This window comes from Loxodonta africana, chromosome 3 (genome assembly GCF_030014295.1).
Source record: "Loxodonta africana isolate mLoxAfr1 chromosome 3, mLoxAfr1.hap2, whole genome shotgun sequence".
In the NCBI taxonomy this organism is placed as follows: Eukaryota; Metazoa; Chordata; class Mammalia; order Proboscidea; family Elephantidae; genus Loxodonta; species Loxodonta africana.
The window spans coordinates 80054664-80343021 of record NC_087344.1 but is presented as its reverse complement, the minus strand read 5'-3'; the positions used below and the strand labels follow the sequence as shown (position 1 = coordinate 80343021).

The 288358-nt window shown below is 43.5% G+C and overlaps 7 protein-coding genes across 10 annotated transcripts; 2 read left to right on the top strand and 5 right to left on the bottom strand.

Annotated features, from left to right (window-relative positions):
* Positions 1–12934: 12934 nt before the first annotated feature.
* Positions 12935–30194, bottom strand: MPL (MPL proto-oncogene, thrombopoietin receptor). Its single transcript, XM_064281830.1, has 12 exons — positions 27153–30194; positions 26870–27002; positions 26381–26559; positions 25505–25803; positions 24926–25088; positions 24543–24669; positions 19574–19755; positions 19271–19413; positions 16390–16549; positions 16079–16175; positions 14142–14229; positions 12935–13943 (listed from the first exon to the last, which is right to left on the bottom strand). The coding sequence occupies exons 1-12, from the start codon at positions 27229–27231 to the stop codon at positions 13689–13691; spliced, it is 1905 nt and encodes a 634-aa protein (XP_064137900.1). The 5' UTR covers positions 27232–30194; the 3' UTR covers positions 12935–13688.
* Positions 30195–42643: 12449 nt separating this feature from the next.
* On the bottom strand, positions 42644–64430 carry TIE1 (tyrosine kinase with immunoglobulin like and EGF like domains 1). The gene is made up of 23 exons (XM_003415345.4): positions 64163–64430; positions 59172–59489; positions 58980–59090; positions 56895–57050; positions 56610–56741; positions 56285–56425; positions 55920–56048; positions 54924–55069; positions 54535–54679; positions 52195–52353; positions 51854–51991; positions 51359–51655; positions 50563–50853; positions 50002–50192; positions 47335–47545; positions 47056–47166; positions 46649–46839; positions 45627–45740; positions 45440–45510; positions 44241–44281; positions 44060–44156; positions 43836–43935; positions 42644–42810 (listed from the first exon to the last, which is right to left on the bottom strand). Exons 1-23 carry the CDS (start codon positions 64218–64220, stop codon positions 42739–42741), a joined length of 3420 nt encoding a protein of 1139 aa, XP_003415393.1. The 5' UTR covers positions 64221–64430; the 3' UTR covers positions 42644–42738.
* A 28113-nt stretch (positions 64431–92543) lies between these two features.
* C3H1orf210 (chromosome 3 C1orf210 homolog) lies at positions 92544–103310 on the top strand. 2 transcript variants are annotated; one of them, XM_064281828.1, is made up of 4 exons: positions 92544–92690; positions 101274–101369; positions 102188–102305; positions 102428–103310. In XM_064281828.1, the coding sequence occupies exons 3-4, from the start codon at positions 102287–102289 to the stop codon at positions 102721–102723; spliced, it is 315 nt and encodes a 104-aa protein (XP_064137898.1). In that variant the 5' UTR covers positions 92544–92690; positions 101274–101369; positions 102188–102286; the 3' UTR covers positions 102724–103310. The 2 variants fall into 2 exon arrangements, with proteins under 2 accessions (XP_064137898.1, XP_064137899.1); XM_064281829.1 differs by lacking the exon at positions 101274–101369.
* Positions 103311–119855: 16545 nt separating this feature from the next.
* Positions 119856–125061, bottom strand: TMEM125 (transmembrane protein 125). Of its 3 annotated transcripts, XM_064281826.1 has the most exons (5): positions 124002–125061; positions 123775–123882; positions 123017–123218; positions 121992–122136; positions 119856–121771 (listed from the first exon to the last, which is right to left on the bottom strand). In XM_064281826.1, exon 5 carries the CDS (start codon positions 121624–121626, stop codon positions 120967–120969), a length of 660 nt encoding a protein of 219 aa, XP_064137896.1. In that variant the 5' UTR covers positions 121627–121771; positions 121992–122136; positions 123017–123218; positions 123775–123882; positions 124002–125061; the 3' UTR covers positions 119856–120966. The 3 variants fall into 3 exon arrangements, with proteins under 3 accessions (XP_064137896.1, XP_023410097.1, XP_064137897.1); XM_023554329.2 differs by having other exon boundaries at positions 123775–125061; XM_064281827.1 differs by having other exon boundaries at positions 123017–123160; positions 123775–125061.
* Positions 125062–133099: 8038 nt separating this feature from the next.
* On the bottom strand, positions 133100–248344 carry CFAP57 (cilia and flagella associated protein 57). Its single transcript, XM_023554611.2, is given in 23 exon segments — positions 133100–133528; positions 139096–139228; positions 156337–156480; positions 156557–156691; positions 159025–159178; positions 159715–159789; positions 165107–165273; positions 167904–168062; positions 169161–169334; positions 173110–173300; positions 174515–174608; positions 175723–175878; positions 180291–180452; positions 184098–184271; positions 185757–185969; positions 203280–203393; positions 204672–204837; positions 205655–205794; positions 227646–227798; positions 235422–235629; positions 237554–237840; positions 240346–240662; positions 248149–248344. Coding segments are annotated over 23 exon segments (3888 nt in total). The 5' UTR covers positions 248306–248344; the 3' UTR covers positions 133100–133313.
* Positions 248345–248666: 322 nt separating this feature from the next.
* EBNA1BP2 (EBNA1 binding protein 2) lies at positions 248667–257942 on the top strand. Its single transcript, XM_010595281.3, has 9 exons — positions 248667–248923; positions 249008–249091; positions 249334–249503; positions 249927–250050; positions 251367–251456; positions 254051–254126; positions 254326–254419; positions 256372–256534; positions 256687–257942. Exons 1-9 carry the CDS (start codon positions 248855–248857, stop codon positions 256735–256737), a joined length of 921 nt encoding a protein of 306 aa, XP_010593583.1. The 5' UTR covers positions 248667–248854; the 3' UTR covers positions 256738–257942.
* A 9781-nt stretch (positions 257943–267723) lies between these two features.
* CFAP144 (cilia and flagella associated protein 144) lies at positions 267724–281398 on the bottom strand. The gene is made up of 4 exons (XM_003415343.3): positions 281266–281398; positions 279263–279322; positions 276930–277033; positions 267724–268022 (listed from the first exon to the last, which is right to left on the bottom strand). Exons 1-4 carry the CDS (start codon positions 281396–281398, stop codon positions 267912–267914), a joined length of 408 nt encoding a protein of 135 aa, XP_003415391.1. The 3' UTR covers positions 267724–267911.
* Positions 281399–288358: the final 6960 nt, after the last annotated feature.

The window sequence follows — 288358 nt, the reverse complement described above, 5'->3', positions numbered from 1 at the left end:
CCAGCAATTGAGGTGCCTCTGTTTTCCAAAAGAGCCAGGTAGTATGTGCAAATAAGTTGTGAGTTTACCTGGCAACTGACCTCAGGAAGGGAGGGAGGCATGATGTAATCAATCATGCATATTCATCAATTCCATCGATTATGACTATGCATTGAAGTCCCAATCATCCATATGCATTGTTATCAGAGGTCCTGAACAAGGAAGCAGTTGGGCTTCCTGGATTGGGGGAATATCCATGCGTGGGAGAGAGTGGTACATCCCTGGGGACAATGGAAGTCTTGTACCTGGACCTCTCCCAGACCTTGCCTGATGTGTCTCTTCCTTTGTATCCTTTCTGCTTATAATAAACATGTCTCTTTATTTGTATCCTTTCTGGTTGTAATAAATGGGTAACTGTAAGTACAGGTAGTCTCTGTGAATTTTGAGAGACATTCTAGAGAATTAACAAACCCACGAGAGGCAATGAGACTTAGACTTAGCTCAGGGTGTCTAAATCGGAGGGGGGCTGCATAGGCAGTATAGTAAGAGCAGAGTTCTAATTTGTGAAGACCCAGCTGTGGGTAGCTGAGTGACAGAGACAGGCTGCAAAGGCAGTTGATTTGTGAAGACTCAGCTCTGGGTGGCTGGATGACAAAGGAAGGCTGCATAGGCAGTCAATGGTGAAGGACAGAGTCCTTCTAACTCGTGTGTCTTGTCCTGGCTCAGGGTGGCCAGGGATAAGTTGACTGGCTCCAAGTGGCCAGGAAAGAGGAAATGCCATGTGGGTGGCTGGTGATGTGGAATGGAGGCAGTGGGGAAGTAAAGTCTGGATCCATTTCTAGGTGGGAACTGGATTCATACTAACCCTTATCATGCAGTTAGCAGTAAAGATGGAATTAGCCCACTTTGCCCCTTGCTTAGTAACGCAGGTTCTTAGCCTAAACTTAATATTTTTATTATCTTTGACTTAGAAATATTCGTGTTCTCTATTTCCAATTACCTTGGAAAACAAGGAGTTGAATATTCTGGGATTGAAGTGAGGAGTCCCTGAAACCCAGAAAACATAGAAAAGGCTGGTTAGGGCCTTATATATTATGCTAAGGAGTTTCGACTTTATCTGCCAAAGTTGAGGAACCAGTGAGGATTTCTGGGTAGAGAAGGGGAAAACAAAATATATCTGAGTGCTGGACACAGTCAGCAATTTGCAACTTCTAGACTAAGGGTAACTGTAGAGAAAAAGGATAGATAAGGGTAAGTAAAGGGTACAACCCCAGGGAATGTGTACATTTAAAGATAAAGAGAATGACAGAAGTCAATGGAGATTTTACTGACAAAAACTTTGTGGTGAGAAGAATTCTAATATGATGCAAAGTGGTCAAGTAGAATGATGACAGAAAAGGTCAGATTTGACCTTTAGCAAGCAAATCATCGGTGACCTTGGAGAGAGCAGGATCAGGAGAGTGGATACTCAGATTCCATTTGGAAGGGTTGCAGGAAGGGTGGGGGGGGGTAATGTGGAGGCAGCAAGCTCAGGCTACCAGTGTGAGAATTTGGAAGTGAAAAAGGAAACATGGGATCTTAAAAGAACAATTTCTTTTATAAGGATTAGCACAAAGCTGGGTCCTATGACGAGGAGGTTAACCCATAAAGATGTCCTAAATGTCCAACTTTTCCAAACTTCTGTACCACTCCATGGTCTCTAATATCAACTACTTCCTCTCCCCTCAGTACTCTCTCTCCTGTCTTTGGGTTCGGTAATTGTTAATCCTCTATAACATCTTACAGAACTCATGAACTGTACTTACAGTTAAGTGGTTTATAAGGAAGTAACAGGGTACACTTTAGGATCAGGATCAACTTGGAAGTAAAAAGAATAACAACTCAGGACAAAGTTCCTTGATCAGGATAGCTTCTTCTGGCTCTCTGCTGCTGGGCCCTGCTGGGACATTCTTGGGCAAGTGTTACACCTCTTAGTTCTGTGGGTCAGCACCATCTCACGCTGGTCTCCTAATTCCTGCTATGTCTTACCACCATCTCTCGTTGTCTTCCTTGTTACAGCTCCTGTCTCTATCTGTCTGTTTCCCTGTGATTCCCTTTAAGCCAAGCAGGATGGCAAAACTGACCAATCCCCTCATTAGGGTTTCATATACCTTATTTGCATGGTCCCACCCCCACGAGGGTGCCATGCACCTTATTTACGTTATTAGTAAGCTATTCAATCCCCTTGGAGGGCTACAAGTCCCACCAGTCATTTGGTGGAAATTACAAAACCATGATAAGAAAGGCCATATAAAAGCTATCCATTGCACCACATCTACCTGTGATGTAACTTCTTTTTAAATGCAACTATAATTTAGCGATTGAAAGCAAAAATGGCATATGCCATTTTAGCAGAATCACATGAACTGGATTATAAAATTTTTAGTGGATATGGGGGTACTATTTTCTACAAAAAGAATATTACAAGTATTCTACAATAAAGAAAATGAGTCAGTGAACTTAATTGTTTCAACAATCAATGTAAAATTCTGTTGATCTCCCACAACGAAAAATTGACTTTCACCAATTTTGCTTTAAATGGCTCACACTTCAATTTTGATGCTTGTTTCATAATAAATGACATAATTATAAATAAATGAAAAGATGTCATAAAAGAAAATATAATGATCAGAAAACAAATATTACAATAAATTACTATATTTTATTTTTAGATAGATTTTTCATCTCTAACTTGTTATAATTAAAAACATTTATTTCTATTCTTTGTTCTTACAAATTCAATGACTTCATCATGATTAAGCTGCCAAACTATCTACTTCAATACATAATAAGGATAATGAATTGAGTCTTTCTTGAATCATTGTTGTTTGCTGAGGGTTTTTGAGTCTCTTTAGGAATAAAAATCCGTGTTCTGTTGTTTAGTTGGTTATCACTAAAGTTAGGAATATGTGTAAAGCCATTTCAACACTGGGAAATATGTATTGTATTTTATCTTCTATTATGGAATCATATGTGATTAAACCATCCAAAACCTGTTGCCATCGAGTTGACTCCAAGTCACAGCGAACCTATAGGACAGAGTAGAACTGCCTCATAAGGCTTCCAAGAAGCAGTTGGTAGATTCAAACTGCTAACCTTTTGATTAGCAGCCAAGCTGTTTAACCATTGCACCACCATGGCTCCAATATATATGCCTACATGAGTAAAGTTTGTTTTTCCTGAATCTGTAAACTTAATGTTCATGTAAGTATGAAATTTTCACACTTCTCCTTAAAAAGGTTTGTATTTAAGTTATCAGGATAAGCCAATATTAATTTCTTGGATGCCTTCATGCATTCTGCATTAGGTATATCCACATTATGTAAGAGGGAAAATCTACTTGAAAGAACTTCATACACTTTGGCCTTCTTTTCATGCAAGATTCAAGTATGTCAATGATGGTATAGTATGTGGTTACACAAAATTGATCTCTGGCACTCAATTTTTCTGGAGCACTTCCATCATTTGCTTGTTTCTTTCTAATGCCTCTGCGATAGTGAACTGCTTGATAATCAGTATTTGGCAGTATTTGTTTTGTTGTGTTTTCAAAACCCTCTTAAATTATTTAAATACCCTGTTAGTGACTCATAGAGATCTATGCATGTCTTTAAATATACTTCTGAATCTTGGAGAGCTTGACTTGTCCAATGAAAATGTTGCAATATATTATTCCACATAACCAACATAAATATTCTAGTGTTTGCATTTTTCTGGCAATGTTTTCAGCTTCTCTTTTGGTATCTCCTTTTTGTGTCTGGTCTTCAGCAATATTTTCTAAGGCATCTAGAATCTGAATGTACAATTCCAGGATTGCACTCATTGCTACAGCATGTGCTTCCCATTTTAGTACTCGATTATTGCCTAAATACGTTTCAAGAACTGCCCGTTGGTTAGTAGAGGCAGCAAAAAATGTGTAGAGTAACTGAACAGAAGGAAAAAAAATCAACTGCTTCTGGACAACAATCTACTTTGCTAAATCCTACAAGATTAAGTGAATGCACAGCACATGGTATGAAAATGGCATATTTAGTACATTCTAAAATTTTCTGTTGCATTCCTTTATAACACCCTGACCTATTGGCAGCATTGTCATAGGACTGGCCTCTGCACTCAGAAAAATCAGTTTTGCAAATTCAACATAAATAGTGAAATACTTGATTTGCAATTGCTTCACTGGTATGACTTTTTAAGCTATTAAATGTGATAAATCACCCAACAGGTTTTCTGACTGTTGGAGATACGTATCTTAAAAAAATACTTGGCTGATCTCTATGAGAAAGATCAGGGGTGGAATCTACAGACAAACTGAAATGCTGAGCTATACTTGTTGTTCATTGTTGTTAGGTACCATTGAGTCAGTTCTGACTTATAGTGACCTATTATAACAGAATGAAACACTGCCGGTCCTGCGCCATGCTCACAATCATGGTTATGCTTGAGCCAATTGTTGCAGCCACAGTGTCAGTTCATCTCGTTGAGGGACTTCCTTTTATAAGCTATAGTTATTTCACTGAAAATAGCTGATTGAATGTTATCGCTTACTAAGTTTATTAATTCTTCACACGTTGTTTTATACATATACGATGGGTTGCTCTTTTCTGTGTTACTATATTTTGAGATGTGATCTGCTAAATATGGATCAAACTGAGCAACAAGTTCAAGTAGACCCCCAAAACTTCCATTTTGTGGGGACCTAAACACTTCATTTCTTCCTCAAAAAGATAGTCCACATTCAGTGATAGTTATAATGACAGCAACAATGCTTTCCGAAACGGCTTTCTAATACTAATGTTCTTGATTAATTTGTGTTTCCATGTCTTCAGTTTAAATATGATAACATACAAAATCTGTGAATTAAACTGTTTTCATGTTTATCAGCAATATTAGAGTTGCACCAATTGCTAAATCCATCTGTAGCAAACAGAGAATTAAATGATTAAGGACTGAATAGTCTGCAATAAAACAATATACAAAGCCAACTGAGGAAGAATATAGTAGCCACTCCTTATAATTTTTACCATTGGCTTTGCAGCCTAGAAATATATTCTGGCTACGGAACCTTTTTTGTTTACCATCCAGAAATTTTTGACATGAATGTACATGTGGTCCACCATGTTGGTGACAATCACTTGGCTCTCTTTCAATCCAACAATTTACATCATTAAAAAATAAATTATTCCACAAAGCAGGATCTGTGTTTCTGTTATTTATGGGGTCTGCAGATGCAACAATTTCAGATTCTAAAATAGTTTCATTTTCTAAAACATCATTTTTTTTTTACTACTGCAAGAAATGGATGCAGAATTTGGCACAAATTCTGTTAGATTCATATGCTATTAGTACCCATTAAACTCTAGTGTTCAATGGAAGAAGTCTCTTCTGACTCATTACATTTTAAAAAGGGAGTTAATTTTGGAATTGTCTTTAGGGATTCACAAATTCTTTTCTTTTTATCTTCTGTGAGTTTTTGTTTTTGTGCTCTACTTAGTTGTTTCTCTTTCATTTTACCTGGATATACAATTATGTCATTTTAAAAATTTGGTTCTACTCTAGCAAACAAACCTGAAAAATTGAAAATAAATGAAATTTATAAAATAAAATTTACATTCAAATTTGGACATTCACACAAAAATTTGGTAAAGCTAGAATGCTCGAAACAGGGAAACAGAGATGTCATTATGTAAAAGATGACAACATTAAAACAAAAAAGGGAGACTAAGAAATGTAGTCATAGACCTTTCATATGGAGAGGAAGACAAGGCAATATTAAGAAATAAAAGATTGGTTTCAACTTAGAAAAATAGGGGTAGATATTAAGGTAACCACAAGGGAAACTAACAATCCTACACATCAAAATTAAAAAAACAAGAAAAACATAAAGACGCATTAAATAAAAAACAACAACAACAAAAACAGGAATATAAAGAAAAACGACTCAGCACAGAAAACTAAGTAGAACAAAGAAACTGTCAACAACACACAAAAAAAGATATCAAAATCACAGAAATAAACTCATACCTATCCATAATTACGCTGAATGTAAATGGACTAAATGCACCAATAAAGAGACAGAGAGTGGCAGAATGGATAAAAAACCACTATCTGTCTATATGCTGCCTATAAGAAACACACCTTAGACTTGAAGACACAAACTAAAATTCAAAGGATGGAAGAAAATATATCAAACAAACAACAATCAGAAAAGAGCAGGAGTGGCAATATTAATTTCTGACAAAATAGACGTTAAAGTAAAATCCACCACAAAGGATAAGGAAGGACGCTATATAATGATAAAAGGGTCAATATACCAGGAGGACATAACCATAATAAATATTTATGAACCCAATGACAGGGCTCCAGAATACATAAAACAAATTCTAACAACATTGAAAAGAGAGACAGACAGCCCCACAAAAATAGTAGGAGACTTGTCAACACACCACTTTTGGTGAAGGACAGAAAATCTAGAAAGAAGCTCAATAAAGACATGGAAGATCTAAATGCCACAATCAACCAACCTGACCTCATAGACATATACAGAACACTCCACCCAACAGAAGCCAAGTATACTTTCCTTTTCAATGCACATGGTACATTCTCCAGAATAGACCACATATTAGGCCATAAAGCAAGCCTTAACAGAATCCAAAACATCGAAATATTACAAAGGATCTTTTCTGACCATAAAGCCATAAAAGTAGAAATCAATAACAGAAAAAGCAAGGGAAAAAAACGTAAAGAAACAGAATGACATCTTCTTAAAAACTACTGGGTTATAGAAGAAATTAAGGATGGAATAAAGAAATTCATAGAATCAAATGAGAATGAAAACATATCCAACTGAACCTTTGGGACACAGCAAAAGCAGTGCTCAGAGGTCAATTTATAGCAATAAATTCACACATCCAAAAAGAAGAGAGAGCCAAAATCAAAGAATTATTCCTACAACTCGAACAAATAGAAAGAGAACAGCAAAAGAAGCCCTTGGGCACCAGAAGAAAGGAAATAATAAAAATTAGAGCAGAATTAAATGAAATAGAAAAACAATAGAAAGAGTTAACAAGACCAAAAGCTGGCTCTTTGAAAAGATCAATAAAATGCATAAACCACTGACCAAACTGAAAAAGAAAAACAGAAGAGGAAGCAAATAACCCAAATAAGAAATGAGATGGGTGATATCACAACAGACCCAACTGATATTAAAAGAGGCACAACAGAATACAATGAAAAACTGTACTCTTAACACATTTGAAAACCTAGAGGAAATGGACAAATTCCTAGAAACACACTACCTACGTAAACTAACACAAACAGAGGTAGAACAACTAAATAAACCCATAACAAAAGAAGAGATTGAAAAGGCAATTAAAAAAACTCCCAACAATAAAAAGCCCTGGCCCTGACAGTTTCACTGGAGTATTCTACCGAACTTTCAGGGAAGAGTTAACACCACTACTACTAATGGTATTTCAGAGCGTAGAATAGGATGGAATACTCTCAAACTCATTCTATGAAGCCTGAGAACAAAACCAGGTAAAGACACCACAAATAGAAAATTACAGACCAATATCCCTCATGAATTTAGACACAAAAATACTCAACAAAATTCTAGCCAATAGAATTCAACAACATATCAAAAAAATAATTCACTATGACCAAGTAGGATTCTACCAGGTATGCAGGAATGGTTCAACAACAGAAACACAATCAATGTAATCCACCACATAAATAAAAGACAAGAATCACATGGTCTTATCAATTGATTCAGAAAAGGCATTTGACAAAGTCAAACACCCATTCATGATAATAAAAACTCTCAGCAAAATAGTAATAGAAGGGAAATTCCTCAACATAATAAAGGGCATTTATACAAAGCCAACAGCCAACATCATCCTCAATGGAGAGAGTCTGAAAGCATTCCCCTTGAGAACAGGAACGAGACAAGGATGCCCTTTATCACCATTCTTATTCAACAACCTGCTGGAGGTCCTAGCCAAAGTAATTAGCCTAGAAAAAGAAATAAAGGGCATCCAAATTGGTAAGGCAGAAGTAAAAGTATCTCTGTTTGTAGATGATGTGATCTTTTACACAGAAAACCCTAAAGAATCCATTGCCGGAACTAATAGAAGAGTTCAGCAAGGTATCAGGATACAAGATAAGCATATGAAAATCGCTTTGGATTCCTCTATACAAACAAAGAGAATGTCAAAAAGGGAAATCGCTAAATCAATATCATTTACAACAGCTCCCAAGGAGACAAAATACGTGGGAATAAATCTAACCAGGGATGTAAAAGACCTATACAAAGAAAACTACAAGACACTACTGCAAGAAATCAAAAGAGACCTACATAAGTAGAAAAACATACCTTGCTCATGGATAGGAAGACTCAACATTGTGAAAATGTCTATTCTACCCAAAGTGGACTATAGATACAATGCAATCCCGATCCAAATTCTGATGGCATTTTTTAATGAGATGGAGAAACAAATCACCAACTTCATACAGAAAGGGAAGAGGCCCCCGATAAGTAAAGCATTACTGAAAAAGAAGAACAAAGTGAGAGGCCTCACACTACCTAATTTTAGAACCTATTATACCACCACAGTAGTCAAAACAGCCTGGTACTGGTACAACAACAGATACATAGACCAATGGAACAGAATTGAGAATCCAGACATAAATTCATCCACCAATGAGCAGCTGATATTTGACAAAGGGCCAAAGTCCATTAAATGGGGAGAAAGACAGTCTCTTTAAGAAATGATGCAGGCATAACTGGATATCCATCTGCAAAAAAATGAAACAAGACCCATACCTCACACCATGCACAAAAAGTAACTGAAAATGGATTAAAGACCTAAATATAAAATCTAGAATGATGAAGATAATGGCAGAAAAAATAGGGACAATGCTAGCAGCCCTAATACATGGCATGAGCAGTATACAAAACACTACTAACAATGCAAAAACACAAAAAAAGAAACTAGATAACTGGGAGCTCCTAAAAATCAAACACTTATGCTCATCCAAAGACTTCACCAACAGAGTAAAAAGACAACCTACAGACTGGGAAAGAATTTTTGGCTATGACAAATCTGATCAGCGTCTAATCTCTAAAATTGACAAGATACTGCAAAAACTCAACAACAAAAAGACAAATAACCCAATTAAAAAATGGTCAAAGGATATGAACAGACACTTCACCAAAGAAGACCAACATATACATGAGGAAATGTCATGATCATTAGCCTTTAGAGAAATGCAAATCAGAACTACAACGAGACAGGATCTCACTCCAGTAAGGCTGGCATTAATCCAAAAAACACAAAATAATAAATGTTGGAGAGGTTGTGGAGAGACTAGAACACTTAAACACTACTGGTGGGAATGTAAAATGGTACAACCACTTTGGAAGCTGATTTGGCGCTTTCCTAAAAAGGTAGAAATAGAAGTACCATACCATCCAGCAATTCCATTCCTTGGAACATATCCTACAGAAATAAGAGCCCTACGTGGATAGATATATGCATACCCATGTTCACTGCAGCACTATTTACAACAGCAAAAAGATGGAAACAACCAAGGTGCCCATCAACAGATGAATGGATAAACAAATTATGGTATATTCACACAAAGGAATACTACGCAACGATAAAGAACAATGGTGAATCCTCGAAACATCTCATAACATGGAGGAATCTGGAAGGCATTATGCTGAGTGAAATTAGTCAGTCGCAAAAGGACAAATATTGTATGAAACCACAATTATAAGAACTCAAGAAAAGGTTTAAACACAGAAGAAAACATTCTTTGATGGTTACGAGGGTGTGGAGGGAGGAAGAAGGGTATTCACTAATTAAAAAGACAAGAATTATTTTAGTGGAAGGGGAGGACAACACACAATACAGGGGAAGTCAGCACAACTGGACTAATTCAAAAGCTAAGAAGTTTCCTGAATACAACCAAACACTCTGAGGGACAGAGTAGCAGGGGCAGGGGTCTGGTGACCGTGGTTTCAGGGACAGCTATGTCAACTGGCATAACAAAGTATGTTAAGAAAATGTTCTGCATCCCACTTTGGTGAGAGTCATCTGGGGTCTTAAAAGCTAGCAAGGGGCCATTTAAGACGCATCAGTTGGTCTCAGCCCACCTGGAGCAAAGGAGAATGAACACCAAAGACACGAGGAAAATATGAGCCCAGGAGAAAGAAAGAGCCACAAAAACCAGAGACTCTATCAGCCTGAGACCAGAAGAACTAGATGGTGCCTGGTTATCACCAATTACTGCGCTGACAGGGAACACAACAAAGAATCCCTTATTGGAGCAGGAGAAAAGTGAGGTGCAGACCTCAAATTCTCATAAAAACACCAGACTTAATGGCCTGACTGAGACCGGAGGAACCCAGAGGTAATGGCCCCTGGACTCTCTGTTAGCCCAAAACTAAAACCATTCCTGAAGCCAACTCTTCAAATAAAGATTAGACTAGACAATAAGACATAAAATGTTACTGGTGAGGAATGTACTTCTTAACACAAGTAGACACATGACACTACGTGGGCAGCTCTTGTTTGGAGGGGAGATGAGAAGGCAGAAGGGGACAGGAACTGCTTGAATGGACATGTGAAATACAGGGTGGAGAGAAGTGTGATGTTACATTGTAGGGACAGGAACTAGGGTCTTGTAACAATATGTGTATAAGTTTTTGTATGAGAAACTGACTTGAATTGTAAACTTTCACTTAAAGCACAATAAAAAAAATTGATTTGGAACATGTAATTTTGTTCTTCTGAGACAGTCAAAAGAAATAGTATTTATATGGCAGCTGGAAATAATTTCATTTGTCTTATGAGGCTTGTTGATGGGCCCTTGGCAGATCTCCACAAGTGTTTTTCATCTTGAAATAATATTTAAAAACTTGTACACTCACTTTCCATCCTTTGATGCTGTATCATCACAGTTCAGTGGACTATTGCTGATAATTGACGGGTGCGAGAGCAATCGAAGAGAGCATGATACAAATATAAGGGTATGCTCAATCTGAAGACACCTTTTAGTTCACTTTACACAGGATCAGATGTGTCATGAGTCACGGGATTATAGTGCTGCTGGTGTGTTCTTATGTGGTTGACCTAAATGTGAAGTTATACCCAATCAGTCCGAAATGAAAAGGAAAATATGATTGTTACTGTATACAAAATTTATAAAATCATATCAATTTCATTTAGTACTCTGCCAGTTCCCTTCCACTGCAGGGCTCACCTTTCCTTTTGTCCTGTCTGCTTGGCAACTATGGGTGTTTGCTTTGGACAAGTGGTGCCCCTGCTTTGTTGATGCCGTAAGCATGTGCTTACCTTGCTTTTTAGCTAATCTGTCCCTGCATCTGCCCTTCGAGGCTGACCCCTATGGCCTGCATCAATGAATTCTCATGGTCTCTGGCTTCTGTTTGGGTCCTACCAGTGGGAGGAGATCAGAGGGTGGGAGAAGAGTGAGTTCGAGGTATTTATTTCCCTGGCTTTCTCCTCACTAGGTCGCCAGAGGGTGACTGCTTCCTTCTACCTAAGGCCACAGCTCCTGCTAGGCAGACCTCTCTTATAGCTGCTGTCTCCAGAATCTGGTTACCACTTCCTCCTCTTGCCCCTTCATGTCTAGGGGTGGTACCAGCTCCTTGCTGTTGTTAGCCCTGGGGTACTGGACTGTTCCCTGATAGTTTTCCTAAATCTTTTAAATATAACCTTTATTAAACTCTCCTTAAATTACCCAGTTTGAGTGAGCCATCTATTTCTGCCAAGACTCTGTTTGACTGATACAGTATGTTTGAAGCCAGCAAAAAACAAAACAAACAAAAAAACAAAACAAGCAAAGATTTATTTGAGAATCTGAATGAGAGGAATCCATTACCAGAATGGCCTAAGCACATTTGCTGATGCATATGAAAGGATTAGAGAGGATGAGAGAAGTTGGCATGGGGTTATGGTGGCATGGTCCAGAAATATTTCAGTCATTTAGGGATATTTAGTAAACGGCTACTACCATGTGCCAAGTACTTCTCTAGGTGCTTGGGGAAAAAGACAAATCATGGCCCTTGTCCTCAAGGAGCTTATAATCTAGTAGCAGGAGAAAGATGTAAACAATCAGTTGCATAAAGTATGTAGGTACTGTAGTAGAAGTCTGGGCTGGAGATAAGAACATTGGAATGGTCAGCATATATTAAGGGCCTGGGAATAGATGGGATTGGAGAATGTGTTAGAATAGAATCTTGAGGGACTACAATAATTAAAGAGTGGGAAAAGATGCCAGGATAAGAGATTAGGAAGGAAAAATTACAACAGTAGTTTAGATATTGTTATGGATTGAATTTTGGCCCCCTAAAATAGTGTTATAAATCCAAACCTATGCCCATGGTTATGATCCCATTTTGGAACGGGCTGTTTTTGTTATGTAATGAGACAGAATTAGCGTAGGGTGTATTTTGAGTCAATCTCTTTTGAGATATAAAAGAGATTGAACAAGCAAGCTAAGAAGCAGAGATGGGGTAAGATAGATGCCAAGACACACAGAGATCTCCAAGGATCCAGGAAGCAAAATGGCAAGGACTTTCTTCCAGAGATGACAGAAACAGAAAGCCTTCCCCTAGAGCTGGCACTCTGAATTCGGACTTCCAGTCTCCTAAACTGTGAGAGAATAAATGTTTGTTAGAGCCATTCACTTGCAGTACTTCTGTTACAGCAGCACTAGATAACAAAGACAAAAAAAAAAAACATTGCCGCGGAGTCGATTCCAACTTATAGCAACCCTATAGGACAGAGTAGAACTGCCCCATAGAGTTTCCAAGGAGCACCTGGTGGATCCGAACTGCTGACATTTTGCTTAGCAGCTGTAGCTCTTAACCACTACACCACCAGTTTCCGTGACAGATACATTAAGCATTATAGGTCCTAGGCACTGTATTAAGTGCTTTATCTAGATCATTTCATTTAACCTTTATCACTACTGTAGAAAAAGTACTGTTATTATTCCTTTTTTAAAGATGAGAAAATTCAGGCTCAAAGACATTAAGATATTTGCCCACCTTCACACAGCTAGCAAGTGGGAAAGGTAGGAATTAAATCCAGCTCTGACTCCAGAGCTTATCCTTCTAACCACTAGTACACTGAGAGAGGCAGGAGGGGAGCCTGGAGAGCCAGTGTTACGGAAGCCAAGGTAGGAGAGAATTTAAAGGAGAAATGAATAGTCAACTATGGCAAATGACACAGAGATCAAGTAAACTGAGGATTAACAAGATCCTATTGGATCTTGAAATTAGGCGTGAGGTGAAACTACCTCAGCAGTTTCATTAGCAAAGTGGTGGTAGGGGAACTAATTGAAGTGGTCTGAAGAGTAAGTGGGAAGAAGCTCCTTCTTTTCAAGGAGTTTGGCATTAAAAAATGGCGAAAGGAGGTAACAGTTAGAAGAGCTTAGTTAAATGAACTTTGCTTGCAGAGAGAGGGTTCTGGATTTATGTCAGCAGCAGTGCAGTATGATCAGTGTTATGAAGCACAACTATGAGTGTAGATAGAGAGGGATGGAGGTCAGGTCTGAGATGTTTGTGTTTAGGGATGGAGTGGGGAGGTTCACAGAGGGGACTGGAGGGTTTGGGTCTTTCCAGAGTACTGGGGGTGAGGCTACCCTCAGGGCTGCTGCCAACAGCTTAGTGGTAAGTAGGAATGGTTGGCAATGTGGGTAGTACAGCAAGACCCCGATTCAGCCATGGCTGGGGACACAGAAAGGGGAGTGATCCCCAGACAAGAAGGCTGCAGCCCTCGGTAGTCCATCTGGGCCTGGGAGGAACACAGGGGCAAGGGAGTCCTCTCCAAAGACTTAGGTAGAATTTCAAGGAGGCTGGGTTCCACTTCTTCATAGGCATCTGAGACTTCGGCCTTGGGCTGGGAGAGATGGGAGGAAAGGGGTCTGTATTAGAGTGGGTCCTATGGGAGAGGGGGCTGGATTGTGGATTGTATAGGAAGGAGGGTTTGGTTAGGGAAAGGTCCTGGGGATGGTACCTAGTGGGCACGGGTCCTGGAACAGCTGTCACGGGGGCAAGGCAGGGCTGATGATAGGGGTGGGAAGGAGAGTGCACTCACTGGACTCAGGACTGCAGTCTCCCTAAGGTACTGGCCTAGGACCCGGTGCAGGTCTGGAAGTGAGGGCCACAGGGCATGCCTCAGGCTCCTTGGGGAGAAGGAAGAGAGGACTGAGTCATGGGAGTGAGTTGGGAGGGATGAGGAGGGCACTGAGGAGGTGGAGGCAGTTAAGTAGGCAGGTAAGGCTTAGAGAGGTAAAAGCACAATCAAGGCACTAAAATAAAGAAGCACTAGGTGAAAAGAAAACCCCTGGTGGGGAACGGGAGACAGTGCAGCGGAGAGTCATAAAAGGGTGGTGTGGGGCTTCTTCAAACATTCTTGCTTCAGGGCTTTCGTACTTTGTTCCCTCACCTGACAGGGAGGCCTTCCCTGATTACTCTGTCTAAAATGGTACCACTTCCCTTTCCCATAACTATCTCTTTGCCCTGGTTTATTTTTCTTTATAGCAGTTGACTTATTGTATGTTTATTGTTACATACATTTCTCCCTACTAGAACTTAAGCTCCACAGGGCAAAGATTTGTTCATTGCTGCATTTATAGGGTGTAGAACAGTGTCTAGCCCATAATAGGTGCTCACGCAACAAGTAGGATGAATGAATCAAGGGAACCAGTGGGACTTGTTATTAAATTACTGGGGAGGGTGGTCTATCTGGGAAGAGCATGGGTTAAGGTGTATTGGGGGAACTTCCAATTCTTTAGTTTCATATTCCTACACGAAGGGACTTTAGGTGAACTTTTCAGGCCTCTTTTGTGACCTTACTTATATCTTTCCAGGGTTAGGAGGAGAGGCTTATCTGATTGGTTAACTAAGGAGAAGGACCTCCCCCTCTCATCTTCTCCTCCCATTTTTTTTTTTTTTGTTGTTGTTAGATCTACAATTGAAGGACTGAGGTGGGACAGATCTATCCTTCATTTTTATAACCTCCAGCGACATTTCTCCTCAGCCTTTGTCTTCCCACGTAAAAGAGTCATTCAGTAATAACATTTACTTAAAGGTCTGTTTTTTGGCAGGCCTTTAGCATGATGCTAAATACTTAAAAATGATCAAATAAGATATAACAAGGAAGACTTAAAGAAATAAGTAAAGGAAAATGCTACTGGTACTATGGTAGAAGTCTGTATTGAGGCCACAAGGAGAGTGTTCAATGTGGAGGGTCAGGAAAGGTTTAAGAGTTGGTGAAGAGTTATTTAAAATGAATAGGTATTAGGTATCCAGGGAGGGTGTTCCAGGCAGAGGGGATATTATGTGCAAAGACCCTGAGAAGTAAAACCATCTTACTTGTGGAGGAAATCAATAGTTTGGCAAGGCTGATGCACAGGGTGGGAGGGAGTGGAGATGCTGGCAGGGGCCAGATTTTGCAAAACCTTGTCATTTTAAAGAGTCTGGACAATGCCCTGGATAGCTGTTCAAGGGATTTAAGCAGGGGAGTGATAGGTTCATGTGTACATTAAAAAAAAAAAAAAATTGTTCCAGTGGCTATGTGAGGCTGGATTGGAGGCAGAAGAGGATTGAGGCAGTATGCTAAACTGGAAAGCTTTTGTTTCTTGAGTCAGGTGAGAAATGAAGAGGATCTGAGCTAAGGCAGTGTCTATAGGGCTTGAGAAAGGGGGCCACTGTTTGAGCAAGGTTTAGAAGTGGGATGACCAGACCTGATGGCTAATTGGCTGAGGGGGGAAGGAGGTGCCTTCGTGTTCAGGACAAAGGGTGGACAGTGACCCTGTTACTGAGATGAGGAGCCAGAAGTGCCGTTTGAGGTATTCAGTACAGTGGGCATGTAAGGAGCCAGTGTGACATGCAGGAAGTGGCTGAAGCCATAGGTGTGCGCGTGCGGTTATCCTGGGAGAAAGTGTCACAGACTGATCCTGACATACTTGTTTAAAGGTCGCCGGCCCTGTGTGAACCATGGCCCCATCTCCCGCCTGGTCCGGGCGGTACCTGTAGTGGGCAGGAAACTGCCACCTCAGCAGGAGCAGGCTTAGGAGGGCGCTGAGGCCCAGCACCAGGAGCAGAGCGGTCACCATGGAGATCCAGGCTGTAGGGCAAAAACGGTCAGACCTTGGCTGACCCTGGCCTGAGCCCCACCCCTAGGCCCGTCACACCCTGCCCCAGCCCCGCCCCTCGTCGCCCTTGGGCACCGCGGACGTCAACTCAACCGCAGACAGGTCCGGTCAGAGCCCCGCCCCTCGCTGCGGCGAGGGAGCCCCTCCACTCGCGCAGCCGCAGACCGGCTCGCCGGCCGCCCTCACCCGTCTCGGAGGCAGTCTCCACCCTCACAGGGTCGGACCAGGCGCTCCAGGGCCCTTGGTAGGTGGGGCCGTTGAGCCTGGCGCGCAGCTGTAACCGGTAGCGAGATCGCGGGCGTAGCTCCAAGGTTTCTCCCTGGGCCCCGAGGGGCGTTTCCAGTACCTGTGCAGAGGAGAAGCGCGCTGAGTGCTCAGATGGCCGGTGGGTGGGCGTGGGGGCCATCTGATTGAACGAAATCCTTCCCCTTTTGAATTCCCCCGGTATTAGGGATCCCTACAAAGAAAAGTTAAGGATTTCGTTTTACTTGGATCCACAGTCAACGCCCACGGAAGCAGCAGTCAAGAAATCAAAAGACGCATTGCATTGGGCAGATCTGCAAAAGACCTCTTTACAGTGTTGAAAAGCAGAGATGTCACCTAGAGGACTAAGGTGTGCCTGACCCAAGCCATGGTATTCTCAGTCCCGCATATGCATGGGAAAGCTGGAAAATGAATAAGGAAGACTGAAGAAGAATTGATGCCTTTGAATTATGGTGTTGGTGAAGTATACTGAATATACCATGGACTGCCAGAGGAATGAACAAGTCTGTCTTGGAAGAAATACAGCCAGAATGCTCCTTAAAAGCAAGGATGAGGAGACTTCGCTTCACATACTTTGAACATGTCATCAGAGGGACCAGTCCGTGGAGAAGGACATCATGCTTGGTAAAGTAGAGGGCTAGTGAAAAAAAGGAAGACCCTCGATGAGATGGATTGACACCGGTGGTTGCAACCATGAGCTCAAACATAGCAACGTTTGGGAGGATGGTGCAGGACCGGGCAATGTTTTGTTCTGTTGTACATAGGGTTGCTGTGAGTAGAATCGACTCGACGGCACCAAACAACACAAAGAGCCTCACTGACGGAAAACGTGCATCCAGCAGAAACGGGGCCTTTGCCCTTCCCGAAGGACTCCCAACCTGAGAGAAACACGCCTAGCCTGACAAACACCCCAGGATACACACCCTAACAAGCAGACCTTATTTTCACAGACAACTACTTATCCTGGCACACATTCATGTAGTACACCCATGACAGAAATCCTGGTACAGGTACGCTCTGACAGAAAGTCACAGAGGTCCTGGCAGAGATACTCTCACCAGAATTTCAGGTTCTCAGAGCCATGTAGACCATGCTGCTAATAATTCTCATTCAGCAGAGAATGCTAGAAATGTGCTAGGTGCTGGCAGCGCGAAGACACATTCCAAGCAGAGGGAGCAAGGCTTGATTTATTAACTTAATCATTTAGCGAACATGAACGGCATATAGTATGCCAAACATTGGAGTAGGCACTGGGAAAAAAGATAAACATGGTCTTTCATGTGTCTAATGAGGGAGACAGCCAACCAAGTAAATAACTGAAACAATTAATTAGTGATATAATAATAATGTTATTAGCAAGGCACCATGGGAGCACAAAGAAGAGAGCATTTAATTTTGCTTGAATTGCTTGATTGGGGGTTACAGTGAGTAGTTCAGTGTGGTAAGAGCATAGAATGGGCAGGCCAGATGGTGAATGATGAGGCTAAAGCAGTGGTAGTAGGGATTTGAGGACTGTTAGTACAATAAACTCAACTTATGTGTTGGTAATTAGAGGAAAGGATAAAGAAAAGGGAAGAAGAGTCAAGGATAATTCCAGACTTGGGTAACTTGGTAAGTGGTCATACCATTGTCAGTGACAGGGAACAGAGAAGTAAGTTTGGGGAAGAAATGGTGTATAGTTCTATTTATATAAAGTTTAACTATAGTTAAAACTAATCGATGATAACAGATGTCAGACTTTGGGGAGTGATGACAGTTGGGGACATGAGGGAGTCTCTGAGGTGCTGGAAATCTATATCTTGATCTGCATAGTGGTTACATGGATGTATACCCATACACAAATTAATCAGCTGTGCATTTATGTATATCTCAATAAAAATAAGTTTTTGGGGGAAGGCGAGTTCAGTTTTGGATACACTGAACCTGAGATGCTTAGGGGACTTTTAGGTAGAGCTGTCTGATAAGAAGTTGGAGATATATATGTGGCAAATGAGAATAGAGGTAGAGAAATATTTAACTAGTTTGTGTTCAGCACCTTCTGTATGTCAGCCAGTATGCTAGCAATTTATATATTTAATTTTCAGGAAACCCTGGGGGCATAGTGGTTAAGTGCTATGGCTGCTAACCAAAGGGTAGGCAGTTTGAATCTACCACGCGCTCCTTGGAAACTCTATGGGGCAGTTCTACTCTGTCCTATAGGGTCGCTATGAGTCGGAATCAACTCGACGGCACTGGGTTTGGTTTTTTTTGGTTTTATAATTCTGTAAAGTAGGTAGCTTTATGCTCATTTCACAGTGAGGGAACTGAGACTTTAAACGTTTAGGTAATTTGCCAGTAGTATGTAAGTTACTTTCCCTAAGGGGATTGGAATGGTAAATTTAAGATCATTCATGTGTAGTCATTAAAACCAAGGAAGCTGAAGCATTCACCTAGGGAGAACATGTTTATTTATCTAGAGGATAAAAGAGCCCAGGATGGAACTCTAGGAAGCATAACATATTAAAGAAGGGTGGGAAAGGAGGATCTAAGAAATGAGAACGAGAAAAGCAGCCAAAGAGGCAGGAAGAGAATCAGGAGAGACTCTGGCAAAGGGAAAGGGCAAAGAGAAGAAAAACATTAATTGGGAGTAGCCAGCAGTGTCAGATGCCAAAGAGAGAGCAAAGTTATCAGTTGAATCAGATAAATGTAGATATACAAGCCTAGACATAGATACATAGGCAGCTTCACTCCTGATAAGAGACCTGGTGAAACTCAGGAATACTCTGTGTAGTAAGGCCTGTGGGCATTTGACCCTTGACCATACCTTCCAGTCCTGATGGCTTTCTCCAGTATATCGGAGTTGATAGCAGGTCTCTTGGGCTGCCCAGGATGAAGGGTGCTGCCATTCCAATTCCAGATGCCCACTGGAAACCTCCCTCCAGTGCAAGTTTGGGGTGGGGATGAGCACTACAGGGACATCAGCAGGGACTGGCTTAAGCCCTTCTGTGCATGAGGCATCATGCCACCAGGGCCATGGGCCAGAAGTGTCAGAGTTGGGAATCCTGGGCATGGGGGCAATTTGGTGGGGGTGAGAACTATGTGAGAGGATTGGAAAGAAAATTCTTACCAGCCTGGTGGATCCAGAAAGGGGAGCCCAGATAGCTGTGAACAGCACCCTGGGCTGTAGTCACCTCCACAAGGATGTGAATAACACTGCCATTTTGTGACTTGAAGTGGCAGCGGGAGAACTGGGGAGGCTGCAATCCTGGATTTGTTTTCTCCTCTTCACACTTTTCCCAGGTGGGGTACCTAAGAACGATTCCCACAGAGTCATTGAATCAGGCATGTCCCAGAGCTAATCCTGATAATCCCCTATCCCACAGGTGCTATGGCCTTCATAGATTATAATCCAACTCATCCTTTGAATTAATGGGAATCAGCCCCATGAATTGGATGATGGGAAGTCTTTCCCTCTGTCTCCATTTCATACTGTTTTGTTTCTGAAGTCTGCTTTGGTGTCCAGCCTCTTCCGCTTGAGGAAAGAGCAAGCATGATACGTGAAAATAGCATGGGCTACAGAGTTCAGATCTTGGCTCATTGGTGTATATAACTCTGGGCAAATTACTTAATTTATCTCTGCCCCAGTTTCCTTGTTTGTAAAATGGGTTAATAATACCTACCTCACGGGACTGTTTCAAGGATTAAAAATCCTTCATCTTTTGGGCAAAATTATCCGTATGGTTTTAATTTGTTCTCACACAGTAGCCCTCTCACTCACTCCTGTATGCTATTTCTCTATCAGATTGTTGTGATTTCTCCTAACTAGCTTTTTTGCTTCCGTTTTTGCCACTCCCTTCAATCTGCCCTCTGCACTGCTACCAGAATTTGCTTCCAAATGTGTTGATCTGATAATGTCCAGAGTATATCATGAATCTGTCCATTTCTTTTAATGAAACCACCATTATCTCTTGCCTGGATTAAGGCAAATTCCTAAGAGTATAAATTGTTTGTACTCTTACTTCTTTATAATTTTTCTGAGAAACGTAACTTTTAAAAATGTAAAATCATATGCCACTCTTCTGCTTAAAATCCTCTGATGGCTAAAATTCCATCCCAGTTAGAATAAAAATCCAAATTCCTTTCCAAAGCCTATAAACCAAAAACCAAATCTGTTGCCCTTGAGTCAATTCTGACTCATAGCGACCCTATAGGACCAAGTAGAACTGCCGCCTAGGGTTTCCCAGGAGCAGCTGATGGGTTGGAACTACTGACCTAATGGCTAGCAGATGAACGCTTAAGCGCTGCGCCACCAAGGCTCCCTCCCAAAGCCTGTAGGGCTCTATAATATTTGGCTTCTCCTTCCCTTGCCATTCTCATCTACAATTCTCATGCCAGGTCAACACCCTTCATCCACATGGGCCTTCTTTCTGTGCCACAAATATGCAAAATGCACTTTGTCTTTGCTTTGGACTGCTCTGATCCTAGATCTTCATGTGTTGGTTCTTTCTTGCCATTTAGGTGTCAGCTCACTGTCCTGTCCCTGGTGAGGCTTTCCTGACAACTCAGTCTAAATCAGCTCCCCCCACCCACTAGGAGCCCTGGTGGTGCAGTGGTTAAGCACTTGGTTGCTAACTGAAAGGACATTGGTTCAAACTCATCAGCTGCTCTGTGGGAGAAAGATGTGGTAATCTGCTTTTGTAAGATTATAGCCTTGGGAACCCTATTGGGCAGTTCTACTTTGCTCTAAAGGGTTGTTATGAGTTGGAATGGACTCGACAGCAATGAGTTTTTTGGGTTTGGTCACCCTTCCACTAGTCTTTATCATATAATGTCATTCCTTTGTTTCTTTTTTCTCTCCCCCACCCCCACTAAAAGTTAAACCCAACAGTGCTGGGATCTTTTCTGTTTTATTTGTCAGTCTAGCCCCAGTGGCACAGAGTAACCCTCAATACTTGTTAATTCAATATATGAATCCTGACTCTGTCCTAATTATAGTCCCTAAGTGGTTCCTCATCACTAAAATTATTTATCACTTCATGTATTTATGTGTTTACCCATTTATCTGATCAATAATTGCTACTATGTGCCAGGCACTGTACTAGGCCCTACAAGCATATTGAAGAGTAATCTTCAAGGAGCTCTCACTTTGGTGGGAAAGATAGAAAAAGATGATGACATTCTACTGTGATGTGTACAGGCTGGTTTGGGAGCATCAAGGAGGAGTATCTAACTCAGATCAAGGGGGTCAGGGCATGCTTCCTGGACAAGGCAGTGCCTAGACTGAGTCTTGGGTTAGCAATAGGATAGGTGGAAGGGACAAACAGGCATTCCAGGCACATGATTGTGCACAGATAAGAGAGAATGGTGCTTTGGGGACAGTCTAAGTGGTGGGGAATAGTGGCTAATGATAAATGTAAGACTACTGACTCTTTCAGGGATGCCTGTGGCCTTTCCAAGGAGCCTGAAGTTAATTTTGCAGTAATTATGGATACATTTAAGGATTTTAAGTAGGGAAGTGTCATAATTCACTTTGGACTTTAGGAAGATCACTCTAGTTGCAGTTTATAGAAAGGATTTGTGAGGGGAAACTACACACAGAGAAAGCCATTAGGACACTATTGTGGTTTTCCATGTGTAAAGTGATGAGGTCTGAAAATAAGGTGGTGGCAACGGGAATAGAAGGAAATGGATGGATTCATAAGATATTGAAGTGGTAGGAAATGACAAGACTGTTTCAGACTGGACCTGGAGGGTTTAAGAATGGGAGAAGTTCAGGGTGATTTCCATGTTTCACGCCTGGAAAATGGAGTTGATGGTAGGGTGGAGGAGAGTAAGAGGAGGGGCAGGTTTTGGTAGGGGAAAGGATGACTTCAGTTTTGCCACATTTTATTTATTCATGGCATCTCTATGCTCTGGAAATCTATGCAGTTATTAAAAAGAATGAATTACATCTTTTTGTAATGATCTTCAAACATTTTAAAGTAAAAACGTATGTTAACAAACCCATACATATAACATGATTCAATTTATGTTAAAATAAATATTGTATATGCTGTTGTTAGGTACTGTTGAATCGATTTAGACTCACAGTGACCCCACGTAACAGAGTAGAACTGTCCCATAGAGTTTTCTTGGCTATAATCTTTACAGAAGCAGATTGCCACGTCTTTCTCCTTGGAGCCACTGGATGAGTTCAAACCTTCGACCTTTCGGTTTATACCCAAGCGCTTAACTGTTGCGCCATAAGGGCTCCTTAAATATTGTGTATAAAAAACAAAACCAAACCCGCTACCGTTGAGTCGATTCTGACTCATAGCAACCCTATAGGATAGAGTAGAACTGCCCCATAGGGTTTCCAAGGGGTGGCTGTTGGATTCAAATTGCTGACCTTTGGGCTAGCAGCTGAACGCTTAACCACTATGCCATCAGGACTCCAGGGCTCCAATAAAAAAAAAAAAAACATATATAAACACATAGAAAAAATAGAAGGACATGAAAACTGTTAATAGTGTTCGTTTCATTATTTGTTAATTCAACAATTTTTTACTGGGCACCTGCTGTGTTCCAGGCACTGTGGTAAGTAGGAATACATTGATGAATAAAAATAGACACTGACTTTGCCCTAATGAAGGAGCCCTGGTGGCTTGGTGGTTAAGTGCTCGGCTGCTAACCAAAAGGTCAGCAGTTAGAACTCACCAGCTGTTCCACAGGAGAAAGAAGTGGCAGTCTGCTTCCGTAAAGATTATAGCCTTGGAAACCCTATGGGGAAGCTCTGCTCTGCCATATAAGGCCACTATGAGTTGGAATCAACTCGATGGAAATGGGTTTGGTTTTTTATGGGGGGGAAGGCCTTAGTGGATCAGATAGTCAGATGAGCCTTTCTCAACCAGAGTTCTGAGACAGAATTTTATTGTCAATCAAATAATCACATAAAGTAAATGTAAAATTGTAACTATAATAAGTACTTAACAAAGAAGAGAGGTACATGGTACAATAAGAATGTTTAATAGTGCAATTTGACCTAATGGGGGTCCCTGAGAAAGTGATACTTGAGCTGAGATCTGAAGGATGAGTAGAAGTTGATGACCTCAAACTTGCCACTGGGCAGGATGAGCTATGTTCAGGGAGAGAAGAGAGAATAGGACCCAGAGACATGGTTCCCAGAGACTCCATATCCAGCCCAGTCCTCCCTAGGGCTGGGTAAATAGCACATGCGAAGACCGGAGGCAGGAAGGAATATGGTAGTAATGAGGGCACCAAAGAAGGCTATGGCTGGAGCATAAAGAGTAAAGCACAGCACACTATAAGGTTAAGCTGAAGACATAAGTAGGAGCTGAGTCTTTCAGGATTTTTTCTTTATCCTAAGATCAAAGGAAAGCTACTGAAGTTTTTTAAGCAGGGGGTATTATGTTCATTTTTACAATTTTAAAAGATCACTCCAGCTCCTACGTGGAGAGGAGAATGGTTTAGAGGATTCAGGATTTAAAGAGTCTTTACAGTAATCCAAATGAGAGATGACAGTGGCTTAAACTATGGTGATATCAGCGAGGGAGAAAAATTGACAGGTTCTAGAGCTATTTAATAGTTAAAATCAATAGGACTTGGTATGGATTGGATATGGAGAAGGTGAAGGATCAATGAGGTGTTTGATGGAAATTCTTGAAGATCAAGCTAAGTTTTGATTGGATTTGATAGATAATAGGAAGTTGCAGTATATATTTGAGTAGGAAAGACCATGCAAAATTAGAGTTTTACAAAATCATGCTAAGCTTGAGTTTAATAAAGATCACTCTATCAGCAGCATTGGCACAAGTTGGAGTTGAATGAGACTGTAGGCTGTTGCAATGATCCAGGTGACATAATTAAGGCTGAACTAAACCAAGGCATTCCTGGGGGGAATGGAGAAAGCTTGAGACGATAAAATACCTATTGGAGGATGAGAGCATAGATAGACCACAGAGGCTGATGGTTTGGGGACAGAGGACCAAAGTCATTTGGTTTGGGGTAAAGAGAACCAAGAACAATCTCTTCTTTCTTTCTGCAAGACTGTGACTGTCTCCCATGACATCAGGTTCAATCAGCAGCTCAACTCTCACCTGTTGCTGGGGCAGCATCGAGCCCTGCTGTGGTAGAAGAAGCCTTGGGAGTTAGCATAGTCCTGATGCTGCCACTGACAAGTAACATTCTTCAGGTCCAATGTGAAGCATCGGAGTCCAATTTCCACTGAGATTAAAGAAGAAAGTCCCATCAGGGAACATATGCCCCTCCTCTATAGAGTATCCAGATAATTTTTCCACCTATAACCTGGAACATTCGGTCCTATTCTCTCTTCTCTCCCTGAACATAGCTCATCCTGCCCAGTGGCAAGTTTGAGGTCATCAGGAAGGACCATGGTTCCCAGAGACTCCGTATCCAGCCCAGTCCTCCCTAGAGGTCTTTTATATCTCCTTCCCATCTCCCCATTCCTTTGTTGACTCACCTGCATCCTTGGGCAGGTCTACCGTCACAGGAAAGGACCAGGAACCCCAAGAGCCTTGGAGGGAGACACCATCAGGCTGGCTGCGCAGTTGGAGCCAGTATGAGTTGCCAGGCTGGAGCCCTGAGATGAGGCAGCTTCCATCCATCATTGTCATAGATGGAGCCTTGGGAAGAGAATCCCAGCCTCAGAACCTGGGCCTGTCTCTCAGTCAAGACAGCCTTCATCTCTTATGTCTGAAGCCCACAGCATCCCTGTGGAGAGAATCTCAGCTCCTCACTAGATCGGTATGCACATAGACTGGGGGCTAGGTTAGTGGATTTGGGGTGTAAAATGCCTGGCATCCAGGGCATTTTAGGGAAGTTTCCATTAATTTGAAGGCTTGACGGCCCTCATGTTTGTTCAGTGTGAATGGCCCAATGTGGGAGACCCCTAAATAAGGCTAGCTCCTGAAGGCTAATCAGAACCTGTACTAATTCCCCAAGAGCCAACCCAGCCTGGAATGCCCAAAGTATAGCCTTTCTTTCCTGGGCAAAATTGGGGGCAGAGGATAGGAGATGGAGCAGAAGAAGCCTAGGATACTTCTCTAGTTGCGGAGGTCTGCTCTGATCCATCCTGTTGGGGCATTGTGGGCCAGGCACATGGAGGCTGTTCCAGAGCTGATGCTGGGTTTGGTCTCCGCAGAGCTGGGCAACAGGTTTCTGTGGAGAGCAGCTGCATGACTGTGGGACCAGTGAAGTTCCTGGGATCCTTGGGGCCATAGCGGAGCTCATGTCTCAGGAAATCATTGATTTCAGGAGCTGGGGCCTCCCAGCTGATCTGAAGTTCCCCTGGCTGGCTCCCGCCCATGGCCTTGATGATACTGGGGGGAGCTGGCCGGCCTGAGGGCAAGACAGGACACGTCAGGACTCTCTAAGCTCTACACTCTGATTCAGCCTGTGGACTTGGAGCGCATGCTGGAGGCTGGATTGGGGACAGCCTGTGGGTTCAAAAACATCACAGGTCATAACTTTCCTGGAGGTTGGGGCAGAGAGCCTCCTTATGTTGTTCTTCTTTCCACATGAGAACAGTGACCTCATTGCAGCATAATGGTTTGTTGGACTTTGTGCTCTTTGAGAGCAGGGATTTCTTTTCATCTCTGTATCCTTGGCACCTAGCAAAGTACCTGGCACATAGTAGGTATTCTATACCTGTTGACTGGGTGAGTGAATGAATATATTAATGAGGGGAGGACCTGGGGTGTATCTGGTGCAAAATGATTCGTGGGATAAGTCTAGCTCTCGATGCCAAAGCAGGGAGGGATGGTAGGCGGTCTTGAGGTTCCTCTGGGGATCTGGTAATGGGGGGCACCCATGTTGTCCTTAAAGAGCATAGGCCAGTCAGATTCTAGGAGCTGGACATGGGGGGAGAGGAGGGAGGAAGGCAGCAAGTAGAGAGACCAGGATGACAGGCCCTTACCCACATTATCCACATAGAGCACCCGCTTGGTCAGATTCTGGTTCAGGAACACATTCTTCACCCAGAGGTGCAGCGGGAAAAAGAGGCGTATATCATCCTGGACTGGAAACTGGCACACGTACCGGGTTCCAAAGGGGGACACACTCTGAGAACTCAGGGGACAGGCTCGGGGCTTCTCCCTGTTGGCATAGGAGAAGTCCTACCTACACAGCCATCATGCTCAGCCCTAAGGACCCAGTTCTGGACTCATGTCCAACTTCTGTCTCAACTACTGACATTTTTCTTCTCAGTGCCTGGGATAGGTGTTGTTAGGGGTTATGTAGGAGTTTGAGCTGGGGTCCACACACAACCAAAGCACATCTGTTCATAAAGTGGCTACCTAGGGCATGTACTTGATAGGGCCACAGAGATGGAGGATACTGGAGTGGGACTCAGCTGAAGTGAGTACAGGGACAGATATATGGAGAATGGGGCATGCCCAGTACATACCCTGGGTAGGCATACAGCAGCTGGTATGTCCCACTGGGTGCTGCCTCTTCCTCATCCCAGAAGCAGGTGAGGTCCTCAAATGTTTGGGAGAAACAGTTCAGGAGCTCTTTGTCCGAGGCCAGCAAAGCAACATCTGGGGAACAGCTGGTGAGTTGGGCTCTAGATCCTCCCAGGCATACTCATGATCAGGAGTAGGGGACCAGTGGGAGTCTCCTACTCTGCATCCCCTCCCAGAGATCCCTCTTCCTGGGCATAGGTGATCTCCACCCTCCACACAGCTCACCTTGACTGGTGACTTGGGCCAGGTTTTGGGGGGCCAGGAGGAGGCAGGAGGTGACCATGAAGAGGGCCCAGGAGGGCATCTTCTCCGGCACAGTGTGCCTGCCTTAGCCCATCCTCCCCTCAGGAAGCCGGGCCCCAATCCCCTCCCGGGCCAGCCCCTCAGGTTCCTGTCAGATACAGCCCCACGTCCTGTCCCTGTCCCTGCCCCTGCCCCTGTGGGGCCCATCCAGACCACACTGGGGCCAGGGGACAGGGGAGGGGGAGTGAGCAGGAGGGTAGGAAGAATTTGCAAGGGAGGACATGGACCTTTTGGTGGGAGGGAGATGGAGGTTACATTTTTGACCATGCATCAAAAGGAAGAGAATAAGCCTCTATGCGTGTCTACATTAACTATAGTCAAAAAACAAACAAACCTGTTGCCGTCGAGTCAATTCCGATTCATAGTGACCCTGTAACTACAGTAGAAGGGTATAATATCAACAAGCATAGCAATATTTACTGAGCACTTAATTTGCTGCCTGTGTTAATTACTTTATATCTATTGACTCAGCTAATCCTCACGGAAGTCTTATTACTCCCATTATAGAGATGAGGAAAGGAGGTGCAGAGAAGTTAAAAGATTTGTCCAAGATCACATACTTACTAAAAGGTGAGGTATAGGAGGTCAAACTTCAGGACTCAAGGGTTTAACAACTATGCTATGCTGCTGGAAGATGTAATTTGCCAAGAAATGACTGTCTGCCTCACAACCACGGCAAAATGATAGGCATTTCCACTTTAATAAGTTCTGTGACTTTGTGCATAAGTAAACACGTTCTCCCTGGAGTTGGATATGCCCCCTCCATTGTGGGTGGCCTTCACAGCTGCCTCTAGTGCCTCACTACTCAAAGTGTGGTCCACAGACCAGAAGTAACAGAATTATCTGGGAGCTTGTTAGAAATGCAGAACCTTAGGCCCCGCCCCAGACCTACTAAATCAGAATCTGCATTTTAGCAAAATCCCTAGGTGATTCAAATGCATATTAAAATTTGAGAAGCCCTGGTCTTCAGTGGTTTTATCTTATTTGCTCAGAACCAAGGAAAGGTTGGTCTAAGCTCTCCAGCTTGTGCTCATCTTCACATTAGCAACAGAATAGTGGGTATGATCTCTGAACCCCCACTTTCCGTAACTGTGGGTGGCTATTTATGCCACCTCTCCGTAGTTTTGATTCTTGGAGGGGGTGCAGAGCCATATTAACCCCCACATTTATTCTCTCAGTCCTCAGCTGGGAATCTCATTGCTGGCTCTGCATTTTAGCTGTCCTCAATACCACCTCTCTCTTCCTTCTGAATTAATTTTACTAAGAGAGAACGAGAAAAAGATTTTTTTCTTTTTTGGTGGGGGGATATAGATGGAAATCCTTGAGTCCTACTGTGAAGTCTTCATTTCACTGGTGCCATTTTTCTGCAAGAAGTCTCTGAGCCAGGAGCTGTCTAGCTCACAGGTTACCAGGACCAGCTTCCTCTGCCCAACGGTAGTGCCTTTAACCCTCCCTCCATTCACCTTCCCTCCATCAAGGACCATCCGACCTTCTTTCAGATCAAGTGAGAGGGGAAAAGCAACTTTAATATTCATGCATTCTCATGACTTTGGGTGCTATGTATATGCTGATGACTTCAAAATTAGTATCTCCAGCTGTGACTTCTCCCCTGGCCCCCAGATGTAGATAGCTGTCTCAGGCTGGGTTGTCTAGAGGAGCAAAACCAGTGAAGCATATGTATATAAATATAGAGAGAGAGAGACATTTATTTCAAGGAAGGGGCTCATACAGTTATGGAGGCTGGCAAGTCCCAGATCTGTGGGTCAGGTGTCAGGCTGGAGGAAGCTTCTCCTGACTCATGTGGTTGCAGGAGCTGACGAACCCAAAATTGGCAGGTCAGGTGGTAGGCTGCTGGCTCACATGGTTGCTGGAGCTGGCAAATCCCCAAATCTGCAAGTCAGGCAGCAGGCTGCTGGCTCATGTCCCAAGAACCAGAGGTCAGATGATGCTGAGTCAGGTGCAGGATCAAGAGAGTGAGAGCTTTGGCATAACATTCATATATATTGGATACAGGCCACACCCCCAAGGAAAATCCCCTTAACATCAGATCACAAAGTGAAGGATAATTACATAATACTGAGAATCATGACCTAGCCAAGTGGACATATAACATTAACCATCACAATAGCCAACTGCCTACTGAGGGTCTCCACTTGCAAGTCTAATGGGCATTTTATACTTAAGATGGCCAGAATAAAACTCTGGATTTTAGTCCCCCCAAACCCGTTTTTTCTCTAGTCTTGTCTACCTCTGTAAGTGGAACCACCATCTACTCAGTTGATCAAACCAAAACCTCAAAACTCCTTGTTTCCTCTCTCTTACCCTACCTTCAATTCATTAGCAAAGTCCTATCAGATTTTCTTAAAAAAATGTACGCTGGATCTGAACACTTTTTACCACCTCCACTGCCACCATCCTAGTCCAAGTTTTGGATACTGCAATGAGCTTCTTAACTGGTGTCCCTGTCTCTACTCTTACTCCTTTTTGTCCATCCTCCACACAATACAGTGATATTTTAAAAATACAAATCAGATTTTTTTTCACTCCCCTGCTTAAAACCCTCCAAAGGTTTCCATTGCACTTAGAATAAAAGCCAAATGCCTCCTAACAGCATGCAAGGTGGTGCCTGATGTAGTATCTGCCTACTTCAATCTTATCTCCTACCACTTTCTTCTTCACTCTCAACTAGCCACAAAATATTCGTGTCTCTCATCTCAATCCTTGTCTTACCCACCCTTTTTGCAGCGTTTGGCATTCTTCTCCTTCCTCGAGTTCTACCACATAAAATTCCACTGGTTTCCCTGTTGTTAGGTGCAATCGAGTCCATTTTGACTCATAGTGACTGTCTTAGTTATCCAGTGCTGCTATAACAGAAATACCACAAATGGGTGGCTTCAACAAACAGAAGTTTATTCTCCCAGAGTCTAGTAGTCCAGAAGTCTGAATTCATGGCGTCAGTTCCAGGAGAAGCCTTTCTCTGTCCGTCGGTTCTGGACGAAGGTCCTTGTCATCAGCCTTCCCTTGGTCTAGGAGCTTCTTAGCCCAGGGACCCCAGGTCCAAAGGATACATGCTCCTGCCTCTTCTTGCTTGGTGATAATGACAGCCCCCCGTATCTCTGCTTGCTTCTTTCTTTTTTATCTTGAAAGAGATTGGCTCAAGACACAACCTAATCTTGTAGATTGTGTCCTGCCTCATTAACATGTATGTCTCTAATCCTGCCTTATTAACATCATAGAGGTAGGATTTACAACACATGGGAAAATCACATTAGATGACAAAATGGTGGACCAGCACACAATACTGGGAATCATGGCCTAGCCAAGTTGACACACATTTTTTGAGGACACTATTCAATCCAATCCACAACAGTGACCCTATGTGACAGAGTAGAACTATCCCATAGGGTTTTCTAGGCTGTAATATTGATGGGAGCAGATCAATAGGCCTTCCTCCCTCAGAGCTGCTGGGTGGGTTAGAACAGCCAACCTTTTGGTTTGCAGCTCAGCTCTTAACTGTTGCACCACGAGGGCTCCTTGGTTTCCTCCTACCTCTTAGAATATTCCCTCTCGGTTGCCTTCTGTGGTTCCTTTTTAAGTGTTGCTACTCCCTAAGTGTCCCTAGGTGTAGAGGATCAGTGAAAAAGAGGAAGATTCCCTGCAAGATGGATCGACACAGTGGCTGCAACAATGGGCTCAAGCATAGCAAGGATTGTGAGGGTGGCACAGGACTGGGTAGTGTTTCATTCTGCTGTACATAGGGTCGCTATGAGTTGGAACCAACTTGATGGCACCTAACAACAACAACAGGTATCTTTGCTTAGCCCTTTATAATGCCTGAGAAATCTCATGGCTTTAATTTCTCTATATGCCAATAACTTCCCAGATCTGACTACTCTCTTGAACTCCAAACCCTCAGTTACTTATTGGACATCTCTGTAGTTCCACATTGTTGTTGCGTGCCATCGAGGCGATTCTGACTCATAGCGACCCTACAGGACAGAGTAGAACTGCTCCATAGGGTTTCCTAGGCTGTAATCCTTATGGGAGCAGATCACCAAGTCCTGCAGAGCAGCTGGTGGGTTTGAACCAAAGACCTTCTGGGTAGCAGCCAAGTGCTTAACCATAATGCCACCAGGGCTCCTTGTTGTTCCATAGGCATTTCCAACTCACCAAATCCCAGGTAGAACTATCACTAACTCCCATATCCCCCTCCCTTTTTTTTCATTCTGCTGTAAGTGAAAGTTTACAATTCAAGTCAGTTTCTCATACAAAAACTTACACACATTGTTATGCGACTTTAGCTGCTCTCCCCACAATGTGACAGCCCACTCCTTCTCTCCACCCTGTATTTCCTGTGTCCATTCAACCAGCTCCTGTCTCCCTCTGCCTTCTCATCTCACCTCCAGACAGGAGCTGCCCACATAGTCTCATGTGTCTACTTGAGCTAAGAAGTACACTCCTCAGCAGTATCATGTTATGTCTCATAGTCCAGTCTAATCTTTGTCTGAAGAGTTGGCTTTGGGAATGGTTTTAGTTTTGGGCTGGCAGAGTGTCCAAGGGCCATGACCTCTGGGGTTCCTCCAGCCTCAGTCAGACCATTAAGTCTGGTGTTTTTACTAGAATTTGAGTTCTGCACCCCACTTTTCTCCTGCTCCATCAGGGATTCTCTGTTGTGTTCCATGTCAGGGCAGTCATTGGTGGTAGCCAGGTACCATCTAGTTCTTCTGGTCTCAGGCTGATGGAGTCTCTGGCTTATGTGGCTCTTTCTTTCTCTCAGGTTCATATTTTCCTCATGTCTTTGGTTCTTCATTTTCCTTTGCTCCAGGTGGGTTGAGACCAATTGATGCATCTTAGATGGCCCCTAATTAATTAATCTAATCTTAGATGGCCATTAATCTAATTAGTGAATACCCATCTCCCTCCTCCCCGACCCTTGTAACTATCAAAGAATGTTTTCTTCTATGTTTAAACCTTTTCTTGAGTTCTTATAATAGTGGTCTCCTACAATATTTGTCCTTTTTTGTTTTTATTGTCCTTTAAGTGAAAGTTTACAAATCAAGTCAGTCTCTCATACAAAAACTTATACACACCTTGCTATGTACTCTTAGCGGCTCTCCCTGTAATGAGACAGCACACTCCTCCTCTCCACCCTGTATTCCCTGCGCCTATTCATCCAGCTCCTGTCCCCCTCTGCCTTCTCATCTCGCCTCCAGGCAGGAGTTGCCACCATAGTTCGTGTGTCTACTTGTGCCAAGAAGCTCACTCCTCACCTACAATATTTGTCCTTTTGCAACTTATTTCACTCAGTTTAATGCCTTCCAGAATCATCCATGTTATGAGATGTTTCATGGATTCACTGTTGTTCTTTATCATTGCATAGTATTCCATTTTGAGACTATGCCATAATTTGTTTATCCATTCATCCGTTGATGGGGGCCTTGGTTGTTTCCATCTTTTTGCTATTGTAAACAGTGCTGCAATGAACATAGGTATGCATATATCTATTCACGTGTGGGCTCTTATTTCTCTAGGATATATTCCAAGGAATGGGATTGCTGGATTGTATGGTACTTCTATTTTTAGCTTTCTAAGGAAGTGCCAAATCCATTTCCAAAGTGGCTGTACCATTTTACATTCCCACCAGCGGTGTATAAGTGTTCCAGTCTCTCCACAACCTCTCCAATATTTATTATTTTGTGTTTTTTGGATTAATGACAGCATTGTTGGGGTCAGATGGTATCTCATAGTAGTTTTGATTTTCATTTCTCTGATGGCTAATGATCCTGAGCGTTTCCTCATGTATCTGTTAGCAGCCTGAATGTCTTCATTGGTGAAGTGCCTGTTCATATCCTTTGCCCATTTTTTAATTGGGCTATTTGTCTGTTTCTTGTTAGGTTTTACAGTATCTTGTAGATTTTAGAGATTAGATGCTGATCAGGTCTGTAGTAGCCAAACATTTTTCCCCAGTATGTAGGTTGTCTTTTTACTCTTTGGTGAAGTCTTTGGATGAGCACGGATGTTTGATTTTTAGAAGCTCCCAGTTATCTAGTTTCTCATCTTGTGTTTGTGCATTGTTAGTAATGTTTTGTATACTGTTTATGCCATGTATTAGGGCCCCTAGCGTTGTCTCTATTTTTTCTTCCATGATCTTTATTGTTTCAGATTTTATATTTAGGCCTTTGATCCATTTTGAGTTAGTTATTGTGCATGGTATGAGGTATGGGTCTCGTCTCATTTTTTTGCAGAATGGATATTCAGTTATGCCAGCACCATTTGTTAAAAAGACTGTCTTTTCCCTATTTAATGGACTTTGGCCCTTTGTCAAATATGAGCTGCTCATAGGTGGGTGAATTTATGTCTGGATTCTCAATTCTGTTCCATTGGTCTATGTGTCTGTTGTTGTAACAGTACCAGAATGTTTTGAATACTGTGGTGGTATAATAGCTTCTAAAATCAGGTGCAGTGAGGTCTCCCACTTTGTTCTTCTTTTTCAGTAATGCTTTACTTATCTGGGACCTCTTCCCTTTCCATATGAAGTTGGTGATTTGTTTCTCCATCTCATTAAAAAATGCCATCGGAGTTTGGATCGGGGTTGCATTGTATCTATTGTATCTACTCTATTGGGTAGAGTAGACATTTTATAATGTTGACTCTTCCTATCCATGAGCAAGGTATGTTTTTCCACTTACGTAAGTCTCTTTTGGATACTTGCAGTAGTGTCTTATAGTTTTCTTTGTATAGGTCTTTTATGTCTCTCTTTAGATTTATTCCTAAGTATTTTGTCTTCTTGGGCTGTATTGTAAATGGTATTGATTTGGTGATTTCTTCTTCGATGTTCTCTTTGCTGGTTTAGAGGAATCCAACTGATTTTTGTATATTTATCTCATAACCTGATACTTCACTGAAACCTTCTATTAGTTCTAGTAGTTTTCTGTGTGTCAGATCATATCATCTGCAAATAGGGGTACTTTTACTTCTTCCTTACCAATCTGGATGCTCTTTATTTCTTTTTCTAGCCTAATTGCTCTGGCTAGGACCTCCAGCACAATGTTGAACAAAAGTGGCGTAATAAAGGGCACCCTTGTCTGGTTCCCATTCTCAAGGGGAATGCTTTCAGACTGTCTCCATTTAGGATGATGTTGGCTGTTGGCTTTGTATAAATGCCCTTTATTATGTTGATGAATTTCCTATCTATTCCTATTTTGCTGAGAGTTTTTTTTATCATGAATTGTCAAATGCCTTTTCTGCATCAATTGATAAGATCATATGGTTATTGTCTTTTGTTTTATTTATATGATGGATTACATTGATTGGTTTTCTAATGTTAAACCATCCCTGCATACCTGATACAAATCCCACTTGGTCATGGTGAATTATTTTTTTGCTATGTTGTTGAATTCTATTGGCTAGAATTTTGTTGAGAATTTTTTGTGTCTAAGTTCATGAGGGATGTTGGTCTGTAATTTTCTTTTTTTTGTGGTGTCTTTACCTGGTTTTGGTATCAGAGTTATGCTGGCTTCATAGAATGAGTTTGGGAGTGTTCCATCCTTTTCTGTGCTCTGAAATACCTTTAAGTAGTAGTGGTGTTAACTCTCCTCTGAAAGTTTGGTGGAATTCTCCAGTGAAGCCGTCCGGGCCAGGGCTTTTTTTTGTTGGGAGCTTTTAAATTACCTTTTCAATTCCTTCTTTTGTTATAGGTTTATTTATTTGTTCTACCTCTGTTTGTGTTAGTTTAGGTAGGTAGTGTGTTTCTAGAAATTTGTCCATTTCCTGAAGGTTTTCAAATTTGTTAGAGTATAATTTTTCATAGTATTCTGTTATGATTCCTTTAATTGCAGTTGGGTCTGTTGTGATATCACCCATCTCATTTCTTATTCAGGTTATTTGCTTCCTCTTCTGTTTTTCTTTTGTCAGTTTGGCCAGTGGTTTATTGATTTTATTGATCTTTTCAGAGAACCAGCTTTTGGTCTTGTTAACTCTTTCAATTGTTTTTCTGTTCTCTATTTCATTTAATTCTGCTTTAATTTTTATTATTTGGTTTCTTGTAGTGCCCAAGTACTTCTTTTGCTATTTTCTTTCTATTTGTTCAAGTTGCCATATGCCCATTTGACCTTCCTTTCCTTTGTTCTGCATTTCACCGTAGGCTACCTGGATATCTAAGCCTGAAACCTGAGAGTTAATCTTCATTTTTCCTCCAGACCTGCATCCATGTCTTTACCAAGTCCTGTGACTTCTATAGGGAGACAGTGTAACAGTGGTTATGAGTGCAGAAACCACATGGGCTTGTCTCTGATTGTCAGAGTTGAGATGGAGGCTCTCTGCTGCTGTGTGGGAGGGATTCTGCTTCCTGTCCTTATCAGTTTTCCATTTTTCTCCATTTCCACACAGTTGAAAAGGGTACCTTCCTCAATTCTTTACTTCTTTGGAAAACCAGGCAGGAACTGGGACAGATCTGGGGGAAATGGTACTACTTAGTTAAGTCCCTGCCTACTTTGGCCAAAGAATTCTGAAGGTTCTTTAAGGTCCAGCCCAGCTAAGGAGGCCTAGGCTTTCCTGTTGGGATGGATATAAGGCCCAAACCCTGGCTTGTGTTTGTTCTCTGTGCAGCCATTGCTCATAGAGCTCAAGGACTTGCTGGTTGAGGATTGGCTTAGGCAGTGATGTGCTGTTAAACTGTCTCTCTGGAGGGGAGGGGGAGAGCCTTGTTTTGTAACATTTTCTCCTTTCTGTGGTATAAATACTCCACATGGCCAATCTCAAGCTACCTACATGATGTCACTGAACACTGAGTTGGAAAGAAATGTGCAGAATCGGTTCTTGAGAGTGGGTGCTCTTGCCCTTTATCTTCTCATCTCTCCAGATTTACCATCACCTGCCATGTTGAGCCAGTTAGGCAAATAGCTCTAGGCACTAGCGTATTGTAGCTCCCCATCTCTTTCTTTCCCAACATTGCCTAACTTCTTGTCAAAATGACTCTATGGCCCCAAAACGCTGGGCCCCAGATACACTGTTAACCCAGAACTGAAATGATTCCCAAAGCCCACTCTTCAGACAAAGATTAGACAGGACTACAAAACAAAAATAATACACCTGAGGAGTGTGCTTCTTAGTTCAATCAGATATATGAGACCAAATACGTGGCTCCTGTCCAAAAGCAGGATGAAAAGGCAAAAAGGGATGGGAACTGGTCCATAGGACACAGGGAACATAGGGTGGAAGGGGGGAGTGTGCTGTCACATTGTGGGGATTGCAACTAATGTCATAAAACAATATGTGTATAAACTTTTGAAGGAGAAATTAACTTGTATTGTAAACTTTCACTTAAATCACAATAAAAAAAAGTAGCTATAAAATTTTCAATTAAAAAAAAGTTCCAAAAAAAATGACTCCATGGCGCCTCTAGCTATGTTTTAGAGCACCATATTCTTCCCACACCTTTGTCAGTATTGTTTTAGTCTGATGGTTGACAAGTGTTATCTTCTTTTTAAATATAGATATACAATTTATGTTATTTTTGTTGTTGTTGTTGAGAATATACATAGCCGAACATACACGGACTCAACAATTTCTACATGTACAATTCAGTGACATTGGTTACATTGTTCAAGTTGTGCAGCCATTCTCACCCTCCCATTCCAAGTTGTTCCTCCCCCATTAACATAAACTCACTACCCCCTAAGTTTACTATCTAATCTTTTGAGTTGCTGTTGTCCATTTGATCCCATATAGACAGAGCTTAAAAGAGTACAGTGCTCAAGGCAGACACTCTTTACTAGTTAAGCTGAACTATTGTTTGGTTTTAAGAAGACTTCAGAGGGTTTTTTTGGTTTAAGGTTTAAAGATTATCTCAAGGCAGTAGTTTTAGGGGTTCATCCAGTCTCCATGGCTCCAGAAAATCCGGATCCCATGAGAATTGACAAGTGGTATCTTCTTAGTCAGTGCTTTGTCTGAAGCTCAAATTTGCTTTTATTCTTTCCCTGCTTAAAATCCTTTTATAGCTCCTCCTTATCCTTTGTACCAAGACCCATCTCTCCATGCTGGAACACAAAATCCTTCCCACCTTTACAACTTCTCATTCCTGGAATCTCACCGCCCCCTGCACCTCCCCACCCCTAAGATGCTCCAGTCACTATTCCCCAAACTCAATCCCCTTTCCTGCCACATGACATTGTTTCCATTGCTTCCCCACACACAAAACCTTCCCAACTTTGCCTGTTGGAAATTTCTTTGTGATTCAAGACCAGTCTCCAAGTCACTATTTCCTGGGGCGGGGTGTGCGGGGGTTCTTTTCTTATCCTCTAACTGTATGTAAGAGGAGCTCTGGTGGTGCAGTGGTTAAGCATTCAGCTGCTAACAGATCGGCAGCTCAAACCCACCAGCCCGCCTGAGGGAGAAAGATGTGGCAGTCTGCTTCCGTAAAGATTTATAGACTTGGAAACTCCATGGGGCAGTTCTACCCTGTCCTATAGGGTTACTATGAGTTGGAATCAACTTGATGGCTGTGGATTTTAATCCTGACAGGGAGAGCTGCAGGGGACCAATTTGGTCAGCCTTCTGTCTTCTGCCCCCTGCAAGACATCCTGGCTCCTGAGCTACTCTACCTTAGGCTGCCAGGCTGTCTCCAAAGCCCGAATCTAAGGCCAGATGAGGAAACACGAGGACCAGCCCCACTATAGGCAGACTCTGGTTGGCCCACCCTGGGAAGAAGGCCTGGGGCGAGATAAGAGGATGCACAGCCTGTGGGTGGAGCCTGAGCTGCCCAGAGGACCATGCAGGAAATTACCTCTTCCTTGGGGGCTGAGGGGAATGACTCAGGGCTGACTGGTGGGAGTTCCATTTTTGCAGCCATGGCAGCCTGCAGCAAGACCTTTTGGATAAAAGGAGCAAGTTTGCCTTCCCCAGCTGCCTGCCTAATGAGGCTTTGAGATATGTGCCTCAGCCTTTTCCCTTTCCATCATTTCTTTGGAAACAAGCTTGTGCTGCTGGGCTGGTCTCTTGCTCCAACCACTGCCCTCCCCAACCCAGGTCATCTGTGAGAATAAGGCTATAGAGTGAAGCAGTAAGCTGAAGCTAGACCTGGTGTGGGATAGGTGAGGCTGAGAATCTGTGATGGCTTTGCACCAGCAGTTTGCTGCCTTGCCTATAGTGGGGCTCTGGGTCCTTTGGTATCACAGCCAGAATGTGGGGATCTTCTGTTGAGGGAAGGTGCCCTCAGCCCAGGACCTAGCACTCAGCATGTGAGCAGTGTATTTGTGTTGAATCTGAAAGTGTATTATACTCAAATCTGGCCCTTTCCCAGTGTCCCAGAGAAGCAGCATAGTTTTGTGGCTAACGATGGAGTCTGGAGCCGGAACACCTAGGTTTGAATCCCAGCTCTGCCACTTACTAACTGTGTGACTTTGACCAAGTTAGTTAGCCTCTCTGAGCCTGTTTTTTTATCTGTAAAATGGGGATGATAATAATAATACCTACCTATTAGGGTTGGTATAGGAGCCCTGGTGGCACAGTGGTTCAAGTGCTCAGCCACTAACTGAAAGTTCAGCAGTTCAAACCCACCAGCTGGTCTGTGGGAGAAAGATGTGGCAGTCTGCTCGCATAAAGATTTACAGCATTGGAAACCCTATAGAGCAGTTCTACTCTGTCCTATAGGGTCACTGTGAGTCAGAATCGACTTGACGGCAATGGATTATTAGGGTCTTTGAAGATTGCATGAATCAATATGTGCAAAGTGCTTGGAACAGTGCCTGGCAATTAAGTTCTATATAAGTACTAGCTATTTTTATTCTTCCAGTGACTGGAATCTCCATCAAGCCAGTCATCTAAACAGAAGCTTGGCAGTACTTCTAGACTCTTCTCTCTTTCCGCTCCCATATCCAACCCCCATCCACTCTTTCTTGTAAGTATTTCCTCCAGGTCACCACCACCATGCCATCATTTCTCACCTGCGCTGTTGTAATAGCCTCTCACTGACCTCTTTTTTTTAACAGCTTTGTTGAGATATAATTCACAAACCATACAATTCACCCATTTAAAGTGTACAATTCAATGTTAAGCCAGTCTTGCATACCTGGGATAAATCCTGCTTGGTCGTGGTGTATAATTCCTTTTATATATTGCTGGATTTGGTGTGCTAATTTTTTTTTTTTTGAGGATTTTTATGGTCATATTCATAAGAGATATTTGTAGTTTTCTTGTGATTTTTTTTTTTGTCTGGCTTTGGTACCAGGGTAATACTGGCCTCACAGAATAAATTGGTAAGTGTTCCCTCCTCTTCTATTTTTCAGAAGATTTTGTGAAGAATTGATATTAATTCTTGAAATGTTTGGTAGAATTTACTGGTGAAGCTATCTGGGCCTGAATTTTTCTTCGTGGATTGATTTTTTTATTGCTAATTCAATCTCTTTACTTGTTATAAAAAAACGAAAATTAAACCGACTACTGTCGAGTCGATTCAGACTCATAGCAACCCCTTAGGGTTTCCAAGGCTGTAAATCTCTACAGAAGCAGACTGCCACATCTTTCTCCCATGGAGCCGCTGGTGATTTCGAACTGCCAGCCTTGTGGTTAACAGTCAATTTCTTTAGCCACTGCACCAGCAGGGCACCCTACTTGTTGTTATGTTGTTGTGTTGTTAGGTGCCGTTGAGTCGGTTCCGACTCATAGAGACCCTATGCACAACAGAACCAAACACTGCCCCGTCTTGCACCATCCCCACAATCATTGTTATGTTTGAGCTCATTGTTGCAGCCACTGTGTCAATCCACCTTGTTGACTGAAATTCAGGAAATGCCGGAAATTCAGGCTGGTTTCAGAAGAGGACGGGGAACCAGGGATATCATTGCTGATGTCAGATGGATGCTGGCTGAAAGCAGAGAATACCAGAAGGATGTTTACCTGTGTTTTATTGACTATGCAAAGGCATCCAACTGTGTGGATCATAACAAACCACGGATAACGTTGCGAAGAATGGGAATTCCAGAACACTTAATTGTGCTCTTGAGGAAGCTTTACATAGATCAAGAGGCAGTTGTTGGGACAGAACAAGGGGGTACTGATTGGTTTAAAGTCAGGAGAGGTGTGCTCCAAGGCTGTATTCTTTCACTTGTTGTTATAAAAAAAAGTCTACTTAAATTGTCTAGTTCTTCTTGAATCAGTTTCAGAAGTTCATGTTTCCCTAGGAATTTGTCCATTTCATCTAATATATTGGCGTACTCTTTGCCTTCACTCTTGCTGCTTTATAATCCCCTCTGCACACAGTATCCATAGTGATCTTTTAAAAAATAGAAACCTGATTATGACACACCTCTGCTTGTAGCTCTTCTGTGTCTGCCCTCTGCTCTTAGGATAAAGATCTACATCTTTAATGCTGCCTATTTTTACAAGGCTCAGCATGGTCTGAACCCTGCCATGTCTCTGGGCTTCTTGCTCCTGCAGAGCTCTAGTCTCCCTTTGTTCCAGCCACACAGAACTATTTGCAGCTCCTGGTTGCACCATGTGTCATAGGTGCTGTTTACTCTGCCAGGATCTCTTCCTCTGGTGAACTCCCACTTCCTCTTCATGGCCCAGATTTAAATGGCACTTTCTCAGGAAAAACTTTCCCTAACTCTGTCTCCTTTCTATGTGCTCCCCAGGCCCTCTCCCTCTCTTCCAGCATCCACCGCTGTATTTTATTGTTTGCTTACATATCTGCCACCTCACAGGGACATCTTTGCTTACATGTTGGTCCCCAGCAGGAACAGCTTGATAATCCCCCCATTTCTGGACTTGGCACTATCCCTGCTGTGAATGTGGGTCTGAAAAGAAGCTTCACTCTAGCAAAGTCTACCTCCTCTGTCCTATATAAAAAAATTCCTCTTAATTTCATCTTCTTAAATTCAGCCCCACGCTCTAACCATTCAAGTCCTTTTGGAGCACAGATTCTGACAGTCACACACCACCGCCACCCAACATCCTGCATTTCTGTATAATAGTATCAGCTGACACTTACAAAGCACTTTCACAGTGCTGGAAAGATGTGCCTGTGGGATGTCATTTAATGCTAATAACAATTCTATGAGGCACCTATTACTAACCATGTTTTTCAGAGGAGAAAACTGAAGCTCAGAGAAGTCAAGTGACTTGACCAAGGCCACAGAGATAGTAAGTGTTATAGCAGGGACTTGAACATGCATCTGTATGACTCCAGAATCTGTGCTCTTCATCACAGTGCCTTATGTTATGCCTTCCCTGATTTCTGAGTCGTTGGGAAAATGTTATATGAAGGAAGACCAGTCTGGCTTCCTAAGGTCCAATGGGAGAGAAAGCTGAGGCCAGCCATGAGCAATCCAAAGGGTAGGCAAGCCAGGAGGCCACACAGCATGGGGTAGTGACATGGGACTAACTTTCAGGACAAAGATGCCCAGGAGAGGTGCATCTCCCAGAACACTATGAGACCAGAAGAAAGGCAGAGGAAGTCTCTTGTGCCTGGCTGAAGTTGGGAGAGCCCTCTGCCTCCTCCTTGAGGGCATGCAAGCTGGGTAGTAAGGTGACTATCAAGTCAAGGGAGGCTGCCAAGAACTATAAAGAAAAGTGGTTGTTCAAGCTGAAGCTGGCACAGACTGTGTCTGGACAGAGCAAAGAATATTGGGCTGGTGGCTACTTAGAGATAGAGAGACGTGTTGGTGATGGAGGCTGGAGAGCAGGAAGAGATAAAGGGGAAACTGGATTTCTGATTATGGAGAGGAGTGTGTGGGAGGTGAGTTTATATATGCAAAATGGATCTTCCAGAATTTCTTCCATCCAGAAGAGGTAACCCCAGCAGATGGCCTGGGTCTGAGGTAGTGCAGGTGAAAAAAAAAAAAAAAGAAGTAGGGATACAAAAAAAAAAACCCGTTGCCGTTGAGTCGATTCCGACTCATAGTGACCCTATAGGACAGAGTACAACTGCCCCCATAGAGTTTCTAAGGAGCGCCTGGTGGATTCGAACTGCCAACCTTTTGGTCAGCAGCTGTAGCCCTTAACCACTACGCCACCAGGATAGGGGTTCTGTTTCTAGAAAGTCCAGTTTCTCCCTCTTTGGTTTAACTTTTCCCCTTGCTTGAACAGCAGTAAAAGATAGACATTGGCGGAACTTCTCAAAGTGTTTATTTTTTCTGAAGACAAGACAAGGAGTGGGGAGTAGCTGGACAGGGCATGTTAGTAGGGTGCTGGTTTGAGTAGAGGAGCCGAAGGAGGGGTTTGAATGTGGGAAGCAGCAGAATGAGGAGCACATGTGTGGAGTAGCTAAACTAGAAAGAAGGATGTGAAAAGTAGCTGTAAGAGTAGCTGCAGGAGGCAGTGGGAGTAACTGCAAAGGATGGGGACCCAGTTTGCCCCCACCCCTGGATTCTCTCTGTTCTTCCTTAAGTTAAAAAAAAAAAAAAAAATTCCTTGAGGCAGCTCAGGTTAGAGTCTACAGGGGTCAGAAGTCACAAGTTGGTGAGCAGAGGTTGCTCCGGCCAGCAGAGCCAGGTTCTGGTTGGGTGGCAGCTCAGGCCTCCTCAGCTGTGGCATCGATGCCCGCATAAGTGAAGTTCTCAAACAGCGACATGTTCACATAGGCCTGGAGATGAGAGCAAGCTTTAGTGGGGGCATCTGGCCTAGAGGTCCTTGACTTCTATGTGGTCAGACATTTGAACAGACACTTGTTTTGTTTCTGGAGACTGAAGGTGGCCCCATGTCCAAGGGTGGCCCCTTACCAGCCCAGAGCAGGGAGGGCATCAGGCTGCAGCTGGGGGGCTCAAGTGAGAGGACCTTGACATAATAGTTAGATCAGGGTTTTTTCATCATTCACTCACTTATATGGTTATTTGATCATTCTTTCATTCTTAATTCATATAACTATGTAATCATTAATTCATATGAAGAACTCTTTCCTCATTTACTCATTTTAATATAGTTCTTCATTTATATTCAATAATTTATTTATTCACATGGCTATTAGATTCAGTTATTTAATTATTTATTTTATGATCATTATATCGTCCATCTACTAATTCCATTCATTCATTCTTTACTATGGCTACTCTATCATCCACTCTTCCATCCATCCACTTGGTTAAAAAAAACCAAACCCACTGCTGTTGAGTCGATTCTGACTCATAGCAACCCTATAGGGCAGAGTAGAACTTCCCCATAGAGTTTCCAAGGAACACCTGGTAGATTTGAACTGCTGGCCTTTTGGTTAGCAGCCATAGCACTTAATCACTACACCACCAGGGTTTCCTCCATTTGGTTAGCTGACCTTTAATGCATTCGAGTTTCTCTCTGTGCCAGGTGAGGGGAGGGGCCCCAGGTGAGAATGGGCTGATGGCCCGAGCAGAGAGGGACAGGAAAGCAGACTGGGAACTGGGGAGGTATTTGCTGCAGGGGCTAAGCAGGGGCCTTGGAAGAGTTTAGAATGGTGTAGTATTTAATTCAGCTAGAATTGGGATTGCTGTTGGGGCCCAGCCTAGCTGTGGCAGTAGCCCTCACTGAGGAAGTTTCCATCGGCCGTGTCGTAGGGACACGGGGCATGGTGGCTGCTGCTGTTTGGTCTCTATGACAGCGTACTCCTGTGAGCCCCACCTATCACCCCAGTCTCCTCACCTTCCTGGCTTCCAGCATGCGGCCCAGTTGCAGTGCAATCTGAGCGAAGGGGGGTCGCTCATACGGACGGTCCCGCCAGCACTGACGCATCAGCTCGTACCTGCGGACGGGGGCGTTCCTGAGATTAGGAAAGGGCTAACTGGGGTGAGGGGGTCACAGGGGTCAATGTTGAAGTCACTCATCATAGAGACAGGGTCACAGGGCTAAAGCCTGAGGTGACTCACACTTCATCATCACAGTTACGAGGCTGCTCCATGCGGTAGCCCTGGGGCAGCTTCTCATAGAGCTCAGCACAGGTCATGCCACAGTAGGGTGTGCCCCCTGCAGGAGGGGACAAAACTCTCAGCCCAGGCCACAGGTGGGGTGAGGTGGGGGCACTCTGGGGAATGGAGGTCAGGGACTCACCAAGGCTCACAATCTCCCAGAGGAGGACACCAAAGGACCAACTGAAATGAGGAGGATGCACCTAGTTACCTTCTAGACCTGGGGCCAGCAGTTTAGTCCCTACCTATCCCAGCTGTGCAGCCCCTCCTAGGGCCTGCATGTGTCCACACTGCAAGCCTCTGCCCTTGGCTAGGTGTTGTCTTTACTCCACTGAAGCTCCTGCATAGCCCCTCCCAGGCTCAATATCATTATAGCTAACATTTTTTATTGAGCACTTACTATCGGCTAGGCACTGAGCATTTACATACGTTAACTCATTTAATTCTCACACCAACCCTATGACATAGGTACTATTATTATCCCCATTTCATAGAAGGAGACACTGAGGCACTGAGAAGTTAACTAGTTTATTCAAGGTCACACAGCTGGTAACTGGCAGAACAGGGATTCAAACCCAGGCAGTCTGGCCCCAAAGCCCTTGGTCTTAACTGCCTCTCACAATATAACAATCTTCATGTAGGTGCAGGTCAGACCTGGGTAGGGAGTTTTAGTAGGGGGAAGGAATCTAGGAAGTCTTGGGGCAGAAGCAGGAAATAGGGTTGTGGTATCCAGAGGGGTGGTTACTGTGGTGGACAGTAAGTAAGCAGAGCAGGTCAGGCCAAAGGGGTTGGGGCAAAGAACAGAGCAGCTCTGGAGTCAGGGCTGAAGGGTTAGCAGCTTAGGTTCAGTCCAAGATGACCATCTGGAGGTGGAGGGCACAGAGAGGGAGTCTTGGTGGTCATGCTTTGGTTAGATCCTCAGGAGGAGATGACCCTGCCCTTCAGAGAGGAAGGTGAGAGCATTCCTCAAGTAGTCTCTCCATCCATCTCAGGAATCACCCACTAGCATTCCCAAACCTCTCCTAGGCATCACCCCAGTCTCTTACACAAATACAGCCCTAAACTACCTCTACCCCAATCCTACCCCGAAACATCCTCATTACCTTCCAAGACAAAACTTACTTCCAGCTAGCCCCACCTTCCCACTAAGATGCCAGGTATCCCCCAAATTTACTCAGGAGACACTCAGGTCTTACCTCTGTCACACCCGGAACACACCCTATGGATGGGCAAGTCATGCCTTAGATGACCTGAGACATATCTGGAATGTGCCTAAGTTATGCTTGTGTATATCCTTGGTGGGCCAAGCCCCTCCCCACCTCTTCCCACCCCCCTACTCACACATCACTCTTGGTGGTATAAACGCTGTAGTTCAGAGACTCAATGGCCATCCAGCGCACAGGGAGACGCCCCTGGGTGAGAGTAGGTTTGAGGAGTTGAGTGGAGAGAAGGGGCCTGTTTGGGGGATCATGCGGGTGCGGGAGAGAACCAGGCATAGACCTTGAAGGGAGGGTTGAACAAGTCTTACCATTGTCTTCTTCACATAGACCTCTTCCCCCCGAGACAGGCCAAAGTCTGCAATCTTGGAGGCCAGGTTCTCTCCAACCAGCACATTTCGGGCAGCCAGGTCCCTGTGGATGAACTGCAGGCAAGATCAGAAGTCAGGGAAGACTAGAGGATGTGGGAGCCCAGGACTCCTGGGCCGGTAGGGGATCTGGCCTCACAGTCAATTTTCACGGATACGTTTGATGCCTTTAGCAGTCCCTGACTCTTCTTCCCACCCACCCAGGCCTCAATCCTGGATCAGTGGACTTCTGCCTGAGAAAAATCAGTAGCAGGTGTCATCCCTTCCTTTCCATGATCTAGGCCATGGCCAAATTCAGGCTGTATCCCTCTTCCTAGGTCAAATGGCGGGCCTCTCTTGAGTAACCATATTGCACCTTCCTCTCTTTCTATGTTCCCTATCTTTCCCACCCTTTCCATCCTCAGAGACTTCTTTCCATCAACTCCTCCTTCTGCATGGGCCCCTTACCCTCTGCCTTCAAGGATACTCAAACATTACTATCTTATAATGCCTTCCCTTAGTCTCATCCTCCTGCTATTGCCTCTTCTCTCCTTTCAGTCAAGCAGGCTGTCCTTGGACTGGGCTCAGACCTTCATCCTCTGCTCTTTTTACTCTCCTGGGTGGATCTCACTAGTAGAGTCACCATCTGTGGGGCAACAACTCCCAGATTTGTGTCTCAGCTCAGACATCTCTCCTGAATTCTAAGCTAGCATCTACAACTGCTCACTTAACACTTCCACCAGGATATTCCTCAGATACTTCAAACTCAGTCCATCCTGCAGGCCTGCTCCTCATCCTGTGTTATCTCCTTATTGCACCTGTACTCACCCAGTTCAGGAACCCAGAGTCACGTCCTTCTCTCTGTTCCTTAATCCTCTATCCAATTCGAGACTGCTGATTGTATCTCCTGATGTCCAGCCAGCAACCTTCCCCTTGTCCCTCTACCACCCACTTCCCCATCCCCAAACACATTCACTCACACACACCTGCTTCTCACTCAAATACTGCATGCCATTGGCAGCATCACTGGCAAAACGCAGCAGCTGCCGGGAACTGAGAGTGGACGCCGTTCTGTGCTCTCGGGCAAAAGCTGGGTCAGTCTCCAGGACCCGGCTCTTCCGTAGAAAATCTAGCAGATTTCCATAGGGGGCATATTCAATGGCGATATACAAGTAACCTGGAGGGTGAGGAGGTACCTTGTGGTGATTTATATACAGGTAACCTAGGCTGAGAATAGGTACCTAAGGGTAACTGACATGGAATCTGAAGCATGAAGTGGAATCAATAAAGATGTACAGGTAACCTAAAGCTCCCAGGAAGCTACTGATGTGGCAAAGGTGATGGCTGATAATGGGAGTTTGGAGAAGGAGTGGGTAATGAATTGGGGGCTCACCTCGGTTCTCACAGGCCCCCAAGAGATTGATGATGTTGGGGTGATGCCCCAATTTGCACAGAACTTCCAGTTCTCCCGCAAAGTCACGATGGTCATTTTCAGAGGCATATTCTGTGTAAAGAATCCAATATCACTTTTTCCAGAAATAACTCTGGGGGTAGGGCACGGGCTGGAGAGCTGGGGTCACAGGCCAATTGCTGGAGGGAGGTAGGTGGGCCCTTTGATCTATGGAACAAAGGAGAGGGTTGGGGCTGAGGTCAGGGGTCACTTGCAGGGGACCTTTTAGCATCTTGATGGCTGCGTTCATTTTGAGTCCGTCCTTCTTGATCATGGCCCGGATGACCTGGCCAAAGTTCCCTTCCCCGATGAGGTCTTCAAAGGTAATGTCCTCCCATTCCAGCACTGGGTAACTCAGGGGCTCAGGCTGCGGTTTTGGCCGGCGAGTCAGCGTCAGGGTCCCTGAGCTGAACTGCAGGATGGTCTCCTCGCCCTTCACAAGATGTGACAGGCAGGCAGACAGTCCAGACAAGAGACATGGGGGCAGAAAGAGGTACAGACAAGCATTCAGAGAGAGATTCCAGGGGTTAGATATGGACAGAGACTCAAACAGAAGGCACCCTCGTGGTCAGCCAGGGACAGACATACAGAAAGAAGACACACACTGAGACAGAATCATAGAAGATGGGGCCACAGGTAGATGGTTGTGTGGAGAGATGTCCAAGGAGAGAAATACAGAGCAAGCAGCCTGGGGATCAGGTGTGTGGGGCTCTGGAAGGCAAAACAAGGGCTTGTTGCTAGAAGCCAGGACATGGTCAACAGAAGTTATTGCTGACAAACTGAAAGGAATTGAAATGGACTGTGATGGGAAACAGTGAGTTTCTCATTATTGTGCTTATCCCACGACTAGGCTTTTTGTCACTAGAGAGGCTGTGGGGAGAATTCCAGTCTTGGGCAGTACATTTATTGAGCTCCTGCTACTTGTTAAGCCTGAGCTGCTGGGAGCCAGTGGAGGGGGTTTCTTCTCTGTCTACTCACTTAGCATCTATCCATATCTCTAAGACCACTCTGGGACCTGAATATAGAAAGACAAGATGGTGGTCCATAACAAAGAGTAACTAACGTCCACTTCTCTCAGCTGAGCAAGAGGTGCACCACCTGGGCAGGGTTGGTGGTAAGAAAAGGAAACAGCAGCACAGGATTAAGGGAGTAACCAATAAGAGAACTGCAAGAAGGGTCAGGATAGACCTTGTGGTAGGGCTCCCTACGTGAACTGAAGTACAGCTTGATGTGCGAATGCTGAGGACATGAGTCATAAGGATTCACATGAAACATGGACAGCTAAGGCACACAGCAGAATGCACATGCATGTTCTTGTGTTGACATCATATGTAGATGCACCCACGCATAGGTCCACATATGAGTATGGAGGTATACAAGCATTAGGATACACATGCATCAGGGACATGTGCATATACATATGGGGTATCCACAGGAGGAGGTACACATGCACACTCATACATGGCACACACATTCACATGTACACACACATCCATATGCAGGCACATGTAGCAGAAGTATATTTTGTAATGGTAAGAGCTGTTTTCCTACCTCCTTCCCTCAACAGTCATACCCCTTCCCCTTCCCCCACCACAGCAGTGATGGCTCTCTGCGTGCCAGGACCTCAGGGGGAGGGCAAACACAGCCTGGAACAAAGAAGCCAATTCAATCTCTGGATGGATTTTTTTTTAAAGGCATAGCAGAGATAATAGGCTTGGACACTAGGCTTTGTATCACAAGAGTCAGCCCTTGAAAGAGAAGAGGTTTTTTGTTTTTGTTTTTAAATGCCAAAGCTTAGTTCCAAATATCAAGAGCCCAGGCCTGAAGGACCAAGAGCAGAGTTCAGGCCATAAACAACAGCAGTGGGGAAGATCTCAGAGGAGACTGGACCGGTGGGTGGGAATGAGAGATGGGAGGATGTGACAAGATGAGATGATGCCAGGTCCCTGAGGAGAAGCCAGAGCCCCACCCCCACCCACCTCCAAGTGCTGGCCTGATGGCTTGCAGGGGCATGGACACAGAGGGACCAATAACTCAGAACGATTTACAGGGAGACTTGTGCTCCTTTACTCAAGGGGCGACAGCTGAGGCCATAGGCTCCAGAGTGGTAGAAACAGCTGTATGAGGAGTGTGTGGGCCATAGAGTATGTTGTCCTCCAAGGACACAGGGAAGCACCCAGAGTTCCTGGGTCTCCCAAAAGAAGCCCTTGGGTTTGCAAGGGTGGAGGATGGGATGAAGAGCTCACAGCATGTGGGGCCTGTTAACAAAAGGCCACAGCAGGGCTGAAGATGTCAGTCACAGATTTGTGGGGATGGAGGTTGGTTCTGAAGGCCAGGACAGCCTGCAAGCACAGAAGCCAGCATGAACCCTAGGTGCCCTCCATGATATCAGCATGCAACCTCGGCTTTGACAATCCCCAGAGAGAAGAAGGAGGCGGGGGAGAATCCTGAATTGGCTGAGTTTAAACCTAGAATTGACCATGGTAAAGTACAAACAGACATAACTGAGTTATTTTGCACTGGGAATATTAAATATTTCATCACTCATATAGATGGGCTCATAAGATGAGTTCGCTTCTAGAGAAATAAAATCTATTTTGCCCCCTTGAGTGTTGTTGAGCATAGTCTTACACCTGCCACACAAACATGTGCATGCACACACACACCTACACACACACAGGGTATCCAAGTACTCGTGCATAGTAGGTAGAAACATGTATACAAACAAGCTCTGCAGAGCAGAATTCAGACACTAAGTGACAACAGTGGGAACGATCTCAGAGTAGATAGGACCAGTGGTTGGGAAAGGGAGGATGTGACAAGATGAGACAATGCCAAGTCCTGAGGAGGAGGGAGCACCTTCACCCTGGGGCAGGTGCAGTAACTGACCGATCCTGATTGGTAGGTGAAGGTGCGTCTTGGATGCCGGCAGCTTCTGCGGATGCATACCAGGGCTAAGAGTGCAGCCAGGATGGTGAGGCAGGTAGCAGACACAGAGCCCACTATGGCCAGTATTAGCTGTTGATTTAGGCTTTCTTCAGCTGCCCGGCTCTCTTGGACTGGGCCTTCACTCTGTAGCCCTGGACACAATAGTAGCGGGGCAGATCACAGGGATGCCTGAGTCAGGAAACCTAGAGGCCACCAGGGGTTCACAGAGGGAGATGTCAGAGGTCCCTGTTCCAGGATATGGGGAGATCACTTGGGCCACATGGCAGGATAGGCCAGTGATGCCAAGCCTATAATCAGTGGGTCAGTGAGTGGTGTGATTTTTTCAGCACTAACACAGCGGGCCATAAGAAGTGAAGTGTCAGAGTTGCCATTACTGGGGCCTGGGTCATTTGAAAGGAGGGTCCTGGGGATGCTCCAGTTCCAAGGCAGGGGATCCCATGGAGGGAGAGTACACTGAGGCCAACCCCAGGCCCAGGATCTCTGTGGGCCCCACCCTCTCACCATTGCCCAGAGTGGACTCCTCTACCATGTTGCTCCAGTCACCAGGACCCTGGACACTGGCCCGCACACGGAAGAGGTAGCATGTGCTGGCATTGAGGCCACGGACAATGGTGCTCGTTTCCTCGGGCCTGTCCACGTCCATCCACAGTGGGTCTCCTGAGCCCCCAGCAACTTGCACCTCCACAATGTACTTGGATATAGGCCCAGATGGACCCTCTGGACGCTGCCATACCAGCTGGATCTCAGAGTCTGAGAGGGCCTGGGCATGGAGGTGTTGGGGGGCTGGGGGACCTAGAAGATGGGGGTGAGAAGGTAGGGCTCAGACAGGATAAGTCTATGTAGCTATGGGGTCAGACAGATCCACTCTAGCTGTGTCCCCTGCTTTTTCTCTGTGTGACCCAGAATGGGAGTCCCCCCGCACCACCACTACCAAACTCCTTCCCTCCTGGGCTGAATTCCTGCATCCCTATGGCCACCTTTCCCCTCAGTTTCTGCTTCCTTTGTTCTTATATCCCAAGTCTTCTTGGTGTCTTAGATCCATAGGCTCTCCCCATGTTGCCCCTATGCCCTGTGTGCCCTTTGTCCCATGTACTCCTGGTGACCTATGTCCTTCTGGTATTTATATCCTTCCAGTGTCCTGTGTCCCATGTCCTCTCACGTTTTTCTGTGTGTCCTATGTTCTCCCCACGTCCATCCAGTCTTCTATAGCCTTCCCACGTGCTCTTGAGACTCATGTGTTCCATGTCCCATGTCCTCCCCTTATCCCGAGCCCGCCACCCCCCTTCCCCAGGCATACCACTGGGTGGCAAAAGCACTCGTGCAGGTGGTGAGGCAGGGCCAAGGAGGGTGCAGTGGTAAAGCCGCACATCCAGCTGGTAGTGGGTACCAGGCGTGAGTCCGGCCAGGAGGGCAGTGCGGGCCTGGGGGGACGAGACATTCTCCCGCCGCTCCTGTCCCCGTGCCCCATCCCACAGGCGCAGCAGGAAACCATCGCCCACCAGTGGCCCAGGCACCAAGGGTAAGGACCAACTCACTCGCAGCCGGTCTGGGCCCTCCACATGCCAGCCTTCCAGCCATGGCTGTATAGAGGGCTCTGGGGCCAGAGGTTAGGGGTTAGAACTGCTCATTCAGTCCTTGGGCCTGGACAGGACAGTGATCCTACGTGGACAAGGTGGGACAACCTCTAGTGGGAAAGGCAGGGGCCCCTGGAGTGGACAAGACATGGTAACCTCTCAGTGGATAGGACAGTGACCCCTGGGGGGACAGGAAGGGATGACTCTTGGCCTCTCACCAGGACAGTCTGTGGTCATGAGGGTGGGAGGCCCCCGGGCCCCCTCACCCCCTTCCCCTGGCCGGCTCAGTTGCACACAGACACTGTATCCTGTCTTCGGCTTCAGGTTCATTAACGTCACATTCTCACTGGGATCCACTGGGGGTGGAGTGCGCAGTTCGCATCATTCAGTCCCAGCCTCTTCCAGAAACCTCCATTCTTCCTTCAGCCCCTTCTTTTTCTCTCAAACTTGACTATCCTTCCCCCCCGCCCCACCCATTTCCATTCTCACCTCATCTTATTACCCAACACTCCCACCCTGCCTTAGCCCCCCCTCAGTTCCCAGCTTTCTCCCCACTCACCCACAATGGTGGACCAGGCCATGGTGCTATGCTGGGGCCGGTAGTGTAGGCGGACAGAGGAGATGGGCCCATCCCCAGAGAATGAGACCAGAGGGGAGACCACAAGCTGGCGGCTCTGCTTGGCCAGGAGCCGAGGCGCAGTCAGGGGCACCGGGGGCACTGCCGGGAGATGTGGAATAAGGCACAGCCCACGTACCCTACTCAGTCCCCCGAAAAATGAGAGGACTTTGCTCTTTGGGAATCAAAGGACCCAGCCCTCTGGGTCTCTGTTTGTATCTGGGCTCTCTGGGCTGGGAGAGGCCAAGATCAACAGTTGACCAGAGTGGACAGAGCTCAGGGAGGACAGAGCTCTGCCTCCTGGGCAGCTTGGGGCATAGAGATTCAGCACTGAGGACATGAAGGTATCCCAAAAGATGTTAAGTGAGGGAGTGACATGGCCAGACAGGGGTTTTGGGGACAGCACTCTATCCACGCAGTGTGGGGGCTGGACAGAGGGGGCTGGAACCCAAGATAGGGAGAGTAGCTGAGTGTCATCCTGCTCTCTGCCCCTCCCCCAACATTCACCACTCTCTTAATAAAAAAAGCCAGTGATGAAGCACTTGCTCTATCTCTGATGCCTCATATGCATGATCTCTAATTCTCATAACCACCTTTCAGACAAACTCATAGTTCCTGTTAAGACAATGGGGCTCAGAGAAGTTGAATAACTTGCCTAAGGACACACAGCTAGAGGGAGATTAGCCAGAGTATGAACTAGGTCTGCCTGGCCAGGCCACCTAAACAGCTTTTGTGTTCTTGCCCTTCTTCCCCGCTCTACCGTCACTGCCCCTATTCTAGCCTCAGTTTTTTTTTTCCCTCGGGTTATTGCATTAATGCTTTAACTGGTTCCCTTGCCTCTTCCAAACTTCTACCAGACTGACTTTCTAAGAATAGATGGATATATGGGAGGGAGGGAGAGAGGGAGCATGAGCCAAGGACGATATAGGGTTGTGAGTTGAGGGGCTGCCGTCAGGCAGAAACAAGCATGTCATGAGGAGGTGCTGATTTGGAGGGCAACGATGGTCCAATTTGGATCCTATGAAGCCCCTGGTGCCTATGGCTTGTACAGGGGGTTAGCTGTCCAGGAGGTGGCTGATATAAAGCAGGACCCGGCATCACTAGGTAACTTCAGAACTAAATCTCCACAGAAGATGTCCCCACTTCATAGAGGTTCCCCCATACATGGGCCTGAAGCTCAGGAGAGGGTCCAGGCTGCAGATCAGATCTGGGAGTTGACAGAGAATGGGTGAAATCTTGGGACTGGATGGTATTTTAAACAATAATAATTGTCAATATTTACTGAGTACTTACCTGTACTCAATAATCATCCACTCATCTAATTTAATCTTCCTCTCAACCATATCAAGAGAATGCTAGTATTATCCCCATTTTACAGTGGGAGAAATAAGCTAACTTAAGTCATTTGCTTAAAGTGATGGAGCTAGGAATTTGTAGAGTGAGGATCTGGACCTAGGTTGTCTGAGTCCAAAGCCTGGGGAGAATGAGAAGAGAATGGCTGAAGATGGAGCCCTGGGGCAAGATATTTTCTGGTGGTGGTAAGGAAGATGGTGATGGGAGCAAGTGGGAAAGCTGAGTCTGACAGCGAGAAAGAAGAAGGTAAGAGAGGGCCTGGGCTTATGTGGAGGAGTGGAGGTCAGGAGCTGAGGGAAAGCAGAGCCAAGGGATGATTGGGGTGTGAAAGGCCAAGGCTTATTGGGCTAGAGAAGTGATGGGATACCTTGACCACAGGGGAGGGAGCAGATGACTGCTCTGCTCTGAGCAATCCTGACACTGGGCAGTCCTTTCCTTAGTCATCTAGCAGATTCCCACATATTCTTTAGGCTCCTGCCTAAGCTCCACCTCTTCTGGGAAGTCTTCTCTGACCTCTCCAGGCCAAGTAGCTCACCTTGTGAACTCCACGGCCCCATGTGCCCCCAGTCCTAGCAATACATGCCCATGTGGTGTGACTGGGGGGAAGCAACATCCCAGATGCAGAGCTAACGCACACTGAGGGGGAAGGGTGTGGAGAGCGGAGGCACAGCGATGCAGGAGTGAGAGCGAGGCTGGAGGGTACCCCCAGTGTCTGGGGCATAGATGTCCTTTCCAGATGGGAATGAGTTGTGCTGTAGCCTGACACTGCCCAGCCTGGACTTCTGGTGATCACAAGCCCTCTTTTTTGCCTGGTGCTGGGCTGTGACCTCAGATGCCCTTGCCTTGCCTGCTGATCTCCAGTCTGAGCAGCATCAGATAGTGCCCACTCTGCCCACTGTCTGTCCCGCTTAGCTCCAGGACATCACTGACCTTTGACGTTGACCCTGAAGCGCTGACTGTCTTGGCCACCAGATGTGGATACACGGCACTCCCAGAGTCCACTGTCCCCAAGAGTCAAGCGAGGCACCTCAAACTCGGCTGTGGTCCTATCTGGCTCCACAATGGCCTTGGTGGACTAAGGGAGACGTGGGGAAGGGGATAACCACAGAGAACATGCCCTCGTGTGACAGATACATATATGTCTCTCTGAACTGTCCATTGGACAGAGGCCTGGTAGCAGCTCCTCAACAACCAACCTGACCCCACTTGAGCCAGGGTCAGGCCAGTGGGTAGAATGCTCTGAGGGGCTCGGGGTCTGAGGGATTTGGTGTGAAGCTGGTGGGATGGGGGCCCGAGGGTTAGGGATCATTGGGGCTGACCCGGAGCACTGTGCCATCTGGTTTGCGGAGCTCCATGCTGCCCCGCACTGGGAAGGGGTTCCCTGCAGCTGCGCAGTTGATCCGGGGCATTGCCTCTAAGTTGAACTCCAGTTCTGAGGCCACATCAAGGATCTGGGGGATCCGGTCTGGGAAGAGAAAGGACACTCATCCTGGAGATCCCTCAGGGGCAGACATATGACCACCAAAGTGCCACTTGTCCTGGTTTCACATTTTAATGGAGGCACCATCATCTATACAGTCACTTAAGCCTGAAAGTTAGCAAAGTCCCACATGACTTCTCCAGTGCCCTCATGCCCCACTTCTGATCAGCTGCAGAGTCTACCTCCTCAATCTCCCCACTTTCCATTATACTCTAATACCTGCAGTCAGGCCCCTCACCATCTGCGCAGCAAAAACACTAGTTCAGACCTCATTTGCTTCTGGTACCCCGCTACAGACTCCTAAAGGGTCCCGCTTCCACTCCAGCCAGCAACTAAGGCATCTTTTGCTAAAACCTAAATCTGACCACCTTACACCCCTTTGACAATTCCCTCTTGATCCCATAATATTAAGTGCAAAGCTTTGGTTTGGCTCTCGAAGCCTCCAAACTTGACCTCTTCTGACCAGTCCCACAGCCTCTCCTTACTCCACTGTCCTGGTACCCAAGCTTCAGTTCCTCCCGTCTGGGCCTTTGCCCATGTTCTTTTCCCAGCCATTTGTGCTTGTCCCTCACCCTCTAACTCAGACTCACCTCCTCCTAGAAGCCCACGCTGACCCTCTGAGACTGGTCTGGGGCCTCCTCTGGGCTTCCAAACACCCTGGGCTGCTGCCCATCACTGTACTAATGGCTGAGTGTTGAGAACTCCTACCAGACTATGAGCTTCCTGAGGGCAGGCCTCTGACCATTAAAGGAGGATAAGTCTCTTCTAAGCCAGAGAGAGGTGTTTGGTGAAGGCTGACATATTTTGGGGGGTCTCAAAGACCATGTGCTCATACCTGACTTCTCACAGTGTACTCCATGCCACCCAGAGGGGCAGACACAGCCACTGAACCGGTCACAAGTGCCACCATTCTGACACTGGCACTGGAGGCGGCAATTGGCCCCAAAATGACCAGGGGCACAGGCTGGGAACAGAAGAGGTGTGATTAGAGGGGCTCAGGTCAGGGGGCAATGAAGGCACAGGCTGGAAACATACGGGGTATGGTTAATGAGAGGCTGGGTGTAGAGGGGGCACTGGTGAGGTAAGTGGGAGGATGGTAGAAGGCTTGGCATATAAGTGAGGAACAGGGTGAAGGATCTGGTTCAAGCTTGCAACTGGCTGTCCTGGTCAAGGATCATGGTGGGTTAGGTTAGTCCATACCATCCTGGCACTGGCTTCCTCTCCAGCCAGATCCACAAGAACAGCCATAGGGGTCTGGGAGGCAGAAGGTTAGGCCCTGGCAGCCAGATGTGCCTGGGCACTGCTCCTGGCAGCTCTGCCCAAAACGTCCCTCTCTGCAGGCTGGAAAGAGGGTATGTGGGTGTATGGGCCTCTGCTGGGCTCCGGGGCCCAGGACCTACCTGGCATCTTCACCCTCCAAGCTCCATCCCCACAGTTCTAGGGTCTTCCCCTAGTTAGGCATCCTTTCCTTGCCCTGCCCAGATCGTAGCTCCTCCTCCTCACAGGCGCCAGAAATGCTCCTTACCTTGCTCACAGCGGGTGCCAGTGAATCCAGGGGGGCACACACACTCGCCGTCCTGGTCATGGCAGACACCTCCATGCAGGCACCCTGGGCACTCCTTGGCACAGCCCGGCCCCCAGTGCCCAGCCCCACAACCTGGAGGAAAGCATCTTCAGCAGCTGACCCTCACCCACCTCATCACTGCAGCTGAGGCCTGGGGTAGCCCTGGGGACCCAGGGGACCTACAGGATGTACCTATAGGGCCCCAGCCTCCCAGACCACCCACAGTCTCTGCCCTCCGCCCCTGACCCCGCACGATGAGCCGAAAGAAGGCGCTGTCCAGGGGGCTGGTTTCCAGGTAGGTGGCACTGTAGATGCCGCTTGATGTTGGCTGCACGTTTGAGAGCTGCAGCAGGAACCACCCATCCTGGGCCTCATGCCAGTCCAGGGTATAGAAGTAGGATCCTGGGGGGCATGAACAGGTCAGGAGCCTCAGCATTACATGAGAACTGGCGTCACCTCCCCTTGCCCGAATCACATCAAGTGCTCCCATACCTAGTGTCCAGACCTTGGGGAAGACACCACCAAGTGCCTAGTACCCAAGCCATAAAGCTGGGAAACATCTTCTTTACTCTCCACCCAACCATTCTGAAATAAGTCCTGTCCGTTCTACCTCTTCTTCATCTCCTAAACCAGCCCACTTCTCTCCATGCACCCTGCCACCACCCTGACTCAGGCCTCCAACAGCCTCCTAAGCAATCTCCCTGTCTCTAGTTTTCCCCTTTGCCATCATCCTCTACTCAATAGCCAGTGTGATTTTTCTACAGCAGATTGGTCTGCAACTCCTGCTTAAACTCCTCAAAAGTTCTCCACCGCCCTCAGGACAAAGTGCACATTCCTTAGCATCAGTTTCACCAATGTGGCCATTGCTTAGCCCTCCCGCTTCATATCTCTCCACACCCTGCCTGGCTGCCAACATTCCAGTAATCCTGAATTGGTTGTTTCTCTCCTAGGAACACCATGTCTTCGCTATTGTTAATTTCTCCTCCTGGAATGTCCTCCCCTCCTTCTTTGCCTGGCTAATTCCCAGTCCTCCTTCTGGGATCAGTTCAGGAGTCATCTACTCTGGGAAGTCTTCCCTGAGCCTCATCCTCCAGGACCTGCAGAACCCAGTATTAGAAGAACATCCAATTCTTGCCCCACCCTCTTCTTGCCTCTTTGCTCAGGAGTGAACAGAGACTCTAGGGAGCTCAGGTCTACCTGACTCCACATCCCTGGTGCATTCAGGGTGCTTAGAGCTCAGGAGGCCCAAGGAAAGGGTCCTCCTGCCTCAGGAGATTAAGGATGCAAGAGTCAACCAAGGGACTGTGGATCTGATGACTGAGGCAGGAATCTTTGGGGCCATGGTGTGGCCAGAGGGCCTGATAGGGTCAGGGTGTAGGGGAAGCCTAGAGCTGAGGTCTCACAGGTCTTCAGAGGCCCTGGCATGCATCAGTCTCAGCCACCAGATATCTGGGCTGGGCAGAGCTCTGAGAGAGCTAGAATTTCCCCTGCCTGTGTTGGGTACTTTGTTAGCAGTTTCTTCTTCATGGGGACCTCTGTTCCCTGCCAGGTGGACTATGTGACCAAAACCAATAAACCAAACCCTTTGCCATCAAGTAGACTCTGACTTGTGGCAACCTTATGTGTTACAGAGTAGAACTGCTCCATAGGATTTTCTTGGCTGTAATTTTTACGCAAAGGAGCTCTGGTGGCATGACAGTTAAGTACTGGGCTGCTAACTGAAAGGTTGGTGGTTTAAACCTACCCACCATGTTTGCAGGAGAAAGACATGGCAATCTACTTCTGTAAAGATTACAGCCAGAAAAACCCTACGGAGCAGTTCTACTCTATCACATGGGGTCACATCGACTCGATGGCACCCAACAGCAATCTTTATGGAAGCGGACTGCCAGGTCTTTCTTCTGTGGTGCTGCAGGGTGGATTTGAACCAACAACCTTTAGGTTAGTCGAGTGCAAACCAGCTGTGCCACCCAAGGGCATTGGGCTATGGGACAGCTTCTGTTAACTTCCACGGGAGAGTCAAAGATGAGGGTTTAACATGGTGCTTATTTGGGAGACAAAAGGGAAGGAGGTAGTTGAAGACTAGGCTCCTGGTCCTGTGGGTACAGTAGGAGGACAGCTCAGAGGGAGAGATGAGATGGATACAGGTACGTCCTATGGGAGCTGGCCCAAGATAGACGAGGGGCCCTAGAGGTTGGACAGGCAGATGACAGATGTATTGGGGTGAAAAATATGTAAGGGGCCAAAGCTGGGGATCCTGAGGGTGATGGAGGTTTCAGGCTGTCAGACCAGATAGGTTTACCTGCCCAACCAGTTCATATGCCCCCTCACCGTTGCTCTTCCAGATCACATCTGTCTGCTTCTCCTTGTGCACACGTGCGGAGAGCACAGCCGTGTCACCTTTGTTCACTGTGTGTGTGACCTTGTCTGGGAGTAGTTGGGCTGTGGGACGAAGGATGGGGCCAGAGGTCAGTGGCAGTCCCCAGTCACTCCTTCCTCCTTACCCTCACGGGACAGACTCACCTCTGGGATTGTTGTGCACGTAGACAACGCGTGTGCGTCGCGCCCGGGCACCGCCCACGCAGGAGAAGACACCTACGAGATCCGAGGGCTGTGAGAAGCCACGCAGCGTGACCTGGTGTGAGCCGTTGCGAGCAGTCTGCAGGGGCTTCCGGGGCGGGAAGGTGCGAACGATGCGGTCCTCTTTCTCCAGCAGCAGGGGCGGGTCCCAGCCGTTTGAACCCCTTCCCGCTCCTGCCTCCCCGGACACGCAGGTCAGGAAGAAACGCTGGGGGTCTGCGAGACGCAGGTCAGCCAGCAGCGTGAGGTCCACCGCCGCACCTGGGGCCAGGACACGAGTGACTCCATCATAGTCTCAGCCAACCCACGCGCTGGCCCCGGGAGGCCCCAACTCCAATCCTCTGATCTTATTGCTCCGTGGTCCTCTCTGACAGGGTCCCTAACCTTCACAGCTCTTCCTTCCTCTCCCCCTTCCCTCAGATCCCCACAGGCAATTCACTTCATCTTCACCCCCTTCATCTTTATTCCCTCGGCTTCTGAACCTTTCCCCTTCCTCGTGCACTGGACTCTTTCCCTCAAGCCTCTTTATCCTTGAACAAAAACAAAAACAAAAACTCTTCTCTGACCTCATCTTGTCCCTCCTCTGGCTAGATGGCTTCATTTTCCGCCAAGCTTTTGGAAAGAATGATCTATACTCCCTGTCTCCGTTTCCTCACTTTCATTCCATATCAGGCCCCTTTTCTGACTTATCTTTAAAAAACCACTCTGCAAATGTTGCCAGTGAGCCTCTCCTCACTGCTACCCCTCCCCCCATGAGGTTACAGGCTAGGACAGCCATTGCAGAGCAGAAGTGTCTTGTAGGGATCCCTCCCTGTAACTACAAGGATCAAAAAATGCTTGGTGTGAGTACAGGAGAGGTCAACACAACTGGACTAAACCAAAAGCAAAGAAGTTTCCTGAATAAACTGAACTCTTCAAAGTCCAGCATAATAGGGGCGGGGGTCTGGGGACGGTGGTTTCAGGGGACATCTAGGTCAATTGGCATAATAAAATCTATTAAGAAAACATTCTGCATCCCACTTTGAAGAGTGGCGTCTGGGGTCTTAAATGTCACCAGGCAGCCATCTAAGATGCATCAGTTTGTCTCAACCCACCTGGAGCAAAGGAGAATGAAGAACACCAAAGACACAAAGTAATTATGAGCCCAAGAGACAGAAAGGGCCACGTAAATCAGAGACTACATCAGCCTGAGACCAGAAGAACTAGGTGGTACCTGGCTACAACCAATGACTGACCCGACAGGGAACACAACAGAGAATCCCTGATGGAGCAGGAGAGCAGTGGGATGCAGACCTCAAACTGTTGTGAAAAGATCAGACTTAATGATTTGAGACTAGAAGGACTCTGGAGGTTATGGTCCCCAGACCTTCTATTAGCCCAAGGCAGGAACCATTCCCAAAGCCAACTCTTCAGACAGGGACTGGACTGGACTATAAGATAGAAAATGATACTGGTAAGGAGTGAGTTTCTTGGTTCAAGTAGACACATGAGACTATGTGGGCAGCTCCTGTCTGGAGCGGAGATGAGAGCGCAGAAGGGGACAGGAGCTGGCTGAATGGACATGGGGAATACAGGGTGGAGAGGGGGAGTATGCTGTCTCATTAGGGGGAGAGCAGCTAGGAGTACATAGCAAGGTGTATATAAATTTTTGTATGAGAGACTAACTTGATTTGTGAACTTTCACTTAAAGCACACACACACACACACAGATAATAATAATGAAGTTTTCAAAATCACAAAAAAAAGCTTGGTGTGATTGGATTTAAGGTGGAAGAGACTGGTTCTGCAGCCCAGTGGTTTTGAAGCAGACACAAAGCTAGCTCTGGGCCAGGCCTGTGCTGAGCAATGCCAGGGAAATAGCCAGGAGGTGGTCTTGGTCTTTGCCTTCCAAAGAGCTCACTGCTTAGGTGCGGAGACAGACGTGGACATGCTGCCAGATGCAGGGTGCTGTGTGCGTGTGTAGGGGCACAGACACGGGGCACCTAACCCAGCCTGGGAAGTAAGGGGATTGACAGATGCTTCCTGAGAGATAAAGCTTTAGGGTGTTGAAGCTTGAGTAGGACACAGTGGGGTGAGGAGAATGGGGTGAAGGGGAGGAGGTGGGAGTCCAGGGTAGGGAAAGGGCATTCCAGGCAGAGGGAATAGCCTGGGTAAAGATACGGAATCAAACGTATTATGGGTTGTGAAGGGGAAAGTCCAAGTTTGGTGTGGCTGGAGCATAAAATGTAAGGCAGAGGGTGGGAAGAGACCAAGGGGAGATGGAGCCCAGGCCAGGCCAGACTGCAGAAAGCCCTGTGAGCCTGCCTCAGCTTTGTGACACCGTACACTCTTGAGCCCCTGCTCTTCTCCATCCCTTCCCTTTAACTCTTGAGTAACTAATTAATTTAAATGCTGCATAGTTTATCAATTAATATCCTTTAAAAGCCTACTGTGAGTAAACGAAGCTGGCATTTACTGACTGCCTACCATGTGCCAAATCTGTCTTGGAAGAAGTGCAGCCAGAATGCTCCTTAGAAGCAAGGATGGCGAGACTGCGTCTTACATACTTTGGACGTGTTGTCAGGAGGGATCAGCCCCTGGAGAGGGACATCATGATTGGTAAAGTACAGGGTCAGCTGAAAAGAGGGAGACCCTCAATGAGGTGGATTGACATGGTGGCTACAAAAATGAGCTCAAGCATAGCAGCGATTGTGGGGATGGGGCAGGACCGGGCAGTATTTTGTTCTCTTGTGCATAGGGTCGCTATGAGTCGGAACTGACTCGATGGCACCTAACAACAACAACCACATGCCAAGCATCTATTTTCATTTTGATCTCACAACTTCTTAGGACTTCAAACTGGTTTGTTCCTGTTTGAAATCCTGCTGAGAATTTTTATTTCTGCCACAGATATACTGAATCGGAATCTGCATTTTAATAAGATCCCTAGGTGATTCTTATATGTAATAAAATTTGTGAACCACTGCTTTAGGGTTGCTAAGAGTTGGAATCGACTCGATGGCAACGGGTTTGCATTGTTTTTTTTTTTTGCCTCGCTAGTGGTTCCGAATTGGTCCTTAACCAACAGCATTAACATTGCCTGGGAATTTGTTAGAAATGTAAATTCTCAGTAGGGGTTCGAACCTGTACGAACTAGTTTGAAGCCCTGCAAACTCCCTGTGAAGGTGATAGTCTTTCCTCATTTAGAGAAAATAATTAGTAATTTGTTCTGTAGGCTTCCTTGGGCAAGCTCATCCACTCCCTTGGCTTTTACGATCTCCTTTAAGTCATTAACACGAGATGACCTCTCAGCTCAGGGCTGCATTTACATCAACTCTCCTCAGAACCTGTTCTTCTCCTGTGCTTCCTGCACCCCATCCCCCAGCCACCTGAGACGCAAAATTCAGAGTCATCCCATACCTCTCTCCCACTGTCATAATAACTGATGTTTATTGGATGCCAATTATGTTCGCTCATTTTATCATCCCAATTATTCTGGGAGGTGGGTGTTATAATCTCTGTTTTATAGCCAGGGAACTGAGGATCAGAGAAATTAAGCAACTTGCCCAAGGTCATACAATTAGTAAAGGGCAGAGCCAGATTGTCTGACTCTGAAGTCCACACTCTGAGCATTATGCTAGGTTGCCCCCAGTCACAAAATTCTGCATATTCTATTTCCTACAAATCTCTTGACTTCATCCCCATCTTCCAAGTCCACCTTTGCTCAGCCCTCATCCTTACTCACTGAGACCACTCCAACAGCCACACCCTCCTTTCTCCAGCTCATCCTCTGAACTAGGAGCCAAAATGATCCATGGAATACTCAGATCTGATCTTATGACTCTCTTGCCTACAACCTCCCGTGGCTCCTCATTGCCTTCAGGATGATGTACACACTCTTGAGCTCCTTGCTGCTTACTCTTGGCCCCTCCTGCTGCTTTCCCTGCAGGAACCTTCTCTTCCACGCACTTTCATGCCTATGAGACTTGCCTTTATTGTTCCATCTGCCTGGAATGAAGACTAGCCCTCTTGATGAGGTCCTTCTGACTCCCTTTCCGTCTACCCCAGGCAAAGTAAGCTGATCTCTCAGTGCTCCTCTAGAGCTCCTCCTGTCCACCTCCCTTGAACCCTCATTCCAGCTAGTGGGGTCTATGTCCCCAGCTAGACTATGAACCACTCAAAGGCAGCCTCTGTATTTTATTCCTCTTTGGTCAGCAGGCTAATGGAAGCAGCTGCCACTTATTCAGAAACCCTTACCAAGTTCCAGGCGCAGTGCTACACGCTCAGCTTGTTGTTAGGTGCCGTTGAGTTGGTTCCTGCCCATAGTGACCCTGTGTACCACATAACAAAACACTACCCAGTCCTGTGCCATGCTCACAATTGTTGTTATGCTTGAGTCCATTGTTGCAGCCACTGTGTCAACCCATCTAGTTGAGGGTCATCCTCTTTTCCGCTGACCCTGTACTTTACCAAGCATGACATCCTTCTCCAGGGACTGATCCCTCCCAACAACATGCTCTTCTTACTTTGTTTCATTTAAGCCCAGTAACAGCCTTAAGTGGTTGACATCATTTAACCTCATTGTACCGATCTGGAGGCAGCCTGCCTTTTGTCTAAAGGCCCAGCTCCTGGTACATTGTTGGTGCTCGATAAATGTTTGTTGAATGAGTAACTGGATGACTCTAACATACTAACTCTATGGGCACCCACTGAAAACTTCACAGGGCCCACAGGCCCCCTGCTCCCCACCGATCCTGAGATCCAACAATCAATGGCCTCTCCCCTTCCCCCACCCAAGCTACAGTGATTTTTAGCTCCATCCTGGGTTTTCCTAACTCTGATCTCACTTTCTAGTTGATCAGGTTGTGGATGAAAGTGATGGTAGTGATGATGGGGATTCCTGGGGAGAATCAGGGCCTTGGAGGCTGGACACGGGAGGGTCAGGAGCGACTTACCAACACGAGAAGCCAGGAAGAGGATGGGGAGCAGCAGAAGTGGCCCCCACTGGACCATACTCCGGAGGCTGACCCAGGCCAGCCAGGACAGGCTAGGCCAACAGACAGTCACTATGGCTCTGGCTGCTCAGGCTGTGCTGACCAGTGTGTGTTGGTGCTGGGGAGGAAGAGGAAATGAGAGGGCTTAAGTGGGAGGGGTGGCAGGGGACAGGGGTGGGGAGGACTTATCCTGCTTCTGAGCCTCTGGGCCTCCCCCACCCCCTACCAATTCCGGCCCCCATAAAGCTGGGAGTAGGTGTGGCCTGGAAGGCCCTGGAATGGGGGCACTTGGAATATGTGTGTGTGGGGAGGGGGGGTTGTGATAAGGGCAGACCTGGGGACTATTGGACCAATTTTCCCTGGCTCCCTCTCCTCCGCACAATCCTCAGTCTCGCCGCTACACAGAAGGCAGGAAAAGGAGGAAGCCAGTGGCTTCCGCCTATTGAGGAGGGCCGTGGGGGGAGTACATTGTTCTGGGGTCTCTCCCTACCCCAGCACATACACACAATACAACCACGCGACTCCTCATGTATGTGTGTATGTGTGCCAGGACACAGGTGTCCTAGAGGGTAGCTCATATGTGTAATACAAGAATCTTTGTGGACCTGGGAATGTACAAACTCAAGGGAACACAGGGTCTTCGAGCCCATCTTGTATAATTCACTCATTTTACAGATGGAAAAACTGAGGCCTACGGTGCTTGAGGCTGGGCTGGAACTTGAACTTCTGACTCAGTCCTTGTTTTCTCTGTGCCCAGGGTCCCTCCTCCAGGGTACACATTAAGCAAACCCAGTGGGAACAGACAGGGAGTGCGTCTCTTGTATTTTCACTCTACTGCTGAAGCTGCGTTCAAGGGCTTCAGTTGTTAGCCTGAAGGCATTCACTTTGCAGCAAACCCATGCCTATTCCTGGGCACTGGGGCAGCAGAAATCCACCCAGAGAGATGTACTTCCTTTTGAGGGCTGACAAAAACCTGGCGGCAGTCCCAGCCCTTCAGCACAGCCTTCAAAGCCCCCTGGATCTTGCCCCCGCTGAGCTCTTCAGAAATCATCTCTCACTGTCCTGGAGCCCACTGTTCTACCTCTCATCACCGTTGGCAAGTCCCAGAACAGAACATGACCTGTAGGTATGGAATGCCTGCCAGGGGGTCTGTTCTTCCAGGGAAAAGAGGGAGGAGTCTAGGAGCCATCAGATGACCAGACCTGGCCAGTAAATCCTGTAGCCCCTCTGGATTGGAATGGAGTGGTTGGTGTGGGGAGACCTGGCGCCAGCTTTGATGACCTGGGCCTGGAAGTCCAAACCCTTCCTCTGGGGCTTGGACATCTTCCTGGAGTCTACTCCTGGGCAAAGGCTGGACTCTTCTCTGGATCTACCAGGCTCAAATTCACTTTCCTGGGAAAACTGGATCTCTGCAGCTTGGCTGAGCTGGTTTAGGCCTGAGGCTGTTCTGAAGGTCCCTGAGAAGTCCCAGTAGAGGCTTTGGTTCCTGGAGGAGCATGAAAAAGGTCAGGGTAGACACTCCCTCCCCTACCCCATGAGGCCCACAATTCCCCCCATTTCTAGGCCTGAGGCTTGGAAGGGCCTTCTTGACAAGGCCAGGAGTTAGGATGAGGGCAGGGGGAGTGACCGATGCTTTAAAGTTCAGCTCATCTTCGTGCCAATATCTTTGAATCTGGGGTGAGAAAGGGGTTGGAGAATGCTGCGGCAGTTTGTCTGGCTGGATTGGAGGCAGGATACACTTTTGCGGAACTTTATTGTCGGTTCTGGGAAAACCTGGTGGGGCCTGATGTCATTTTGCAGATATATGGAGAGAACTTGAGTGGTATCCGTTCTTGAAAATAACACAGATATTGGCACAGGTGTTTGAATAGAGAATTTTGAGACCCTGTGACATTAAGGCAAAGACTGGGCCCATCTGCCCCCACCCCACTATCAACTGGGAAACAAAACTCAGTAATAACGATCTGCAGATAAATAAAAGGCAAATGTTGCAGAGTTTGTATATAAGAATTTGTATTTGTGGTGCAATAGGTTTCTTTTATGTGGTCTTTTTGGCCTTGGGTTTGCAATTCTTCCAAAATAATTGGTTGGGCCACAGCCTGACAAGTGATTGGTCTGTTTGCTATCCACATAAGCAGCTTGCAAGGATTGGTCAGTTTGCTATCTGCATAAGCAGCTTGCAATCTACTCAATATGGTCTGTTTCACATCCTGTTAGGAAAGCCACCGTGGAAATTGACAAGAAGTTTTCCTATATAAGTGGCTAATCTCACAGAGGTTTTGGGAGCTCCTCCTGATCCTCTGCCTGGAGAGGAGCATGTCCTTAGGACCCAGGGTCCCTGCTCTGAGAACCTCCTAGACTCAAATAAAAGAGCTGTAATGTGGGTCAAGGGCTGTAACACTGAAGATCAAGAGAAACAGTGGCAAGGGGCCTAAAGAAGAGAAACAGTAGCAGAGCCAGCAGGAAGAGGCCCAGAAGAGGCCTAGTGGCAGAGAGAGCAGTCAAAGGGGTGACAGTGGGCAGGGTCAGCCCACAGAGAAGATGGTAGCAATGGGCAGAGTTGGCCCATAGAGCGGACCAGTTCACCTCAAATCTGTTCCTGTTGTTTACTGTTTACCTTCTATAAATAATAATAATGGCTTTCAATTGCCAACATTTTGTAAAGTGTCTTTGTGTGTGCTACCCAACTGCATTGCATAGTAGAGTCCTTATCCTAGCAGTCTCGTAATTGCTTGGAATTTAGAGTACGACCTGTGTGTATATATCCATGTGTGTGCATACGCACGCAGTTTAGTATTACAAAACAATGTCCTATAAGTGTAAAAGCATTTTTTACATTTGTTGAGATAATGTTGCAAGTAATTTAAATAGCACCAGTTTACAAATGAGCCAGCACTGCGCAAACAAACTTTCAGTGGGTTGCGTATGCATCTGCTTTTGCAATCAGAATGTTTTTGCTGTTAGTTGCCGTAGGTCGACTGACTCTGACTCAGGGAAACCTTATGTGTAAGAGAATGAAATGTTGCCCGGTCCTGTGCCATCTTCATGATGATTGGTATGTTGAGTCCATTGTTGGAGCTATTGTGTCAATCCACCTCATTGAGGGTTTCCCTCATTTTCATTGGCCCTTTACTTTACCAAACACTTAAACCATAAAGCATGTCTTAAAGTTTCAGTCACTGGAAAATTACAGGCTGAAAATCATGCAAGTGCAAATAAGCAGTTCTACACCTGTGATATTAACCCCCAAGCCCTAAATAAGCTAAACAGACGATGATAAAGCTAAACTAAGGGTAATTTATAATTAAAAATCAAGAATATCAGTATGACCAACTCCACATAAATGCTGATAATTCACTACTAACAAAGCTGCCTTCCTGTGAATTGTGGGAATTCCAGCTATCTGCAAGTGGGCACATGCAAGAGTTTTGCTGGGTTGCCAAGGGCTTCAGGGCAGCCAGGCTTCCTAGTGGAATACTGAAGTAGAGTTTTTACTAAATTAATTTCCAAATGCCAAATTTTAATAATTTAGAAGGTTACTGGTACATAGCCCTTGTTATTGTTAGGTACCGTAGAGTTGATTCCGACTCATAGCAACCCTAGAGGACAGAGTAAAGCTGCCTCATATGGTTTCCTAGGCTAAAATCTTTATGAGAGCAGATTACCAGGTCTTCTCTCTTGTAGAGCAGCTGGTGGGTTCGAACCACCGACCTTTCAGCGAGCAGCCAAGTGCTAAACCATTATGCCACCACAGCTCCATAAGTAGTCCTTAGTTGGATGTAAAAAGGAAACTGGAATTAGTTATTATTTGCCCATAACACCTGAAAAAAGGGCATGTGTTTTTGGAACTGTCCAAGACTCATTAGGGACATCCTCATGCTCCACAATGGGCTCTGGAACTAAAGAGATCTGTGTTTGTTCAACAGCTCTGTGTTTTCAAGTGATACAAAAATTGTTGTGTATTTTTCATAGCCAACCTATAGACTTTGGGTTGCTTCTTTTGGAGAAGTAGTCTTTCTCAAGGATCTGGCTAATGAAACCAAATGGGGACAGACCCACAGGTTCACATTGATCCATCCTTGCAAGTATTTACTGAGCCCCTCCCATGTGCCAGACCCTGTGCTACATGCTGAGGATACAACCACCAGGACAGACATCATGCCTTAATATATATGGTTTAAAAAGTAGGAGAGATCATTTCACGGCAGAAACTTGAAGACTTGATGTTTCAAGGTATTTGACCAAATAATAAGGACCAACCTGCTTGTCATGGATTGAACTGTGTCCCACCGTAATATGTGTTACCTTGGCTAGACCATGATTCACAGTGTTATGTGGTTGTCCTCCATTTTGTGATCTGTTGTAATTTTCCTATGGGTTGTAAATCCTAATCTCTGCCTGTGGTTAATGAGGCATGATTAGGTTATGCTAATGAGTATCAGGGTGGGATGTGCCACCCTTGCTTTAGTCATACCTTTTATCTTATAAGAGACAAAAAGAGAAAGAACCAAGCAGAGAAAGAGGGGTCTCCTACCACCAAGAAAGAAGCTCCAGGAGTGGAGTGTGTTCTTTGGATGTTGAGTCCCTGAGCTGAGAAACTCCTAGACCCAGAGGAAGATTGATGACAAGGACCTTCCCCCAAAGTGGATAGAGAGGGAAAGGCTTCCCCTGGAGCTGGTGCCCTGAATTCAGACTTCTAGTCTCTAGTCTCTGAGAGAATGAATTTCTGTTTGTTAAAGCTAACCACTTATGCTATTTCTGTTATAGCACTACTAGATAACTAAGACACTGCTTTTTTGGGTAAGCCATCACGTCTTACTGCAGTTTCTTTCAGAGACTGTGTGTATAATTTAGCAACACATGTGGTGACATTTCTGATCCATATCGGGGTTCCTTTGGAGTGGGGTTTCTTTTTAGGGCCTAGGTTCCAGATAACAACTGCAGAGGCCTAGGGAATAGTAAGAAGAATCTGATTTGGCTATAACAAGGCACAGCCAGGATTGTGCTGCTTTCTTTCCCGCATATGCTAATAATTACCCAGTCTAAGAAAAATGATAAAAATAACAGAAGCTGTCTTTTCCTTTTCCATTTTGAAGGGAGAGACATAACTAAAGCTTCTCTCCCCCTGCCGACCACCCTACTACACATACACGCTGCCCAGCCATTGCCAGCCTGTAACATTTATCTGCCTTTTCCATCAGGGTTGCACTCTTTCATGGCATCCTGTATCTCTCTGTGGTGCAAATGGTTAAGGCACTCGGCTGCTAGTAGAAAGCATGGAGGTTCGAGTCCCCCAGAGGAGCCTCAAAAAAAAGGCCTGGTAATCTACTTCCAAAAAACCAGCCATTGAAACCCTATTTATCCCTGAGACTATCGCTCTGAGATACTCTTTAAACCTTGAACTGAAACTATCCCCTGAGGGCGACTTTTAGTGAAAAAGCAGATTGGCACACAAAATAGAGGATATTACTCGTGAATACCATGCTGCGTTCAAAAACCATCTATATGAGACCAAACCACCACACGTCAGTCAGAATGAACATTTCAGGACCTATCCTGAAGTACAATGCTGTCAGTGATAGGATAATATCCATATTTTTTTTATAAGGAAGATCAGTTAATATGACTATTGTTCAAATGTGTGCACCAACCACTAAGGCCAAAAATGAGGAAATTAAAGATTTTTACCAACTTCTGCAGTCTGAAATTGATCAACCATGCAATCAAGATACATTGACAATTACTGGTGATTGGAATGCAAAAGTTGGCAACAAAGAAGGATCTGTAGTTGGAAAATATGGTCTTGGTGATAGAAATGGTGCTGGAGATGGCATGATAGAATTTTGCAAGACCAACGACTTATTCATTGCGGATACTTTTTTTCAACAAAAGAAATGGCAAATATACAAGTGGACCTCAGCTAGATGAAATACACAGGAATCAAATTGACACCTGTGGAAAGAGAGAATGGAAAAGCTCAATATCAGTCAGAAAAAGGCCAAGGGCCTACTGCAGAACAGATCATCAATTGCTCATATGCAAGTTTAAGATGAAGCTGAAGAAAATTTTAAAAAGCTCACAAGAATCAAAGTATGACCTTGAGCATAACCTACCTGAATTTAGATATCAACGATATCATACATGAAGAAAGCAAACCAAAAAAAGAAACCAAGCCCATTGCTGTCAAGTTGATTCCAACTCACAGTGACCCTATAGGACAGAGTAGAACTGCCCCATTGAATTTTGAAGGAGTGGTTGGTGGATTTGAACTGCCAGCCTTTTGATTAGCAGCTGATAATATAACTACTGTGTGACCAGGGCTCCTGAAGAAAGCAAGAGGTCGTTAAAAAGACAAGAAAGAAAGAAAAGACCAAAATGAATGTCATAAGAGACTCTGAAACTTGCTCTTGAATGTAGAGTAGCTAAAGGGAATAGAAGAAATGATGAAATAAAAGCTGAACAGAATATTTCAAAGGGCTGCTCCAGAAGACAAAGTAAAGGATTATAACGACATGTGCAAAGACCTGGAGTTAGAAAACCAAAAGGGAAGAACATGCTCAGCATTTATCAAGCTGAAAGAAATGAAAAAATTCAAGCCTCAAGTTGCAGTAGTGAAGGATTCTATGGGGAAAATATTCAACAATGCAAGAAGCATCAAAAGAAGATGGAAGGAATACACAGAGTCATACCAAAAAGAATTAGTCAATGTTCAACCATTCCAAGAGGTGGCATATGATCAGGAACCGATGGTACTGAAGGAAGAAGTCCGAGCTGCTCTGGAGGCATTGGTGAAAGACAAGGCTCCAGGAATTCAAAGAAAAGACCAAAATGAATGTCATAAGAGACTGGAATATCAACTGAGATATTTCAACAAACAGATGCAGCACTGGAAGTGCTCGCTCGTCTATGCCAAGAAATTTGGAAGATAGCTACCTGGCCAGCTGACTGAAAGAGATCCCATTGTGCCCATTCCAAAGAAAGGTGATCCAACAGAATTCGGAAATTATCGAACAATGTCACTGATATGACACAGAAATAAAATTTTGTTGAAGATCGTTCAAGAGGGGTTGTGGCAGTACATCGACAGGAACTACCAGAAATTCAAGCTGGATTCAGAAAAGGATGTGGAACAAGAGATATCATTGCTGATATCAGATGGATCTTGGCTGAAAGCAGAGAACACCAGAAAGATGTTTACCCGTGTTTTACTGACTATGCAAAGGCATTCGACTGTGTGGCTCATAACAAACTATGGATAACATTGGGAAGAATGGGAATTCCAGAACACTTAATTGTTCTCATGAGGAACCTGTAGATAGACCAAGAGGCAGTCATTCATTCAAACGGAACAAAGGGAGACTTCAAGGTTTAAAATCAGGAAAGGTGTGCATCGGGATTGAATCCTTTTACCATACTTATTGAATCTGTATGCTGAGCAAATAACCTGAGAAGCTGGACTATGTGAAGAAGAAGGGGGCATCAGGATTGGAGGAAGACTCATTAACAACTTGCATTATGCAGATGACACAACCTTGCTTGCTGAAAGTGAAGAGGATTTGAAGCACTTACTAATGAAGATCAAAGACCACAGCCTTCAGTATGGATCACATCTCAACATAAAGAAAACAAAAATCCTCACAACTGGACCGATAAGAAACCTCATGATAAATGGAAAAAGACTGAAGTTGTCAAGGATTTAATTTTTACTTGGATCCACAATCAATGCCCATGGAATCAGCAGTCAAGAAATCAAATGATGTATTGCCTTAGGCAAATCTGCTGCAAACAACCTTTTTAAAGTGTTGAAAAGCAAAGATGTCTTTTTGAGGGCTAAGGTGTGCCTACCCATGCCATGATGTTTTCAATTACCTCATATACATGGGAAAGCTGGACAATGAATAAGGAAGACTGAAGAAAAATTGATGCCTTTGAATTATGTTGATGGCGAAGAATATTGAATATATCATGGACTGCCAGAAGAAAGAACAAGTCTGTCTTGGAAGAAGTACAGCCAAAATTCTCCACATAATTGAGGACAGTGACACTTCATCTCATGTAATTTGGACATTTATCATGAGGAACTAGTCCCTGGAGAAGGATATCATGCTTGGTAAAGTAGATGATCAGTGAAAATGAGGAAGACTCTCAAGGAGATGGATTGACACAGCGGCTGCAGCAATGGGCTCAAACATGACAATGATTGTGAGGATGGTGCAGGACTGGGCAGTGTTTCATTCTGTTGTACATAAATAGGGTTGCTAGGAGTCAAAACCCCACTCAATGGCACCCAACAACAACAACATGAGACAAAGAGTCAACAATTACTTTAAAGCAGAGATGGAAAACAAAGGGGCAGGGAAACTGGAGTACTGGAAATGGAAAAACCAGAATGCAATTAAACAGAATGTTGACACGTTGTGAAAAACGTCACAAAAAATTTTGTGTAGAAATTGCCAAATGGGAACCTAATTTAGTGTGTAAACTTTCACTGAAAACACAATAAAATGTTATTAAAAAGAAGAAAGAAAACCCTATGGAGCACAGTTCTCTGTGACACACATGGGGTTGCCAAGAGTTGGGAATTGACTGGACTGCAAAAAAAAAAAAAAAAATTTTAATACTTATGGATGTAATCCCAATTGGGAATAGGGTTTTATTTGTTATGTTAAGGAAGCCATTACAGTGTTGTTGTTGTTAGTTGCCATCCAGCGTAGGGTGTGTCTTAAGTCTAATCACTTATGAGGAACAACATAGATATGGAGACAATTAAGCACAAATAGGGCATGTTAGATGCCATACCACATAAAGGTCACCAAGGAACCTTCCCAGAAATGCAGGAAGAGACATGGATCTTCCCTCAGATCCTACAGAGGGAGTCTTTCCCTAGAGCCAGTGCTCTGAGTTTAAACTTTTAGCCTTCTAAATTGTAAGAAAATAAATTTCTCTTTTTTTAAAGCCACCCACTTGTGGTATTTTTGTTACAGCGGCACTAGGAAACTAAGACATTGCATTGCATGAGTAGAGTATATTTGCCAAAATTAAGGAACCAATATTGATACATTAATACTAACTGAAGACCATAATTTATTCAGATTTCCTTACTTTTACCTAATGCCGTTTTTTGGTTCTAGGATCTCATACCCACGATACCGCATTTCATTGTACTTGTCATGTCTCCTTAGGCTCCTCTTGGCTGTGGCAGTTTCTCAGACTTTACTTGTTTTTTATGACGACAACACTGAAAAGTACTGGTTAAGTATTTTGTAGGATGCCCCTCTATTGGAATTTGTCTAACGTTTTCTGCATGATTAGATTGGCGTTACTGGTTTTTGAAAGAAAACCCACAGAAGTGCCATTTTCATCACACGATACCAAGGGTATGTACTGTTAACATGATTTATCACCGTTGATATCAACCTTGATCACCTGGTGATGTAGTGTTTGTCAGGTTTCTCCACTGTGCTCTTTGGAAGGACGTCACTATGCACAGTCTACACTAAAACCAGAAACCAAACCCGTTGTCGTCGAGTCGATTCCAGCTCATAGCAACCCTACAGGACAGAGTAGAACTGCCCCATAGAGTTTCCAAGGAGCACCTGGTGGATTTAAACTGCCAACCTTTTGGTTAGCAGCCATAGCACTTAAACACTATGCCACCAGGGTTTCCAATTCTGCAAGGGAGATTCGTCTCTCTTCTTCCCCATTTATTTATTCAATAATTTATTTAAATCGGTATGGACTCGCAGATATTTATTTTATACTTTTGGTTGTTGTTGTCGTTCTTAGGTGCCATCGAATTTGCTCCGACTTACAGAGACTCCTGTGTACAACAGAACAGAACACTGCCTGGTTCCACACCATCATCATAATCATTGTTATGCTTGAGCCCATTGTTGCAGCCACTGTGTCAGTCCATCTCGTTGAGGGTTATCTTAGTTATCTAGTGTTGCTATAATAGAAACACCACAAGTTGATGGCTTTAACAAACAAATTTATTCTCTCATAGTCTAGGAGGCTGGAAGTCTGAATACGGGACACCAGCTCCAGGGGAAGGTTTTCTCTTTCTGTCAGTTCTGGGGAAAGGTCCTTGTCATCAATCTTCCCCTGGCCATAACAATTCAATATGTGTCAACTTGGCTAGACCATGATTTCCAGTGTTGTGTGATTGTCCACCATTTTGTCATCTGAAGTGATTTTCCTATGTGTTGTAAATCCTACCTCTAAGATGCTACCTAGGCAGGATTAGAGGCACTTATATTAATGAGACAGGACTCAACCTACAAGATTAGGTTATGTCTTAAGTCAATGTCTTTTGAGATATAAAAGAGAGAAGTAGGCAGAGAGACAGAAGGACCTCATTACAATGAAGCAAGAAGAGCCAGGAGTGTGTATCCTATAGGGTCGCTGTGAGTCGGAATCGACTCGATGGCAGTGGGTTTGGTTTGGTTTTTTATATTCCAATCTGGGATTGCTGGATTGTATAGTAGTTGTATTTCCAGCTTTTTACAGAAGTGCCAAATCAATTTCCAAAGTGGACGTACCATTTTACATCCCCACCAGCAGCGTATAAGAGTTCCAGCCCCTCCACAACCTCTCCAATGTTTATTATTTTGTGTTTTTTGGATTAATGTCAGCCTTGTTGGAGTGATATGGTATCTCATTGTAGTTTTGATTTGCATTTCTCTAATGGCTAATAATTGTGGGAATTTCCTTATGTTATCTGTTAGCTGCCTGAATGTCTTCTTTGGAGAAGTGCCTGTTCATACCCTTTGCCCATTTTTTAATTGGGTTATTTGTCTTTCTGCAGTTGAGTTTTTGCAGTATCATGTAGATTTTGGAGATCAGATGCTGATCAGAAATGTCATAGATGAAAACTTTTTCCCAGTCCATAGGTGTCATGGAATTATATCCCCCCCCCCCAAAATATGTGTATCAACTTGGTTAGGCCATGATTCCAAGTACCTTGTGGTTGCCCTCCATTTTGTCATTGTAATTTTATGTTGAGAGGATTAGAGTGGGATTGTAACACCACCCTTACTCAGGTCACCTCCCTGATCCAAGATAAAGGGAGTTTCCCTGGGGTGTGGCCTGTACCACCTTTTATCTCTCAAGAAATAAAAGGAAAAGGAAGCAAGGAGAAAGTTGGGGACTTCATACCGCCAAGAAAGCAGCACCAGGAGCAGATCATGTCCTTGGGACAGGGGGGTCCCTGCATCTGAGAAGCTCATTGACCAGGGGAAGATTGAGGACAAGCACCTTCCTCCAGAGCAGACAAAGAGTGAAAGGCTTCCCCTACAGCTGACACCCTGAATTTGGACTTGTAACCTACTAGACTGTGAGAGAACAAATTTGTCTTGTTAAAGCCACCCACTTGTGGCATTTCTGTTATAGCAGTACTAGGTGATTAAGACAGAATTTGGTACCAGGAGTCAGGTGCTGCTCTAACAGATACCTAAAGTGTGGAAGCAGTTTTGAAACTGTGAATGGAGAGAGGAGCAACAGCAGCAGAGGGCCAGCAGCAGCAGAGAACCTGCAGCAGCAGAGGACTACCACCAGCAGAAACAGGAGACCAGCCCGAGATGGCGCTGGAGCTGCCACACAGAAGGAGAGAGCTGAATGCCTGTGCACAGGAGGCTTCCTGGTGGAGTGGGGTGCCTCTGAGCACTTATTGGTGGAGTCAGGCTTGCCAACCCATGGAGCCAGAGAGCTGAGTGCCTGTGTGCTGGAAGCTTCCTGGCAGAGTGGGGTGCCTCAGGGCACTTAATGGTGGAGCTACCGAGCTTTGGAACACTTGCCCTAGCAGGGCAGATGTGGGTGTGAGGCACGAGGAGCTGAGAAGCCAAGAAACCAGAAAACAGAAGCTGAGGAAACAAGGAGTACAAGAAGCTGAGCTACATCAGCTTTAAAAGGTATGGCCATGTCCTCAGGGATTTCAAAGGGTAGAACCATGGCCTCTGGTGTTTCTAAGGGTGGAGTTGCCACTCAGATGGACTAGGAGAATGGGACCACCCAAAGTGGAAGGAGCAGAGTTTCTGACCCAGTGGGCCTGGAAGGCGGTGCCGAAGCCCAGGGCCGAGGGGCCTCCACTCAGAATCTGGACAGTGTGGCCAATACTTACAGGCTGGAGGGCAGAGTTGTTGTGTAAATTGTCTCAGAAAGTAGAGGATTATTTTCAAAGCTTTGAGGGCTTGCTGACTTGCTCAGTGCCTGTTATCCCTTCTTTTCCTCCAGTTTCGCCCGTTTGTAATGGGAATGTCTAGCTTGTGCCCGTTCTGTCAACGTGCCCTTGGAAGCAGATAACTTGTATTCTAGATTTCATGGATAAAGAGGAATTTTTGGATTATAGACTTAGAGTTAAGACTTTTGTTATGATATGATGGGATGAATACGTTTTGCATGTTGCAAGGATGTGATTTTTGGGGGGTCAAAGGGTGGAATGTCATGGATTAAATTATGTCCCCCCCCAAAATATGTGTGTCAACTTGGTTAGGCCATGATTCTCAGTATTGTATGGTTGTCCTACATTTTGTCATCATAATTTTATGTTGAGAGGATTAGGGTGGGATTGTAACACCACCCTTACGCAGGTCACCTCCCTGATCCAAGTTAAAGGGAGTTTCCCTGGGGTTGTGGCCTGTACCACCTTTTATCTCACAAGAGATAAAAGGAAAAGGAAGCAAGCAGGAAGTTGGGGACCTCATACCACCAAGAAAGCAGCACCAGGAGCAGAGCACATCCTTTGGACCTGGGGTCCCTGCATCTGAGAAGCTCATTGACCAGGGGAAGATTGAGGACAAGAACCTTCCTCCAGAGCAGACAAAGAGAGAAGGGCTTCCCCTACAGCTGACATCCTGAATTTGGACTTGTAACCTACCAGACCGTGAGAGAATAAATATTTCTTGTTAAAGCCATCCACTTATGGTATTTCTGTTATAGCAGTACTAGATGACTAAGACAGTAGGTAATCTTTTTACTTTTTTGGTGCAGTCTTTGGATGAGCATAGGTGTTTGATTTTCAGGCAATCCCAGTTATCTAGTTTCTCTTCTGGTGTTTGGGCATTGTTAGCAATGTTTCAAATACTGTTTATGCCATGTGGTAGGGTTCCTAGCATTGTTCCTATTTTTTCTTCCATGATCTTTATTGCTTTAGATTTTATATTTAGGTCTTTGATCCATTTTGAGTTAGTTTTTGTGCATGCTGTGAGGTATAAGCCTTCTTTCATTTTTTTGCAGATGGATATCCAGTTATGCCAGCACCATTTGTTAAAGAGACTGTCTTTTCCCTATTTAATGGACTTTGGGCCTTTGCCAAATATCAGCTGCTCATATGAGGATGGGTTCATGTCTGGATTCTCAGATCTGTTCCACTGGTCTATGTATCTGTTGTTGTACCAGTACCAGGCTGTTTTGACTACTGTGGCGGTATAATAGGTTCTAAAATCAGGAAGTGTGAGACCTCCCACTTTGTTCTTCTTTTTCAGTAATGCTTTACTTATCTGGGGCTTCTTTCCCTTCCATATGAAGTTGGTGATTTGTTTCCCCAACTCATTAAAAAACGTTGTTGGAATTTGGATCAGAATTGCATTGTATCTATGGATCGCTTTCGGTAGAAGAGAGATTTTTACAACGTTGAGTTTTCCTATCCATGAGCAAGGTATGTTTTCCCACTTATGTAGGTCTCTTTTGGTTTCTTGCAGTAGTGTTTTGTAGTTTTCTTTGTATAGGTCTTTTATGTCTCTGGTTAGATTTATTCCTAAAAAAAAAAAAAAAAAAAATTAATTTTTTAAATTTGTCTTCTTGGAGGCTACTGTAAATGGTATTGATTTGGTGATTTCCTCTTCAGTGTTCTCTTTGTTGGTTTAGAGGAATCCAACTGATTTTTATATGTTTATCTTGTATCCTCATACTCAGCTGAACTCTTCTATTAATTCCAGTAGTTTTCTATGTATAAGATCACGTCATCTGCAAAAAGAGATACTTTTACACCTTCTTTACCAATCTGGATGCCCTTTATTTCTTTATCTAGCCTAATTGCTCTGGTTAGGACCTCCAGCATAATGTTGAATAAGAGTGGTGATAAAGGGCATCCTTGTCTCGTTCCCATTCTCAAGGGGAATGCTTTTAGACTCTCTCGATTTAGGATGATGTTGGCTGTTGGCTTTGTATAAATGCTCTTTATTATGTTGAGGAATTTTCCTTCTATTCCTATTTTGCTGAGAGTTTTTTTTTTATCATGACTGCATTTTCTGCATCAATTGATAAGATCATGTGATTCTTGTCTTTTATTTATAAGATGGATTACATTAATTGTTTTTCTAATGTTGAACCATACGTGCATATGTGTTATGAATCCCACTTGGTCATGGTGAATTATTCTTTTAATATGTTCTTGAATTCTATTGGCTAGAATTTTGTTTAGGTCTGTATTTTTTTTTTGGTATCTTTACCTGGTTTTGTATCAGGGTTATGCTGGCTTCATAGATTGAGTTTGGGAGTATTCCATCCTTTTCTATGCTCTGAAATACCTTTAGTAGTAGTGGTGTTAACTCTTCTCTGAAAGTTTGGCAGAGCTCTCCAGGGAAACTGTCAGGGCCAGAGATTTTTTTCGTTGGGAGTTTTAAAATTACTTTTCATTCTCTTCTTTTGTTAGAGATTTACTTGTTTTACCTCTGTTTGTGTTAGTTTACATAGGTAGTGTGTTTCTAGAAATTCATCCATTTCTTCTAGATGTTCTAATTTGTTAGAGTACAATTTTTAATAGTAATCTGATATGATTCTTTTAATTTCAGTTGGGTCTGTTGTGACATTGCCCATCTCATTTCTTATTTCAGTTATTTGCTTCCTCTTCTGTTTTTCTTTTGTCAGTTTGGCCAGTGGTTTATCAATTTTGTTATTTTTTTCAGAGAACCAGCTTTTGGTCTTGTTAATTCTTTCAATTGTTTTTCTATTCTCTATTTCATTTAATTCTGCTCTAATTTTTATTATTTGCTTTCTTCTGGTGACTGAGGGTTTCTTTTGTTGATCTCTTTCTATTTGTTCAAGTTGTAGAGATAATTCTTTGATTTTGGCCCTTTTTTTTTAAAAAAAAAATGTGCATTTTATTGCTATAAATTGACCTCTGAGTACTGCTTTAGCTGTGCCCCAAAGGTTCTGATAGGAAGTTTTTTCACTCTCTTTGGATTCTATGAATTTCTTTATTCCATCCTTGATGTCTTCTATAACCCAGTTGTTTTTGAACAGGGTATTGTTCAGTTTCCAAGTGTTTGATTTCTTTCCCTTGCTTTTTCTGTTATTGATTTCTACTTTTATGGCTTTATGGGCAGAGAGGATGCTTTGTAATATTTCGATGTTTTGGATTCTGTTAAGGCTTGCTTTATGACCTAATATGTGGTCTATTCTAGAGAATGCTCCATGTGCGTTGGAAAAGAAAGTATACTTAACTGCTGTTGGGTGGAGTGTTCTGTATATGTCTATGAGGTCAAGTTAGTTGATTGTGGCATTTAGATCTTCTGTGTCTTTATTGAGCTTTTTTCTGGGTGTTCTGTCGTTCACCAAAAGTGGTGTGTTGAAGTCTCCTACTATTAATGTGGAGTATTTCACTTTTCAGTTCTGTTAGAGTTTGTTTTATGTATCTTGAAGCCCTGTCATTGGGTGTGTAAATAATATGGTTATATTCTCCTGGTATATTGTCCCTTTAATCATTATATAGTGTTCTTCCTTGTCCTTTGTGGTGGATTGTGTTTTTTTATTCATTCTGCCACACTCTGTCTCTTTATTGGTGCATTTAGTCCATTTACACTGAGCATAATTATGGATAGGTATGAGTTTAGTGCTGTCATTCTGATGTCTTTTTGGTGTGTTGTTGATGGTTTCTTTTTTCTACTTAATTTTTTTGTGCTGAGTAGTTTATCTTTATATATTGTCTTTCCCTCTTATTCATAGTTGTCGATTTTGTTTTTGCTGTCTTTGTTTTTCTTGTATTTTATTGTGATGTGTAGGATTGTTAGTCTTCTTTGTGGTTACCTTAATATTTACGCCTATTTTCCTAAGTTTAAACCAATCTTTTGTTTCTTTATTTCACCTTGACTTCCTCTCCATATGAAAGGTTTATGACTACATTTTTTAGTCCCTCTTAATTATTTTAATATTGTCATGTTTTACATAATGACATTGCTGTTCCCCTGTTTTGAGTGTTTTTTTAATCTTGATTTTTTTTGTGATTTCCCTATCTGGGTTGATATTTGGTTGTTCTGTTCTGTGTTGTAGTTTTGAGTTGATATCTGATATTATTGATTTTCTAACCAGAGAACTCTGTTTAGTATTTCTTGTAGTTTTGGTTTGGTTTTTACAAATTCCCTAAGCTTCTGTTTATCTGGAAATGTACTAATTCCACCTTCATATTTGAGAGACAGTTTTGCTGGATATATGATTCTTGGCTGGCAATTTTTTTCCTCCAGAGCTTTATAGAAGTCATCCCCTTGCCTTCTTGCCTTCATGGTTTCTGCTGAGTAGTCTGAGATTATTCTTATTGACTCCCCTTTGTAGGTGACTTTTCATTTATCCCTAGCTGCCCTTAAAATTCTCTCTTTATCTTTGCTTTTGGCAAGCTTGATTACAGTATGTCTTGGTGACTTTCTTTTGAGATCTGCTTTATGTGGAGTTCGATGAACATCTTGGGTAGATATCTTCTCATCTTTGACAATATCAGGGAAGTTTTCTGCCAACAAATCTTCAACAATTCTCTCTGTATTTTCTCTTATCTCTCCCTGTTCTGGTACTCCAGTCACTCATAGATTATTTCTCTTGATAGAGACCCACGTGATTCTTAGTGTTTCTTCATCTTTTAAAATTGTTTTATCTGATTTTTTTCCCAATGTATTGGTGCCAAGTGTTTTATCTTCAGTCTCACTGATTCTCCCTTCAATTTCCTCAGTTTTGCTCCTCTGACTTTCTATTGAGTTGTCTAATTCTGTAATTTTATTGTTAGTCTTCTGAATTTCTGATTGTTGTCTCCCTGTGGATTTTTGCAGCCCATTAAATTTTTCATTATGTTCTTGAATAACGTTTTTAATTTATTGAGCTGCTTTATCTGTGTGTTCCTTGGCTTTTCTGTGTTTTTCCTGATCTCCTTCTTGATCTCTTGAAGAGTTCTGTATATTAATCTTTTGTATTCTTCATCTGGTAATTCCAGGAGGATATCTTCAATTGGAAAATCCCCTGATTCTTTGTTTTGAGAGCTTATTGAAGTGATCATGGTCTGCTTCTTTATGTGATTTGATATTAATTTTGTTTCTGAGCCATCTATAAGTCGTTGTATTAATTTATTTTATGTTTGCTTACCATATCCTAGCTTCTTGCTTTGTTTTGTTTTGATATGCCCAAATAGGCTGTTTGAGTGAGCTAGCTTGATTATATGCACCTTCAAAGCTCTAATGTCCTGTCACCAGATGGCTAGAGCTGTTACCAGGTATATGAGCCTAGGAGTCCTTTCAATTTTCTTGTATAGATTCAGCTCAGGTGTCCAGGTAGTTTGTCATCAAGTGTGTGGTACAGGCTCCATCCTACAGTCATAGAGGGGCAGGGGTGATTGGTGTAGGTACAGGTATCAGGTTGCAGCATGGGAGTCACACTGTGAACACAGCAGGGGGCTGACACTCATCCCTCTAAGTGTCTTTGAGGAAAGCACTTTCCTGTTCCCTAGAGCTCACAGGTGGGTGGGCTGTGCAGCCAGACCATGGGCACTCAATACTTTTGGTTGTAAGGACTGGGAGGCACCACTTATCCTTGGACTCCTGTTGTGGGTGGCTAGGTGATGTGGGTGGAGCCACCAGTCCTCAGGTCCCTGATGTGGGTAGGTCAGGACCCTGTTTAATAGGCAGAGTGGTGTCAAACATCAAAAACCCACCTCTCCACCACACAGCTGAAACATTCGAAGTCAGATCTCAAGCAGATACACAGTCTGCCAGCAAGGGTCTAATCTCCTCAAATGGGCCCACGCAAATCCATGCAGGTGTGAAAGGTATTCAAAGTCCATGGACTGTTTGAGCCTGGACAGGAGCCACTTCTGTCCTGAGCTCCCCAGCTTATTGGAATTGGCAGATTATCTTTTCCCCAAATTGTTAATTTATTCTTTCTCCAAGGCCAGAAGAATGGCTCAGGGCATGCAGCAGGATCAGTCTCAGTTCCAGGGAAATCAACAGTCACTGCAACTGACTTGGGGGCTGGGGTTGCAGTAAAATATACACAGTTACTTAGCTTTTGCCGAGAGCACTATTCTTCTCTGGTTCTGGTGGTGTGAGTAGACTGTGTGGTTTGCTGTCTCTCCCTGAGGAATCCATGTCCTGAACGCTACCACCAGCCCCACCATGGTCACTCCAGGGGATTATGTGTGAGGGGCACTGATTCCCACCGAGTCATGTCCGGCAACTCCTCACCGCTTCTGTACTGTCTCTTCCTCCCGTCACTCAGTCCGATTTCCTCACTTTGCCTTTGATGTTCAGGGCTCCTAACTTGTCCTATATGTAATCGTTTCACTTATTTTTTTGGGTCTTCGTTGTAAGAGGGATCACCTGAAACGTCTGAGTACTCCGCCATCTTGGCCACACCTCCTGTTTTGGTTTCTTGCAGTAGCGTTTTGTAGTTTTCTTTGTATAGATCTTTTACATCCCTGGTTAGATTTATTCCTGAGTATTTTATTTTTTTAGGGGCTATTATAAATGGTATTGTTTTCCTGATTTCCTTTTCTTGTTCTCTTTATTGGTGTATAGGAATCCAGCTGATTTTTATATGTTTACCTTGTATCCTGCTACTCTGCTGAATTTTTCTATTAGTTTCAGTAGTTTTCTCATGAAATATTTTGGGTTTTCTATGTATAGTATCATATCATCTGCAAATAGGGACAGTTTTACTCATTCCTTACCAATTTGGATGCCCTTTATTTCTTGCCTTATTGCTCTAGCTAGGACTTCCAGCACAATGTTAAACAGGAGTGGTGTTAAAGGGTATCCTTGTCTTGTTCCTGTTCTCAAGGGTCAGGTTATCAGCCTCTCTCCATTAAGAATGATGCTGGCTGTTGGTTTTGTAGAGATGCCTTTATTACGTTGAGGAATTTCCCTTCTATACCTATTTTATTGAACCTTTTTTTTTTAATCAGGAATGGGTGTTGGACTTTGTCAAGTGCCTTTTCTGCATTGATTGAGATGATCACGTGATTCTTTTATTTATGTGGTGGATTACATTGATTGATTTTCTAATGTCGAATTATCCTTGCATACCTGGTATGAATCTTACCTGGCTGCGGTGTATTATTTTTTTTGATATGATGCTGAATTCTATTGGCTAGAATTTTTGCATCTATGTTCATGAGCGGCATTCGTCTGTAATTTTCTTTTTTTTGGTGATATCTTTGCCTGGTTTTGGTATCAGGGTTATGCCAGCTTCATAGAATGAATTTGGAAGTATCCCTTCCTTTTCTATGTTCTGAAATACTTTGAGTAGTACTGGTGTAAGGTCTGCTCTGAATGTTTGGTAGAATTCTCCAGGAAAGCCATCTAGGCCAGGGATTTTTTTTTGTTGTTGTTAGGAGTTTTTTTTTTTTTAATTACCTTTTCGATCTCTTCTCTTGTTATGGGTCTATTCAGATTTTCAACATCATTTCATATTAGTTTGTGTAGGTAGTGTGTTTCCAGAAATTTGTCCATTTCCTCTATGTTTTCAAATTTGTTGGAGTATAGTTTTCAATAATACTTTGTTATGATCCTTTTTATTTGAGTTGGATCTGTTGTAATGTCCCTCATTTGATTTCTTATTTGGGTTATTTGTGTGCACTCCTGTTTTTCTTTTGTCATTTTGGCGGGTGGTTTGTCCATTTTGTTGATCCTTTCAAAGAACCAAATTTTGGTTTCGTCGATTCTTTCTATTGTTTTTCTATTCTCTATTTCATTTATTTCTGCTTTGATCTTTATTATTTCCTTTCTTCTGGTGGCTCTGGGCTTCTTTTGCTTCCTCTTGCTATTTGTTCAAGTTATGTATCTAATGTTTTGATTTTGTCTCTTCTTTTTTGATGTATGCATCTATTGCTATAAATTGACCTCTGAGCACTGCCTTTACTGTGTTCCAGAGGTTTTGGTATGATGTGTTTTCATTCTCGTTTGATTCTAGGAATTTTTAAATTCCGTCTCTGATTTCTCCTAATACCCAGTAGTTTTTAAGCAGAATGTTATACAGTTTCCATGTAACTGATTTTTTTTCCTTGCTTTTCCTGTTGTAAACTTCTACTTTGATGGTATTGTGGTCAGAGAGGATAATTTGTATTACCTCAGTGTTTTGGATTTTGCTGAGGGTTGCTTTGTGGCCATCTATTCTGGAGAATGTTCCATGTTTGTTCGAAAATAATGTGTACTTTGCAGCTGTTGGATGGAGTGCCCTATATATGTCTATGAGGTCAAGTTGGCTGATCATGGTGATCTTCTGTATCTTTGTTAAGTTTATTTCCAGATGTCCTGTCCTCTACTGAGAGTGGTGTGTTGAAGTCTCCTACTATTATTGTGGAATCGTCAACTTCTCTTTTCAGTGCTGTTGGGGTTTGTTTTATGTATTTTTGGAGCCCTGTCATTGGATGAGTAGATATTTATTATGGTTATGTCTTCATGATGGATCATCCCTTTAATCATTATATAGTGCCCTTCTTTGTCTTTTATGGTGGATTTTGTTTTAAATTCTATTTTATCTGAGATTAGTGTTGTCACTCCTTCTCTTTTTTGGTAGCAGTTTGCTTGATATATTTTTTTTCCATCCTTTGATTTTTAATAAATTTATGTCTTTGTTCCTAAGGTGTGCCTCTCGTAGACAGCATATTGATAACCCAGTGCTGTCGAGTCAATTCCGACTCATAGCGACCCTATAGAACAGAGTAGAACTTCCCCATAGAGTTTCCAAAGAGCACCTGGAGGATTTGAACTGCCGACCCTTTGGTTAGCAGCCATAGCACTTAACCACTATGCCACCAGGGTTTCCAACATATTGATAGATCTTGTTTTTTTTAATTCATTCTCTCACTCTCTTTATGGGTGCATTTAGGCCATTTACGCTCAGTGTAATTATTGATAAAAAATATATATAGTGTAATTATTGATAGGTGTGGGTTTATTGCTGTCATTTTGTTGTGCTTTTTTTTGTGGTGCTGAAGTTTTCTTTGTTCTTCTTATTCATTGTGCTGAATTCCTTTTGTTTATGGATTTTTAAAATTTTTTTTGTTTTTGTAGATTTTGTTTTTACTGAGACTTTATGTTTTTCTTCCTTATATTGATGAGTAGGTTTGTTAACTTTCATTGTGGTTACCTTGAAATTTACCCTTGTCTTCCTGGGTTTGAACCAGTCTATTATTATTCAGTATCACCTTGCCTTCCACTCCATTAGAAAGTTCTATACCTACAGCTGTTTATTCCCTCTTTTGTTGTTCTGACGTTGTTCTCATTTACAGATTAACCTCTTGGGTTCCATGTTGTAAATCTTTTGGTTTAGAGTAGTCCTTGAGAGTTCATTTCCTAGGTTGGTATCTGGCTGGTGCAATCTTGCGTCCTAGATTCAGGCTGTGGTCTAATGTTGTTTGTTCTCAAACTGAAGGACTCCCTTTAATAATTCTTGTAAATTTGGTTTGGTTTTTACATATTACCTTAATTCCTGTTTATGTGGAAATGTCCTAATTTCACCATCATATTTGAATGAGAGTTTTGCAGGCTATATTATTCTTGGTTGGCAATTTCTTTTCTTTCAGGGTTTTATATATGTCATCCCATTTCCTTCTTGCCTGCATGGATTCTGCTGAGTAATCAGAGCTTGGTCTTATTGTTTCCCCTCTGTATGTGACTTTTCATTTTTCTTGAGCTGCTCTCAGGACTTTTTCTTTGTCTTTGGTTTTAGTGAGTGTGATTATGATATGCCTTGGTGATTTTCTTTTGGCGTCTATCCTATATGGGGCTCTTTGAGCTTCTTGGATGGTCAGCTTTTCATCTTTCATGGTATTAGGGTTGTTTTCTGTCAGCAATTCTTCAATGATCCTCTCTGTGTTTTCCATTTTTCCCTCCGTTCTGGAACTCTGATCACTCACAAATTTTTGCTTTTGATTGCATCCCACATCATTCTTGCGGTTTCTTCATTTTTCTTTGTTCTTTTTTCTGGTTTTCCCTCAAGCAAAGTGGTATTCAAGTATTTTTCTTCAATTTTGTTTATCCTGTCTTCCATTGTTTTAAACCTGCTCCTCAGACCGTCTGTAACACTGTCCGTTTCTGAAATCTTGTTGTTCATCTTTTGGATTTCTAATTGTTGTTTTTGTATGATTTCTAGTTGTTAATTTATTTTGACACTTTGTTCCTGTATTATTTTCCTGAATTCTTCCATTTTTCGATCTGTATTTTCCTTGAGTTTCTCTCTTCTCCAGGAATTTATGTATTTTTTCCTCATTTTTGTCTGCTTTTTGCTTCAACTCTTGGAGAGCTCTGAATATTAGAGATTTGAATTCCCTATCAGGTAGTCCTAGTGTCTTTTCTTCTACTGGAAGTCACCTGTTTTTTTATTTTGGACACCTACTGTAACCATCCTGTCCCTTTTTAAAAATGTGTTTTGATATTGTCTGCTGTCTTCAGGATATTCGATAGTTGTTTTCTTCATTTATTGATTGTAGATTTGTTTGTTTTGCCTGCTTTTTTGTTTTATTTGGTTATGTCTGAGCAGGTGGTCTGTGCCCTTCCATCTCTTTTGATGCTTCCTGAGTTGTTTAATATTTTTCCTGTACAATCCTTCAATATTGCAACATGAGACTTGAATTTTTTCTTCAGTTCTTTTAGTTTGAGAAATGCTGAGAGTGTTCTTTGCTTTTGATTTTCTAACTCCAAGTCTCTGTACATGTTATTATAATACTTTACTTTGTCTTCTCAAGCTACCCTTTGAAATCTTCTGTTCAGCTCTTTTACGTCATCATTTCTTCCATTTGCTTTAGCTACTCAACATTCAAGAGCAAGTTTCAGAGTCTCTTCTGACGTCCATTTTGGTCTTTTCTTTTTTTCCTGTCTTTTTAATGCCTCTTGCTGTCTTCAGGTATGATGTCCTTGATGTTATTCCACAGCTTGTCTGGTTTTTGGTCATTAGTGTTTAATGTGTCAAATCTTTTCTTGAAGTAGTCTCTAAATTCAGGTGGGATATACTCAAGATTGTACTTTGGCTTTCATGGACTTGTTCTAATTTTCTTCAGTTTCAACTTGAACTTGTATAGGAGTAATTGATGGTCTGTTCCATAGTCAGTCCTGGCCTTTTTCTGATTGATGATATTGAGCTCCATCGTCTCTTACCATAAATATAGTCAATTTGATTCCTGTGTATTCCTTCTGGTCCACGTGTATAGTTGCTGTTTATGTTGTTGAAAAAGGTATTCACAATGAAGAAGTCGTTGGTCTTTCCCAAAATTTTATCATGCCATCTCCAGCATTGTTTCTATCACCAAGGCTATATTTTCCAGCTTACGATGCCTCTTCTTTGTTTCCTACTTCTGCATTCCAATCACCAGTCATTATCAATGTATCTTGATTGCATGTTTGATCAATTTCAGACTGCAGAAGTTGGTAAAAATCTTCAATTGTTTCATCTTTGGCCTTAGAGCTTGGTGCATAAATTTGAATAATAATCATTTTAACTGCTCTTCCTTGTAGGCATGTGGGGATAGATCTTGAAGTGTTATTTTTTGATGATGAATGCAATGCCATTCCTCTTCTAGTTGTCATTTCTGGCATAGTAGACCATATGAATGTTTGATTCAAAATGGCCAATACCAGTCCATCTCAGCTCACTAATGCCTAGGATGTCAATGCTTATGTGTTCCATATCATTTTTGATGAGTTCCAGTTTTCTTGGATTCATACTTCATACATTCCATGTTTCTATTATTAATGCATTTTTGCAGCAGTTTCTCCACATTTTGAGTTGTGTCACATTAGGAAATGAAGGTCCCAAAAGCTTGACTCCACCCGTGTCATTAAGGTCAACTTTGAGAAGACATCTCTTCTTCAGTCGTATTTTGAGTGCTTTCCAACCTGAGGGGCTTATCCTCCAGCAGTATATCAGATAATGTTCCACTGTTATTTATAAGGTTTTCACTGGCTAATTTTTTTTTTAGAAATAGACTGCCAGATCCTTCTTCCTAATCTGTCTTAGTCTGGAAGCTCACCTGAAACCTGTCCACCATAGATGACTCTGTTGGTATTTGGTGGCATAGTTTCTAGCATCACAGCAACACCAAGTCACCACAGTATGATGAATTGACAGATGTGTGGGGATACTTTGAGTTATAATCCAATAAAGCATTATTTATTTTTTTTGCTAAAAATCATTCTAGCTTTGGCTGTTAGGAGCTTTTTCCACTAGCTCCTGTGTCCCTGTGATGTACCACATCATTGTGAGTTTGTTTTATTTACTTTCTGGCACTATAAGATGCTCCAGGCTCAGCTTGCATTTTTCCCGCCTCAATCCTAGAATTAGCCATTTCTCCAAGGACTCCTGGCTTCTTTTATTGGAGAATTGTGTTACAAAACAAGATGTGGGTGCTAGGTGTGGTCATTGCTACTGGAGTGTCCTCGCTTCTAGGGTCTCTAATCTGACAGAGCAAGGAAATATATATGTGTATACTAAGCCATGTATACACATACAAACATATCTATAAATATTTCTATATATAATCGTCTATATAGTATTAAGACTTTATCCTACAGATTTTCCTGCAGTGCAAAATGTTCACGGTTATTCATTGCAGTATTATATGTAATGGTAGAAGATTGTATACAGCACTAGTGTTCATCATCAAAGGATTGATTAAATAAATTTTGAGGTAGCCATACAATGGAGTTTTATGCAGCTGTAAAAATGGTTGCGGAAACTCTATAAGACTATATACTGATCAAATAAAAGCTTTCCAAGACATGTTAATTAGTAAGTAAAAAAAAAAGGTACAAAACAGTTTATGTAGTATGTTATCCTATAAGTTCACCTTATGCCTAATAAAGGGAAAAATAAGAATATATATTCATATTGCTTGTATTTGCATAAAGAAACTCTAGATGATACACCAGAAATTAATAAAAGTAATTACTTGGGGTGAGAGGAATGAGGCAAATAGGTGCAGGAGCCTGGGAGCAAGAACTTTCATTGTATATATATATTTTTATATATTTCTGATCTCTGATCCGTATTACTTCTTTGAGCATAACATAAAACAAATTTAAAACAAAAATAATTCAACTTTCCATGTTTATTTCTTTGATTTGAAAAAAGGCAAAAAGCGTTTCACTATTCGAGTCACTGGATTTTTGATACCTGAGAAAAGAAGCCCTCGTGGTACAATGGTTAAGGGCATGGCTGCTAACGAAAATGTTGGTGGTTTTAATCCACCAGCCACTCCATGGGAGAAAAGACCTGGTGATCTGCTCCCATAAAGATTACAGCCTTAGAAACTGTATGGGGCATTTCTACTCTGTCCTATAGGGTTGCTATGATTTGGAATTGACACAATGTCACACAACAACAACATGCATAAGAAAGCTTGGAAGCATGAATGTCTGTTGTGATGTTAAGCACCACTTTGGAGGAATTTCTCAGCTGGAAACCAGTCTAAGCATTGTTTTATTTTAGGAAAATAAAGGCCCATCCCCTATGGTTACCCCAAAGGTCTGGGCCCACCATGGTCCAAGTGACCCTCACCTTGAAGAGCAACAAAAAAGTCCGACTCGCCAACTTCTACCATCATCACTTAATATGTGGCTCTAACAAGTTGACTTATACCCATAGTGACATTTGTGTTGGTCTTCCATGTGGCTCCATCTTAAACTGCCCTTAGGGTTTGAGACTATATGTAAATATTCGTGGAAACGCATCTGACAGACTTCTGAAAACTTCCATGAATTTGATCTAATTTTCCATGCAGACAAAGTCCCCTGTCTTCTTGCAGCAATGAGGTGGAATTGAGACCCATTTGAGTAAAATTATTATGCAAATTATGCACACATACCTCCAGAGAGAGAGAGACAAAAGAGCTGGTGAAATTTATGATTGCTTTAACAGAGGCTGTATCTGGGGAAAGAGTGTATCTTTCCCCAACTTGCCCCCGCAAATTGACACCAGGGCCATCTGAATAAGCATTAAATTGGTTCTCTTCTAAGTAGCAGAGACTCCTCCCAAATAAACCTGCCAGACTGGACTGGATTACCTGGGTGTCCAGGTAATTATTTTTCAAAATAAGTGGAGTGAGAGTCCCATCTTGTTTCTTGGATCCAAGTGAAGCTATTATATATAAATTGTGTAAAGTCAGTATAAGAAGTTGAATGCTGCTTTGTTTTGCTCAGTGATTTTAAAGGAAATGAGTAGTTCTAATATGCCTTTTCCCCTCCAGATTACATTCCTATGGTTCTCCTAAAGCATGCCCTTGTGTCTTGTCTAGAAGACTATTTTGAAAAGTATTTAAGATATTTCTTTGTTATGTGCAACCCCAAACGATGGGTATCTTTGTATATTCTATCAATGCCTAAACTCTCTCTATTGTTTGTCATTGCTTTTTGAAGAACCAAGTAAGTGTTGGCCAGCCAACATTATGAAGTTTTCTTTTGGTAGAACTAGGCAACATATTACCCCAATTCCCAGGTCTGAAATCTGCTTTATCAATAAATCATTCTTCATGTTGATTAGCAAAAGAAGGAAAAATATATTTTCTTGATGTTAAAAAAGAAAAGAAAAAGAAAGTAATTCTAAGTTTTTTTAGGTTAATAGTTGGTAACAATGGTACTTTCGCGTAACATCAGCTGCAACTAAAGATAAATTGTCAATTCAAAGGCTATTTTTGTGTGTTCTTCCAGGAAGTAACTCTATAGTGGAAAGAAGTTTGTCAGCAAAGGCTACTGGTACATCTGGCTGAGGTTGTGTCCCTGAAGTTAGTGAGTGAGTGTGTGTGTGTGTTTTCACCCTCTGGGCTGAAAAGATGTGCCAGGTGTTTGTGACAAGCTGTGATGAGGGCTGTAGATGACTTGGAATCTATTGTGCTCTTTGTTGGAGAAAGAAAGCTTCTAAAAACAAGTCCTTATTTAAAGGAAAAGAAAAAAAAAAAGAAGCCCCAGTTAATTCAACAAAGCTTTGAATGAAATCTCTTTTATACCAACTGCTTGTCAAAGGCTATTTGGCCCTTAGGAGCCCTGTGAGGCCAGAAGCTGTAATCAGCACCCCACAGAGGGTTCAGATAATGCAAAGCTGAGGCTCACTTAAAGCATAGCAAACCCTTACTGACCTTGCTCAAATTGAAATTTACTCAGTAATGCAACCAGAAGGCTTATGTTAGAACACCACACACACACAAACACACTCACACACACACAAAACCTCAATAACAATGACTAACAGTTACTGAACAATTATAGGTGCCAGAAAAAGGTGCTGAATTTTTTTTTTTTACACCTCTAGGATTCTCGATCTTTTGAGGTAGATTTCAATATTGTTATCCCCATTTTACAGATGAGGAAACCGAGCTTCCTAAGGTTTATTAAATACTGGAGCTTGGCTCTGACAGTAGACAATCTGATGCACAGCCAGAGAGCTTCACTATGTACCCGGCTAGACTGCTAGACTCTACTACCTAGAGAGGAAGCAGGTTAAAAGACTGTCAGCAGAAACAGGGAGGTTGCACCACCTGCAGGTGTATCTCTCAAACTCTTAAACACAGAAAACGAATCCTTGTGTACTCAGAAAGCATTAGACATTTAATTCTGGAAAAAAAATAATGAGCTCAGCTCTGCACTGTGTTGTAATGGAGTGAGAGCCATTTAAAAGGAAAAAGCAGAACAGTAAGAGATGGGCTGGCATGCATTTAAGGGCATCTGGCTTACACCAGGTCCTTACTTCACACAGTCACTCTGAAATCCTAGACCAATAAACAGCACACCACAAGTGACTCATTGTCCTTCCTCCTCAAACAACAGCAAGCCTACTTAGAATACAAAGCACATTTTATGAGTGAAAACTGCCACCACAGGCCCTGGCCTCACATTCCTCAGAGGACTCGCAGAGCACTGGGTGAACCACGGGGATTGCTTCCTGGTTGTTCAATCTAACTTTAACTGTTGGTTTGAGGATAAAAAGGAGTGACAACCCAAGTCCCTTAGCTTTCATGATTTGTTCTGTGGTGACACAGGGATGATTAGGAAACATTTGAACGCAGTGTTCCTACTCCCATTCTTTTCTTAAACTTTTCTCCCTGAAGGTCTATTGGTGCTTTGCCAACTCCATCCTTGTCCCCACCCTGAGGAAGGGACGCTTGTTCTGGCTGGGGACTCAGTGTGCGAGGTATTGCAACAACATACAGGTGTGAACTTCCTAGCCCTGGAACTCTCCTTCCAGGCTTACGTGACACCTGCCACCAGAGTATTTCCACACGAGAACTCCCCCAACACTCTCAGGATCTCAGGTGGGTACCAACTTTCCTCCTTTCCCCTTTCTAACAGGGCCTCCAGAAGAAAGCGAGGCAATGGAAGTGATGAACTAGTCCCACTGCATGGGCCCCGAGGAGTCAGGGCTGAGGAAGGGCAACACGGTGGGACAGTGCTGTCTAGCTGTTCTACCCGCTTCTGGCCGCTTGCATGGATGGAACATTCCCTTAGGAGAGAGTGATAGGCCCTGACATGCGTGTTGTACTCTGTTCCTCCTAGATAACTGACTGGTAACCCCAAAGATAACTGACTGTTAGGGTCCACAGACTGCTGAATTGTTACACTGTGTGTGTGTGTGTGTGTGTGTGATGTCTAATTACATGTCTGACGTGGTAAGATGGAGCTAGTGGCGTAAGAAGAAATTGTCTCATGAGCCTGGATGTTGGATCCAATGTAGCAACCATGTAAGGTATTTATACTTGAGTTTCAGGGTGGTGTGGTTGAGAATATAAGAGGCTTGGCAAACTCTCCCTCAGGGCTTCATGGAATACTATTACCACACAGGCTTGTCTCCCTTGAGGACTTGAGAAAAACCTAGAGACTATGATCTTGAAACATTTTCCTAGTCTCAGGTCTTAGGAAGCTCTGCTGAGGATATGCCCTTGGAGCTTATCTCAGTGAACTGTGGCTTCTCAATGATGACCATGTGAGAGGGCTCATTTCCACCAAGCTTTAAGTCCAGTCCTCGGCGGGACTACTTGAGGGGTGCTCTGAATGCTGGGGTGTGTCCAGCAGGTCAGTGATAGCCGACCAGAAATGGAGAAAGGGTGGTATTGCTGGGGAAAGGTGAATCCTGCCCCCCAAGTTTGAAAGAAGGAGGAAGAATACGGCGTGGTCCTAAGGAGGTGCGGACTATATCTCTGGGAAGTTAGAAGTGGCTGGAAGGATGGGGAAATGGACAGTCTCCCTCCAGCTTTGAAAGGGCTAACACCAGTTAGGAAGCAAGTGAGCACCCCCTCCCCATGTGCTTCACTCACATCAGATGATGAATTTGCTTCCTATTTCTCTGAAAAAACAGAAACCATCAGAAGAAAACTTCGCTAAGGCTCCCACCACAGACCTAACGCAGCTTACCAGTACACTCCACCTTCCTCCTATTACTCCAGTGGATTCTCTCTGTTCCTATCCAAGGACAATCCTCCGCTTGTGTGCTAGACCCCACCCCCTCTTGGAACCTCAAGGATTTCACTCTTGCATTGTCCCTTCTCTCTTCCTTCTTCATCATCAGTTTCTCTCTCTCCTGGATCATTTCGGCCAGCAGTGACACAGGATCTGACAACTATCCTAAAATAAAAATAAAAATCCTCCCTTGACCCCAAGCCCCCTTCCAGCTTCTGCCCTATTGCTCTGTTCTTTTTATAGCAAGATTCCTTAAAGGCGTTGTCCCCACTTCCTCCACTCCCATATTCATGTGTTACTCCAATTGGGCTTTTGTCCTCAACACACCAGTGAAATTGTTCTGGCCAAGGTCACAAATGACCTCCACATTGCCAATTTCAGATGTCAATCCTCAGCCCAATCTTAGTTCACTTATCAGCAGCATTTGACACAGTTAACCAAGCCCTTGAAACTCTTTCTTCTGGCCTCACGTGGTTCCCTTCTTCCAGGCTGGCTTCTACCAGTTGCCTTCCCCGCTTCTCCTTACCTCCCTGACCTCTACTCCCACATGCTCCAGGGCTCAGTCCTTGCTCCTCTTCTCTCTCTACACTCCTTCTTTGGGATCTCACACAGAAGCCTGGCTTTAAAAATCACCCACACTACAGTGAGATACATTAGAGTGGCAATGACAAAAAAAAGAGAAAACAGCCCAGATAATAACAGGTATTAGCAACATTGTGGAGAAACTGGAACCCTCATCCGTTGCTGGTGGAAATGTAAAATGATGCAGCTGCTGTGGAACAGTCTGGAGGCTCCTCAAAAAATTGAAAATAGAACTACCATATGGCCCAGCAATCCAAATCCTAGGTAGAGAACCAGAAAAATGAAGGCAGGGGCTTGTACACCAATGTTCATAGCAGCACTTTTCACCATAGTCAAAAGGTGAAAACAACTGAAATGTCAAGCAACAGATGAATGGATAAACAAGATGTGGTACACTCACAATACTCACAATGGATTACTACTTAGTTGTAAAGAGAAATGAAGTCCTGATGCATGTTACAACATGGACGGACCTTGAAAACATCATGCTGAGCTAAATAAGCCAGTTGCAAAAGGATACATACTTTATGATCTCACTTAAATGAAAGAAGGAAATATATAGAAACCAAAGATTCTTAGTGGTGAAAGGGAGGTAGGAAAAGGGGAGTTTTTGTTTAGGGGGCATTGAGTTTATGTTAAGGATAGTGAGAATCATCCACATTTTGATAATTCCCAAATTTATATTTCTAGCCCTCACCCTCCACTCAATCCACATACCTATTCAGTGTGCCACTTGGATGTCTCACAGGCAGCTCACATTTAACAGTCCAAAACTGAGGTCCTGATCTCCCTCCCAAACCTGCCCTTCCTGGAGTCTTTCCTACCTCAGCAAATGCAACTCCATTCTTCCAGTTGCTCAGCCCCCATTTTTTTTTTTTTTTTTAGTTTTAATATTTTTATTGTGCTTTAAGTGAAAGTTTACAACTCAAGTCAGTCTGTCATACAAAACCTTATATACACCTTGCTATATACTCCTAGTTGCTCTCCCCCTAATGAGACAGCACACTCCTCTCCACCCTGTATTTCTGTGTCCATTCAGCCAGCTTCTGTCCCCCTTGGCCTTTACATCTCCCTTTCAGACAGGAGCTTCCCACATGGTCTCATGTGCCTACTTGAGCCAAGAAGCTCACTCCTCACCAGTATCATTTTCTATCTTATAGTCTAGTCCAATCTCTGTCTGAAGAGCTGGCTTTGGGAATGGTTCCTGTCTTGGGCTAACAGAAGGTCTGGGGACCATGACCTCCGGGATCCTTCTAGTCTCAGTAAGACCATTAAGTCTGGCCTTTTTATGAGAATTTGAGGTCTGCTTCCCACTGCTCTCCTGCTCCTTCAGGGATTCTCTGTTGGGTTCCCTGTCATGGCAGTCATTGCTTATAGCTGGGCACCATCTAGTTTTTCTGGTCTCAGGCTGATGTAGTCTGATTTATGTGGCCCTTTCTGTCTCTTGGACTATAATTACCTTGTGTCTCTGGTGTTCTTCATTCTCCTTTGCTGCATGTGGGTTGAGACCAATTGATGCATCTTAGATGGCCGCTTGCTAGCATTTAAGACTCCAGACGCCCCTCTCCAAAATGAGATGCAGAATGTTTTCTTAATAGATTTTATTATGCCAGTTGACCTAGATGTCCCCTGAAACCATGGTCCCCGAACCCCCGCCCCAGCTATGCTGGGCTTTGAAGCATTCTTCCAGTTGCTCAGCCCCAATTTTTTTTTTTTTTTAGTTTTTAAATTTTTATTACACTTTAAGTGAAAGTTTACAACTCAGGAAACTTCTTTTGTTTTGGTTTAGTCCAGTTGTTCAGCCCCAAATTTTGGAGTTACTCTTGATTCCTTCCTTTTTCTCAAACCTCACATTGAAACAGCAAATCCTGTTGCCTTCACCTTCAAAATATGTCTGGAATCTGAGCACTTCCCCCTCCCCCACTGGTACTGCCCTGCCACTGCTGCAATCCCTCTCCCCTGAATGATCACCACAGCCTCCTAGCCGGCCTCCCATCCAGTTAGAAGCCAGAGGGATATCGCTTTAAAATTCAAAGAAGCTCAGACTGGTGATGGACCTGCAGCCCATTTGCTCCTGTTCTTCCATGGAACTTCCTGCAAACCACCTTCTCAAGCCTCAGGCTCTTCACTTGTTAAGGGGGTAAATAACATGTATCTCATTGTACGGCTATGAGGATGAAATGAAATGGTTCACTAAAAAACTGGCACGGATAGGATTCCATTTATAGGAAATATCCAGAATAGGCAAATCCATAGAGACAGGAAGCACATTAGTGGTTACCAGGAGCTCAGGGGAGGGAGGAGTGGCCAGTGACTGCTTAATGGGTATGAGGTATCCTTTGGGGATGATGAAAATGTTGAGAATGCAACACTGGGAATGTATGAAATGCCACTGAATATCAGGGTTAAAATGGTGAATTCTATGTTATGTGCATTTTACTTTAACGATACAAAAAAAAAAAAAAAAAATCCTGGCATGGAGCCCAGTGTTCAATGGTAAATGCTGACTGAATATCTACTGAATCCTATGATTTCCCTGCTTCAAAAATCAAGCAAAATCCCAAACCTTCTTTGGATCTTCATTGAGCCTTCCAGGATAATGTTCCCTTTCCTCTCATTCATCAATCTCAAAAGTATTTATTGTTGCTGTTGTAGAGATTAGGGATACGATGGAGAGCAGACAGATGCACACCTTGCCCTCTGGATTTTACTGGCCTCTAGTAAAACCCCAGGCCTCTAGCGGACCTTGCCAAATCAAGAGAAAATCACAATACTGCATTGTCAGGGCTATAGGAGGGAAGGCCCAGGGCCTGCAGAGGCGCAGGACACAGAGGAGGGGAGAAGGGCACCTCAGCCAGACTAACAAGCTTCAGGAAGGCTGGTCTAGATAAAGAGGCACTTAAGCTAGGACCCATCTGTCAGTTTGTCACACTGTGGTGGCCTGTGTATTGCTATGATGCTGGAAGCTATGCTATCGTATTTCAAATATCATCAGAGCTACCCTTGGTAAACAGGTTTCAGCAGGACTTCCAGACTAAGACACACTAGGAAGAAAGGCCTGGTAATCTACTTCTGAAAATTAGCCAGTAAAAACCCTATGAATCACAACAGAATGTTGCCTAGTATAGTGCAGGAAGATGAGCCTCCTAGGTTACAAGGCACTCAAAATACACAGTGACTGCAACAATAGACTTGCGCATATCAACAATTGTGGAGATGTAGCAGGACTGGGCCAGGCTTCTTTCTGTTGTTATGTGGGGTTGCCATGAGTTGGGGTGACTCAAAGGCAAATAACAACATCAAAGCTGGGACCCGAGTGAAGAGTAGGCCTGGGAAGAATAATTAGCCAGGAAGAAGATGGACATGCGGGGGGGAGGGGGGCACGGGTAATGGGAAGGGGAGTGAGGGAGGAAAAGCAGGGGTCCCAGGAAAGGGAACAGCACGTACAAAGGCTTGGAGGTGGGAGAGATCACGGTGGGTTCTAGGAACAGAAAACAGTTTGGCGTGGCTGGAGCGGAGAGTGTGGAGGCATAGAGGTGGGAGAGACGGGAAGGGGCCATCCGAGTAAGAGTTCAGGCTCTATCCTACGATGGTCAAGGTCCTCTGCTTTCCAGCCATATTTCCCCTAAGCCCCACTTGGCACTCCTTTTTGAAGCCCTTGCTTCAGCTGCTCCCTGTCAATGAATTCTTGTGCTTCCTCCTGTAATCCTCCCTTGCTCAGGTTTTTATTGAGAGCTGCCCCGTGTCAGGTGCTGTGGTGGGTGCTGGGAACCCAGAGACTGTCAACACCTGGCCCCATCCTGGGAGAACCCCCAGGGCTAATGGGGCAGGCAGCCCAGGAAGAAATAATTACATGATAATGAGAGAAATGTGGCAGAGAGGGTGCTCTGGGCACGGAGGAGGCAGGGCTTGTGGGGTGGAGGGAACGTGACTTCTGAACAGGGTCTTGAAGGACAAGGAGGCATTAGGCCCTGGACAAGGGGTAAGAAGTAGGGAATTAGGGAGTACCTAGGGTGGGTTTAAAGCCTGGCTTTGTGAGGGCCACAGCACCCTTGAGATCCGGATGAAGGCTTGAACCTCCTTATTCAGGTAACACAACACAGGCTTACAATTTTGCAGGCAATTTTGAAGCGTCCTTGGTCCTCCTTAGGTACCCTGCTGGTGCAGTGGTTAAGCACTTGTCTGCTAACTGAAAGGTCAGTGGTTTTGCTACCGGAATAAGGTTCTTGCCTCTCACTGGTCAAGAACGAGTAGGTAAGGCACATAGTTTTCCACACAAGCGAAGCCTTATTGAAGAGGCTCGCAAGAGGAGTCGAGCAGGACCCAGAGCAACACTTGCCCTCATCTCACAGAACAAAAGATGGGCCTGGGTTTTTAAAAGTTCTTGGGTGGGCAAAGATTCATGTTTATTCGTAGACATTGGTGGGGATATATTAACTAAGGTGCACGCGCAGCAGCTTTCCAAGATGGCTCTTGTCCCGGAGGCCTCTGGGATTCACAGCAGGACTTATTGTGGGATGTCGCACCTGGCAGTCTCTCACTCCCAGGGTTTGATTCCCCGGCTGGGGCTGTAGCCCCTCACTGCCCCTGGTGAAAGGTCACACAGCGGTCACAGGTAGATGTTCTGTGCATGTCCCTGGGCCTGGTTTTCTCCAGCTGCTTCTGAAAGGCAACTTTAAAGAAGCTTGTGGGCTATTTTTAGATATGCTGCCCCATTGTTCTGGGGATTGGCTTTGCTTCTGTGCCCTGGCCCATTTCTTGTTTGCAGATTTGGGGCCGCTCTGTTCCCTGTCTTACAAAGTCTCTAGGTTCCACACTCAACCCCTATTACCTCCCTGATAGTATAGTCTATTTCTCTTTTACTTGCTTCTCCTCTAACCACACCAGTCTCTTTGCTGTTTCTCAAACAGGCACCCTCCGATCTCTGGGCCTTTGCTCCCTGTCTCAGTTTGAACCCACCAACCGCTCCATGGGAGAAAGACGTGGCAGTCTGCTTCTGTAAAGATTATAGCCTTGGAAATTCTGAGGCAGTTCTACTCTGTCCTATAGGGCTGCTATGAGTCGGAATCGACTTGGCAACTGGCCTTGCCTGGGAAGAATGCCATCCCCTCCCCTTCTGGTTCCAGCCCACCTCCTTCACAGGCCAGAAAAACTCCCTCTTCAGCTCTAGACTTTGTACCTGTCACCGGAAATTTATTTGCTTATCATGGCCACCAGCCTGAACAGCTGCCAGTTGAGGTGTTTGCTCCTTCTAGGGCCCAGCTGTACCAAGCCGACCAGCACCGGGGTGGGGGGGTGGGGGGGTGGAGGGGTGGGGGGGTGGGGGGGTGGAGGGGTGGGGGGTGGGGGGGTGGAGGGGTGGAGGGGTGGAGGGGTGGAGGGGTGGAGGGGTGGAGGGGTGGAGGTGAGGTCAGGTCTGCACGCATAAGGTTCTCAGCAAAAGCTGGGAAGGTGTAGAATTAGGTCCTCCCTGCTGGAGGTGCTGCCTACTGCTCTGCCCTCCACCCTCACCTGCAGCTTCAGCCCCGCCTGCTGCCTCCCAGCTGAATCAAGTGGAGGCTCTGGCCCGCCCACTTGTCCAGGTTTTGCCCGCCCAAGCCGGAAGCTTCCTCCACGGACGTGCACAGTCCCTGAAGGTGGGGAGCAGAGGGGGAATTAATTGGGAGACCTAGGGAAGGGGCACCCAGGCTCTACATAGGCCCTTGGGGGCTCCTGGGAGCAGAGAAGAAGCTACCATCAGGGGTTGTGTGTTGGTGTGGTGTCTGTGGAGGCAAGTGTGACTGGAGGTGTGGGGTGACAGACTGTGTGTGTGTGTGGGGGATGGGCAGGTCAGTGTGGGGTGTGAGTTCAGAGGCCTTTTGGGGGGTGTCTTGTGCCCTTGGGGAAATTTCATAAGGACAGGACAAGCAGAAAAGGGATGGGGGTAAAATCTTAGAGGCATCAGATTGAACTCAAGTTATTTGAGTTTAACAAATTCTTGTTTTCTGAGGACCCAGTGCCTAGGGCGGGGCCCACAGTAGGCACCCAATGAGTGCTTGCTAATTAATGAATGAGTGAATGATTTACCTCTCCTTTCTAAGCACATCTCCACCAGGAGACCAACTCCCGCTCATCTCACAAGCCTGCCTTGAGCAGCTGAGTGCCAAGCTCTGGCCAGCGCCAGGGCACAGACCAAGCAGCCCAGAACTTGCCCTCAGGATGCTGCCGTCTAGTAAATGGCCGGTTCTGACTGGTATTTGGGTAGGACAGTGAAGAGGGACAAGCTTGCAGGCAGAGAGGGACTGATTTGGTCTTGAAGAATGGAGGACTCAAAAAACCGAGGAGGGGATGGCAGGGAGCAAAGAGTGGGCGGTCAGGGAGGGGGTGTGTGTGTGTCTGAGGGGAGGGTGGGGAGCAAGAGGGTAGGTGGCCCAGGAGGGGAGGTACGTTTGTCTGGAGCAGGGGTAGGGAACTGTGGAGAGGAGGAAGAAAAGTTTGACCCAAGGGCCTTGTGCAGGGATTGTGAGGAGTTGAAGGAGATGCTAAGAAATCTGCACACAGCCCCAGGGGGATGGAGAGCCCATGGAGGATTTTTAAGAGGGGGAGTGATAAAGCCCAAATCTGATTCTATCACTCTGGGGAATGGAGTAGAGGTGGGGAGAGACCAGTTAAGGGATGATTTCAAACGTCAAAGTAAAAGATGATGGTGGCCTGGACTAGGGCAGTGGCAGCGAGGTGGAGAGAAGGGGCGTGCTTATTGCAGAGTACTTACAGGCAAGGCTGATAATGGCAGGTTGGAGGTGAGGAGTGAGCGAGTCATCAAGGTCTGGGTATTAAAGAATATGGCAGAAGACCCCCTAACCTAGGTGCTTCTCTCCTAGGTACTCTCCTAGCCTGGATCCTCCTCCCCTAGGTACTCCTCTGATTCAAGTGCCCCACCTGCTGATATTCTCCAGCACTAACTGCTCCTCTTCCAGGTACCTCCCTAACCCAGGTGCTCTTCCTCTAGATACTCCCCAACCTCAGGTGTTCCTCCCAGACACGCCTCTGGTTCAGGTGCTCATCATCTGGATATTCCCAAGCCTAGATGATCCTCCTCTAGGTGTCCCCAGCCCAGGTGATTCTCATCCAGATACTTTCCTGATTCAGATGATCCTCTTCTGGATACTCCCTGACTAGAGCCTCCCGTGGGGGTCAGGGTATGGCCCTCTGTGGGCAGAGGTGGATGGACAAGGGATTTGATTGAAGGGCTAAAAGTAGAGGTGGGGTGGCCATGGCTCTTGACTTAGGAGCGCAGGGGCCGGGGCTGCCCAGGCTGTGTCTGTATCATCCTACATGTGTGGTCTCCACTCTGTCTGGTTAGCTTCAAGCGACTGGAGTCATTCCACCTTTGGGAGCCAGGACCTGCCTCTGCCCACACCTCCCCTCTTCAGCCTACCAAGCAGTGTTGTAGGCTGGGCTCTGGCATCAGAGACCTAGGTTCAAATCTTGTGACTTTGGCTGAGTCAACTTACCTCTCTGAGCTGTATCTATAAAGTGTGGATAATGTTTATATAGTACCCATATCATAGGGTTTTGTGAGTGTTTTGACTGTTTTTTTTCTTTTGTTTAAGCAGTTCCCAAAGCTGGACCCCGCGCTATTCCCTTACAAACAGCTGATTTCTGTGTGCTTGGTTTGTTTCTGTTCTGTAGACAACTGGTTATGGCCCAGTGGAGCCTGTACAGCGAGTGAGTGTGACCTGTAATGTGTGCCCTGTGGCCATCCATGACACCTACACATCTCTGCATTTTCCAGGATTCTGTACCCTGGGGCTGCCTGGCATCTGGAGGTTTCCTTGGAGCCAGGACTGTTTCTGGCAGAGGGCAAGGCTCACCAGTGCCTTCAGACTCCACCATGAGTGAGACAAACCAAAGTAAGTGCCAATGGGAGGGTAGGCAAGGAGGGTACAGGGAAGGACGCTGCCCTCACACCTCTTGGTTTCCCCAGGGAGCATTATCTGGAACCCCACCCATAATGCTCTTCCTTTCTCTACAGCAACACCAGCCATGTCCCCTGGACCGGGCACTGGGGCCCGGGCGTGGCCTGTGCTGGTAGGGGTTGTGCTGGGCGCTGTGGTCCTCTCTCTTCTCATTGCACTTGCTGCCAAATGCCACCTCTGCCGCCAATACCGTGCCAGCTACCAGCACCGCCATCTGCCTGAGACAGGGAAGAAGAACTGCCCAGAGGTGGGTGAAGATGACGATGATGATGGCTTCATCGAGGACAATTACATTCAGCCTGGGGCCGGTGGGGTGGGACCAGAAGGTAGCAGGGATCACTTCTCCCTCTAGTCCTGACCTCTGGGTCCCCTCTCCCCATATCTGACAGCTTAAGGATAGTAGGAACTACATGGGAGCTGTGAGCCTCAGGGATAGCAGTGGCTAGGGTTTAAGGGTAGAACAGGGCGGGGCACTCTGCCTTTCCCTTACCCCTGCCCAAACTCATCCTCCACACTGGCCACCAAAGTGACAGTGACCCTCTCCTGCTCAGTAACCTTCAGTGGCTCCCTGCTGTTCTCAGGATAAAGTCCATTAAGGGCCTAAGTATGGAAATAAGGCCCTTTGTAATCAGGCCCCTGTCAGCCTCTTGCCTTTCTTGCCTTTCCTTACTTTATTTTCTGCTTAACTGTTTGTTACTCCCCCGTGCACCAAGCTGCTTTTCCATGTGCCTTTGTTCATGCTGTTCCCCTGCCTAGACTCCCTTTCCCTTCTTCCCCTGACAAATCCTCTGAAAGCAATGAAAAACCCTGGCCAATAGATCCCATGTGGCTGGCCTACCTGCCAGCATTTCAAATGTGCCCAGATGGTAACATTTGAGCAGTTAAAAACCAGTGCTAAATTTCTTACTGAAATTTTTTCCTAGCCAATAAAGTAGGTGATCTAAATTGTTATATTACGGTTTCCACAAAGATTAACAAATTTATTTCCATTTTGAATAAAAACAAAAAGTTGTTTTTATTTTTCCTGAGCTGAAACTTGTACATAAAAAAGTTGTGCAGCACTCGTAGCTGGGAGACGGTCCTCAGAAGTCCCTTCTTCCAGGACACCTTCCTCGAACCCCTCTGTCTTAAGCACCCTGTGTGTTTCTCGACCACTGCTCTTGCCACATTTTATTTTAATCTTTATTACAATTTACACTTACACTTTCTGGGCCTGTCCCCACCGCTAGACTGTGAGCTCTCTGAGGCCAGAGGCTTTGCCTTATTCTGTATCCTCAGGTTCCTACACAAGGTGGGTGCTAAATAAATGTTTGTTGAATTACTGTGGGTTGAGGAGTGGAATGAATGAAAGTTGAGCAAGTAGGGTCAAGTGTGGAAGACTTTTTTTTAATTCAAAAATTAATACACAAATTGTTTTGTGACATTGTTTGCAATCCCTGCAATGTGTCAGTACTCTCCCCCTTCCACTCTGGGTTCTCCGTGTCCATTTGTCCAGTTTTCCTGTCCCATCCTGCCTGCTCCTCTTGGCTTTTGGGCAGGTATTGCCTATTCGGTCTCCCATACTTGAACTAAAAAGCACGTTCCTCACGTGTGTTTTTGTTTATTTTATAGGCCTGTCTAATCTTTGGCTGAAAGGTGGTCTTCGGAAGTGGCTTCAGTTCTGAGTTAACAGGGTGTCCAGGGGCCATAGTCTCAAGGGTTCCTCTGGTCTGTCTTAGACTAGTAAGTCTGGTCTTTTTTTGTGAATTTGAATTTTGTTCTACTTTTTTCTCCTGCTCTGTCCAGGACCCACTATTGTGATCCTTGTCAGAGCAGTTGGTGGTGGTAGCTGGGCACCATCTAGTTCTCCTGGGCTGAGGTTGGTGGAGGCTGTGGTTCATGTGATCCATTAGTCCTTTGGACTAATATTTTCCTTGTGTCTTTGGTTTTCTTCTTTCTTCTTTGCTCCAAACATGATAGGACCAATAGATGTATCTTGCAAGCCTTTAAGACCCCAGATACTACTCACCAAAGTAAGATGTAGAACTTTTTTTTTATGAACTGTGTTGTGCCAGTTGACCTAGATATCCTGAGACCATCATCCCTAGTCCTCAGCCCCAGTAACTCGATCCCTCAAGGTGTTTGGATGTGTCTAGGAAACTCATATGGCTTTGCCTCGGTCAGGTTGTGTTGACTTCCCCTATTGTGTTTTGTCTTTCCCTTCACCAAAGTTAACACTTGTCTACTATCTGGTCAATGATTTCCCCTCTCCTCCCCTCCCCTCCCCTGCCCTCCCCTCCCCTCCCCTGCCCTCCCCTCCCCTCCCCCATAACCATCAAAGATCATTTCTTTTCTGCAAGTATACCATTTCTTGGGTTTGTATAATAGTGGTTTCATACAATTTGTCCTTTTGTGATTGACTTATTTCACTCAGCACAATGCCATCCACTTTCATCTGTGTTGTGAGATGTTTTCATCATTTTTCTTTATTGTTGCATAGTATTCCATTGTGTGCATGTACCGTAGTTTGTTTATCTGTTCATCTTTTGATGGGCACTTAGATTGTTTCCATCTTTTTGCTATTGTGAATAATGCTGCAGTGAACATGGTTGTGCATATGTCTATTTGTGCGATGGCTCTTATTTCTCTAGGATATATTCCTAAGAGTGAGACTGCTAGATCTTATGGTATTTCTATTTCTAGCTTTTTAAGGAGGCATCATACCATTTTCCATAGTGGTTGTACCATTTACATTCCCAGGAGCAGTGCATAAGCATTCCAATCTCCTCACAACCTCTCTAACATTTGCTTTTTTTTTTTGATTAGTGCCAGTAATTTGGGGGTGAGATGGTATCTCATTGTAGTTTTGATTTGCATCTCTCTAATGGTTAATGGGAGCCCTGATGGTGCAATGGTTAAGAGCTTAGCTGTGAACTAAAATGTCAGCAGTTCAGATCTACCAGTGCTCCCTGGAAACCCTATGGGGCAGTTCTATTTTGTCCAATAGGGTCGCTGTGAGTTGGAATCAACTCAATGGCAATAGGTTTTTTTTTTTTTTTTAATGGCTAATGATCACAAACATGTCTGTTTTGGAAGAAATACAGCCAGAGTACTCCTCGGAAGCAAGGATGATGAGACTTCGTTTCATGTACTTTGGACATGTTATCAGGAGGGACCAGTCCCTGGAGAAGGACATCAAGCTTGATAAAGTAAAGGGTCAGTGAAAAAGAGGAAGACCTTTGATGAGATGGATTGACACAGTGGCTGCAACAATGGGCTCAAACATAACCATAGTGAGGATGGCACAGGACTGGGCAGTGTTTCATTCTGTTGTACATAGGGTGGGTATGAGTTGGAACGGACTCAGTGGTACCTAATAACAATTTTATCTTTTTAGGGGCTATTATAAATGGTATCAGAGCCCTGGTGGCAGAGCACTTAAGTGCTTGGCTGGTAACCAAAAGGTCGGCAGTTCAAATCCACCAGCCGCTCCTTGGAAACCCAATGGGGACAGTTCTGCTTTCTCCAAAGGCCACTATGAGTAGGAATTGATTTGATAGCAATGTTCTCTTTGTTGGTGTATAGGAATCCAATTGATTTTTCATGTCAACCTTGTATCCTGCTACTCTGCTGGATCTTTCTATCAGTTCCAGTAGTTTTCTTGTGGAATCTTTGGGGTTCTCTGTGTATAGGATCATATCATCCACAAATACAGATAGTTTTACTTCTTCCTTTCCAGCTTGGATGCCCTTTATTGCTTTTTCTTGCCTTATTGCTCTAGCTAGAACTTCTAGCACAATGTTAAATAGGAGTGGTGATAAAGGGCATCCTTGAGTGTGGAAGATTTTATCAAGAAGCTTTGACTAAGGGAGAAAGACAGCGTAATAGCTGCTGCTGGGGAGACAGGGGCAAGGGAGGCAGTTTTAAAATTAGACTTGAGTTAAAGTTCTTTTGGTTACAAGCAATGGAAAGGAATTTTGGATCTTTCCTGGAATCAAAGGAGGAGCTGATTTGGGAGGGCAGGAAGCAGATAGTCCCAGCAGCCTGAGGTCAGGCACTGTCCCTCTAGTGCTCTGTCACGGGCATTAATGAGACTCTAAAACTCCTTTTCTAGTTCCAAGTACTCAAGGGAGAGGATCTGATTGTCCCTGTTTGGCTCAGGTACCCACCACAGGGCCATTCAGTCATGACTGAGGAGCATGATCCTGTAGCACAGACGGTGGCTTTTGGGAGCCCACCTGTTTGTTCCCACCTGTATAGTGTTAGCCTTTGAGGACAGAGTCAGAGAAGGAAAGTGAGGGGATGATGGATGAAATGAGGATCCTGAGAAAAAGGTGGAAGGCTAAGGAGGGCTGGAGTGCAGGTCTGAGGAGTACCCGTGGGCAGTCAGGAGGCGGGCCTTGGGTGCCAAGACAGAGCTCACACTTCATCCTGAGGGTAATTGAGGCTCATCTATGGACTTTTTTGGGCAATGGAGTGATGTGATCCTTCTGGCTGATGTGCAGATATTGATTAGATGGGGAGAGACTGAAGGCTTAAGTCCAGCGTCCAGGAGATAGGTGGTAAGACCTGACTACGGCATAGTAGAGGGAACAGAGAGACTCCAGAGATGTGTAGGAGGCAGGGTGGACAGTGGTGATTCAGTGGTGGAATTCTCACCTTCCATTCAGGAGACTGGGAGATCTGAGTTGGATTTCCAGCCAGTGTATCTCATGTGCAGATACCACTCGTCTGTCAGTAGAACCTTGTATGTTGCTATGATGCTGAACAGGTTTCAGTGGAGCTAGCAGATTAAGACAAACTATAAAGAAGGACCTGATGATCTACTTCTAAAAAATCAGCCAATGAAAACCTTATGGATCATAATGGTCTGATTCCTAACTGATGGTTAGAATGGTACACGACTGGGCAGCATTTTTGTTCCATTGTGCATGGGGTCCCCCACGTGTCTGTCAGTTTGTCATAATGTGGGGGTTTGCGTGTTGCTGTGATGCTGGAAGCTATGCCACCAGTTTTCAAATACCAGTGGGGTCATTCATGGAGGACAGGTTTCAGCTGAGCTTCCAGACTAAGACTAGGAAGAAGGACCTGGCAGTCTACTTCTGAAAAGAATTAGCCAGTGAAAACCTTATGAATAGCAGAGGAACACTGTCTGATACAGGGCTGGAAGACGAGCCCCCCAGGTTGGAAGGGACTGAAAAGATGACTGGGGAAGAGCTGCCTCCTCAAAGTAGAGTCGACCTTAATGACGTGGGTGGAGTCAAGGTTTTGGGACCTTCATTTGCTGATGTGGCACGACTCAAAATGAGAAGAAACACCTTCAATCATCCACTAATAATCAGAACCAGGAATGTATGAAGTATTAATCTAGGAAAACTGGAAATCATCAAAAAGGAATTGCAATGCATAAACATTGATATCCTAGGCATTAGTGAGCTGAAATGGACTGGTAAAGACCATTTTGAATTGGACAATTGTATAGTCTACTATGATTTTCTGATTTCCTTCAGTTTCAGCTTGAACTTCAAATGAGGAATTGATGGTCTGTTCCACAGTCGGCCCCTGGCCTTGTTCTGACTGATGATATGGAGCTTTTCCATCATCTCTTTCCACAGATGTAGTCAATCTGATTTCTGTACGTTCCATCTGGTGAGGTCCATGTGTATAGTTGCCATTTATGTTGGTGAAAGAAGGTATTTGCCATGAGGAAGTCGTTGATCTTGCAAAATTCTATCATTCCATCTGCAGCATCGTTTCTATCACCAAGGCCATATTTTCCAACTACTGATCCTTCTTTGTTTCCAACTTTCATATTAAAATCCCCAGTAATTATCAATGCATCTTGATTGCATGTTCGATCAATTTCAGACTGCAGCAACTGATAAAAATCTTCTATTTCTTCATCTTTGGCCCTAGTGGTTGGTGTGTAAATTTGAATAATAGTTGTATTAACTGGTCTTCCTTGTAGGCATATGGATATTATCCTATCACTGACAGCATTGTACTTCAGGATAGAGCTTGAAACATTCTTTTTGATGATGAATGCAACACCATTCCTCTTCAAGTTGTCATTCCCAGCATAGTAGACTATATGATTGTCCTATTCAAAATGGCCAATACCAGTCCATTTCAGCTCACTAATGCCTAGGATATTGATGTTTATGCATTCCATTTCATTTTTTGACAATTTCTAATTTTCCTAGATTCATACTTAGTACATTCCAGGTTCTGATTACTAATGGATGTTTGCAGCTGTTTCTTCTCATTTAGAGTATATCCCACCTGAGTTTAGAGACCATCTGAAGAACAGATTTGACGCATTGAACAGTGGTGACCGAAGACCGGATGAGTTGTGGAATGACATCAAGGACATCATACATAAAGCAAGAGGTCATTGAAAAGACAGGAAAGAAAGAAAAGACAAAGATGGATGTTGGAGGAGACTCTGAAACTTGCTCTCGAACGTTGAGCAGCTAAAGCAAAAGGAAGAATTGATGAAGTAAAAGAACTGAACAGAAGATTTCAAAGGGCGGCTTGAGAAGACAAAGTAAAGTATTATAATGGCATGTGCGAAGAGCTGGAAATGGAAAATCGAAAGGGAAGAACACGCTCGGCGATTCTCAAGCTGAAAGAACTGAAGGAAAAATTCAAGCCTTGAGTTGCAATAGTGAAGGGTTCTATGGGGAAAATATTGGATGACGCAGGGAGTATCAAAAGAAGATGGAAGGAATACACAGAGTCATTATACCAAAAAGAATTAGTGGATGCTCAACCATTTCAAGAGGTAGCATATGATCAGGAACTGATGGTACTGAAGGAAGAAGTCCAAGCTGCCCTGGAGTCATTGGCGAAAAACAAGGCTCCAGGAATTGATGGAATATCAATTGAGATGTTTCAACAAATGATGCAGTGTTGGAGGTGCTGACTCCTCTATGCCAAGAAATATGGAAGACAGCTTCCTGGCCAACTGATTGGAAGAGATCCATACTTATGCCTATTCCCAAGAAAGGTGATCCAACCCAATGTGGAAATTATAGAATAATATCATTAACATCACATGCAAGTAAAATTTTGCTGAAGATCATTCAAAAATGGCTGCAGCAGTATATTGACAGGGAACTACCAGAAATTCAGGCTGGTTTCAGAAGAGGATGTGAAACCAGGGATATCATTGTTGATGTCAGATGGATCCTGGCTGAAAGCAGAGAATACCAGAAGGATGTTTACCTGTGTTTTATTGACTATGCAAAGGCATTTGACTGTGTGGATCATAACAAATTATGGATAACTTTGCAAAGAATGAGAATTCCAGAACACTTAATTGTGCTCATGAGGAAGCTTTACATAGATCAAAAGGCAGTTGTTCAGACAGAACAAGGGGATACTGATTGGTTTAAAGTCAGGAAAGGTGTGCACCAGGGTTGTATTCTTTCAACATACCCATTCAATCTGTATGCTGAGCAAATAATCCAAGAAGCTGGATTATATGAAGAAGAACGGGGCATCAGGATTGGAGGAAGACTCATTAACTACCTGCATTATGCAGATGACACAACCTTGCTTGCTGAAAGCAAAGAGGACTTGAAGCACTAATGAAGATCAAAGACCACAGCCTTCAGTATGGATTGCACCTCAACATAAAGAAAACAAAAATCCTCACAACTGGACCAATGAGCAACATCATGATAAACGGAGAAAAGATTGAAGTTGTCAAGGATTTCATTTTACTTGGATCCACAATCAACAGCCATGGGAAGCAGCAGTCAAGAAATCAAAAGACACATTGCATTGGGCAAACCCCCTGCAAAGGACCTCTTTGAAGTGTTGAAGAGCAAAGATGTCACCTTGAAGAGTAAGGTGTGCCTGACCCAAGCCATGGTATTTTCAATCGCATCATATGCATGTGAATGCTGGACAGTAAGGAAGACCGAAGAAGAATTGATGCCTTTGAATTGTGGTGTTGGCGAAGAATATTGAATATACCATGGACTGCCAGAAGAACGAATAAATCTGTCTTGGAAGAGGTACAACCAGAATGCTCCTTAGAAGCAAGGATGGCGAGACTGGATATTATATACTTTGGATGTGTTGCCAGGAGGGATCAGTCTCTGGAGAAGGACATCATCCTTGGCAAAGTACAGGGTCAGTGGAAAAGAGGAAGACCCTCAACGAGATGGATTGACACAGTGGTTGCAACAATGGGGTCAAGCATAGCAACGGTTGTAAGGACAGCGCAGGACGGGGCAGTGTTTCGATCTGTTGTGCATAGGGTTGCTATGAGTTGGAATCAACTTGATGGCACCTAACAACAACATAGTTTACTGCGCCGGCAATGACAACTTGAAGAGGAATGGTGTCACGTTCATCCTCAAGAAGAACATTTCAAAATCTATCCTGAAGTACAACACTGTCAGTGATAGGATAATATCCATATGCCTACAAGGAAGACCAGTTAATATGACTATTATTCAAACTTACGCACCGACCACTAAGGCCAAAGATGAAGAAACTGAAGATTTTTATCAGCTGCTGCAGTCTGAAATTGATTGAACATGCAATTAGGATGCATTGATTATTACTGTTGATTGGAATGCGAAAATTGGAAACGAAGAAGGATCAGTAGTTGGAAAATATGGCCTTGGTGATAGAAACAATGTCAGAGATCGAATGATAGAGTTTTGCAAGACCAATGACTTCTTCATTGCAAATACCTTTTTTCACCAACATAAATGGCAACTATACACGTGTACCTTGCCAGATGGAGCACACAAGAATCAAATCGATTACATCTGTGGAAAAAGATGATGGAAAAGCTCAATATCATCAGTCAGAACAAGGCCACGGGCCGACTGTGGAATGGACCATCAATTGCTCATATGCAGTTCAAGCTGAAACTGAAGAAAACCAGAGAGTCCACGAGAACCAAAATATGACCTTGAGTATATCCCACCTGAATTTAGAGACCATCTCAAGAATAGATTTGACATGCTGAACACTAATGACCAGACTAATGACCAGATGAGTTGTGGAATGACATCTAGAACATCATACATGAAGAAAGCAAGAGGTTATTGAAAAGACAAGAAAGAAAGAAAAGACCAAAATGGATGTTAGAGGAGACTCCGAAACTTGCTCTCAAACTTTGAGGAACTAAAGCAAAAGGAAGAAATGATGAAGTAAAAGAGCTGAATAGAAGATTTCAAAGGGCGGCTCGAGAAGACAAAGTATTATAATGACATGTGCAAAGAGCTGGAGATAGCAAACCAAAAGGGAAGAACATGCTCAGCGTTTCTCAAGCTGAAAGAACTGAAGAAAAAATTCAAGCCTCGAGTTGCAATAGTGAAGGATTTTATGGGGGAAAATATTAAACGTTGCAGAAAGCATCAAAGATGGAAAGAACACACAGCATCATTTTACTGAATAGAATTAGTGGATGTTCAACCATTTCAAGAGGTAGCATATGATCAGGAATTGATGGTACCAAAGGAAAAAGTCCAAGATGTGCTGAAAGCATTGGCAAAAAACAAGGCTCCAGGAATTGACAGAATATCAATTGAAATGTTTCAACAAATGGATGCAGCACTGGAAGTGCTCACTTGTCTATGCCAAAAAATATGGAAGACAGCTTCCTGGCCAACTGACTGGAAGAGATCTGTATTTATGCCAATTCCCAAGACAGGTGATCCAACTGAATGTGGAAATGATTGAACAATATCATTAATATCACATGCAAGTAAAATTTTTCGAAGATCATTTAAAAGTAGCGGCAGCAGTATATTTACAGGGAACTGCCAGAAATTCAGGCCGGTTTCAGAAGAGGACATGGAACCAGGGATATCATTGCTGATGGCAGATGGATCCTGGCTGAAAGCAGAGAATACCAGAAGGATGTTTACCTTGTTTTATTGACTATGGAAACGCATTCAACTGTGTGGATCATAACAAATGATGGATAACATTATGAAGAACGGGAATTGCAGAACACTTAATTGTGCTCATGAGGAACCTGTACATAGATCAAGAGGCAGTTGTTCAGACAGAACAAGGGGATACTGACTGTTTAAAGTCAGGAAAGGTGTGCGTCAGGGTTGTATCCTTTCACCATACCTATTCAATCTGGATTCTGAGCAAATAATCTGAGAAGCTGGACTATAGGAAGAAGAACGGGGCATCAGGATGGGAGGAAGACTCATTAACAACGCGCGTTATGCAGATGACACAGCCTTGTCATCTGAAAGTGAAGAGGACTTGAAGCACTTACTGATGAAGATCAAAGATACAGCCTTCAGTATGGATTACACCTCAAAATAAAGAAAACAAAAATCCTCACAACTGGAACAATAAGCAACATCATGATAAACAGAGAAAAGATTGAAGCTGTCAAGGATTTCATTTTACTTGGATCCACAATCAACACCCATGGAAGCGGGAGTCAAATCAAAAGGTGCATTCCATTGGGCAAATTTGCTGCAGAAGACCTCTTTAAAGTGTTGAAAAGCAAATATGTCACCCTGAAGACTGAGGTGCACCAATCGCATCATATGCACATGAAAGCTGGACAATGAATAAGGAAGACAAAAGAAGAATTGATGCCTTTGAACTGTGGTGTTGGCGAAGAATATTGTATATACCACGGACTGCCAAAAAACGAACAAATCTGTCTCGGAAGAAGTAGAACCAGAATGCTTCTTAGAAGCAAGGATGGCGAGACCACATCTTACATACTTTGGACATGTTGTCTGGAAGCATCAGTCCCTGGAGAAGGACATTATGCTTGGTAAAGAACAGGGTCAGCGGAAAAGAGGAAGACCCCCAATGAGGTGGATTGACAGAGTGGCTGCAACAGTGGGGTCAAGCATAGCAAGGATTGTAATGATGGTGCAGGACTGGGCAGTGTTTCGCTCTGTTGTGCATAGGGTGAGTATGAGTCAGAACCGACTCGATGGCACCTCAAACAACAACAACATGCATGGGGTCACAAGGAGTGGTGGGGTGACTTGATGGTAGCCAGCAAGAAGAACATAGGTGACGGAGTTGACAGAACATGTTGACTGCTTGAATATGGGGAAATAGGAGGGAGTCAAAGAAGCCGCCCTGGTTTCTGGCTTGGGTGGCTGGGTGAATTGATGAGGAGCAGGTTTTTGCAGAATGAGGGTTCTTAGTTAGATGTGGAAGTTCCAGGGGGTGATGTCGAGGGGGACAGCTGGACTCACAGGAAAGAAGTCTGGTCTGCAGACATGGCTTGGGAATGAGCAGCGATAGGGTAATTGAGACTTGGAAGTGGATGGATCACCAGGGAGAGGAGCAGAGTGAGAGAAGGCCCTGAGGGCTGAACAGGGAAACACCGACATCTGGTCCATTGTCAGCAGAGGGGACCTGGCAGGGGAGACTGGGGAGGAGCAGCCAGAGAGGAGGAGAGTCCAGCTCACACAGCTCCAACCCCAGCAATTGTCCAGAGATGATCTGACCCCGCAGGCCTGGGAAAGCCCTGTGTCTGAGAAAGCAGGAGAGGTTGCCATAGCCTGAGATCCCGGAGGAGGACTAAGAACAGCAGACCTAAAGGCAGAGGGCTCATCCTGGCTTCTGAGGGAAAGGCTGCTCAAACCCAGTTGGGCCTGTCCCCTGCCCCTCATGCTCTTCCAGTCCCCATATGGAGGGGCCCACCCTGCCTTCAGTTCTGTGCTAGGGAGCAGCTCAGCTGTCCTTGTTTTTACATATTCCTTGGGACCTGAGCCAGACCCTCTGAGGGACCCAGGAGAAGGTTATGGGCTCATACCAGATTAACAGCCACTTTTCCTGAGCCTAGCACCCAACAAGGGTCTCTAAGGCGGGGCTTCATCTCAGATTTGGCTGGTGGGCAGCAAGCACAGCTGAGCAGGGCCCTAGAGTCCTGAGAGCCTTGGACCCTGTCCTGGGAGGCAGGATTCTGACAGTGAGTCTGTTCCCACTGTACCCAGCATGCCCAGCCACAGGCCCAAGGAGAGAGCATGGTCTGGGCCCATAGGCTCAAAGGACTGGGGATGCTGGGCTCAGCCAGATCCCTCTCTGTTCCGCCCTCTTCTGGCTTCAGGTCCTGGGCCCCAGCCTGCATTTGCCCCCAGCTCTGTGCCCCTCCTACCCTCCTTAGCAACTGCCACCACCTTCTCTGTCCTTGGAACCCCTCCCCAGACCTGAGTGTGGAAGATAACCCAGCTTCCCAGCTGCCTCATCCTGTTGCTCCCAAAGACAAGGAAGGCCGCATCCTTTGTCCTTGCATGGAGGCCAAAGACAGGGGTTTATATAAACCACAGACATGAATTTTCTACAAACCACATGGCAGAGCAACAAAGTGAGTTGAGAACACAGGCTGCCTGGATTCAAATCCAGGCTCTGCCACTTACAAGCTTTGTGACCTCGGGCAAGTTATTTAACCTTCCAATGCCTCCATTTCTTCTCAGTAAGCTGGGGTAACAGTGGTACTTTTCTCATGTAATTGTTAGAAGGCTTAAATGAGTTAATAAATATAAACTAGAACAAAGCAGGTTCTCTTCAAGTACTAGCTATAATCCCTGTGGGCTCCTCCAGGGCGATAGCCCCCAGCTCCACCCCACCCCCATGAGAGACTAGTCTTGATCTTGAAGGAGGAACTTGCCAAGTCTTACTCACTTCCCTGCCGGGGATTTGGATGTCTCTGTTTCCCAGGATTCAGGTTGGAACACCCTGTCAGGGCAGCAAATGACTTGAATTAGAATCTCCTCTATTGTGTAGAATAACAACGATTATAGCACTGATGTTATGTTGTCCTAGCACTTCCTTATAGCAGCCCTGTTGGACAGGTAACCTCCACCCCATTTTATAGACTGAGAAGTTGAGAGGCTCGAATAAGATAACTGCCACTTGCCACTTCACCCAGCAGTAATGCCATTGTCTTACCCTGAAGTAATGATCAAACTCAGAGAAGGAACCTCTGGATTGTTGAACTTGTTTCCACCCTGCCTGGGCTGGTACCTCCACTCCCACCCCACCAGTGAATTGGAGTCAATAAGTTGCAGAGCGTAGGCTCCAGGTTTGGGAGAGCAGACTGTGAGGGTAGAGTTTCACAGACCTTCAAGCAGCCCTTCCCTCAGAGGCCAGGATGAGCCCTCTGCCCTTAGGTCTGCTGCTCTGGGTCCTTCTCCGGGATCTCTGGTTACAGCAACCTCTTCTGCTTTCCCAGATTCGGAGCTTTCCCGGGCCTTCAGGGTTAGACCATCTCTGGACAATTGCTGGGGTTGGAGCTGTGTGAGCTGGACTCCCCTCCTCTCTGGCTGCTTCTCCCCAGTCTCCCGTCTCCCCTGCTAGGTCCCCTCTACTGACAACGGACTAAATGTCAGTGTTTCAAGAAGCAGCCCCTGTCCTTGGACGGGAAGTCGAGCATGAGGGGGATGTGCTGGTCCTGTGGGGGCCTGGAGGAGGCTCCTCTAGCGAGACCTGAATGTTCTCAGGAGGCCTGATGCCTCATGTGGGGTGTGACTGGATATGGCTAAGAACTACCTGGACTGGACTGAATTTGGCAGTTCCTGGAACATACTCTTGCTGAGTAGCCAGGTGACATGGCTCAGGACCTAGAGTTTGACTGTTAAGCCCAGGAGAAACATGTGGCAAGTTTCTCTCTATAGCTGACCTATAACCCCATGGGAGCCTCCAGGTCCAGATGATTCTACTCTGTGTCTCATCAACCCCCTCTTGTCTTCACCCAATACCAGTTTAGAGTTCAGGGTCTATTATGTCAAGCTCTGTCTTGCCAATATCCTCAACTTACCTTCCCCCATTGTTCCACCATTGCACCCTCCTGGTGAAACTCAACCTGAAACCAGCCCCTCGCTACGCCTGCATCCTGGCCTCTTGGTGCTGTTGACAAAAACACACCATCACCAGAGCAGGTGCCTCTGTTAATGCCTGGTCTCCAGGCTCAAGGGAACTCTCAAAGCTAGCAATCTTGCTGTGTTGCTTTTTTTTTTTTTTTTTGTCAGGTCCCTCTCCCATTCTCCACAGCAGCCCTTTAAAACCACCTCTGCCTTGCGGTGAGGATAGCTGTTGGCCAGGACCTTTCTCAGTTTCCTGCTACAAAACTTACAAATGTACCTGTGTCCACTTTCTTCTTTCTCTCCTATTCAAATGGAATTGTAAACGCAATCTTGTGCCATGGACCTGCCTGTCTCCCCTGCCCCCCTGCCCTGGGACTTTGCCATAAGAATGAACTCTTCTCTATCTTGTGTCTTCAGCCTCTTTTTCTATTCACATTCATCTAATCACATCTCTCCATTTGGAAAAGCTTCTCCAATCAGTCACAAAGACCTATCAATCCCATCTTCTGAACATCCATGGAGTCTATTCTCTTTCACTTTATCCTAATGGCCTCCTCCTAGTCTAAGCCCCATCATCTCACACCTGAGCTATGGCGTAAATCTCCCAGCTGGTTTCCCAGCCTCCATTGTTGCCTCTTCCAATTATTTATCTTCACTGCAGGCAGTGGGATCCTCCTAAAATACAATTCTGACCAGGCCATTCCTCTGCTTAAAATCCTTCACTGACTTCCTCTTGGCCTTAAGAAAATATCTCCCCTTGCCGCACTAAGGAGCCTCTTGGACTGGCCCAGTGCCTGCAGCCTCATCACTTGCCTCTCCCTGGCTAATTGCGCCATGTTCTAGCTACATAAACTCTTTGTGGTTCCTTAAAGGCGTCAAGTGCCCCTTGTCTCTGGCCCTTTGTGCATGCTCTTCCTTCTTTGTGGGATAATCTTCTTGACCACTCTGGCATGGCCACCTATTGCATCCCTAAGGGCCAGCTGGGATGGCACTTTTCTGGGCTGCTTGGCCGTTTCTTCTTCTTTTTCTCCTTTTTAAAGTCAATGCCCAGCTTCACGCTGCAGCCAGCAAGTCCCAAATTCTGACCATAGTACTCCCCTTATTAAAACCTTTCCATGCTCCTCAGTGTCCTCAGGACAAAGTCCAGATTCCTCAGCTGGGCTGACAAGGCCATTCAACAAACAGGAGGAAAGAAGGAGAGATTTAGTGAGAGCAAGGTGAAGTGTTTGTCGTATAGCTCTCATTTTATCCTTGAAGTAGGAGGTTAAGTCATCTGCAGAAAGTGGGTGGTGAGGGGAGTAGGGGGAACTTGAGGGTCACTATGAGAGCAGGAGAGACAGCTGACCAGGGAAACACAGTGTAATTGGTGAGTGATGCTGTGGACCCGGCTGAGGTTGGTGATGAGGGATTCACGGGGACACCAGGCTGCCTGGCTGTGCAGATTTTTCTCATAACTGGTGACCACATGTGGCCAGGTGCAGTGAAGGCAAATGGTTGGAATCATTAATGGAGGGGATTTTACCGGGAGTGTGGACCAAAGGGCAGGGGGTGAAGGGACTGAGGACTCTGTCAAGGAGTGGGCGAAATGATGGGTCACAGAATCTTAACCAGACGATAAGGAGGGGAGGCCTTAGAACGAGATAGCAGAGGGCCCAGTGGACCAGTGGGTGCCAGTGGACCAAGGTGGGTTTAGTGAGCTAATCTAAGCAAGCAAGCTGAAGGCAGGAGGTGGTGGTAAGTCTGCTTTAGTGATTGTGGAGGCAGAAGCATTTCTGCTCTGCCTGTGCTCCGACCCAGCTCTTACCACCACCTGCCTCCTGTTCTAGCTGGGTGTATAGTGCCCATTTCCACTACACTATGGAATAGGCCTTCTGGGGGCATGAACCATATTCTTCATCTAACATCCTTCCCAGGAGAGACTGATGCTGGCCTTGCCTTCAGTAGCTGCTCAACCAGAAATCTGTGCTGTGTGAACCTTACCCTTCCCCATCTTCTAGGCCTGTGTTTCTGTTTCCCTAGTTTCTTAAAAGAAATATTGTGAAAGACTCTAGCCCTTTGTCAGCCAAAAAGAAAAAAGAATTTCCCCCTATATTTCAGGATAGAGCAGCATCTGGGATCCTCTAAAGGCTGAGGAGTTGGTGATAATGATAGACGCCTCTTGGGAACCCAAGGAGAGCCAGAATTTCTGGAGTAGAGAGCATAGAGCCTCAGGAGGGAATTGTTCCATGCCAACAGTGGACAGTGGGTCAACTTCCCTACCCTTCCCAACAATAGGTGGGCTTCTCCTTGCACACACACTGCCATCCGACCAAGCCAGCATCCTTCATCCATCCATCCATTAGCTAATCCAACAAAAGCCCCTGTGTGTCAGGCCCATGTTGGGAACTACGGATATACAGATGAGCAAGACCCAAACCCTACCAGGAAGACTCACCACCTGGTTAAGGAGACAGGCACATAAAGGAATAATTGCAGACTGGTGTCCACAATCGAGGGTGTAACAAGTGTAGAGACGTGGCAACTTACTAGTTAAGGGGAAGAGAGAAGACTCCCCATAGACTGGCTACCCAGAGAACTGGGTCTTAAAGGACAAGAAGGCCAAGAGAACAATACACATAAAGCCTGGGGAAAGCAAGAGAACATGGAGAGTTCACAGTGTGCCTCCTCGAGGTGCTTTGTGGGGGAGGGGGAGGGGGAGGGGGAGGGAGAGACCAATTCATGTTAGGGTGTCCTGACTATCCTGTAAGAGGTGGGAAACCACAAAAGGATTTTAAGGTAGATTTGCATTTTAGGGTGATCACTCTGGCGGAAGTGTGTGTGTATGTGCAGGCAGGATGGCATGTGTAGGGTGTGGATTTAAGAGGAGACAGGAGCAAAAGTAGAATAGTAAGGAGGTTGCTTTACAACCTAGGCAAAGACACTGAGGGTCCTGTTTTGGTAGTGGGCATAAAGGGATGGATTCGACAAATATTTATGAGAGAAATCAGCAGGAACTGGTAATTTAGTTATCAGACACAGGGTGAGGAGACTGAGAAGGCACAGTCTTGGATTTCTCGTTTTTAGTCTGGGTACTTGGGTGAATGGTGGTACCCCCAGATAAGACAAAGGAGCTCTTTCAAGATAGAGAGGAGAGGGATCGAATTTTGAATATGTGGAGTATGAGGTACCCATGGAATACCCAGGGGAGAGGTTTCTATTGTACTGGGTGTTCTTGAATGTGCGCTATGCTCTCTGTGTCTGCTCAGGAGCCCTTCAAGGCACTTTTTATAAGCCCTCAATTTGCAATGTCCTTCCCCTCAACTGTCAACTTGGCATTTTCTTTGGGAGATTTCCTCAAACTTATCAGCTGAAAGCAATTTTCTCTTGTCAGAGCCTCTGTAGCGCTATGTTTAATATCTCTTAGGAGATATATCTCGTTTTCCTGCCTCTTTTGGTATTCTTCATGGGGCTTTATGTCAGCTGCACCTTGTGAAGCAGGAAGTGATGTAATAGTAGTCAATGCTCTTGTGCACTGCGTCAGTGGGACTTTACAGTTGCCACTCAGGAAGTACCACTGCACCATAGAAGGGAAGACCCCTTCTGGTGATAGCTCCAAGCAGGAAGTGACTCTTAACAGCCCAAGGGGGTTTCAAACACCCCTCCCATGCCCAGGAGCCCAGAACTGGGCCAGCTGGTGCAGTGACCACACAGATCCAGGATGTTCTGGTTTCAAAGGTAGGGTAAGCAGCTGCAGCCCCCCAGCTACCCTCTGGGGAATTGGCCAAAGGGAACACAGCCGAAGACAGAGACAGTCTCCAGAGAAGCCAGCTGATAAGACCCCAAGACTTAAGGCCTTCTCTTGGGCCAGCTCATGAACAAATGTGAACGAATTGGGTCTTCCATCCTGAATGCTCTTCTCCCTGGGACCTGAAACCCAGTGCCTCCCCAAGGTGGACACCTCCTAACCCTATCTCCCCTCTAGTTCCTTGTTACCTAAGGAGAGAAACCACAGGCCTGACCGAGGAGCCCTTCAAGGTACCTTTTATGAGGCTGACACAGGAGCAAAGAGTTAACTTTGGGAGGGTGGGGTGAGGAAGAAGGGTCTTTGAGGTGAGAGGGTGAGGTAATGACAATAACAATAGCAATAGCAGCTGCCATTTTTATTGCACATCTGCCACATGCCCAGTCATCCCGTATATGATCCCATTTGATGCTCACAATAGATCACCATGGCCATGACCCTCCAGAAACTGAGGCTCAGAGAAGTTAAGTCACTTGTCCAAGGTCCTCCAACTGGTAAGTGGTAGAGGGGGGATTCCAATCCAGGCCTGTCACACTCTGGAGCCTATGTTCTTTCTACTTTGCTGCTAGTTACCTTCCTCAATGAAGGGTCACTGGTGGCAGTCACTAGGGTGGGGCAACAGTCACTCCTGTGGAAATTCCTGATGGGCATTATAAGGGCAGGGTTGGATTTGAGGGGTGTTGAAAATAAGGGTCAAGAATCTTTGTGGATCCCATACACTTCTCTGGGCTCTGTCCAGAGACCCCAGACACAGACAGGCAGACTCTGACAGTTCCATGGACACAAGAACCCGGTTCCAAGGAGACACACATTCACCTTCCCATGGTGTAGACATACACGGACTCTTAGTCACGCACTCACACAAGCCCACAGCTTCCCTGACACAGTCCTAGGAACCATCACATACGCTCATCGTCCCCTACATACTCACTCACTCACTCACTCATGCCCCGATGTTCTGTGGATGCTGAGGCAGGTCGCTGGGAAGGAGGACTCTGGTTTGGCTCGGTCAGATGAGGCTAGCGATGCTGGATGTGGTCTCATGTTGCTGGCCAGCAGACAGCTGTCCTGAGATGCTGAAGATGCCGTCACTGCCAACGTGGCCACTGTGGGTGGAGGGGGCAGCCGCTCGGATAGGGGGGCAGTGTCCACTCACGCCCACCTGATACAGTATCAAGCCTAGCAGCAAGAGCAAGCCTGAGGCAGCCAGAGCAATGCCCACTGACAGCATGGCAGCCAGCGGCTGGGCGGGAGTGGGGGCAGCAGCCAGTCCAGCCAGTGTCAGCCCGGTGACCAGCAATACCAGGCCGCTGAGCAGCACCACGAGGGCATCGGCACCTCCACCGCTGCGCAGCAGGGCCACGTGGTGGGGCTGACGCACGCAGTTCATGTCCTGTACAGCTGAGCTCATCAGCTGCTTTACCAGTACCAGCAGGGCCAGCAGACAGAGCACTGTGCCGGATGCTAGCCGCCACTCACCTGAGCGGCTGCTGGTGGAGGAAAGCAGTACCACACCACTTGCCCCACAGCCTGCCACAAGGACCACGGCCACAGCAAAGCAGAGTGCCGAGCGCCGCGGCTGCTGGGACCACCACAGCTCCACCTGCTCTGCCAGTACATCTGCTGGCAGTCCCCGGCCCACCGGGGCTTGAGTCTCTCCTTCAGACATGGCTTGGTCTGGCAGGGATCAGGGCAGAGGGTCAGCGTCAGGGGCTAGAGGCCGTGGTTCATGGCCTGGTGCCCTCCGCACCTGCTTGGCAGCTAGAGGCCAAGAGTCCTGTTCCTCTCACGGTCCAGGGTATGGTCACCCTTACCTGCAGGGAGGGAATCATTGCTGTCATCACTCCAGCCCACTTGTCCCTCATGTCCCCTCCTGGGAGCCTTGGGAATCTCCCCCAGTGTCCGTGGAATCCCCCCTGGGAAAGCTCTCTCCCCAACACTGCCTCCCCAGTGACCCCAGAAAAGTTCCCTTCCTCATAAGGCACCCTCCCCCACTCCACACACCCAGGGAATCCCCCTTGCCCAGCCCCTGACCTCTCTAGCTCCAGCTGTCTCAGATGCCTGTCCCATCCCGGCTGGCCGAGGAAGCTGGTGCCACGGTGGACGATGGGACTAACAGCTAGAGATAAAGCCTCATTCAGGATCAGACTCACATGGCCTCAGCTGTCACTGCTGGCTCCTGGGATGGGGGAGGAGGCAGGGAAGGGTGCGGAGGGAGAGGGGTTTATGATTTAACTCTTCTGGAGCCAGCAGTCTGACTGTTGCATCTTTTCTCTTAGGGCCGGACTGTTTCCTCCTTCTCTGTGGGTTAGGATCTGACCCCTGACACCCGCCCTTCCCCAACATCCCATCTGCTCTCACAACCACAGCTGCAGCAATAGAAGCTGAGGGGTCCCACATCACTCTAGAACCTGGATCTCTCTGCTGAGCTTCAGACCCATAAAGTCCATTATCACCTTCATGTCCCATAGTCAGGAAACCCTGGTGGCATAGTGGTTAAGTGCTATGCCTTCGAATCTGCCAGGCGCTCCTTGGAAACTCTATGGGGCAGTTCTACTCTGTCCTATAGGGTCACTATGAGTCGGAATCCACTCGACAGTACTGGGCTTGGTTTTTGGTCCCATAGTCACCTCTGAAGCAACAGGTCCCAACCCAAGCTTGTTGTCTACCCCGAAACTGCTCCTCCTCCTACATGCCTTACCACCGTCTCAGCCACCCAAGTCGGAATACTGTGAACAGACTGCATGGGATGCCTCCTTCTCCCTCTGCCATGTCTAACCCACGTCCTGAGTTCACCTCTCAGCACTTCTCCATTCCTTCCCTGCTCTCATCCCTATGACTCCTGCCTCTTCACCTCTCCCTCAGATTCCTCACTGCTCCTTCCCTCCCCCACCCTTCTCCACCCTCCTCCATGACTTCTCTAAAGTAGTGCAAAGGACAAATAAGGGCTCTGGATTTGAACCGAAGCTCTAGTCCTTAGCACTAGTGGGAACTTGGGTGGGGACCTAACAATGGTCACTCATTTAACAGGGCCTCTGGAGATCATCATCATGACTCACACTGGGAAAATAAAGCAGGCTTGGTTCCTGTCCTCAAGGAGCCCCAGTTGAAACTCCCGGTTGACAGCAGGAGACAGCCCTAAGGGCACGTCCTGTTCTCGGTGGCTAGTGCTGGGCTGTGGGTTGGGAGCTCAGTGGAGGGGCCTGGAGGAGAGTCAGGTAAGCCTGATTAGTTTACCTCCTAGAGCCTCAGTCTCCTTATCTGAAAAATGAAGACAATAACATTTATCTTGAGGGGTGGGGCTGAGTCATTTGACATCTTCATTTCAGAATTCCCGAAGGGGCCTAGAGCCGGCACATAGACGTTCGACACATGGTTTCTGAATAAAGGGACTGGATGTTGCTCCCTCCAGTTCAGTAGGACTCCTGCTTTATACATAGGACACAGGCCTTGGATCATTCCAGGAACATAGCCACCTGGCGGTACAGAGGTCACACCCCAGATGAGGTTTCCGGCCCCCATGACTCCTCTGCAGGGGCTGCCCAACACAAGTTGGGTGGGTCACCTTCAGATGCCCCTGAGGGAGTTGAGGGAGGGGCCGTGGGAGGGGCCCCTGGAGTCAGTCCCAGCATTCCCCTGAGCTGTGACTGCACTCCCTGATCCGAAAGTGCTTGCATAGGTGAGCTGGGACAGCGATGCCAATCTGGGGAAGGGGTGGAGGTTATCGAGGGCGGGGGGGGGGGGTGGGTAGAGCCAGTGGGGAAGGTAGGGGCGGAGGAGGCAGAGGGGGGCGGGGGGGGGGCTACGGGGCACTCACGAGAAGTCCGGACGTGCTGAATCCGATCCGAGCAGGCAGGGCGGGAGGGGCGCTCCAGCCCCGTTTCCGGGGAGACGCTTCACCTGCCTAACCTGCACTCAGGTGAGCCTGGGGGGAGGAGATCAACAGGTGTTGTTTCCAGAACAGGGCCTGAGCCGATTGGCTGACGTGGCACAGCTCCTTCTGCTGGGCAGAGGCATTCCTGGGAAGGGAGGGGCTTCTGTCACCTGCTGTAAGGGCTGGGAACACAATTCGCAGACCTGGGCAGCAGGAGGAATGTTGTCTATCAGCCTGGGCCCCAGCTCCAAGCCCAACTGCTAGCCTTACCTCCAGCCCCAAACTCCAGTCCCAAACTCAGCACCCAACTCCAGTTTAAGTAGAATTCGTTGCTTCAATCCCAGCTCCTGCCCCAAATCCCAGCTCCAATATTGAACCTCAAATTCCAATCTCAATCTCTATGCTATTTCCAAATCGAATTCCAGTCCCAGCTCCAAATTCCAACCCCAAATCTGGCTTGAAACCTCAGTTCCAACTCCTTATCCCAACCCCACCTCCACATTTCAGACTTAGGTCTTAGACCCCAACCTCAACCCCAGCCCCAACTTTGACTTCTATTCCTGAATCCAGCCCCCAAAACCCAACACCAGCCTCAAACTCAGCCTCAGCCCCAAATTCTAACCCTAGTTCACCCTTAAACCCAGCCCCAGCAGCCACATCCCTTGGCCCTTTTCCCTGGGCTGGAGCCCCCACAAACCCCTGCTTCATTCTCCTTCAGTCAAAGCCTCAAATGCCTGACTAGTAGGTCTGCCCCACCTGTATGGATCCTGCTTGGCCATTGGCTGGGCCAGTGGCCAATAGATGCAGGAGAAAAAAACATGCCGCTCCTTCACAAGGCTCATAAAGCCTCCACGGGGCTGCCAAGCACACCAGGCCAGTCATTTGCCACTGGCCCCTGCCCTCCAGCCAGAAAGAATGTCGGTCAGTTCTGCACGCCTTGCCCTCTTCTCTGCTCTTCTGGATTTTCAACTCAAACAGTTTCCCCGCCTGGGATATATACCACTCCCACAATCCCAGTCTGGCCAATTTGTGTTTTTCAACTAAGATGTCACCTCCTCCAGGAAGCCCTCCCTGACCTCCAGGCTGATTTAGGTGCCTCTTTGGTGTACCCATAGCCCCTGTGCTTCCCCCACAACTGCTCTTTCTGTAATATGCTGCAATTGTCCTTATTATCTATCACCCCCCACTAGATATATGGTCCCCAACAGGTCTGGGGATGATGTGTTTTGTTAATCATTGTGACCTCAGTAGCCAGTACTGTGCTTTGCACATGGGAGGTAATCAATAAATATTTGTTGAATGGTTGAATGAACGAATGAACTGACAAGTGTGCCCAGCAGGGAGCATGTGAGATGAAGCTGGAAAGACATCTTTGGCTCAGGTTGTACAGGGCCTTGAATGCCACGATGAGGCATTTGGCCTGGGTCAGGGGCCCATGATGGGTTCTGAATTATAACAGGGCCAGAGCTCTGCTTCTAGTAAATGAATCTGGTGTGACACACCACTCTGGCTGGTGAGGGGGTGGGTGGCTGGAGGTGGTAGGTAGCAGGCTGTCACCATCTCCTGGCCTGAGCCCTTTCTAATGCCTCTTGCTTCTCTCCTTCCAGTGTAAATGAAACAGACGAGAAAAATAAAACCAAAGTTATCTTTCCAGCATCGGCTTGATCTGCCTGTGCCTCTCTTTGCTACGTTCCATGGAGATGATGGAGAGCCAGCCAGAACTCTAGTTCAGGGCTGTCCAATTGAAATATAAAGTGAGCCTTGTATATAATTTAAGATTTTCTAATAGTCTGTTAAAAAAAAAGTAAACAGGCGAAATGAATATATTACTATATATTTTATTAAACCCCTAAATATTTTCATTTAATACACAAATTATTAATGAGATATTTTAGTCTTTAATTTTTGTACAAAGTCTTGAAAATTTGGTGTGCATTTTACAGTCACGGTGTGTCTCAGCTCTGACTATCCACATTTCAAACGCTCAGATGCTGCACGCCACGGCGTTGAATGGTCCTTCCCCTCAGAAAAGGTTAGGGCAGCCCGACTATTGTGGGGCAGGCTGGAGTCTGGCGGACAGTGATGTGAGGGTGCAGGCGCCCATCCTGCCACTTTGGCAAAGCATTATAAAAATGTCCTGTGCACTCAAAGGAGTAGGGGCCCAGGGGGCCCTGGCTGTGTATGAGGTCTATTTAGTCTCCTGGTTCCAAGGAGGGGCCAGTCCCAGCGAGACTCACGCCCACTGTCCTGGGCAGAGCAGGGGCAGGAGAGCGCATGTTTCCCCTGCCTTTGCCCTTCTCCTGAGGTTCGAAGAGAACTTTTTGGGTGGGAGAGACAAAACTTATTCATTTTAAACATTGCCTATGTGAGTCTTTGTTCTAGTTTTGGGTCTTATCAAATACCTTGGAGTTAAAGTGGAAAGGCAGGTTCCTCACAGGGCTGTTGAATTCTGTCCCCAAAGCAGGGGCTGTTGAGCAGCTCAGATGGGTAGTAATTAAGTCAGAAGGCTTGGATTTGAACTGCCCTCAGGTCCACTGGAAAGTGGTGGGTGTGTGTGAGGGGGATGGTGGGAGTATTGAGGGGGGGACACAAGGCGTGGGGTCCCCATGACCCCACCTCAGACTGTTTTCAACCTGGTAGCCAGAGTGAAGCTGTTACAAGGTAGAGCAGGCAGAGTCACAGGTATAATGTCCCTCCAGTGGCCCGCTTCACTCAGAAACAGCCGAAGTCCTTACACGCGTGATCTCTAAGGCCCTGTCTGACTTCATTCCCTTCTGTTCCCTCACTCGCTTGCTCGCTCTTCCCTGGAATAGTTTCCTTCCAGATATCCACATGTGAGGCTCCCTTCTTCCTTTTCCTTTAGGAATGTACTCAAATACCATCTCAGTGAGACCTCCCTGGCTACCCTGTCTAAAATGGCAACACTCCCCAGTACAACCTATCTTCCTTATTGCTTTTATTTTCTTTACTCCTCTATGTTTCTCCTCAGCACTTATCACTGTCTAACATGCTATCTTTTTTTTTTTTCTTATCTATCTGGAATATTGTCTGTCTAACCTCCTGGAATGTATGCTTCATGAACGAAGGGCTTTGTGTCTATTTGTTCATTGTTGTGTCCCCAGCTCCTGGAATAGGCCTGGCATATAGTAGGTGCTCAATAAATGTTTGTTGAATGAATGAGTAAGAAGTGGAGAGGATACTGGCTTTTGAGCTGATACTGGCTTTTGAGCTAGATGGACCTTGAAGGCTCAGGTCCCAGCTCTAGCTCTGTGACCTTAGAAAAATTGCTTAAAACCTGTCTGTGCCTCAGCCCCTTCATTTGTAAAGTGGGGACAATAGTACTTAGTCTATATAGTGTGTCCATTACCAAACCACATCTGTTGCTGTTGAGTCGATTCCGATTAATAGCGACCATATAGGACAGAGTAGAACAGCCCTATAGGGTTTCCAAGGCTGTGAATCTTTACCAGAGCAGACTGCTGCATCTTTCTCTCATGGAGTGGCTGGTGGGTTCGCACTGCTGACCTTTCAATTAGCAGCCGAGTGCTTAACCACTGTGCCACCAGGGGTCCCTATAGTGTGTGTGTGGGATTAAATAATATAATTATCTATTTAGTTGATTCACTCAGTAAATATTTACAGTGTCCCTTGTCTGGACCAGGTGCTGTGCCAGGTGTTAGAAATGCAGTGGTGAGCAAGACAGACAGCGTTCCTGCTGCCCTGAAGGGCTGTCTAGGCGACTAATGGGCACAAAGGCATAAAGACCTGTAACAGCAGGTCTTCATTGGTGCTGGGAGTGTGGTGGTTCCCGGAGACAGACATCTTCTGGAGTATCTGTCCTGCTCCAGTGACCATCCTCACTCTAGGGTAAGCCCCAACAGCCAGGATTATATTTCATGACGCACCCCTAGAGCTGTAATTGATTGGACTAAAGCTAGGCTCAAAACATACTCTTCTGGCAATTTAAAAATAGACTAGGGATTCCATTTCAGCCTGGGGGCATCTCCTAAAGAGAGATGTTAAGGTACCTTCTGCCAGCTGAGCTGTCTGCAGAAGGACACAGACAAGAGAGAGAGATGGGCTTCCTACAGTGTCCCAGGCCCTGGCTTGAGTCCTTCCTGAAACCCAGTTGCCTCTCTGCTCTGATATCCCATGAGATACCCCCAGAGCCAAGTAACAAAAACTGGCTGGAGTTGGTTTCTGTTACTTGTAGCCAAAGAAGGGCACCCGTATCTTCTCTATGCAGACCTAGAATCTCAGCCCCAATTTTAATATATTTCCTCACACCTTCTCGTACCCAGTAGGTGCTTTGTAAGTACTAATTCATACTCACTGCCCCTGCCAAATCCCACCATGTGACACATGGTAGAAAAGCAATAAATACTAATTCTTTTACACTACCTGTCATAATAAAAAAATAGGCAATTAATAATGTTAGTTCCCTCCTGCTGCCTGGCACACAGCAGGTCTACGGCCTTGTAAATCTGCTCTCCAGTCCAGCTGAGCTTGGGGAAGTCAGACTGCATCTCAGAAATGTTCAAAGTGCAGGCAGGTTCCTGAGCTTCAGATGGTCTAGAGGAGATCAACTCAACCTAGCTCAGGGAGAGATGAACACCATTCCTGGTCCTGAGTTGGTTTCTTTCTCACCTCACTCCAAATTCAGAGCAATGATTGTAGCATTGTCCTAGATATTCCCAGGCCCACCAGTGCCCCTCAGTCACCTCCTGGGAGCAGGAGGTTGGTGATGAATGTCGTGCTTTGTGTAAGAAGCAACGGGAAAAGGTAGACACTGATGTCAGAACTTTCTGTGGGGCAGGGTCTTCAGTGTTAGGAGAACAGGCTGGTAGAGGAGGCTCAGGTGGGCAGCTCACAGTGTCAGGCCACAGCTGATGCCAAGACTTTAGAAGAAGGGGAAGGTGCCCAATGGATGTTTGGGGCCCAGAGAGAGAGTTTGGTGGCCATAACACCAGGATGGCTTAGCGGCCCCAAAAGCACCCAGCTATCACACCAGAATCGAATGAGTCCCTAGATCCCAACAATAGGCTGCAACCACAAGAGCAAGAGTAGAGTCCATGTTCTAATGCCCAAATAAGTGGGCAACCAACGGGGCCCCTGAAGCAGGCTGGTGCAGGCAGAGGGGACACTCGGCCTTCTCCATCAATGAAGGGTCAACTGGCTGAAGAGACCCTGAAGGAGGGGGTGGCACTTGAGTAGCTCCAGCACTTGAGTGGCTCCAGTGGAGTGAGGGAGGATAGGCAGAGTGGAGGGAGGTCTCAGATGCAACAGCCAGAGAACTAATGCCACCCAACAGCTTGAAGTAGGACCACCGAAGGCAGGACATGGGGAGGAAAACATTCCACTGCTGGGCCCAGTTTCCCTGGCAAGGAGCTGTGTTCGCCTGTGTGCAGCCAAGGGAATATCCTGCTGACCTGCTGGCCAAAGTGCCAGGTTCTGCTGGGGTGGGGCTCTCCCTTGGCCTGAGTTGCTTCCTCTTCCTCCTCCCTAGCTGTACAGCAGTCTGTCACTGGCTCAGGTTGACTTGGGAGTTTCCAGTTCCTTTGATTTTTTTCTAGTTTAGACTCTCCAGGTGTCATACCCCTACAGCCCCCACCACATGGCCTGTGGTGTTCTGTGGTGTTCTCTGCAGTGCAGTGCGGAAGGGCATGAGCTTGGACAGACTGGGCTTCAACCCTGGTGCTGCCTGTGTGACTGTGTGTAGGCTACTTTGCTCCTCTTTAGTTTTGGTTTCATCATCTATAAACTCATCTATAAACACAGATCCACCTTGTAGGTGAAATGTGAGATTTGACTCTAAGATATATAAATATATTTTATGGTGCTTTAGATGAAGGTTTTAGAGCAAATTAGTTTCTCATTAAACAATTCCTACACATATTGTTTTGTGACATTGGTTGCCAGCCCTGTGACAAATCAACACTCTCCCCTTCTTGACTTTGGGTTCCCCATTTCCATTCATCCAGCTTTCCTGTCCCTTCCTGCCTTCTCATTCTAAAGTTGAAAAATTTGTTATTTAAAAGTTGCTATATTTTAGCACCAACACCCATCTGTCAGTTTGTTGTACTGTGGAGGCTTGCATGCTGCTACGATGCTGGAAGCTATGCCACCAGTATTTCAAATACCAGCAGGCTCACCCATGATGGATAGGTTTCAGCACAGCTTCCAGACTAAGGCAGACTAGGAAGAAAGGCCTGATGATTTACTTCCAAAAATCGGCCAATGAAAACCCTATCGATCACAACCAACTACCATCCAATATAGTGTTGGATGATGAGCCTCCTAGGTTGGAAGGCACTCAAAACACATAGTAGCCTTGACAATGGACTTGAGCATACCAATGATCGTGAAGATGCTGCAGGACCAGGCAATAATGCCTGAATGTCCCGGAGACAGCAGACAAAATCAAAACATATTAAAAAAAAAGGAGAGGATGGCTCCAGAAAGCAACCAAAATAAAATACTGGATGACCTTCTGCTAGAAGAAAAGGTACTGGAACTACCTGATAGGAAATTCAAACTCTAATATTCAGGCGTCTCCAACAGATGAAGGAAAATGAGACAAAAATAAGGAAAAAATATACAAAGTCATAGAAAAAACAGACAAAATCATGGAAAAGACAGACCAAACAATGGAAGAATTCAGGAAAATAATACAGGAACAAAATGTCAAAATAAATAAACAACTAGAAATCATAGAAAAACAGCAATTAAAAATCCAAAAGATAAATAACAAGATTTCACAAATGGACAGTACAAATGAAGGTTTTAGGAGCAAATTTGAAACAATGGAAGACAGGATCAGCGAAACTGAAGACAAATCCTTGGGATACCACTTTGTTTAAGGAAAAATCAGGGAAACGAACAAAGAAAAATGAAGAAGCCCTGAGAACTATGTGGGATACAATCAAAAGCAAAAATTTGTGTGTGATGGAAGTTCCAGAACACGAGGAGAAAACAAAAAACACAGGGAGGATCATTGAAGATTTGCGGACAGAAAATTTCCCTAATATCATGAAAGACAAAAAGCCAACCACCCAAGAAGCTCAACAAATCCCATACAGGATAGACCCCAAAACAAAAACACCAAGACCCATATCATAATCTCACTTGCTAATACCAAAGAAAAAGAAAGGATCCTGAGAGCAGCTTGAGAAAAACAAAAAGTCACTTATGAAGGGGAAACAATAAGACTCAACTCTGATTACCTGGCAGAAACCATGCAGGCAAGAAGGCACTGGGGTCACATATATAAAATCTTGAAAGAAAAAAACTGCCAACCATGAATAATATATCCTGCAAAACTCTCGCTCAAATATGATGATAAAATTTGGACAGTTCCAGATAAACAGAAATTAAGGGAATATGTAAAAACCAAACCAAACTTACAAGAATTATCAAATGGAGTCCTTTGGTTAGAGAACCAACAACATCAGCCAACAACCTGAATCTAGCCCATAAGGCAGCATCAGCCAGATATCAACCTAGACAATGAACTGTCAAGGATAAAACTAAAAAATTTACAACAGGGAACCAGAGAGATCAATCTGTAAATGACAACAATGTCGAAACAATAAAAGAGGGAATAAACCAGGTAGGTATAGAACTTTCCAATGGAGAGGAAGTCAAGGCATTATCAAGTAATAAAAGACTGGTTTAAACTTATGAAGATTGGGGTAAATTTCAAGGTAACCACAAAGAAAGTTAACAAACCTACTCATTAAAATAAAGCAGAGAAACAAAGCCTCGGTAAACATAAAATCTACAAAAATGAATGAAATGAAAAAAAAAATCCACAAAGAGCGTATCTAGCTCTTCTGGGTTAGGACTGGTGGGAGTTAATCAAGGAAAGGGAGAGGGAAGATGACCTGGGAAGAAAAAAAAGTGCAGGGGAAACTTTTCTAGAGTACCGGAAAGAAATTCACTGTGGCTAAACGTTGTGGTTGTTAGTTGGCCATCAAGTTGGCACCAAGTCATGATGAACCTATGTACAACAGAACGAAACACTGCCGGGGCCTGCAGCACCTTCACATTGTTGGTATGCTCAAGTATATAGTTGTGGCCACTGTGTATAATATTATGATAATATTATGAGTTGTCTCTGAGGCTGAGCGGGGTCTCTCAGAGAGTGCCTCAATTTTTCCTATTCTGGGCCTGGTCTCCCTGCAGGGGAGAGGATGAAGGGGATTGTCTCCTCCTGTATGAAACATAATGAGGTTTCCTATGAATTTGAACTTGTGTGTAAACACAAGGGAAAAGATGAGAGGGGATTAGCTGGCCCTGCCACAAAGTGTAGTCTTTTGGCTGGGAAGATAGTTTCTAAGGAGAGTCGGGGCTGTGGAACCTAAGGGTACTTTGCTTTATGGCCTCTGCAGTGGCTCTTTCTTCTGTCACCTCAGCTTTCAGAAGAACCTTGCTAAACATGACAGCTAAGTCTCAGCTCTCACTGTGAAGAGTGAACACAAGCAGTGCCCGGAGTTGGGGTAAAGCAGATTGGCGGAAGATGGGGAAAACAGCCACTGCCTTGGAAACACCAGGTTAAGGACACTCAGAGGTGACCAGCAGGGCCTGGGGACTTAACCATTTATTTGTGTATTAGGAAGCTGTCTGCCCTTTGCAGGTGGGAGAAGGTAGGGACCTCTGGGTTACATTCCTTTGGCCTTCAGTGCATAAAAACTACCTTTCCTGGTACCTGTATGTGGTGGGGTCTCCCAGTATGGGGCCTGTGTGGAAAGAGGAGGAATTCTAGAGATAAAGGTGCCCCCCAGAAATGAAGGCACGGAACAGGGCTCTGCAGAACAAAGATAGCAAGTGGGGTGGAGATAAGAGAAGGGCCGAGTTCTGCTTACATTCCTAAGAACAGGGTCAGCAGATCATGTGAGACTCTGAGGAATTTTTGTAGCTTTCACTATTTTACTCTCATCTTTCCTCTTGTATTTACACTCAAGTTCAAATCCAAAGGAAACCTCCTAATGTTTCATACAGGAGAAGACAATGCAGGAGGCTCTGTCTGATCTTGACTTACCAGGCAGAGTGGAAAGCCAGGTCAGAAGTAGCAGGCAGTGATATTTAGGATAGAAGCAGGCAGTCCTTAAGGCCCTGAGAAGAAGGTGGCGGTGGGCTAGCCCCAAAGTCTGGTGTGATCTCTGTGGTGACAGGCAGCCCTGTGCCCAGACAGGGACAAGTAGCAGTGGCTTGGATGAACTGGAGCCTCCTCCCCCAAGTCCTCAGCTCTCCTCTTTCCCTTCCCCCATCCCCAGTTCCCTGGTAAGCAGAGAGGACACCACTGTGGCCAAACGCCTTTATTCTGCTGTGTCCAAATTCTCCAGGGCAGGGAGAGAGAGGCTGGGTGGGGTCAGTGCTGCACAGACTCCAGCCCAGAGCCTGGCCTGGGGACAGATGCGTGGTGGACCCACAGTGCTTCTCCTGGCTGTGGCCAGAGGCTGAGGATGGCTCACCAGAGGAGGTCAGCTGGTGTGCACCTCAAAGTTCACCTCTGATTCCGGGAGGGAAGGAAGCCGAACGCCGGCTAGGGGGTGCAAGCCTGGGACCTGCTCTTGCTCTTGGATCTGGTCTCGGAGGCGCTGGATTTCTAGGCGCTGCATTTCGATGATTCTCCCAGTTTCTTCTTGTTCACTCAGTCGCATGGTGGGAGCGACACCAGGTATGTCCTTGCTGGGTGCTGTGAGGGACACAGCAGGACTCATGTGGGCCTGTTCATTGGACCTGTCCCCTTCTATCCCCCCTCAAACAGTCACTGAGCACCTACTCTACTGTAGACACTCTGAATCCCAGCAGCCAGGGATAAGAAGACATCTCAGTGTCTAGCAGAGAGACGGAGAAATGAACAGATACTCTTCAGCATGATAAGACAGATGCCGAGGGCGACCCCAGCCCAGGCCCCTCCTGAGCCCCAGTCAGCCTGCCCTGAGGCCTTTCCAGTGAAGGCTGCCCATTCTCCCACTCTCCACAGTGGACAGACAGGGCGGCACTGAACTGCTGACCTATGTTGGGGGATAGATTAATGGGAAGTCATTAGATTTCTCTATCTATTTTTGCATGTTTGAAAATTTCCATAATAGTAGTAAGAAGTACTACAGCACCCTGAGGAGAGCTCAATTTTTTTTGCTAGGATGTTTGGGCAGATTTGAAACATTTTTTTTAAGAGAAGTTTTGCAATTGTTCACAAGCACATTTGTGCCTTTCCTCCAAGAGAAGATAGCTTCACTTTCAAGACAGTCAAGCATTTCAGTCTTCATAACACGTGAGATACTCATGTCAGTTCTTTAACCCAATATTGCCACTTGAGGTACTGCTTATGAAGTTTACTCTTATCACACCTTCTCTTCAACTCTAACAGGGCATGTGAGACAGTATTATATATATACATATATACACATATGTATGTGTGTGTATATATATGTGTACATAAAAACCAAAAAACCAAACCTGTTGTTGCTGAGTCAATTCCGACTCATAGCAATCCTATAGGACACAGTAGAACTGTCCCACAGGGTTTCCAAGGAGTGGCTGGTGGACTCAAACTGCTGACCTTTTGGATGCTTAGCCACTGTGCCAACAGGGCTCCTGTGTATGCAGATATATATGTATATATATGTAATTTTAAAATACATATATGTGTGTCTGTGTATATTTGTGTGTGTGTTGTTATTGTGTGCTGTCGATTCAACTCATAGCAACCCTATAGGACTGAGTAGAACTGCCCCATAGGGCTTCCAAGGCTGTAATTTTTACAGAAGCAGATTACTACATCTTTCTCCTGTGTAGCGGTTGATGGGTTCTTTTGGTTAGCAACTGAGAACCTAACCACTGCACCACCAAGACTCACTCTCTATAATTTTGAAACAGCTGAAGACTGACAAGAAGTTGCAAAATAGTACAGAGAGTTCCTGTATACCCTTCAACCAACTTCCCCTAATGACAGTATCCTACATGACTGTAGTACATAAGACAACTGATACTTGAAAGACCTAGTTCGCAGTCATAGGATGTTTCAGCTGATCAAAATCTTTAAGCTTTATTCCTGAATGTAACCATCAGAAAACGGTATACTCGGACCATTTTCCACAGTAGTGGCCTGGGGAACTTGGCCGCCAGGGAAAGTGGCCCTACCACCCCCGTAGGTCTGGGGCAGGCCCTGAGGGTGCATTTCTAACCAGCTCCCAAGAGATGCTGCCCTCTTGGTCAGTGGACCAGGCCACACTTTGAGTAGCAAGGCCCTCGAGGGTCTCAGTACCAGAATACAGACCAAGCCTACATAGAACTGACCCATGCCAGTTTTATTTCCTGGTTTTATTGACTCTCCAGATAAGAAATGGATGGCTAAAGAACGTTTCTTTATTGTCTAAAAGCCTGAAGTTAAAGACTGTCCATTACGTTATTTAATATCCCTTTTTTAAGCATTGTTGTGATGAGTTTCTCATAGAATTTAGTGACAGAAAAAGGTTCCCTTTACCAAACAGTAAGAACATGTAACCTATCACATTTCTTTATTTTCCTTTTTGCCTTGGCTGTCAGAAATTCAGAGGAACTTGAGGGTATAATTACAGTAACTAACTCATTTCATATGCAATTTTTTCCCATCTCCCTTTACTTCCTGATCTTCCTTTTTGTCTTCATTTTAATTGTATAGGCTCACAATCCCTTATCCATAATTCTAAAGTGCAAAAAGCTCAAAAATGGAAAGCTTTTCTAAACTCATGAAGCTTTTAATAGTCTTTATTTATTCCACTTCACCACCTGTCTGCCAGTTTGCCTTACCGTGGTGCCTTCCGTGTTACTGTGATGCTGGAAATCATGCCACCAGTATTTCAAATAACAGCAGGGTCACCCGTGGTGGACAGGTTTCAGTGGCACTTTCAGACTAAAACAGACTAGGAAGAAAGGCCTGCTGATCTACTTCCAAAAATTAGCCAATGAAAACTTTATGGATCACAACAGAACATTGTCCGACTAGCTTGCTTTGGACACGTCAGCAGGATGGATAAACCCCTAGAGGAGAACATCATGTTTAGTGAAGTAGAGGACCAATGAGAGTGAGAGAAACCCTTGGTGAAATGGATTGGTACAACAGCTGCAACGACAGACTTGCACATGCCAGTGATCATAAGAATGACGCAGGACTGAGCAACGTTTTGTTTTACATAAGGTCACCATGAGTTGGTGTCAACTTGATGGCACCTATCTATCTATCTATTCCACTAAGTGTGACTACTCGTACATTTCACTACAGAAACACTAATGCGTTTAATGGGGGCACTGCCCCAGACCCCTCTGGGGATGTTATGTTATATATTATGTAGATAGATAGATGTTGTTAGGTGCTGTTAAGTCAGTTCCAACTCATAGCAACCCTGTGTGTAACAGAACAAAACACTGTTCAGTCCTGTGCCATCCTCATAATCTTTGCTAAGTTTAAGCCCATTGTTACTGCCACTATGTCATTCCATCTCACTGAGGGTCTTCCTCTTTTTTGCTGACCCTCTACTTTACCAAGCATGATGTCCTTCTCCAGGGACTGGTCCCTCCTGATCACATGTCCAAAGTACATTAGGTGAAGTCTCGCCATCCTCCCTTCTAAGGAGCATTCTGGCTGTACTTTTTCCAGGACAGATTTGTTTGTTCTTCTGGCAGCCCATGGTATATTCAATATTCTTCACCAACACCATAATTCAAAGACATCAATTCTTCTTCAATCTTCCTTATTCACTGTCTAGCTTTCCCATGCATATGAGATGATTGAAAATACCATGACTTGGGTGAGGTGTACCTTAGTCTTCAAGGTGGTATCTTTGCTTTTCAACACTTTAAAGAGGTCTTTTGCAGCAGATTTGTCCAACGCAATACATTGTTTGATTTCTTGACTGCTGCTTCCATGGGCGTTGATTATGGTTCTAAGTAAAAGGAAATCCTTGACAACTTCAATCTTTTCTCTGTCTATCATGGTGTAGCTTATTGGTCCAGTTGTGAGGATTTTTGTTTTCTTCATGTTGAGGTGTAATCCATACTGAAGGCTGTGATTTTTGATCTTCATCAGTAAGTGTCTCATGTCCTCTTCACTTTGTGTAAGCAAGGTTGTGTCATCTTTATATCGCAGGCTGTTATAGAGTCCTCCTCCAACCCGGGTGCTGTGGTCTTCTTCATATAGTCCACCTTCTCAGATTATTTGCTCAGCATACAGACTGAATAAGTATGGTGAAGGATACAACCCTGATGCATACCTTTCCTGATTTTAAACCACACAGTATCCCCTTGTTCTGTTTGAATGACTGCCTCTTGATCTATGTACAGGTTCCTATGAGTACAATTAAGTGTTCTAGAATTACTATTCTTTGTAATATTATCCATAATTTGTTATGATCCACACAGTCAAATGCCTTTGCATAGTCAACAAAACATAGGTAAACATCTTTCTGGTATTCTCTGCTTTCAGCCAGGATCCATCTGACATCAGCAATGATATCCCTGGTTCCACACCCTCTTCTGAGTTGGGCTTGAATTTCTGGCAGTTCCCTGTCCATGTACTGCTGCAACCATTTTTGAATGCTCTTGGGCAAAATTTTACTTGTTGCTGTTGTTAGGTGCCGTCGAGTCGGATCCGACTCATACCGACCCTATGCACAGCAGAACGAAACACTGCCTGGTCCTGTGCCATCCTTACAATCGTTGTTATGCTTGAGCTCATTGTTGCAGCCACTGTGTGTCAATCCACCTCGTTGACGGTCTTCTTCTTTTCCGCTGACCCTGTACTCTGCCAAGCATGATGTCCTTCTCCAGGGACTGATCCCTCCTGACAACATGTCCAAAGTATGTAGGACGCAGTCTCGCCATCCTTGCTTCTAAGGAGCATTCTGGTTGTACTTCTTCTAAGACAGATTTGTTCATTCTTTTGGCAGTCCATGGTATATTCAGTATTCTTCGCCAACACCACAATTCAAAGGCGTCAACTCTTCTTCGGTCTTCCTTATTCATTGTCCAGCTTTCATATGCATATGATGCGATTGAAAATACCATGGCTTGGGTCAGGCGCACCTTAGTCTTCAGGGTGACATCCTTGCTCTTCAACACTTTGAAGAGGTCCTTTGCAGCAGATTTACCCAATGCAACGCATCTTTTGATTTCTTGACTGCAGCTTCCCATGGCTGTTGACTGTGGATCCAAGTAAAATGAAATCCTTGACAACTTCAATCTTTTCTCTGTTTATCATGATGTTGCTCATTGGACCAGTTGTGAGGATTTTTGTTTTCTTTATGTTGAGGTGCAATCCATACTGAAGGCTGTGGTCTTTGATCTTCATTAGTGCTTCAAGTCCTCTTCACTTTCAGCAAGCAAGGTTGTGTCATCTGCATAACGCAGGTTGTTAATGAGTCTTCCTCCAGTCTTGATGCCCTGTTCTTCTTCATATAATCCAGCTTCTCGTATTATTTGTTCAGCATACAGATTAAATAGGTATGGTGAAAGAATACAACCCTGACGCACACCTTTCCTGACTTTAAACCAATCAGTATCCCCTTGTTCTGTCCCAACAACTGCCTCTTGATCTATGTAAAGGTTCCTCATGAGCACAATTAAGTCTTCTGGAATTCCCATTCTTCGCAGTGTTATCCGTAGTTTGTTATGATCCACACAGTCAAATGCCTTTGCATAATCAATAAAACACAGGTAAACACCCTTCTGGTATTCTCTGCTTTCACCCAGGATCCATCTGACATCAGCAATGATATCCCTGGTTCCACGTCCTCTTCTGAAACTGGCCTGAATTTCTGGCAGTTCCCTGTCGAAATACTGCTGCAGCCGTTTTTGAATGATCTTCAGCAGAATATTAATGATATTGTTCAATAATTTCCACATTCTGTTGGATCACCTCCCTTTGCAATGTGCATAAATATGGATCTCTGCAGTTGGTTGGCCAGGTAACTGTCTTCCAAATTTCTTGGAATAGACAAGTGAGATATAGATAGATATAGTGCTCTTTCTAAAATCTGAACAATTCTGAATTCTTAATCATAGTTAACCCCTAAGGATTCTGGACAGGGATTGTGGACCTTTAAGTGCTGAGATATAGAAAGAACCTTACAGATCATTTTGGAGACATGGCACATGGCATGGAGAGGCTTACAAAAGGTCATTGGACAGGCAGCGTTGGTAGTCAAAGGGAGTCCTGGCCTGTGGCTACCATTGGTTTCCTGGTTCCATTGCCCAATCTCCCCTGGCCACTGGTAATATTACCTGTCTCTGGAACCTCCTGTGGTCGAATTTTCTTGGCCAATTTCAGGGCTGCTTCAAGGTCATAGACTTGGGAGCGAGTGAACTTCAGCTCCCTGCGGAGCTCATTAATCTCCTTGATCAGGGAGACATTTTCCTGCAGGGGAAAAAAAAAAAGAAAATGAAGAGAGAGTGAGTCTGGATGAATAAGCCACGGACACAGGGCCTGTGGGTGATGTGTGGTGTTGGGCCTGGGCCCAGATTAACTCTATGATTTCTCATTGGGGCATGAGTCTTTATCCCAGCTCATGGTTCAGCCTCTTGAGGTACCAGCTAACTTACCTTCAGGTGGACTCTGGTAGAGTAAGATACAAACAGCTGCACCATTCTCATCCATCAATGCTCTTTCCAACATCAACAGCAACAACACTTTTCTAAGCACTTTATATGAATTTAATGCATTTAAGTATCACAGTAACCCTATGGGTAGATACTATTACAACCACAACTTTACAGAGGAGGAAACTGAGGCACAGAGAGGTTATGTAATTTACCCAAGGTTACTCAGCTAGCAAGTAGCAGAGCCAGGATTCCAACTCCAACAGTGTGGCTCCAGAGCTCTGAGCTCTTAAGCACTGTGTTATACTTTATTCATTTGTTGAACGTACATTTATAGGGTACGTGCCAGGTCCTCGGGATGCAGACGTAAATAAGACATGGTTCCTGCCCTCAGCAGCATGCAGGTTAGTGAGGACCAGAAAAAGCGAATGGATAATTATTGCCACATCCATTAGGAGTTCATTTTTCTTGTTTGTGTTTGATAAATATCCATCCATCCATCCAATATTTATTGAGTACTTATTAAATGCCAGTCACTGTCCTGGTCCTAAACAGTGTGCTGTTTAGTGGGGTTTCTGGGCACAGTTTAATGGTGGCCATCTTGCTGCGATGGACAAGTGGGACACAGAGGAAAGGTACTTAGTCCTATCTGAATGACAAGGATGGATTCCCCAGAATTGGCCCCTGGGCTGAGGCTTGAAGGAGTTTTCAAGGAGAGGGCAAAGGGTGTCCCAGACAACAGGAACACCAGGAGCAAAGGCACAGAAGTATGACGCAGCTAATGTGTGTGTGGGGGGTCAGGGGGAGGGGGGTGGTTCTTGAAGTAGTTCTGTTTCACTGGAGCACGAAGTAAGGAGAGAGAAGATGAAGAGCTTGCTGGGGGCATGTTGTGGGGACTCTGAACTTTGGGACCAAGCAATCTTTTCTCTCCCCACACCTTAGATCACGGCCTTCCATTTCACACTCAACATGAGGGCACAAGAATGGCACCAAGTGGGGGGGCCCTGTCACCATAGGCCCAGAGGACTGGCTACTTTGCTCTTAGAACCTATTTTGCTTGTAGAACACAGAACCTTGTGTGTAGAACCCCTAGGTGCGCATTTCATAGGACCGTGATGAATGAATCATCTTAAATGCCGCTTCTGATCAGTAGGTCTGGGCAGGTCCTGAGAGCTGGCATTTCTAACCAGCTCCCAGGTGATGCTGCTGCTGGTCTTCGTGCCAGACCACACATTGAGTAGCAAAGCCCTCAAGTGTCTGAGTACCAGAATGCAGGCCAAATCACCTGTGCCAGGAACAAACTGCTCCCACTTGGATGTGATCTCAGGAGTCAGAGCCTAGAGAATCAGATGATCCCAATCACTAGCCTCACTACACCTTGACAGGCAGTTATCTGCTCTGGGGATATGCCTACCCCTCAGCTGGGGCCGAGGGCTGGAGGACCCCAACTAATTCTTTACCTCCAGAACCTTTTCCTAAGTGCTAATCTAAATCTTCACATTTTCAGTGCATCACTGAATTTCAGTATTCCTTGTGGTGCAAACGGTTAAGTGTTCAACTACTAGCCGAAAAGCCGGCAGTTTGAACCCACCCAGAGGCATCTCGGAAGACAGGCCTGGCTATCTGCTTTTGAAAACCCTATGGAGTAGTTCTACTCCGCACACATGGAATTGCCATGAGTTGGAATCGACTTGATGGTAACTAACAACAACAACATTAAAAAAAAAAGTTCTCTATCCATCAACAAATGAACAGATAAACAATATGTGGTATACACACACAATGGAATACTACTGAGCTGTAGAGAGAAATGAAGTCCTGATGTATGCCATACATGGATGAACCTTGAAAACATCGTGCTGAATGAAATAAATCAGCCACAAAAGGTCAAATTCTGTTATGATCTCACTTATATGAAATAAGCAAGTACATAGAAACTAAAGATTATTAGTGGTTATCAGGGGTGGAAGGGAGAGGAAAAAGGAGAGTTTTTCCTTAGGGGGCATTGAGTTTATGTTAATGGTGGTGGAGTGATTTGGAAAATGATAGTTAAGAATCGTTGCACAACTTGATGCATATAATTCAACATCACTAAATTGTGCATGTTGAGATGGCTTATGTTTTGTTATGTATATTTCATCACACACACACAAAATCTCTGTCAGATGAATACTCAATTATTATTGCCAATCCCTTGTTCTTCAATCTAAGCTTTGTGCCTGTTTTTCTAGAAGTCAGCAGGTTTTCTCCATTGATGTTACCCTATAACCAACCCAGGCCTGGGTGATGAATCTCCCATATGGCCTTTCCAGATGCTATGCACATTTGTCACCTCTCCAGTAAAGTTCTCTGTCAGTTTCCTTCCCTGGAATTTCTCCATGCCAAATTTATGCCATGACACAGTCAATTCAACACAAATTTACTGGGTTCTAAGACCTTGGATGCTGCCTTGCATTTAAAAAGTTGCTTAATAAATATTTGTGAAATGGATAAGCAAATGAATAAATAATAAAGTTGATATCAAGTTGAATAAGATGAGATTATTACTAATAAGGGAACTTGTGATGGTTAAGGTTGTGTGTCAACTTGGCTGGGTCATGATTCTCAGTGGTTTGGCAGTTATGATGTAGTTTAGCAATCATTATGATGTTGTGATCACTTCCATGAAGAGATTTGATATAATGTGATCACCTCCATGATGGGATCTGCTGTGAGTAGCCCATAAGTTGAAAGGGAGTTTCCTTGGGCATGTGGCCTGCACTGAATATAAGTGGACATTCTGGCAAGGCTCATGGGCTTTTGCTCGCTCTGGATCCTGCAGCTGGCTTCTGTTCGACCTCCAGTTCTTGAGTCTCGTTTGCTGCTCTTGGGATTTGTCGATTGTAGCCTGTGAGTAAGAACCCTGCTCTCTGACCTGCCAATCCTGTGTTTGCTGCCCCTGTAGCTATGCAGATCAGGAGCCACCTCTATCTTGACCCACGGACCTGGGACCTTCCAGTCTCTACAAACACGTGAGCTATTTCCTTGATGTAAATCTCTCTAAATATATATTTATATGCTTTACTGGTTTTGCTTCTCTAGAGAACCCAGCATAAGACAAACCTACAAACCAGCCCTGGGGTAGGGGCAGTGCCATGGATTGAATTGAGTCCCCCCAAAATGTGTGCCGACTTGGCTAGTCCATAACTCCTAGTATTGTGTGATTTTCTGCCGTTTTGTCATCTGATGTGATTTTCCTAGATGTTGTAAATCCTACCTCTATGATGTTAATGAGGTGGCATTAGTGGCAGTTATGTTAATGAGGCAGGACTCAATCTACAAGATTAGGTTGTGTCTTAAGTCAATTTCTTTTGAGATATAAAAGAGAGAAGCAAGCAGAAAGACATGGGGACCTCATACCACCAAGAAAGTAGAGCCAGGAGCATGTGTCCTTTGGACTCAGGGTCCTTGCACTGAGAAGCTCCTAGAGCAGAGGAAGATTGAAGACAAAGGCCTTCCTCCAGAGCCAAGAGAGACAGAAAGCCTTCCCCTGCAGCTGGTACCCTGAATTCAGACTGCTAACCTCCCAGACAGTGAGAGAATGAATTACTCTTTGTTAAAGTCATCAACTTGTGGTATTTCTGTTACAGCAGCGCTAGATAACTAAGGCAAAATTTGGTACCAGAAGAGCAGGGTGCTGTTTTAACAGAGATATCTAAAATATGGAAGCAGATTTGAAGCTGTGAATGGATAGTCTGGAAGAGTTTTAACGTGCCTAATAGAAAAAGTCAGAAGTGGATGTGGAACAAATTGCTGATGTCTGATGGATCCTGGCTGAAAGCAGAGAATACCAGAAAGATTACCTGTGTTTCATTGATTATGCAAAGGCATTCAGCTGTGTGGATCATAACAAATTATGGATAACACTGTGAAGAATGGGAATTCCAGAACACTTAATTGTGTTCATGAGGAACCTGTACGTAGATCAAGAGGCAGTCATTTGAACAAAACAAGGGGATACTGCGTGGTTTAATGTCAGGAGAAGTGTGTGTCAGGGTTGTATCCTTTCACCATACTTATTCAATCTGTACGCTGAGCAAATAATCTGAGAAGCTGGACTATATGAAGAAGACCATGGCATCAGGATTGAAGAAAGACTCTATAACAACCTGTGATACGAAGATGACACAACCTTGCTTGCTGAAAGTGAAGAGGACTTGAAAACAATTACTGATGAAGCACTTACTGATAAAGCCTCAGTATGGATTATAGAAAGAAAACAAAAATCCTTACAACTGGACCAATAAGCAACATCATGATAAATGCAGAAAAGACTGAAGTTGTCAAGGATTTCATTTTACTTGGATCCACAATCAACGCCCATGGAAGCAGCAGTCAAGAAATCAAGTGAGGAAATATGCTGCAAAAAACCTGTTTAAAGTGTTGAAAAGCAAAGATGTCACCTTGAAGACTAAGGTGGGCCTGACCCAAGCCATGGTGTTTTCAATTGCCTCATATGAATGTGAAAGCTGGGTGATGAATAAGGAAGACAGAAGAAAAACTGATGCCTTTGAATTGAGGTGTTGGCGAAGAATACTGAATATATCATGGACTTCCAAAAGAATGAACAAATCTGTCTTGGAAGAAGTACAACCAGAATGCTCATTAGAAGCAAGGATGGCGAGACTACACCTCACATACTTCAGACATATCATCAGGAGAGATCAGTCCCTGGAGAAGGCCATCATGCTTGGTAAAGTACAGGGCCAGTAAAAAAGAGGAAGACCCTCAACAAGACGGATTGGCATAGTGGCTGCAACAGTGCGCTCAAGCATAGCGATGACTGTGAGGATAGCTCAGGACCAGGCAGTATTTTGTTCAGTTGTACATAGGGTCACTATGGGGCAGAACTGACTCGATGGCACCTAACGACAACAACAACAACAACAACAGTAAAAGCTAGATTGCCTTGAAGAGCCTGTTGGTGGAATTATGGGTATCAAAGACAATTCTGGTGAGGACTGAGAAGGAAACGAGGAGAGCTGTTACACTGGAGACGGCACGGACAGTGACAAGCAGCAGAACCAAAAGACCAGTTCTAGACCGTGCTGGAGCCAACCCATGGAGAGAGCTGAGTGCCTTTGGCAGGATGCTTCCTGGTGGAGGGGGGTGCCTCTGGGCACTTATCTGTTGAGCTAGGCTTGCCAACCCATGGAGCAAGAGAGCTGACTGCCTTCCAGCTGAAGTTTACTGGTGGAGTGGGGTGCTTCCAGGCACTTATTGGTGGAGCTACAGAGTTTTCTAACACTTGCCCCAGCAGGGCAGATGCAGGCATGAGGCCTGAGGGGCCAAGAGGCCAAGGAACCAGGAAGCTGAAGCTTAAGAGACAAGGAACACAGGAAGCAGATCTGCTTCAGTCTCAAAGGGTAGGACCACCTCTGGATTCACAGCTGGCTTCGAATCCTGGCTCTACCACTATGCACTGCCTCTGTTTCCTCTTTTGAAAATAAGTCTAATAATAACTTCCTCATAAGGTTGTTGTATGGGCTAAATGAGGTAATGTATGCAAAATGATTGGTATATGGCAGGGATCCAATCAGTCTTTGCAGTTAGGATTGCTCTTGTTTTTATTATTATTATTAACATCAAGCTTTTAGTACTCAGACTCTGCTTGCTCCCTCTTGGCTCCAGCCTGGAACACTCTTCCCCATATCCCACCTCCCCTGGGAGCCTTCCTCACACTGGGTTAGGTGCTCCCGGCTCAGGCTCTCCTGGCACAGCACTTTCCTCTCATGGCATCTCTGGGTATTGAATCCAAACTGGGCCTCCCATGCAGGTACAATGCCCAGTGCATACTAGGCTTTCAGAAACTAGTTCTTAGGTGATTTTTTTGAATGAATGAGTGACCAGAACTAGGGAATCCAGACTGTGTCGAGCCTTAGGCTTCCATCACACTCTAGTAAGGACTGAGTCATGCTCTGGAGGCCCATTTAAGTGACAAGGCATCATGGAGGTGTCAAAGGCTGGCAGTGGGGTCAGAAACAGGCATTCATGCGAAAAGTACCAGCGTCAGTGATGTCAGTCATGGTGACAGTTGTAGAGGGGGTGGGGAGAAACCAGGGCATGGGCCTCAGTTGGGATCATTACAACAGTAAAGGGAGAAATGCCAAGAACCTCAGGTTATTACACAAACGCTAGTTACAAATCATAGCAGGAAGGATGAGCACGAGATTCAGGTCAGACATAAAATCGATAGGATTCAGGGACAAAATGGATGGGGATGACCAAGAAGAAGAAGTAATTAATGATATAAACTGAGAGGACTGGGGAAATGGTACTTTACTTCTAGTATTTATTATGATTATTATTATTAATTTATTGAATGAGGCAGGAGAAGTGAAACTAAATGAAGTCGACTGAAAGGAAGCATGGGGAGACAGACTCTGAATGGGCAAGTACCGTCCTTTCTGTTCTGGTTTTCCCTACCCCACCTGTCTTAGTAATCTAGTGCTGCTGTAACAGAAGTACCACAAGTGGATGGCTTTAATAAAGAGAAATTTATTCTCTCACAGTCTAGGAGGCTAGAAGTCTGAATTCAAGATGCCAGCTCCACGGGAAGGCTTTCTCTCTCCCTTGGCTCTGGAGGAAGGTCCTTGTTCTCAATCTTCCCCTGCTCTAGGAGCTTCTCAGCACAGGGATCCCGAGTCCACAGAACACATGCTCCTGGCTCTACTTTCTTGGTGGTATGAGGTCCCCATGTTTTTCTGCTCGCTTCTCTCTTTTATATTTCAAAAGAGATTGACTTAATCAATTGGTAAAATAATTCTATTATGAAAACATTCTGCATCACACTTTGAAATGTGACGTCTGGGGTCTTAAATGCTAACAAGCGGCCATCTAAGATGCATCAATTGGTCTCAACCCACCTGGATCAAAGGAAAACGAAGAACACCAAGGTCACACGATAACTATGAGCCCAAGAGACAGAAAGGGCCACAGGAACCAGAGACTTACATCATCCTGAGACCAGAAGAACTAGATGGTGCCCGGCCACAACCGATGACTGCCCTGACAGGGAGCATTACGGAGAACCCCTGAGGGAGCAGGAGATCAGTGGGATGCAGACCCCAAATTCTCATAAAAAGACCAGACTTAATGGTCTGACTGAGACTAGAGGAATCCCGGCGGTCATGGTCCCCAAACCTTCTGTTGGCCCAGGACAGGAACCATTCCTGAAGACAGCTCATCAGACATGGAAGGGACTGGACAATGGGTAGGAGAGAGATGCTGATGAAGAGTGAGCTACTTGTATCAGGTGGACACTTGAGACTGTGTTGGCATCTCCTGTCTGGAGGGGAGATGGAAGGGTAGAGAGGGTTAGAAACTGGCAAAATTGTCACGAAAGGAGAGACTGGAAGGGCTGACTCATTAGGGGGAGACTAAGTGGGAGTATGGAGTAAGGTGTATATAAGCTTATATGTGACAGACTGACTTGATTTGTAAACGTTCACTTAAAGCTCAATAAAAACTATTATTAAAAAAAAAAAGAGATTGACTTAAGACACAACCTAATCTTGTAGATTGAGTCCTGCCTCATTAACATAACTGCTACTAATCCCACCTCATTAACATCACAGAGGTAAAATTTATAACACATGGGAAAATCACATCATATGACAAAATGGCAGACAATCACACAATACTGGGAATCATGGACTAGACAAATTGACACACATTTTGGGGGGACAAATTCAATCCATGACATTCTACCCTTTGGCCCCCCAAAATTCATGTCCTTGCCACATGTAAAACACATTCACCCCATCATATCATAGGAAAACTCTTAAACCAACCCCAAGTCCAAAATCCAAAAATTCCTGTTCATCTGTGAAATTGAGAATACAAGTTATCTGCTTCCAAAGTACAATGGTGAAACAGGCACAAGCTAGACATTTCTATTACAATTGGGAGAAACTGAAGGGAAAGAAGGGATAACAGGCACCAAGCAAATCAGCAGAACACATTACATTAGCTGTCAAGGCTTGAAAATAATCCCCTGTTCTCTGATACCATTTGGACAATGGCCCTGCCCTCCAGACTCTAGGTATTGGCCACACTCTCTGGATTCTGAGCGGAGGCCCGTCTGCCCTGGGCTTCAGCTCTACCTTCCAGGTCCATTGGAACAGCAACTCTGCTCTCTCAGCTTTGTTGTTGTTAGATGTGGTCGAGTTGGTTCCGTCTCATAGTGACCCTATGTACAACAGAACAAAACACTGTCTGGTCCTGTGCCATCCTCACAATCATTGCCATGTTTGAGCCCATTGTTGCACTCAGGGTGTCAATCCATCTCATTGAGGGTTTTCCTCTTTTTCGCTGACCCTCTAATTTACCATGCATGAGGTCCTTCTCCAGGCACTGGTCCCTCGTGATAACATGTCCAAAGTATGTGAGACAAAGTCTCGCCATTCTTGCTTCTAAGGAACATTCTGGCTGTACTTCTTCCAAGACAGATTCATTCATTCTTTTGGCAGTCTATGGTATATTCAATATTCTTCACCAACATCATAACTCAAAGGCATCAGTTCTTCTTTGGGCTTCCTTATTCATTGTCCAGCTTTCGCATACATGTGAGGCAACTGAAGACACCACGGTTTGGGTCAGGCCCACCTTAGTCTTCAAGGTGACATTTTTGCTTTTCAACACTTTAAAGAGGTCTTTTGCAGCAGATTTGCCCGATGCAATTCGTCACTTGATTTCTTCACTGCTGCTTCCACGGGCGTTGACTGTGGATCCAAGTAAAATGAAATCCTTGACAATTTCAATCTTTTCTCCATTTATCGTGATGTTGCTTCTTAGTCCAGTTGTGAGGATTTTTGTTTTCTTTCTGTTGAGGTGTAATCCATACTGAAGGCTGTGCTCTTTGATCTTCATCAGTAAGTGCTTCAAGTCTTCTTCACTTTCAGCAAGTAAGGAAGGTTGTGTCATCTGCATATTAAACCCAGTGCCATTGAGTTAATGAGTCTTCCTCCAATCTTGATGCCCCATTTAGCTTCTCAGATTATTTGCTCAGCATACAGATTGAATTTGTGTGGTGAAAGGATACAACCCTGATGCACACTTTTCCTGACATTAAACCATGCAGTATCCCCTTGTTCTGTTCGAAGGACTGCCTCTTGATCTATGTACAGATTCCTCATGAGCACAATTAAGTGTTCTGGAGTTCCCATTCTTTACAATGATATCCATAACTTGTTATGATCCACACAGTCAAATGCCTTTGCATAGTCAATGAAACACAGGTAAACATCTTTCTGATATTCTTTGCTTTCAGCCAGGATCCATCTGACATCAGCAATGATATCACTTGTTCCATATCCTCTTCTGAATCCAGCTTGAATTTCTGGCATTTCCCTGTTGATGTACTGCTGGAGCTCTTTTGAATGATCTTCAGTAAAATCTTACTTGCATATGATATTAATGATATTGCTCAACAATTTCTGCATTTGGTTGGATCACCTTTTGTCTTAGCCATTTAGTGCTGCTATAACAGAAATACCACAAGTGGACAGCTTTAACAAAGAGAAATTTATTTTCTCACAATCTAGTAGGCTAGACTTTCAAATTTAGGGTGTCAGCTCCAGAGGACGGCTTTCTCTCTTTATTGGCTCTGGAGGAAGGTCTTCTTATCAATCTTCCCCTGGACTTGGAGCTTCACCATGCAGGAACCCCTGGTCCAAAGGACACACTATTCTCCTGGCTCTTGTTTCTTGGTGGTATGAGGTCCTCCACTCTCTGCTTAATTCTCTCTTTTTATCCCAAAAGAAATTGGCTTAAGACACAATCCAGTCTTGTAGACTGAATTCTGCCTCATCAACACAACTGCTGCCTATGCCCCTCATTAACATTATAGAGGCAGGATTTACAACACATAGGAAAGTCACTTCAGAAGACAAAATAGTGGACAATCATACAATATTGGGAATCATGGCCTAGCCAAATTGATACACATTTTTTTGGGGACCCAGCTCAATCCATGACACCTTTCTTTGGAATATGCATAAATATGGATCTCTTCTAGTCAGCTGGCTAGGTAGCTGTCTTCCAAATTTCTTGTCATAGATGACTGAGCACTTCCAGTGCTGCATCCATTTGTTGAAACATCTCAATAGGTATTCCGTCAATTCCTGAAGGCTTGTTTTTTGCCAATGCCTTCAGGGCAGCTTGGACCTCTTCCTTCAGTACCATCAGTTCCTGATCTTATGCTACCTCCTGAAGTGGCTGAATGTCAATCAATTATTTTTCATATAGTGACTCTGTGTATTCATTCCATCTTCTGTTGACGCCTCCTGTGTCATTTAATATTTTCCCTGTAGAATCCTTCAATATTGCAGCTGGAGGCTTGAATTTTTTCTTCAATTCTTTCAGCTTCAGAAATTCAGAGCGTGTTGTTTGCTTTTGGTTTTCTAACTCCAGGTCTTCGCACATTTCATTATAATACTTTGTCTTCTCAATCTGCCCTTAGAAATCTCCTGTTTAGCTGTTTTACTTCATCATTTCTTCCATGTGTTTTAGGTACTCAACGTTCAAGAGCAAGTTTCAGCATCTCTTCTGGCATCCATTTTGGTCTTTTTTTTCTTTCCTGTCTAGAAACTGAAAGTACCATTTCCCCAGTCCTCTCAGTTTATATCATTAATTACTTCTTCTTCTTGGTCATCCCCATCCATTTTGTCCCTGAATCCTATCGATTTTATGTCTGACCTGAATCTCGTGCTCATCCTTCCTGCTATGATTTGTAACTAGCGTTTGTGTAATAACCTGAGGTTCTTGGCATTTCTCCCTTTACTGTTGTAATGATCCCAACTGAGGCCCATGCCCTGGTTTCTCCCCACCCCCTCTACAACTGTCACCATGACTGACATCACTGACGCTGGTACTTTTCGCATGAATGCCTGTTTCTGACCCCACTGCCAGCCTTTGACACCTCCATGATGCCTTGTCACTTAAATGGGCCTCCAGAGCATGACTCAGTCCTTACTAGAGTGTGATGGAAGCCTAAGGCTCGACACAGTCTGGATTCCCTAGTTCTGGTCACTCATTCATTCAAAAAAATCACCTAAGAACTAGTTTCTGAAAGCCTAGTATGCACTGGGCATTGTACCTGCATGGGAGGCCCAGTTTGGATTCAATACCCAGAGATGCCATGAGAGGAAAGTGCTGTGCCAGGAGAGCCTGAGCCGGGAGCACCTAACCCAGTGTGAGGAAGGCTCCCAGGGGAGGTGGGATATGGGGAAGAGTGTTCCAGGCTGGAGCCAAGAGGGAGCAAGCAGAGTCTGAGTACTAAAAGCTTGATGTTAATAATAATAATAAAAACAAGAGCAATCCTAACTGCAAAGACTGATTGGATCCCTGCCATATACCAATCATTTTGCATACATTACCTCATTTAGCCCATACAACAACCTTATGAGGAAGTTATTATTAGACTTATTTTCAAAAGAGGATACAGAGGCAGTGCATAGTGGTAGAGCCAGGATTTGAATCCAGCTGTGTCTGCCTCCTGAGTGCCTTGTTCTTCCATGTCTGCTGCCTCCCAGGGTCTGCTTTTCCACTTCCCATTCACATCACCTCCATTCTAATACCTCACACGGAATGACGGCCAAGGAAGCCCCAACAGGTATAAGTTGGACTCCCCAGAGAGTATCTTTCAGGGTAGTCTGTGTCCTGAGTACAGAGGTCACACTGAGGTCATCTGTATATACTTTGGGTAGCTTTGTGAATTAAAAAGGTGCACACAACAGGTTTGCTGAGCCTTCTATTCCTGATCCCTCCCTGGTCAAGATGGCCTACAAAAGCCCCTCCAAACCTCCAGACTCAGCTACTTTGCTGCAGTGGAAATCTGGCCTGAGGTCTTTATGTAAAGTTCCAATTTTGGGAGTATATAAGAGAGACTGGCCCAGGACACTGAGGACGGTTTATATAATTGTTGTCAGTTGCTGTTGAGTCAGCCCTTGCACAACTGGTCGAAACGCTGCCTGGTCCTGCACCAACCCCATGATCAGTTGGATCCTTGTGACATACAGGGTTTTCACTGGCTGATCATCAGGCCTTTCTTCCTAGTCCATTTTAGTCTGGAAGCTCTGCTAAACCTGTCCAGCATCAGAGCAACATGCAAGCCTTCACTGATAAACCGGTGGTGGCTGTGCATGAGGTGCACTGGCCAGGAATCAAAACTGGGTCCCCCCCATAATGATGGGTGCCTCATAGTTTATATAGAAAGCTTTCTAAATACAGGGCTGTGCTGAGCTGTCTGACTGCCTTTGGCCAACAGTGACGCCAGAGGGCCACAGACAGGAACTGGCTGACCATCCTGGCAGATCTTTCAAAATGCCATATTAGAGAGAAGGGAATGCCTATATCGCCCCCTAATGGTATGCTCTGAAATTGACGCCTTTAAGAATATGGCAGTGCCTGGCAGTGTGGAAAATAGCAGGGAACAGATTTATTCCTTGGACTCGGAAGCCTTGCTTCAGTGTCGTGTTTCTGGAACTCATAGTGATGTCGTCATATATCTAACTGCACAAACGAGCAATCCTGGAATCCTTCTCTGCTCCTTTTTCCATCTTCCTCTCACATCTAATCTGACATTTCTCTCGTCATTTGTACTCTGAAATAACTTTTGACATCACAACTTTCCCCCTTCCAATCCCTTCTCACCTTCCTTAACCCGGCAGTCATCTCCTGAGGGGTCTTCCTGCCACCTGCCTCTTCCCCTACCAGCTTTTCCACCCTGCTAACTGACTTAACCTTTTCAAAACAAAGAGCACCCTTAACTACTTAAAAAACAAAAAAAACACCTTGGGTGGCACCTGTGTATAACATTTACTCTCTTTGGCATGGCATGGAAAGCCCTTTTCAACGTGACTGACCGTAAAGTACCTACTGTTCCAGCCAGCTCTTTCTCCCTGCCCATATGCTCTGCCAGCTCAGATGACTCAAGGGTCTCCAAACATCTCACCAACCTCCCCCCCACCATTTGCCTTTTTGCAGGTTGTTCCTTTTGTCTGGAGGGCTCCTCCCACAACTGCTCTGTGACCCCCTCTACTCACCCTTCAAGGCCCAGCTCAAATGCCACTTCCCCTCAGAAACCTTCCATGAGTCCCCAGGCATAACTGAACTCCACTTCTAAGATGAACACAACAATCAGTATACTGTACTGTGCAGCAATTACCTGTTTGTTTCAAGTTCCACAGTATGAGCTCCTTGAGAGTAGTAACCAGTTGCCATCATTGTTCATTCTGATTTATGGTGACCCCACGTGTGTCAGGATAGAACTGTGTGCCATAGGGTTGTCAATGACTGATTTTTTGGAAGTAGGTCATCAGGCCTTTCTTCCGAGGGGTCTCCGGGTGGACCTGAACCTCCAGCTTTTGGTTAGTATCTGAGAGTGTTAACCGTTTGTACCACCCAGGGATTCCAAAACTATCATAATCATCTTGGAACCCTCCAGGGCTGACAAAGAGCTTGGCGTGTAATAGGCCATTCAAGAATGTGCACTGAATGAATAAAATGTGTGTGCTAGATATTTGTATTCCATAGCAACCCTTATGTTCATAGCTGCAAGTATGCTGAAGAATGCCCGAGTGGGAAGGCCTGGCATTCCTGTCTGAATATACAAATGGGACAGTGACCTCGTTTGGCAGTTATTTTCTAATGAGTTTCTCTCAGATGCCATGTCTGCCCCGGCCTTCCTCAGCCTTTTGGACTGAAGTGCTGGGGTCCTGGTATCTGCAGGCACAGCTTCAGCCAGCTCCCGTCACAACCCTGGCCAGCCCTACCGAGTGTATCAGGAGCTCAGGCTACCACTGGGGGCCTGAGATCCACTGTGCTGCCTCTCCCCTGTGTCCCTGCCCCACAGACACCCCTGACGGACTGTCCAGGCTCCCCCACTGGATTTCTGCCTTGGTTCTTCTATAGTTCCTCTGCTTGGAAGAAGGGAAGGGAAATAGCATTTTTTGAGTACCTATTCTGTCCCCCAAACCAAAACCCAATAACCAAGTCTCTAGGTGGCACAAATGGTTAAGGGCTCAGCTGCTAACTGAAAGGTTGGCCGTTTGAGTCCACCCAGAGGCACCTCGGAACAAAGGGCCCGCTGACCTATTTCTAAAAAGTCAGCTGTTGAAAATCTGATGGAGCACAGCTCTATTCTGACACACATAGGGTCATCATGAGTCAGAATCAATTCGATAGCAACTGGTTTATCTGTCGCAGGCCATTTTTTTTTTTTTTAATTTTTATTGTGCTTTAAGTGAAAGTTTACAAATCAAGTTAGACTCTCATACAAAAATTTATAAACACCTTGCTATATACTCCTAATTGCTCTCCCCCTGAGACAGCATACTCCTTCCCTCCACTCTCTTTTCATGTCTATTCAGCCACCTTCTGATCCCCTCTACCCGTTCATCTCCCTTTCAGACAGGAGATGCCAACATAGTCTCAGGTGTCTACTTGATCCAAAAAGCTCATTATTCACCAGTATCATTGTCTATCCCATAGTCCAGACCAATTCCTGTCTGAAGAGCTGGCTTTGGGAATGGTTCCTGTCTTGGGCTATCAGAAGGTCTGGGCACCATGACCTCCGGGGTCCTTCTAGTCTCAGCCAGACCAGTAAGTCTGGTCTTTTTACGAGAATTGGGGTCTGCATCCCACTGCTCTCCTGCTCCCTCAGGGGTTCTCTTTTGTGTTCCCTGTCAGGACAGTCATTGGTTGTAGCCGGGCACCATCTAGTTTTTCTGGTCTCAGGCTAATGTAGTCTCTGCTTTATGTGGTCCTTTCTCGCAGGCCAGTTCTTAATGCTTTACATTACTTATCTTATTCAGTGCTAGCCATAAGCCACTGAGGTTGGTGTTTTCTCCCCCATTTAACAGGTAGGGAGGGTGGTGCCTGAGAAGTTAAGGAATTTACCCAAGGTCTCCTGGCAAAGGAGTGGGTGAGGCAAGGTAAACCTGGGTCCACACAGGGACAGGGCCCATGTGCTTCCTACCACCCACTTTTCCTGATACCTTGCCTGGACTTGGTCCTTTAAGATCAAAGAAGGAAACCGTTGTTTTTGACCCAGAACTGTGGTTTTGACTTTTTTTTGCTGTTGGTAATTTTCCAAGCTTTTCGCAAACCCAGAGCCCCCGTGTAATAAGCAAGGAGCCTGTCTGGTTGAGGGAGTGGGGATGCAGAGTCCTGCCCCTCAGGTCCCCTATCACATCCTGCAGTTGTCTGGGATACTTCTATGGATCCACAGGGCTCCAGAGCACAGAGGTTTCTACTGCTGCTCTAGAACACACTCTTCCAGGGATTTCCCTTGTTGACGGCTCACTCTGCCAGCCATCGGCGAGAAGTATAGCTGGACAGGAGCCCTGCTTGGGTCTCCTCTGCTCTGTCTGCCCTCACCCCTACACTGGCCCAGCAGGAGTGGGCCTGCAGCCTCTGAAGTCTGGGGGAGCCAAAAAGGGTACCGTGCCCGGCTTGAACATCCTTGTGCTAATGCCTGCACCCTCTGGCTAGCCTGTGGGCTTCCATTTTCTTTTCTTTGCTTTCTCTTAGGAGTGACATTTGCTTTGGGTGTCCACTTGGTATGGAGAGAGGGACCCAGCTCCTGGGAGGACCCTGCAGGCCTATCCTGTGGTGCTAGGACACAGATGGGAGCTCAGTCATGTCATGGCTGATACCTGGTTGGCAGCGGGTCCTGGTTCCATTGCCCAGCTTGCTGTGCCCCAGAGCCCCCATGGGCTGACTCTGTGGTTGGGGGAACTTGAGGTCCTTAGCCATGGCTCTGTGTGTCAGCTGCTGATGGGTAAGAGTCCCTCCAATTCGATCAACTATCTCCGAGTTTTTCAGAGCGCAGAAACAGGGCACTGGTTTGATGGTTTGGACTGGTTTTAAGATGGCATGAGACCAGCCATGCCTGTTCTGGCCTGAGTCGCAGTGTGCTCTGCCCAGCTGTGTGTGGACTGGCCAAGCTGGAAACTGGTTTGTTTCCATCCAACTGCCACTCGTCCCCATCCCAGTATTTTAATTGTGCATTAAGGAGACGTAAATATAAAATGCTACATGCCTTATAAATGTGACGCTGATGTTCTCTTGATATTAATTCACATTAATTGCCTCAGACTATACTGATAAAAAAAAAAAAAAATACTCAACCCAAAATCTGACAGAAGAATCCCGACTGGCAGTCCTGATAACGTGCTTAAGTGAAAGCAGGTAGTAATGGGGTCAGGCTGTCTGAACAGCCCTGGAAAGGTCCTGGGAGGTGGGTGTGGAGAGCTCATTAAACCCAAGTGTGAGGCCAACTCTTAGGGTGGGTGTGGTTAGGCCTGGTCCCAAGAGATAAGGGCAGGGACGTGAGGCACCAGAGAAGTCAGATGGGGCAGTCAGTGGTGACGGGTGTGTTCAGAGGAGGAATCATGTGACATGAATAGCAGAATAAAAAGCTGTAAAACAAAGTAAGGGAAAATAAGAGTTAGAAAAAGAGGGGAGGAGCAGGGTGAGAGTGACTCAGGAGAGCTGAAATGACATGTACAAAGGTCCAGAGGGAACAAGGGTCAACGAGATGAGTGAGGCAGGACACAGGTGTGCTTTGAATAAAGATGGGTCAGAAACAGATAACAGTGAAGCAAGGTGGAAACAAAATGGACAGGCACTGGTAGGGCAAGGGGTGAGCGTGGACTTGCCTGGAGACCCCCCTTGGTGGGGCACAGGGCCATGGTCACAGCCAGGACAAGCTCTGGGAGGTGAGGGGAGAAGAGGAGCCAAAGAGATGTTTTAGGGGAAGTTAGAGGGTCCCCTGGACATTTGGGGAGGCTTGACAATGGGTGGTCTGGGAAGGGCCCTGGACATGCGATCTGGTCCCCGATGGCTGGGGCCAAGAGGTATCCAGGAGACTTGCACAGGTACCTGCATGATGCGGACGTAGTCGGTGCGGTGCAGCTCACTCTCCTTGACCACCTTCTTCTTGAGTGTGGCCAGGTTCCTCTCCAGATGCTCCCGCTGCCTGGAATACTCCTGCTGCAGGTCTGTGTTCAGCCCTGCGATCTCTACCTGATGGGGCCAAGGGCATACTGAGCAAGAAGGGAGACCCCAAGGGAGGGAGGTGGAAAGGGAAGGCTGAACTCACCATGTCTGCCCGCTGCACGTACTTCTCAAAGAGACCTCGGACCTTCTCCTTCAGCAGCCGGGGCTCCTGGATGTACGCCACACAGTTGTGCAGGTCTGTCTTAAACCGTTTGACCAGAGCTTCCAAGTCCCGCTCCTGTAACCAGAGGCATTTACCTCTCAGTGCTGCAGGCCCTTCTCCAGGTAGGGTCAAGAACTGCAGGCAGGGGCTAACGGCAACAGAAAAGGACAAGAGACAGCTTATCTAGGACTTACAGCCAACCACCAGGGGCCATACTGGGCAGAGAGACCGAGATGGGCACACAGCGGAGAGGTGGAGGCACTAAACCTCTTGTACAGCTGCCCTGGGCTGGGCACCTGACCTGGACACCTTACATGGTGCTTCCTCCTTGAGAGGCTACGCAGGCTGCTTCCTTTATTGTATCTGGATTTATTTCAGGACCACAGGCCTTAAAAGCTTAAAAGGAAGTTCAAGTGGCCACCCATATTCTTTTATGACCCAAGATAGATGATATCGATTCTCTCAAAGATCCCGGGGCTGGGGCTTCCATGTCCCTCTCGTGAGCTCATCCAGTGTTCACCTTCTTGACAGTCAAGAGGACTGCTGGGAGTGGGTGGGTGTTATGGGTTGAATTGTGTCCCCCCAAAATATGTGTTGGAATCCTGACCCCTATATCTATGGATGTAATCCATTTGGGAATAGAGGTTTCTTTGCTTTGTTGATGAGGCCATGTTAGTGAAGGGTATGTCTTAAACCTAACAACTTTTGAGACATAAAAAGAGCAAATCAGATACAGACAGAAGCAAGCACAAATGGGGCAAAGATAGATGCCACCTAAAAAAAAAGATAAAAACCAAACCCATTGCCATCAAGTCGATTCTGATTCATAGCGATCCTGTAGAACAGAGTAGAACTGCCTTATAGTTTCTAAGGAGTGCCTGGTGGATTTGAACTGCCGACCTTTTGGTTAGTAGCCATGGCACTTAACTACTATGCCACCAGGGTTTCCAGATGCCACATGGAGACTGCCAAAGAACCGAAGGATGCTTAGGTTACAGAAACTGAAACAAGGATTTTCATCCCAGAATGAACAGAGTCTTCCCCTGGGGCTGGTGCCCTGAATTTGGACTTTCTGCATCCTAAACTGTTGAGAAAATAAATTTATTTGTTAAAGCCATCCATTTGTGGTATTTCTGTTACAGCAGCACTAGAAACTAAGACCAAAAAAAACCAAACCCATTGCCGTCGAGTCAATTCTGACCCATAGCGACCCTACAGGACAGAATAGAACTGCCTCATAGGGTTTCCAAGGAGCTGCTGGTGGATTTGAACTGTTGACCTTTTGGTTAGTAGCTGTGGCACTTAACCACTATGCCACCAGAGTTTCCAAGAAACTAAGACAGTGGAGGGAAAATCACAAACCTGGGCAGAGTGATTCATCTGCAAACTTGGCCTAGATCTTCTCTCTACCATCATGCTTTCTCTGATACCCATCTCCCCCCACACCTGATTTACAGAAAGCCTCTCCTTTCTCTTCCCTCCCATAGCCCTTTATACACACTCATCATTTTTCCATCTTGCATTATGATTATTTTGTACATAACCCGTATCACCTATCACACCCTAAGTCTGTGGAGGGCAGGATCCCTCCATCCACAGACTCGCCTACCTTCTAGCCTTGCCTAGTACAGAGTCAATGCTAAATGTGGAGGATGGAAAAATTTCATCTGATTCAACAAACAAGGTGCTGATCAAGTCCTGGCCCAGGACCAGAAGACCTATTTTCTTGTACTGGCTCTGTATGTACTAACTAGCTATGGGTCCTGGATGAAATTTCTTAACCCCTTAATTTCTCTGGCCTTACTTTCCTCATTTATCACACAAAGAGACTAGAATAGGTAATCTTTGAGTTCCTTCTTTAGTTCAGTTGCCAATGAGTTGATCCGACTCATGGCAACTTCATGTGTGTCAGGGAAGAACTGTGCTTCACAGGGTTTTCAATGGCTAATTTTTTGGAAGTAGATCACCAGACCTTTCTTCTGAGGTGCTTCTTCTGGATGGACTCTGTCCTCCTCAACCTTTCAGTTAGCCGCTGAGTGTGCTATCCATTTGCACCAACTACTTCTAGCCTCAGCAATTCTTTGACAGGCAAAGCCTTTAGCCACATACTACAAATGACCTCTCTGAGCATGTTCTTTCCCAGGCCAAACAACCCAACTGCTATGAACATTCTTATGAAAGGGGCTTCCCACCCCACTGATCACTTTACCCAAAATCATCTTATAGTGTCGGATGGATTCATTGCATGGGCCTGAAATCAGGCAGGGCTGTGAGCAAGTGGTGAGTGTGAATTAAAATAGGAAATGGCTCTCAGCACTGGGCTGGCACTCTCTTCAATGCCAGCTGCCCCTTGTAGAAGGTGCCAGATTCTGGATCCAAGAACTGCCAGACTCAGAAAATCCTCACACCTTCTGTCTTTCTCTGCGCATCTCCTGATCAGTGGCTCTTAATTTCTGCCACAGTTCTGTGATGTTTAGCTCCAGTTGAGTATTCTGCTTATGGAAACGCTCAAGCTCAGCTTCCATCTGTAGAAAACAAGGGGAAAGAGTCAGGAACAAGAAACTAAGTAGATGAAAATTATACTTGAGAACTGAAGTCTTTCGGTTGGAACATTGCCCCAGATACCAGGGTTTCTTTTCTAGTTCCCACCATATTTCCTGGAATGAAACCTCTCTTCTTAACCTTTGTGATCTTAAAAGCACACCCCCCAACTGATATGTTAACCCATGATCAAATGTTTCTATGGCCAGCCTAGAACTAGCTTAGATCTTTCCCTCTTAGTTGGTTTTCCTCTTTCTTCAACCATGTTGTTGTTGTTAGTTGCTGTCATTTCAGTGAGGTTACATGTATCAGAACTAAACGGTGACTGTTCCTGTCTCATCGTACTGATCGTTGGTATGTTTGAGACCATTGTTATGGCTATTGTGTCAAGCCATCTCACTGAGGGTTTCCCTCGTTTTCGCTGACCCTCCACTGTACCAAACATGATGCTCTTTTCAACCATGTTAGTTACTTTGTTTTCTTGAATTCCTTATGAATTGATAAATCCCAAGTACTGATACTGCAGCTCTAACATGAGCAGAGTTCTCTAGAGAAGCACCTTCCTCGCCTACTCTGTGAAGTTGTGTGAGTGAATCCTGATCACCCTGGGCCACAAGCCATCAGGGTCAATTCTCAAGCACAAAATTTTCAGGGACCAGCATGTAGGTGTCCCCAGTCAAAGGCATAAAACAGGAAAGAGGAATCCAAGAAGGAAACTCAGCCTCATTGTTCTGTTGAAAAGACCTTAAAAAGTACAACTCAGTAGAGTGTCCCATCTTCAAAAGAAAAATAAGAAACCACCAGTGGTGTGCTTCTGATATTTTAAAATTTATTGTTGCATTTGTATTAATCAAAGACGTGTCAATGACAACTAGAGCTCCCAATTCAAATAAGACTAGTTGTATGTAGGCCCTTAGTTGATCTAATTCCTGTCAAAAGCGAAGAAATGATGTTTTTACGCACTGAACCTGGTGGGCACTAGTATTCCTGTTAATAGAAAAAAAGGGGTTCGCTATTTTGTGGGAGATGAAACTGTTCACTAGGTTCTTTCATGGATGAATGGAGTAGTCCCTCTAGTCTATTCTAAGCCCTTTGGTCAGATCTCAAGGCTTTTGGCCACCTTCTAGGGGCCAGAAGGTCCCAAAGGAGCCATGTTCTGGACAAAGGAGGCAGTGAATGCTTTTAGAATGTTATCCTTATTATTGGAAGTGTTTTGTATAGACAGAATAGCCCTTTGATACAATGTCTGGCATAAAGAAAGCACTCAGTAAAAACTTGTGGAACGAATGAATGGACATCAAGTGTAGTGGGCACAGGGGAGCAAAATGAAGATCCTGAAAAAACCCTGCCTTCTGGAAGAGGAATGATAAGATGAACACACACTGTTGGCAGAGCTACACAGAGCCATCCTGTAGAGGGCACTCAGCAAGCCAGCCAGAAAAAGACGGACAGAGGGTATTTGCAGTTAAACAAAGAATGTGTCCACTAGGAGAGGATGGTCAGCTGTCCTAGGCATAGGAATATGAAACTGACTAAGAGGTAGTTTCTGTTTTCAAGAAGCCTCAGGACTAAAGGGACTAAAAAAAAAAAAAAAAGAGGAGTATATCAGAAGTTGGGATCTAGCAGCATCAGAACTGGTCTAAATTCCCGAGGACGGCTGAGAATCAAGATCAGCACAAAGCTATTCCTATGAGGTGGAGGTCAGACATATCTCCACTCTCCAACCTTTCCACTTTTTCTGATACCAGCTGTCCTCCCTATGGCACTCTCTACTTCTCTGCTGGGTTGGATAATTTGTTGCAATGGCCACACAGAACTCACAAGACCATACTCATGATTATGTGGTTTATTAGGGAAGTAACAGGCTGCAACCTGGGATCAGGATTAACTTGCAAGTAACAGGATACAGTTCTTTAATCGGGACAGCTTCCAACCAAAACTGCTCTCAGCTTCCTGGCTGTGACTACTGGCAGGTGGCCCTTCTCTTGGCTGTGCCTTGCTCAGGCAAGTGTTGCAGCTCTTCAGCTCCATCAACAAATGCCTGGAGGCATCAAGCCTTCTGTCTGAAGGTGCTCAGCTCTCTTTCACTCAGGGGGTTGGCAACCCCCTGCAGGTGCCTTGCGCTGTTCTCCTGGTTCCCACTGTTCATACTGCTGCACTGTCTCATGCTATCTTCAGTGTTATGGCTCTCTCTCCCATGTCTAGTAGGTGCTCAGTGTAGGGACTCCGGGTCCAAAGGATGCACTCCACTCCAGGCTCTTCTTGATGGTAGTGAGGTCCCCCGAACCTCTGTGCAACTGGCGCTATGTAAGCCTACTTCTTATCAATTTCAAGTCTGGTCCTCCCACCAGGCCATGAACTAACTAATCCCCTTGGTAGGCCACAGTCACTTGATTTTATACTAATCTACCAATTCCCGAAACGTCACTTAATCCTACTGGGTGGCTTTACACACTCTATGTGCCTAGCGGAGCCCTGGTGGCATAGTGGTTAAGAGCTTGGCTGCTAACCAAAAGGTCGGCAGTTCAGATCCACCAGCTGCTCCTTGCAAACTCTATGGGGCAGTTCTATTCTGTCCTATAAGGTCACTACGAGTCGGAACCTGACTCCACAGCACCTAACAACAACAATTTGCCTAGTAGGCTGATCGATCCCTGCAAGGTGTGTAAAACAGACCAAACACAGGCCAGGCTGTGGCCCAACCAATTATTTTTGGCAGAATAATAAACCCAAGGCCAGAAAGGCCATAAACCATTAAAAACCCATTGAAAGGCCATATATAAGAAAAATTCATGGCACTGCAGAAGTTAAAACGGAACAGGATAAACACTGTCTGGGGTTGAGGTAATAAGGGCCCGGGCATGCAGGCATGCACAGAGTGGTGCAGAGGTGGCAGTCAGAGGCAGGATGCTTCGGTCAGGTTTATAGGATGAACAGGTACTAGTGTACAATGTGTGGAGAGGAATTTCACGCAAAGAGAAGAGCCCGGGCACAGCGAGTACCCACGGTGGGCAGCCTGGTGCACCTCTGCAGGCGACAAGTGGTTCAAGGTGGCTGTAGGAGAGGTCTACTCGAGGGGCTGTGGAGGTTGGCCCAGTGGGGTTATGAAGGGCTCAAGGGAAGACGCACTGAGGCCAGAAGTTTGGCTTTTATCCTTGGAGCTCTAGGAGCCACTGCAGGGTTTTACATATCTGATTTGCATTTTAGAAGGCCTGATGCAATGATTCTATTGGAGAGAGGGAGACTCAATCCAGGGAAACCAGTCAGAAGGCTGCCACGGTGGCTTCAGCAAAAGATAATGGTGTCCGACAGGTCAGGTCAGTCCCCTACAGGAAGTGATACAGAGTGTATTCTTCACCTCTGCTCCTTTTTTTTTTAGGCCTCAAGACACTCCTGAGAATGAAAATGATTCATAGAAAAATTGTGAAATAGGTCAAATTTGAGTAGCTGGCTGAACCAGGAGGCCAGCTCGTATATGGGAATAAGCATCCTTTTCCTGATGTGGAAATTCCATCTCCTTTTCCATGTGCTACTCATCACACTCAGTGGTTTTCAATAGGGGGCTGATCTTGCTCCCTAGGGGATGTTTGGCAATGTGTGGAGACATTTTTGATTGTCACACCTTGGGGAAGGGGTGCTCCTGGCATCTGGTAGAGACCAGGGGCGCTACTAAACATCCACAAAGACAGGCCCTCACAACAAGGAATTGCTCTTCCCAGAGGAAGAGTGCTGAGGTTGAGGGTCTCTGAGCTCAGTGAATACATAAATGAGGGTGACCTGAAACGAGGATGTTCTGGAAACGCATGTGCTGGGAAGGGGAGAGGGACCCTTGAGTCATCAAAAAGGAGCTGGATTTTTACAACAATTAAAAAAGAAAGAAAGAAAAGGAATAATAATAATAAAAAAGTATATATGAGGAGAGGTACCTGAATCAGGGAAAGTTATGCTTTTATTCACTCAGCATCTCAGCTCTACAAGTGGGGCTTCCTTTCTGGGGGAAAGGAACTTCACAGGAGACTCTCAGAGGGTGGGCCAAATGTGTCTCTGAGTCCCTGGGGAAGCCCCAAGGCCAGAGGCCCCAGGAAAGGAATCTGGCCCAGATATCGGCCCAGGCACCAGCTGGCACTGGGGTAGGGAGTAGGTGGGTGCATGCATATCCCTGCTGAGAATCAATGCCATGGTTTCCCTGTAAGGGCAAGTGAATACTCCCTCAGGTGTGTTGGGCTTTGACAAATATGTCAAAAGGGGAGGGAAAATGGGACAATGATTTCCAGGGGTCCACAGCACACTGACCTTCCAGATGGGTGGGGTGGAAGGGCTTCGAGGGCCTCTGCACTTTCTCTCGTCTTCTTGGGCTCCCATTTTTGGGCCTCAAAGTTACCTGGGAATGGCAGGAGGCCCAGAAGGAGACATTTCTGTGGTCAGCTGGCCAGAAGCCAGGGAGAACTGGACTGATTCGTCACTTGGCTTCTTAGCTGGGCCTCTGAGAGAAAAGGCTTCCCTGCATGGACCAACTCCACCACGGCTCTCAGGTATCCACTTTTAGTTGGACCATCAATGCTCTTTTACTTGTTATCCTTTCTCAGCACAATAAGACAACAATGAACTAGAGGTGGGGAGCTGGAGACAGGAGCCCATATTGGATAGGGTGGTCCCTAGAATATTAAAAGTGCTGAGGTTGAGAAACTCTGCACTTGATGAAAAAACTATAAATGAGGTGGCATTTGAGCTGAGACCTGAAAGATGCAAAGAAGCCAGTCATGTGAAGATCTGGGGGAAGAAACTTCCAGGCAGAGGGAACAGCACTGCAGAGGTCCCAAGATGGGAACAGCTTGGTTTGTTGCAGGAACTGTCAGAAAGCTGGTGGGGCTGGAGGAGGAGGAAGCTTTGGGATGATGCTGGAAAGGCAGATGGAGGCTGGGTCATGTTGGGTCTCGTGGGCCTTGGTAGGGAGTTTTTAGGCTTTATTCCAGGTGGGATGGGATACATTGGAGGGTTTGCTCTGGCCTGTATGTGGAGACCAGACTAGAGGCTAAAGTCCAGATGAAAGATGATGGAAGCTTGGACTGCAGTGATGTTAGCAAGGGGGAAGAAGTACTTGGATCTGAGATACCTTATGGAAATTGAGGACACAGGCTTTGGTGATGATTTGGATATAGGAGGGAAGGTAAGGGAAGAATCAAAGACTCATGCATTTCTATGTAAGGAACTGGGTGGATCACAGTACCATTTACTGAAAAAAAGGCAAATTGGGGAAAGGGGAAGGAAATGTGTTCTGGGGGAAAAAAATCAAGAATTCCGTTTTAGATCAACCACAGACCCACCCTCTGCTGCTCTGCCCAGTGAGAGAAGCCTGACAGGTAAAAACACGTCATAAGGAAATGCCATGTGATGGGGCACTTGTACTCTCCTGGACTCTCAAAGCCCTTGCCCAACTGATCTTGCTCCTAACTTCTTTTTTCTCTACCTCCATCCTGTTTGCTTCCAGGAACACATAATTAGGCCACTTTCCTGCTCAAGAGCCTTTGATGGCTTCCCATTCCTTATCAGATGAAGTGTAACCACCTTGGCCTGACACAGGGCCCAGCCAACATTTCCAGTCTGAGGAAAAATGTTGAAGCGGAGAGGTGGGCATTCCCATGAGATAGACTGTTGGCTGAGTATACATCGCCCTCTGGTGGCCGAAGGCCCAACAGCTGCCGTTTCTCTTTTAAGGACCCAGACTCTACACACGAAGGCCAAGCCCATCCCAAGGCCCTGCAGCAGGCAAAATCTCAAAGCATTTGGCTCTTGCACAGCTGAATCCCCGGGTGGGCCATGGCTTTCTCTGTCGCATCCTCTGCGGAGTGGAGGCGGCACACACCTTGAGAAGGTAGAGGGGCTGGAAGGAGAGCTATCTTTCATCCCCCCAGGTCAGCAGGGAACAGTCAGGGAGGAGATGGTGCAGACAGAGGATCCAAGAGGCTTCTCACCTCCTGAATTTGTTCCTTCATCACTTTGATCTCATTCTCTCGAGGTTCAATTTGCTTCTTCAGCTCCTTTATTTTGTAGTCAAGCACAAACTTGAATTTCTCTAGTTCCTGATTTTTCTTTTTCAGGTCATAAATTCGCTTCTCCTGGGGGTGGAGAGTGGGGAGAGGAGATAGAAGTGAGAGATAGCATAAGACCCTGTATGTGGAATCCCTTTAGGGCAAAGGACATAAATCCTGAACTCTCCTGACTGAGGAGGCCACAGGATTCTCTCCGCGCTGCAGATAAAAAGGCTAACTCTTTCCCTACTATAGCACTGACTCTTTAGCTTCTGTACTAAGGACTTTCAATCATTCACTCATTCATATATAGGTTGCGGTGGACTACGCTTTCCAAAGATGGCCTCAATGGTTTCTCCTGTTCCACAAGCTCTTCTATAATGCGACCTTATCGCTCCTCCCTCAGGAGGTGGATCTAATTTCCCTCCCCTTGCATCTGGCTGGACTAATGACTCATTTGTAACCTAAAGAATGTTGCTGAAGTGATTCCGTGTGGCTTCCAAAGACAGGTCAGAAAAAGCCAAGCAGCTTCCACCTGGTCCTCTTGCTCTGGGGGAAGCCATCTATTTATAAGAAGTCTAATTACCCTGAGATCACCATACTGAAGACCATGCAGAGGTGTGCGACAGTCCCAGCTGAGCCCTGCTTCCTAGACATCCCTGCTGAGGTGTCATTCACGTGAATGAAGAAGCCACCTTGGAAGTGGATCATCCAGCCCCCAGCTGTTTGAGTGACCCCCAGCCATTAGAGTCTTCCCATCTGAAGCCACAGACATGGGTATCCTGTCCAAATCAAATTCTAGACCCAAAGAATCTGTGAGCATAATAAAAGAGTTGTTGTTCGTCAGCACTAAGTTTTGGGTTAATTTGTTACATGACAATAGTAATTAGTGCATAGGTCAATCCATCTATCAAATATTTATTGAACAAAGACCTTTTGCCAAGTATTGGAATTCCACGTCGTCAAAGAGAAAAGATGAGTAAACAAATGTAATCCTATCATGTGGTAAGTGCTATAAAAGGGGAAGGCACAGAACTGGTATGTTAAGGGTGCTGGGAAAAATCTGCTTCAGTGTAAAGCGGTCATTCATGGGGGGAAGTGAGATGTGGGGCTAGCATGGAGGAAGGCAAGGGTCTTGCATATTGAGTTAGAGAGTTTGGAATTTATCATGCAGCCCAGGGAACAGCAGACTACAGCCCTCAGGCCAAGTCTGGTCTGCCACTGTTTTTTTAAACAAAGTTTTATTGGAACTTAGCCCCACTCATTTGTTTACTTTCATGTTGCAATGGCAGAGTGGATTAGTTTCCGACAGAAGCCATATGGAATGCAAAGCCTAAAATATTTACTATCCTGCCCTTTACAGAAAAAGTTTCCTGATCGCGCTGTAGGCAATGCGGGAACCATTAAAGGGTTTTAAGTGGGAGAGTTACATAGCGATATTTGCAATTAGGCAGAGCATGGGGGATGGATCAGGGAGGTGGTAGATAAAGAGGTGGGTTGTGGGAAGGCAGGCAGGAAGACTGGTTAGGAGGCTGTTGCAATTTTCTAGGTCAGGGGGCCTTGACCTCTTTCTTGTCAAAACCCACTTTGGGAATCGGAAGACAGCTTTGGACCCTCCCTAGAAAAATGTCCGGATACCTACACAAACACTCATATGTAGAAATTACATCCAGGCACTATCCCACTTAATCCTTAAAAGACCCCTTGAGTTAGCTGTCATCCTCACTTTACAGGCGAGATAACAGAGGCATAGAAAAGCTGCCCAAGGTCCCATGGCCACGGAATGGATGAGCCTGCACTGGGGCCTAATTATCTGACGCTGAAGCCCATGCTCTGAATCGCTGGCAAATTCTGGGGGAACTAAGGCAGTAATGGCAGAGGGGAGGACAGGAAGGCACAGAGTCTGGATATGTTCACGACGATGCTAAATTCTCAATACTGATGCACCTGCATTCTGCAAAATGTGATGTGTTGTGTCCTGTTTTGTGAGAAAGGCATCCTGAAAAGTGGGTACAACTGATGCCAGCCTGCTAGATACCCAGCAGTTACAGGCCAACCACGGGAAAGCCCCTCTCTGACTACCATGTGGGGAGTGGGGTGGGCAAGCTGCCACCAGTTCATGAGGACTCATCAAGCTAGGATGCATGGCACAGTGAAGGGCATGGGCCTTGGAGTCAGCCCACTCAGGTTCTCATTCTGAGTCTGTCACTATGATCTGTATGACTTTGGGCAAGATACTTAACCTCTTAGAATTCAGTTTCTTGAGCTATAAAACTGGTTTTCTCATGCCCCCTGGGTTGTTGGGAGAATTCAATGCTATGTGTGCTTACAGTAACTAGCCCAGTGCCCAGCACATACTACCAGTACCAGATGCCCTGGTCAATCCTAACTCATGATGACCCCACGTGTGTCAGAGTAGAATTGTGCTAAACAGGGTTTTCAATAGCTGATTTTTCGGAAGTAGATTGCTAGGCCTTTTTTCTGAGGTGCCTCTGGGTGGACTTGGACCTCTGACCTTTCAGTCAGCCAAGCACACTTTAACTGTTTGTACTACCCAGAAACTACTAGTTCCCTTTCTCTCACTGACCCTTTATCGCCCATCAAGTTAAATAAATGTGTTCAGAGAAGCCAGGGGCCCTCCCTGTTCTGATCTTTGTCCTCATGGTCTAGGTCCACCCTAGGCCGCAGATGAGGGAGGACAGAGGATAAGCCTTCACCTTATCTTGAATTGTTTCATCTCTTTCCTGGATCTCCCGCTTGAGGCCCTGGATGTCCTTCTCCAGGGACTTAATGACTCCTTGCAGCTTCACCTGCTCTCCCTTCAGAGTCTCAATGTCATTGGTTCGCTCTTCAATCTCCTTCTGCAGGCTGCTGAACTAAAGGTACAAGGGCAATAGCAAAGACCACCAATGACTGTCTTTGAATTCATCTCCATTGCTCCCAACTATCTGTAAATTCAAAGAGCTCCCTATCATTGACCAACTGGAACCTGAACCCCTCACATTCTAGGAACTGGAAACAGTGAAGCATTCAACACTTCTGGCCAAATGGATGATGTAAGATGCAGTCTGATAAGATCCAGTCCCATTCCACTTGCACAAGAACAGACTGTCTCTGCATCAAGAGGCTTTAGAGACCCACTCCTTGAATGGAACCAGAAGGACAGCAGTGATTGCCCTCTGGATTTACTAGTAGTGTGACTTCTAATAGAAAGGAATGTGGGCTTGCTTTGAACTTGGCCATTCCAGGACTAAATGCTTCAGGAAACTAGTAATTCTATAAGGATCTGTGAACTGAATCCTCCCTCACCCCATCTGTCGGTGAATATCTGCTCCACCGTGTAAATTAAATATCCTTTACCCCCTACTCCTTTTCCCACCCATGGGGTCAGAAGAGGAGCCACCCCCGACTCCCTGCACCAAGAGCCAGAGGACACCCCAGGCTAAGACTTTATCTAGCTCATCTCTCTGAAAACTTTGGCTAAATCCCAAAACCAAACCTGTTGCTGACTCATAGAGACCCTATAGGACAGAGTAGAATTGCCTCATAGGGCTTCCAAGGAGTGCCTGATAGATTCAAACTGTTGACCTTTTTTGGTTACCAGCCATAGATCTTAACCACTGTACCACCAGAGCTCCTGGCTAAATCCTTCTCACCAATAAATGAAAGTCCAGAGAGTACCTATCAATATCCCTGTGAAAAGGAAAGGGAATGGGAAGACCCCTGGTTGCCCTTTGAGAGGATGTATGCATGTGTTAAGGGTCTGTCTGCCTGAATGCACAGGGAGAACCCCCACACTTCCCACACTCCTTTCCTAACCCGCTGCCTGGAGGTGAGGACTTTTAGGAGGGAGGTCGGCTGTCCACTGGGAGGGGCTGCTCCTGGAAGGTCTGTAGTCTGTCTACTCTTCCCCTAGCTTCCTCTACAATGTTGCCCTTGCCCATCCCAGGGCCTCTCAGAGAACAGGCCAGCACCTTTTTCCTCATGATCCCTGTTTCTCCTTTGAGCCGCAGGTTTGATTCCTTTTCATCCCGAAGCTTTTTCTCATACTTGGTTTTGATATCTTGGATTTCTCGGTCTTCATCTTCTTCAATCTGCTTCTTGGTTTCTTCAAACTCTCGTAGCTGCTGCCTGACATCTTCCTGTGCCTGGAGGGAGAGAGGGTGGGAAAAGAGGGGGAGGTGAGAGGAACTAGGTATGCCAGGAGAGAAGGGATTCAGGATACCTGTGTGCTAAGGGGCCTGGGATGAAATGAGTATATGAAGGCCTGTAACATGGAATGAGAGACCAAGTGTTATTACAGGAATGAAAAATATTATTACAGAAATGAGTCCCTTGACGCTTTGACTTTCTTCCTGTGTGTTTTCCTGTTTTCCCTTCTTTCCCCACCCAGATTAGGCCCCAGGCTCCATCACTTCAATCACCCTCTTACCTACGCCCCCATGCCCTGTTCTGTCTCTGGCCTTCTTCACACTGATACCCAGGCCTCCTGTCTCTTTCCTTGACAGAGCTTATGAAAGTTGTAATTTTATATTTATTTGTGAAATTACTTGTCTCTCCCACTAGATATGAGTTCCTCGAGGGTAGAAGCCTTGTGTAGCATGTTTACCATTGAATTCCCAGTGTACAGCACACACTGGCACATAACAGGAGCTCAATAAATACTTGAACGAATATGTGACTCTTTAATTCTGCCCTCCCTTCTCCTTAGCCCCATCAATCCTACCTTTTCCACATCCCAAACAGTTCTTGAATCCATCCGCTTCTTTCTATGCCACTGCCACCGCCACTGCCCAAGCCACCCCCATCCCTTGCCTGGCTTGCTGCCTCAGCCTCCCAACCATCTCTCTGCCTCTGGCCATGCTTCCCTCCAATCTGTTCCCATTCTCTAGTCAGAGCACATCACCCCAATTTAAAAGCCTTCTGTGGCTCACCTTTTTCCTTAGGATAAAGTCTAGGCCCTTGGACACGCTCTACAAGGCTCTGCATGAGTTAGCTTTGCCTTCCCTCTCTAGTTACTCCTCTCCCAAGTACTTGCCAGAGTATACTCATTTCAGTTCCCCAACTGTGCATGTTTTGCTAGACCTTGGCGTATGCTGTTCCCCGTCTTCAGCCCTCTTCTCGCAGTTCTCTCCTTTCTTCAGCTCATAGCTCAGGTATCATTTCCTGTGGGAAGCCCACATGCCTCCCATCACTAGACATCATATTGTAATTGCCTACTTGACAGATTCCTTCACTAAATGTAAGCTCCTTGATGCAGAGATCATGGCTCTGTGTTCACCACTGGGAACACCCAGGACAGTATCTTGAGTATAATTGGTGCTGAGTGAGTAAAAGTCTAGAGCCCAGAGGCTGGAAAAACTAGCACTGTCTGGTGGAGTTTGAGAAGTGACTAGGGTATTACTCTCCTTTGCTTATTGCTACCACGTGGAGGATATTTTATATTATGTCTGAATCAATCACTTTCCTCTCACACTGACCCTGGGATTTTCCCAGGCTGCGTGTACCATACCTGGACTATTTGGGATTGAGGTTGGGTTGTTAAGAGAGAAAATATGGTTTTAAAACCAGCTCAGCTGCCTCCTGAGAAAGACTTCCCTCTTTCCTAGTATACATCACTGGACCCTTGCCAGACGAAGCCTGGTACGGTCAGCTCTATCTACCACCCAGAATGTCTAGGAAACTTCTATTCTTGGTCTTGTAGATGTTGCTGAAAAGCAAAAGAAGCCTGGCCAGATTAGAAAGATGATATGGTAGGTGGACGCTTGGTAGGAAAGGTCTGAGTTTAAACCTTGTTAAAAATCACAAAAGAAGAAATGCTTTAGAGTCCCTGGGGGAGGTCCTGGGAGGAAGGCCACCCTCTCTCCCATCTGGACAGATTCATTTTCCCTGAGCTCAGATCAGTTTGCTGGAGGTCAACAAACACTTCTGAAGCATCTACTATGTGCCAGGCCCTGTGCTGGGCCTTGAGAACCAGTTATGGATGAAACACAGTACTGCCCATGAGAAGCTCCGCGTGGGGAAGATGAGAAGCAAACACATGCTGCCAATGTATACACATGTGGGAGAGGAGGCAGGGGGTCCTGAGAGCACAAAGGAAGGAGACTTTCCCTGTGGCGAGGGTCAGTGTAGGATGGGCTAGGGAAGGATTCCTCAAAACGCTGGTCCTTGTCCAGAGTCCTTAAGGATGAATACAGTGGCCAGATGAAGGAGGAGGAGAGGAGTCTTGGGAAGAGAGATGATCATGGGCAGAGGCTCAGGGGTTGTGGGGGAAACTACTGGTAGCTCCACATTGCGGATATGAGGGTATAAGACATGGGAAGCAGGAAATGGGGCTCGGGTGGGTGGAGCTGAGTCAAGGTGGCTTGTGTAAGCTGTGCTAAGGAACACTCCTCATATCTTGGAACCACATGGGGCTCAGGTGGAGGAGGAATTCTCTTAGCTCTCCCCTGCTACTGTGTCAAAGCTCAGCCTCCTCTGAGGCTTGTGCCACCTGTAAGACCTTACCACATTTATCTTCCTGACTGCTTGGTCATCTTGTGAGTTCACTGAAGACTTCTGGATCCTGATTCACAGTTTCCTTCCCATAATCCAAGGAGCCACAACAAAAAAAATCTTCTAACATCCTCTGGTGCTTTGACCTTTACCTCAACTCCACTTCAGCTACCTACACTCTCAGGGCCATACCCTGGAATGGTGCCACCTCTGAAACCTTCAAATTCAGACCCCTGCTCCCACACACAGCCCATCATACCTAGGTATGACACCCTAGCTCCCAACCTTGCCAACTCCCCTGGCCCCATGATTTCTGCACTATCTTACAGACTTTAGGTTCTTTACTGACCTATCTCTGGCCTGGGCCCAATGCCTGGTCACCAGCCCACCTGGATCCTTCTGCACCTGTTCAGTAAAACCTGAGCTATCCTTCCTCACTCATACACCTGGTTGCTGAACACTGCTATAGAAAAGTACACAGCCTAGTGGATTAATGCCCCAGAATTCACGTTCTGAAACCATGAACCCATCAGTTCTCTTACTGCCTTTGGTCACCCTCCCCCATTCCCTCCATGCCTTCATAACTCTCCTACCCCCTCACTCTCAGTACACTCTTATGCTATAATTTCATGCAGAAAGAGAGGCCACCAGGCCTCTCTCAATATCCCCTTTATCTTGGGAAACTAGATATTTTGTCAACCACTAACTGCTTGAAGACACTATGACTCTGCTCTGCCTGGAATGACTTTCTCTCCCTCATTTCCTCATCTCCTAGTTAATTCCAGCTCATATTCCTCTCAGATCTCACTTGCTTCTGCAAACCTCCCTGACCTCCAAGGCCAGCCTAAGCACCCTTTGTCTGCATCCTCCTACTATCTTGTGCACATCTCTATGGGTGTCCATCTCTGTGACTACCTCCCTCCCCTGGCTGAGAACCAGGCCCCATGGTCTATTTCTCTTTTACTCCCAGCACTCAGGCTGGTAAATCAATGGGACACTATCTGTGTTTGTTAAATCAGTGAATGAATGACTTCATTTTGTAAGAAACAGAGAGTTGTAAAGGGTTTCAGGCAACCGTCTTCCCCATCATTTGGGGCCCTTGCTCTTCTCCAGCTTCTACAGGCTTCTTGTTCTAAAAAAGTCTCCCAAGTTCTTAAAGCTTGAAGGTACAGTTAGGATGGAACAATAGGCATGAATGTCGTCTAGCCTAGGAATTTCTGTCTCAAAAAACTGAGCAACTAGTAGCTCAGAGCCCCCTGGTCAACAGGGAAACAAAGTGGGTATAAACAAGGCAGAATGAAACTTATGCTGAAAAGAGGAGCAGAAGGCGATCAAAGGAAGCTTCCTACAAGCTATTCAGGCAGCATGTAGGCTGAACTTGGCAGGCTGGACAATGAGAGGAAGGCCAGGTTAGCTGTCTGTGAGTACCTCTTCCAGAAGCGTGGTTTTCTCCTGCAGTTTGGCCTCATAGAACTCAGTTAGCTCCTCCAGGGCCTGGCTCTTGGTCTCATCATTATCCCGAAGCTGTTTTTCATACTCTTCCTGCATTCTCTGGGATTTGAGCTGCAACTCTTGGTACTTCTCATATTCTAGAAGCAGCTTTTGGTTGTTGCAACATTCTGGAAAGAAGCAGGGAGGGTGTTTAAGGTGGGAGAGTAGCACCAGCCTCATGAACAACCAGGAGCCTTGGGAGTTTTTCCATCCCCATTCAGTACCAGCTGGAGCAGCATCCTCCAAAGCCAAGATTCAAATGCCTGTCCATCTTCCTTACCTGGTCCCTGCTCCGTCATCTCATCAGGTAGTCAAGTTCCCTCCCTTCCCCTTCTAGGTTTCTAAAAAAGTACAGATGGTGTTTGGGGTTCAGGGCCAAGAAGAATATCCTGAACGTGCAAAATAGACATTAGTACCCCATTTTACATAAGATTAAACTGATGCTCAATGGGGTTAGGGACTTCCTAGGGCATCCAGCAAGTAAGTGGTGAGTCTGGGACCTGAGGCGGTCTATCAGGCTGCAAACCTACACTTTTTCATATCTCGTTTCCTTCTGCATGGTGCTTTTGGGAACAAGTCTCTAACTTGCAGTCAGGGCAGTTTTTTGCCTCTGCCACCTGGATTGATTGCCCCTTGACCCCATATTCCTCCCCTCTATTTTGTCTTCTGTGATGGTCTTCTACAAATCTCAGGAACCCTGAGTCTCAAACAGGTTTCCAGTCTCACTCTGCTCAGCTCTGCACCCTTGTGTGGTTCCTGTCCTCCAACTTGTCATGCCAAAGCTCTCTCTGGTGTGATCCACTGCTTCTCTGACCCTAATCAACCACTCGGACCAACTGCTTCTTTGTTCCCCAACTCACAGAATCACCTACTTTTTGCTGAAACTTTTATTCTCTAAAATTCTCCAGCCTGTGGGCCACCTTCTGACCATGCCAGGTCACCTCATCCTAAAGTTCACTCTCACGCTTGTTTTGTATTTCTGATGAACTGTAATCCCTACCCCCTGTGTTGTTCTATCTGCCTGTGAGCCTTGTAGCTCAAGTTGTATAATGACCATTCATTATCTCTCTACTCCACAAAAAAGTTAGAATCTAGGGCAGAGATGTTGGCCTCTCCTTTCTGTACTAGTAGCATCTGGTACAGTGCCTGCCATGTAGACACATTTAATAAGTGTTTAATTAGTAATACACAGGAGTATACACACTGGAGTAAAAACAATTGTGAGTTCCAGGGGACAATAGACAAAGCCATATTGCCTGAGATTTGTTTTTGTCCCTGACCTACCTCTTTCCACCCTAACCTAGCTGCCCTCTGCCCACATGGCCTCTACTCATGGACTCACCCAGGTCCTGCAGTTCCCGGCTTTGCTTATCCAGGAGGTCTTCCATGCGTTCACGATGCAATACATCCTGCTTTTCTTTTTCTGTCTTTAAAACCTAAAACACAGAGTCAAGTTTTTCTCATTTCTACACATCTGCTGAAAGCACTCCTAGGGCAAGAGCTAACAGTACAAGTCACATCCTTCTTCACTCCCAGATGGTTCTCAAGCCTGTATTTTCACCAAGCATTGGTCTAGGAAGCCACAACTGGAACTGCCACTCTTCACTGACATTATATTCTGCTCCGAAAGTCCTACATTTTTCCTGTGTATATCCGTTCTACTAAACGGGTTTTGTCAGTGATGAGTTGAGTTTTGGACATGTGGCAAATGGGTATCGGAGTGACGAGGCAGGGATTTGAATCCTCTGTTGCCTGCACATAGCTCTGTAAGCTTTCTAGCAAAGTGTGTTGTTTGAGCAGAAAAGACCCTTGCAGGTAGGGGTGGTGCCATCCCCAGGACCTAACAGGGCGCTTGGCTTATAGAGGGCACTGAATAAATGTTTGTTGACTAAATGAATGAATGAATAAATAAAATTACTAGCCAGGATTTTTCAGCTAAACTCTCTGACATATGGAGATAACATAAAGGAATAAATATCCCTTGAGCCAAAAATGGGGGATTTTGGATGTGGGCCCAGACAGATTTGTGTAGAACAAAGAAATAGATTCTGGGAGGGTCCTGGGCCAAATCTAACTTTGTGGAGAATGTTCAGACTGATTTTATTTAACCTCCCGACAATCCAGAAATCAATATCCCGATAGCTCTTCCCTTTTTATACTTTGGTTTTCTTATCTTTCCATTTTGTTTTTACTTAAGTCTCTCCTGTCATTGTAGAGGATTTGGAAATTACAGAAAAATACAAAGAATAAAATTTAAATTATTCATAATCCCAACTTCCAGAGATAATTAAACTGCTAGCTATGTTCTAAAAATTTTTCTATGCATTTTTATTTTGCTTAATTAGTGCCACACATCTTAAGAGTTTTATAGGCTGCTTTTGTCCACTTTGCACTTGTAAGCATTTCTGGTGTTCCCAACTGCCTTAGAATATTACACTCTCACATATCCTATTGTTAGATTGTAGCTTGCGTAATGTATGCTACTCCCATCTTGAGCAAAGTGAACATCTGTGGTTCTTTGTGGTTGTTGCTTCACTCTCTCAAACAGACCTGGTTTTTTGTTTTTAAGGATTCCATCTCCTGGATGAACTTATCTGTTAGCTCCTTAATCTTCTCAGAATAGTTCATATCCTTTAGTCGAAGTTGATACTCATTCTCCATTTTTAATTCTTCCACACGAGTCTTCAGCTCCAACATAACCTGAGCCTTTGGGAGAAGCACACAGAGTCAAGAACATTCACAGTGTGAGAGAACTGGAATATTAAACTTTAGAGGTTTGACCCCTCTGAGATCTGCAGTTTAGCCTAGTCTCAAACTCAACATGCCTCAACTAGAACTTGTCATCTTTTTTCCCTGTAAGTCACATGGGCTAAAAACTAGTAGACATATAAGCTTCTTTCTCTATGCTCACAATAACTATTGTGAGCCCTACTGTGTGCCAGGGAGCTATGCTAATTAACTCCCTTATCTCCTTCAAATCTGCTCAAAGTCACCTTCTCAATGAGGCCTACCTGGACCACAGTATTAAATCCTGTTGCCTTCCCCTTCCTCCCAGCACTCATGGCCCTCCTACTCTGTTCTACTTTTAGTATTTCCTTAGATCCTACATCTTGGTACTTTCTAATATACTATGTAATTTACTTATTATTTTGTTTATTGCTGTCTGTCTTCTTCCCCTATTAGTACCTAAGCGCTAAGAAAGCTGAGATCTTTCGTGGTTTTGTTTGCTGATGTGTCCTCAGTGCCTATAAGAATGTCCAACACACAACAATAATAATAATAAAAACAACCAAACTCCTTGCTGTCAAGTAGATTCTGACTCATAGCAACCTTATAGGACAGAGTAGAGCTGTCCCACAAAGTTTGCAAGGAGTGGCTGGTGGATTTAAACTGCCGACATTTTGGTTAGCAGCCGAGCTCTTACCCACTGCACCACCAGGGCTCCCAACACATGATGGGCACTCAAAAATATTTGCTGAGTCATGATTCCTGCCCCCATGGAACTTACAGTCTACTGGAACAGCCAAATAACCACATAATTACAAATTGTATTAAGTGCTCAAAGCTAGGTGGTCCCAGTACTGTCAATTTGTCACCTCTTGATGTCTTTTATATCCACTCTGTCCCATTATAACTTTAATTTAGGTCCTAACTCTTCCTGCCTATCTCTAGTGTCTTTTTCCTCCAATCCATTGTACTCACTGATGTCAAAGTTTTCTAAAAATACTGTAATACACATGCTCCTCATTTCCTGAAAAAGTAATGCTGATGACAGAGTGGGTGAGAACACAAGGTATTTTCCTTTTAGCTCACTTATGATTATACTCCATGCATGCCCACCTCATCTCTTCTGGTCTGTCTCCCCTGTTGCACTGCGAATGACTAGAGAACGAAGAGTCACATGCAAAGTCAGGGAGGTAAGAGAGGCCTGACAGGGAACTGCACATGATTTGGCATGGGAGGGAAGCAGAGGGAGAGGAGGCCAAGGCTGATTCAGTCCATCAAAGGCCCTGCAGACCACGCTGAGAAATTTGAATTTTACTATAGAGGGCCTCTGAAGGTCCGTATCTAACAGGGAAGTTGTAAAGATCTCTCTCATGGCAGTGTGCAGCTTCGCTGGAGCACAGAAGGACTGAACACAGGGTGAGTAGCTGGGGGCTACTGCATAGTCTAGGGGGGAGATGGTAAGGGCCTGAACTAAGTGGGGGAGGGGAGCTGAGAGGAATGAAAAGATTTGAGATTATTTTAGAGGTGGGGTTAACAGAACCTGGTGACTGGTTGGATGTGGGATGAAGGTGAGAAGACCATGGATGAAGACTGTCTCCCTGGCTAGATCTTCTACTCCTTGAGGGTTGGACTTTGCCCATCTTGCTTTACTGCTTTATTCTCAGAGCCAGGAACATGGTCAGCATGAAGTGGATATTTATCAGATAAATAAATGGTCCTAGGGGTCTACCCTGGAACTGTTGTTGTTAGGTGCCATCGAGTAGGTTCCAACTCATAGAAGTGGAATACATTTATTGGAGGGAGAGAGCCAGTTCTGACATTCCGTGTTTGAGGCACTTGCTCATCCTGCCCTCCTCAGTTCATTCTCCGAGTTGCTGCAAAGTAATCTCTAAAAGACATAGATTTGATCAAATCATTCCCTAATTTAAGTCTATCAATGGGTCCTTATGTCCAAAGTCTAAAACGTGGTATAACAGGCTCCTCATGATCTCTCGGCCTCTCTCTCCAGCCTCATCACTAAGCCTTCTCTATTTTCCAGCCACATCTAACTAGGGGTGTCTTCCCTGGAGTACCACTCTCTCATCCCTCTGCCTACACTGGGTCCTTATATAGAAGGCTCTTTCCTACTTGTTCTGGAAGGTTCTGTCCAAGGATCACTTCTGCTGGTACCACCTCGTTTGGGTCAGGGTCCCTTCCCCCATGCTTCCATTGTTCTTTCATAATATATATTACATACTTAATTCTTTTTCCACTTTAACTACCCCTCCACCCAGGCTACAAGCTAAAGGACGCTCTATGTCTTTTATCACTATAATTCCTGACTTTAGTACGCTGTCTGAAGATAGCAGACCCTTCGTAAATACTACTAGTTGGATGAACAAATACATTAATGAATGAATGGGATGAGATACAGCTACACAGAATGTTACAGATTATAAAGAAAAAAAGAATTGAGACTTCTGAGAGACATGACATTTCAGGAACAGGTGAAGGAAGAGGAGTCAGGGAGAGAGCTGGGGAGGAACAATCAGAGAGACTTATAAAGAATAGTAAGAGCATGGTCTCATGGACACCAAGAGAGGACAGTTTCCAAAAGTATTACATATACTAGTCATTTCCATGTGGCAGCAGTACTGTTAGGCTTGGCTGGGGGCTGGGCCAGGTGTCAGCCTAAGCACCTCAGGCCTTTAGTTCAGCCTGGGGTCTCCTATTTGGTCTCTCCCTCTACCCTCTGGGAAGAGGACAGAAGAAAACAGAGGAGGAAGAGCAGGAGATAAGTGTTTGCCTTCTGTAGGTCAGATCCCTACTTTCACAGGCTCTCCCTCATCCTCTTCTCCCCTCTCACCTTTCCTGCAGATACTTCCAGGGATTTCTAGAAGGGATCTTCAGGAAATGAGAGGGGTCTATTGTCCTACTTTGAGGTAGTTTTTGCATGGCTGCTCTGATGGTTTTACTTGTCTCCATCCCCCGCTGATCACAGGGCCCACATCTGTCTTTTTCCCACGTGCATCCCCAGGACCTAGCCAATGTATTCGATAAATGCTGTTAGATTCTGGACGAACAGCAATGAGTGCATAGCTTTGACATCCTCTGTAAGCCTCATGAGCTTATCATCCATTCAGCTTCTCCCTTGAGGAGCACACCACAGAGCTATGCACTCAAATCTCCACAAAACACATTTTTATGGAATTAACAGCAAGAAGGCTCTTAGGTATAGTGACAAAGAGAGTGAGTGGGCTCTAGATCAAATCTGGATTAGAACTCCAGCCTATTAGTTACAAGCTCTGTCATTCAACCTCTCTGAATCTGTTTCTTAAAACATGAGAATAATTGTATCTTCTTCACAGGATGTTGTGAGATTTAAATGAGAAAACACTTGTAATTAGCACAATGTCTGGTTCATGGCAAACCTAAAACCACATTAGTTATTATTTCTCTTATTGTTTTATTATTAAGAGGATTAGGTAAGGGCTTTCAGGAATGTTTTCTAAATAGTTTTTTTTTTTTTTTTTTTTAAAGAAGGCTTCATATACTAAGTTATTAAATCTCACAGATACAATGGTGTAGGGTAATGCTGTTCAGCTATATGCATCTCCTCCCTGATGGAATTAGCTTTGCTCTTCCCCGAAGAATGCTGGGGATGAATTTGGGATGGACTCGGGCTAAGTTATGAGGCCGGGGGTGGCATGACTGGGCCAGCAGCCAAGGCCAAAAAATGCCTTAGCAACAAGGAAAACATCTGGGCCTGGACGTGAAGTCCTTGGGAACACTGACTGCCCTAAGACATGGGAGAAAACGATGAACCTTGGTCCCAGCTGGAATGGTATATAGGCTTGTGTCCCTTGCTAGGTGGTTGCGGAAAATACTCCAGCAGGCCGCCACTGGAGAGCAGCTGCTTGCCTGTGTCAGTAAGTTTCCCTGAAGGCATGAATCTGGAAAGGGCTATGTGTCAGTTCTTTGAATTATCTGCCAGGATGCACGGCGAGGGTCTTACCTTGCTGCGGCCGTCCCCCAACAAACGGATATTCATTTTGTCAGTTTAATTTTGTAACTATTTATCAACTATCTCCCATGTGCCTAGCATGTGCTAGAAACTGCTGGTCATACCAGAGAACTGTCTACCATGGTTCCTGCCCTCAGAGAGCAGAAGAGGAAAGGTAGATGGCATGATAAAGCTAGAGCACCGTAGGTCAATATGATCTTGGGACAGTGCGACAGGTGAGGTGGGTGGAAGCAGAATCCGTCGGCAGTGAGAACAGCATGGAGGTGTGGCTGGAGAAGGTGTAGGGAGCTGTGGGAGTCTGTGCTGGGCCTTGGATGCTGGTCTGAGAAGACCGGACACAGTCTAGTAAGAACTTTCCATGTCCCTCTCCATTAGATCTGATTCTTACCTTCTCTTCCATGTCTGTTTTGGTAACAAGCACCTCTTCGGCAAAGCCCACTTCCCTCTCTCGCTTGATTCCCCGCCCATCCTTATCAAAGACCTTCCAGGTGAACAGGCAGCCATCCTCAGCAGCAGTCAGCAAGTATTGGTCATCAAAGGTGATCAACATCTGAGGAGAAAGAGATCAGGGATAGGAAGCTTTCTGAGGCCACAGATGACCAGGATGAGCTGGCTACTGTGTAAGGCCTTGCTCTTCAACAGCCCGGGAAAAGCCTCACGGGGAGGGAGACTGGAGCCTAGGTAAGAATGAGACAGGAATCCTCACGGGCTTCTGTTAATGAATAAAAAACCAAGGCTATGTCTATATTCTCTTTGGACTTGGTCTCTTAAGGGTCAACGATATATCTACCTCATTTCGTCTCTATATACACACACTCACACATATATAAATTTATGTACAATTTTATATATAACTATATATAACCAGTTACCATTGAGCTGATTCCAACTCACGGTAACCCTTTGTGTCTCAGAGTAGAATTGTCCTCCATAGGATTTTCAATGGCTGATTTTTGGGAAATAGATCTCCAGGCCTTTCTTCTGAGGTGCCTCTGGATGGACTGCAATCTACAACCTTTTGGTTAACATCTGAATGCATTAACGGTTTACACTACCCAGGGACTCTCAGATACCTATTAGAAGAGCTAAAATAAAAAATAGTTACAGTACCAAATGAGAAGATGTGGAGAAAACAGCATTGCTGGTAGGAATGTAAAATGGCACAGCCACTCTGGAAAACAGCTTGGCAGTTTCTTAAAAAACTGCACATATACTTACCATATGATCCAGCAATAGCACTCCTGGGCATTCATCTCAGAGGAATGAAAAATTATGTTCACACAAAAACCTGTACACAATTGTTCATTGCAGCTTTATTTGTAATAGTAAAAAAACTGGAAAAAATCCAAATGTCCTATATTAGGTGAATGGTTGAACAAACTTGGTATATCCATACCATGGACTACTGTTGTGCTGTTGAGTTGATTCCGACTCATAGACACCCTACAGGACAGAGTAGAACTGCCCCCTGGGGTTTCCTAGGCTGAAATCTTCATAGGAGCAGATCACTAGGTGTTTTCTCCCGTGGAGCCGCTGGTGGGTCCGAACCGCCTACCATTGTACCACCATGGCTCCTTCATGGACTACTACTCAGCAATAAAAAGGAATAAACCATTGACACACAAAACAACTTGAATGGACCTCAAGGGCATTAGGCTGAATGAAAAAAGCCAGCCTCAAAAGGTCACACACTGTATGATTCCATTTATATAAAATTCCCAAAATGACAAAATTATAGAAATGCAGAACAAATTAGTGATTGCCAGGGGTTAGGGATGGTGGTGGGTGAGGGCTGTGGACGTGACTCTCAAAGGGTAGCACAGGACAGATCTTCGTGGTGATGGAATAGTTCTGTATCCTGATTGTGTTTTTTACATGAAGCTACACAAGTAAAATGACACAGAGCTCTACGCACGCATTGTACCAATGTCAATGTGCTGATTTTGCTACTGTATTATAGTTGTGTAAGATATAATCATTGGGGGAAACTGGGTGAAGGTGTACAGGGCCTCTTTGCTCTCTTTGCAATTTCCTGTGAATCTATAGTTATTTCAAAATAAAAAGTTAAAGAGTCAACTATGAAAAATGTCTTCTCCAGTCAGTGTCTCTCAATATGTGCTTCAAAAATGGTAATACTCTTTTGCTCGGAAATTCTCTCTCTAGGACGTTAGCCTTAGGAAATAACCAGAGATGCACATACAAATTTACAGAGTAAGATATTTACCGTAGTTCACAAGATAATCTAAATGTCCAGCTATAAGAGAAGAGTTAAATAAATTATGGCCCATCATATGACAGGATATTTATGCAGCTACTACAATCATGCTTTTGAGGAATATTTAATTATATGGAAAAATTCTTGCAATAGTGTTAATAAAGCAGGCCATAAAAGCGTGTACATACAGTGTGATTTCATTTAAAACGCACAAAATACATACAAAAGAGTGAAAGAAAATACACTAAAACATTAACAGTGATCCTATTATGAGTGGTTTTTATTTCTAAAATAAACTTCTATTGCTTTTATAATCAGAAAAATGAATATCGTATCAACAAAATTTAGTACTTTTTTTGAAGAGAAGAAGGAGGAATATATTATAGCAACTTACTTAGGACTAAAGGCCCACAACTGAGTACAGGAATATCCCAGTTTATAACAAAAACCTCTTTCTTAATAAGAACAGTGTCTGCAGGTAAGCCAATACAGAGTTTGGGACATAATTAAAAAGCTCAGATGCTGCTGTTATTTAATCAGGAATAAGAGAAGAGGGGAGAGGAGAGAAGACGCACATTTTCCCAGCGCTGTTGTTTAGGAGTTCCACATAAGTATAGAAACGACGTTTTTAGAGTGGGGAGTGGAAGGGCAATTTACAAACGTGTGTTCAAGTTATTATCTCGAGGGGTGGCCTCTGTACCCTCAGGGAAGGGCAAGGGCTCATCTCCCTGGCTGTGACTCCCTTTGTTGTTGTTGTTGTGTGCCATCAAGCCTGACTCCTAGTTACTCTATAGGACAGAGCAGAACTGCCCCACAGCATTTTCTAGGCTACAATCTTTGAGGAAGGGGAGCCCTGGTGGTGCCTGTGGTTAAAGCTCTCTGCTTCCTAACCGAAAGGTCAGCAGTTCGAACCCACTAGACGCTCCTCGGGAGAAAGATGTGGCAGTCTGTTTCTGGACTTGACAGCAGTGGGTTTGGTTAATCTCTATGGAAGCTGATAGCCAGATCTTTTCTCTTGCACAGCAGCTGGTGGGTTCAAATGGCTGACCTTTAGGTTAGCAGCAAAGCACTTAACCATTGCACCACCAGGACTCCTTGTGTGTCTCCCTTTAGTCCAGGACACGCCTCTGGAAAAAAAAAAAGAGCTGTGTGCTATTAGCAGCCAATACTCCTAACAGTTGGAGGATGGGTGCACTGACCAGGTAAAGCACATCTAGGTGGGGTGGAGCCCCTGCAAAAAAAAAAACAAAACAAAAAAACCCATTGCCGTTGAGTCAATTCCGACCCATAGCAACCCTATAGGTCAGAGTAGAACTGCCCCATAGAGTTTCCAAGGAGCATCTGGCGGACTTGAACTGCTGCCTTTTGGTTAGCATCTGTAGCACTTAACTACTATGCCACCAGGGTTTCTGGAGCCCCTTTGGCATCTATTAAATGGCCAATTTTTGTCCACAACAATATGGTGAACAATCTTGTACATAAATATCTAGATGTCTGATTACATCCTAGGATAAATTCCTAGAAGTGGTTTGTTGTTGTGTGCTGTCTACTCGATTCTAACTCATAGTGACACTACAGGACAGACTGGAGCAGCCACATGGGGTTTCCTAGGCCGAAATCTTTACAGGAGCCTATCACGAGGCCTTTTCTCCCATGGAGTGGCTACTGGGTTTGAACCACCAACCTTTCGGTCAGTGATCAAGTGCTTAACCAGGGGTCCTTCCTTAAAAAAAAACCCGTTGCCGCCGAGTAGATTCTGACTCATAGGGATCCTTAGAAGTGGTTGAAACAAAGGGTATTAATAGTTATAAATGCTTACTGAATGGCTAGCTGGATGAATAAATACAGAAAGAGAAGGAAAGGACAGAAGGGATGCTGGGAGGTTGGAGGGATAAAGAAGGTATGTGGAGAGCAGGATCAAATGGATCTATCTAAAGCTAGTTCTAAGATTGGGCCCCTGAGGAGAAGGTGCCCTCTTACCTTGGTGACAGGAGCAGCATGGGCCTGGTACTCATTGAATTCTTTCTGTAATGGCAGAGGGTACTTCATTGCACGAATGGTTCCCACTGAGGTGCCCAGAAACATCATGCGCCCGGAATGTGAGACGACAATGGCTGTGTAGATGACATCGAATGCTGACATCTCTCGAAGGACCTGGAACACAGACAGCTCTGTTGAGTGTGGGGGGACAGGGAGTGTTCCCATGTCATTCTTTTCTGCTCCTCTAATAGCAACCTATGATAAGGTCTCTATTTTAAAAATGTGTGTGTGTGTGTGTGTGTTTTCTATCCCTTATAACATCTGGCATAATACCTAGCACAGAGAAGACAAAAATTATACATTTTTTGGTTACTCGGCTGATGAACGACCAGTTCTAGAAGCTAGGAGTAATACCAATAATGGTAGATCTTTATATAGCACTTCCTATGTGCAAAGCACTCTTCTGTATCTTGTACATGTTGTAACTCATTCAATCCTCACAACCCTTTGATGTAGGTACTGTTTTTCTCATTTTAAAGATAATGAGACGGTGTTACAGAGATGTTAAGTCACTTGCTCAAACTTGCACGGCTAACAAGTGGCAGTTTGGCTTCAGATTCTGTGCTATTGACTGCTATGCTATGGTGCATCTTGAACTAAGAATGTGATGTTGATCATACATTTATTCAGCAAACATTTATTAATGTCCACTATATAAGCAAGACTATACTCATCCATCTATCTATCCATCAACCATGCATCCATCCACCCACCCATCCATCTATTAATCCACCTACCCACTCACTCACCCACCAAACATTTACTGAACATTGTTGTGAGTCACACAATGTGCTAACGAGTAGGGGATACCAAGAGGAGTCTAACATGGCCCTGCCCTAAAGGAGCTTTATTCTGGCAGAACATTTTATAAAAGCCACCAAAGAATTAGGACAAGGCTACTTGGGAGCACAGAGGAGACACGCCCTACTCTGTGTCCCAGTCATGGGGAAACCTGCCTCAAGTCAGTTTGCTGCAGCGGTAGCTCTGTACTGTCCTAGGCACCAGCACCATAAGAGTGACAGCACTGATGAGAAGCCAGAAAAGCCAATGACAATCACCCATCTTTGGCTCCTGGAGCAAGGCACAAGCCACATTTGTCTACTGAGGCATCAGTATGAAGGGTCTCTAATGAGATCTTCTCTCCTGCCTCACCTAACTGGAATCAAATGTGGTAATTCTGAAGGTTCAGAATTTGGGGATTTCAAAGAATACATTAGCAAGTGTAGGTGAAAGCAGCTGACTATAATTCCATTCTTATGCCAGGAAATCAGGTGCAGACAAAAGGGTGAAGAATAGTTTAGAGATACCACTAACCTCCATGCTTAGAGGGTGGAAGAGAAGTTGCAGACAGTAAGCAAAATGGAAATGGAAAAAAGTTCCACAATTTAACCAAATCAGGTAGTACACTGGGCAGAAAATTCAGGAAGTGACAACAAATGAGTTGAAACAAAGGGAAGGTGGAGCCAGGTGTCATCCCAGGAAGAAGGGACCCTGTTCTCACTGGCCCTCTTTCCATACACATTTTCAGCTCTAAGTGTGGGAGTCTGTCTTCTGCAATTCAGTACAGCAGCTCAGAGGCAGTGGCAGGGACAGACTCACCGAAGAATCTGCAATCTCCTTGAGGGTCTGGTCTGATCCAACAGCAAAGATAATTTTGGCATCAGGGGATATGTTAACGCAGTTATAGCTGCAGGACTTGAGCACACATTCTGTCTCCCTTTTCCCTGTGGTCAAATTCCATTCATATACGGCACCATCTGTGCCACCAGAAACCAGCCTGCTGTCATCTGCATTCCATACAATTGAACGAATCTGCAAGGGATGAAGACATACCCAGGTAGAGTGCGCACATGCGTGCACACATGCGTGCGCACACACCCCCACAAACACCCCAACATGGAAAAGGGGGGTCAACTCTTCAGGTGTTCCACTAGACTGAGGCAGAACGTCCTTTTCCGATACAAGCTCTTCAGTAAGCACAAAACATAGCTTCTTGGGAAAGTTTACATTCCGTTTTCCAAGATGCTTATAAAATACTGAAGATGAAACATTTCCATTTCTTGTCCCCTTTATGAACATAAAAACTAAAACATAATAGTTTCTTTAATGTTACAACCAATTATTGTCATGTTTGAAAAAATTTTAAAAAATATTTTGAAAGGATTATATATACACAGGAAGTTGTAAAAATAGTAGAGAGAGAGTGAACTTCTAGAATGGCAGAATAAGGAGCTCAGCTGACCCTCTCTTCAACAAAAAAAAAGTTAACTGGTAAAAATTATAAAAACAATCATGTAAAGTCTCTGGAAATTGTTCTATGGGCATATAGTGGAAGGAGAAACATTCACTCAAGAAAATCCACTCAATCTCATTAAGAACAGTCTGTAGTATTTGAGCCATGACCTGCTCCTTTACCCTCCCACCTCTGTAAACTTTACTCCTGTGTGGTCTACTCTAGGTCAGGTGTGGCCAAGAAGATGGGGACTTCCTCTTCTCCCAGTTCCCAGTCTTGGGCTAAGGTTTCACCCCAAGAGGGACAGGCTGCTGGCATTTCTCATCCGTACCCCAGCTCCATGTTGCAGAAACTCTATTCCAGGCAGGTGTGGCCAAGAGGACAGGATCTCACTTCCCCTACCCAGCTTACACGTAAGGTAGAAGCTCTATTCCAAGCGTAGCGGGCCAAGAATACTGGTGCCCTGGTTGCCCCTGCTCCACCTTGCTCAGAGCGTGGAGGTTCCATGTTAATTCTATGAGACCAATACTACCTTGACACCAAAAGCAAACAAAAACATCACAAGACAGGAAAACCAGAGGCCACTATCACTATGAATACAGACACAAAAATCTTCAACAAAATACTAGCAAACCAAATTCAGCAATACATACAAAGAAGTATACACAATGATCAAATGGGATTTATCTCAGGAATGTAAGGCTGATTTAACATCTGAAAATCAACTAATGTAATACATCATACTATTAGAATAAAGGACAAAAATAATATGGCCATCTCAATAGATGCAGAAAAAGCATTTGACAAATTCCAATTTTCTTTCATTGTAAAAACACTCAATAAACTTGGAATAGAATGAAATTTCCTCAACATGATAAATGGCATCTATGAAAAACCCACAGCTAACATCACACTTAATGGTCAAAGAATGAAAGGTTTCTCTCTAAGGTCAAGAAAAAGCAACGATGTCTGTTCCTGTCACTTTTATACAATACCATACTGGAGATTTTAGACAGGGAAATTAGTCAAGAAAAAGAAATAAACAGCATCTAGGTTGCAAAGGAAGTAGTAAACTATGTTTGCACATGACATGATCAAATACACAGAAAATCCTAAGAAATACACTATGATATTATTAGAACAAATAAACAAGTTCAGGAAGGTTGCAGGACACAAGATCAATATACAAGTCAATTATATTTCTATATGCTTGGAAAAAATCTGAAAATGGAATTATAAAAACAATTCTATTCACAATAAACATAAAATACTTAGGTATAAATTTAATAAAAGATGTGCAAGACTGTATACTGAAAACTACAAAACAATTTTACCCAGTATTTCCCAACTTGATCTACATATTTAACACAATCCCCATCAAAATGCCAGCTAGTGTTTTTGTGGAAATTGACGAGCTGATCCTAAAATTCATATGGAAATACAATGAACCAGAATAGTCCAAACAATCTTCAGAAATAAGAACAAAGTTGCAGGACTCATACTCAACTTCAACAATACAAACTGACAATAAGCAAGACAACCAAGAGAATCCTTACTGGCATAAGGATAGACATCCAGATCAATGGAATATAATTGAGAGTCCAGATTTAAACCCATACATTTATGGTCAACTGATTTTTAACAAGGATGCCTGGACAATTTAGTAGCGGAAAGCATAGTCTTTTCAACAAATGATGTTGGGCCAACTGGATACCCACAGGAGAAGAATGAAGTTAGACTCCTACCTCCTACTATACAAAAAATTAACTCCGGTGTATCATAGACCTAAATATAAGAGCTAAAGCTATAAAACTCTCAGAAGAAAACATAGGATTTCCATGACTTAAAAAAAACGTTTTTTTAGATACAACGCCAAAAGCACAAATGACAAAAGAAGAAATAAACTAGACTAAAAAATATTAAAAACTTCAGTATACTGCACAATTAAAATAAAAATTTTTGATATAATAAAAAAATTGAAACAACTCACAAGATTGGAGAAAATATTTGCAAATCATATATCCGATAATGGACTTGTATCCAGAATATATAAAGAACTCTTACAACTTAATAATAAAAAAGACAAACATCCAATTAAAAACTGGACAAGAATTTGAACAGACATTTCTCCTCAGAAGATATATAAATGGCCAACAGACACATAAAAAGATGCTTATCATTATTAATCATTGTTGTTGTTAGTTGCTGTTGAGTCAGCTCCATCTCATGGCAATCATGTATAACAAAGAAATGCTGCCTGGTCCTGTGCCATCTTCAAGATCATTTGTATGCTTCAGTTCATTGTTGTGGCTATTACGTTAACCCACCTCATTGAGGGTTTCCCTCATTTTTGCTGACCTTCTACTTTACCAAACATGATTTCCTTTCTAGTGATTGATCTTTCTTGACGGCCTGGTCAAAGTAAATGAGCTGAAGTGTTGCCATTCTTGCTTAAGGAGTACTTCAGTTTTATTTCTTCTAAGACTGATTTGTTTCAATCTTCTGGCAGCCCAGGACATAATCAATACCGTTCACCAGCACCACAATTTGAATGCATCAACTCTTCTTTTGTTCTCCTTTTTCACTGTCCAGCTTTTGGATGCATATGAGACAACGGAAAATACCACGGCTTGGATCAGATGCATCTTAGCCATCAAAATGACATCACTGCTTTTTAAAACTTTAAACAGACCTTTTGCAGAGAGTGTCCAATGCTTGACATTTTGACTGCTGTTTCTACGGATAATGATTGTTGATCTAAATAGAATGAAATCCTTGACAGCTTCCATTTTTTTCTTTATCTATCATGATGTTGTTTATTGGTCCAGTGGTGAGGATTTTTGTTTTCTTTACGTTCAAGTATAATCCACACTGAAGGCTGAATCAGTCATGGGGAAATGCAAATCAAAACTATGAGATACCACTTCACCTTCACCAGGATGGCTATAACCAAAAAGCAGGTAATAACAAGTTTTGAAGAGATATGGAAAAATTAGAGACCTCATATGTTGTTGGTTGGAATATAAAATGGTGGAAATGCTTTGGAAAATAATTCGATGTTCTCAAAATGGTAAACATGTAGTTACCCTATGACCCAGTAATATCACTCCTAAGTATATATGTAAGAGAACTGAAAACATACATTCACCCCAAAACATGTACATGAACATTCACAGCAGTATTATTCATAACTGCCCCAAAGTGGAAACAATCCAAATGTCCATCAACTAATTAACAGATAAATCAAATGTGGCATATTCACACAACAGAATGTTGTTCAGCAATTGAAAAGAATGAAGTATGGACACATGCTATAACATGGATGAATCTGGAAAACATGGTAAGTGAAAGATGCCAGTTACAAAAGACCACACATTGTCTGACTCTATTTATAGGAAATATCCAGAATAGACCTAAAGTAGATTAGTGGTTGCCTAGAGCTTGGGGTGAAGTGGGGTAAGGACAGAGAGTGACTGGTAATGTACATGAGGCTTCTTTTTTGGAGGACGAAAACGTTCTAAAATTAGACTGTGGTGACGGTTGTACAACACTGTGATTATACTAAAAAACATTCAATTGTATACTTTAGGTGGGTGACTTGTATTTAAAGAAAGTTGTTAAAAGTAGTACAAATAGGTATTGACACAACTGATTTGAAAATTTACATTCATACAAAAACCTGCATGTGAATGTTAATAGCAGCTTTATTCATAATTGGCCCCAAATTGGAAGCAACCAAGATGTCCTTCAAAAGGTGAATGGATAAACAAACTGAGGTATATGCATACAGAATATTATTCTGTAATAAAAGAAATGAGCTATCAAGCCATGAAAAGACATAGAGGAATATGAAATGCATATTGCTAAGTGAAATATGTCAGTGTGAATAGGATACAATACTGAATGATTCCAATTACATGACATTCTGCAAAAGGTGAAACTCTAGAGACAGCAAAAAGATCAGTGGTTGCCAGGTGGGAGGGATGAATGAATTAAGCACAGGGGATTATTAGGGCAATGAAACTATTCAGTAGGATACTCTAACGATGGATACATGACATTATGCATTTGTCAAAACCCAGAGAACTTTCCAGCACGAAGAGTGAACCTTAATTATGCAAAGTAAAAAAATCATTTAGGAGGATGGAGGAATCCCAGGAAAGAAAGCAGATTGTGAGAAGAGATTCTAACCATATTACTTACTTACTACTTACCTTACCCGCTGCGGTTGAGTCGATTCTGACTCATAGCGACCCTATACGGCAGAGCAGAACTGCCCCATAGAGCTTCCAAGGAGTGCCTGGTGGATTTGAACTGCTGACCTTTTGGTTAGCAGCTGTAGCACTTAACCACTAGGCCGCCACCAGGGTTTCCAATTTAACTGCCCCATAGGGTTTCCAAGGAGCAGCTGGTGGATTCGAACTGCAGACATTTTGGTTAGCAGCTGAGCTCTTAACCACTATGCCACTGTATTACAAAGGTGGAAAAAACTTTACTTGAAGGGGGAGGGACAGAAACGGCTAACCTAAGTAACTTTAGAACTGAATGAAGTTTATAAGACTCAAGGCTAAAGGAACTGCACATAAGCTTTATACTCCAATTAATAAAGTTGTTTACTATGGAGGTACAGGGTAACAATTGTTATACATACATATTGGAAATGAACAATTAAGTAAATGGATGGTGGATGGTGTGAGTCAGGTTTCTTCACGTTGGAGCTGGAATTTACAGATATGCAAGAAGAGGAGGCTAGAATGACCCATGTATTAACGTATTAGAGGTGGAGACAGTAGCAAGAACTCATGGTAAGTTTAATATAGATATTATTTAATATATAGATAAAAAATATATTTTTATTGTTGTTGTTAGATGCTTTCGAGTTAGTTTCAACTCATAGTGACCCTATATACAACAGAACGAAATATTGCCCAGTCCTGTGCCATCCTTAAAATCGTTGCTATGCTTCCACCCATTGTTGGCAGCCACTGTATCAATCCACCTCACTGAGGGTCTTCCTCTTTTGCACTGACCCTCTACCAAGCATGATGGCCTTCTCCAGGGACTGGCCCCCCTGATAACAAGTCCAAAGTACATGAGATGACGTCTCGCCATCCTCGCTTCTAAGGAGCATTCTGGCTGTACTTCTCTGATGATAGATTTGTTCCTTCTTCTGGCACTCCATAGTATATTCAATATTCTCCGCCAACACCATAATTCAAAGGTATCAATTCTTCTTCAGTCTTCCTTATTCATTGTGCAGCTTTCTCACGTATATGGGGCAACTGAAAATACCATGGCTTGAGTCAGGCACACCCTAGTCCTCAAGGTGACATCTTTGCTTTTTGACACTTTTAAAGAGGTCTTTTGCAGCAGATTTGCCCAATGCAATAGGTCATTTGATTTCTTGACTGCTGCTTCCATGGGTGTTGATTGTGGATCCAAGTAGAATGAAATCCTTGACAACTTCAATCTTTTCTCTATTTATCATGATGTTGCTTATTGGTCCAGTTGTGAGGATTTTTGTTTTATGTTGAGGTGTAATCCATACTGAAGGCTATAGTCTGATCTTTATCAGTAAGTGTTACAAGTCCTCTTTGCTTTCAGCAAGCAAGGTTCTATCATCTGCATATTGCAGACTGTCCTGGAGTCTTCCTTTGATCCTGATGCTGCATTAAGCTAGATGTCCAAGACCATGGTCCCCAGCTCTCAGCCCAGTAATTCAGTCGGTCAGGGAGTTTGGAGCGTCCATGACCTTCCCTTGTACAAGTTGTGCTGACTTTCCAGTACTGTATACTGTCTTACCCTTCACCAAAGTTATCAGTTATCTACTGTCTAGTTAGTGTTTTTCCCTCCCCACCTTCTTCCCCCCCTTAACCGTCAGAGATTGTTTCTTTCTCTGTGTACACCTTTCCATGAGTTTTTATAATAGTGATCTCATACAATATTGTGATTGACTTACTTCTCTCAGCATAATGTCCTCCAGATTCATCCATGTTGTGAGATATTCCACAGATACACCATTGTTCTTTATTGTTGCACAGTATTCCATTGTGTGTATGTACCATAGTTTATCCATTCACCTGTTGATGGGCACTTAGGTCGTTTCCATCTCTTTGCTATTGAGAATAATACTGCAATGAACATGGGTGTTCACATGTCTATTCATGTGATGGCTTTTATTTCTCTAGGATATATTCCCAGGAGTGGAATTACTGGATCGTATGGTATTCCTATTTCTAGCTTTTTAAGGAAGCGCCATGTTGTTTTCCAGAATGGTTGCACCATTTTGCATTCCCACCAGAAGAGCATAAGAGTTCCAATCTCCCTACAGATCCTCCAACTTTTGTTATTTTCCGTTTTTTTGATTCGTGCCAGTAGTGTTGAGGTGAGACGGTATCTCATTGTAGTTTTGATTTGCATTTCTCTAATGGCTAGTGATTGCAAGTATTTCCTCATGTGTCTGTTTGCCGCCCGAATGTCTTCTTTGGTGAAAAAAAAAAACCCAATGCCACCGACTCATAACGACCCTATAGGACAGGGTGGAACTGCCCCATGGAGTTTCCAAGGAGTGCCTGGCGGATTCGAACTGCCAACTCTTTGGTTAGCGGTTGTAGCACTTAACCACTACGCCACCAGGGTTTCTTTGGTGAAGTGTCTGTTAAATGCTTTGCCCATTTTTTAATTGAATTGTCTTTTTGTTGTAGAGCTGTTGGATTTTCCTCTAGATTTTAGACATTAGACCCTTGTTGGATGTCACAGCCAAAAATTTTTTCCCAGTTTATAGGCTCTATTTTTTTTATTTTTACTCCTTTGTTGAAGTCTTCTGATGAGCATAAGTGTTTTATTTTTGGGAGCTCCCAGTTATCTAGCTTATCTTCTGGTGTTCATGTATTGTTAGTTATGGTTTGTATCTTATTTATGCTGTGTTTTAGGGCCTCTTGCATTGATCCTATTTTTTCTTCTCTGATCTTTATCGTTTTTTGTCTTATATTTAGGTCTTTGATCCATTTGAATTAGTTTTTGTGTATGGTGTGAGGAATGGGTCCTATTTCATTTTTTTACAGATGGACATCCAGTTTTGCCAGCACCATTTGTTAAAAAGACTGTCTTTTCCCCATTTTTGGACTTTGGGCCAAAATATCTTATGTAAGATTTATGAAGTTCCCTATTATTTCTAGTTAGCTGTATTTTTTTTCATGAACAGATATTAAATTTTATCAATTTTTATTGTACCTGTATTTATAGAGGTGATCATATAATTTTTCTTCCTTACGTTAATGCAGTTTAGTATACTAATTGATTTTCAAAATCTAAAACAACCTTGCATTCCTGAAATAAACCTAACTTGGTCATTTTGTATTATTCCTTTCATATATTGCTATATTGGCTTAATAATATTTTGTTTAGGACTCTTCTATGTTCATGAGACAGACTGGCTTATCATTTTCCTTTCTTGTACTGTTTCTGACAGATTTTGGCATCACGATTATATTATAACCCACGGTTTAAAATAAATATCCATGAGTCCATACTGATGTAAATGGTTGATTAAATTAATAATTTATTATGGCCTCAAAGAACAACAATGATAGATATTCCCTCTTTTTTTTCTTTTCTCTAGAAGACTTTGTTCAAGATTAGTGTTATTTTTTCCTTAAATGTTGATATAATTCTATACTGGTATGATCTGGGCCTAGAGTTTTCTGGCTCAGAAGGTTTTAGATTACAGATTCAATTTAAAAAATACAGGGCTACTCAGATTTTTTGTGTCAATTTTTGTTAAGTTGTTTTATTCTAGGAATTTGTCCATTTCACATACACATTAAAATTTATTTGCATAAAGTTGTTCATAATATCCTTTGATCTTTTATTTTATTTTTATTGTGCTTTAAGTGAAAGTTTACAAATCAAGTCAGTCTCTCACACAAAAATTTATAAACACCTTGCTATATACTCCTAATTGGTCTCCCCCTAATAAGACAGCCCACTCCTTCCCTCCAATCTCTCTTTCCATGTCCTTTGGGCCAGCTTCTGACCCCCTCTGCCCTCTCATATCCCTTCCAGACAGGAGATGTAAACATAGTCTCATGTGTCTACTTATCTAAGAAGCTCATTTTTTACCAGTATCATTTTCTATCCCATTGTCTAGTCCAATCTCTGTCTGAAGAGTTGGCTTTGGGAATGGTTCCTGTCTTGGGCTAATAGAAGGTCTGGGGACCATGACCACTGGGGTGCTTCTAGTCTCAGTCAGACCATTAAGTCTGGTCTTTTTATGAGAATTTGGGGTCTGCATCCCTCTGCTCTCCTGCTCCCTCAGGGGTTCTCTGTTGTGTGCCCTATCAGGGCAGTCATCAGTTGTAGCTGGGCACCATCTAGTTCTTCTGGTCTCAGGCTGATGTAGTCTCTGGTTTATGTGGCCCTTTCTGTCTCTTGGGCTTATAATTACCTTGTGTCCTTGGTGTTCTTCATTCTCCTTTGGTCCAGGTGGGTTGAGACCAATTGATGCATCTTAGATGGCTGCTTGCTAGCATTTAAGACCGGAGACGCCACTCTCCAAAGTGGGATGCAGGATGTTTTCTTAATAGATTCTATTATGCCAATTGATTTAGATGTCCCCCAAAACCATGCTCCCCAAACCCCTGCCCCTGATATGCTGCCGTTCAGTTTATTCAGGAAACTTCTTTGCTCTTGGTTTAGTTCAGTTGTGCTGACCTCTCCTGTATTGCGTGTTGACTTTCCCTTCACCTAAAATAGTTCTTATCTACTATCTAATTAGTAAATACCCCTCTCATCTCCTTCCCTCCCTCCTTCCCCCCTCTCATAACCATCAAAGAATATTTTCTTCTCTGTTTAAACTATTTCTCGAGTTCTTATAACAGTGGTATTATACAATATTTGTCCTTTTGCAACCGACTAATTTCACTCAGCATAATGCCTTCCAGATTCCTCCATGTTATGAAATGTTTCACAGATTCATCATTGTTCTTTACTGATTCATAGTATTCCACTGTGTGAATATACCATAATTTATCCATTCATCAGTTGATGGGCACAGTGGTTGCTTCCATCTTTTTGCTATTGTAAACAGTGCTGCAGTGAACGTGAGTGTGCATATATCTGTTCGTGTAAAGGCTCTTATTTCTCTAGATATATTCCAAGGAGTGGGATTGCTGGATCATATGGTAGTTCTATTTCTAGCTTTTTAAGGAAGCACCAAATCACATTTCCAAAGTGGCTGTACCATTTGACATTCCCACCAGCAGTGTATAAGTGTTCCAATCTATCCACAACCTCTCCAATATTTATTATTTTGTGTTTTTTTGGATTAATGCCAGCCTTTTAACAACAAAAAGAAAAAATTTTCTTTTTTTTTGTTGGAGTGAGATGGAATCTAGTTGTAGTTTTGATTTGCATTTCTCTAATGGCTAATGATTGTGAGCATTTCCTCATGTATCTGTTAGCTACCTGAATGTCTTCTTTAATGAAGTGCCTGTTTATATCTTTTGCCCATTTTTTAAATTGGGTTATTTGTCTTTTTGTAGTTGAGTTTTTGCAGTATCATGTAGATTTTAGAGACCAGGTGCTGAACGGAAATGTCATCACTAAAAACTTTTTCCCAATCCGTAGGTAATCTTTTTACTCTTTTGGTGAAGTCTTTGGATGAGCATAGGTGTTTGATTTTTAGGAGCTCCTAGTTACCTAGTTTTTCTTCTGCATTGTTAGTAACATTTTGTACACTGTTCATGCCATGTATTAGGGCTCCTAACATTGTCCCTATGTTTTTTTCCATGATCTTTACTGTTTTAGATTTTATATTTAGGTCTTTGATTCATTTTGAGTTAGTTTTTGTGCATGGTGTGAGGTATGGGTCTTGTTTCATTTTTTTGCAGATGGATATCCAGTTATGCCAGCACCATTTGTTAAAAAGACTGTCTTTTCCCCATTTAACTGACTTTGGGCCTTTGTCAAATATCAACTGCTCATATGTGGATGGATTTATGTCTGGATTCTCAATTCTGTTCCATTGGTCTATGTATGGTACCAGTACCACGCTGTTTGGACTACTGTGGTGGTATAATAGGTTCTAAAATTAGGTAGAGTGAGGCCTCCCACCTTGTTCTTCTTTTTCAGTAATGCTTTACTTACCTGAGGCCTCTTTCCCTTCCATATAAAGTTGGTGATTCGTTTCTCCATCTCATTAAAAAATGTCCTTGGAATTTGGACTGGAATTGCATTGTATCTATAGATTGCTTTTGGTAGAATAGACATTTTTATAATGTTAAGTCTTCCTATCCAGAGTAAGGTATGTTTTTCCACTTACGTAGGTCTGTTTTGGCTTCTTGCATAGTGTTTTGTAGTTTTATTTGTATAAGCCTTTTACATCTCTGGTAAGATACATCCCTAAGTATTTTATCTTCTTGGGGGCTACTGTAAAGGGTATTGATTTGGTTACTTCCTCTTTGATGTTCTTTTTGTTGGTGTAGAGGAATCTAACTGATTTTTCTACGTTTATCTTGTATCCTGATACTCTGCTGAACTCTTCTATTAGAGTAGTTGTCTTGAGGATTCTTTAGGGTTTTCTGTGTATAAGATCATGTCATCTGCAAACAGATAACTTTTACTTCTTCCTTGGCAATCTGGATGCCCTTTAATTCTTTATCTGGCCTAACTGCTCTGGCTATGACCTCCAGCACGATGTTGAGTAAGTGTGGTGATAAAGGGCATCCTTGTCTGGTTCCCGATCTCAAGGGCGATGCTTTCAGACTCTCTCCATTTAGGAAGATGTTGGCTATTGGCTTTGTATAAATGCCCTTTATTATGTTGAGGAATTTTCCTTCTATTCCTATTTTGCTGAGAGTTTCTATCATGAATCGGTGTTGAACTTTGTCAAATGCCTTTTCTGCATCAATTGATAAGATCATGTGATTCTTGTCTTTTGTTTTATTTATATGATGGATTATACTAACTGTTCTTCTAATGTTGAACCATCCCTGCATACCTGGTATGAATCCCACTTGGTCATGGTGAATTATTTTTTTGATATGTTGTTGAATTCTATTGGCTAGAATTTTGTTGAGGCTTTTTGCATCTAAGTATAGATCTGTAATTTCCTTTTCTGTGGTATCTTTACCTGGTTTTGGTATTAAGGATACGCTGGCTTCATAGAATAAATTTGGGAGAATTCCATCCTTGTCTATGCTCTGAAATACCTTTAGTAGTAGTGGTGTTGACTCTTCTCTGAAAGTTTGGTAGAACTCTGCAGGGAAGCTGTCTGGGCCAGGGCTTTTTTTTTGATGGGAGTTTTTTGATTACCTTTTTAATCTCTTCTTTTGTTATGGGTCTATTTAGCTGTTGTACCTCTACTTCTATTAGTTTAGGTACGTAGTATGTTTCTAGGAATTCATCCATTTCTTCTAGGTTTTCAAATCTGTTAGAGTACAATTTTTCATAGTAATCTGATATGAGTCTTTTAATTTCAGTTGGGTCTGCTGTAGTATCGCTCTTTTGTCAGTCTGGCCAATGGTCTATCAATTTTGTTAATTTTTTCAAAGAACCAGCTTTTGGTCTTGTTAATTCTCTCAATTGTTTTTCTGTTTTCTATTTCATTAATTTCTGCTGTAGTTTTTATTATTTGCTTTCTTCCGGTGCCTGAGGGTTTCTTTGTTGTTCTCTATTTGTTCAAGTTATAGGGATAATTCTTTGATTCTGGCCCTTCTTTTTGGATGTGGACATTTATTGATATAAATTGACCTCAGAGCACCGCTTTTGCTGTGTCCCAAAGATCTGATAGGAAGTGTTTTAATTCTCATCGGATTCTATGAATTTCTTTATTCCATTCTTAATGTCTTCTATAATCCAGTGTTTTTTGAGCTGGGTATTGTTTGGTTTCCAAGTGTTTGATTTCTTTTCCCTATTTTTTCTGTTATTGATTTCTACTTTTATGGCCTTATGGTCAGAGAAGATGCTTTGTAATATTTCAATGTTTTGGATTCTGCTAAGGCTTGTTTTATGGCCTAATATATGGTCTATTCTAGAGAACCTTCCATGTGCACTAGAAAAGAAAGTATACTTGACTGCTGTTGGGTGAAGTGTTCTGTATATGTCTATAAGGTCAAGTTGGTTGATTGTGGCTTTTAGATCTTCCTTGTCTTTACTGAGCTTCTTTCTGGATGTCCTATCCTTCACCGAAAGTGGTCTGTTGTAGTCTCCTACCGTAATTGTGGAACTATCTCACTTTTCAATGATGTTAGAGTTTGTTTTATGTATCCTGAAGCCCTATCATTGGGTGTATAAATATTTAATATGGTTAGTTCCTCATGGTACCTTGTCTCTTTAATCATTATATAGCGTCCTTCCTTATCCTTTGTGGTAGATTTCACTTTAAAGTCTATTTTGTCCAAAATTAATATTGCCACTCCTGCTCATTTTTGATTGTTGTTTGCTTGATATATTTTTTTTCATCCTTTGAGTTTTTGTTTTTTTTGTGTCTCTAAGTCTAAGGTACGTCTCTTGTAGGCAGGATATAGATGGATTGTGTTTTTTAATCCATTCTGCCACTCTCTGTCTCTTTATTGGTGCATTTAGTCCATTTACATTCAGCATAATTATGGATAGGTATGAATTTAGTGCTGTCATTTTGATGTCTTTTTTTGTGTGTTGCAGAGAGTTTTTTTCCCACTTAATTTTTTTTGCTAAGTAGTTTATCTTTATATATAGTCTTTTCCTCTTATTCGTTGTTGTTGATTTTGTTTCTGCTGAGTCTCTATTTTTTCCTTGTATTTTATTTCAATGAGTAGGATAGTTTGTCTCTGTTATGGTGACCTTAATATTTACCTCTGTTTTTCTAAATTTAAACCTAACTTTTATTTCTTTATATCGCCTTGTCTTCCTCTCCATATGAAAGATCTATGACTACATTGCTTAAAAAAAAAGTCCCTCTTTATTGTTTTAATGTTGCTTTCTTTCACATAATAACATTGCTGTTTCCCTGTTTCGAGCATTTTTTTTAATCTTGATTTATTTTTGTGATTTCCCCATCTGGGTTGACATCTGACTGCTCTGTCCAGTGTTCTAGTCTTCATATTATTGATTTTCTAACCAAAGAACTCCCTTTAGTATTTCTTGTAGTTTTGGTTTGTTTTTTACGAATTCCCTAAACTTCTGTTTATCTAGAAATGTCCTAATTTCACCTTCATATTTAAGAGACAGTTTTGCAGGATATATGATTCTTGGCTGGCAATTTTTTTTCCTTCAAATTTTTAAATAAGTCATCCTATTGCTATCTTGCCTGCATGGTTTCTGCTGAGTAGTCTGAGCTTATTCTTATTGGCTCTCCTTTGTAGGTGACTTTTCGTTTATCCCTAGCTGCTCTTAAAATTCTCTCTTTATCTTTGGTTTTGCCAAGTGTGATTATAACATGTCTTGGTGACTTTCTTTCAAAATCTACCTTATGTGGAGTTCAATGAGCATCTTGGATAGATATCTTGTCATCTTTCACCATATCAGGGAAGTTTTCTGCCAACAAATCTTCAACAATTCTCTCTGTATTTTCTGTTATCCCTCCCTGTTCTGGTGCTCCAATCACTCGTAGGTTATTTCTCTTGATAAGATTCCCACATGATTTTTAAGGCTTCTTCATTAAAAAAATTTTTTTGAGCTGATTTTTCTTCAAATATTTTGGTGCCAAGTGCTTTATCTTCAAGTTCACTAATTCTTGTTCCACTTGCTCAATTCTGCTCCTCTGACTTTCTATTGAGTTGTCTACTTCTGTAATTTTATTGTTAATTGTCTGGATTTCTGATTGCTGTCTGTCTATGGATTTTTCCAGCTTATTAAATTTTTCATTATGTTCCTGAATAACCTTTTTAATTTCTTCAACTGCTTTATCTGTGTGTTCCTTGGCTTGTTCTATGTATTGCCTCATGTCATTCCTGATGTCTTGAAGGGTTCTGTATATTAATCTTTTGTATTCTGCATCTGGTAATTCCAGGAAGGCACTTTCATCTAGAAGATCCCATGATTCTTCATTTTGAGAGCTTGTTGAAGTGATCATGGCCTGTTTCTTTATGTGATTTGATATTGATTGTTGTCTCCAAGCCATCTATAAGTTATTGTATTAGTTTATTTTATGTTTGCTTACTGTGTCCTAGCATCTTGCTTTGTTTCGTTTTGGTATGTCCAAATGGGTTCCTTGAGTGAGCTAGCTTGATTATTTTCACCTTAGAAGCTCTGATGTCTTGTCACCAGATGGCTAGAGCTATTATCAGGTATATCAGTCAAGGAGTCCATTCACTTTTCTTATATGGATTCAGCTCAGGTGTCCAGGTAGTAAGTCAGCAAGTGTGTGGTACAGGCTCTGTCCTACAGACTTAGAGGGGCAGGGGTGATCGGTGTAGGTACTGGTATCTGGTTGCAGCAGGGGGTCACGCTCTGAACAAGGCAGGTGGCTGAGAATCATCCCCCAAGCGTCTCTGAGGAGACCATGTCCCCGTTCCCTAGAGCATACAGGTGGGTGGGTTCTGCACATGGACCATAGGCACCCAAAATTTTTGGTTGTAGGGCCTGGGAGGTACCAGTTATCCTTGGATCCCTGTCGCAGGTGGCTGGGTGACCTGAGTAGAGCCACCAGTCCTTAGGCTCCTGATATGGGTAGGTAAGTACCCTGTTTAATAGGCAAACCGGTGTCAAACATCAAACACCCACCTCTCCACTACACAGCTGAAACAGTTGTAGTCGGCCAACGAGGGCCTATTCTCCTGAAATAGGCCCACACATGTCCATGCAGAGGGGAAAAGTATTCAAAGTCCACAGACTGGGTATGCCTGGACAGGAGCCACTTCTGTTCTCAGTTCCCCAGGTTAGTGGTGCTGGCAAATTATCTTTTCCCCTAACTGCAAATTTATTCCTTCTCCAAGGCTGGGAGGATGATTCTAGGCACTCAACAGGGCCTATCCCAGGCCCAGGGAAATCAACAGCTGCTGAAGCTGGCTTGGGAGTGGGGGCATGTTAACATATACACAAGTACTTAGCTCTTGCCAAAAGCACCATTCTGCTCTGGTTCCGGAGGTATGAGTAGGCTGTGTGGCTGGCTGCTTCTCTCTGAGGAAACTGCAGCCGAACGCTAGTACCAGCCCGCCGCAGCCGCTCCTGGGAATGGTGCCTGAGGGCTTTCGGTGATTCAGGTCCAGTAACTCCTCTCTGCTTCTGAACCATCTCTTCCACCCCCTGCCGCTCAGTTCGTTTTCTAACTTTGTCTTTGATGTTCAGGGCTCCTAGCTTGTCATAAATATACTCGTTTCACTTGTTTTTCAGGTCTTTGTTGTAAGTGGGTTCGCCAGAAGCGCCTGTCTATTCTGCCATCTTGGCCCCGCCTCTCCTTTGATCTTTTTAATGTCTATAGGATCTATAGCAATATACCCTTTTTACTCCTGACATTGGTTATTTGTATTTTCTCTCTCTAGTCCTTCACTTGCAGTCTTTCACTGGCTCTTCTTTTATCAATCCCTTAAATATTGGTCCCCCTCCCCTGCTCAAGATTCTTCTCTGATTCCACACAAGCCCTTGGTGATCTGATCCATGCATCTGATTCCCACTACCACACAATCTCCTAAATCTTCATTTTCAGCCCTGACTTCTTTCCTGACCTCCACACTCATACGTGACACTTACTGGACACAGTAAACATAACATGTCCAAAATGCAACTTAGTGTCTTTCTTTTCTGTCACCACTACTAAAACCATGGTTTAGTTCCTAACCCATCTTTCACCCTCACGTCCTAGCTGGTTTCCATTACCCCAACTTCTCTCCCCTCTAATCCATCCTCAATAATGTTTGGAAAATTACCTTTCTGATTCCACTGTTTCCTTTCTTAAATCTTTTCTATTGCTTCTAATCACCTACAGATTATACACAGCCCTCCGTGATGCAGCCAAACTCTCTAGCTCCTTCTTCTATCACTCCTCAAATGCATCCAATGTTCCAGGCATATAAACCACAAACTACCATCCTATTTCACACCTCCATTCCATCACCTGTAATATGTTCTTCTGCATGGAATGCCTTTATTTTCACCTTTTCTCTCCAAATCCATCTTCTCAGTTTTTCTTATACTTGCAATCTTTGGCCCCTCTCTTGTCTTCATGCCCCACATCCAATCCATCCCCAGGAGCTACTATTTTACTTTCTAAATATCTTGTGAATCGATCCACTTCTCCCCATATGAACCACCATTATTCTGGTAAAAAATACTGTCATTTATCAATGCAGACACTCACAATAGACTCCTAACCATTTCTACCTTTTCCGCCTTCAATACATTCTTCACTCTGCAACCAAAAAAATCTTTCAAAATGCAAATCTGGTTGTATCATTCCTTTCCCCAAAAGTTTCAATTATTTCAAGGAACAGGGAAGATTATGTATAAAATCCTTAAAAGGCCTACAAGGTCGCATGTACTTAAGCCCCTGCCAAACTTCCATCTCAGCTCACCCCATGTTCTATCATGATACCTGTGTTCCAGCCCCACAGACTTTTCAGTTTCTCTGATCTCTCTGATACCCCATGCACCCTATCTACCTGCCATGATAATTCTCACCCCCTCTGCCTGGTTAATTTCAGCTCACTCCTTCAGGCCTAAACACCCTCATCTAAATTATGCCGACCTTTTTGCTATTTCCTCTCATAACATCCCATATTTTTCTTTAATTGAGTCCATTGCATTTGGCAATTAAATTTATCTTAAATTTATTTTAATGCCTCTTTCTCCAGGTCGATGGTGAACTCCAAGAGGAAAGGAATCACTTCTCTTTTGTTCACCTGTATCCCAATGTTGAGCACAGTGCTAGGCCAGGTACTCCTTGCTTCTCTGGACACTATTCACATACTTACCTTCCCTGTGTGCCCTTTCAGGTTTGAGATGTTCTCCAGGCTTGTAGTGGTGTAAATGTGAATCACATTTCCATTGACTGCAGCAAACAGGTGACCTCCATTGCTAAAGCAACACTGTAGGAAAATACAACAAGAGAGCAAGAATGAAAGAAATGAAATGAACAATCTAATAGAGGTTACAGTCAAGAGCTGCTTTTCCCAAAGAGTTCAGGCTGAAACCACGTGTATAGGTGGGAGTGGGGGAAGGTGCAAATAGGACCGAGAATTGGTGACATTTTCAGTTCACTATTTCTATAGCGCCTACCATCCAAGAGGCTGACACTGCCATGTGCACTTATCAGTAAGCTGCTTGGATCACTCTTGGGTAGAACACTCATTTTTCGTCTGTAAAAGCACTGCTTCCAAGTGGAGAAATGACTCCCCAAATCATTGTCTTGTTATTGCAAGTCATCTCAGGGTAAAATCTGATGGGATGCTAATTATCTCTTTTTTTTTTTTTTTTTTAAATATATTTTCAAATTGTGCTTTAGATGAACGTTTACAGGGCAAACTAGTTTCTCATCAAACAATTAGTACACACATTGTTTTGTGACATTGGTTGCCAACCCCACGACATGTCAACACACTCTCTTTCTCGACCTTGGGTTCCCCATTATCAGCTTTCCTGTCCCCTCCTGCTTCTTGTCCTTGCCCCTGGGCTGGTGTGTCCACTTAGTCTCATTTTGTTCTATGGGTCTGTCTAATCTTTGGCTGAAGGGTGAGCCTCAAGAGTGACTTCAGTACAGAGTTAAAAGTGTTTCCAGGGGCCATACTCTCAGGGTTTCCTCTCACTGTTTTGCTTGTTTTCCCTGGCTCCTCCCAATCGCCAACCTTGCCTTCCCAGCTGTGACTGATCCTGACATTTCTTTTTCAACACTTCTCTTTCTTAATACTCCACAGTCACAGAGAGGACTTATTGCACGTGGATCTCACAAGGTTTGGGGTTCAATGAAATATTTTGGTGGGCATTAGAAAATGGGGACGAAATCATACTCAATGAACTTGGTGTGTGAATTGGATTTTTTTTTGTTTGTTTCTTTTTTTAAGCCACTGAAGTTAAGTATAATGTGCTTGGCTGCTAACTGAAAGGTTGGAGGGTGGAGTCCACCAAGAGGTGCCTCGAAAGAAAGGCCTGGCAACCTACTTCTGAAACATCAGCCATTGAAAAAATCCGACAGAGCGCAGTTCTACTCCGATACACACAGGGTCGCCATGAGTTAGAATCAACTCAATGGCAACTCGTCAACATTCTGTAAGACAGGCTTTGGTCCCACCTCCCAGAGTTTGTTGGTTCTTGATATTTCAAGAATCTGGCTTTCCGAGGAATGGAACCTTATCCCCAGCAGCTTTTACCTCTTTGCATCCTCTGACAGAGTATTCTTTGAAAGAACGTATGTCATCAATGAGTAGATTCATAACGCGTAGTTTGTCAGCAAACCCTACTACAATGTAGTGTCCAGATGGGTGAAGACTGATGGCATATGCCTCTTCCTGGTATTCCTTATATAGTTCCAGAGTGCTACAGAAAAGATCAATTACTGAATTATAAGCCTGGCCCACTAAATCTGTCAGGTCCTTCACTGTATCTGGTCTGTGTTTTTTATCTTAGCATTTGAGAACTTTATTGCTTACAATTATGAATTTACCATCTCTTCTTTCTAGATTTTGGTTACTTGAAGATAGTGTCCAGCAGCGAGTCTGGTAAATAAGGGGGGCTGGTCAAGGGACTGTCTAGTGATGTTGAAGACTTAGCTCTGTTTAGATTCCAAAAAATGAGAAGTATTGTACAATTTCTTCCAGCAGGCCTCAGGAGCTGTATACAAGAGCAAGGAAAACACTGTGTGGCCAGTCTAAGGTTGGAGATTCTCAGGGAAGCTGAGGCAGGACAATAAAGTCACTAGGGAGTTGAGGGTGGTTAGGAACTGATCATGGGAAAAAATGGAAGGACTGGTGGTATGAAGAGCTCCATGGGGCAAAAAGCAGCTCCAGTGAGAGTGAGGGACTAGGAGACCTGGAAGGACATAGGAGGTTATGTAAGAAGGTGAGATATTAGAGATCAGGCTGTTTATGTCCCTAGTATTTAGCCTGGTATCTGGCATGTAGTAAACATTTAATAAACCACAAAATAATTTTTTAGCCTATGCAAGAGTGAGGAACAGGTAGGTTGGCTGGCTTGATTAGAAAAACATATACTTTTCCAACTGAAAACTTCTAAGTAATTAAAAATTAAAACCTCTAATTAAAATAATTCAAATTTTAATTAAAATAATTCATATTAACGAAATTTAACAACTGAAATCCTGCATACCACAGTAGCAAAGGCTTTCATTCCTTACTTTGTTTCATAATTCCAGATGCGAATGGATTGATCCAGAGAACAGGTGGCAATGAGAGGTTTGCGGATGCACGTGGATAGACCAGTGATGGATGCCGAGTGTAATGGGTACATCAGATACTCGAAGTGAGCAGGCTCCCCCTGGAGAAACCATACAGAATGAGATCTGGTGAAGTACGCAAAACGCTGGCTATGCACTTAAGTTCTAATTAGTTCCCATGAGCGTTAATTAGTCTGGACGCACAGAAATCAGGCTGTGCACGGTGTTTTAACATTGTATACATTTTTCTATGCTATTATTATTTGAAATTATTTTAATGACAATAAAATGTTTTATTCTACATCTATCCCATTATTTAATTTAACCAATCCTCTACAGTTGAAATATTTAAGTGGTGTCCAGTTTTTGTTATATAGCATTCACACTAAACTGAATATCCTTGCATATAAATTCTGGTGTACCTCTCTTATTACTTCCTTAGATAAATTTCTAGAAATGGAATACTGGATAAAATGGTATGAACGGTTTTAAGGATCTTGATAAGCACTGCCAAATTTCTCTCCAGAGAAACTGCAACAATTAGTCTAACCACCACCACCAAATGAGAGCTGGGTGAATGATTTTAAATTGAGATCCTTCCTATCGCCCTGGGCATGTAGGTTCCAGATATCTGCTATCACCAGAGGTATCATCCATGGGACGCCTGAATGAGGACTGATTCTGGGAAATCCAGTTAGGTATACATATTTTTGGTCTGTTCACAGCCAAGACAAAGGCTGGCTGAGACGGGAATTCCCCAGATCCAGCTCTCTTCCACCTGTAAACTCTCCATCTACTCTGCCCTTCTCTCTGTCTCTGTGGAAAAAGTATCCATGGCTATGCTGGGGTGGGGTTTGGGGGGCACATATTAGTCTCATTCTTCTCCATCCGTTACCCCTTCTTTCTCCAATATCTCCAATCTTTTTCTATACAACATTCCTGTTAGTTTTTAAAAAATACACTCGATTTCTCTTATCTTAAAAACAAAAATAACTCACTCTCTTCCCTCTCTTCTTTCTGTAGTGGTATAATGATGGAGAATCAAACAGACTTACTGGTTTCACTTAAAATACATGGTTACAAACCTCCAATAGGCATTTAGCACTGCCTGGAATAAGTTCATTTTCTGAAATCTCCAAAAGACTATTTCCCAAATTCTCTTCCTTTTTCTTCCATTCCCAAATCTCATCTGATGACCTTGCCTCCTATTTCTTTGATTTTGTATCTCTGCTCTCTGTATTTTGCATCTCAGGAGCAGAGTTGCCGGTTATCATAATCAATTCATGCAAGGCCAACTTTTTTTCCTTTCTTCCTCAGTTGTCACTCTTGTTCCTCCTTTATCATAAGCAAAAACTAATGTGTTTCATTTATGTCCTTGAAAAGTATATATATGTGTGTGCATTTTGTATTTCTACTAATGGTATTGTGCTTCTGTATTTTTACCTTTTTCTCTCAACACTACATTTTTAAGGAAACATCTGTGTTGCAGTATGTATAATTTACTGTTTCTAATTGCTGTTTTGTATAGTATGCATCCAACTATTTTACTTCTCCATTACCCCTAGGGGAGGACATCTGGATTGTCTTCAACTCTCCATTGCTACAGATACTAAAGTGAACATCTTCGTACATATTCTCTGATAGACTTGTGTGATGGACTTCCTGGTACGTATCCAGTGGCAGACTACTAGATAATAAAGTACATGCATTCTCTATTTTTCTTTTTAAATTGTGCTTTAGGTGAAGGTTTACAGAGAAAATTAGTTTCCTGTTAAACAACGAATACTCATATTGTTTTGTGACACTGGTTGCCAACCTCAAGCCACGTCAATACTCTCCCCTTCTTGATCTGTTGCTGTTCTTGTTAAGTGCCATCAAGTTGGTCCTGACTCACAGCGACCCTACGTACAACAGAATGAAACACTGCCTGGTCCTGCACCATCCTCAAAATAGTTGTTACGCTTGAGCCCTTGGTTGCAGCCACTGTGTCAACCATCTTGTTGAGGGTCTTCCTCTTTTTCTCTGGTCCTCTAATTTACCAAGCATGATGTCCTTCTCCAGGGACTGATCCCTCCTGGTTACATGTCCAAAGTATATGAGATGTAGTCTTGCCATCCTAGCTTCTAAGGAGCAGTCTGGCTGTACTTCTTCCAAGACAGATTTGTTCTTTTTTTTTTGGCAGTCCATGGTACATTCAATATTCTTTGCTAACGCCACAATTCAAAGGCGTCAATTCTTCTTCAGTCTTCCTTATTCATTGTCCAGCTTTCACATGCACAGGAGGCCATTGAAAACACCATGGCTTGGGTCAGGCACACCTTAGTCTTCAAAGTGACATCTTTGCTTTTCAACACTTTAAAGAGGTCCTTTGCAGCAGATTTACCCAATACAGTGTGTCTTTTGATTTCTTGACTGCTGCTTCCATGGCTGTTGATTGTGGATACAAGTAAAATGAAATCCTTGACAACTTCAATCTTTTTTCCATTTACCAAGATGTTGCTTGTTGGTCCAGTTGTGAGGATTTTTGTTTTCTTTATGTTGAGGTATAATTCATACTGAAGGTTGTGGTCTTTGATCTTCATCAGTAAGTGATTCAAGTCCTCTTCACTTTCAGCAAGCAAGGCTGTGTCATCTGCATATCACAGGTTCTTAGTGCATCTTCCTACATTCTTGATGCCCTGTTCTTCTGCATATGGTCCAGATTGTCAGATTATCTGTTCAGCATACAGACTGAATAAGTATGGTGAAAGGATATGCACAGCTTTCCTACTTTAAACCATGTAGTATCCCCTTGTTCTGTTTGAATACTTGTCTGCTATCTACTTAGTAACTTCCCCACACCCCCAGGCTCATAACCATTAAAGAATGTTTTTTTCTATGTGTAAACCTTTTCTTGAGTTCTTCTAATAGCTGTTTCATACAATATTTGCCCTTTTGTGATTGGCTTATTTCACTCAGCAAAACACCTTCCAAATTCATCCATGTTGTAAGATGTTTCGTGGATTCATCATTGTTCTTTATTGTTGCAAAGTATTCCATCGTGTGTATGTTCCATAGTTTGTTGCCCATTTTTCTGTAGATGGGCATTTAGTTTGTTTCCATCTTTTTGCTATTGTGAATAGTGCTGCAATGAATATGGGTATGGATATGTCTATTAGTGTGATGGCTTTTATTTCTCTAAGATATATTCCTAGGAGTGGGATTGCTGGATCGTATGGTATTTCAACTTCTAGCTTTTTAAGGAAGCGCCATATTGTTTTCCAAAGTGGTTATACCATTTTACATTCTCACCAGCAGTGCATAAGAGTTCCAGTCTCCCTGTACCTTCTCCAATATTTGTTATCTTGTAGTTTGGATGAGTGCCAGTATTGTCGGGGTTAGATGGTATCTCACTGTAGTTTTGATTTGCATTTCTCTATAGGGTCGCTATGAGTTGGAATCTACTCGATGGCACTAGAAAAAAAAAAAAATAGGGTCGCTATGAGTTGGAATCTACTCGATGGCAGAGTTTCTTTTTTTTGGAATGGCTAATGATCGTGAGCATTTCCTCATGTGTCTGTTGGCTGCCTGAATGTCTTCTTTGATGGACTGTCCATATCCTTTGCTCATTTTTTAATTGGATTGGATTTTAATTGTCTTTTCATTATTGAGATGAAGTATTCTGTAGATTTCAGAGATTAGAACCTTGTTGGATGTTGTAGCCAATTTTTTCCCCCCAATCTGTAGGCTCTCTTTTTACTCTTTTGGTGAAGTCTTTTCATGAGCATAAGTTTCTAATTTTCAGGAGCTTCCATTTGTCTAGTTTCTCTTCTGGCGTTTGTGTATTGTTAGTTAGAATTTGTATCCTATTTATGCCATGTATTAGGGCCCCTAGCATTGTCCCTATTTTTCTTCCATGATTCTTATGGTTTTATATGTTATATTTAGGTCTTTGATCCACTTTGAGTTAGTTTTTGTGCATAATTGGATCTTGTCTCATTTTTTTATAGATGGACATCCAATTATGCCAGCAACATTTTGTTAAAGAGACTGTCTTTTCCCCATTTAATGGACTTTGGACCTTTGTCAAATATCAACTTCTCATAGATGGATGGATTTACATCTGAGTTCTCAATTCTGTTCCATTGGTCTATGTGTCTCTGATTGTACCAGTACCAGGCTGTTTTGACTACCATGGCTGTATAACAGGTTCTAAAATCAGGTAGTGTAAGGCCACCCAATTTGCTTTTCTTCTTCAGTAATGCTCTACTTGTCCAGGGCCTCTTCCCTTTCCATATAAAGTTGGTGATTTGTTTCTCCATCTTGTTAAAGAATGCTGTGGGAATTTGAATTGGGATTGTATTACATCTGGTTATTGCTTTGGGTAGTATTGACACTTTCACAAGGTTGAGTCTTCCTATCCATAAGCCTGGTATGTTTTTCACTTATGTAGGTCTTTTTTTTTAGGTCTCTTTTTGGTTTCTTGCAATAGTGTTTTTTTGTATAGGTCTTTTATGTCCCTGGTTATATTTATTCCTAAGTACTTCATCTTCTTGGGAGCTACTGTAGATGGTATTGATTTGGTGATTTCCCTTTCTGAAGTTCTCTTTGTTGGTGTAGAGGAATCCAACTGATTTTTCTATGTTAGTCTTGTATTCTGCTACTTTGCTAAAATATTCTATTAGTTCCAGTAGCTTTCTTGTGGATTCTTTGGGGGTTTTCTGTGTATAAGATCGTACCATCTGTGAATAGGGATAGTTTTACTTCTTCCTTACCAATTTGGGTGCCCTTTCTTTTTCTTGCATTATTGCTTTAGTTAGGACTTCCAGTACAACGTTGAATAAGAGTGGTTATAAAGGGCATCATTGTCTGGTTTCCATTCTCAGGGGGAATGCTTTCAATCTCTCTCTGTTTAGAACGATGTTAGCTGTTAGTTTTGCATATCATGTTGATGAATTTCCCTTCTATTCCTATTTTGCTGACAGTTTTTATCAGGAATGGGTGCTGGACTTTGTCAAATGCCTTTTCTGTGTTGACTAATATGATCACGTGATTCTTTTGTTTTATTTCTGTGGTGGATTATGCTGATTGATTTTCTAATGTTGAACAATCCCTGCATAACCAGTATGAATCCCACTTGGTCATGATACATTATTTTTTTGATATGTTGTTGAATTCTATCGGCTAGAACTCTGTTGAGAATTTTGCGTCTATGTTCACGAGGGATATTGGTCTATAGTCTTTTTTTGTGTTGTCTTTGCCTGGATTTGGTATCAGGGTTATACTGGCTTCACAGAATGAGTTTGGCAGTATTCCTTCCTTTTCTATGCTCTGAAATAGCTTGAGTAGTACTGGTGTTAGCTTTTCCTGAAAGTCTGGTAGAAGTTTAGTGAATACACTTGGGCCAGGACTTTTTTTGTTGGGAGTTTTTTAAATCACCTCTTTAATTTCTTCTCTTTTTATGGGTCTGTTCAGATTTTCTATCTCAGCTTGTGTTAGTTTAGATAGGTAGTGTGTTTCTAGAAATTTGTCGATTTCCTCTAGGTTTTCAAATTTGTTGGAGTACAATTTTTCATAGTATTCTGTTATGATTCTTTTTATTTCAGTTTGGTGTTTTATAATGTCACCGATCTTATTTCTTATTTGGGTTATCTGCTTCCTCACCTGTTTTTCTTTTGTCAGTTTGGTCAATGCTTTGTAGATTTGGTTGGCCTTTTCAAAAAAACGACTTTTGGTCTTGTTGGTTCTATTGTTTTTTTGTTCTCTATTTCAATTTTTTTTTTTTTTATTTCAATTATTTCTGCTCTAATCTTTATATTTCCTTCTGGTGGCTGTGGGCTTCTTTTGCTGTTCTCTTTCTATTTGTTTGAGTTGTAGGGCTATTGTTTTTATTTTGGCCCATTCTTTTTTTTGATGTGTGTGTTTATTGCTATAAATTGACCTTTGAGCACTGCCTTTGCTATGTCCCATAAGTTTTGGCATGTTGTATTTCCATTCTCATCGAATTCTAGGAATTTTTTTATTCCTTCTTTGATTTCTCCTACCACCCAGTTTGTTTTTAAGCAAGGTGTGATTCAGTTTCCATGTATTTTATTTTTTTCCTTGCTCTTCCTGTTACTGATTTCTACTTTTATGGTACTGTGATCAGATAGAATGTTTTGTATTATTTTGATGTTTTGGATTTTCTTGAGGGTTGCTTTGTGTCCTACAACGTGTTCTATTCTGGAGAACGTTTAAAAAGAATGTATACTTTCCTGCTGTTAAGTGGCGCGTTCTATATATGTCTATGTGGTCAAGTTGGTTGATTTTGGCCTTCAGATCTTCTGTATTTTTGTTGAGTTTCTTTCTAGATGTTCTGTCCTTTATCAGGAATGGTGCGTTGAATTCTCCTACTATTATTGTGGAACTGTCAATTTCTCTTTTTTATGTGTTTTGGAGCCCTGTTGTTGGCTGTGTAGAGATTTATTAAAGTTATGTCTTCTTGGTGGACTGTACCTCTAATCATTATATAATGTCCTTCCTCGTCTTTTATCATTAATTTTGCCTTAAAGTCTATTTTATCTGAGATTAGTATTGCAGCTCCTGTCCTTTTTTGGTTACTGTTTGCTTGATATATGTTTTCCATTCTTTGATTTTTAATATATTTATGGCTTTGTGTCTAAGGTGTGTCTCTTGTAGACAGCATATTGAGGGGTTATCCTTTCTTACCCATTCTGCCATTCCCTGTCTCTTTACAGGTTCATTTAAGCCATTTACATTCAGTGTGACTATCAACAGGTATGAGTTTACTGCTGTCATATTGTTGTGCTTTTTTTTTTCATGGTGCCGACGTTTTCTTTGTTCTTCTTATTTTCCTGTGTTGAGTTCCTTTTATTTGTGGATTTTGTTTTCTTTTCTTTCGTTATTATAGATTTTGTGTTTACTATAACTTATGCTTTTCTTCTTTTTTATTCTGATGAGTAGTTTTGTTAACTTTCTTTGTGGTCACTCTGAAATTTACCCTTATCTTTCTAAGTTTGAACAAGTATTTTATTACTTGATATCACCTTTACTTCCTCTCCATTTGAAAATTCTACACTGTTTATTTCCCTTTGTATTTTGACGTTGTTGTCATTTACAGATTGACATTTGTTTCCCTGTTTTAAGTCTTTTAGCTTTGTTTTATTGTTGAGAGTTCTTTACCTAGGTTGGTATCTGGCTAATGCTGTCCTGAGTCCTAGACTCTGATGTTGTCGGTTCTCTAATTGAAGGACTCCCTTTAATATTTCTTGTAAGTTTGGTTTTATTTTTATGAAGTCCCTTAACTTCTGTTTATTTTGAAATATTCTAATTTCACCATCGTATTTGAGAGGGAGTTTTGCAGGATATATTATTCTTGGTTGGCAGTTTTCTTCTTTCAAGGTTTTATATGTCATCCCATTGCCTTCTTGCCTGCATAGTTTCTGCTGAGTAATCAGAGCTTAGTCTTATTGCTTCCCCTTTGTAGGTGACTTTTTGTTTTTTTCAAGCTGTTCTCAGGATTCTTTCTTTTTTGTCTTTGGCAAGTATGATTATGATATGTCTTGGTGACTTTCTTTTGGGGTATATTGTATATGGGGTTCACTGTGATTCTTGGATGGTCGACTTTTCATCTTTCATGACATTTGGGAAGTTTTCTGCCAACAAATCTTCAACAATCTTCTCTGTGCTTTCCATTTTCTCTTCCTGTTCTGGAACTCCAGATTTTTGCTCTTGATTGCATCTTACATAGTTCTTAGGCTTTCTTCATTTTTTTCCTGATTTTTCCTCAAACAAAGTGGCATCCATGGATTTGTCTTCAGTCTTGCTGATTCTGTCTTCTATTGTTTCAAACTTGCTCCTAAAACCTTCTATTGAGTTGCCCATTTCTGAAATTTTGTTTATCTTTTGGCCTTCTAGTTGCTGTTTTTGTATGATTTCTAATTTTTTTGATGTTTTGCTCTTGTATTATTTTCCTCAACTCTTTTACTGCTGTGTCTGTGTTTTCCTTGATTTTAGCTGTTTTTGTTGGTTTTGTCTGTGTTTTCCATGATTTTGTCTATTTTTTCCTTGGTTTTGTCTATTTTCCTTGATCTTTTTCCTAATCTCTTGGAAAGCCCTAAATATTAGTCTTTTGAATTCCATATCAGGTAGTTCCACTGCCTCTTCTTCTACTAGAAGGTCATCTGATTATTTTGGTCACTTGCTGGAGCCATCTTGTCCTGCTTTTTTATATGTTTTGATATTGTCTGTTGTCTCCACGACATTAAGGAGACATTGTTTGTCTTGTTTTGATATGCCAGATCAGGTTGGCCAGGTGTACTTTGCTGCTTGTTCATCTGTGGGCACTATAGCTCTCACCACCTTGTTTGGATGGGCAGGGCAGCACAGGCAGGTTGAACCTGCTTTGCTGTATGCTGGTTTGGCAAGGTGGCTGAAGGCAGACTGGGTGGGCGCTGTCTGCCTCCTGATGTTAGTTGAGCAGTGTGCCAGTGTTCACAGCCTCTCACCAGGTAGGTGGGGGTGTTGAACAGGGAGTGGTACAGCCCCACTTCCCACTGTTCAACAGCTGGTTGAGTGGCAGGAGGGGAGGGGCAGTGTGGGCCTAGTGTGGTGGCAGGCTTGAGCTGGGGATGCTCTAGCTCTAGAGGCACAATGAGGGCTGGTGGGGGTGGGTGGGTATGGGGCTAGGTGGTGGGAAGGAAAAAATGATTTAAAAAAAGAGAAGGATAGCTAGTAAGTGGAAGTGGGGTGGACCTGGGGGCCTATGGGAAGGAGGGAAGAGGCTCAGTAGGAGGTAGAAAGTGGCGGACAAATGGATCTCTAGCCATGGAAGTATGGCATGGTCTGGCAGGAAGAGGGGAAGGTGGCATATGGGGCTTGGTGGGAGGGAGAAAGAAAAGGAAGAAAGGGGGAAAAAAAAAGGCATGTTGGGAGCTGACAGGTGGGACTTTGGGCAGTGGTGGCTGTCTACCTGCAGTGATGCAGGATTCCCCAGCAGGAAGGCATAGAGATGGTGTATGGGGCTAGGTGGAAGGGAAAAAGAAAAGGAAAGGGAAAAAGAAAAGTAACAGCATGATGGCAGCTGGTGGGTGGGGGTGAGGAGGACCTGAGGTGGCAGCAGGCTGGTAGCACTATACCCATGGTGGTACGGTGTGCCCAGTGAGAAGGGGTAGAGATGGCACATGGGGCTAGGTGGGAGGGAGAAAGAAAAGGAAGAAAGGGGGAAAAATGGCCCTACAGGAGTTGGTGGTTGGGGGATGGTTGGGGGTGGCTGGGCGGGGGGAGTGGGAGTGACAGGGACTCAGGGCAGTGACAGGCTGGTAGTTCTCTACTCACAGTGGTGCAGCGAGGCCCAGTGGGAAGGGGTGCAGGTGGGGTATGGGGCTAGGTGAGAGGGATAAAGAAAAGGAGGAAAGGGGAAAAAATGGCATGGTGGAAGCTGGTGGGTGGGGCAGGGGGGACCTAGGGTGGCAGTGGGCTGGTAGCTGTCTACCTGCAGTGGTGTGGCGTGGCACAGGTGGTGAACAGGTTTAGGTGGGTGGAGAAAGAAAAGGAAGAAAGGGAAAAAAATGTCATGGCAGGAGCGAGGGGGCAGGGCAGACCCAGGTTGGCACAGGCCAGCAGCTCTATACCTGCAGCAGTGGGATGTGGCTTGTCAGAAGGGGTAGTGGTAGAATATGGGACAGAAAGGTGAAGGGTGGGAAAGAGTGTTTCTCTGGTTACCAAGTGCTCTGTCTCCTGCTGGGAACTCCATGAAGCTGCCTTCTCGTACTCTCTATCCAGGGTCATTGCTGGCTGTGCTCCAAGATTGCAATGCTGTGCTGTGTTAGCAGGGGACCTCCCCTCTGTATCTCTCCTCATTCTGTTTTCCGTCAGTTTCTTCTTCCATTGGGTGTTTGATCTAGTTCTTAATCCCTTTATGTGATACTTATGGTTTCAGGATTGATGTTTGTATCTTTTGTAGTTTCTTGGGTCTTTGCTGCAGAGGGACTGCACGATGCATCTGACTAAAGCATCATGTTGGCTCCATACCTAAGTTTAATTTCTTGAGGAACTGCCAAGCTGTTTTCCACAGTAGCTGTACCATTTTGCATTCCCACCAGCAACGGATGCGGGTTCCAATTTTCTCCACATCCTTGCCAACACTTGTTACTTGCCTTTTTTTTTTTTTTATCATAGTCATTCTAGTGGGGGGTGAAGCGGTATCTCCTTGTGGTTTTGATTTGCATTACCCTAATGACTAGTGACATTGAGCATCTTTTCATGTGCTTATTGGCCATTTATGTATCTTCTTTGGTGAAATGTCCATTCAATTCTTTTGCCCATTTTTTGATTGGGTTGTTTATCTTCTTCTTGTTAGGTTTTAAGTATTCTTTATATATTCTGGATATTAAGCTCTTATTTATCAGATACATGGTTTCCCCCAATTTTTCCCATTCTGTAGGTTGTCTCTTCACTTTCTTGATAAAGTCGTTTGATGTCAAAATTTTTAATTTTGATGAAGTCCAATTTATCTAATTTTGTCTTTTGCTGCTCATGCATTTGGTGTCATATCTAAAAATCCACTGTTAAAAATCAGATCCTGAAGCATTATCCCTGCTTTCTTCTAAGAGTTTTATGGTTTTTGTCCTCAAGTGTAGGTCCTTCATGAATTTTGAGTTAATTTTTGTATATGGTGTGAGGTATGGGTCCAGGTTCATTCTTTTGCATGTGGACATTCAGTTGTCCCAGTATCATTTATTAAACCGACTATTCTGTTCCCATTGAGTGGACTTAGCACCCTTGTCAAAAATCAATTGACCATAGATGTATGGGTTTATTTTTGGGCTCTCAATGCTACTCTATACAAAACATTTATACTGTTTAATGAGTCATTATAAAATAAACATCCACTAACAACTGCCAAGTCAAGAAATAGTAATTACCAACTCCCTAAAGCCTCTCATGTGTTCTTCTCCTCCCCCTAGAGATAACCACTGTCTTGTTTGTTGTAAGGAAACCCTGGTGGTGTAGTGGTTAAGTGCTATAGCTGCTAACCAAAAGGTCAGCAGTTTGAATCCACCAGGTGTTCCTTGGAAGCCCTGTGGAGCAGTTCTACTCTGTCCTGTGTGGTTGCTATGAGTCAGAATTGACTTGATGGCCATGGATTTGGTTTGTTGTAATAAACATTTTCTTGTCTTTTTTTTTTTTTTAAAGTATTATCACATATATATATCTTAACAATATTGAGTATTTAGCTTCTTCTTGAATTATAAATGAATAGAATCACACTGTATACGATCTTCGTTGTCTTCACCCAGATTATTTATGAAATTCATCCATGTTGTTGCATGTATATCATTCCATTGTATGAATATATTAAAATTTATGTATCCATTCTACTTTTGGTGGACATTTCTCCTCAGATTTTGGTAATATGAACAGCGCATTATGAACATTTGTGTATATATTCTGATGCAGATATATTGACATTTCCCTAGGGTATATACCCAGGACTGGAACTGTTGAGTCGTATAGTACGTTAATATGTTAATATTCAGCCTAACTAGATAATGCCAAATTATTCCCCAAATGGCCATACCAATTTAACCTCCCACCATCAGTGTATAATGCTTTCTGTTGAAACATATCATTGTGGCTCTAATTTGCATTTCACTGATTACTAATAGAGTTGAACATTTTTTCCTATATGAATTGACCATTTGGAATTCTCTTTTGTGAAATGTTTTTTAATACCGCTTACCTATTACTTGACTTGGTTGCCTGACTGATTTATAGACGTTCTTTATAAAATCTGGATACTAGTCCTTTGTGGGTTATATGTGTTACAAGTATCTTTCTCTGTGGCTTGCTTTTTACTCTTTTATTTTTTTGCTCATGGGAAATATATAAGTAACAGAACACTTGCCATTTCTAGAATCTTCACATGTACAGTTAAGTGACATCAGTTATGTTCATCATGTTGTTTGGCCATCACTATTAACTGTTCCTGAATTTTTTACTCTTTTCTTAATGTCTGCTATGTATTGCTGCGTAACAAATTACCACAAAATTTAGTAGTTTAAGACAATAAACATTTGTTATCTCACATAGTTTCTGAGGGCCAGAATTTCAAAAGGAATTTAGTGTTTCTGGCTTAGGGTTTCTCAGAAGGTTGGTCAAGCTATCAACTGGGGTTCAAGGCTCAGCTGGAGGTGGAGAGATTCATCTCAAGGCTCAACTGGAGCTGGAGAATCTGCTTGGAACCTCACTCACAGTTGTTGGAAGGCCTCAGTTCCTCTCTGGCTTTGAAAGTTTCAATTCATTACCATGTGGCTTTTCTATAGGGCTGCTTACAACATGGCAGCAAGCTTCTCCCAAAGTGTGAAAGAGCTGAGAAAGGCTGAGCAGGTGCCCAAGATGGAAGCCTCAATTTTTTTATCCTAATCTTGGAAGTAACATACCATTGCTTGTGCCATATGTGACCCACAGACCAACCCTGGTAAAATATGGGAGGGGACTATACAAGGGTGTGAATGCCAGAAGGTGGGGATTATCGGGGGCCATCTTGGAATCTGGCTACCGTGTCTGTCTTTTGATGAACAGAAGTTCTTAATTTTATCAATATTTTCCTTTTTGATTAATTCACTTTACATCTCACTTAATAAATCCTCTCCTAAAAAAAAAAAAAGTATTCTTTACTTTTTTTTTATCCCTAGGTAATGACGATATTCTCTCATATTATCTTCTAAAAGCTTTATAGTTTTGTTTTTCACATTTAGGTCTTTAATCCACTTGGAATTTTTATACGTGGAAACCCTGGTGGCATAGTGGTTAAGTGCTATGGCTGCTAACCAAAGGGACAGAAGTTCGAATCCGCCAGGCTCTCCTTGGAAACTCTATGGGGCAGTTCTACTCTGTCCTATAGGGTCACTGTGAGTTGGAATCAACTCGACAGCACTGGGTTTATGATGTTCCACAGTGGTTCAATTTCATTTCTCTCATATAGATATCCAACCATCCCAGTGCTACTTATTGAAAGGAAACTCATTCCTCACTGGTCTTTACTGCCACCTCTGCCATGTATCAAGCATCTATTTATTTGTGGGTCTTTTTCTGGGCTCTCTGTTCTATTCCACTCCATTGAGTTGATTCTGACTCATAGCGACCCTACAGGACAGAGTAGAACAGCCCCATATGGTTTCCAAGGAGTGCCTGGTGGAATCAAACTGCCAACTTTTTGGTTAGCAGCCATAGCTCTTAATCACTATTCTGTACAAAACAACGCTGTCTTAATTACTACATCTTTAGAGTAAATCTTGATAAACTATAGAATAAGTCTTTTGCTTTGCTTTTCTTTTTCAGGACTGTTTTGGCCATTCTTTACTCCTTGCACATCCATATAAATGTCAGAATAAATGTCAAATTCAAACAAAATAAAATAAAAACCTTTACAGAAGAAACCTGATGACTAAGACTGCTGGAGAGAAATGCCATCTTTATAATTGTGAGTCTTCTAATCCTTGAACATAATATATCTCTCCAATTTATTTAGCTTCTTTTTAAGATGTCTAAAAGTTTTCTAATTTTCTTTTGTTAGATTTCCTACTAGGTATTTCCTTTTTTTATGCTATTGAAAATAATATCTTTCAAATTATTTTTATTGCGATCATATAGAGATTAAATTTATTTTTACATATTATATATTCAGCAAACTTCCTAAATTCTCTCATCAATTTTAATAATTTATTTATACATTCCTTTGAATTTTCTATGTACCCAAGGATATCATCTATAGATAATGATATATTTTTTCTTCCTTTCTGGTCCTTATGCCTTTTATTGCTTTTTCTTGACTTACCATGTGCTGGCTAGGGCATCTAGAACAATACCAAATAAAAGTGAATGATAGTAGGCTCCCAGTCTTTTAGAGAGAGCTTTTGATGTTTTACTATTAAGCATATTTGCTTTTTGCTTTAGTTTTTTCTTTTCATACATGTATGGTGTGAGGTAAGAGTCCAATTTCATTTTCCTCATATAGATATGTAATTGTCTCAATACTACTTATTGAAAGGGAATCTGTTTCCCACTGATCTTCAGCTTTCTTTGGGCTTATTGTGTATTTCTTTTTTCTAATTTCTTGAGACAGATGCTTATCTCATATATTTATGGTCTTTCTTATATTCCAATATATGCACACAAGGCTAAAAATATCCCTCTGACTACTACATAAGCTGCATCACACAGTTACAAGTTTTCATAACTTTTCAGCTGAGTATATTTTCTAATTTTCATTATAATTTCTTCTTTGACCCAAGTATTATTCAATAGCACTTTCTAAATTCCAAAAAAAAGATTTTCTAGTTTTCTTTTTATTACTGATTTTGGTACATGCTCTATATGATCTCCGAGGTTTTTTTTTTTTTTTCAATTTCAACTCATAGCAACCCTGCAGGACAGGCTAGAACTGCCCATAGATTTTTTTTTTTTGAATTGTGCTTTAAGTCAAAGTTTACAAATCAAGTCAGACTCATATAAAAACTTATATACACCTTGCTATGTACTCCTAGTTACTCTCCCCCTAATGAGACAGCACACTCCTTCTCTCCACCCTGTATTCCCTGTGTCAATTCAGCCAGCTCCTGTTCCCCTCTGCCTTCTCATCTTGCCTCCAGACAGGAGCTGTCCACATAGTCTCATGTGTCTACTTGAGCCAAGAAACTCCTCATCAATATCATTTTCTTTCTTATAGTCCAGTCCAATCCCTGTCCAAAGAGCTGGCTTTGGGAATGGTTCCAGTCTTGGGCTAACAGAAGGTCTGGGGACATGACCTCCAGGGTCCTTCTAGTCTCAGTCAGACCATTAAGTCTGGTCTTTTTATGAGAATTTGAGGTCTACATCCCATGGATCTCTTGCTCTATCAGGGATTCTCTGTTGTGTTCCCTGTCAGGGCAGTCATCAGTTGTACCTAGGTACCATCTAGTTCTTCTGGTCTCAGACTGATGTAGTCTCTGGCCTATGTGGCGCTTTCTGTCTCCGGGGCCCATAATTGCCTTGTGTCTTTGGTGTGCTTCATTCTCCTTTGCTCCAGGTGGGTTGAGGCCAATCGATGCATCTTAGATGGCCGCTTGCTAGTGTTTAAGACCCCAGATGCCACTCACCAAAGTGGGATGCAGAATGTTTTCTTAATAAATTTTGTTATGCCAATTGACCTAGATGTCCCCTGAAACCATCGTCCCCAGACCCTCTCCCAAGCTACTCTGGACTTTGAAGTTTTCAGCTGTATTCAGGAAACTTCTTTGCTTTTGGTTTAGTCCAATTGTGCTGACCTCTCTTGTATTGTGTGTTGTCTTTCCCTTCACCTGAACAGTTCTTGTTTACTATCTAATTAGTGTATACCCCTCTCACTCCCTCCCCACTCTCATAACCATCAAAGAATATTTTCTTCTGTGTTTGAACTATTTCTTGAGTTCTTATAATAGTGGTCTCATACAATATTTGTCCTTTTGCAACTAATTTCACTTAGCATAATGCCTTCCAGATTCCTCCATGTTATGAGATGTTACACAGATTCATCGTTTTTCTTTATCGTTGTGTAGTATTCCACTGTGCAAACATACCATAATTTATTTATCCATTCATCCATTGATGGGCACCTTGGTGGCTTCCATCTTTTTGCTATTGTAAACTGTGCTGCAATGAACATGGGTGTGCATGTATCTGCTCATGTGAAAGCTCTTATTTTTCTAGAATACATTCAAAGAAGTGGGCTGCTGGACTGTATGGTAGTTCTATTTCTAGCTTTTTTAAGGAAGTGCCAAATCGCATTTCCAAAGTGGTTGTGCCATTTTACATTCCTACCAGCAGTGTACAAGTGTTTCAGGCTCATCACAACCTCTCCAGCATTTATTATTTTGTATTTTTTGGATTAACGTCAGCCTTGTTGGAAGGAGATGGTATCTCATTGTAGTTTTGATTTGCATTTCTCTAATGGCTAATGAGGAAACCCTGGCGACATAGTAGTTAAGTGCTACGGCTGCTAACCTAAAGGTCAGCAGTTCAGATCCACCAGGCGTTCCTTGGAAACTCTATGGGGCAGTTCTGCTCTGTCCTATAGGGTCGCTATGAGTTAGAATCGACTTGACAGCAACAGGTTTTTTTTGGTTTAATGGCTAATGATGGTAAGCATTTCCTCATGTATCTGTTAGTTGCCTGAATGTCATCTTTAGTGAAGTGTCTGTTCATATCCTTTGCCCATTTTTTAATTGGGTTGTCTTTTTGTTACTGAGTTTTTGTGATATCATGTAGATTCTGGAGATCAGATGCTGATTGGAATTATTGTAGCTAAAAATTTTTTCCTAGTCTGTACATAATCTTTTTACTCTTGGTGAAGTCTTTGTACGAGCCTAAGTGTTTGATTTTTAGGAGCTCCCAGTTATCTAGTTTCTCTTGTGGTGTTTGTGCATTGTTAGTAATGTTTTGTATACTATTTATGCCATGTATTAGGGCTCCTTTTTTTTTAGTGTTGTCCCTGTTTTTTCCCCCATGATCTTTATCATTTTAAATTTTATATTTAGGTCTTTGTTCCATTTTGAGTTAGTTTTTGTGCATGGGTATGGGTCTTTTCGGTTTTTTGCAGATAGATATCCAGTTATGCCAGCATCACTTGTTAAACAGACTGTCTTTTCCCCATTTAACAGACTTTGGGCCTTTGTCAAATATTGGCTGCTCGTATGTGGATGGATTTATATCTCGATTCTGAATTCTGTTCCACTGGTCTATGTATCTGTTGTTGTACCAGTACCAGGCTGTTTTGACTACTGTGATGGTATAATAGTTTCTAAAATCAGGTACAGGAGGGCTCCCACTTTGTTCTTTTTCAGAAATGCTTTACTTATCCAGAGTCTCTTTCCCTTCTATATGAAGTTGGTGATTTGTCTCTCCACTTCATTAAAAAATGTTGTTGAAATCTGGATCAGAATTGCATTGTATGTACAGATTGCTTTGGGTAGAATAGACATTTTTACAATGTTGAGTCTTCCTATCCATGAACAAAGTATGTTTTTCCACTTATGTAGGCCTCTTTTGGTTTCTTGCAATAGTATCTTGCAGTTCTTTTTGTATAGGTCTTTTACATCTCTGGTTAGATTTATTGCTAAGTATTTTATCTTCTTGGGGGCTACTGTAAATGGTATCGATTTGGTGATTTCCTCTTCAATGTTCTCTTTGTTGGTGTTGAGGAATCCAACTGATTTTTGTATGTTTATCTTGTATCCTGATACTCTGCTTAACTATTAGCTTCAGTAGTTTTCTTGAGGATTCTTTAGGGTTTTCTGTGTATAAGATCATGTCATCTGCGAACAGATACTTTTACCTCTTCCTTACCAATCCGAATGCCCTTTATTTCTCTGGATGCCCTAATCGCCCTGGCTAGGACCTCCAGCACGATGTTGAATAAGAGTGGTGTGATAAAGGGCATCCTTGTCTGGTTCCCGTTCTCAAGAGGAATGTTTTCAGACTCTCTCCATTTAGGATGATGTCAGCTGTTGGCTTTGTATAAATGCCCTTTATTATATTGAGGAATTTCCCTTCTATTCCTATTTTGCTGAGAGTTTTTTTTTTTTAAATCAAGAATTGGGTGTTTGACTTTGTCAAATGCCTTTTCTGCATCAATTGATAAGATCATGTAGTTCCTGTCTTTTGCTTTATTTATATGATGGATTGCATTGATTGCTTTTCTAATGTTGAACCATCCTTGCATACCTCGTATGAATCCCACTTGGTCATGGTGAATTATTTTTTTGATATGTTGTTGAATTCTACTGGCTAGAGTTTTGTTGCGGATTTTTGCACCTAAGTTCATGAGGGATATAGGTTTGTAATTTTCTTTTTTTTTGTGGTCTCTGTACCTGGTGTTGGCATCAGGGATATGGTGGCTTCACAGAATGAGTTTGGGAGTATTCCATCCTTTTCTATGCTCTGAAATGCCTTTAGTAATAGTGGTGTTATCTCTTCTCTGAAAGTTTGGTAGAACTCTGCCATGAAGCTGTCCGGGCCAGTGCTTCCTTTTGTTGGGAATTTTTAAAATTATCTTTTCAATCTCTTCTTTTGTTATCAGTTTATTTAGTTGTTCTACTTCTGTTTGTGTTAGTTTACGCAGGTAGTGTGTCTCTAGAAATTCGTCCATTTCTTCGATTTCAAATTTGTTACGGTACAATTTTGCATAGTAATCTGATGTGATATCCAGTTATTTCACAGTTATTTCTTTTAATTTCAGTTGGGTCTGTTGTGATATTGCCCATCTCATTTCTTATTTGGGTTATTTGCCTCCTCTCCTGGTTTTTTTTTTTTTTTTTTTTTTTTGTCAGTTTGGCCAATGGTTTATCGATTTTGTTAATTTTTTAAAAGAACCAGCTTTTGGTCTTTTAACTCTGTCAATTGTTTTTCTGTTCTCTATTTCATTTAATTCTGCTCTAATTTTTATTGTTTGCTTTCTTCTGGTGACTGAGGGTTTCTTTTGTTGATCTCTTTCTATTCAAGTTGTAGGGATAATTCTTTGATTTTGGCCCTTTTTTTTAATGTGTGCATTTATTGCTATAAATTGACCTCTGAGTACTGCTTTAGCTGTGTTCCAAAGGTTCTGATAGGAATTGTTTTCATTCTCACTGGATTCTATGAATTTCTTTATTCCGTCCTTAATTTCTTCCATAACCCAGTCATTTTTGAGCAAGGCGCTGTTCAGTTTCCAAGTGTTTGATTTCTTTTCCCTGCTTTTTCTCTTATTGATTACTACTTTTATGGTTTTATGGTCAGAGAAGATGCTTTGTAATATTTTGATGTTTTGGATTCTGTTAAGGCCTAATATGTAGTCTATTCTGGAGAATGTTCCATGTGCACTGGAAAAGAAAGTATACTTGGCTGCTGTTGGGTACGGTGTTCTGTACACATCTATGAGGTCAAGTTGGTTGACTGTGGCATTTAGATCTTCTGTGTCTTTATTGAGCTTTTTCTGGATGTTCTGTCCTTCACCAAAAGTTTTGTGTTGAACTCTTCGACTATTATCGTGCAGCTGTCTATCTTGCTTTGCAATGCTGTTAGAATTTATGTATCTTGAAGCCATGTCGTTGGGTGCATAAATATTTAATATGGTTATATCCTCCTGGTATATTGTCCCTTTAATCATTATATAGTGTCTTTCTTTATCCTTTGTGGTGCACTTATCTTTAAAGGCTATTTTGTCAGAAATTATTATTGCTGCTCCTGCTCTTTTTTGATTGTTGTTTGCTTGATACATTTTGTTCCATCTTTTGAGTTTCAGTTTGTGTCTTCAAGTCTAAGGTGTGTCTCTTGTAGGCAGTATATAGACAGATCATGTTTTTAAATCTGTTCTGCCACTCTCTGTCTCTTTATTGGTGCATTTAGTCCATTTACATTCAGCATAATTGTGGATAGATATGAGTTTAGCTGTCACTTTGATGTCGTTTTTGCGTGTTTCTGAGTTTCTTTTTTCCACTAAAATTTTTGTGCTGAATAGTTTTTCTTTATATATTGTCTTTTTCTCTTTTTCATTGTTGCTGATTTTGTGTTTGCTGAGTATTTATTTATTTTTTATTTTGATGTGTAGGATTGTTATTCTCCTTTGTGGTTACCTTAATATTTACCCCTATTTTTCTAAGTTTAAGCCAAACTTTTATTTATGTCCTCTTGACTTCCTCTCTATATGAAAAATCTATGACTAAATTTTTTAGTCCCTCTTTATTGATTTAATGTTCTCATCTTTTACAAGTCACTAACTCTGACTTCCACTTCCTCAATCCTGCTCCTGTGACTTTCTATTGAGTTGTCTAATTCTGAAATTTTAATGTTAATCTTCTGAATTTCTGATTGCTGTCTGTCTATGGATTCTTGCAGCCTATTAAATTTTTCATTATGCTCTTGAATAATCTTCTTAATTTCCTCCACTGCTTTATCTGTGTGTTCCTTGGTTTGTTCTGCATTTGGCCTAATCTCCTTCCTGATCTCTTGAGGAGTTCTATAAATTAATCTTTTGTATTCTGCCTCTGGTAATTCCAGGAATACCGCTTCATCTGGAAGATTCCTCAATTCTTTGTTTTGAGACCTTGTTGAAGCAATCATTGTCTGCTTCTTTATGGGATTTGATACTGACTGTTATCTCTGAACCATCTGTAAGTTATTGTATTAATTTATTTTATGATTGCTTACTGTATCCTAGGTTCTTGCTTTGTTTTGTTTTGATGTGCCCAAATAGGCTGCTTGAGAGAGATAGTTTGATAATCTGTACCTTTGAAGCTCTAACATCCTGTCACCAGATGGCTAGAGCTGTTACCAGGTATATGAACCTAGGAGTTTATTCACTTTTCTTGTATGGATTCAGCTCAGGTGTCCAGGTAGTCAGTCACCAAGCATGTGGTGCAGGCTCCATCTGACAGCCTTAGAGGGGTAGGGGTGACTGGGGTAGGCACAGGTATCTGGTTGCAGCAGGGGGCTGTACTCTGAGGAAGGCAGGGGGCTGACAACCATCCCCCAAGTGTATGTGAGGTAAGTGCGTCCCTGCTCCCTACAGCACACAGGTGGGTGCGTTCTGCAGATGGACCAACCATGGGCACCCAATGCTTTTGGCCATAAGAACTGGGGGCACCACTTATCCTTGGACTCCTGTCATGGGTCACTAGGTGGCGTGGGTGGTTTCCCCAGTCATCAGGCCCCTGATGTACATAGCTGAAGACCCTGTTTAATAGGCAGAGCGGTGTCAAATGTCAGAAACCCACCTCTCCACCACACAGCTGAAACAGTTGAAGTCAGATCTGAGGCACATACACCACTGCAGTCTGCCAACAAGGGCCTAAGCTCCTGAAATGGGCCCACACAGGCCCATGCAGGGGTGAAAGGCATTCAAAGTCTATGGACCATTTGTGACTGGAGCCACTTCTGCCCTGAGTTCCTAGCTTAGGGGAGCCAGCAGATTATCTTTTCCCCAAATTGTGAATTTATTCCTTCTCCAAGGCCTGGAGAATGGTTCAGGGTACACAGCAGGACCTATCTCAGGCCCAGGGAATCAAAAGCCACTGAAGCTGGCTTGGGGCTGGGGGCATGGTATATTAGATGGACATATCTGTTGCTGAGAGTGCTGTTCTTCTCTGATTCCAGAGACGTGAGTAGACTGTGCAGCTCGATGTTTCTCCCTGAGGAACTCACATCCTGAATGCTGCCAGCCCCGTTGTGGTCATGCCAGGGGATCGTGCATGAGGGGCTCTGGTTCCTGCAGAGTCAGCGGCAGCAACTGCTAGCCACTTCTGAACCATTTTTCCCTCCCTCTGCTGCTCAGTCCAATTTCCTAACTTTGCCTTCAATGTTCGGGGCTCCTAACTTGTTGTATATATAATCACTTCACTTGTTTTTTTGGGTCTCTGCTGTAAGAGGGATTGCTGGAAGCGTATGACTACTCCACCATCTTGGCCCTGCCTCTAAATTTTGCTTTTTATATTTTGAGCCCATGGTATTGGGGTACACAAATTTAAAACCATAATACATTTTTGATGAAACAAACCTGTTACCAATACAAACTACCCTCTTTGTCTTTAATAGTCATTTTTTTTGTTTTAATGCCTGTAATATATTTATATCAGCTTTCTCTGTTAACCAAAAACAAAAAAAGCAGCAATATCCTCATATATACATCTTGCAGCACAAGAGCAAGTATAGCAGTAGATTAAATTCTTTGACATGCAATTGCTGGGTAAAAGGTTATGTGCAAATTATATTTGATCGATAATGACAGTGTCCTCAAAAGAGGTGGCAGCAATCACAATCCCACCAAGAGTTTATTAGTGCTTCCATAAGGACATCTTAAAACTTCAGTTTCTTTTGCTCTGTTATGGGGGTGCTGAGCTTCTTCGGACTGAAATGCGCACATGTGGTTATCAGTCTCCCTGCAAGACTGGTCTAGAAGGAAGCATTGCTGGAGAAGACTCACCTTGCTGATCTCTGTCAGGGACATGGCGATGCTGTAGAGTTGGTTCTTGCTGGTGCTGGCAATCAGGGTTTCCTCTGAAGGGCTGAAGCACAAGCAGAGAATTTCCTGTTTTTCAGACTGACTCGGGTCATTGCTCTGCAGGTCCACAGGAACCTACCCAATATACAAAGTGGCAATCAGTAACGTCCCCACACTGCTGGTGTGCCCTTGGGCTTTCAGAGCTCTCTCAGATACTCTCAACTTAGAGATTTCTAGACGAGGATGCTTCCTGGGATCTCCTGAGATGTGGAGAAGGGCTTGAGTCCCCTCTGGTTCTTTGGTTTTTAAACATCGCCATGTATTCACTTTTAAGTGATTACCAAAAAAGCAAACAAACAAACTCAAACCTGTTGCTGTTGAGCCAATTATGACTCACAGCGATCCTATAGGACAGAGGAGAACTGCCCCATAGGGTTTTCAAGGAGTGGCTGGTGGATTTGAACTGCCAACCTTTTAGTTACCAGTTAAGTGCTTAACCACTACATCACCTGGGCTCCCTTTAAGTGATTAGCAGCTGAATAATAAATACTTAGACAATCGGTGCCCTGCCTGGGTACACTGGATGGAGCTGGTCTAGCTCTTTCAGCATGAACGAATGAAAAGCTTTTCTGTGCTACATCCCCTTTGGAAAACTATGTTTTGTATGATTTCATCGGAATAAAAACATAAGGGCATGACCTCTTTGAATCAGAGACGTGTAAATATCATCAAACTATGCGTCTCAACCTGAGATCCCCCCTTAAAACAATCATTAGTTCAAATCCCACTCCCACCCACCACTCAGAGGCATGTGCTCACTTGGCACCAAGTACAACAGTATGTACTTCAGGCAGAAGAGGGGAAGATGGCAGCCCTTCTACCATGCAGGGTGGGTGGCAGGGCAGAGGAAAGAAAAGGGGTCACACAGATCCTGCCAGTAGCCTCTGAGAGGGCCTACAGTTCCTGAGCAGACATTTTAAAGTTAGATTTCCTTTTCCCTGCTATTTATCTTCTTCCATTAACAGTCAAACTTACTGAAAGGCTGGCCTGCATATACCATCTCTGTTCCCCTACCACCCACTCAGTTCTTAATTCCTTATGATTTGGCTTCTACTGTATCATTTATCGAAACTGTCCCTGTGAGGAGCAGCACTTTCTTATCACCAAAGCCAGACACTGCTGCTCAATTCCCATCTTCCTGACTTTCCTAGAGTCTGTATCCATGACAGCAGTACCCGCCTTCCTGGAGTCCAGAACACTGCATTCTTCCCTTCCTCTGCCTAGAGGGCTTTCTTCCTTGACAGCCCTAACTTTTCCTCATGAGGCCAACTCCCCCTGCTCTGCAAGGAGAGTGGGGCTCTGGGAAGCCACCTTGTTATGGACTGAATTGTGTTCCCCCCAAATACATGTTAGAATTCTAATCCCTATACCTGTGGATATAACCTCATTTGGGAATAGGGTTTGTCATAAATCTAATAATTTCTGAGTTATAAAAAGGGTAGATTGGACATAGAAGCAAAGACAAACAGGAGGCGGGGTGTGGAGACAGATGCCACGTGAAAACTGCCAAGGAACTGAGGAACACCAGGGCTGCAGAAGCTCAAAAAGCCAAGGATATTCCCCCAGAGCCTTCCCTATAGCTGATGGCCTATGTTCAGACTTCTAGTCTCCTAAACTGTGAGCAAATAAATTTCCATTCTTTAAAGCCAACTACTTGTAGTATTTCCATTACAACAGAACTAGTAAACTAAGATACTCCTCTGATCCCCCTGGGCAGGGTGGGTGTTGATATTCTCTAAATGCACCCATAGCACCTGGGGCTCCCTCTGTTCACATTTATCACACTGTATAAAGTAGAATGGCACCCCTCAGACTGAGGACCTTCTCTGTTTTGTACTCTGCTGTATCTCAAACCAAAAATAAACCCATTGCCATTTGACAGAGCAGAACTGTCTCATAGGGTTTCCAAGGAATGCCTGGTGGATTTGAACTGCTGACCTTTACTGGATAGCAGCCATAGCTCTTAACCGCTGTGCTACCAGGGTTTCCCTGCTATATCCCAGTACTTACAAAGTGCCTGGCACGTGGTAGGCACTCAGTGAATGAATGGACGTTGGCTTGCTGCTCTCCTCCAGAGACAGTGAGCTCCTTGAGGTCCATTTCTGATTCACTTATCTCAGCTACCCAGCATGGAGCCTGTCCTGAGGTGGGTGTACAGTAGACATTTGTTGAATGAATGAATGAGCAAATGGATGACCAATACCTCTCAATGTCCTCTGCAGGGTTTTCTTCTTGTATCAGTCCCTAAATTAGGAACTGCAAAATTCTGTCCTGAGTCCTCCTTTTTTTCTCTCTCTGTATCATCTCTCGGAGCCCTGGTGGTGCAATAGTTCAGAGCTCTGCTGCTAACCAAAAGGCTGGCAGTTTGAATCTACCAACTGCTCCTTGGAAACCCTATGGGTCAGCTCTACTCTGTCCTATAGGGTTGCTATGAGTCAGAATCGACTCAATGGTAATGGGTTTGGTAGTATTTATCTCTCATCGTGTTTACCCAATATGAAGATTTCAATAAAAACATAATAGTACTAAAGATAATTACAGTGATAAATACTTAAAATATTAAAATTAAAGCAGCAGTTACGTGCCAGGCATAATGCTAAGCACTATATGTACACACATTCTATATTGTTGTTAGGTGCTGTTGAGTCAGTTCCGACTCATAGTGACCCTACGTATAACAGAATGAAACATTGTCTGGTACCGCACCATCCTCACAATTGTTATGTTTAAGCCCACTGTGGCAGCCACTGTGTCAATCCATCTCATCCAGGGTCTTCCTCTTTGTCGCTGACCCTCTAATTTACCAAGCATGGTGTCCTCCAGGGACTGGTCCCTCCTGATAATGTGTTCAAAGAATGTAAGATGAAATCTCTCCATCCTCACTTCCGAGGAGAACTCTGGCTGTATTTCTTCCAAGACAGGCTTGTTTGTTCTTCTGGCAGCCCACAGTGTATTAAATATTCCACCAGCATCATAATTCAAAGGCATGAATTCTTCTTCAGTCTTCCTTATTCATTGTCCAGCTTTTGCATATATATCAGGCAACTGAAAATACCATGGCTTGGGTCTGGTGCACCTTAGTCCTCAAAGTGACATCTTTGCTTTTTAATACTTTAAAGAGGTCTTTTGCAGCAGATTTGTCCAGTGCAACATGTCCTTTGATTTCCTTACTGCTGCCTTCGTGGGCATTGATTGTGGATCCAGGTAAAATGAAATCCTTGGAAATGTCTATCTTTTCTCCATTTATCATGATGTTGCTTACTGGTTCAATTATGAGAAGTTTTGTTTTCTTTATGTTGAGGTGTAATCCATACTGAAGGCTGTGGTCTTTGATCTTCATCAGAAGTGCTTCAAGTCCTCTTCACTTTCAGCAAGCAAGGCTGTGTCATCTGAGTATCACAGGTTGTTAATGAGTCTTCCACCAATCCTGATTTTTCTTCATATAGTCCGGCCTCTCAGGTTATTTGCTCAGCATACAGATTGAATAAGTATGGTGAAAGGATGCAACGCTGATGCGCACCTTTCTTGATTTTAAACCACACATTATCCCCTTGTTCTGGTCAAATGACTGCCTCCTGGTCTATGTATAGGTTCCACATGAGCACGATTAAAGTATTCTGGAATTTCTGTTCTTCATAATGTTATCCATAATCTGTTATGATCCATACAGTCAAATGCGTTTGGATAGTCAATAAGACACAGGTAAACATCTTTCTGGTATTCTCTTCTTTCAGCCAAGATCTATCTGACATCAGCCATGATGTCCCTCCTTCCAAATCCTCTTCTGAATCTGGCTTGAATTTCTGGCAGTTCCCTGTCAATGTATTGCTGCAACCACTTTTGAATGATCTTCAGCAAAATTTTACTTGCGTGTGATATTAATAATATTGTTTGATAATTTCTGCATTCTGTTGGACCACCTTTCCTTGGAATAGGCACAAATATGGATCTCTTCCAGTCAGGTGGCCAGCTAGCTGTCTTCCAACTTTCTTGGCACAGATGAGTGAGCACCTCCAGCACTGCATCTGTTTGCTGAAACATCTCAATCGGTATTCTGTCAATTCCCGGAGTCCTGTTTTTCGCCAGTGCCTCCAGTGCAGTTTAGACTTCTTCCTTCAATACCGTCAGTTCTTGATCGTATGCTACCTCCTGAAATGGCCAAATGTAGACCAATACCCTGCTGGTATTTGAAATACTGGTGGCAAAGCTTCCAGTATCATAGTAATATGCAAGCCACCACAGTATGACAAACTGACAGGCGTGTGGTGGATATTATATCATACATATATACAAATGCATTATATATATATACATTTAAAATTTTATTAATCTTTCCTCTGAGGAAAGTTTCTTTGTTTAAATATGAGAAAATGAGGATCCAGGGAAGCTAAGTAAGGTGTTCAAGCCTATGCAGCTGGAACTGGTAGAACGTTAACTGCTCTAAGATGTGGCTTCTCTATTTACCTCCATGCAAATGTCTCCTAAACTCATTTCTGGCCTTCACCTCATTCCTAAAGTCCAAATCCACGTTTCCAGCTGCTTCACTTTGTTTGAATCTCTGCTCAGATGCCAACTTCCTCATTGACCACTCCCTGTCCTCTTCCTAGTTTTATTTTTTCTCAGTATTGATCACTATCTGACAATCAGTTACAGCATTCGTTTGCTTGTTGACTGAGCTCTAAGGCACAGGAGGGCAGGCTCCTAGTGTTTGGTTCCCAACTGAATCCCTGGCAGCTAGCACAAAGCTCCCCCACTCCGAAGTTGCCATCGAGTCAATTCTGACTCATAGCAACCCTATAGGATAGAGTAGTACAGCCTCAAAAGGTTTCCAAAGAGCAGCTAGTGGATCTGAACTGCTTACTTTTTGGTTAGCAGCGGACCTCTTAACCACTGTGCCATGAGGGCTCCAGCACAGAGCCCAGGACATAGCAAACACTCCCTAAGTATTTGTTAGATGAGTAAACAAATAGAATCAATTTCTTTATGGGCTAAGAATACTCACAATACTTTCCACCTCTTTTCCACAGTCCATGCTCACTTCACTCCTAACCTAATTTCTCTCTCTCTATCACCTTTTCCAAGCCATCCCCCCTCTAAGCCTAGTTGCCATCCTGGGGAGCTCTGTATCTCTGGCTGCCTATGTCCATTCAGAGACAAGTCCTGTAGATTAAGCCTTCACGAAGGCTCTTTCCTTTCCCACTTCTCCTGCTACTAATTGCCTTATCCTAGGACCTAATTATTTCTTGGTTTCAGTATCAAAAAAGCCTCTTAACTGATTCCTAATCACAGCAATAATAACTACTATCATTTATTGAACACCAAGCGCCAAGACGGCCCTGTGCTTTACATACGCTGCCCTTTCATCCCTTCGATGACCATGAAGGGTGGGTCATTTTCTCAATGAAGAAGTTCAAATTTCCCTAGGTTCAGCAACTCTTCTCAAGTCACTCAGCTAATATGTGGCAGAGCGAAATCTGACTCATTCTGAAGGCCGTGCTTTTAAGTACTTCATGTCCAAGGCCCCTAAAATCACCTTGACTACATATCACTGGAAACGCTGGTGGCGTAGAGGTTAAGTGCTACAGCTGCTAACCAAAAGGCTGGAAGTTTCAATCTACCAGGCTGCTCCTTAGAAACTCTATGGGGCAGTTCTACTCTGTCCTAAAGGGTTGCTAAGAGTTGGAATCGACTTGATGGCAACAGGTTTTTTTTTTTTTAGACGTATCACTGGCAGATTACTTTTCTTAAGCATTAGTGCTTCTCCACTTAAAAACCTTGCAGGTTGTCTGCTGAGTTACATACATACCCCCCAGTCTGACATTAGAGATCTTTCACCAGCTTAAAAAGAATCAGTTGCCATTGAGTTGACTCCTACTTATGGTGACCCCATGTGTGTCAGAGTAGAACTCTGCTCCTAAAGATTTTCAGTGGCTGATTTTTTGGAAGTAGATTGCCAGGCCTTTCTTTCAAGGTGCCTCTGGGTGGACTTGAACTTCCAACCTTTTGGTTAGTAGCCAGGGACTCCTTCATCAATTTTAGCTCCCATCTTCTGCCTTCAAGTGACTTCAGTCCCTTCAACACTAGAGAACAGAACATTTCCAAAACATACCACCTGCCCCCTCAGTGATGCCTTTGCTTATGCTGTTCCCTCCATTTGGAATTCCTAATCTGTATCTTCCTGTCAAATAGTATCCATGTTCTAAGACTCTTCTCAAAGATCATCATCAAATATCTTGAGGCATTCCTGATTCTTCCCCCACCAGATATGATCTCTCTCCACAGGTTTGTATCATTTACTCCACAAGCATTTATTGAATGCTTACTATGTGCCAAGTATTATCCTTGGCATTAAATATCAACATACATCATAGTAATATAATGTGTGTGTGTGTATGTGTGTATGTATGTATGTGTAGCATCAGGATTGGAGGAAGACTAATTAACAACCTGTGATATGCAGATAATACAACCTTACTTGCTTAAAGTGAAGAGGACTTGAAGCACTTACTGATGAAGACCAAAGACTATAGCCTTCAGTATAGATAACATTTCAACATAAAGAAAACAAAATCCTCAAAACTGGACCAATAAACAACATTCTGATAAATGGAGAAAAGATAGACATTGTCACGGATTTCATTTTACTTGGATCCAACAATCAACACTCATGTAAGTACCAGTCAAGAAACCAAAGGATGTATTGCATTGGACAAATATGCTGCAAAAGATCTCTTTAAAGAATTAAAAAGCAAAGATGTCACTTGGAGGACTAAGGTGTGTCTGACCCAAGCCATGGTATTTTCAGTTGCCGCATATGTATGTGAAAGCTGGACAATGAATAAGAAGCTGGACAACCAAAGAAGAATTGATGCATGTGAATTATGGTGTTGCCAAAGAATACTGAATATGCCATGGACTGCCAGAAGAATGAACAAATCTGTCTTGGAAGAAGTACAGCTGGAATGTTCCTTAGAAGCAAGGATGGTGAGACTTGGTCTCACTTACTTTGGACACACTATCAGGAAGGACCAGTTCCTGGAGAAGTACATCATGCTTGGTAAAGTAGAAGGTCAGTGAAAAAAAGGAAGACTCTGGACGAGATGGACTGACACAGTGGCTACAACAATGGGCTCAAACTTAATAGCAACAATTATGAGGATGGTGCAGGACTGGCAGCATTTTGTTTTGTTGTACGTGGGGTTGCTATGAGTCAGAATCAACTTGACATCACCTAACAACCAAGGACTCACTGGGTGGTACAAACGGTTAAGAGCTCAACTACTAACTGAAAGGTTGGTGATTCAAATCCCCCCAGATCAACTCAAAAGAAAGGCCTGGCAATCTGTTGCCAAAAGATCACAGCCATGAAAACCCTAAGGAGTGCAGTTCTACTCTGCAACATATGGGGTTGCCGTGAATTGGAATTGACTCCCTGGCAACTAATATATATAACCAATGGGCATACTAAGGCTCAAAGAGAGAATAAAATTTGCCAAAGTTCTCTTGCAGGTTTCAAACTGAGATCTTCCTAATTCCAAACCCCAATTCTCCACCTCATCCTAAAGGACAGATAGCCCAAGTCACCATTGTGCTCAGTGCTACGGTCCCTCTAATCCCCATCACACTCCTGTCAGAGCACTGTGGCTGGAGAACAAATGGCAATAGGCACCCAACTCTGCTTCTTCCTCCTCTCCTTACCTGGATTTCCCTGCTCTCACGGTAAAAATCCTTGTCTTCCAGCTTCTCAAACAGCAGAACTCTCCCTGGCCCAGCAGAACAGGCAAATCCCTTTGAATAGACCACAATGGCAAACACCTGGGGCAGGGTCAGCTGGCTGTGGGTACTGCTCTGTGCAACCTGTTCAAAGGAAGGGACTGGGGAACTGGGTGGTGGAAATTCGATCAGGCTGGAAAAGGAAAACAGCGTATAAAATTTACAGAGACAATCCCAAGGAGATGAATTCTGCTAGGGATGAGAAAGAAGGGCTATGCCTGGGGCAGGGGAAACCACCCAGTGTGATCCTTTTCCCATAATCAAATACTACCCTACCCACTACCTACTGCCATGGAGTTGATTCTGACTCCTAGCGACCCTAAAGGACAGAGCAGAACTGCCCCACAGGGTTTCCAAGGAGCACCTGGTGGATTTGAACTGCTGACCTTTGGTTAGCAGCTGTAGCTCTTAACCACTACACCACCAAGTTTTCCAACACTACACTAGTGGCCTGGAAATGCTATGCAGAATTCAAAGAGAGAAGACTGGAAACTTATATATTTATTTGAGAGTCTCACAACCTTGTGGTTCACTATTATTGTTACTGTCTCCACTTGGTTATTGAGAAAAAGTAGCTTAAAGGGGTTGAATTTCTAAGGTCACACAACTAGTTAAGTGGCAGAGCTGAGATTTGAATCCAGGTTTTTCCATTTTCACTGATTCATTCATTCAACAAACATTCATCGGAGTTATACTGTGTTATCAGCTCTACGGGACAACGGTAAATAAGATTAAAAGTTTCTGACCTCAGAAACTCAGTATCTAGGGAAAAGACAATGACAAGACCATGTGAAAAGGTGTGTTGGGGGAAGCCAGTCAGCAGCTGAGAAGGACCTTCTGAGGACAGTTATGAAGGAGGTACACCCATCTGAGGTGAGTGAGTCTGAGCTGCCAGCTGAGACATGAAGGACCAACAGGAATTTGTCAGGTATGTGTATGCGCTGGGGTGGGAGGACAGAGAGAATGGCAGGTGACCAAGCCCAAAAGCAAGTGAGGGCACAGGGCAGTCAGGGAACCAAAAGAGAGTGTGGTGGACAGAGGCAGGAGCGAATGCTTGAGATGTAAAGAAGGAGCAGGGCTGCAGGAACATGTGGGCCAAGTTAAGGAGTTCTGGTTTTATTCCTGGAGCCCTGGACCCACTGAAGGATTTGCAACAGAGTAAACTGGAGAACGGCGGAGGGACTCAAGAGGAAGCTCTTACACAAGTATGACCAAAAAAAAAAAAAAAGATGCCCGTGGTAAGGGGGATGGTGAAAACTGGGTGGACTGGAAGTTATTGAGGAAGATGAATGGATGGTATGCCACTGCGGTTAAGGGCTTGGGCTCTGGAGTCAGACACATCTGGGTTTGAATTCTGACCTTGCCACTTAACAGTGCTGTGCTCCTGGGTAAGTCACTTTGTCTCTCTGAGCCTCGGTTTTCTTGTCTATAAAATGGGCATGATAATAATGTATACTACATAACGTTGCTGGAAGACTCAAATGAAGATACATATAAAATGCGTAAAGCGGTGTCTGTTACATATAATGGTACATTCCAGTATGTGGGAGATATGATTATTATCGGTTGTAGTAGAGGTAAAATTGACGACCCCTTCCTGAGTCCCCATTTTACTCTATATGACTCTATCAGATTTACCTATCATATTTCCTTGCACTTCTTTGTTGGTCTTTTCCTCCTACTGAATTGTAAGGTCCTTCAGGACCTGTATCCCCAGAACCTATCAAGATGCTTGGTGCACTGCAAAGGCTCGATGGACATTTACTTAGCTGATTCAGTAAATTAGGGAGCCACTTGAAAACATATTTTTTAAAAAACTATGATTTTGAAGATTGTTCTTACTAAAATACGATATGAAGTTAGGTAGAAATAAAAAGAACTGATCATAACTGTAATAACTGTAAAATTTGTCCTTGAATGTAGACAAAAAAGGCAGAAGGAAAATGAAAATAGTTGACTCTTAGGGTAGAGGAGTTAGGAGGGATTTTTAAAGAATGCTATTTTCTGTACAATGAATATATTTTTACGAGGGAACCAGCCCAGAGGAGTCCCATTACCTCTCTGATTCCCGGATCATATCCATGTTCTTCACATCACTAGTGTGTTCCTTGACCATTATATTTGTCTCCCAGCGTTGATCTCCAGATTCAAAAAGGAAGAGTCTGCCTGTATCAGTGCCAACGATAATCTTGTCATCGGACACCCAAGCATGGGACAGATAGTTTTGGGGTTCTCCTCTCTGAAAATTGGTTTGCTTCAGGGTTCCCTCTGCAAAACGGAGTAGCTTAAAAATCCCATTTCCAGTGACACAAACCTGAGTGTTATCCTGGGGATTGAAGCTCACCTGCACAAAGTGAGAGAAAAAAAGAAAAAGATTCATAAAACTAACCTTGAAGGAATTAGTTCCCATTTGTATTTATTTCAGGTAATTCAGGGCATCATTTAACTTCACTAAATTATGTAAATTTGATTTCATATTTGATAAAGGCACAGACAGATATCTGTTATATTTGCAGAGCCCTTGGATCTTAAAGTAAGATGCCTACAAAAGTTTTCCTACAAAGGTCAAAAAGCAGGATGAGGAAGTGTTGACAATAGTCAAACTCTGCCAGCAAAACGCAATGACGAAAGGAAGGCACAACACCTAGGGATGCTGTGCTTCTGTTAAGGATGATGGAAAAAACTGGGGAAAAGTTGTGATGATAGTTCAACAATATGATGAACATATGTAATGTCAATGAACTGTAAATCTGAAGCTTGCTGAAAAGACAGTTTTGTTACCTATGTACTTACAATAAAAAAATATATATTACATATACGTACATACGTATATACACACACACATATATACATATATATACACACACACATACAGCCAGGATGCTCCTTGTAAGCCAGGATGGCGAGACTTTGTCTTATATACTGTCACAGATTGAATTATGTCCCCTGCAAAACATCTGCATCAACTGGGCTGGGCCATGATTCCTGGTATTGTGTGAGTGTGTGATTTTCCTATATGTTGCAAATCCTGCCTCTGTGATGTTAATGAAGGAGGATGGGCAGCAGTTGTGTTAGTGAGGCAGGACTCAATCTATAAGATTGGATTATGTCTTGCGCAAATCTCGAGACAGAAAAGAGAGGTGAGCAGAGAGAAAGGGGGACCTCACACCATCAAGAAAGCAGTGCTGGGAGCGCAGCGCTCCTTTGGACCCGGGATCCCTGTGCAGAGAAGCTCCTAGTCTGGGGGAAGACTGATGAAAAGGCCTACCGAGAGACAAAGCCTTCCCCTGGAGCTGATACCTGGAATTTGGACTTTTAGCCTACTTTACCGTGAGAAAATAAACTTCTCTTTGTTAAAGCCATCCACTTGTGGTATTTCTGTTATAGCATCACTTCATGACTAAGACACATACTTTGGCCAAGTTAAAAGGAGGGACCAGACCCTGAAGAAGGACATCATGCTTGGTAAAGTGGAGGTTTAGAGAAAAAGAGGAGGACCCTCAAGAAGCTGGACTGACATAGTGGCTGCAACAACGGGCTCAAGCATAATAGTCATCATGAGGATGGTGCAAGACCAGGCAGTGTTTCATTCTGTTGCACACAGTGTTGCTATGAGTCAGAACCGACTCAACAGCTCCTAACCTAACAAGCATCAACAATAAAAATGCAATAATGGCTCAGTTGGAAGTACAGGAAAGTGAGGGTCTGGCAGGTTTATGTAGCTCTGTCCAGGGAGAAAGGAACCACATGTTGGGGCATGCTATGTGGTCTCCTACCAACTCCTTCTATGACAGTACTTACCCCAGTGTGCAGTAATGGGAAGTCAGCTTATTGCCCTTGCGAGGCGGTGATAGCCCTCGCTAGGCACTCAACACTCTTCCTCTACTCCATAGGTGATAGGGCCTATGGCTTTTTCATCTCTGTACTCCCAGTGCTAGGCTCACAGTGGGCATCTGATAACTGCATTGAATCTACTTGAGAGGGCATATCCTCTACTCTGAGTAAGAATGCTGTATTCGACCTCACCAGAGATAACCTGTATTTACCTGCCTTTTGCCTGACTCTCATTACCAATATCATTTCTCCAGTTCTCTGTTCCTAAAGAGGGAATACACTGGATAAATGATGCAGGTGTTCTAGTTGTGACATGCTGGTTTATACATCAGCCTCTTGTGAGTTGAATAACTGAGTCTATGCCTAAGAGACTGGTTAGCTAGACTCTCTGAAAACGGAGAGGAATGAGTTCTTGAACTTTAAACCCAACTACTAGATCCTAGACTGGTGTGACTGCACCAAGATATAATCTTGGAACCCCCTATCTAAGCTGTCAGCCAGCTTCCTAACGGAACTTCTTCATTTTACCCTTAAACCACAATAGAAAATTCTGCTTCCCATGCCACTGCTTCCTAAACAGCTTCTTAAAGATCTATCATTTCCATATTATATCCTGAAATCTTCCCACTGCCCAGCAAAGTTGTTGGAAAGAGGCCAAGACCAGGATGAGATAGTGACTTCTATCAACTCAATACCTCTGGGCCCGACCTGTGACCAGAAGTGGGTCAGAGTAAAGAAGGCAGGAACTGGAGTCGGGAAATATGGGTTCCATTCCTGGCTATGCTAATTCATTACCTCTGTGGTCTTGGGTGAGCTAACCTCTCAGAGTCTCAGATTCCTCATCTGTGAAATGGGGGTAATAATAGTAGTACTTACCTTATATGATTGTTCTGAGACTAAATTAAAAAATACATATAAAAATGAGCACACTTCTTGATACAGAGAAAGCTTTCAATGAAAGACAGCTCTTACTATTCTTCATAATCTGCTCGATACTTGCTGTGCTAGGAGATACCTGGTAGACAGCGTTGTTCTGAGTGTCGGTTCTAACAATGGCCATTACTTTCTGTTTTTCCCACAGCCAGTAGACAAGGTTTGACTCTGGAGTTGATGTCTGAGCCAACAGGTATTTGGAGTCTGGAGAAAAAGCCATGCTAATAAATCTCTGAACTGGAAAGTCAAAACTATTAAGGATTTTGCGCTTCCGGCAAGGGATGGATGACAGTTCATAAATGGTGATGACAGGTTTTTCTTGCACAGTCTCGGAGATGGCGAGGTATCGCCGATTGGGACTGATGGCCAAGGCCAACATGCCTTGACTCTTTTCTGAGCCTGCAAACAGAAAAGAAAGGGGATGACAAGGGAGATCATCCTTTAACCAAAAAGAACCAGGCACAGTAGTGGAGAAAGGTGTACAAAACAGCTAAGTATCAATTGCTGGCAGCCCCTTGGCACAACACTGTCTTATGAAAATGAGTATAAGAAGGCCAAGGTGGGAGGGGCAGTGAGGGAATGATTCCTGAAGAAGGATGAGGAGGAGGTAACTAGGCTGGGGTGGGGTGAGATGGCAGGAGGAGCTTGAGCCAAGGTGTGGACATGAGAAAGCACAGCATGGTGGGAAAACTGCTAACAGTGGGATATTGCTGGAACACAGCATGAGTTAGGGGTGACTGGAGATGGCTCTAGAGAGGGCAACAGGACCAGATCATAGAGGCCTTTATGCCTTGAGTGGCCAGCACTCAACACTCTTCCTCCACTCCAGAGGATAGGATGAGAACTACGGGGTTCCTCAGCCTCCCTCCCAGTTAGGTGGTCTACATGACATTCTGGCCGTGGAAAGGATGCAGGAGTCTGCTGGAGTGGCTTTATGGTAAAACTGTGCTTTCTTAAAAACTAGGGACAGATGCGTTCTACCTTCCTTTTTCTGGAATACTAAGGTGATGCCTGGCGTCACAGTAGTCATCTTGCAGCTAAAAGGTGACAAGCACGAGAACAAAAGCTGTGGTCATCTAGAAAGCACAGGCTGAGGCAAAGATTAAAAAGCAAATACTTTTTTTTGAGAAATGGGCCACATTATGATTTTGTGGGCTCTAGGCACTTTTGCTTTCATGGACTTTATACAAATATGAAAAATTTTATAACTGCATTGATATAAAAAGGACTATAATCCAAGTTGAATTCATTATTATGTGTTCATTATTCTAATTTTAAAATAAAATTAAAACATTTTCTTGGTCCTCTAAAAGTATTGTGGGCTCTAGGCACTGTGCTTACTAGCTTAGTGGATAAGTCAGCCCTGGTTGCAAACTCAGGGCAGGGAGGGTGAAGCAGGCTCAGGTACCGAAAGATGGGACACCAAGCTGCTATTTCACAACAAGCTGCAGAGAGATGCAGTGAGTCACTCGGCTGGCATGTACACCCAGCACATGGGACTTCTCTGGAAGGGCTGCAGAAAGAAATTCAGCCTCAGAGAAGAACCCAGGTTCTGGATCACCAAGGTCCATGGACAAGGGTTACGACTTCACTGGGGAGGCAAATGGGACATCACTGAAAAATTTTAAGATGGGTCAAATGTGTTTTAGAAAGATCCTGCTGGCAGTTGTGTGGAAGACAGTCGTGGAGGTAAGGAAACCAGCCAGCAAGTCATTTCAAAAAGTCAGAGAGGGTGGTAGCAGTAAGAAATGTGTAGGCGCAATAGGAACCGAGAAGAGGGGACGACTGGATGGAGAAACGCTGAGAGGTAAAATCAGTGGGACTCAGCGACTGCCTGGAAGAGGGTGTGGAGTAAGAGAAGAGTAATGAATGGCATTTAGGTTCCCATGCATGTGACTGGGAGTAGTGGTGACAGCTGTGGCAGGATACAGGCTAAGAACTTAGGAGTGATGGTAAAGATTTCTTCCATTGTTTTTAGCTTAAAACAGCCCATTCAAAGATTTGATATTTATGTATTTGTGTTTATTCGATTCCGGTTTTTATGATTTGATTTTTTTACACTTAAGCCTTTAATCCATCCCAGGCTCATTACGTAAAGTGAGGATCTAGACAGTTTCCCATTTCCCAAATATCTAACCAGTTGTCCTAGCACTGATTTCTAATGCCGTTTTTATGATATATTAAATTCACATATTTACATACATACTATTTGGTTTCTGGTATATTTATAAAATTGCCCTGGTGGTTTGGCTGCAAACCGAAAAGTCAGTGGTTCGAACACACCAGCTGCCCCACAGGAAACAGCTGTGGCAGTCTGCTGCTAAAAAGATTACAGCCTTAGAAACCCTGTTAGGGCAGTTCTACTTCGTCCTATACGGTCAATACGAGTCGGAATCAACTCCATGGCAATGGGTTTGGTTTTTGGTTGGTATATTTATATAAGGGTCACATTGTTTTTGTAACCATACCTTCATCGTGTGTTTGAAAATCACAAAGTAGGGTCTTAAAGAAACAGAGATAGGAGAAAGGAAATGATAAATTTAATTTTGGATATATTGTGTGTTCACATGGTGGAACATTCAGGTAAAGAGGTCAAGCAGGCAGTTGGATATGATTGTAAAGCTAAGGAGACAGGCTGGGACTGAAAACACAGATTTGAGGGAAAAGTCATGAAAAACTGTGAGCATAGATGAGATTGCTTAGAGGAGGCAAAGGAAAACTGCTCACTCCCAATCTTTGTGCCAAGGTCATACTTGGCATAGCATTTATCCTAGCATTTGTATAGTCCTACTCATTTGAACAAGGAGTCCTTGAGATGGCGCAAATGGTTAAGTGCTCAACTACTAACTAAAATTTGGCAGTTTGAACCAGTTTGAACCCACCCAGAGGTGTCTCGGGAAACAGGCCTGGCGATCTGCTTTCAAAAGGCCGCAGCCTTGAAAACTCTATGGAGCAGTTCTATTTGGTAAACAGGGGGTCACCATGAGTTGGAATCACTCAATGGCAACTAACAACAACTAATTTGAATACATCCTAGTTTGCATTACAATACTGCACATTCCTGGAGGGCAGGAGCCATTGGAGCTTATCTACTTGTCTGCCTGCCTGCCCACCCATCTATCTTATCTACCTACCTACCTACCTACCAACCTACCTACCTTTCATCTATCTATTTATTAAATTCAGTCAACAGTGCCTGGCACTTTACTGATTGGTTTTAGAGTCTGTAAAATGCTTTTGTGTTGTTTTAACCCAGTTGATGACTCTCTCTTTGTGATGGTTAATTTTATGTGTCAACTTCTCTAGGCTATGGTTCTTAGTAGTTTAGTCAAAACACTGTTCTAGTTGCTATCATGGAGTAGTTACATGTGATTAATTACTGAAGGTAGAGCAGATTACCTTCCATAATGCAATACAATGTAATGTAGTCAATCAGTTGAAGTCATACCAGTGTAGCGTAGATCCTAAACCTAATCACTTCTGAGTTATAAAAAGACTGGACAGGACACAAAGACACACATACACACGAGGGAAGACAGATGAAACCTGCGGATCATCTATAAGCAAAGAACACCAAGGATCTCCAGCAGACACCACACTTGGAGAGAGGCTCACTGAAGGAATCTACACAGCCGGGATCCTGATTTGGACTTTCAGCCTCCAGAACTCTAAGAAAATAAATTTCTGTTCTTTAAAACCACTCACTTGTGGTATTTCTGTTACAGAAGCACTAGGTAACTAAGACCATCCTCCCTGAAACGTGGATTTTCTCCTATCTTTTTGGCCACTCCTTCAAAACCTCTTTTGCTGGTTCTTCCTCATTTTACCAGCACTAAATATAGGAGTACTCCCAGACCTCACTCTTTAGGCCCCTTCTCTTTTATAAATATATTCACTCCCTAGGGAATCTAATCCATTCTAATGGCTTTAAATTTCATCTATATGCTGAAGACTCAACCTTCTATCAGCAGCCTGGACCTCTCTCCCTTGAATCCAGACCTTGTATCAAACTGCTTACCTGACATCTCCATTTGAATATCTAGTAGGCATCTCAATCTTGACATGTCCAAAACTAAGCTCCTGATTTTCTCCACAGAACTTGGTTCTCCAGCAGCCTTTTCTATCTCAATTAAGAGTAACTCCATTCTTCCATTTGTTCAGGCCAAACACCTTAGTTCTTCTTTTTCTCTTCCACCCCACATGCAGGAAATTTCTATGAAGAAATGTCCCCTCTACTTCAAAACTAAATAATTCAGGATGTGACCTCTTCTCACCATCCCAATTGCCTGGCACCACCTCACTCTAAGCTATCATCTTCTCTCGCCTGGATTATTGTAACATTTTCAGAACTGGTCTGCCTGTTCCTTCTCTTTTCCCTCCTTAAGTCTACTCCCTGTCTGGCAGCCAGAATGAACCTGTTAGAACATAAGTCGGATGATACTACTTTGCTCAGAATCTTCCCATGGCTTCTCATCTCACAGTTAGGAGCATATGACCTACAAACCCTATGTGATACATTGCTTCCCGTTATTTCCCTGCCTCACCTCTTGCTCCCCACAACGCTGTACACTCCACTCCAGCCACACTGGCCTCTTTGCTATTCTCCCAACACACTAAGCACCCTCCTAACTCAGAGCTTTTGTTATTCTCTTTGCTACACAACCTGCCCTCACCCATATCAGCATGGCAAGCTCTTTTACTTTCTTCAGTCTTAGTTTAAACATATCTTACTGTATTTTTATGCAAATAACTCACATGGATTATGTTTTTCTGCCTACTGCCCCTCCCCCATTTTCGTAGGTGCGCTATGCTAATTTTTTAACATGTTGCTGTAAAAAATTAGCGTAGCATGCTTACAAAAATACCTGGTGGGAGGTGCTGTTGGCAAAAAAAAAAGGAATAACATGAGCCTCATATGTGTAAAAATATGGTACCCAATAAGCCCTCCCCAGCTAACCTATCTAAAATTTCACTCTTTCCCCAATAGTTCCTCATTTCATGCTTCATTTTTTCTCATTAGCATCTATCACTATCTAATACATTATATATTGTTACATACTTTATCTTTTTTTCTTGTTTTCCTCCACTAGAATGAACACACCACGAGGGCAGGGTTTTGTGTGTGTGTCTATTCTGTGCCTCGCACACCAGGACCGGTTGCTATAGTTGACTCTGACTCATGGCAACCCCATGCGTGTCAGAGTAGAACTGTGCTCCATAGGGTTTTCAATGCCTGATTTTCAGAAGTAGATCTTTAGGTCTTTCTTCCAAGGTGCCTCAGGATGGACTTAAACCTTCAACCTTTTGGTTAGCAGCAGAGCACATTAACTGTTTGTGCCACCCCGAGTAGGTGCTTAATAAACTTCCATGGAGTAAACAAATGAATTAGTTTGATTCTCATAAAGACTGTAAGTTGAGCAAGCTGAGCATCATCTCCATTTTACAGAAGAGAAAACTCAGACTCTGTGAGGTAATAAATTAAGAGCCATATTCAAATCCAGATCTCCTGATTTAATGACCTTTATACTTTCTACCCTGCTAGCAATACCCTTATACTTGGCCTGCAGGGCTCCTTCCTTGGACCCCATATTTTAGAGTGCCCCACTGTGGTCATCCTCTAGCTGTAACATTTCCATGAGATGGAATGTCCAGGCCACTCAAGTTTGCATCACCTCTTCTAGATCATGCTCCAGGTACCTGGGACTCTGGAATTCCCCCCGCCACATGGTCCTGAGGTCTGATGACAAGACCTGCATTCTGTCTTTGGCCTTTGACCTGGGCCTGAGGAATGGCCAGAGGTGGTTTTTTATAGAAGGTATGGGTAGAGCCTGAACATGCAGGCTTCCTGTTTGAGCCCCATAGTGGTATGGAATGGGGTCAGGAGCAGAATAAAAGGGATGCAGACCAGAAAAGTATGAGTATATGGATATGAAATAAAACAGGTAATTAAAATTTAAAAACTTAATAGGTACATTAAACAGTAACAGCTGAGAAAAGAATCAATGAACTAAAAGGTAAGCCTAAAGAAACTATCTATAATGCAATATACGGAGACTAAACCCCAAAACCAAACCCAGTGCCGTCGAGTTGATTCCAACTCATAGCGACCCTACAGGACAGAGTAGAACTGCCCCACAGAGTTTTCAAGGAGCGCCTGGTGGATTCGAACTGGCGACCCTTTGGCTCGCAGCCATAGCACTTAACCATTACACCACCAGGGTTTCCATACGGAGACTAGGAAATGAAAAATAAAAATGTGAGTTAACAGACATGGAGGATGGCATTGAGATGGTCTAGAGCTCCAGAAGGAGTTAGTAGAAAGAATGAAAAAGATACTATATTCAAAGTGACAACTGATAAAAATTTTCTAGAATCATTCAAAGATACCTATTCTCAGATTCAAGAATCCCAAAGGATCACTGGCAGGATAAAAAAAGAAAAGATACATACATAATAAAGATAGAGACAGAGAAGATCTTAAAAGTACTCAGAAAAAAACAAAACCAAAAGATCAACAAAAAGAAGACTGTGATGGTTCATTTCTTAAGACACCAACAAAGCAGAGACCAAATAACAATGGAACAAGATTCATAACGTGCTGACAAAAATTCTATCCTCAGCAAAGCTATCTTTCAAGAAAGCGGATGAAATATAATCATTTTCAGACGAAAACTGAGAGTTTATCACCAATGGATTATCACTAAATGAAATGATAAAGGCTGTACTTCAGGCAGGAGGAAATGATCCCATCTGGAGCGGATTGTGATTTTTAAAACTGAGTGGTGGGCAAAGAGATTGGTAAGTATTTGGGCAAACATAAACAAATGTTACCTGTATAAAACAATGATTGGTTTAATATTAAAAATTCATATGATTATATATAAAATACAAAAAATGTATGCAAGAAAATTCAGTATCTGGTAATGTACTATTTCCTACCTTGGGTGATGAACACTTACATCTTCATTTTATTATACTTCTTAAAATATTATGTATACACAGTGAACACTCTTTCGTTGGCATATTTCACAATAATTTGTTTTTAATGCGACAAAGAGGGGAGAAAGAGATAGGTGATTAAGTTGTGGAAATCATGAATATCATCAATAGGACCTGGACCAGTGTGAACAAAAACAAATGTTGTAAAGTTATACAAATGGTTTCTGGTGACTTTGGATAAAATTTCCAGTGTCTTTCATAATGCATGGATTCAAAAGAAGCTGTATCTCAAACAATTTAGAGAAATGAAGGTGGTGTACCCTGGGAAACAGTGTTGTTGTGTGCCATCCAGTTGATTCCAACTCATAGTGACCCTATAGGACAGAGCAGAACTGCCCTATAGGGGTTCCTAGGCTGAAATTTTTACAGAAGCAGACTGCCAGATCTTCTCTCCCGCAGTAGACAACTCAAAACGTGGCTCTGATGATGACAAAGATTTGAAGATGCATAAAAAGAGGTTCTTTAAAATAACTTTTTCATGAAACTAAAGTAAAAAAAGTACTTTAACATTATTTTATACATGATCTTAACTACATATGTGTGATTAGAGCCCTAGTGGCCCAATGACTAAGCACCTAGGTCGGTGGTTTGAACTCATCAGCCACTCCCCAGGAGAAAGATGTGGCCATCAGTCTGCTTTAGTAAAGATTACAGTCTTGGAAACCTTAAGGGGCAGTTCTTTGTCCTATAGGGTCGCTATGAGCCGGAATCGACTAGACATACAGGTTATGTGTGATTAACCTATACAATAGACATTTCTTCTATATTCCTGAAAAAAAAACTCCAATTAGCCAAAAAACGTTCTTTTCAAATCTTTGCGTTGCGCTTATGGAGTTATATTCAGCACATAAAGTTAATTTATGTGTCAAAATGTAAAAGGGTTTACCTGGAATGAATTTTTGCCATTTCTGATCCAAATTGTACTTCACACAGTGATTTCCTGAGGGGAATATAATAGTCTGTTCATCAAAGTAGACGATATTGTTGGCTACGTTGGCTCGAAGACCAAAAACATGAAGCGCCTGAGCTACCACGGCGGACATGGTCAGCGACAAGCTGCTGCTGAAGACCGAAAGCCGCTTGAGAGCCCCATCCCGTCCCGCCCACGGCCCCGCCCCCAGGACCCACCCACCCACCCACGGCCCCGCCCCCGTCCCTGGGGTCCTCCTTCGCTTTCCCCCCAACGCCGCGTGACTCCTCCCCTTTCCATTGCTCTCTCGAGGCTTCCAGCTCCTCCGGACGACCTCAGACTCCCTTCCCACCTTTCGCTTCTATTTTCTGGGTCCCCAGACCACGCATGTACTACCTCTACAGATCCGAAGCAACTCGGACACTTCCAAACGCCGGAGTAGTTTCTATAGCAACGACAAACCGGAAGTGTCGGCTTGCGGCCGGAAGCGGAAGTCCTCATCAAAAAGTTTAGCTGGAGCCGCGAGTGGCTGGTGCTGATGCGTTTGAAGTCCACGTGGAGCCACCGAGTGAAAGTGGGGACTGAAAGGAGGCAGCAGGGGCGATAGCCACTTTTTTCCAGCCAAGCGGGCCTCAGGGTACACCACTTCTTCCGGTAGGTGTTTGGGCGTGCGTGCTGCGAGATGGACACTCCCCCGGTGTCGGGTTCGGATTCGGATTCTGATGACGACTCCCTTATCACAGACAGAGAGGTAGGTGTCAGCCAAGCTCGCGGGGCTGGGCACGAGATAGCGGCTCTTACTTCACTGGTCCCGACTGCCAATTGTGTTCCACAGTTGCAGGATGCGTTTTCCCGAGGGCTCCTGAAACCAGGCCTCAATGTCGTGCTAGAGGGGCCGAAGAAGGCCGCTAACGACGTGGTGAGCTGGGTCGCTGGATCGAGGGGTACCCCGAGATGGAATGTGCACGAGGCACGGCTGTAGGTGGGAGACTGAGTTCTTGCTCCACGGAAAGAACGTGCACTGCACATTGCCACGGGGGTAAATGACATGCAGGTAGTGAGGGGTTAGCGTTTTGTCCGTCGGCCTAGCCTTTGGGCTTGGGCTTTTGAGAGACAATCTCAGGGTACCCTTCTTTTGAGCCCAGCGTCTGGATTTCCTAGACTGGCCTGAAGCAGTGTTTGGCCGAATTCAAACGGGATCTGGAATGGGTTGAAAGGCTCGATGTGACCCTGGGTCCGGTGCCAGAAGTTAGTGGACCTCAGTCAAGTCTTCAGAAGAAGGATCAGAAAGCTGTTGACCCAGAAGATGACTTCCAGCGGGAGATGAGCTTGTATGTTTGTTTTCCAATGTGGGAAAAGTTGGGGGGGGCGGGGTGTCCCCGTGTCAGAGATTGGGGGAGAAGTAGTGAGCTAAAATTTCTTTGTGCATTCAGCTTTTGTAACAAAAAATTGCTTATGAAAGGTTCTTATGTAGATGTTAGTGACTATATAAAAATTTATAATCGACATTGGTTTCGAGTGACCATTCTCTTGAATTGCTAATTTATTTTTTAGCAACACGCTGCCTTTTAAAAAAATGGTGTGCAGCTAAATTTCTCCAAGATCCCAAATTTATGAGGTTTTATTAGTTTCTATTTGTCCTTGCTGGCGAGGTCAGATATTGAGAGTCCTGTGATCTTGGATTATGAGAGGTGGTGAGAAGAAGTATAAGGCGTCTCCCTCAGCTCATTTCACACTTTGTCTTACATTCTCAGCTACCGCCAGGCCCAGGCTGCAGTGCTTGCAGTGTTACCCCGCCTGCATCAGCTTAAAGTCCCTACCAAGCGGCCCACCGATTATTTTGCAGAAATGGCCAAGTCAGATCAGCAGATGCAGAAGGTAAAAAAAAAAAAAGGAAAATTTTCTCTGGAAAGCCAAGGGCTTCGTACTTCGTGTATTTAGCTGCCTTTATATCCTATTATAGGAGCTCTGGTGGTGCAGTGGCTGTAAACTGGAAGGTTGGCAGTTTGAACCCACCAGCTGCTCCATGGGAGAAAGATGTGGCAGTCTGCTTCTGTAAAGATTTACAGCCTTGGAAACCCTGTAGGGCAGTTCTCCTCTGTCCTGTAGGCTCACTATGAGTCGGAATCGACTTGACGGGTTTATAATGTTTAAAGATGATAGCTATAAGCCCAATAATGGGGAATTGGTTTTTAGGGGACAATTACTATCTCTTCTGGAGATTGTCTGCTTTAGACTCATGCCATCACCACCAATTAGCGGAATGTAGGGATGATTTTTTCCCTAATTTAAGCAATTAAGGGGGGAGTACACTAAGAAATGTGATTTCCTGAGGTAAAGCCAGCCTTTTGTATTCCATAGTCAGCATGGTCATGGCATGGTGTGTAGAAAGGATAACTGTTCTTGGCCTTCTGTTGCCAGTGAGCAGTGCTATAACTTGAAGACAGGTTACTTCTCTCTGGGCCTCAGTTAACTCTTCTGTAAAATGAGGGTTAATCTCTAAAAGTCTGGTTATCTCAGACATAATATAATTTAAAGTTAAGTAGAATTTGTTACTAATTTAACTTTGGGAGGAAGAAAATTGCCGACCTTTAATTGGAGATCTGTTTAACTAGCCCCCTTGGGTCTCAAGCTGGTTTTTAGGGAGCACTTGTCTTGGTGGTACCCAGGAAAGCTAATCTAGAGATGAACCGAGACACATTTCTGTACATGCACACTGACAACTAACTTCTCATCATTTAACTGAAACGTGTGTGTTTGTGGGAAGAAGCCATGTACCTGACATCTGTTTGCGTTTTCACTGTGTGTGGTATATGGGAGAAGGAAACTGTGAGACTGCACACTGGTTTAACTTCAGTCTGTGGACAGTGGGCATGAGGAGAAGTAGGTCTTTCTAGGACCTCAAGGTGGCAGTTTTGTGTAATAGAACTAATAACAGTCTGGGAGTAGGAAGGTTGCTTTCAAGTTCTGGCTCTACCACAGAAATTTTTAGTACCTGGGACAGAGTGCTTTTGTGACACTTTGGGCCTTGTCATCCTCATATATAAAATATGAGGTTAGAATAGATGACTTACAAAGTTTCTTTGACCTCTACTGTTTCTGGAGCTGGGAATATTTGTTCCTTGCTCTGGTTTCCCTAAGTAGCAGCTATCTCAGATTCACACAAGATAAGCTGACAGCATTCTACGTTTTAGATTCGACTGAAGCTGCAGACTAAACAGGCTGCCATGGAGAAGTCTGAAAAGGCTAAGCAACTGAGAGCACTTAGGAAATATGGAAAGAAGGTAAGGAGGAAAGTATGCAGGGAACAGGAGGAGGTGGGGTGTGTTTGTCAGATCAGATTGCCATGGTCTGATTTGGTTCCATGCCCTATGTGTTTTAGATCATGTATTTATCATCTCACAGTGAAGTGTGTGTGCTGGTACCCAGGAGCACAATCTTACTTTGACCCCACTGGGTTACCAGGAGCAGTGTGGAACTGCCTTCGAGTCATTTACCTCCCTGGGCCTTAGTTTTCACATCTTTAAATAAAATTGGATCTAGATCAGTGGTTACCTCACAGCAAAATCATCTGGGGAAGTTTTTCAAAAGAGATTTCTAGACTCCAGAATCTCTGGGGACCGGTATGTTTTCCTCCTTCCCCCCAAAAGTTTCCCAGGTGACTGATATGCATCCGGTTTGGGAATCACCAGTCTAGGTGATTGTGACATCCTTCTAAGGCAACATATTAATGGAGGGTCATCCAATCTGAGAAGGGAAATGTGGCACCTGTATGTGAACCATGAAAGTCTGAATTCTAGTGTAAAACCAGATGAGGCATGCTGTAAAACTTTCTTGGTTTGCCTTTTTTATGTCACGGACCACCTCAGAAAGAGGATGACAGGAATTAAAGCCAGGGTTACGGTTAGAAATGCATATGACCAGAATCAGCATGGATGTTAAGGCTTTGCCAACATTTGGGCATGAACGTTTACGGAGCTCTTGTCCACTGTGGAGTCATTTCACTGATAGATCCCCAGCAGAGTAAGAGTCGGTTAGTGTCCTGTCCTCTGCAAAATGTCCACAGCAGATTTTTTGTTTCTCTGACCGGGGGTGGGTCTCACAAGGTAGCTGAGATCACCTCAGAGATACAGGCACAATTTAACATAACCTAATTTAGCAAACAAATTATGAGTAATGTCATGAAGAGTGGGAATTCCAGAACACTTGATTGTGCTCATGTGGAACCTGTACATGGATCAAGAGGCAGTTGTTCGAACAAAACAAGGTGATACTGCATGGTTTAAAATTGCAAAAGATGTGCGGCAGGGTTGTATCCTTTCACCTTACGTATTCAGCCTGTATGGTGAACAAATAATCTGAGAAGCTGGATGATAGGAAGAAGAACATGGCATCAGGATTGGAAGAAGATACATTAACAATCTGCAATATGCAGATGACACAACCTTGGTTGCTGAAAATGAAGAAAGCTTGAAGCGCTTACTGATGAAAGTCAAAGACTATAGCTTTTGGTAGTCTTTTACCTTAATGTAAAGAAAATGAAAATCCTCACGGTAGACTGATAAACAGCATAAATGGAGAAAAGATGGAAGTTGTCAATGATTTTATTCTGCTTGGATCAACAATCAGTGTCTATGGAAGCAGCAATCAAGAAATAAACGTGTTGCATTGGGCCAACCTGCTGCAAAAGACCTCTTTTAAAGTTTTAGAAAGCAAAGATGTCACTTTGATGATTAAGGTATGCTAGAACCAAGCCATAGTGTTTTCAGTCACCTCATATGCATGTGAAAGCTGGACAATGAAAAAAGAAAGAAGAAGAACTGACACATTTGAATTGTGGTGTTGCAAAGAACATTGAATATACCGTGATCTGCCAGAAGGATGAACAAATCAGAAATAAAACCAGAATGCCCTTTAGAAGGATGGTAAAACATTATCTTGCTTACTTTGGACACGTCATTGGGGAAATCAATCACTAGACAGGGACATCATGTTTGGTAAAGTAGAAACCCTCAACAGGATGGATTTACACAGTAACCACAACAGTGGACTTAAACATACCGACTGAAGACGGCACAGGATTAGGCAGCATTTCATTCTGTTATACATAAAGTTGCCATGAGGCAGAGCTCACTTAACAGAAACTAACAACAACTAGTTTAGAAAAAACAAAGCAAGACTCACTGTGGCGTATTAGTTCACTATTTCTAATTTGAGGAAACCTTAGAGCAGTGGTTCTCGAATAATGTCCGGAGACATTTTTGGGTGTTACAACTGTGGGGAGGATGCTACTGTCATCTAGGGGATCGAGGTCAGGGATGCTGCTAAACATCCTACAGTGCACAGAACAGCCCTCACAACAAAGAATTAGCCTGTCCGAAATGTTAGTAACGCTGAAAAATTTTTTTTTCCTTTATGCTTTTTTGGGAAGTTCATTTAATTTTTCTCTCTTCTGTTAGTATTTTCATTGTTAGGAAAGTGGAGAGGGTATTTAATCTGCTGAAATTAATAGGGAAAATTGGACATCAACCTAAACATGATTTGCTACACTTCAGTTGGTGCCAATTGAGTAATGGGATAAATATGCAGGCTCTAGAGTCAGACTCCCTGGGCATGAATCTCAGCCCTGCACTTGCTTGCTGTGTGACTTGGGCTAACTACTTAACCTCTCTGTGCTTTAGTTTAGGGGATAATAAGTATTTTCATTTCACTAGGCTGTTATGAAGATAAACTGAGAGTATACTTGGAGTCCTTAGCATAGTTTTTGGGGTATAGTAAATGTTAATTAGTTATTAATCATGGTGTTACTATTGAGAGAATGTAGACACTTCTAACTGTGGTTTGAAGTGTGTGTAACTGTCTTGCGTCCATATCACAGGTACAAACAGAAGTTCTTCAGAAGAGGCAGCGGGAGAAAACACACATGATGAATGCCATTAAGAAATACCAGAAAGGTCAGTATGTCCGAGTTACAGGGGTAACTTAGAGTTAATTCTAACGCATTATGCTTTGGATCTATCAGACTTAAGATTTGGGAATGGTGTGGGGAGCAAGGTGTGCCTCTCAAAATCAGTTTAGTAATACCTTATTTTGAGGTTTAAACTTTTTTCTTAAAATGTGGTGGTATAGATCGAATTACTTCTTCATTCACAGGCTTCTCTGACAAACTGGATTTCCTTGAGGGAGATCAGAAACCTGTTGAACGCAGCACGAAGGAAAAAGCTAAAGGGCAGCAGATGAAGAAAGGGTGAGAAGGTTTTTGGTTTTGTTTTTGCTTTGTGTTGTGGGGAAACCCTGGTGGCATAGTAGTTAAGTGCTACAGCTGCTAACCAAAGGGTCGGCAGTTCAAATCCACCAGGTGCTCCTTGGAAACTCTACGGGGCAGTTCTACTCTGTCTTATAGGGTCGTTGTGAGTCGGAATCAACTTGACGGCACTGGGTTTTTTGGTTTGTGTTGTGGTATGTAATGGGCTGGTGTTCATGAACAAAGAGCAGTCTCAGAGTCAAGGCCAGGACTTACAGTGCTATGGAGTCAGCCCCTTTAGTTATATCAATCTTTGAAGATTAAAATAAGGTAACTTGGCATCTGGTACATTTTAAGTGAATGCTTAATAATTGGTTCCCCATCACATAGTGTCACACTTGGCCTAGAGTTGAAATCCTGACTCTGGCACATGTTAGAAAGGTAGTTTGAGCAAGCAAGTTACTTCTCTAAATGTTCTTTTTTTTATAGATTAAAATGAGAGAACAGTATGTGCTTTATAATATTTTAAAGATTAAAAGTGATATTGTTGGATATTACTCATTTTTGTCCGCCTTTATATACTCCTAGATACCAGGCCTGGGGGAAATGATAATGTCCATGTAATATAGTAAGTGGTACCATAAAGGCATTTAGAGAGTAGGTGAAAACACAGCAGTCCCTGGGTCGTGCAGATGGTTAACGCGCTTGGCCATTAACCCAAAGGTTGGAGTTTTGAGTTCATGCAGAGATGCCTTAGAAAAAAGGCCCGATAATCTACTTCTAAAAAATCAGCCATTGAAATCCAATGGAGCACAGTTCTACGCTGATACAAATGGGGTCACCATGAATTGGAGTTGGCTTGATGGCAACTGGTTTTTTTGTTATGGAAGCACCTAGAAGAAATACCTGACAGTCTGGGGATCAGGATTTGGGGATGGCTTCCTGGAACAGGGATTCCACCTGAGCTGAGTCTGAAAGATGAATAAGAATTAACCAGAAGAATAGGAGAGAAGCAAATTTTGGGAAGAAGGAAGAACATGAATGAGCAAAGGCACAGAGATGTGAAATAGCAGATGTGTGTGAGAAACAGCAAATATTTGGTGTCACTGGGAATACATGAGGCAAGCAGTGATAAGTTGTGGCCGGAGAGGGGGACCTGAGTCGAGTCAAAGGCAATGTTCGCTTGCCCTGTTGAGGAGTTTGGACTTAATCCTGACGGCTTTTACTGAAAATAATGAGCAAGTCATGTTCACATTCTAAGATGATTATGCTGCTACTTGTATAAATGATGGATTGGAGGAAGGCAGGGAAAGATTAAGGGACTATTAGGAAAGTGCAGGTGAGCAGTGATAATAACCTGCTATTAGTAGTGAGGAGGGAGAAGAGAAAATGGACTGAAGAAATATTCAAGAGGTTAGATTAGGAGGGTTCAGTAGTTGAATTGAGTATAGAGAGTGAAAGAAGCAAGAAGCAAGACTCAAGGCTGACTCCCAGGTTTCTGGCGTAGGTGGCTGGGTGGTAGATGGTGGTGCTACCAGCCTCAAGTTAGGGGATATATACAGAAGATGAAATCAGTCTAGGAAGGGGGTGGCATGTCAGTTTTGGATCTAAGGAGTTTACATTTAAGTGTTAACTGCATGTATTTATTCTTCAGAGGAATAGAAACAACTAAGGGTGATACAGGAAGATTTTGTTAAAAATAGAAGCCACATAAATATGTGGATCCTTTCCTGCTTGCTTTATTCAGTTTCCTGCTCTGGTGGTTAAAACCACAGATAGATGAGCTTGCTTAGGGAGTTTGTAGAATAAGAACATAGGGCCAAGGATGGTACTCTGGGCAACACGAGTGCTAAAGGGGCTTTGCTTGCAGAAAGGTAACTGAGGATATTCTTGGTCCATAAGGTTCATTACAATCTGTGGGACTGTGGGTAAGCTTTAGGGTCACTTTTTTCCAGGCCCAATGCCAAACGACGCTATAAAAACCAGAAGTTTGGTTATGGTGGGAAGAAGAAAGGCTCCAAGTGGAACACCCGCGAGAGCTATGATGATGTATCCAGCTTCCGGGCCAAGACAGCCCATGGCAAGGGTCCCAAGAGGCCTGGAAAGAAAGGATCAAATGTAAGTGAGCCAGGGGCCCTAGGTAAGGGGCATGGATCCACCTCCTCTCCCACCCCACACCTACCCTTTCTCTTTCTCACCATGTACATTCTGAGCCAGGGGCCAAAAGCCAAGCTGCTATATGACCAGATGTGGTGTTTCTCTTTCTGCAGAAGAGACCTGGGAAACGAACTAGAGAGAAAATGAAGAACAGAACACGTTAAACAGCATCTTTGTTTACAAAGAACCAAGAAAAAAGGGGATGAAGACTTGGGATTTCACAATACCATTGGATCTCTTCTGTTGGTTTCTTTTAGTAAAAAAATTCTTTAAATAAACTAAAGAAAAAATTTTCAAAGAAATGCCTACCCTTGGTTAAAAACTCAATTAGGACTAAAAGATTTAGAAGTTACCTTTACATACTAAATATTATTGCTGTTTATTGATGATAATTTAGACTTTGCCTTCCTTTTACGATAGATGAGAAGATCCTTACTTCTTCCCCATCTTTCCAAATAGTTATATTATGATTTTAGGTAAATCAGTAACCAGCGTTTATATCATTATGACTGTTTAAAAAAATTTTTTTTTTTTTTGACTGTTTAAGTACCACTTATTATTGAGTTAGGTCCCTGGGAGGTACAAATGGTTTGCACTCGGCTATTACCCATAAGGTTGGCTGTTTAAACCCATCTGGTGGCACCATGGAAGAAAGGCCTGGTGATCTGCTTCCGTAAAGATTACAGCCAAGAAAATTCTATGGAGCTCAGTTCTACTCTGTAACACACAATCACCATGAGTCAGAACAGACTCAGCAGCAACAAGTTTGGTTTTTTCTGGCTTATTGTAGAGCTAGCTGTACTGTGATACAGCTTTTGGTTTTTCTTTGAACTGATAACCACCTTGTATTTTTTTACTTGCCTAAGTTTCTTTTTAAATTCTCGTTGTCTTCCAGATGCATCATCATTTTACCCACCTTGTAATCTGCTTGCTACAAACCTAGCTCTGTCAACCCTGTCTCTTTTCTAGACCTAGGTTGAATTCACTTATTTTCTGGATCCCGTAGTTTTCTGTCTTAGCTTATGCCTTCTTTTGCTAGCAACATTTTCCAGTATCTTGCTAAGAGAACATAGCAGGTAAATTTTTTATCTCTTCACATTTCTGAAATTGCTTTTTTTCTGCTCTCATGAGAAGTGCAGTTGCAGGGCACAATGACGGCTTTCAGAGCTAATGATCTTGTGATGGAAATGAATCATGGACCTAATCTGTTCTACAGTTTATACTAGATCATAAAATTAGACTCACCTCTGTGTATATCTGAGCCATTCTTTATGCTCTCCTTCCGAAAATGTAAGTATTTATGATGCTGAATTCAAGTGTAACTGTAATAGGTAAATTTTCCAAATTAAAGACTGAATGCAAAACAGAATCTTCCAGAATTTTTTGGTACAAGTCTAAATGGAAGTCATTGAACCTCAAATACATATATGTGAATTAATGTAGTCAATTCAGAAAGGATGTTTAGGCATTATATTCAATGATACTTATCATATTGCTTATTGAATTGACTCCAGCGTTAGAGACGTATGCTCAGGGACGGATTACCTAATAAGAAGCATGTGCTTAGGGCGTCAACAAAACAAGGGCACCAGTTGCCCAAAGCAAAGACCCATAGATGCCAAGCAGACGGACACAAGGAAAAATGAGTGCTGCAGTGGAAGGGAACTGGAAGGGCACTAAAGGAAACTGATACCAGCTCCAGTGAGTGAGAATGTGCCGGCCAGAAATAAAGTTCACTCAGGGTCATGAGGGCGCCCACATGCAAGGTTGTTTAAGCTATGAGGCCTCTACCACCTCAACACCTTTGTTGACATCTCGGCAGGTGTCTTGGGAGTATAGTATTTCTTTCGAATAAAGAGGTGAGGGTGGGCTGTCGAGTCTTAACTCTTGGTACATTCACTCAATATGCAACTGGATTCAACACGAGTGGTTACGGGATAAGGATGGATTATGTTAATAGATAACAGGTCTGATATCTGATCCATTTTGAAAGAGCCGTGTTATACATCTGCATCTGCTGATACAACAACCCAGCCCGGTGATGCAAACGTAAGAGCACGCTCTTGTGCAAGCCCTGTTAAGTAACCAAAGGGACCCTCAGTCCCACATGATGCACAAAAGTGAGGGAACTTGAATGAGTGAACCATCGCAGTGAATTCAAGTTACTTTTTAACTGCATATCATTACACATGGAGTTACGTCCTAAGTTTTATAGACAATAATATTTACAACTTTAAAACATGTATGGCATACACACAGATGCAATCTAGCATACATTTAATATAATACATGGGTAATAATACAGCAAATGTCTAAAAAATACTGGAAATACTAATATTTACCTAACAAAGTTTTAATTTATGTATCAAGTGAGTTTCTTTTTTTTACTGTCTTGCACAGGATACTTAATATTACTCTGCATATGCTAATAAACAAGATATTAGGCACATTAAGAGGAAGCAAAATTCAGTACTGTGCAAAATATGTTTCTGTTTTGCAACAATGAGTGTTTTCTAGATTCATCTTCCAAGAAAGCAACAAAATGCATTTATCAAAACATTATGTTTTATCAGAATATTAACATTCCTCCATGTAAGGAAATTGAACAATTCCTTGAGGAAATAAAGTGAATTATTTACATAATAAAAATTATATGAATTATTTTCCATTTCCCTTCAGACTGACTTTTAAGAAATTGATAATGTTATGACTCACAAAACAAACTTGCTCATCAAGAAGTGGTGCTATTGTTACATCAATCATGTACGTATCTCTAAATATGTAAAAAAAAAAAATTGGAGTTGAACAATTCCACAAAGAAAGTATACACTTTGTAAATCTTGTATACAATAACAATTATATTTTCCTTTTTATTTCGGACCGATCGGGTATAACCTCATACTCAGTTCTTCCTTGTCAACCATGTGAGAATGTGCCAGTGGCACTGTAATCATGTGACGTGTGATGTATCTGGTCCTGTCCTGTACAAAGTGAACAAAAACGCTTCTTCAGATTGAACATACCACGGTATTTGTGTCCTGCTCTTTGTAAAAAAAAAAAAAAAAATTTTTTTTTTTCTTTGTAATCGGGAAACCCTGGTGGAGTAGTGGTGAAGTGCTATGGCTGCTAACCAAAAGGTCAGCAGTTCAAATCTGCCAGGCACTCCTTGGAAACTCTATGGGACAGTTCTACTCTGTCCTATAGGGTCACTCTAAGTCAGAATTGATTTGACGGCAACAGGTTTGGTTTTTTCATTCTTCTTTGTGATCACTTTCGCCCCCATTGGGTATCAGCAGTAGTTCAATGAACTGTGAAGACAGCATCAAATGTCAGAAAGTGAGTGCTCAAGTTTTTAATTATTATTTCGAGATGAAAAACACTTGTGGAGATGTGCCAAGGGCCCACCAACAAACAATACAACAAATGAAATTATAGCCAACTGTCTTGTAAATACTATTTCTTTTGACTATCTCAGACCTGAAGAACAAAATTACATGTTCCAAATAAACTTTTTTACTTAACTAATTTTAAAATATAAATTTTTGTGTTAATGTCCAAATTTGAATGTAAATTTTATTTACTTTTCGATTACTCAAATTTATTTGCTATGGTAGAACCAAATTTAAAAAAGGACATAGTTTTATATCCACCAGGTAAAATGAAATGGCAACAACTAAGTAAAACACAAAAATGAAAGCTCGCAGAAGATGAAAAGGATTTGTGAATCTCTAAAGACAATTGAAGATTAACTTCCTTTTTAAAGTGTAATGAATCAGAAGAGACTTCTTTCATTGAACACTGAGTTTAATGGCTGCAAATTGTTGTACTAGTACCACTAGTGCTGAAATTACTAATAGCAATATGAATATAACAACTGTTCCAAATTCTGCATCTGTTCCTTGCTGTAGTAAAAAAAATTCATAATGGTGTAAAAAGTGACTATTTTGGAATCTGAAATTGTTGCATCTGCAGACCCCATAAAAAACAGAAATATGGATTCTACTTTGTGAATAATTTTTCTTCTAATGATGTAAATTACTGGATCAAAAGAGGGCCAAGAGTTTGTCAACATCATAATGGACCATTTAAAAATCCACATTGAAAATTTCTGGATGGTAAATGAGGCTGTGTAGCCAGAATATACTTCTAGGGTGTGAAGCTAATGGTGAAAATTATAAGAGGGAGTGGCTACTATATCCTCCATCAACTGGTTCTGTATATTGTTTTGTTTGCAAACTATTCAGTCCTAAATCATTTAATTCTCAATTTGCTACGATGAATTTGGTGATTTGGTGCAACTTGAATATGATTGATAGACAAGAAAAGAGTTCAATTTACAGAGATTGTATGTTGTCATATTTAAACCAAAGACATGGTTTTGGCTTAACTCGTGAACTGGAAACAAATTAATGAAGAACATCAGTGTTGGAAAATTGTTTTGCAACGCATCGTTGCTGTCCTTATTACAATCGCTGAGTGGATTATCTTTTCGAGGAAGAAATGAAGGGTTCGGGTCCCCCTCAAATGGAAATGTTGGGGGTTTACTTGAACTTGTTCCTCAGTTTGATCTATTTTTAGTAGGTCACATCTCAAAATATGGTACCACAGGAAAGGCAACCCATCATATATGCATAAAGCAATGTGTGAAGAATTAATAAAAATAAGTGGTGAAGTTTGATCAACTATTTTCAGTGAAATGAGTATAGCTTGATATTTCAGTTCATCTACAGATTCCAATCCTTGTCTTAGGAGGATCAGCTAACTATTGTTTTAAGATATGTATCTCCAACAGATGGAAAGCCTGTTGAGTGATTTATCACATTTACTAGCTCAAAAAGGCATACCAGTGAAGAAGCTGCAAATCGAGTACTTTGCTATTTATGTGAAGTTGGCGAATTTTGATTTTTCTAAGTGCAGAGGCCAGCCCGATGACAATGCTGTGAATGAATATGTCAGGGCACTATAAAGGCATGCAACAGAAAATTTTAGAATGTACTGAATATGCCATTTTCATACCATGTGCTTCACACTCAATCTTGTAGGATGTAGCACAGTAGATTGTTGCCTGGAAGAAGTTGATTTTTTTTTTCTTTTCTACTCTTCAGTTACTCTACACATGTTTTGCTGCCTCAACTCACTGATGGGCAGTTCTTAAAACATATTTAGGCAATGATCGAGTATTAAAATGTCTTTCTAACACATGTTCAGAAGCGCATGCGGTAGCAACAAGTGCAATCCTCGAATCATATACTCAGATTCTAGATACCTTAGAAAATATTGCTAAAGACTAGACATAAAAAGGAGATGCCAAAAGAGAAGCTGAAGACATTACCAACAAAATGCAAACACTAGAGTATGTATTTATGTTGGTCACATGGAATAATTTATTGCAGCATTTTTATCAGACGAGTCAATCTCTTCAAGATTCAGAAGTAAATTTAAAGACATTCACAGATCTCTACCAGTCATTAACAGGGCATTAGTATAATTTAAGAGAAATTTTTTGAAAAATTTGAAAGTGCAACAAAACAAATACTACCAAACACTGATTATCAAAAAATTCACTGTCGAAGAAGCATTAGAAAGAAACAAGTAAATGACAGAAGTGCTCCAGAAGTATTGAGTGCCAGAGATGTATTTCGCTTAACTACATACTGAAGACTAAGGTGCGCCTGACCCAGTCCATGGTATTTTCAGTCACATCATATGCATGTGAAAGCTGGACAATGAATAAGGAAGACCGAAGAAGAATTGATGCCTTTGAATTGTGGTGTTGGGGAAGAATGTTGAATATACCATGGACTGCCAAGAGAACGAACAAATCTATCTTGGAAGAAGTGCAGCCAGAATGCTCCTTAGAGGCAGGGATGGTGAGACTGCGTCTTACATACTTTGTACATGTTGTCAGGATGGATCAGTCCCTGGAGAAGGACATCATGCTTGGCAGAGTACAGTGTCAGCAGAAAAGAGGAAGACCCTCAACGAGGTGGATTGACACAGTGGCTGCAAGAATGAGCTCAAGCATAACAATGATTGTAAGGATGGCTCAGGACCGGGCAGTGTTTCATTCTGTTGTGCATAGGGTCGCTATGGGTCGGAACTGACTCGATGGTACCTAACAACAACATACTACACCATCATCGACCCACTTGAATTGCATTAAAGGAAGGGCAAAAAATGTATGAAATTCTTTGAAAAAGATCTTCCTTCTTAAATAACGTGTATATACCTGATTCAGAATGCATGAAGGCGTCCATGAAATTAACGCAGGGTTATCCCGATGACTTAAATACAGACCTTTATGGAGAAGTGGGAGAATTCAATTCTTACATGAGAATTAAGTTCACAGATTTGGGAAACATAAATTTTACTCCCGTAGGTGTGTATGATTCCGTAATAGAAGATAAAATACAATGCATTGTTTCCCAAGGTTGAAATTGCTTTATGCATATTCCTGACTTTAATGATTCCAAACTAAACAAAGGAATGCTCATTTTCATCCCTAAAGAGACTCAGAAACCCTCAGTGCACAACAAAGACTCAAGAAAGACTTGATTCATTACCGTTTTTATATATGAAAGTAGATATTGATCAGCAGCTTAGTTGTGATGAAATCATTGGAGAATTTGTAAGAGCAAAGGATAGAAAGAGATGTTTTTAATTATAACATGTTAGAAATGAAAAATCTATCTAAAAATACAGTAATTTGTTTTAATATTTGTTTCCAATCACTAAACTTTCTTTTATATTTTTTCATTTGTTCATTTATAATTATAGTGTAAGAAACAAGCATGAAAATTGAAATATGAGCTGTTTAAAGCAAAACTGGTGAAAGTCAATTTTTTGTTGTGAGAGATAAACAATTTTACATTGATTGTTGAAACAACTAAGTTCACTGACTCATTTCCTTTGTTGTAGAATACTTGGAATATTGTTTTTGTAGAAAATGTATATGGTAAAAATCTTGGTACCCCACGTCCACTAAAAATTTTATAAACCAGTTCATCTCATTCCACTAAAATGGCATATGCTACTTTTGTGTTAAATTGCTAATATTATAGTCACATTTAAAAAGAAGTTACATCATGCATAGCTAAGACACACACACATATATATACGTGTATGTATTTAACTTGTATATCCCATTGTAATGCATGATAAAGCAGAAGAGGGGGCGTCAAAGATTATCAGTGTTAAGGGTCCTCATATGCCTTCATCCGGCCCTGAGTATGCTCATATAGTTTTGCTTTGGATGATGATAGCTATGACCATGCCAGGGAGAAAAAGCTATTTTTAGCTCAACAGAAGTTAAAAAAAAAAGACAGAAAACGGACAGAGTGAATACATAAAAGTCACACATCTGTTGACAAGAAGACAATTTCAAAAGATGTATAAAAGGAAAATAAACCCCTTCTCCCATGTGGAAGCAATGCAAAACACATCATTTGTTTTTAGGCAACAGAACCAAGATTATATGTGGCATTTACAAACACCTTGCCTTAATATCACAATACAGGATTTTATCACTCCTGTAAAAATGCTGTGGGGGCGGCATCTCACTTCTTCTAACTTCACTAGGAGGAAGGAGAATCAAGATCAACATCCAAAGGCTGATTCCTATGAAGCAGAAGTCAGACATGCCTCCTCTCTCAGCCATTTTTACCAATTCTGTCATCAACCATCCCTCCCATAGCACTCTCTCCTCAGCTGGGTTTGATAATTCACTGCAATGGCCACACAGAACTCACAGGAAATACTCAACATTATGGGTTTATTAAGGAAGTAATAGGTTACAATTTAGGTTCAGAAATGCTCAGGATACAGTTCTTCCATCAGAACAGCCCCTTCTCAGCAGTGTTTGCAGGCTCACCTCTCTCTGGCCTCTGGGCCTCTGTCCTGCTCAGGCAAGTATTAAAAAGCTCTTTTAGCTCTGCTGAAAGCCTCGAAGCACCCCACTCAGCCAGTAAGCCTTGGCCCGAAGGTGCTCAGCTCTATCTCCGTGGGCCAGCAAACCTAGCTCCACCAAGTGCTCAGAGGTACTCAGCTTTCTCACTCTGTGGGCCAGGAAGCCTGCTGTGCTGTCTGCTGCCGGTCTCTCCTGCTAGTCTCTTCCGCTGCCATTTGTCTGCCACCTCTTCTCACCATCTTCAGTATTACAGCTCTCTCTCTGTCTCCCGGTTCCAGGAGCTTTTCAGTGCAGGGATCCTGGGTCCAAAGGATGCACTCTTCTCTTGGCCCTTCTTCCTTGGTGGTAGTGCGATCATCTCTCTGGTCTGGAATCGGCTCTCTTTTAAGCCTAGTGTGATGGCAAAACTGACTGGTCTTCTCAGTGGGCCACAGTGATGTTTTGTGCACAGTCCCACCCAATCACTTGAGTGGAAGTTACAGGACCATGGACAGAGAGGCCACAAAAGCAATCCATTGCACCATAGTTCCCTACCAACACACACTGAATTTCTTTATACTGGCTTCTACTATATAAATTGGGATAAGTCTGCTAAAACTTGCCCCAAGGTTTCTCATCCTTAGGCAAATTCTGTTATATATTGGTGGGTCCATGGCCTGTATTACTGAAATAATTAGAAACAACAACAAATATCAGGATTCAAAGACAAAATATACCTAACTCTATTTAAATAATGAGCAATGTTTTTCCTCTGATTAGATGCATTTCCCCTCACACTAGAATAAGAGATCTTTAACAGGTTCTTCTTTATCCAACCAAGACAAAGGTACATTTCAAAATATAGAAATCGACTTTCTTACTTTTAAGTTTTTTGTGTTTTCAGTTTTTAAAAATGCTAACATACTCATAGTTCAAATTTATGCATATTCCTAAATTTATAATAGCCAGTAAATAGGAAAATTTCTTGAAAGACTAAAGGTAAATTAACATGTTTGTAATGCATTGGGGCACAGGGCCAGAGATTATCATCAAAGTTTTACAGATTTTTTTTTTTTTTAATGAAGTTAAAGTTACTTGGTTTGAATTATCTAGAACTGATTTGGATAATTTTTTTCCTTTGTCATTGTTAGCTGCTGTTGAGTTAGCTGACTCATGGCAACCCCATGCACAAAGGGATTGGACTGATTTTTTAGAAGTAGATTACCGGGCCTTTCTTCCTAGTCTGTCTTATTCTGAAGAAAGGAGCTATTTGTCAAAAGAACATTATGTTTGCCCTCCAAATTTGGCTGATGATTTATTGATCAGATTCATAGCCTTTGGGTTGCTCTCCAAACAGCTGCTGCAAGTCATATGGCCTTTTCTTCTACTTGGGTTCTCTCATTATTCCTGAGTCTTCATCACTCTTGCCTTTCCTTAAGCTGCTTTCCTCACATTTTTGCTCCTTCTTTCTCCAGTGTCCTTCAGTCCTCTCAACCCTTGGTTGAACTTCTTTCTGCATTCCACTGACATCTTCATCACAGTCCAGTTTAGAAGCAAGGTCAAAGTCACAGCTGCTTCCTCCCAAGTCCCCCAAGTCCCCTCCTGTTTGTAAAGCTGAGCTGAGTCCAAGGCCCTGGCACACTGTTCGATGGCAGTATTGGCTTCTGCCTTTTTACAAAGACAATGACTTTTCTGGCATACAGAATGGCCAACCAAGGATCTAGCTTGATGGTGACTGGCAGCAAGTCATTAGCTTTCTGGAACTCATCATCATTGAGGGTTTCAGTGGTAGCAAATTTTTTCCTTTGCCTACTGCATTAACTTCAATTGCCTCTGCAGTTTCATTTCTCTGGTTTTGAGCTTTAGTGTCTGGCTCAATGAAAGTTTCATGATCAGTTCCTAGGTTACTTTCCTTACCAGATGGCTCTTCTGTCTTTATGTCTTCCTCAGACTTCTTGCCTTCTTCCCCCCTACTTGGCTTTTTCTTCTTAGCTTTATGAGGAGCAAGTGGTATTGTTCCATTCATGCCTTCTGCCCTTTCCTGAGGAAAGTGCAACACCTCAGAGTGCCAGAGACCAGATTCCTGCTCACACAGCTTTACCAAGTCGTGAAGTTCGTTCACCCTGCAAAGGTCTGTGGTCCAGGTGACAGTGCAGAGGTGGGAATGGGCTGCAGAGACTAAGCAGAAGCTGAGGAGGCTGTGGCTCTGAACCAGTGTCTAGGCACTAGCTCAGCAGAATGAAGTTCAGGAGGAATGGGTAGTGGCAGATGGGGAAAGTGACTGGCCTGGCTCTTTTTTTAGAGGACCCTAAAGATGACACAGTGGTTAAGATCTCAGCTGCTAACCAAAAAGTCAGCAGTTTAAATCCACCAGCAGCTGTTTGGAACACTTATGGGGTAGTTATATTCTGTCCTATAGGGTTGCTGTGAGTTGGGATGGAATTGACTTTAACAGGTTTGGTTTTTTGGTTTTAAATATGGTATTAGGAGTCCCTGGGTGGCACAAATTGTTAAGCACTCAACTACTAGCTGAAAGGGTGGCACTTTGAACCCTATTTCAGAGATGCTTTGGAAGACAGACCTGGTGGTCTGCCTCACAACCCCCAAGAAGCAGTTCTATTATGCACGCATGGGGTCACCATGAGTCAGAATTGACTCGACAGCAACAAACAACAAAGCTGATAGTATGTGAGGGTCTTTTCTTTGGAGCTGTTTAGTTTTTCTAGACAGGAACTCTCCAGCTTCAAACCTCAGGTAAAAATGCAGTATATATGTGGGTGGGCAACCTTCCTTTTGCAGATTTTCGTTGATTGTTTTCAGCCCCAAACCTCACTCCTGCCATGTGTTTTACTTAGTGTTGCTGTACCATATGCCTCTCCATTTCTCCAAGAATAAACTTTCAGCCTCCCGCCTGGGAGAGATGCTGTATGCTTGGCTGTGTGTGTGTTAAGTGGGATTACCTGCAGACTCCCTAGCAATGCCCATGGTCAGTTCTCTTCTTCACCCCACTTGGTCTCAAGAGTCCTGAACCTCTCTCCTGGGTTCATGGGCTCTATGTTTGCACGTGTCACCTCCTGCATGCATTCTGTGGTTTCCTCCACCCTCCTCTATCAGCTTTCCATCTTCTAAATATGACTTAAGCTTTCTTGCTAATGTTTCTCCCATTTTCTCTGTAGTTGTGGGTTCAAACCTTTTTTTAATACCTTTATTGTCCTTTATTGGTGTCTGGGAAGGCAAAGGAGGTAATGGTATGCACTTAGTCTGCCATCTTTAGCTGGAAGCCTCTCACTGGCTTATAAGGGTAAGGATTTGAATCAATAGACTTGGGCAAAAATGAGAGAAGCAAGAGACTGAGAATAGGAAAAGTCAGACTTGAGTTTTAAAGTAATATTTATTGATCTGGCAGTACCACTCTGGGCATGAAATACAGGGACTGACACCACTGATGGAATGCTACTTGCGGCTATCGTCTTCTCCCAAGCTCCACAGTTTTGCCTTGTATAAGGTGATGTCATTGTAGACCCTGAAGTGGTTCAGCCTGCGGTCATCACGCTCTGGGTTGACCTACAGGAGAATGCAAGAATCAGAAAGAGGCCTGTGGGGAAGGAGGAAGACCTGGCCTTGGAGTCAGATGGACCTGGGATTAAATCAGGCCTTGCTCTCCTGACATATGGCCACAGGCATATTACCTTTTCTTAAAATCTGATTCATGAAATGGACTTGGCAATATTTAGATCAAAAGAGTTGTGAGGATTGAATGAGAACAACCTAGGCAAAGTACCTTCCCCAGGGCCTGGCACGTAATAGCTGCACTTTCCTTTCCCACCGTCTATGGATTCTTTCCCCCCTACCAGAACAAGTTCCATGAACGTAAAACCAGTTGCCATGGAGTCAATTCCAACTCATGGTGACCATATGTGTGTCAGCATAGAACTGTGCTCCACAGGGTTTCCAATGGCTGATTTTTTAGAAGTAGATTGCCAGACTTTCTTCCAAGGCAACTCTGAGTGGACTCAAACCTCCAACCTGTTGGTTAGCAGCCGAGCACATTAACCATTTGCACCAACCATGGACTTCCACAAAGGTAGGTGCTCTGCTTTAGTCACTGCTGTATCCTCAGCACCTAGAACAGTATCCAGAACATAGTAGGTACTCAATATATATTTGTCAAATGAAAGAATTAATGTTGTTGAAATAGCTACACAGAGGATTGAGTAAAAGTGGATACTCTGACACATAAATCATCTAGAAGCTACACTGTACAATAAACTTAAAGGATATACTTTCAGCCAATGTTCGTAGGAAACAAGAGGCTAGGAGGTATCCGTTGAGTGTGGCTTCTCCAGTGTCCCAATATTGGGATTGAGGGTGATGGTACTCTGCCTATTTGGGGTGAGGTCTTGCCAGGGACTAGAGAGGCCCAGGCTGGGAATGATCAAGCCTCTTCTGCCCCAAACCACATTACTCTGAAACTTTGGCTTAATTGCCTTTTATGCTTGCACAACACCTGAGTCTAACATTTTTTGGTATGCTTTCTTACTTTGCCACCAGTACCATCTGATGGTGCTGCTTGTAATGATGAGCCAACCAGTCAGTTTGCCATTGAATGAATTCCGACTCATGGTGACCCCATGTGTGTCCAAGTAGAACTGTACTCCATAAGATTTTCAATGGCTGATTTTTTAGAAGTAGATCAAAAACAGGCCTTTCTTCCAAGGCACCTCTGGGTGGTCTTGAACCTCCTTTCAGTTAGCAGCTGAGTGCGTTAACCATTTTGCACTATCCTGCAGGCATGGTGTATTTGCAGACCCTTTTTAAATCTATAGCAATGACTGGCCTGTAGGCTTATGCAGTTGGTTATCTGCAAGGTCCAGGAGGGTGAGAGCAGGGCAGGCCCAGCTGGGCTGACTCTACTTGTCCTTCCTGTCATGCCATTGTCAGCCTGCCACGAGGGGTGCTGGAGGGTCAAAGATGCAACATTTCCACATGCATACTTTGTACCTTTGTACCTGTGGGAGCCAGGCCTCTACTCTTTAGGGAAATGAATAATTAGTTCAATTACTTGTGCTTTGTAATATTTTTCTAAGTTGCTTAGTTATCTAACTTGGATGATTTCTGTCTTCACCCCAACCTTTCTTTCATCACAACCCTTCTTCTCCCTTCCCTTATTCACTATAGGCTACGGCCTTGTGGTGCAGTGGCCTTTCTAGCCATGGTCTTATAACTCTTACAAAATGATTGACTGGAACTATGCAAATAAGGTGCATAAAACTGTTGCAGGGATCAGACAGTTTGCTATGCAAACAAGGTGACTGTGACCTACCAAGGGGATTGGTCAGTTTTGCCATCCTGCTAGGCTTATAAGGGCTGATCCCACAAAGGTTGGGGGGACCTCACTACCAACAAGAACAGCTGAGAGCAGAGTGCATACTTTGGACCCAGAGTCCCTGTGCTGAGAACCTTCTAGACCCAGAAGAAAGAGTGAAGTCTGAAGATGGTGAGAGAAAGCAGCAGTAGGCTTCTATGGCCTACAGAATGAGAGCTGAGCATCTTTGGGCAGGAGGCTTGCTGGTGGAGCTAAAAAGCTTGCTCAGGTAGGGCAGATGCCTGAGTGTGCCCCATGCAGGGGTTGCCTCAGAGGATCCTGTGCAGGGGTCTTCCTACAGCAGGGCAGAGCTAGACACCTCTGGGTAGAAGGCTAGCCAGTAGAGCTAAAAGAGTTGTAACACTTGCTTGTGCAGGGCAAGAGAGGCCTGAAAGTGCCCTGGCAGGGGTTGCACACCTCCCCCTCCCCAGGCAGCAGGGGCTTGGGTAGCGTGGCTGGAGCTGGCAGTAGAAGTTTAGAAGGGCCCAGTGGCACAGACTTAGGAGGTCCCGTGCAGGGGTCTTACAGCCATTGAGGCCCAGCAGCCCCCAGTGAGGCCCAGTGGCAGAGCTGAAGCCTCAAGCAGCGTGGTGGCAGCCAGAGGCAGTGGTGACTTGAACAGAGCATCTGACATCTGACCGAACCACAATGTGTCTGCCCGGTGACAAAAGAATGGAAGTGGGTAATTAGGGGAAGGGTAAGCGGTTCTCCATCTGGCAAGGATCATGTGTATAGTCACCATTTATGTTGGTGAAAAAAGGTATTTTCGATGAAGAAGTCATTGGTCTTGCAAAATTCTATCATTCTATCTCTGGCGTTGTTTCTATCACCAAAGCCATATTTTCCAACTACCGATCCTTCTTTGTTTCCAACTTTTGCGTTCCAATCACCAGTAACTATCAATGCATCCTGATTGCATGTTCAATCAATTTCAGACTGCAGAAGCTGATAAAAATCTTCAATTTCGTCATCTTTGGCCTTACTGGTTGATGCGTAAATTTGAATATTAGTCGTATTAACTGGTCTTCCTTGTATGCGTACAGATATTATCCTATCACTGACGTGTTGTACTTCAGGATAGATCTTGAAATGTTTTTTTTTTTTGATGATGAACGCAACACCATTCCTTTTCAAGTTGTCATTCCCAGCATAGTAGACTATATGATTGTCTGATTTAAAATGGCCAATACCAGTCTATTTCAGCTCACTAATGCCTGGGATATCGATGTTTATGTGTTCCATTTCATTTTTGATGATTTCCAGTTTAAAGTGTTGAAAAGCAAAGATGCCACCTTGAAGACTAAGGTGCACCTGACCCAAGCCATGGTATTTTCAGTTGCATCATATGCATGTGAAAGCTGGCCAATGAATAAAGAAGACCAAATAAGAACTGACACCTTTGAATTGTGGTGCTGGCAAAAGATATTGAATATACCATGGACTGCCAAAAGAATGAACAAATCTGTCTTGGAGGAAGTACAACCAGAATGCTCCTTAGAAGCAAGGATGGCAAGACTGAATCTTACATACCTTGGACATATTATCAGGAGGGATCAGTCCCTGGTGAAGGACATCATGCTTGGTAAAGTACAGGGTCAGCGGAAAAGAGGAAGACCCTCAGGGAAATAGATTGACACAGTGGCTGCAGCAATGGGCTCAAGCATAACAACGATTGTAAGGATGGTGCAGGACCAGGCAGTGTTTCGTTTTGTGGTACATGGGGTTGTTATGAGTCAGAACTGACTCGATGGCACTTAACAACAAAAACAACTAGTGGTTTTCATGTGTCTGTCAGTTTGTCATACTGTGGTGGCTTGCATGCTGCTATGATACTGGAAGCTTTGCTACCAATATTTCAAATGCCAGCAGAGTCACCCTTGGTGGGCAGGTTTCAGCAGAGTTTTCAGACTAAGACAGACTAGGAAGAAGGATCTGGCAGTCTACTTCTGAAAAAATTGGCCAGTGAAAACCTTGTAAATAGCAGTGGGACATTGTCTGATACAGTGCTGGAAGATGAGCCCCTCAGGTTGGAAGGCACACAAAATATGACTGGGGAAGAGCTGCCTCCTTAAGGTAGAGTCGACCTTAATGATTTGGATAGAGTCAAGCTTTTGGGACCTTCACTCGCTGATGTGGCTTGACTCAAAATGAGAAGAAACAGCTGCAAACATCCATTAATAATAGGAATGTGGAATGTATGGAGTATGAATCTAGGAAAATTGGAAATCATAAAAAATGAAATGGAATGCATAAAGATCAATATCGTAGGCATTAGTGAGCTGAAATGGACTGGTCATTGGCCATTCTACCAGACAATCATTTGGTCTACTATGCCAGGAATGACAAATTGAAGGAGAATGGTGTTGTGTTCCTTGTCAAAAAGAACATTTCAAGATCTATCCTGAAGTACAACGCTGTCAGTGATAGGATAATATCCATACACCTAAAAGGAAGACTAGTTAATATGACTATCATTCAAATTTACGCATCAACCACTAAGGCCAAAGATGAAGAAACTGAAGATTTTTACCAACTTTAAAGTCTGAAATTGATCAAACATGTAATTAAAATGCAATGATAATTACTGGTGATTGGAATTTGAAAGTTGGAAATGAATAAGGATTGGTAGTTGGATAATATGGCCTTGGTGATAGAAATGATGCCATTAATTGCTCATACTCAAGTTCAAGTTGAAGCTGAAGAAAATTAAAACAAGTCCACAAGAGCCAAAATATGACCTTGATTATGTCTCACCTGAATTCGGAGACCATCTGAAGAATAAATTTGATGCACTGAATACTAATGACTGAAGACCAAATGAGCTGTGGGAGGACATCAAGGACATCATACCTGAAGAAAGCAAGAGGTCATTAAAAAGACAGGAAGGAAGGAAAAGACCAAAATGCCTGTCGGAAGAGACTCTGAAACTTGCTCTAGAACGTAAAGTAGCTAAAACGAATGGAAGAAATGATGAAGTAAAAGAGCTGAACGGATTTCAAAGGGTGGCTTGAGAAGACAATGTCAAATATTATAATGAAATGTGCAAAGATCTGGAGTTAGAAAACCAAAAGGGAAGAGCACGCCCAACATTTTTCAGGCTGAAAGAGCTGAAGAAAAAAATTAGAGGCTCAAGCTGCAATTTTGAAGGATTCTATGGGCAAAATATTGAATGATGCAGGAAGCATCAAAAGAAGATGGAGGGCATACACAGAATCACTGTACCAAAAAGAATCGGTTGATGTTTAACCATTTCAGGTGGCAGCATACGATCAAGAACCAATGTTACTGAAGGAATACATCCAAGCTGCACTGAAGGCATAGGCGAAAAACAAGGCTCCAGGAATTGAAGGAATACCAATTGAGATGTTTCAACAAATGGATGGAGTGCTGGAGGTACTCACTTGTCTATGCCAAGAAATTTGGAAAACAGCTACCTGGCCGACCGACTGGAAGAGATCCATATTTGTCCCCATTCCAAAGAGAAGTGATCTGACAGAATGTGGAAATTATTGAACAATATCATTAATATCACACACAAGCAAAATTTTGCAGAAGATCATTCAAAAGCAGTTGCAGCAGTACATCTACAGGGAACTGCCAGAAATTCAAGCTGGATTCAGAAGAGAATGTGAAATGAGGTATATCATTGCTGATGTCAGGTGGATCTTGGCTGAAAGGAGAATACCAGAAGTATGTTTTACCTGTGTTTTATTGACTATGCAAAGGCATTCGACTGTGTGGATCACAACATGGCAAAGAATGGGAATTACAGAATGCTTAATTGTGCTCATGTGGGAACTGTACACAGATCAAGAGGTGGTTGTTCGAACAGAACAAGGGAATATTGCATGGTTTAAAATCAAGAAAAGTATGTGTCATGGTTGCATTGTTTCACCATGTTTATTCAATCTGTATGGAGAGCAAAAAATCTGAGCAACTGCACTATATGAAGAAGAATGTGGCATCAGGTTTGGTGGAAGACTCATTAACAACCTGCATTATGCAGATGACACAATCTTGCTTGCTGAAAGCAAAGAGGACTTGAAGCACTAACTGACAAAGATCAAGGACTACGGCCTTCAGTATGGATTACACTTCGACATAAAAAAAAAAAATCCTCACAACTGGACCAATAAGCAACATTATGATAAATGGAGAAAAGATTGACATTGTCAAGGATTTCATTTTACTTGGATTCACAATCAACATGCATGGAAGCAGCAGTCAAGAAATCAAAAGATGCATTGCATTGGGCAAATCTGCTGCAAAGGACCTCTTTAAAGTGTTGGAAAGCAAAGATGTCACCTTGAAGACTAAGGTGTGCCTGACCCAAGCCACGGTATTTTCAATTGCATCATATGCATGTGAAAGCTGGATAATGAATAAGGAAGACCAAAGAAGAATTGACGTCTTTGAATTGTGGTGTTGGCGAAGAATATTAAATATACCACGGACTGCCAAAAACACAAACAAATCTGTCTTGGAAGAAGTCCCAACCAAACCAAACCCAGTGCTGTCAAGTTGATTCTGACTCTTAGCAAGCCTATAGGACAGAGTAGAACTGCCCCAAAGAGTTTCCAAGAAGCTCCTGGCGGATTTGAACTGCCAACCTTTTGATTAGCAGCCGTAGCACTTAACCACTACGCCACCAGGGTTTCCCTTGGAAGAAGTGTACGACCTGTTAAACGCTGTAACAGCAGGAGGCACACGGTGCTGCAGAAGCAAAAGGATGGAGAACCCAGCCCTGCCTGGCAGAGAGTGGGTAGCTGAAGTCCCTTAATGGGACTTTATGGAAGAGATGACTCCTGAGCTGGGTCTGGCAAATGAGTAAATGTTTCACCAATGAATAATCGTTGTTGTTAGTTGCTGCTGAGTGAATTCTGACTCGTGGAGACCCCATGTATGTAGAACTGAACTGCTCCATAGGGTTTTCAAGGACCTTTCAGAAGTAGATTGTCAGGCCTGTTTCTGAGGCACCCACCTCTGGCTGAGTTCGATCCTCCAACAGACTAATAGTCGCTAAAAAAAAATGGGCTGGGAATTAGAAGGTGGACTGAAGGAGCGGTAAATGTAAAGACACAAGGTGTGCAAGATTTTGGTACCTTTGAAGTAATGAAAGAAGTTCAGATATAGCTGAGAACAGTGTCTCTAACTTCACACCATGCACAAAATATACTAGATGGATTAAAAGCCAAACGTAAAAAGAAAAACAGAAGAAAATTCTTAAGGAAAAATATACAATAGTTGTTTTGTAACTGTGGGTGTTGAAGATTTTCCTAAACAAGGCACAAAATCCAGAAACTATAATGGAAAAGATTGGAATATTTGACTACAGACAGTCCCCAGGTTACGAAGGAGGTCTGTTCCTAAGCCTCTTTAAGTCCAATTTGTAGTAAGTTGGAACAGGTACCTGCAGTTCTTATTTAGCATCAGTTTGTCAAATGACTGTCATATATATATGTGTGTATATATATACACATATATGCATACATATATACGTGTGTGTGTGTATATATATGTATATATAGTATAAAAGTATAGATACTTTTTTATGCATATGAATACAACCAGAATGCTCCTTAGGAGCAAGGATGGTGAGACAACATCTTATATACCTCGGACATGTTATCAGGAGGAATCAGTCTCTGGAGAAGGACTTGGTAAAGTAGAGGGTCGGGGAAGAAGAGGAAGACCTGGACGAGAAGGATTGACACAGTGGCTGCAACAATGGGCTCAAGCATAACAATGATTGTGAGCATAGCGCAGGACCAGGCAGTGTCTAGTTCTGTAGTCTTAGGGTCGCTTTGATTTGGAACCTACTAGATGGCACTTAACAACAACATGCATATGAAACACTTAAGAAACACTTCCAGGCCATGCAAATTTTTCATCATCATCACAAAGTAGCACGTGCATTTATTAAGAACCATTGCATTTAACTCAAATTTTTAATATAATAGGCTTTATGGCAGTCTGTTCTTAAGTACAAGTTGTCTGTATGTTGGAGGTCCGTAAGTCTTAACCCGGAGATTGTCTGTACTTAAAAATTAAAACCTTCTAGGTGATAAAAGACATAAGCAGAGTTAAAAGGCAAATATGGCAAAACTTCAAGCTGTCTATTCAAAATTCTGCATTTTCGTTCTTTCTTAGAAACAGGCCCAAAACCAAACCCATTGCTGTTGAGTTGATTCTGACTCATGACAACCCCATGTGTTACAGAGTGGAAATGCTCCATAGGGGTTTCTTGGCTCTAATCTTATGGAAGCAGGTTGCTGAGCCTTTTCTTGCACGTTACCACTGGGTGGGTTCAAACCGCCAACCTGTAGGTTAGCAGCTGAGCTAACTGTTCTGCTACCCACAGCCCATTAATAACAGAAGCCCTATTTTAATTAGAGTAACAATGGGCTAAATACTACATTTCCCAGGCTCCCTTGCAGCTAACTGTACTTCCAATCAAATGAAGTGAGTCATGTTACTGACATTCCCATTTTATAGATGAGGGAACAGACCTTAGAGATGTTAAGTGACATGCCCAAGACCTACTAATAACTGGTAGAGCAAACTCAGGCAGTCTGTTATCAGCAACCTTTATTTAATCAATACACAGTATTTGGAGTCACTGGGTGGTCCAAACGATTAACATGCTAGGCTGCTAACCAAAAGGTTGGAGGTTCAAGTCTACCCAGAGGCACCTCAGAAGAAAAGCCTGGTGAGCTGCTTTTGAAAAATCAGCCATTGAAAACCCTATGGATCACAGTTCTACTCTGACACACATGGGGTTTCCATGAATTGGACTAGACTCAACAACAACTGGTTTTGGTTTATCCAGTATTTACTATGTACCAGGTAGTATTCTAAGTGCTTTACAAATATTACTTCCTTTAATCCTTACGACAAGCTTATGAAACAGATACTGTAATATCCTCATTTTACAATGAGGAAACTGAGTTATGAGAGAACTTAGTAACTTACCTAAGGTCGCACAGCTAAGTGGTAACCAGAATTCAAGCCCAGGCAGTCTGGCTCCATACTGTGTTCTCTTAGCCACCACCTACACGACCTCTGTGCTTCTTAGTGTTTATACTAAGTGAAGGAGCCATGCTTACCAAGGGCTCTGAGTCCCATCCAATTTCCTGGCTTTCAGTCTGTGTCTCTGGGTATTTCTTCCTCGGTCCCTGGGCAGCATGGTGAATGAGATTCAGAAATCTGGCTGAGAAATAGATGAGGCTGGGGTTATAAATGAGTCAGGCTTGGGACCAATTGTGTTCCTGTGCCCTTTCCTCTGGCCACATTGCTCCTTCGAGTCAGAGCTCCCCCCGGCTCACAGGCTTGCCTAGGCCTCTAGATCGGGATGTCTGGTTCCTTCATTCGTCTTTCAACAAATATTTCTTGGGCACGAATTCTGTAGTGGGCATAGTTCTGGGTCCTGGGAGTAGAGCACTGAGTGAGATAGACACGGTCCCTGCTCTGCTGGAGCTCATAGTCTAGGGGGGAGACAAAAGATGCAATATACAGATAAACCTGATAGTTCCAGACAACTATATGTGCTGTGAAGAAAGACGTAGTTGAAGGTGCATGTGAAGGTGGGGCAGCGCTTTAGGTGGGTGGTAGAATAAGCCTCTCTGGAGGCCAAGGAGGAGCCAGCCCTGGGAGGAAGCAGGAGACCACTGCAGGCAGCAAGAACAAAGGCCCTGAGGCGTGAGCAACCTTGGCCATTGTGGCTGAGGCAGAGAGTGAGGAGGACGGCAGTAAGAAGTGAGCTGAAATCTTTCCATATTGAAATAAGTACGGCTGTGGACACTGGATATTTTTGTAACTCCACAGTTTTAAAAACTTCAGAATATCTTCAGTTTCTACCCTATTAAGTCTCAGTTTGAGACAGGAAGTTTGGATGCAAAGAAAAGAACCTGGGCTTTAGAGTCGGGCAATCCTGGCCATGCCGCATTAACTTGTCAAGTTGTTTAACTTCTCTGGGCCACGCTTTGCCCGTCTGTAAAATGGGAGGAAAATATGTATCTCAGCAAAATGACTATGGGAACGCAGTGAAGGAATGTGAATAAAGGGCCTAGCACTGGGTCAGGCATATCCTTGATATAAGGCAGGTAGTAATACCCGGCTTTCAATACCCTCACCACTTGTCATTTTCCTTATTGCCCCAAGTTGCTAATGTGCATCTTTACTCTAGCTAGGCTGGTCTCCTCAAACATACAACAATCTTACTTCCTTTGATTATGCTCTTCCTATTGGTTTATTTAGTCCCTGGGTGATGCAGATGGTTAAGCACTTGACTACTGGCTGAAAGGTTGGCAGTTTGAAGCCACCCAGAGATGCCTTGGAGGACAGGCCTGGTGGTAGGCTTCCTAAAGGCCTTTCCTTGCTCTGTGCACATGGAGTCACCATGAGTCAGAATTGACTTGACAGCAACTAACAACTTGGTTTATTTACATGTCTGTCTCTTTTACTACGCTACGAGATCCCCCACTCCCTTCCTCTACTTCCCACTCCATCCTCCTGTATAAATCCCACATCCTCCCTCCATCAAATTCTACTCTAGGACGGTAGAGAGGAGGGAAGAGGGCTTTCCACGAAGGATCTGGCTTTCCAGCAGATATCTCTGTTCCCTCATTCCCAAACATGGCCACCTCTCCACCTGTATACTGTGGCCATGCCAAACTGCTTCCAGTTCTCAGACCACGCTAGCACCTCTCACTTCTGTGTCTTTCCATATACTCAGGATGTCCTTCCACAGTCTTCTCCAATTCAGATATTCCACCTCATCCTGTTATCGCCTCTTCTAAGACCTCCCAGAACTCTACCATCTGTCTTAGGAACCTGTTTTCAGTGCTGTTGCCACACCAATCCCACTCTCTCTATTAGTCTATTTACTTGTTTGTTTCCTTCACTCTGCTATGGGATTCTCACCTCCAGCCCCCATCATAGTGACTATGACAGGGTAATACTGAAAATCATAATAATAACTAACATTTTTGAGCACCATGTACCAGGTAGTGTACTAAGCACTTGTATTATTTCATTTAATCCTCACAACAGCCCTAAGAGATAGCTTAGAGAGGTTAAATGACTTGTCCAAAGTCACATAGTTAATGAATGGCCGAGCAAGCATTTAAACTCAGTTAGTATTTTTTTTGGTTTAGTATGACTCTAGGACCCATCATTATATTCATTAAACTCTTGGTTATGAAGGAATACACTGTTGAGGCCATTAGGAACATTTTTGTTGGTTTGACAGTTAATAAATTGGAGTTATAGTTGACTATGTCAATCTCTTGCAAGCTTGGTTAGTATGAGCCCAGTTCTCAGATAATCAAAGCAGAGGACTCTGATGCTTGCCCCAAGGTAGCACTACCCTGAGGGGCTCTCCATCCAGCCTGCCTCTTTATGCTGTATCTCAAAGGTATTTTCAAACCCCAAGGCTTACCATCTGCAGGTTCCTCCAGGTTATCGTGCCAAGACATGGGCTTTCTGGTGATTGTGTGAACTAGAGAAAAACAACATTACAGGTTCACATTAAAAACCTAACTCCCTGCCCTCTCTAAGACCCACCTGAGGCCGGGAACCCATGTAGCACTTACTGAGTACCCACCACATATCAGGTATTGTGCTTGGCACTAGGGAACAAAGTCAAATGAGGGAGGCCGGCAATGAGCTCACAGTCTAGAATGGCGCTGTCCTGTGTGTGGTTACCAGCCACTTTTGGCTATTTGAACTTAAATAATTAAAATTAAATACAATTAAAACTTCAGTTCAACAGTCACACTAGCCACATTTCAAGTACTCAATAGCCACAGTTTGGGGCAGCAGAGATATAGAACATTTTCATCCTTGCGGAACATTCCACAGGACAGCACTGGTCTCAAGGGAGGGCAGACATGCCAGACAATCTAATGAGGTTAGTCAGAGAGTGATATATATCCAGGAGGCTATGCGATCAGAGAGGAACTGCATCCACATTCATTCACTCACTCTGTCATTGAGCTCGTAATTACTGGTGCACTGGAGACACAGCCATGAACTTCAGAGAAGGTTCGTAAACTTACTGAGCCCCCATTTTATTTGTGGTGACAGACAATAAGCCAACATATAATGTTTGGCAAATATAAGTGGATGAAGAAGAATCAAGAAGAACAAGTGGATAGAGAGTTGATGGTGGGGCAGGGTGTGGATGATGTATCACTAAGGAGATACATTTGAGTCCTGAATAAAGTGAGGGAATGAGCTGTGTGAGTATCTGTGGGAGGAAATGAAAGTAAGCCTGACAAGTTTTAGCAACATCAAGAGGACCAGAGTGGCTCAAGCGGTGTAAAGTAGGTGGAGTGTAGTAAGAAATGACCAGAGGCTAATAGAAACCAGTGTTTCCAAGGAGACCAGTCTCGAGTCAGACTAATTCAGGCCGGACTTACTGATGAGGGCCTGATGGGCTGTGGGAGTCAGGATGGAGAAAGAGGCAGATTCGAGGGCTATTTAGAGGATGGACATAAAACGTCTTGGTGAGTAGACATGGAGATCCCTTCACATGCGTGGTGGTGTCTTTCATTGAGGTAGGAACGTGGAAAGGGCCAGGCGAGAGAGATGTCAAGGAACAAACAAGATTTGGTGACTACTTAGATGTGTGGGTTGAGAGGAAGAGAATCATCAAGGATGACTCCTAGGCTTCTAACTTGGGAGAGTGAGTGGTTGTGGTGACTTTTACTGAGACAGGATATTTTAGAGTAGAGCAGGTGGGAGGGAGGATGGGAAATGAATCTAGTTTTCAAACTAGAGAATGGGAGGTGCCTGTGGGTTGTCACAGGAGATGCTACTGGGAAGTGGTTGGATGTGTGAGTTTTGAGTTCCATTTGAGGCTCAGCGGCATTTAAGGTGAGTACATGTTACACAACCAGATGAAACCGCCCAAGGAGTGTGCAAAGTGAGAAAAGTGGTAGGTATGGCCATTTTATCAGGGGGTACGGCTGAGCTTTCTGAAGGTCTAAGACTATTAAAACAAAACAAAAGAAAATCAAACCCGTTGCTGTCTAGTCAATTAAGACAATATTGGAAGCTTAAAAAAAATAAACAAAAAACCCAAAACAACAATACGCTCCCTGCAAAATATAAATTATTTCAAAAGCAAAATTGTAAAAAGACTTTCAACTTTTTTACAACAAAAATATTTAATCGTGACCTGCGTGCATTTTAATATATTTAATATATTTGCTGTGAAGTGTGGCGAGGCCATAGTTCCTGAAGCCTAAGAGGGTCTTGAAATGGCAAGAGCTGAAGAGTGACCTGAGTGCGCGATGGTGGGGAGGGGTGTTCAGAGAAGGCGTCTCCTTTGCTTCCGCCCGCACCCTCACCCCATCCCCAGACCGCTCCTTCTTCCCAGAGGCTCCCTTCCTCCTCTCCCCCCCACCCCCCCGCCTTCATTCCGCCCGCGCCCCTCACCCTTGCGGAGGGGATTCACGTGATACTCCGTGTAGAGTTTCTGGGTTCGTAACTCTTTGAGGTACAATTCCCGCAAAATCTGGTTGTGATGAACCTCATCCAGAACCACCTTCTCCCTCTGGCGTCCTGCCATGGTTTTGGCCCGGCTTAGTCTCGCTCTCTCTCACCACCCTCAGGCGGATCGCCTAGTCCCTGACCTCCAGCGGTCTCCAGGTAACCGCGTCCCACGTTGTCTCCAGGCGACAGCGTCCTACATGACCCTCCTCCAGACCGCGGCTCCTCCGGGTCGGCTCTGTCCCGCCCTTCCCCACCTCCATAGTCTTATTTCGCGCCTCCCTCTTCCGACTCCCGACCCACCCTCCCCAGCTTCTCAGGACCTAGCCTAGTTACTAGAACCCGCCCTGGATACTGCCACAAAAGGACTCACTGTCAAGTGACAGATACAAGAGATAATGGAGTTATGATTGGACCTCACCGTGGCCAGTCATTTCCCAAAAAAGATTTTGGAAGGAGTTAGACACTTCTCCCCCGTTAAAGCAGATGTCCAGATTCAAAAACATTTATGTCTATCCCACACAGAAGCAGAGATTTCATACCTGAGAAGACATCCTGACCGGAAACCAATATCATAATCGAGGCAGAATGTTGTTAGGTGCCAGCCAGTCTGAAGGAAACACTGCCCCGTCCTGCATCATCCTCACAATGGTTGTAATGCTTGAGCCCATTGTTGCAGACACTGTGTCAATCCATCTGGTTGAGGGTCTTCCTCGTTTTTGCTGACCCTCAACTTTATGGCAAAACCCTAGTGGTATAGTGGTTAAGAGCTATGTTTGCGAACCAAAAGGTCAGCAGTTCGAATCCACCAGTCTTTCCTTGGAAACTCTATGGGGCAGTCCTACTCTGTCCTATAGGGTTGCTGTGAGTCAGAATCTACTCAACATTGGGTGTTTACTTTATTGAGCGTGATGTCCTTCTCCAGGGACTGATCCTTTCTGGTAACATGTCCAAAGTATGTGAGAGGAAGCCTCGTCATGCTTGCTTCTAATGAACATTCTGGCTGTATGTCTTCCAAGACAGATTTGTTTGTTCTTCTGGCAGTCCATGGTATATTCAATATTCTTCACCAACACCACAATTCAAAGGCATCGATTCTTCAATCTTCCTTATTCATTGCGTGGCTCCTACATGCACATGAAGCGACTGAAAATACCGTGGCTTCGGTCAGACCCATGTAGTCCCTAAAGTAACATCTTTTCTTTTTAACATATTGAAGAAGTCTTTTTCGGCAGGTTTACCCAGTCCAATGAGTCCTTTGATTTTTTGATCACTGCTTCCATGGGTTTTGATTGTGGATGCGAGTAAAATGAAATCCCGTACAAGGTCAATATTTTCTCTGTTTATCATGATGTTGCTTATTGGTCCAGTTGTGAGGATTTTTGTTTTCTTTATGTTGAGGTGCAATCCATATTGAAGGCTGTGGTCTTTGATCTTCATCAGTAAGTGCTTCAAGTCCTCTTCACTCAGCAAACAAGGTTGTGTCACCACCATAATGCAGGTTGTTAATGAGCCTTCCTCCAATCCTGGTGCTGTGTTCTTCTTCATATAGTTCAGCTTCTCGGATTATTTGCTCAGCATACAGACTGAATAAGTATGATGAAAAGATTATTAATGGTTGTTTGCAGCTGTTTGCTCTCATTTTGAGTTGTGCCACATCAGCAAATGAAGGCCCTGAAAGCTTAACTCCATTCACGTCATTAAGGTCGACTCTACTTTGAGGAGGCAGATCGTCCCTAGTCACGTTCTGAGTGCCTTACAACCTGAGGGGCTTATCTTCTGGCACTGTATCAGACAACGTTCCCCTGCTATTTATAAGGCTTTCACTGGCCAATTTTTTCAGTAGACTACCAAATTCTTCTTCCTAGTCTGTCTTAGTTTGGAAGCTGCACTGAAACTTGTCCACCAAGGGTGACCCTGCTGGTATTTGAAAAACCAGTGACAAAACTTCCAGAATCACAGCAACACACAAGCCACGACAGTATGGCAAACTGACAGACACGTAGTGATCCAGGGACTGATCTCTCTCGGTCACATGTCCAAAGTACTTGAGATGAAATATTCCCATCCTCGCTTCTAAGGAGCATTTTGGCTGTACTTTCAAGAAAAATTTGTTCGTTCTTCTGGCAGTCCATAGTATATTCAATGTTCTTCACCAACAAAGGCATCAGTTCTTCTTCAATCTTCCTTATTCATTGTCCAGTTTTCCCATGCATATGAAGTGATTGAAAATATCATGGCTTGGGTCAGGTGCACATTAGTCCTCAAAGTGACATCTTTGTTTTTGAAGACTTTTGCAGCATATTTGCCCAATGGAATACTTCATTTCATTACCCGACTTCTGCTTCTACAAGTGCTGATTGTGGCTCCAAGTAAAATGAAATCCTTGACAACTTCAATATTTCTCTGTTTATCATGATGTTGCTTATTGGTTCAGTTATGAGGATTTTTGTTTCCTTTATGTTGAGGTGTAATCCCTGCTTTGATCTTCATCAGCAAGTGCTTCAAGTCTTCTTCACTTTTCAGCAAGCATGGGTGTGTCATCTAAATGTCATGGGTTGTTAATGAGTTTTCCTTCAGTCTTGGTGCTACATTCTTCATATAGTCCAGCTTCTCAGATTATTTGCTTAGCATAAGTATGGTGGAAGGATACAACCCTGACACACACCTTTCCTGATTTTAAACCATGCAGTATCACCTTGTTCTTTTTGAACAACTGCCTCTTGGTCTATGTACAGGTTCGTCATGAGCACAATTAAGAGTTCTGGAATTCCCATTCTTTGCAATGTTATCCATAATTTGTTATGATTCACACAATCGAATGCCTTTGCATGGTCCATAAAACACAGGTTGACATCTTTCTGGCATCCTCTGCTTTCAGCCAAGATCAATCTGACATCAGCAATATCTCTCATTCTGAGTTCTCTGAATCTGGCTTAAATCTCTATCAGTTCCCTGTAGGTGTACTGCTGTAATCGTTTTTGAATTATCGTCAACAAAATCTTACTTGCATGTGCTATTAATGATATTGCTGAGTAATTTCTGCTTTCTGTTGGATCACTTTTCTTTGGAATGGGCAAAATATAGATGTCTTCCAGTTGGTTAGTGGGGTAGCTATCCTCCAAATTTTTTGGCATAGATGAGTGTGCACCTCCAGTGCTGCATCCATTTGTTGAAACATCTCAACTGGTATTCCATCAATTCCTGGAGCCTTGTTTTTTGCCTATGCCTTCAGTGCAATTTGGACCTCTTCCTTCAGGACCATCAGTTCTTGATCATATGCTACCTCCTGAAATGGTTGAAAGTCGACCAATTCTTTTTGATACAGTGAGTCTGTGTATTCCTCCCATCTTCTTTTGATGCTTCCTTTGTTGTTTAATATTTCCTCCATGGAATCCTCAAAATTACAACTTCAGGCTTGAATTTTTGTTCAGTTCTTTCAGCTTGAGAAATACCAAGAGTGTTCTTCCCTTTTGGTTTTCTATTTTCAGGTCTTTGCACGTTTCATTATAATATTTTACTCTGTCTTCTTGAGCTGCCCTTTGAAGTCTTGTGTTCGGGTCTTTTACTTCATCATTTCTTCCTTTTGCTTTAGCTACTTGACGTTCAAGAGCAAGTTTCAGGGTCTCTTCTGACATCCATTTCGGCCTTTTCTTTCTTTCCTGTCTTTTTAATGACTTCTTGCTTTCTTCATGTACAATGTCCTTGATGTCATTCCACAATTCATCTGGTCTTCAGTCATTAGTGTTCAACGCATCAAACCTATACTTGAGTTGGTCTCTAAATTCAGGTGAATATACTCTAGGCCATAGATATATACTCTAGCTCTCATAGATTTGTTCCAATTTTCTTCAAATGCAACTTGAACTTGCATATGAGCTATTGATGGTCTGTTCCACAGTTGGCTCTTGGGCTTGTTCTGATGGATGATATTGAGCTTTTCCATCCTCTCTTTCCAAAGAGGTGGTTGATTTGATTCCTGTGTGTTCCATCTGGTGAGGTCCATGTATAGTTGCCATTTATGGCTTTGAAAAAAGGTGTTTGCAATGAAGAAGTCGTTGGTCTTGCAAAATTCTATCGTGATCTCTGGCATAATTTCTATCACCAAGGCCATATTTTCCAACTACCGATTCTTCTTTGTTTTTAACTTTCACATTTCAATACCAGTAATTATCAGTGGATCTTGATTGCACATTTGATCAATTTCAGACTGCAGAAGTTCATAAAAATCTTCAGTTTCTTCATCTTTGTCCTTAGTGGTTGGTGTGTAAATTTGAATAATAGTAGTATTAACTGGTCTTCCTTGTGGGCATATGGCTATTATCCTATTACTGATGTGTTGTATTTCAGGATAGATCTTGAAATGTTCTTTTTGAGAATGAACACAACACTGTTTCCTTTCAATTTGTCATTCCCGGCATAGTAGACCGTATGACTGTCTGAGTGAAAACGGCCAATACTGGTCCATTTCAACTCACTAACAAATGCCTAGGCTATCAGTGTTTATGTGTTCCATTTCATTTTTGATGACTTCCAATTTCCCTAGATTCATACATTCCATGTTCCAGTTATTATTATTTTTTTTATTGTGCTTAGGTGAAAGTTACAGCTCAAGTTTATTTCTCACAAAAATTTACACATTTTTTTTTGTAACCTTAGTTGCAATCCCCACAATGTGACAGCACACTCCCACTTTCCACTCTGGGTTCCGTGTGTCCATTCAACTAGTTCCTGTCCCTTCCTGCCTTCTCTTCCTGCTTTTGGACAGGAGCTGCCCATTTGGTCTTATATATCTGATTAAACTAAGAAGCACATTCCTCACATGTATAATTTTTTGTTTTATAGTCCTGTCTAATCTTTGTCACGGCTGCTAACCAAAGGGTCGGCAGTTCGAATCTGCCAGGGGCTCCTTGGAAACTCTATGGGGCAGTTCTACTCCGTCCTATAGGGTTGCTATGAGTTGGAATCGACTCGAGGGCACTGGGTTTTTTTTTTTTTTTTTAAATCTTTGTGTGAAGAGTTGACTTCCAGAAAGATTATCATTCTAGGTAAACAGAGAGTCCAGGGCCATGTCTTCAGGGGTTCCTCTTGGCTCAGTCAGACCATTAAGTCAGGTCTTTTTATATGAATTTGAGTTCTGCACCATACTTTTCTCCTGCTCCATCAGGGACTCTCTGTTGTGTCCCTTGTCAGGGCTGTCATTGGTGGTAACCAGGCACCATCTAGTTCTTCTGGTCTCAGGCTGATGGAGTCTGTGGTTTATGTGGCCCTTTTGTCTCTTGGGCTAATATTTTCCTTGTGTCTTTTGTGTTCTTCGTTCTCCCTTGCTCCAGCTGGGTTGGGACCAATTGATGCATCTTAGATGGTTGCTCTCAAGCTTTTAAAACTCCAGATACCACTCACCAATGTGGGATGCAGAACATTTTCTTAATAAACTTTGTTATGCCAATTGACCTAGATGTCTCCCGAAACTATGGTCCCCAGGCCCCAGCCCCAGATGCTCTGTCTTTCAAAGCGTTTGAATGTGTCCAGGAAACATTTTAGCTTTTGTTTGGGTCCAGTTGTGCTGACTTCTCCTGTATTGTGTACTGTCCTTCCCTTCACTGACATTGATCCTTGTCTGCTATCTAGTTAGTGATTTCCCTCCCTTTCTCTCCCCCAACTGGTAACCATCAAAGAATGCATTTTTTTCTGTGTTTAAATGTTTTCTTGAGTTCTTATAATTGCAGTATCATTCAATATTTGGCCGTTCATGACTGACTTATTTCACTCAGCATAAGGTCTCCAGATTCATCCATGTTGTGAGATGTTTCAAGGATTCATCATTGTTCTTCATCATTGTTCTTTATCATTGCATAATATTCTATTGTGTGTATGTACCATAATTTGTTTATCCATTCATCGGTTGATAGGCATTTAGGTTGTTTCCATCTTTTTGCTATTGTGAACAGTGCTGGAATGAACAGGGATATGCATATATTTATTTGTGTGACGGCTCTTATTTCCCTAGGATATAGTCCAGGAGTGGGATCACTGGATCCTATGGTACTTCTATTTCTAGCTTTTTAAGGAAGCACTAAATCGATTTCCAAAGTGGTAGTACCATTTTACATCCCCACTAGCAGTGTACAAGTTTTCCAGTCTCTCTCCAAAATTTATTATTTTGTGTTTTTTGGGTTAATGCTAGCCTTGTTGGGGTGAGATGATATCTCATTGTAGTTTTGATTTGCATTTCTCCAATGGCTAATGATTGTGAGCATTTCCTCATTTGTCTGTTCGCCACCTGAATGTCTACTTTGGTGAAGTCCCTGTTCATATCCTTTGTCCGTCTTTTAACTTGGGTTATTTGTCTTTTTGTTGTTGAGGTTTTGCAGTATCTTGTATATTTTAGAGATTAGACCCTTATATGTCATAGCCAGAGTTTTTTTTTTTTTCCCCAGTCTGTAGGTTGTGTTTTTACTGTTTTGGTAAAGTCTTTGAATGAACATAAGTGTTTGATTTTTAGGAGTTCCCAGTTATCTCATTTCTCTTCTGGTGTTTGGGCATTGTTAGTTATGGTTTGTATACTATTTATGCCTTGTATTAGGGCTCCTAGTGTTACCCCATTTTTTCTTCCATTATGTTTATCATTTTCAATTTTATATTTAGGTCTCTGATCCATTTTGAGTTAGTTTTTATATATGGTGTGAGGTATGCGTCCTGTTTCATTTTTTTACAGATGGATATCCTGTTCTGCCATACCATGTGTTAAAGAGACTGTCTTTTCCCCACTTAACAGACTTCAGGCCTTTGTCAAATATCAACTTCTCTTAGGTGGATGAATTTAGACCTGGGTTCTCAATTCTGTTCCATCGGTCTATGTGCCTGTTGTACCAGTACCAGGCTGTTTTGACTACCCAGGTAGTATAATAGGTTCTAAAATCAGGTGTGTGAGGCCTCCCACTTTGTTCCTCTTCTTCAGTGATGCTTTAGTTATCTGGGACCTTGTCCCTTTCCATATGAAATTGGTGATTTGTTTCTTCACCTCATTAAAAATGCC

Coding starts and splice junctions, on each gene's coding strand:
- MPL (XM_064281830.1), bottom strand. CDS start 27,231: ATGCCCTCCTGGGCCCTCTTCATGGTCACCTCCTGCCTCCTCCTGGCC. Junction 24,670..24,925: donor AGACCTGCCCAAGGATGCAG/GTGAGTCAACAA, acceptor CTTTAATCTCAG/TGGAAATTGGACTCCGATGC. Junction 19,414..19,573: donor TTTCTGGATCCACCAGGCTG/GTAAGAATTTTC, acceptor ATGTCCCTGTAG/TGCTCATCCCCACCCCAAAC.
- TIE1 (XM_003415345.4), bottom strand. CDS start 64,220: ATGGTCCAGTGGGGGCCACTTCTGCTGCTCCCCATCCTCTTCCTGGCT. Junction 56,426..56,609: donor TGGCACCCGCTGTGAGCAAG/GTAAGGAGCATT, acceptor CCCTCTTTCCAG/CCTGCAGAGAGGGACGTTTT. Junction 56,049..56,284: donor AGGAAGCCAGTGCCAGGATG/GTATGGACTAAC, acceptor TTCTGTTCCCAG/CCTGTGCCCCTGGTCATTTT.
- TMEM125 (XM_023554329.2), bottom strand. CDS start 121,626: ATGTCTGAAGGAGAGACTCAAGCCCCGGTGGGCCGGGGACTGCCAGCA.
- EBNA1BP2 (XM_010595281.3), top strand. CDS start 248,855: ATGGACACTCCCCCGGTGTCGGGTTCGGATTCGGATTCTGATGACGAC. Junction 248,924..249,007: donor CCCTTATCACAGACAGAGAG/GTAGGTGTCAGC, acceptor TGTGTTCCACAG/TTGCAGGATGCGTTTTCCCG. Junction 249,092..249,333: donor AGAAGGCCGCTAACGACGTG/GTGAGCTGGGTC, acceptor TGGATTTCCTAG/ACTGGCCTGAAGCAGTGTTT.
- CFAP144 (XM_003415343.3), bottom strand. CDS start 281,398: ATGGCAGGACGCCAGAGGGAGAAGGTGGTTCTGGATGAGGTTCATCAC. Junction 279,323..281,265: donor CGTGAATCCCCTCCGCAAGG/GTGAGGGGCGCG, acceptor GTTTTTCTCTAG/TTCACACAATCACCAGAAAG. Junction 268,023..276,929: donor GATGGGACTCAGAGCCCTTG/GTAAGCATGGCT, acceptor ATTCTCCTGTAG/GTCAACCCAGAGCGTGATGA.